The sequence below is a fragment of the Diadema antillarum genome, unplaced genomic scaffold (genome assembly GCF_040938485.1).
Source record: "Diadema antillarum isolate AM-2024a unplaced genomic scaffold, OU_Dant_1.0 seq00000057_RagTag, whole genome shotgun sequence".
Lineage (NCBI taxonomy): Eukaryota > Metazoa > Echinodermata > Echinoidea > Diadematoida > Diadematidae > Diadema > Diadema antillarum.
This window is the reverse complement of record NW_027271163.1, coordinates 46,452-313,666: the sequence shown is the minus strand read 5'-3', so window position 1 is coordinate 313,666 and position 267,215 is coordinate 46,452. Positions and strand designations below refer to the sequence as shown.

At 39.1% G+C, this 267,215-nt stretch overlaps 3 protein-coding genes across 4 annotated transcripts; 1 reads left to right on the top strand and 2 right to left on the bottom strand.

Moving 5' to 3' along the window:
- Positions 1 to 5,789: 5,789 nt before the first annotated feature.
- LOC139725732 (exostosin-2-like) lies at positions 5,790 to 33,528 on the top strand. Of its 2 annotated transcripts, none has more exons than XM_071636817.1 (11): positions 5,790 to 5,871; positions 17,997 to 18,599; positions 19,314 to 19,520; positions 22,606 to 22,798; positions 24,931 to 25,070; positions 25,702 to 25,927; positions 26,345 to 26,528; positions 27,788 to 27,954; positions 28,363 to 28,500; positions 29,014 to 29,142; positions 30,543 to 33,528. In XM_071636817.1, exons 2-11 carry the CDS (start codon positions 18,028 to 18,030, stop codon positions 30,762 to 30,764), a joined length of 2,178 nt encoding a protein of 725 aa, XP_071492918.1. In that variant the 5' UTR covers positions 5,790 to 5,871; positions 17,997 to 18,027; the 3' UTR covers positions 30,765 to 33,528. The 2 variants fall into 2 exon arrangements, with proteins under 2 accessions (XP_071492918.1, XP_071492917.1); XM_071636816.1 differs by lacking the exon at positions 5,790 to 5,871 and adding an exon at positions 5,946 to 6,216.
- A 1,957-nt stretch (positions 33,529 to 35,485) lies between these two features.
- LOC139725711 (uncharacterized) lies at positions 35,486 to 38,609 on the bottom strand. Its single transcript, XM_071636794.1, has 4 exons — positions 38,490 to 38,609; positions 37,036 to 37,508; positions 36,586 to 36,768; positions 35,486 to 35,878 (listed from the first exon to the last, which is right to left on the bottom strand). Exons 2-4 carry the CDS (start codon positions 37,505 to 37,507, stop codon positions 35,577 to 35,579), a joined length of 957 nt encoding a protein of 318 aa, XP_071492895.1. The 5' UTR covers position 37,508; positions 38,490 to 38,609; the 3' UTR covers positions 35,486 to 35,576.
- Positions 38,610 to 47,210: 8,601 nt separating this feature from the next.
- On the bottom strand, positions 47,211 to 245,979 carry LOC139725731 (uncharacterized). The gene is made up of 13 exons (XM_071636815.1): positions 245,355 to 245,979; positions 139,576 to 139,753; positions 138,043 to 138,155; positions 96,059 to 96,245; positions 92,823 to 93,001; positions 83,354 to 83,465; positions 80,818 to 80,957; positions 76,967 to 77,072; positions 66,436 to 66,564; positions 57,425 to 57,513; positions 51,029 to 51,131; positions 50,226 to 50,367; positions 47,211 to 49,821 (listed from the first exon to the last, which is right to left on the bottom strand). Exons 1-13 carry the CDS (start codon positions 245,758 to 245,760, stop codon positions 49,081 to 49,083), a joined length of 2,625 nt encoding a protein of 874 aa, XP_071492916.1. The 5' UTR covers positions 245,761 to 245,979; the 3' UTR covers positions 47,211 to 49,080.
- Positions 245,980 to 267,215: the final 21,236 nt, after the last annotated feature.

Below are 267,215 nucleotides of genomic sequence, written 5' to 3'. Positions count from 1 at the left end.
ATCAAAATGTTTAAATCATTTACATTTTTTTTTCTTATAGCCAAATCACCTTGCAGTTTCATCAGCTTTAATGCGTGCGACTTTATCAGGATTGTGTGTTAATGATCCTCCATTGATCAGTCTGATTTCCTTGCAAAATTGCTCTGAGAACTTGGTTGCGTAAATCTGTATGCATTGGGGATGAAGAAAAAGATGGAATGTTAGAGCTAGGTAAACTGACCAAATAGATGTACATATTGTGAAATAGTTGTATCTTATCTTTCTCCTAGGGAGGATTTTTTTTTTTTTTTTTTTTTTGCATTCTGACATCATTTAAGAGTCACTTCGAATTGTTTCATGTTGCTTTATATTATGATTATTCACTAGTACCCTATGTGTATCTACAACTCACTTTGAGAAATCAATTCGATACAGCTGTATATGCCAAAGCCAGGTACGCACGTGTATGCACTGGAGACCAGATACCTTTCACTATCTCTGCGTAAAATCTGCTTATCGTAGTTTGTCATTACTACATAATAAAGAGATTGAAAATCAGTACTAAATTATGCAAAGGTATCGGTACATTGATTTCTAAATTCTATTCAAGCAGCATACTACAATTATCTTGTCATTGACTGATAAAAATCATTGATGCAAATTACTGAGATCATGTATTACCCTATGCCTCGTACGAAAATGTCTGTGCCTTTATTATTTTCGACGATTGCCGTACTTCAGTACAGAGAAGTTTTCCTATTGTAAATTGCTTGTGAAATGTACCAATGTGGCTGCTGGCCGATGGTATGACAGCTTTGTGGTTAGCTCTTATCTGTCGTGCATGAAATTTTAACAGTCTGCTGTTTGACGTTTCGTCATGCCTTGAGAGAGAGGCCTGAACTTTTCTTTATCTTCTTTTCATCAGACAATATGACTGCATTGTCTACCATACTGATGAGACGTAGTCTTCTCTGTTTTAGCATACAGTGCTCATGCAAATTGCATACCGTCATTCTTTTTTTTTCCTCACTGCGGATACATGTTGGCAGTTGTTAAAAGGCTATCCAAATGTAAACATTGTCTTTCTCACTCTGTGTGTGTGTTTGTGTGTGTGTGTGTGCGAGTGTGTCTCTACAATGTATGTCTGCATCATGTTCAAAGCATGATTTCTTTGAATGTATTTTAGAAGTTGATTGCGCCATTACACTGTATCATGAGTGTAAAATTAAAATCAGTACATTTTTTTTTGTTGCCATGTATTTGATGTATTGTCGTACCAGGTAAGAATTTACAGTCTTTTGGTTCTTTGCTGCAAAATGTACACACTGCATATGAGAAGCTCACAATGTATTCACCATCTTTTCTTAATGTTCCATGTTACTGTGGTTTCTTGCTTTTCAGCACAAGAACCCAACCATGCTTATTTCCTGTATAATTGCATTTTTGCCTTTCAATTGCTGGGGTTATGTACAGGTACATGTATTTCATTTCTTCTTTTTATTCAAATCGTCTGTGGATATCTGTACAGCCATTGGAAGAATTGTGACATTCAGTTTTATGACTCTGGGAAATGTGTGATGCTAGAAAGCTTTCAAAGAAACGATTGTGATAATTTGTCTGCAATCTACCGTACATTTGTACACATTTTGTGTGCTTTTGACTGTATACACATTGCTGTCCTGACTTTTACAGGGCCTACCAGTACACTTGTACCTCTATAATGAGCTGCTTCTTGTTTTAACATTCTTTGTGCACATTTTATGCACGTAATCGATGGATGCTGAAGAAACTTTATCATTGTTGTTGGTTTTCCATGCAGTTTCATAAAATTTATTCAAACATGTAAAACTGATTTTATTTTTTTTTTTAACCAATTTAGAATTAATGAAAAAGTAAAACATTGCAAGACTGGTCTTGCAATTGTAAAATAAAAAAAATAATAAAGGTCAGTGTATGTAGCGAGTGAAGAAATAGATGATATTCCATAAAACTCTGTCAGTGGATGTTGTACGATGGTTTAAAGGCCTGATTATACTGTGTTAATCGGGTCAAAAGGCAGTGAAGGTAAACAACTGATTTGAATTTGATTTGAATTGAAAATTACAGTAATTTGGGTTACAAAATTTTGTTGAATGTATAGGGTGCGAAACACTGACTAACATTTTTGGAGATATTGGATTTTTATGAGGGTTTTCTCCCATCCCATATCATTTCATCATTTTTCAGGTCACTTGCAAAGTCGCATATTAGTTTTGAAGTAACTGCATTATTCCTTTATCTGGGTATTGTAAATTGTTGTCAGATGTTGATTAATGCAAGCTTGTATTCAGGCACCTCGATTACGGCAGATGGTATGTATTCAAAAATTCTAAGATTACCAGTTTGAGATCTTAAAGCTACAGACTCTGGTGATACATATGATGATTGCTTCAGCATTCCTAATGATGAGTGTCTTCTCTGTCGGTGGATATTAGGATAGATTTTTGCAGCTCTCAGAATTCCAAAAAGTGTCTTTTCATCAGTGGCATTCCCTTATTCTTTGATAAAGTTTTCCTTACTTTAAAACAATGAAAGAAATTATGTATATACCTGTACGCAGGATTATAGGGATCCGTGTAGTGCCTATAAACAAAGACTCTATTTTGACAAAGTAAAACAATTTAGCTCTACCAGTGGTTAGTTGTACAGCATGTTTTTAATTGAATGTCTTTCTTTTTGTTAACTTTTTAAGATATTTATGCTATGTATTTTTCTATAAGTCTTTGAAATACAATATCGTCATTGTGTCAGCTGGAGATTTTGAAACTTGGGTGTCTGATGTATAGGCAGTACATGTACTGACACTCCTGTTTGTATTGTAAGAAAACCAATGACATATCTTGATGAACCTACCTCCTTGTGGAGATTTGTAGCTGAATGGCCAAATTTATCTGTAAGTAAAAAGATTAATTGAAATATGTTAAACAAGGAGCTAAGTCAATTTGTAATTGTTGAAGAAGTAAACATGTGTTAACTGTATTATCGTACTGCAAATGAAGAGCTGAGAATGGAACATTGTTCTTGAAATGAGAAAGAAAAAGCTGCATTGATAATGTTATACCAGGGAACTGAATCAGGAAATGAAGACATCACTAGATATAGTCTACTCATCTGTATGTGACACTAACTTATTGTTTAGCATTAAAGTGCACTCTTTCAGCACCATTGTCATACCCTAGTTTGTCAGTACTAGACGTAACATTTGCAAAGTACTTACGTAGTTTTCATACCTGATCTGATTACTCTAATATTCTATAAATTCATGATTTTAGCCTTGTGAGAAATTTTTTCTTTTTATGAAGAGGAATATTTTTACAAGAATCCTTGCACATCAATAAGTTATTGCATGATGAAGCGATCATGAAGGTCATATGTCATGCACTCTATAGAGTAGTGCAGAAGGATTTGCTTTGCCCATCATGTGCCATGCAAACATATATTTCTCACCCAGTTTTGGTGTTTGCAAGAGAAGAATTCTATCACTTCTTAGGTGAAAATCCACATTTCTTGCAAACATGCACCCAATGATATTTAGGTGCTGAAAACGTTTGGGATCTATCATAATTCTTGAAGATATTTCCTGTTTGACACTGAATAGTTAATCTTGTCTTGCTACATTGAGAGTTTTTTTTTTTTTCTGGAAAGGGCTCTGATTTATCTTTGCAGTTTGCTTGGTTTGTGTAAAATGTGGATGTTGTATTCCTACCCCCTCTTCTTCATGTGTCATGGAATGCACCATTTTATCTCACTGTCATGCATTTTTCAAAACTTGACCTCCTTTACAGGAGAACAAACGGCATGACCAAAGCGAGATTATTAGGTTGTAGAGATATCAAGGATATGTCATGTTCAGATCCTCTTTAAAAAAATTAAACAAAAAATTATTTCTTGAAATGTGTTTATCAAATACACCCTTCAAAGTTGTGATGTTCTAACCAGGATGTTGATTTTGTTTCAATGCAATGATCATGTTTATGTAATGAACAAATTTTTACCAATTTGATACTCAAGAGTATGGTACAGAGCATATGGAATGATTAATATATGTATATAATTGACAATATTTAGCCATGCTGTTGAGCTATTACAATAAAGAAAGATGTGTTTACACTTACTCTCAGTGATGCCCATGTGTCTTTCATGTTCCTGATGATGGGAAATTATATACATGTACTGTACCTATATGTCAAGCAATGGTATTGTTATTTGACAATACTATTGTTTGACATCCAGGTATCCAGGTATACAAATGTATGTTGAAGTTCGCCATTCTAAGAGGTAAGCCACTGTGCTGAAAAATTCTGTGTAGCCTATCCAAGTTTCAACTTTGATATCCCCAGATTTACATTAAGCGATTGGACGAGGGACTACACTTTGGAAATTTCAAATTTACCACAGAAAATATAAAAATGTGAGACAAAAACAGTAGACACAGGAGTACTATGAATTTTCATCATATATTGTATGTCTACACATAAATTGCAAAACAATTCCCCCCTTCCCCCCCCCCCCCCCCCCCCAAAAAAAAAAGGACTGAATACAACGGTAATAAAATTCATGCTGATTGTTGAATAAATACAGACACATTTTAAGCAGGTGAGCCAGATGATATTCCTGCACACTTAATATTTAAAGGGGAAGTTCCTCTAAACATAATTTGAGGTCATAGTGAGTGCCCATGCAACAAATAGGCCTTCTAAAATACCCTAGTGATTAAGTGATGGTGAGGAAAATCAGGCACAGGCAGTTTATTCCAAAATGATTTGATTTATCCTTGGTTGTGAAATTTATACTGTGTATAATCTATATATATATCCCCACCAGGATGAAGTGTTAATGCCATTTTAGGTTTTTATCACACACACACACACACACACACACACACACACACATATATATATATATTTATATATATACATATATATATATATATATATATATATATATATATATATATATATCCAAAGAAACAAACTGGTAATGCATTTTTGGCCAATAAGTTTATTTGAGTTGAGTAAACTTATTCTTAATTGGCCAAAAATGTATGACCAGTTTGTTTCTTCATTTCTTCATGGAGCCAATACATTAAATCTCAAATTGTTTGGACATATATATTATGTATGTGTGTGTATCATATATCATATATCACATTTGGAAATCCTAGTTGATTTTTATTTATTTATTTATTTATTCATTCATATCTTACAACCAGTGGCACAATAATCTGTAATTGCAAACATATTTGAGGGATTACAGCTAGAGCAGGTAGGCCACATGATACTCGATGGCATTATATGCCTACTGTATTCAAGAGATTTATGGCAAGATACGATAAAAGCATAGGCCTATAATTGCAGTAATTGTATCTGAGAGAGCACTCGTAAATCGTAGCTAGTTAGAAAATAAATAAATAAAAGTTGTCTATTGGCTGATCGATTTGCTATTCCTTACTTTTCGTGTGCACCTCAATCCCCTTCTTCAATCTTTTTTCTTTAATTCTGTTTATATTTCTGTTTTCTCTTTCTAATCATCCTTTTCTCTGTACTACTCTTCAGTATACCCCCCCCCCCCCCTTTAAACCATTTTTCGTTTGTTTGTTTAGTATCTGTACGATGGAAATCTGCATACAGTGTGTCCACCGCATTTCCTGTGTATTGTACGTGGACTCCACTTTCATGGGTGCCTACTGGTTCCAGTGTACGAAGTATACGGTATGTATGTGTGCATGTGATGTGATACGTAGCTGTACGTAAATACTCGTATAGTGCATGCAGTGCGAGCTAGGGATCGGAAGAAGGAACTCGACAGGAAATGACGAGTTGACAGGCTGAAAGTCCACTGTTGCTGTGGAAGGTATGTACTGTTATTTCGACGATTTTGACAGGAAAATAATTTGGATTGTTCAAGGTTCAGATTTCCGGCGTGCAAGGTCTGATTAAGAGGAATTCCAATGTTCAAGGCGATTTTCAGACAGGGCCTGTCGTTGGGGCACTGTGTGTAAATTAACGTGTCGTTAGTTACTTCCATCATTTGCGTGGCTGTGCATGCCAAGCAGTTACTGAAGCTGTACAGCCTAGGCCCACACCATGGTATTCATGTTTGTAAAGTGGTCATCATGGATAACCCCACCATCTGTGACTGCATAGCCATAGGTTGTCAAGAGATCTGCAGTGGAGAGGCTGGAGACAGCGACAGAATGTTAGTGTGTCGTGTGGTACCGTATCACAGCTGATCAACACTTTTCTCTTTCTGTAATTTCTGTAATGTAATGTCAAGAAGTGTTCCACGATCCAACAGTAGGGTTGCCGGACACTTTTCAAAACACAATCTTTTTACAGAAATGATACCTTACCTGTGTACACAACAGCGTTCCAACTGCCGAAATTCGTCTTTTTCACGGTAAAATTTCCCCAAAAGCGTAAATTTCCGAGTTAAACTGACACCAGTTTCGCTCCAAATGATTGGAATATTAATTAGATTTCGCGCGTGCATACGTGCTCGAGATCGGTGTTCAGATTTGGCCAATTCACGTGACTTTTGGGCGGAGCTATGTCAGGTAATGATCTTGATCGAAGTCGTTTGTTTACTTTTCTGCAATACTAATTAAGATTAGTTGACATAGTTCGGTACCTACAGTTCACTCCTCATTGTAACCAAGTATTCCAGATCGGCAATTTTCTTCTTTTATACCGACCTTTCTCGTAAACTTATAGCCCATACCGGTGGATGTGAAAATTAATCTTCATTTCGTAGTAGTAACCCAACTGCGAGTCAAACGTGAAGCATGTTCCGGCTGCAGATGTGTGTTGTACACTGTTGAGCGATAGGACTTGGTGATTCGTAAGTGGTGGCTTTGCCCCTAAATTTCAACTTAAAAATGAAAAGCAATTTCAATTTGAATAAGTGCAGATGTTGTTTAGTCGTTGCCGTATTATGACTTGCAAAATTTGGTTCATAAAAAGATCTCTTTCTGTCTAGATCAAGATTTTTCTTGATTTGGTTAATCGTGAACCCTTCCAGAGTGTGACAACTGATGCTCGGAATGAAGGATTGGGGACTTGTGCGCAAGTGTAAGCGCATTGGTTTATGTGCATCAGCAGTATTAACTACGGACGGGTTTACGATGACCGAATCAAGAAAAAATCATCAATATGGTCAGAAAGAACCATATGAAGAACCAAATGTAACACGTCATGAGTTGTTTACAGTTGAACTATATCTGTACGAGCTCAAACTGAAAATTAAATCAAATTTTCAAGTTGAATTTCACGGGCAAAGCTACCACGTACGAAGCACCATATTACTCCGCTGTCAGGCTGGCCGAAGTCAGTTGTGTGCGGGTGAATCGGGTCCGTTGCTCACTGTACCTCCGTTCATCGCATCGGCGTGCTTGTGTTGCGTGCGTGCGTCATTCTTCCGGACTGACTGGCCAGCTAGCTGTGTGTGTAACGAAAGTTTCATTTTTAGTCAACAAGCAAGACGTTCCGTCGTCCAATTTTTCCTCTCTCCTCACCTTCTACTTCCTCCTGACCTATTCCTCTGCTTCCCTTAGTACAAACATGGTTTTGACAGTATCGAGTCTATATTTAGAGTTGTGGTTGCCCCAAGCTAGTACGAGTTGCTCAGTGCTGTTACACAAGCCCCGTACCCCTTTATATTATTCACAAGAAACGACAGATGAAACTGGTGATATGATGGCAACATTAACATTGATTACAGCTAGATGAACTTCGATTTTTTTTAAATCTTGTCACGTGACAAATTAGCACTATACTCCATTTATCTTTCTTCACAAGATAGAAATATGAAACGATAATGGCGATAATCATTATGAACAGCCTCAATATTTACCCTCGTTGTAGGGAGGTATAATGAAGAACGATTATATTGAAATCTGCACTTATATAGTCATGTAAAAAGGCCTTCTATTACTAGTTAAGTATCAGTCTGAAAAAATCTTGTCCTCATAATTTCTGAGTAGGACTTGTGTGACAATTCAACGTTTCATAGTAACCTCCATGGATAACAACCAAAATACACAGCTATGTTTTGATTAAATTGCCCGTGTGTCAGCATTTGGTTATCATTAAAATCAGCATCGCCGATGACTAGGCCTATATACTTGTACATCTAGTTTCACTCTTCACAAAGAACATCTATTAGGAAGACAAGAATATGTTTGTATATGCATGTAATACCGTTTGAATGCACCCTAATTGAAATGTGTTATAACTCTGCCTATAGATGCAAACTAATACACGTCCTTCCGGCTCGCTTGTGACCTGTCATCTCGCCTTGAAGGGTGTGACTTTCAGCCAGGGCCTGACGGCAGCAGGAGTGATGAGGCTACGGAGGGCAGTCCATCCTCCCGCCAGGCGATGAATTCTGGTGCGTCTGTGCTTCCAATGGCAGATCGTCGTGGAAACGCTAATGTGCTGAGATATCTACAGTTTATCCAAAAAAAAATTTAAAAAAATAAAAAAATATATATATATAGGAAACTGATTTCGCAAAGGATCGGGGAATACTAGTTATACTAATGCGAGTGTACAGCTTTTTCCTCCATTTTTGGAACGAAACTACATTTGTTTTTCACACAATATGCTTATCAAAGCAAAAGAATGTCAATATGGCAAAAAAAAAAATCCTTTTATCGCGTATAATGAGTTAATCTCAAATACTATTGTTGTGTATTGGAATCAGGTTCCTACGCTGCAGAATGACTTCTGATACACACATTCGCTATTTAAGTATTTAATCAAATCTCTTCTAGTTCTAATAATATATATCATGTATAACTTCGAGCGTCAAATCCCATATACACTTGAAAAGTACGACTCACTCGATACAGCTCCTATTCAAACACACAAATGATCAACATACAATGAAGATGACAATGGGGCGGGGTCTTGAAGTTGAACAGGGATTAGTTTTGGCATGGAGAAGGTATACATCCATTAAGGGGGATTAGACTCAACATCAATTCCAAACAATGAATGGGGGAAGGACAAAACGTTTGGTGTTCATTCATTGTATTGATCTAATGGTCGTAAATCGTGGCTTTGCTACTTGCAGATGAAACAAAAACCCCGCGGTATTAGTGTTTCAAAATACTTCTTAGATGTGAACTATGCATGGATAGAATAACTATTGTAAAATTTAAACTCCGGTATAATCGATGTTATGTAAGTTTGGTCAAACATACAAAATGTGAACAACAGAAAAAAGTTTCCAGACTATAAAACCGCCAACAGTTAGTTTAATGAGGAAAAATACTGATATCTCTTTATATTTTAGGTTTTTGCAAAAAAATGTTAGGATGATTAGTGTACAACAGACAACACATATGAATCATTATGGGATATCTTAAACGTTTTTAAAATCAAAGTTGGAAGGGTGGAGCTGATCATTCTGACACCGTTAATACAACAGGTGCCGTGCGCGGAGCAGCGTTTCCGATACATTTAGCATGGGATAGCTCAGGCAGGGGACAAAAGCATCCCGGTTTTGGCTAGTTTGCAGGCACAAACCCTTGTTAGTCGTAAAGGAGTCTGCGCCAAGACTACTATATGCACCACTTCGGCACTGTCCCTGTGTTTGGGAGAGACTGCAGTGCAATGGTGCATGTATTAGTCTTGGCACATGCAGACTCCTAATACGACCAACAAGGGTTTGTGCTTGCAAACTAGGTTTTGGCTGCATTGAATATGCACTGAAGTCAAGTTCCGTCTTTAACAATGGTTGTTTTGGTTGAAGATTTCTTTGCTTATTTTGTATAATTATCATGACCAGCACATTGAAGCCTAATAACAGGAGCAAGCCATGGTTCCAATAACCTCGAGTGAGCATTGCATGGGACATTGGTGATACAATGTACCAACAAACAATAATACGTGAACTCACGCAGATTTCCCCTCAGAAAGGATACTAGTAACCTCTACTTCATTGTGTACTATGATTCATATGCATCACTTCTATTTGTCAGTGTTTAATATTCCAGCCCTTAATCCATGATTATAAATGGCTATTACATACCAAACATCTTACGTTTGGAATTAGATGGATTGCCCGTACGCGTATTAAACAGTGTTGATCTCTGTTGACCGGAAGATCGTTTTTGTACCTGGTCGTCGGGATAATGTTCCGTCCGTCCGCGGAGAATGCTGCGTCTCGCTTCATTCATACAATCCCCTCTACTCTAGTAAAGGAGGCGGAGGAGAGCCGTGAATGGAAAAAAAAAATACTAAAAACTCCGCAAAGACGGATTTTTTTTTTTGTCTTGAATCTATGTACGCGGAAAAATCCGTCTGTCTGGGGGGATTTTGTAAATTGTTTTCCTTGTCTGTTTTTACTTTTACGGTTCTCCTTCAGATAGGAAGGAAGGGATTTCGTAATGCCTCCCCGCCCGGGCCGGAACATAATTCCCGGCAACAACGAACAAGATAGGAACCGATCTTCGGTCAAGCTATTCTATGATCAGAAAACTGCCTGATATAACTTAACTATACTGACATAATACACATCACATGTATGAACATCAAAGGAATAGAAAACTGAAATGTCTTCTTACCAATTGCATATGCCGCCCACAACATAAAATCTGAATCCCTTCTGATGAAAGCTGCTTGGATCGCTTCAGGTCAGTTCTCTAATATTCGTGGCAAGCGCATGGGAGATACAAAATGGCGTATGTTTGGGAGAGTCCTTGCCTTTATCACTAGCGGGAGAGAGGCCTGACGGGTAATATAAACCAGGGAGGTTTATAAACAATGCCGCTGGAGAGGAAGAGGGAGAGAGAAGGGGGGGGGGGGGGGAGGGGGAAGAGAGAGAGAGAGAGAGGAAGAGAAGATAACAGACTGATGTGTGAAGAGAGATTGATGACGAGCGAGTGTGTGCAGGAGTGTGCTCCCCCCCCCCTCTCTCTCTCCCCCTCTCCCTCTCTCTCCTTGTGTGTGTGTGTGTGTGTGTGTGTGTGTGTGTGTGTGTGTGTGTGAGAGGGTGTGTGTGTGTGTGTGTGTGTGTTTGTGTGTCATGCATGTTAGTGTATGACCGCATCATTGTTCCCGCCTTTTTTCTTATCTCCCAACAGAAGCTAATACATCGCACGGCCTACGAAGCTCCTTCAAGCTGACTTGCAGAGGAATACACGCCACTGGTACCGAAGAGCCAAGAGCAACAAGCGAAAGTCACAGACTCTGATTGGCAGAAGGAAGATGTTTAATGTGAAGAAAAGAGCCTGCAACAGTCACCTCTCTGCCCACATGAACCTGCAAGCATACGACAATAAATACAGGAACTAACTCCTCGCCTGATCCTACGGGATGAAAAGAGGGCTTGGGCAGGGCCTTGGGGGCAGTTCCCAAGTGCGCTCAACCAAGATTGATGTTGTTTGTTGGTGTATAACCCCCCCCCCCCCCCTGAAAAAAAAACAGAAACAAAAACAAAACAAAACAACAACAACAACAAACACAAAACAAAACAAAACAACAAACAAACAAACAAACAAACAACAACAATAAAAACCGGAATTAGTAACAATTTATGCTTCATGAAAATCAAAATTGATGCACGGTTCTATACCTGCGTATCAGCCAATTTTTGGCCACAGCAACAATTCAGCGTCATACCTCCGCATTTTTGAACTACTTTATCGCAAACATATTCGCCCGAAATAACATTAAATTATTCTGAAAAAAAACCCCGAACAATAATATGCTTCGAAACGGGAATTCAGCGAAAAAAACAAACAAACTACAAGACTTATTAGTGGCCGTTTTACCATTCTCATTTTCTCGCAAAGACCGAATTCGAAGTGTTTGAATATGAGTCAACGATGATTATTTCGGCTGCTTCGCTTTAAATACGCGATTGAGATTCGCTAAGCGCGTAAAGAGGAGTATTGGTCATACGACAAAACATCCAACAAAAGAACCTGATGAATCAACCGTTTAACTTATCTAGAGTTCGCGAAACGAATTCATCACTCCGAAGTGGTTCAACACAAGCCGGAAAAAAAGTCGAAGAACAGCAGGTGAACATAAGGACAATAAATAAAATTCTGGAATGAAACAAACAGATAAAAAGCACACGATATCAAGTTTGAAAACGAAGATATATACGAATCTAGCAATAAAGACCAATTCTAAAATACTATTTTGCAAGTTCAAAACAATATAATCATCAGGGATGTGTATACGCTAACAAGGATTGACCACTACAATGAGACTACGCTGCTTCTATGCTTGCTAACTCACTGTTTCTCATTTCAATATAAAATGTATCCATCTACTACCAAATTATACCGACATGACAAAAGCACACACATACAGAATAATCAACCTTGACCGACATACTGTAAAGTTACCGCAAAAGTTATTTGTGTTTATATACGCCGGAAATGTCACTTTCACACAAGACAAATTGCATAGTTCATCTTCAAGATGTTATAAAGGGTAATTGAAATACACCGTAGTTGTAATATATCAAGACGTTAGAATAATGTATTGAATGTTAATTCTGATGACGAAGAAATCCCAGCAAGAAGCAGGAAATTTCGAACTTCATGTGAAACTCTTCAAACATAATAAAAGCATCGTGTAACTGAAAGCGGATACAACATCATTTTTACTTATTTCACACCCAACAAGTTAATGCAAAATAGAAGAAACACGTATAGCTTACCAATGTTGGAGGCTTTGAAAAGTTTGATACTGCATAACGACTTTTGATATGTACGAGGTTAGAGATTTGGTGATCCTATCACGCTGGCGTTCGAGAAGTACTAGTATACTGACTATAGCATATGGCATTCCGGCTAGCTTTTCAAGCCCAGGTTATCGCAAAAGACAACATAGTTCCCACGCCAAGGCTACCAGCAGTCGGGTTCAAACAACAGGGGATTACACAATTTGAAAGAGGCCTTTGTTGTGTGCTTGGGAGGTCAAGTTTATGACCAATTAAGATTGAGCTTAAGCGTCTTAACTTCTTATCGCAATAGAGGCTGGAAAGCCATAGAAAATACGAACACTATGGGCTCAAGGGGCAGCGCAGCTGTAAGCTGCGTATCAATATTGAGTTGAAGTGCTTCAGGTGTATATAAAAGATACATGTAGGCCTACACCCGCCAATGTACAAAATTGTCAACATAGATGCATGAGTTATATCACAATACACAATGCACAATCAAATATTTCCGAACATCATACACGAGACACAACACTGAAATAACGCGAGAAATGACATAAAGTATGTCTTCACCTTTTATACCGTTGTAGTATGAGTAATCTTTTATTTTCGTTCCAAAAATAATAGTGACAGAAACATAACAGAATCATATGACACAATTATGAATCATTTTGTATGAGAATTAAGATAACAAGTATGATAGCCCTATAACCTGAAATAAAACGAAACGATTATATAGATAACCATGAACACTAAAAGATATGTTATTTGAAGGAAAACATGGATTGTTATCTCTGCAGTACAATTTCTCCTTTTGCTTTCTTCTTCAATTCAATCTTCCTCTTAATACTAGAGCTCACTCTTTCACTGCTGCACAACACACAATCTACCCCCCACCCCCACCCCATCTCTCTCCCCCCCCCCCCTCTCTCTCTCTCTCACCTCTCTCTCGGTTTTGTTTATATTACCCAGGAGGCCTTTCTCCTCCTCGTGATCAAAACAAGGCCATTCTTTGTTTAATGTCCCTCGCCACGCCACGCCACGTAGTAATCACATTGTGAAACAGAAGGCACGCTCTATTCACAGAGTACTGTGACACGCTAAATCTCTTCCTCTCTTCCGCAGAAAAAGGTCCATGTCGCGCCATGACAGTTGGTAAGAAGACCATTCAATTTTTTAGTCTGTTTATGTTGTATCTATATTCATATTATGGCAGGTCTTCTAGCAGTAAGTTATGCTGATTAACACTTCTAACAGAAAGGTTTGCAGCTACGGATTAATTCTGCTCTGCCAGTAGAAGAGAGGCAGAGGTGTATCGTTAGTGCGGGATCGAGAGAGAACGAATGTGTTGCACGGCGTGGTTTCTTGATGTCAACGGGAAACTCAGCACAGCTATATTCCATTGGAAGTATCATTTATTCGTATCATATAATGTTCTTTGTACTTATAATATTATGAAGTTTCAATTAACTGTGAAATCCTGATGAAGTTCAAACTCGAATATGAATGAAGTTGGTACCGTATTATACTGGTAATCGTGGTCATGGTGGTATGCATGTTCGGCAATATGTCACAGGAATATATGCCTACGATTGGAACATCGTAATGAGAGTATAGCTTTACAACCTCAATTCTTTCTAGTTTATTATGGGCTTAGTGATGTTGAGTCTATGTTTATTGCATAAGTAAGCAAAGGTAGGCACATATCAGTTTAATTCAATAACATACATGTCATACTATATAGGCCACGTCCAAGCAGTCACGCACACAGCGCGATCGCTTTACAGCACTGAACATGCCCCCTGTTCATAGAGTATACACGTACGCGTACGTACTTAGTATACTCTGTAAAACATGATATATTCGCGGCATGAATTTTTCGCGAATTGGATCGACAGCCTTTTTCGTGGCATGATATTTTCGCGAAGTGCCACTGGCGTTCAATGCATATAGTGTAAACAAGGACTTTCGCGTGCATTTTAATTTCGCGAATCTTGGCGCTCGCAAAATTCGCGAAATTAAAGTGCACGCGAAAATTCCTCGTTTTACAGCATAAACCAAACCCCGACGTGGTGCGTGGGGATAACACACGATCAAATACGAGTACCTGCATACAACAGGTACTGCGTTCTTTATAAGCAAGGCAGATGAAAATAGTTTGTTAGATATTTGACAATTAGATCAATTTTGGTTAGAATTCTTAAAGGAGAGATCATTTAAATTGGAATACAGAGTTTACGGTGGGAGCCTTGCATGCTGTCCCGTAGCGTTATAGTAAACGTGTGTAACGTATAGCGTGCGTACGCGTACGCGTGCGCATATGGGGAAAATATATGGCATTATATAATGGATTCAAGAATGTAGCCAATTGGAAGCGCTGAAATGAGTCACGTGTGCGCTCATGATTTTTCTTATACATGCATGCGCAGATGTTACAAGTGCGTCGCGCGCTATTTAGTACGCGCTGTCAATCCTGTAAACAACTTCTAGTTAAACAACTTTTCGTTATTTGGTTATTTGGTTCATTGCATAAGATTACACATTTTTCCCCAGTAAATTTATGTACCTTCATTGTACTTTTTCATATCGTTTTTCTTTTCTCTTTTTTTTTTCGATATGTAATCTCAAATGTATAATTCACATGGTTATCTCCAATACCCTGATTGGGTGACATGAGATAAATTAAATTGTCATTGTCATTGTCAATTGTCAACTGTCAAATTGTCATTGACCTTTCTCTTAATTCATTTCTAGTTCTGGATGCCGTGCCATGCCAGCCGGCCTTTCCTTGTGCATAACATGTGTGGCGATGGCCTACGTATATGTGCAGATTTTCCGAGTGCGACGTGCGTAAATGTTTGGGACGAACATCTTCGGACATCTTGACTTTTGAGCAAGTGCTACATGTAGCTGACTGGTATTGACCCACAAAGGTACATGAAAAATTCTGTTAGTTTCCGACCCATTTCATAAATCAAATAATTAGTGGAGATGCAGCTCACTCTCGGGCATTTACAATGTAGTGCAACATGCACTCGGCTTCGCCTCGATCGTGCATGTTTCACAATTGTAAATACCCTTGAGTGCGCTACAACTTCATTGACGTACTCTCACCTGTGTATTATTTGTATAATTATCGTAATTGCCTTGGCCAAAGACTAAACACCGGAGTTCAGTCGGCGTTAGCTCCGCCTATTAACAGAACCTGCATGACATCATCTCATGAATAAAGGGTTTTTTCCTTTGCGCAAAAATGCGCTAGGGCCCTTGGGGCCCAAACCGAATGGAAAAAATCATAAAAAATATTTTGCAAATGTGGATACATGTTCCCAACGCGTCCTATCAACAGTAAAAGTGCTACATTTTTTTTTATGTATAGCTCCTTATCAAAGCAAACAATCTAATAAGTTTCTGAAAAGATAAATAAAGGGGACAAATGTCTGTCATTTCGACTACAAATTGGATTTTTTTGATGTACCGTCGACAGGGCCCCAGCCAAAGAAGTGAAAAGGTGTGGGGCGCCCGCTACTAGGATTACACGGGGCCCCTGGGGAGGGCGGGGCCAGGCATTGCGCAATCACTTTACTCAGCATGGTCATCGATTGAAGGTCAACCGTCAGCATGTACTCGGATATATTTTGGAATATTCTGCGTCTTCCACATCATGTTTAGGCAAGTCTTTCCGTAATAATGATTTACAATGTACAAAGTTTGTCATAACTGCATATCGGGGTAGGGAAGTGAGATGAACGTGTAGAATTTGTGGTAAGTTTATGAGGATTCATTTCATTTTTAATGGCGGCGGATGCAATTTGACCCCTCATTCATTTTGACGTACGCGGGGTTACGAGATGGTGCGGATTGATTAACACGTAATTAAGCGGGTGTCCAATTTCTGAAGGCTATGTCCTTGACGTTCGGCGTCCCTACCAACAGCTGAACCGAGAGTAATACTAAGTGTGTTGTCGTTAAATAAAGTCTGTGATGCTACGATTCTATTCATTTATAACAGAGTGTTAGGTGGATTAGTAAACATGGAACTAGATTCTGGGTCTATGGCACTATGCAGATCAACCTTGTGTAAATTTATTTGGTAAATTTTAGGTACAGTTGTAAGTTTATGTTAAGTGAAGTATATGAAGACTCACCATGCTCACAGCATCTCAAAAGCATAGACCAAAGTCTACATCACATGTAACCGTTTTTACAATACTTAACTTACATATATACAGTAATGTGATCGTTGGTTGGCGGTTGAATTTTGGATGGCATTATGGTCAAATCATTAGTGGCTTTCCTGTTTTAATATTAGTGTTGTGTGATGTACATGCTCGTTGATGCGGCTTCAGTGATATCCAGCCTCTTCTCTGTGCAAGTACTGTATGGAGACGGTATAGTCACATACTTGTGACTTGCCCGAGCATGAATTTTACCTTCCGGAAATGAAAGTAAAAGATATTTAAGAAAATGAAATAGAAAATCACTTGTATAGTTGTAAGTAAAGCGCTTGGTAAAACACAGTCATTTGAATAAACAGCACATGTTGATCTACTTTACATAATGCTGTGGAGTCTTAAATAAACTTTGGTTCAATCAATAGTGGCCGTTGCATTGCGTGTCTTCACATAAGTGTTTAAAAAGATGCTGAAATGAAATTAAAGGGATCGTATGGTTTTGGTTGAGACTTAACTTCAGGTTTTTATCATTTTTTGGTGAGATAATGAGAAACCTCTTCTGCAATATGAAAGAGCATGTAATTCCAAGAGGGATTCAATGTTTATTTGATGAAAATTGGTTTTGAAACTTTTTGCTTGCCTGAAACGGCCGAGATATCCAAAATAGAGCGATCCTAATAAAGTGTGGGACCCACATTTTATTACAATCGTTTTGTTTTACTTTGTTTTTAGATGTTTCAGCTATTCCAAACCCGATTTTTATCAAATAAACTTTGAATTCCTCTTAAAATGGTATGCTCTGTACTATTTCATATGTTTTCTTAGTATCTCGCAAAAAAGTTAATGCCCAATTTTCGTCTCCACCAATACTGTACCATCCCTTTAAAGTGCATTGCATCACTAAACAGTAAATTATCTTTGGGCTTCTGTATGGTTGACTTCATGGAAAAAAGAAGAAAAAGTGGCTTCAAAACTTTTTACTTGCCTGACTCTGATTTTCACTTGCCCCATACAATCGGGCAAGCACTTGTATGATGTAGCACCTTGCCTCTGTGAGTACCAGGCAAAACAGCTGAATGGAAAAGAAAGATATACATTAGTCTTGCTTGTTGTTTACAGATGTCGCCCCGTTGACAGTCATCAACATGGAATGGGAGTGTTAGAATACACAGATTCATCTTTGTGTACTCTGACCAAGACCAAGGATCCAGCCAACATGAAAAAGGCCCGTGGGCCCAAGCTGAGGCCCAAGTACCACTCCTTCTACATCACGCTCTTCTCCGTCATACTGGTGGGGATCGTCATCACCGGGATGTTCCAGTTCTGGCCACATTCCATGGAAAATGAGAAGCAGCCGAGGTACCGCATCCAGAGCTACAACAACCTCCCCGAAGTGAAGATAGCGGAGACGTCTCCGGAAGGAACGAAAACAGCAACGGCATGCCACTATCATGACTGCTTTGATGTTTACCGCTGTGGCTCGGACAACAACAGAATCAGCGTTTACATCTATCCTATGAAGAAGTATGTTGATGAACCTGGCATGGCCATCACACAGGAGATATCGCGCGAGTTCTTCGACGTCCTCAACGCCATCGCGGAGAGCCCGTTTTACACCTCCAACCCCGACCAGGCCTGCCTGCTGGTGCCTTCTGTGGACCTGCTGAACCAGAACACAATGAGAGTGAAAGCTGTGGGGCAAGCACTGGCCCAACTTCCAAGGTTTGTGTCAGTTATTGCTGCACTACTGATTTCCATAGAGCATTACAAAATATATATCTCCTACTAGATTGAAATTGCCCTTTGGCAAGGGCCACATACTTGAAATCGGCAAGTGTCTATGATACATTTTACTTGCTGGGCACTTGATTTGTGGTGTCCTGGGCAAGTGTAGCAAGTAACTCTTTTGTACCTTGAACCAAGACAAGTTGCGTACAGTACTGCAGTGTGTCAATTTTTTTCGAAAGTACCTGGCATCTACAACAGCAAATTTGGGGTAACTTGTCTCGTTTTGACTGTCAAACTGATAAGTACTGGATTTAGGTGCTATTTTAGGAGCTGCTGACACTTGAGCAACCTTAGCAGTCCTTGCAGGCTTTCTGTGGCGTCAAGAAAGTTAGGAAAAGTGTTAGAATTTGGTCTTTGTGAGTACTGCATATAGCCTGGATTCATTTAGTTTGTTATTTCTGTCGTTAACCCAAAATGCTATACCTCCCATATCTCCTGAGGTTATGCAAAGGTTATCCCTTACTTTGAGCTTTCTTAGCCTTTATTCAACATAGACCTTAATCCAAATGTACATGAAGGGATTCGTCTTAATTATGTGGGCACCACTGTAGAGGTAGATAGTTCTGTGACAGTTTACTGCACATGTGTGTGTGTGGTAAACAAGAATTCTTTCTGAGTGATCATCTCAAATCATTTTGTCCCTTGCAGGTGGAATACTGGAACCAATCACCTGTTGTTCAACATGCTTCCAGGAACAACCCCAGATTTCCACACAGCCCTAGAGGTCCCGAGGGGCAATGCCATCCTGGCAGGTGGAGGCTTCTCCTCCTGGACCTACCGGCCAGGCTATGATATCAGTATACCAGTGTACAACAGTGCAGTGTCCTCCATAAAGCTGACTGAAAAGCCCTTAGAGTGAGTGCATTTGAAACCCCTCCTTCACCCTTTGCCAGAAACAACAGCAAAAACAGTATTGATATTGACATGAATTTACCTGTATTTTTTGTCAAGTTTTGAAGCTGCACAGTGTGTTCTTGAAATTGTGTTCTGTGTGCCACCTAAGTATCAAAGTGTTTTTAGATGTGTGTGTGAGTTTATGCGTATTTGTACATGTGTACATGCAGCTTAACCCTAACTAGGCCGGGCTATTTAGGTAGTTGATAGAGCCGGGGGGGGGGGCCTGGGCCCCCCCTCCAGATCTCGGCCGTCGACCGCGCGATCGCGACGAAAATTGGCACACACATTGCCTATGATGTAATCTAATATACCATGAAGTTAATTTTTCAAAAAATCATCATTTATGCTAAATTATGCTAATTTATGCATGATGATGCATAAAATCAGACTATTTGGTATAAATCACAAAATAAAGCTCAAAACAGGCACATTTTTTATGTAAATATTCTTTTTAGTGTCCTTAGCAATTGTAATAAAAAAAGATTGTGATATCAGAAAAAATTCTTAAGTATTTTATTGTTTTTTTGAATTATCTATTTCTTTGTTTTTCGACTTCATGTTTTTCATTGTTTTTTTTCGATGAAATTTGTCCGCGACATCGCTCCGAACAAGAAAATATGTTATTCATTGATTTTAATCAATAAAACACCAAAATAATCATGCTTTTATGAAATTTGCCTGTAAGCACAGTTTGCATTGAAATTGTACACGAATTAACGTTTTTGAGCAATTTTTGGTCTGACATGCATGTACATATTTATGCGTAACTTCGGAACCGTGCGCCCGGGCGTCGCAAATTTGATGTCAAAAGATGCGGGAGACTCGAAAGAAAAAAGTCATGAAACGTCGCGGCGATAGCTTTTTGCGATTGCGATACATCGCGCGGAACGTCGGGGGGGGGGGGGCCTCGGACCCCGGCCTAGTTAGGGTTAAAGCAATTTTATGAACATTGGAACTGTTCAAATTGGTAGTGTTAGAATCTATGCAGTTCATTGCCGTTGATGTGCTGTTTGGAAAAATAACTCAAAAAATTGTGAACAGATTTGAATGAAACTTGCAGGAAAGGTTGATAATGACATCCGGAACAGATGACTAATTTTGGTAGTTGTGCAGGAATCTTTTGGTATTTTTGAAGGATTTGTCATCGTTTGGCATATAATGTCAATGAACTTGGGAGTGCTAGCTTTGCATACTGGAGGTTTACATATGCCTACTGAAGCGCATGCTCTGTTCAGGCAAGGCGCTGCGCAGCTGGAAGCTGATAATTTAAACAAAAGGCTTCTATAATGGAAAATTGATTACGTGTAAAGGTGGAAATGAGTTGCTGGCTTGACGGAAGTCTGCGCTATCCAAATGCTTTTCTAGTTTGTTGAATTGTCTTAGATCTCTAACAGATATGTTCATTGCCAGAATAGAAATAATATTTCCTGTATTCAAATTCCTTTGTGAATCTGATTTAAACTTTCAAACCATTACATGCTCATGTTTCTCAGTAGAGAGTAACTATCTTTTGCGTAAAAATAACGAGACCAAATTGAATAAAGTCGATCGATTGTGCCTAAGTCTTTTTAGCTCACCTGAGCCCTTCGTCCGGCGTCCGTCGTGCGTCGTGCGTCGTCCGTCGTGCGTAAACTTTTTACATTTTCATCTTCTTCTGGAAAACCCCAAGACTGATTTTCATCAAACTTGGCAGGTAGCATCCCTAGGGGGTTAGGAAGTCAATTTGTTAAAATGGGCACCATGCCCCACCCAGGGGGCCCCCAGGGGGGCCCAAACCCCCCAAAATTAAGGAATCTGTCAAAATCTTCTTCTCTAGAACCAGAAGTGATAGAGCTAAGTTAGTACTATGGGTTAGTACATTGATGACTGTAGTTTCAAGTTTGTTCATGGCAGAATCAGGGGTGCCTCCCTTGGGACCCAGGGGAGGGGGTGAGGTGGGGTCCTAATAGGGCCTAAATTGTACATTTTCATCTTCTTCTTGAGAATCCCATGACCCATTTTCACCAAACTTGGCAGGTAGCATCCCTAGGGGGTTAGGAACTCAATTTGTTAAAATGGGCACCATTCCCCACCCAGGGGGCCCCCAGGGGGCCCAAACGCCCCAAAATTAAGGAATCTGTCAAAATTTTCTTCTCTAGAACCAGAAGTGATAGAGCTAAGTTAATACTATGAGTTTGTACATTGATGACTGCAGTTTCAAGTTTGTTCATGGCAGAATCAGGGGTGCCTCCCTTGGGACCCAGGGGAGGGGGTGAGGTGGGGTCCTAATAGGGCCTAAATTGTACATTTTTATCTTCTTCTTGAGAACCCCATGACCCATTTTCACCAAACTTGGCAGGTAGCATCCCTAGGGGGTTAGGATCTCAATTTGTTCAAATGGGCACCATGCCCCACCCAGGGGGCCCCAAGGGGGGCCCAAACCTTCAAAATGAAGGAATCTTTAAAAATCTTCTCTAGAATCAGAAGTTATAGAGCTAAGATAATACTATGAGTGAGTACATTAATGACTGTAGTTTCAAATTTGTTCATAGGAGATCCAGGGGTGCCCCTCTTGGGGGCAGGGGGGGGGGGGGGTGGTTGGGAAGGTCCAAATGGGGGCCTGAATTGTACATTTTCATCTTTTCCTGAAAACCTCATGATGTATTTTCGTCAGACTTGGCAGGTAGCATCCCTAGGGGCTCAGGATCTCATTTTATGAAAATGGGCACAATGCCCCACCCAGAGGGCCCCAGGGGGCCTCAATCTCCCCAAATTAAGGAATCTTAAAAAACTTGGGCCCTTATTGTACATTTTCATCTTCTACTTGAGAATGCCTAGTCAAATTTTGGTAGAGCTGTGAATGATTCAGATTAGTGACTGCGTGAAAGGTGAACTTGCGATACTCAGGTGAGCGCTAGACCCGCGGGTCTCTTGTTTTTTTTTGTGGAGGGGGAGGGGAAGGAGAGGGGATCACTCCCCAACACACACACACACACACACACACACACACCCATCCACACAAGCACACAAAGTTAATGTTACTTGACATTCTTTATACTTGCAGCACAATATGTCCTTACCTGGCTGTCTCGGCTCAAGTCGGCCTTCATGTGGACTATCGGACGGAACTCTTGACTGTAGCAAACACCAACCAAGACATCCTGGTCCTGCACGGATGCAAGAGTGACGACAGCGCCCCAGATCCACGGAAAATGTGCCTCAACAGCAGGGTATTCAGCTATCCTCACATTCTACAGGTGAGTTGAGAGACCACATGCCATAAACTGGGGAACAGCATTTTAGACTGCCTGTGACTGAGAAACAAGGCAGTGTTGTGAGAATATCCAGAGTATGTCCAAGAAATGGGAGGTTTATGTATTAGCTTGTTAGGTGCTTCCTGGATTTTTAAGGTATGCAGATTTCCTAGAATGATAATCCATCATTTCTTCAACTGAATCTCTTGTCAATGTCATGGTGAATGGATTAGCTTTGATTGGATGTCTCAATTCTACCCTGCACAGATGTGTTAAATGATTGCTTGTGTCTGATGAGTTCTAGTTCAAATGGAAGTAACACACCCTGATGTGTGGATGAGAACAATAGCTGTACACTTTTAGCATTGTCAGCTCTTTGTAAGGAAAACCAGGGACAATCAGAGTGTTATAACCTGCATTCTTTAACCCTAAAAAGGCCGGGGGGGGGGTTGAATCAACCCCCCCTCGACATTTTTTACGACTCTTCCGCCGTGTGCATTTTGACCGCGCCGTTCGCTGACTTTTTACTTTCAAGTCTCACACATCTTTTGACACCATTTTCGCGAAAATTGTGCATACCGTCACGACACTGCACGACCTTTTATACATGCCTGTCAGACCGAAAATGGCTCAAAAACGTGATTTTATGTATGAAGTCTATGCAAATGGAGTTTTCTCACCTTATTCATAAAGATATGATTATTTTCACTTTCATAGGCTGAAATCAATTAATTTTAGCATAATTATGCATGAAATAGGTTCTGTCATAAATTTTGAGCAAAAAATGATAAAACAAAAGGTTGAAAAATAAAGAAATACATAAGAAATTAATTTTGATACCAGATTTTTTTTTTTAGTACATTGTTAGGAATGCTACAAAAAATGTTATCACCAAAAATTAAGATTCTAGGAGCTTTACTTTCTGATTAAGAGCAAATGTATGATTTTATGCATATATTAACATAATTAATATAATGAAAATTTCAATTTCTTATTGCATAGTTCGGTAGATTACGCCACAGGTAATGCATGTGCCAATTTTCATGGCGATGGTGCGATTGACGGCCGAGATCTCGGGGGGGGGGGGGGGGGGGGAGAGTTGAATCAACCCTCCCTCGGCCACAGAACACCCCAAAAAGCCCGGCCTGGTTAAAGGGATAGTACAGTATTGGTGGAGATGAGAATTGGGCTTTAAACTTTTTGCGAGATACCAAGAAAACACTTATGATATAGTACAGAGAATACCATTTTAAGAGGAATTCAAAGTTTATTTGATGAAAATCGGGTTTGGAATGACTGAAACATCCAAAAACAAAGTAAAACAAAGCGATCCTAACAAAGTGTGGGTCCCACACTTCATTAGAATCGCTTTTTTTTGGATATCTCAGCCATTTCAAAACCAATTTTCATCAAATAAACGTTGAATTCCTCATAGAATTACATGCTCTGTCATATTTCTCATTATCTCACCAAACTATGTTAGAAACCTGAAATTAGGTCTCAACCACAACTGTACGATCCCTTTAAGGTTAAGTAAATTTGAGCACTAGTGAAGGGAGCTAGAAGGTAAGGCAGGCCACTATTGCCCATTCACTGCTTTGTTTTTGAAAGAGCTTGCTATGAGTATTTCAGTGTATAGTGTTAATCTATGACAATAGACATTTCAATGCAACCAGACTGTGAAACTGCCAGTAGGCACATGTGATTGTATGGGATGTAGAGGAAGTGTGGTCCTGAAGCCTACAAAGTTTTCTTCACCTTCAAGCCCATTTTTCTTGACAGTATAAATACAGTTCAACAATAACCAAAGTGTAGAGTGGAGTGGTCCTTTGGATTGCTCTTATTGAGGGCATTTGAATTTCTGGAGTGTAGTTTGCATCTCTTAGTACTCTGCCATTATCACCGTGACTGTACATTGTGATCTCTCTCGACTACTATGTTACCCTTTTCTGAGCCAGGGACTCTGTGTAGTGCGTATAACACTAGGGGATTTTCTGTGCCAATCTGCACCAAAAACACACAAAGGGTTAATTAAATTTGGGCTAAGTTACTTTGCCTGGCTGAATTCAATAATAGTCTTACGGGTGTGATTGGTCAGGGTACCATAATTTCATGATTTTAATTGCCTCTTGCAGGAAGCGACCTTCTGCATCATTCTACGTCGAGCTCGCCTGGGCCAGGCAGCCTTGAGTGACGCCCTCCAGGCCGGCTGTATCCCAGTCATCATCAGCGACTCCTACATCTTGCCCTTCTCAGAGGTCATCGACTGGCAAAGGTTGGTTTATACAACTCATTATTACTTGTTTTCCCCATTCCAAATGGAAATAGAAGTACACGCAATTACAGGCATCTCTCAAATACTACATACTGCATATATTTCGCGGGTTTTTTTATTTTTGTGAATTTCGCGAGTGGGATGGCATTCACAAAATTTGAGAGCATGCAAAAATATTAACTCATGCTGACATGAAGACCATGTGCATTTGTACATTTAGTGGTGCGCAGTAAACAGTACATGAACATGGTGTGTTATAATACTGTACTCCATGATCGTGAAATTAACTTGACAGCCAGATAGTATAGCTTGCACATGACAGGAATGAATATTTGCAAGTTACACAGTTAGAATGACATTGTAAATATTATTGTGTTGAAAAGAGTGTTTACTACCCTCCCATATTGAGTTACAGCACCTGTGCCAAATATTGGTGTGTAATAATCACGTTTTTACCCTACTACTGTAGTTTGTACATAACATGGCCTCTCTTGACAATTGTGAGGTGTTTGCAAAACAAAATGCAGAATCAAGCATATGAATCTTCCATAATGATGTTTGATAAGCATCCCAAATAGTGGTGTATATAACACTTTATTATCACCAAACTATCATTGTTTTCATGTGACAGGGCCTCCCTTGTCATCCGTGAGAGCAGCATTGCAGACATTCCCAGCATCCTGCGGGCCATTGAGCCGGAACAGATCCACCTGATGAGGCGGCAGGTGAGGTTCCTGTGGCGGAACTACTTCAGCAGCATGGCCAACATCACGCTGACCACCCTACAGATCATCAACAATCGCGTCTTCCCGCACAAGGCCAAAGACTATCAGTGGTGGAATGAGCCATCGCCAAGGGTAAGCATGTCCTCTTTATGCCTCTTTCTTCTTCTCGTTGTTGTCGTTGTCGTCGTTGTCATCATCGTCGCTGTTGTTGTTGTTGTTGTTAGTGTTGGTGTTGTTGTTGTTATTATTATTATTATTATTATTAGTATTATTATTATTATTATTATTATTATTATTATTATTATTATTATTATTATCATTATTATCATTATTATTTTTATTTTCTCGTCTTTTTTTATATGTTACTTCCTTCTCCTTTTCTTCTTCCTCTTTTCCTCCTTCTCCTCCTCCTCCTCCTTCTTTTTCTTTTTCTTCTTTTTCTATTTGTTTAAAAAAAAAAAGAATTATCATCACAGGACTTTTAACATCCTGCAGTGAAATGTGCTGAATGTAGTATGTAATCTCATCTGCTCCCACTTGAATTCCCAGCAATTTGTGGAGAACCCTCTATTCCTGCCGCTCATCCCGCCCAAGTCTCATGGCTTCACCGCCGTTGTCCTCACCTACGACCGAGAGCAGAGTCTGTTTGAGGTCATCAAGCAGATTTCTCAGACACCGAGTCTCTCCAAGGTCCTTGTGGTGTGGAACCATCAAGAGAAGACCCCGCCCCCAGGTAATTTTTAGTGTAGGAAGAAGTCAGAAGACATTCTATGGCCCAGCTTGATTTATATCATTCTTTCTGTGCACTAGACATATACTGTCATTACAGAGTTGAATCTTTTCCTTGCTCAAATATCATATTATACAAATAGTGCATGGTCACGAATGCGATGGTACAAGATTTTGCACGAGGTGAAAGATAGAGGCGCTCTATTCAACGAGGCGAAGCCCAGTTGAATAATGCGCCTCATCTTTTACCGAATGCGAAATCTTGTTCCATTGCACGAGTAAAGACCATACAGTATTTGTTTTATACAACACTTCAAACGTCAACAGATGTGGTCCACACAGATTCTTGAATTTAGCACAGAAATGGCAACCATTTTCGGTAAAAGACGAATGAGAAGCCGCACAGTCGGTGTATGTACGAACGCGAAGCGAAGTTATTTACAAAAATGAGTGACAAAAGTACGTGCTTGTAATTGTTGAGTGCAAGCAGCAAATGTTTGTTTATTGTGACATCAGAGCTGTGCGATGGAACAAAAACTTTGAGTCAATCGTGAGTTTAACTCGGGAGTCAATGGAAATGGGTGACGTCAGCCATGCGCTATCCATTTTTGTTCAAACAAAATTGCACGGCTGACAGCTACAGCATGCAATGGAACTGTTAACTAAATGTCACGTGATGGGCAATCGACCAATCGGATGGCTACATTCTAATTAGGTTTTGTGTAATATGAAATAGCATATGACATGATTCATGCACTGCCATTCATGTTTACAAAGTTTTCACTACATGCTCCTCTTTCTACACTGTCATCTTGAATTATTGATGCTTCCCAATATTTCAACCTTCTGACAAAAATTTAACATTTCAAAGGATACATATGACAGGTACTTGCCTTAATTACAGATGATATTATTGATGTGAATAGACTGCCACCTCATGATGATGTTTTGATCTATGTGTCTGTGTGATTGTAGGAGCAGGTTTGATTGCTTGAAAGTCCAGCAAGTATATACAGCTCATTATCTGATGGTATAAATATGATCTTATGCTAAGTTGATGATGATGATGACCCACAGCATTTGTATAGCGCCATAAGTTCAGTGCATGTATCAATCTAATGATGGTTAGCACGAGTAACTCACAGAGCTCTACTTGGCATAGACCAAATTTTTATGTGACAAAACAGGCGATTTGCTTGAGGTTGCAGCAGAAGAGACACATGACCAAAATTGATTTGGACTCTTGACCGTTTATCCCTGCAGCTGACCACTGGCCAAAGATCAACAAGCCTCTCAAGGTGGTCCAAACGAAGGAGAACAAGCTGAGTAACCGCTTCTACCCCTACGATGAGATTGAAACGGAATGCATCCTCGCCATCGACGATGACATCATCATGCTGACTCCAGATGAGCTGGAGTTTGGATATGGGGTAACGTTTCTTTTCTTGATCTGACTCCAAAATATAAAGTGCTTCAAATTACCTTATTATGCATGATGCACTTGAGGAATATACCTAGTTTTTGCATAGACTAGACTGTGAGTACTTCAGTGAGAATGATATCTTTTATCTCGTGATTCAGTGTAGTGTGCTTTACAGTCGGGTTCTATTGTGTTCAAGTGTCTTCATTTCACATCAACATCCAGAAACTGCCATCCAGTATTAAAATTGACGTTCCCTGTAAAAATAATGATTTTTCTGCAGAGAACAGCTTCCAGCTCAGGCTCTAAAACTATTCATTAGTCTATGCATTCCTTTTTGGTCATTCATTGATATTTGATGGATGGAGTTTCGTGAATATTGATGATGGAAATGTCCCATGATCCTCTGCCCGTCCAGGTGTGGCGAGAGTTTCCCGACCGTCTGGTCGGCTTCCCCAGTCGCCTGCACCTGTGGGAGAATGGCAAGTGGAAGTACGAGAGCGAGTGGATGAACGACATTTCCATGGTGCTGACCGGAGCAGCATTCTATCACAAGGTAAATTGTCTTGAGTTTTTCAGTTCAAGGATGAGGGCATTGTTTCCATTGATGTCAATAAATTCCCTTCATGTATGTGTCTCAAAGTGTAAAATGCATGATTATTTTGCTGTGACGTACAAAGTTGTTTGTCCCAAGTAAGCATGGATTTCAAGAAACAAAAGGATATAAATCAAATGTCAAATCGGAGTTTTTAGACTCTTGATTTTTGAGGCTGTATTTGTTCCACCCCCTTTCTTTCTTTCTTTCTTTTTTTGATAGTCCTTTGAGTTAAGTGTGAACAAAGTTCAATATGTGGAACAGTAACGATGATGTGACTCCAAACAATTGAAAACGTCAAAGGTCATGTGCACAGTATGTAGCTTTAAAAATATCTTGTTATAAATTTCTAGCCTCTTACATGAGGATAATGAAAGTCTGCAGTACTATAAAGCCCTCTCCATGTCACCTTGTATGTGATATAATTTGATTTGATCCTGATTTGATTGCCTACCCTATCCATTTTTCTTACAGTACTACAGTCACGCATACACTCACAAAATGTCACCGCACATCAAGACTTGGGTTGATGCCCATATGAACTGTGAGGACATTGCCATGAACTTCCTGATCGCAAACATCACAGGGAAAGCCCCCATCAAAGTAAGTATGAGAAGTTTATCTAGAATAGCATTTCATAACACCAAGCTCTGAGCAATTACTTCACAGATTCTTTTATACTGTGTATGAGCATTACAGATATCATGAAACTTGTGAGCTGTGGTTTGTGTTATGAATTTATAGATAGTTGCATCAACTGTACTTGTACTTATTTACAGTGGTATATCCTGTCTGCAGATGTCCAGAATTTTTGCATCCTTAAAGGGTATTGTTTCCCAACATTGTGCATGAAATCTTTTTGTAATACATCTAGAGCTTGTTTGTTTGTTTGTTTGTTTTAGAAAGTCAAAACTGACCCGATGTCACTTGAGAATGTGCTCCTCTTATGTACTGAGAATTAACAGAATTTAATTGGGGTCTGAATGAATACACTGGAAATCTTCAAGTATTGTTTCCCCTTCCATCATAGAGAAGTTTCCAGTTTTATAATTCAGAGGAAAGGTCTGAATCATCAACTTTACATCGTACCAGCTTATGAAAAGAATGTAATTTTGGGGGTTGCAAATGGATACACAAACATTAATTGATTGTGTTTACAGTTGAACCTCTCTTTATGCGGCCTCCCTTTATCCAGATCTCTCTATTATACGAACGCAATCTCGCCGTGATTTTTTTAAAAAATAATTACGGGAGGAAAGGGAGATTCCCAACTCCTGAGATCTCCTACACAAACACAATGAATTACATATACTTGATACATTTCTTAATAATTATTTAGGTAAATCATCCCAAGAATTTATAAAAGAAAATGATTTCATTCTTGCAAACACGAACCTCTATTTTGCGGTCTGTTACTGAGTGTAACAATGAAAAGGTTGCAGTATACACATTACTACATGTGGTACTACAGTGGGCTACATCAGTACATGTGTATGTATATGTACATGTATAAAGCATTGAGTCTCCCGTATCCGGCCAAATCCCTTATCCGGATGAGCCCCGGTCCCGACTTGTCCGGATAGGAGAGGTTCAACTGTATATGCTTTACTTTGGATTTTCCTCAGTCTCCAAAAAATGCAAAAGAGATGAACGCAGAAATGTGTTTGTTTCATGAGAGTAGTTGGCATCCTATTGTGTGTATGGAAGGGTGTATCTCTGAAGGGTATAAGCTCCTTGTTATGGACAGCTTAGTTAATGAGATTACTCGGACTTAAATTTCTTTTTAAAATGCATGAAATAGTAAAAGAATATGTAAGAAACATTGAGGAATATCACAGAATATGGCAGGAAATTCTTTCAAAAAGTTAGTCATGGCATTGCCCTCTAAGATCTTGCATATGCTCTTCTGATTGTATTCTGACAAAAAGTATTTTGTTCTGTGAATAAGAGAGCAATGGCTTCTTCTTCATCATTTTGCTTTCCTTTTTGTGTTTGATGAACAGGTGACCCCTAGGAAGAAGTTCAAGTGTCCAGAGTGCACCAGTGTGGAGATGATCTCAGCCGACCTGAATCACATGGTGGAGAGGTCGGAGTGCATCACAGAATTTGAGAAGGAATACGGCATCATGCCCCTCAAGTCTGTCCAGTTTAGAGCTGACCCCGTTCTCTACAAGGACAACATACCCGAGGAGTTGAAGAGATATCACACCATAGGAAGCATGTGAGTAATGGAGGACATTAGAAAGAAGACTTTAATGCTCGAATAACAGCTCATTGTGTGACGAGTTATATCTGACATACCGAAGAGGTCTTGGACCTGGTGAGAGAAGAACTGAATAGAGCTGCCATCTTTGGGACCAGATTCAGGGTATCACCAGCATTCTCACTAAGTCAAGTCCCGAGGAGTGGTTTGAGCAAGGTTGTTGCATCATCACAAGGTCCCAAGCAACCAATATCTTGCCTTTCTATTGGAAACATTCCAGTTTTAAAAGGAAAAAAAAATGACTTATGGACCCTACTGGTGAGGGTAGATTTATGAAGGGGTCAATGTGTGCAGAGAAGGCAACTTGCTTGAATATGCCAAGGTGCCCTGTTCAGGACTGGGAGATAAGAAGGTAACTTGTGTGGGATTAGAAGGCGAGAGGGCAATGTGTTCAAAGTTGCCAAGACGTGTAGCTGAGGGTTTACCTGAGTTGCCTTCCTTGTCCTGAACAGTGCACCTTGGCGAGTTTCCACAAGTGGTGTCCGTACCACATGCTTTATCTTCCATAGACAAAGCATCTTGAGTGAAATGATGGTTGACCTGGTTATGTCTGTCTATTTGTATGATGCATAACTACATACGCAGATGATTATCAGAATTGTGAAGCAGCATCTCATAACTTCTGCGATATTGCGTGAAGGCTGTAACTACGCTATCTGCAAGTCTGTAGAAGGCAAGAAATCTGCTTGTAAGAATGTTTTGCAATGCTGAAGTCGATATCATATCAAGTAATTCTGTATGGGAGGTCATAGCTTTCTCTAAAGTGCTTCTTCCAACATCACTTTGCATGAAGTTTCTCCGAGTTGTAATTCATCACTCGCTCATAGAAGTTATTAATGCCAGTCATTTCTTGCAAATGTCATGAACAGAAGTATGAAAAATAGACCGTACGTTTGTGGGTGGAATAGCTTTTGTTTTTCTTGTATGTCATTGCAGGCAATCCAGAATCTTAGATAGTTTGAGCCAATATCTTCTTTTTTCATTGTATATACATATATGCGAATGTCACATTTGATGTAAATTTGTACAGATATTCAATCTCTTGAGGAGTAGGAAGATTTTAAATCACTGTGGAGAATGGATATTTAACTCATTTGTGGCAATTACCGCCGTTGACAACTTACTGCTTAATGGTGCTTCCTTGCAAATTTGTATTTATCAGTATTTTTTTAATTGTGGAAAATGTGATCCTTAACATATTTATATTAGATTTAATCATTGTATATGCTGACTGATGTATGAAGAAATTTGTTCACCTTGGTTGAGTGATGCAAAATTAGACTTTGTTTCAATGTAAGTGTATGTACTGTAAGCTGAGAATATTCAGGACTTGAATATGCGATTTCAAGCAGGCATCAAATTTCTCATCAGATCTCGTTTCAGGACAATCATTGATCTTCTGATTTAGTAGTTTCATAACGACAAGGAATTAAGCTGCTACCGCACTGTCGTTTAATCCATTGTCTGCCGGCATGTGGCGAAGCCTGTACAAAGTCTATGGGGATTTCAAAGTCTGGTTGGGAAGGGATTAATGGTCACTGCCAAGGTTAAAAATAATGCATTAAGGTTGAGGTACTGGGATACTAAGCCTTAAATATGTATTTGATTATGTTTCCACGTTATCAAATTGATTGCAACAGATTGGATTGCATCTGCTGCAAAGGTTATATCCAACACATTGGACATATCTATCTGATATATGTATATGCTGTGAGGAGAAGAGCTACAATTGTATATTTGTTGAGTGTACTGTCAAATTAGAACTTTTTGTGTACATTTTGATATTGCATATTTTGCGAGAGCCAGGATTTGCAAAATTAAAATGCATGCAAAAGTTCTTGTCTACACTAAATTTCATGCTACGAAGAAGACCGTTCGGCACTAATATACAAACATTTCATGCTCCGTGTATTTCTTGCTTTTCAGTAGTTTGGAAGGGAATTGAAATGTTAGTCCATTCTTATTAGAGCAAACTTGTACGACAAACTTTTAGTACATGTACAAGAATGGAACTTCACTGGTCCAAAGTAATTTATGTCAACACAAGTTCAGGTGCATCCAGAATACAGTGCACTCCCGTTATAACGAACACAGTTGTAACGAAATTCCTGTTACAACGAAGTAATAAGTTCAGGCCGCAACATTATCCGGTCTTTATTTTTTATTGTTCATTTGTTTGGTTGCAACAAAATTTCGATATAACAAAAGAAAACTGCCAGTCTCGAGGACTTCGTTATAACGGGAGTCCACTGTAATTGATTTGTTCATAACTTCTCCATGATCAGATAACTCTACAAGCAATTGGGAGTTTTATAGCAAATTTTGTGCATTGCAAGTACATGTACTGTATAAGCCGTTATTTTTGCGAATGGGGAAGTCACAGACATTTTCGTGAGATGCTGTTCTCGCGAATTAACACCAAGGCTTATTGTAAATACGCTATTACCCTCGCGCATGGCGATTTTTTCATGTGTTAAGTTCTCGGTCGTACTGTGATACACAAAATTTGTGAAAATGAAACCCGTGTGAAAGTAACAGCTTATACATTATACCATTTTTTAATTTGTGTAATAATTTCAACTCAAATCTACAAATTTTAACAGAAATAATGATGGGATATTTGAGGAATATTTATTGGAAATATTAACAGTGAAAATGTTATATGAATTGTCTTTGTGCTCTTAGTGTTAACTTTTATAAAGGCTGTACCGTTTTCTGTGGCTAGAATAAAGGCATATTATTTATTACGTTGTGCTCCTCCTGTGGTGATTTTGCACTTTGTTTGAGAGCATCAATGATTGTACACAATGTGTGCCTTTTTTTTCAGTGAAATGGTAATGTTCTCTTGATGTATATGTATGTATATATATGTATGTGTATGTATATATATATATATATATATATATATATATATATATATATATATATATATATATATATATATATATATACAGTGTACACACACAAACACACATACAATACATTTGTAGAACATGCTTATAGGGGATGGTTAGTAACTGATCAGTAGGAATCAGTAGGTGTTTTCACATCAGCCCGATGTTTCGAAGTAGCGTGCTATTTTCTGACTTGGGAAGTAAAAAAATCTCTCGAGCTTGGATTTTTATTGGGCTGATGTGAAAACGCCTAGTGAGAGCACTGGGGATGATTGTTCGCATCCTTGTGGTATTCATTAAGATACGTTGTGTGAAAATTATTTGCTTCAGAATGGTCTCATATTTAAGTAACGTGCACTTTAATGTCTCCAGGCTAGCATGCCTGTACAGTGACGGGGCGATCGTTAATGGCCTCTGGAAACATTGAACTGCACATTGCTTGAATATGAGACCATTCTGAAGCAAATAATTTTCACACAACAATAGATACAATGTATATAATGTACTCTTAAATGAATGCCACAAGGATTGGAACAATCATCCCCCAGCATTCCCACTGATTCCCACTGATCAGTTACTAGCCATCCCCTTTATACAGTGTATGTTCATTGATGTTTGTATTTTTGTGCGCGTGTGTGTTTCCATGTGCATGCAAGACTGATTGTCTTTTAATTTGCTATAATTTATAATTTGGTTGATACATTTTGCACTGATGTGTAAGTAGTTGGTACACACACCACACACACACATGTACATGTATATATGTACAATAACGATTATCAAACCATGTGCACATCATATATCAATGAAATCTAGTAGTCGCAATAAAAGCCATAAAACTAGCCATTTCACATTTTGGAAGCAGAGTTCGCATTCAAAGTAATCACAAATTTACAATTCTACTCATTATGGTGAACCAACGAGAATAAGACCACAGACCCTCAATAATCAAGATCTAGTCATACTTGCATATCAAGGCAGTGGCAATAACTTGCTTCATAGACAAATCTCGAGGAGATTGAAATCAATTTTCAGCCCCACAACAATTCTGAGGAAAAGACCATGTGCATGTGAAACTAATTGGCAATATCTCTCTTTTACAGATGTATTTGAGGGGATCATGACCTAAAAACATATAATTTGTTGAAGTGTGGTAGATTTTCAGCAGAAATCATTTGGGTTATATAATCTAAACCCCACACACCAAATATGGAAACGGGTGTCTCCTGTATGACAGAAAGGAAAATCTCGGTGATTTTCTCAACCCACATGTCCTGATACATGTCACATGGAATAACTTAAGGATTTTTCTTACAACAGGTCTTGATTATACACAGTTGGCTTTTCACACCTCTCTGTAAAAGTTTATGCATAATACATACTCGAAAGTCTTGCAGAACAAATGCAAGCTCCGTCATGCTCATCAAAACCTGAAAATAGTCTGGGGCGTTGAGATGACAATTAGTTGCATACACACAGCATTTTATTCATGGCAATGACAATTATTTTCACCTGCAGGATAAGTAGAATATGCTACAAACACTCTTGAATTAAAAAGACAGACATCCAAAAAGCCTTCAAAATCAAAATCGCCAATCCAAACTAGTTTGAGCTGGACACACCTCATGTGAGCTTCACGAAATCATGGAGGTCAAGACATGGAGAGTGACTGAGTTTGTACCTATGGAAATCAGGACTTCTTCACAAGGCCTTTTTGTCTGAATGTCCAATTTCAAGCACCTGAATTTTATTAAGGGAAGTACAGGGTAATGCTGGGTACACCATTTGATACAGCAAGCTGTTTGCCATATGCAGTAAGATAGAATCAATGTTTGTATCCTGAGTCTCTGTCGCCATGGAGATTGGCATCCTCAGTGAGGTCATCCCAGGTCACAGCTCAGCATACCAAACATCTTCTGGAGGGGAAATCCCGGATCTCCTCGGCTGAACATCCTCACCCGCTCGCCGATCTGCTCCATCCGCAGGTCGGTGGTCAGGATCCGGGTGAAGGACGGATTTGAGAGGGGCGAGTCCACGTACACCGGCTCCTGGGGGATGTTGTTCAACAGGGCCAAGAGCAGGACCTGGGCCACAGCGGTGTTACGGCAGTAGAGGGGAGCTATGCGGTGGTGGCCAATTTTGTGTAACTGCCGAAGGACTCCGTATCCCAGAACTGTGTCACCTTCAAAATGATGAAGAAGAGCAGAAATGAGATAAAGAATTCACCTACATTCCTGGTCAAGAGAAGGCATATCCTCATCTACATTAATGATTGACAGGGTGACAAAAGCACTAGGTTGCAAAGACCCTTATATGCATACTGCAGGACTGCACACTAACCCATTTTTTCTACTGGTCCAACCTGTCTGTCAGATCAGTACGAACCTAGTTTCTCATTTCTTTTATTGGTTAATTCCTAAAAAGTTACTGGTCCGACAGTGATTTCTACTGGTCAGGGACAGTCGGACCAGTGCCAGTGAGCAATATTGCATGCTGGGAGCAGAAGATTTTGTTCATATGATAGCCTGTAGGCTGACAAAGATGTACAGAACATTTTCTTTCACACAGATACCCATTATCACTTAGACAATTTATTCCCCATTTTTTTTTTCTACGCAGTTCAAAGAGAAGAATATTACAATGTCTCCATCTCAATGATTGAAACACTTGTCAGAGAAGATTACAAGTCCTTTCTACACATCTAAAAATTTGTCACATTTACTCTAAACAATTACCACTCAAGATCCCATGAAAGGAACATTCTATAATATTCCTTTTGACATTTTCAGATGGTGTGTCATCAATTCAAGCCACAGTAAGTTGATGTCTCTACGATACAACCATGCTGCATTACAAATGAGTTCTTTACTTTGCATGGCAGCCTCTAACCTTCACTGAGAGCATAGGAGTGCCCTGTCGGAGGTTTGACGTTGGCCCACTTGTACAGGAACTTCATCCTCTCCAGGCCAAACAGGTCTTCATCAAAGTAGGCCACCTTGCTGAACGGCATCTCAGTTATGCGCCTGACTATGTTAGTGGATTGCATCTCTGGAAGCAGAGCAACGCCCACACCTTAGAGAGAAAAAAAAAATCAAATTCAAGCTGTTCAAGGATATTAGAAACATCAAACATCATTTTTAAAAACAACACATACAAAAGCAAGAAATTATCATTCTGGGTATGCAACATTTATACAGAAATGTTTGCCCTAAATAGTGATGAACCATGTTAATAAATTATGTGCACTTAAGCCATGGCAAAACCTTTCCTTAAATATTTCCTTGACATAAAGTACAGCACTCTCTTTAGTACAAAGTGGTACATGTAAAATGAGGGCACCTTTGAAGCACCCGTTTCTCCACACTTCTTGGAATCCAAGCTGCTCGCACTTTTCCACATCGGCAGCATCGACCTCTATCCCTACATTCCTGTCACCTAGGTGAGACATTGCAGCTGTCCATAGGGCCTCTTCCACACCCAAGTCCTTGGCTGAATCTACAGCATGATAAAATCCTATATAGCCCAGCTTGTCTGTCCATCGCACAGCCCCTATGGTTCCAACAATGTCTCCGTTATCATCCAACGCCACGAAGAAGCCTTCTGGGTCAATTTGGTGCAGCTGCTTCAAGTCCTCACTGGTGAGCCTGGCGCCCTCACGTGTTTGACTGATGGCAAGGCTTGCACATTCCTTATGATGCAGTGTGCGAACTTTGAACCCACTGCCACTGTCTGTTGACAGACATCGCCCACCTATAACTCTGGCGGTGCCCTGTGCTGCTTGCCTACCCAGCAACCTCAGCACCAGTTCCATCCTGTGTATGACAGAAGAAACATCATCAGACAGAGGTCATAGATTGATTACATAAAAATACATACAAAGGACTATGAACATTTACGAAATACATTTCTCTGAGTCATGGCTGTCTTGTTTGGGCTGAAGGAGCCCCCCAGGGTTAAAGCTAACTAAGACTATCAAGCATTATTGACATGATAAATATTGTATTTAAGCTGTTATTTTCGTAGACAGATATTTTTACGAATGAGATTGGGGACATTTTTGCAAGATGTTGATTTCATGAACTGACATCGAGGCTTTCCTGAGTGCACTATTAATCATTATCCTAGTGCATGGCATGGCGACATTTTCACGTGTTAAATTCACGGTCCACCAGTGATTCGTGAAATTTGCGAAAGCTAAACCCTCTTGAAAATAACAGCTTATCATACAGTATCCACATGCAGCTCTGGAGGCAGCATTTAGCACATCTCCGGGTCTGACAAAATGCACTGTTCCCCCATTCTGAATTCTTCACGTAAAATGCTGTATGAGCCTTGAGCTTGGGGTTCTTCATGCTGCTTTTTTTCTATTATTATCCTGGTTTATTAAGTCACCATTCCACTGCCATTCATTTCATCAGTGTATTTCTATTAAACTACACACATTTCTTTGAGACATGGCAATTGAAGATTTCAATGGTAGATCTCACCACAGTTAACACAACAGTTCCTGTAATGTAACAATATGGAGCGAGAGCGCGAGCACCCGCCCGGCCGGCCTGGTCTCTGGGCCTGGCTGGGGTTAATATGGTTATATATGGTAAAATTTACTACTGGTAGATCCTATATTTAATTGCCTTGCTTTATTACACGCAAAAAAGGAGAAGATTTTGTTAAAACATCATTCACAAGAAATATCAACATTAACGGAGCTCTCTCTAGAGGGAGCACATGACAATGTTCTATGCTAAGTTTCACATGCGTGCAAAACAATTTGGAAACATCAATTTACTCACGTCGGACTAACGGAGGGTATAGCCTCGCACTTCCCCCAACTTCACAAAGTAGAAAGAAATGGTTAAAGTCAGGTCACACAGTATTTGTTCCTACACTATTGCCTAACAGTTGATAGAGACTGATAATGAAACGATGATCTTTCATGCTGAAAAAGAAGGAGAGGATAAACAAGACAAGCTCGCTCCCGCTCCGGGCAGCCGGGCACATAAGAGCACACGTGTGATTCCACCGCGGCTTACCGGTTGATGCAGCGTACCGGTCGTCCGTCGAAAGGGAGCAGGCAGCAGGCAGGCCAACCAGGGAGGAGGACTGGTGGGAGAGAATAATTTTTCGCCAGCTAGCGGCTCTCCCCTCCCCCCCCTCGTCCGATTGCAGCCCCCACCCCCTCCCATTTTCGCTAAAAAAAAAAAAAAAAGAAAGAAAAAAAAAAGAAAAAAAAAGGGGGGGATGAAAACAACAACAACATTGATTTTATGTTTTTCTGTCATGTATGCTGAATGTCACATGAGTTAGTTGGTATCTATTCCTTTTTTATTTGACTCACATTATTTTGTATTTTTGTATTTCTGAGTATGTTTATGGTAAGCCTGTGCTTTAAATTTTATAATGGTCAATAAATAGCATACTGCGTGCAAAGATTTAGTATTGGTGCATTTTTCCATGTACAGTATTTTTTTTTGTGTGTGTGTTTATTTGTGTCTTTCCTTGTATGTGAAATCTTAGTGATCTCTCTCTCTCTCTTGTTAAAATCATGATTGATATTTACTTCTTGCTTGGAATGTTTTATTTGACATAATTTTTGTTCTTTGTGATTTCTTTTAGCACTAATAACTTCAACCTTCTATTTATAGTGACATTTACTTTTTGAAATGTTCATTTGTATATGATAACTTGTCTGTGTAGGTTTTATTTCATATTGTTTTTTATTTGTATTTTGATGATGATCCAACTTGTTTTAGTTGCATGGCCTAACTGAACAGCCCTGGCCGATAGTACTGTGAATGAACAAAAGGAATGAATAAATGAACCTAGATGTGGAATATACAACCAAGACTTCAAATGGCCATCAGTGTACCCAACTTATCCCCACCTTGTATATATCTCTGTACAAAAGTATGTCTTATTGTTAATTATTACTCGAGTAACATCAACATTTTCAATATATCTGTATACTGAATGGTGCCTACTGGTATCTCAATATCTATCCAAGCCTTTACAATTTCAAAATAAGAGGAGGTGCTCTTACATATGTTGTGACAGATTAATGAAAATCACATATGAAAATCAATCTATCTCAACTGTTTTAAAACTTTGGTTGAAATACAATTTCCACCCCTCTTTTCTCCGTACACTAAATTTGTCTTTTAAACACACAATATGTTTGTGCCTTAACAAAAAGCCAAACATTTGTCATAATTAAGCCCCAAATCTCATAGTCTTGATCTAGATGATGTTCATCTAAACGGATCTTTGCCATTCCATAAAACTTCAAAGGAGTTTTTTTTTTCCACTTCTAAAAATACCCAATGAGGGACAAGAAGCTACTTCAAGTGATTTGATGTAAATTAATTTTGACAAGATGACAGTTTTCGTTAGCTGGAATGTTCCTGTAAGTGTTAAATCTCTCTCTTTCCACCAATTGTCTTTTTATCTTGTTCAGGATCTCTGTAAAATTCAAATTCTCCAAAGAAAATAAATCCCTTGAAGATTGATTTCTTGAACAAAATTCCCAAACAGGTCTGATAGTGAATTCCTGGTCTACCCTTCTCCTAACTTAATCATAAAGATGTTTCCCTTTATGCATTTTGTAACCACTAACTTTCCCAAAGTTGTATCAAAATACTGTAAGGTGTTTATTGAATGCTCACATCCTTCACAAACAGAGGAATATCATCTAAAATACTGGGTTTGTTTTATCTCATTTTGCCCAAACACAAGATCCTTAATATCCTCGTTTTTCTTGGTTATCAGTTCGTTATTCCGAAGGATTTTTAGTCCGAAGATTCGTTATTACAAAGCTTCGTTATTCCGAAGGTTCGTTTATCCGAAAATGTGATAAGGTTTGTTATTCCCAAGGTTCATTAGTCCGAAAATGAAATAGGGTTCGCTATTCCGAAGGTTCATTAATCCGAAAATGAAACGAAGCTCGTTATTCTGAAGGTTCATCACGGACCCTATTCATTTCAGATCAACGAACCTTCGGAATAACGAACCCTATTTCATTTTCGGATTAACGAACCTTCGGAATAACGAACCGTATTTCATTTTCGGATAAACGAGCCTTCGGAATAGCGAACCCTATTTCATTTTCGGATTAACGAACTTTCGGATTAACGAACCTTCGGAATAACGCCACAAATGTTCGGATTAACGAACCCTTTTTCATTTTCGGATTAACGAACCTCTAGGTAGTCTAGGTGTAGGGAATTTATGTGTTTCGGATTAATGAACCCTCGGAATAATGAACCTTCGGAATAACAAACCTTCAGAATAACAAACAGCACCCGTTCTCCTTTCTCCTTTGCACAACTAAAATTTCAATATCCAACAACCAAAAAGAGTTGTGGATATTTGGATCAACCTGCATCACTCCCCATTTGATTTCAAAGTACTCTGTAGAATTTACCACATTCAAGACACAGCTGGTAATATCCATGCACAAAACTTCTTCCTAAAATGGAAATGAATCACCATTTTAATTTTTTGGTCACATATAATATAGCTTATCATTTATAAGTATGTTAATGTGACCCACTAAAACTACTTACTGGGATGGCTCATTCAATTTAGAAATATGATAATTTACTAGTAGTTTACCTAAATATTCTAATTACATTTTCTCTTGTTGCTAGTCAGAAAATGAAGTTACCTTACAAAATGTTCATCCTTCTTAATTCTCCTTTAATTAGAAGTATCTCTAATCACTAATCATATCTAGTAAAAGAACATCAACTTTATAAACTTTAATTTTGGGGGAACAACAAAACTAAGACACCTCTACTATGTTTCGATCAGTGGCTACAAAATGATGAGCCACCCGTTCTTAACTCCATCAACACATGCACACACACACACACACACACACACACACTTTTTTTTTTGTTCAGTAATCTTTACTTGATATCGATAATAGAAAGTAACAGTCATCTAGAATGTGTATCAAACTTAAATTGTTGACATTATTAAGGCAAAGCTTATATAACCAAACTATCAGTGAATAAAATAAATGTTAAAATATATTTTTTTTTAAAACAAGGCAAAAAGAACTAATTCCTCTCCTTACCTCAAACTGCAGGTATCATAATGACTAACATAATTCATTCTTAATCTACATATTGTATTTCAACCCCTCCCCCTTCCCATCCAACTTGTCTCATATTACAGCACACACACACACACACACACACACACACACACACACACACACACACACACACACACACACACACACCTCAGCTCCAATTTGGAGCTCACCATACTGTGACAAGTGTGACAGCATTAAGAAATGATGTTCACGATACTGACACGCAATGTAGAATTAAATGCCTGCGGGTTTATTTTTAGAAATTCAGTTGTAGTGTTTTCAAAAACAAATGTACTATTCAAATGCATAAAGTCACTCTACATGTCATTTTCTTCTTCTTCAAAACAAATGATCTTTATAAAAACCTTTGTTTATTGTCCACAGTGAGCTGGCTAAAGAGATCTAGACATCATACAACTTCATTTTGCATATACATTAATACCTGGCAGCTATATATTCACACCAGAGTAAATCCGTTATACAGATTCTACGTGTCACATGACATACACAGTCATGATTTCAAGAAAAATATAAATATGAACTTTTTCCTCTGCCAACAAAAAACAAAACACAAAATATCAAATAATAATCAAAAACATAACCAAGAATATTCCTTCTTTTTTTTTCCAATGCAACTGATTTCAACATCCAATGAAAAATATGGATGGAAAAAACATCTCGACTTTGAATTACCAGAAATTCAAAGCATAGTTTTTAAATGATTTGTACAAGTACGAAACTATCACGCAAAATAATTGAACAAACCAAAATATATGAGAACTGCCTGACAAAATGTGAGTAGATTCTGAGATACGGTTTATATTTCGAGTTTGTCATAATACTGACAACATCGATGTCTGATAAAAGTCAAGCCCTTTCTTCATCATCAAAATACTGAATTTAGCGTGATGAGTCTCAAATGTTGCTCCACATTTACTGGAGAGACTCTGCACCATTTGGTTTATTTGTAATTGTACTATTTTTCTAACATGTGCAAAGACAAAAACAACAACAAATATCTGTGAAAACTACTTACAACTGAAATCTGATAATCAGTATGATAAAACAGATTTATGTTATATATCTACAAATAAATAAGAGTATGGCATTAGCAGGTTCACAATCCTTACGACCACTTGTATGCTTCTCTGCATGCACATATTTTATGTCTTTTTGAGAGTAAAGCAGTCCGCTTGGCTTGCATCTGCCTTCCAAAACTTTGTTGCTGATGTTTCAGACATACAGGTAAAGGCAAAGAACATTAGAGTGGAAGGCAATGATTCTGATGCATGTTAAAGATTACTAATGTTTTGCAAGGGGCACTTCCTTTATGGCTATTGCTGGCTAAATTTCCATAGCAATATCTTAAAAGTGTGTCACAGAGGAGAGAAATAGAAAGGGAAAAGAAGGAGAGAGAGAGAGAGATTTTCAGCATTCTGTTTCTTTCTCTTGCTACCTGCGAATGAAAACTTGTGCTACTGTTGGTATAATTACAGAACTTGTACAAACCAATAATTCTGGCCACATATAAATGTAATGTATACATGGCATTATCATTGACTGCAGTTGATAGACATCTATACAAACACACAAGGTAAGTCTGTGGGCATTTTTTTAGAAAATACTTTTTTTTTTCCCAAAGGTAGATTCTTGTGTGCAGTGCATTGTGGGAAGTATCAAACAATGAAGGGTTTCATGCTTATGGAAAACTTGTTAGTAAATATGTTTCTAAAACATGTATCATGTTAATTGAGAATTTTTTATGTTGTTGTTGTTGTTGTTGCATAGGTCTGTATGTAAACTTGAACTTGGATTCTCCAAAACACATTTTTTTCAAATCATATATGGCCAATAGTGGCTCAATATGTTTTCCCCTTGAGTTTTGCTCAGTCCTGGGTACTCATTTTGAACACTGCGGAGTCTGACCTCTTTAAAACAGTTAATACCAACTCGACCTTGTTATATTCATGTGCAAAATGTGTACATGCATAGATTACTCAATTACACAAACATGCATGTTGAGAGTTGTGTGTTTAACTGCCAGGTATGGCTTCTCTGATACAGCTGCTGTATGAAATGCAATTTGCAGTTAATAGTCACCAAAAGAGAGTCATCACTGTATATATCAAACACCCACAGACTCTTTACATGTTAGAATAGTGTTTCAGAAACATGGTTAGGAATAAGTTCTTTGTCAGTGCCAAATCCTCAGAACTGCATTAGTTTTGTCTTTGCTTCAGTCATTCCAGCATTCATTCGTCAACTATGCTATGCTACATAAAAGAGCAATATTCAATTCATTGTTAAACACTGTCATTCCATTTGATAATCAGTGTTGTAATGCAACAAGTCTGGAGAAATATTGGGCATTGTCATGGCAACTGGAAGACAAATTAAGCAGATGGAACTCTTAAAAAGAGCCGTGTTATAGGAATATTTGATATACTTTTCATACTGCATTAGAGGGCAGTTTGACTTTTTTCTAGACCGTTCATCATGTAATGACCGTTTCACTGGGCAGTACTTTCAACAGGGCTGATCAACGAAAATGGTCACTTCACTATACTGAAGCTTTTTCCTCCCTCCTGTTTCTTCATGCAAGGTGATAGTCTACATCAAAGGTACATCCCACATCGTACATTTAAGATGTGTGTGAAAAAACAACAACAGCAACAATAAAACATTAAGTGGCTATAACTAAAGCAAGCACACTCAAGTTATAAGCAAATTTAATAGCAACTGTTTGAAGGTATGGCTAACAACATTTATATCAGGCCCAGAATAGTATGCTAACAATGCATTTCTATCCAGGCATATCATATTCTTCCATATCATTTTCTTCCTCTTTTACCTATTAGGCTGAAGACAAGACTATAGGTAGACTTTCTTCCTTCAAATCACAAGTCCAAGCTATACGCATATTTCAATAATGTCATGCAGTGTGAGTAGTTTGTGCATTAATAAATATAGCTTTATTATTCCTTTTCTTCTTGTAAAGTTGTGACATACAAAATATACCACTTCACACAATTTACTTACACTAAAGTCTACTTGTTTTCACAGACACTGCTTTTAGGATTCAATGCTAGATACAACATATGTTTTGTTCAATATTCTGAACTTCTCAGAAAAAAAAAAGAAAATTATATTAGATTCTATTTTTTTATAAAAATGAATGTTTTTTTTTTTGTAATTACAGACAAGCACATTTTCATGTATGTGACATGTTTAAGTACATTTCTCTAAAACAAATATACAAACAGCTTAAATATATAAATTAATTCTACACAACACAGACTTGCAAAACACATGAATCATGGTGAGGTGCACTATACTTCTTTTCAGACAATCACGGGGAATATGAAAACTTGTAAGAAACTTTGGTCCTTACAACAACAGCATGAGATGGAGTTGACAATATAAATAAAAAGGAAGAGACACACAAAAAAAAGAGCACCACAAACAATAACTTCCAGCTTCTGCCCAGACAGATGAATATGCTCCTTCATAAGAAATATACACTAACTGCAGAAACTGAATAAACATCTCCATTTAATTGATGCACAAAATGGTAAGGTGTGGTGGCATTCCCAATAATGTTTTTGATTTTGTTGTTGTCGTTGTTGTTTTATGCAGAAAGAGTTTGATCTAACAGGTTGGAGACACAAACGACTCTTGATTATCATGAATACAACATAACCTATAATAATATCATCCTTTACTTTTCTCCGGAAACAAAAACAAACAAAAAAATATTGTAATGGGAAACAGAGAATGCCACCTGCTCACTCTGTGACTTTTGAGATGATGAACAGAAAAATACTACAAAATTTCCCTTTCTCATCGCTGCTGCTCATGCCTAGAAAATGCGCAAATATGATTTTTTAGGAAAAATTTCATTTTCCATAATTGAACATAGCACACGTACCATTGTTCCAAACATGCAAAAGTTTGGAGAATTGCATTATATACTGTAATGCCATGCACTAAAAAAACAAACAATATCTATACATCATTAATCCGTTGTACAATGTATGTGGGTATGTGTGTATCTTTATTAAGTTCTCTGTAGCAACAGTATATCTTTATTTCAACCAGCCTGGGAAACAATGTAACAATCCTCTTGTCATTCTACTCCTGAAGGGCAGTTATGCATCTTGTTCAAAAGAGTCCAGTTTTCATAACACCAAAAACATTCCTATATCTTAAATCTTTTTTATCTAAATAAATAACTTATATCATATTCCTTCGCATGTCTGACAAATTCCACGAACTTCATCTTGATTTCTTGGAAGGCTATGTTGATTACGTTTGAAACCTCCAAATCATCTCCATCCCTCATAGAATGAATGCAAAACATGGAACACTGCTAACCATCATGCTCTACTGGAAGTCATAAAACAAATAATGAATACTTCTTCATGTTTTTCAGCTGACTTTGAGGAAAGGGAAAAGAGAAATATCATGTCTTCTTTACCCTTCACTTAAAACGCAAATGCATTATTTTAACCTCTCTAGATAAAAAAACAACAACAAAAAAAACACCCCTAGTTTAAGAATTAGAGACAATCTAATAACTGTAAATTTGTTATTGAATCAAACTGATACTTTAAATGAGTGACCCTTACGTACTTATAATAGACAGCACATCACGTTCATATACTTTTTTTTTTTTTGGGGGGGGGAATCTAATCAAATAGAGAAAGGACAATATTCACAAAAGACAAGGAAAGGTCACTGGTCACTTTACAATAGTACTTTTTTTCTGACGGTAGAGTCACAATTGCAGTATTTTTTTCCTGCAAAATGGTCTTGATTAATGAAAATTATGCTTCCCAGTGATGTATCTCTGTGATATGATGGAATTCCATATTCCTCAACATCATTCCCTACTCTTAAAATCATAGTGTATCCTCGAGCTTTTCTGCATGCTAGATGAGCTGCTACCATGAACATATGTGTATGTAGGAACATGAAATATATATGCATATATGTACTGGTATGTATACATGCATTTACGAATGCGCTACCATGTATGCCAGCATGTATATAAATACATGTGTTTGTATGTATGTATGTGTGCATGTATATATGTTTATATGTCCTGAAAATAATCTAGAGTTGTATAGTATTTCTCATGGCAACAGATGAAAGGAACAACAATCCCCCCCCCCCCCCCCCCGATGCAACTAAAAGATATACTCTACTTTTCCTGTCGAGCATGCAGGTACGTAGCAACCTTGCTGTTATTATTGGTGCCGCTGCTTTTGTGTAGATCACACATTTTACAAGGTACCTTAATCTCTTTACTAGGGGTTTCTTCTCACCTACTCAAATGAGTTCTGTTTTCACAGTTGTAATGCAAGCTTGGACATCAGTCAATGTTATGTGGAGATCTCCACCCCCCCCCCCCCCTCCGAAAAAAAAAAATAGTCCTGACAAGTATTACTCTCTTGTTATGCCACACAAAAATAGGTAGAGATTGCAATATCTGCTTTACATTACAGCATTTCTTGCATACCAAAACCATTTGCCAGTTCTCGACATGCTCTCTCAAATGGCAAAGTGAAAGTATTCGAAGTCCGTGGAGGTGTCGCTGACATTTTACATTGGCAGATGACAGAAAGATAGGAGCATGATTCATCGACTGCTTAAAATTCCACCCATGAATTGTCGGACAATGAAAGCAGAAAAATCCCATTTTGCAGCAGAGCAATCTACTCGTGTAATCTACATACGACCCTGCTTCAAAATAGATGGCTGCACTGACCAGAATACAGAATGCAAATTAAGATATCAGAGTACATGGTATAATGAATGATGCTAGTTAGATGGTGTGCATATGTGTGTGTGTGTGTGTGTATGTGTGTGTGTCATTGTGTGTTGTATATGTTTGTGTGTCTGTATGTTTAAGGTCAGAAAGATGATGTGATATACTGAAATGAATAAATTATCAGCGATACATATAATAAATAACAGGCGTGCAATCATACATCATATATTCTTTATATTTCGTCATATTATGACCATAACTTCTGATCAATTCTAGTTGCATTTGAGTTTGCGATGCAGTCCCCTATCCACTGTAGATGTTGGCACTGATTTTGCTGTTCGTATGTGCATGTGTGTGTTTGGATAGAACAGGGATTAAAGTATATGTTTGCTTTCAATTATTTTGATGGTTTGATTGCACTGATTGCTATATGTGCACAATGACATTTTGCTGAGATATTCGCTTTTTGAACGAAATGATGAGATGTGTTTATAACAGGACATTTTTGAAAATAAATAAAGCGTTCTTTCAACATGTGCCTAAAAGTGATAATGATGCGACTATTTGAAGCCAGCCCATTTCACTGGAAACAGGACATACTTTTTCCAAGCCTTGGCTGCCTCTACCATCAATCACATGAGATTGATAAATGGAGGTATAGAATTTTGACATCTATGCCCAAATATGTGCAATGTCCAATCAATTAGCTTTTCATCCGATCATTTTCCTCTGAATAGTCTACTCCCCAGACACATATACCTTTCCCAAACATGCCAAGGACATCTATTGACATAGGGTTTCATTTGCTTGAACAATCTACACGTGGCAAAGAAATGGAGGAATTCCATGACGGGGCAAGCACTGCTATATTCTATATAGGAGATGCTGAAGTGATAAGGTCACACAACTTGTACAGAGTAAGAGGCCATTTCTGCATACATTCTTGCATCCCTCAACATGAACTCTTATTAGCGATATCTCAATTCTTCTTTTTTAAAGAAAAAAAATAATGAACAAGCTACCGGTAAGCGTATCATCTTCTCAAAAACGACTTGAAACATGTACATTTTCTGTATGTACATTAAAACGTCTGTCTTGATTGGCTGAGCATCGTACATTGTGTCTCAAATTTGGCACATGCCAGCAAAGTGTGCGCATGAATCAAGATAGTGCTACACATCTGATTGTCTTCATTGTCATAGAAACGACACTCAAGTCACGGATAGAAAAACTCTAGCATCTACACCCACAACTATGAGATACCTACCACGCAACTTTGTCTCCTATAGTCAATGCATATATTTTTCAGTGGAGAAAACTCACTACATATATTTTGTGAAGAAGTTCGACAGACTCATTAAAGATGAATCTCTCTGTAAACATGAGAGAAATTGACCACAAGTTGTCATGGTCATATACAATGCATAATAGAAGTGCAAAGATGAGAGACAATAAATAATTTGACGGTTATACAGTAAATAATATACAACATGTCATATGCTTCATGGACGCATTAAACAGCATGCGGTGGGCTACTTCTGTCAATGTCGTCCTCGTAACGGCTCCCGTAGTACACATCATTATTGAGGAAATCGTTAGGCACGTGCGACATGGCCGTGATGTTGATATCGGTGTGGAGTGGGTTTTCATGTAAGTGTCCCCGAACGACGGCAGGCGAGTGCACGGGAGATGCCGCATTCTGTGCATAGTTTGGTGTGAAGTGAACATTGGCGTTCACAACGTCGGCGCTCAAGTCTCTGTCGGCACCAGTGTCATAATCCTCGCCCGGCTGCGCAAGACGTGTCTCGATAGCGCATATCTGAGGGTTAGGCACGTCCACCACATCACCCGCCTCGCTGGAGCACTCGCTGTCTGCGTCTCTGCACTGATCCTCTCTCGGCAGCATGACGATGCTGGCGTCCTCACACGCCGCCGTGTCGCCGTGGTACTCTTCTATCCTGTCTGCCGGCTCAACGGCAGGCACCGCCTCGTAGCCCATTCTGCGTCTCTTCCCCGGCGCCGATCCCGGGGTTGACGCGTTCGACCGGTGGCTCGATGTGGAGTGATTGGAGTGAATGCTGGCTTGAGATATTTTGCGGGCGTGGCCGTTATGCATTGTCCTGACAGGAGTGACCTGCACGGGTGAGTTGCCATAGCGAACATCCAGGGAGTGGCTCCTCTGAGTGTGCCCTCCATGGAAGCTGCTGTCACTTTCCATTCTCAGAACCGTTGGAGGAGCAGAGGGTCTTCGTGGCTGCATGGGAACAGAAAACATGGACAAGTATGTGTGAAAATGTGTAGACTGGTGTGTTTATAGCTGATTCTAACAAACATTCACTTCAACAATTAACCTCTTCCCTCTGTCAAGCTCTGCTCAAGTCATCGTAGAGACGATTCCCATTATAACAAAGTCCTTGAAACTGACAGTTTTCTTTCGTTACGTTGAAATTTTGTTGCAGCCGAACAATAAGCAATGAAAAGATATAACTTTGGCCCAGATTTTTGAAAACTTCATTGTAACAAGATTTTGTTTCTTTTTTTTTCTACCATGTTCATTACAACAGGAGTGCATTGTATATTCTCGCAGGAATTTTCTGCAAGTGTACCTTATTTTAAGTCCTACATAGCTGAAAGAATTAGAAAATCTGGCCTCCCTACCTCCATCTCGATGTCCCCTGCGGCAGTGGGCGAAACCCCCGCCTGATTATTTGAGTTCTGGTGGTGCAGATGGCCATTGTAGTTTGGCGGCCGCAGAGGGGCACGCTTCACTCTCTTCCTCCGCTGCGCCTCCTGGTAATTCCTAGAAAACAGAAGGTGGAGCAGAAAAATGCAACATATGTAAACGCGCCTAAATGTGCCATCAGATAATAGTTGTAATTAGGCTCAGAGCTGGGTCCTAGGTGTACATCCCAGGAGGTGATATGGTATCCACAATGTTCCCCTTTAATCAGGTGAGAAAAAAAAGAAGGTACTTGGTGACACTGGGTAGTAATACTGAAAGAGCAATATCAATAATGATGAAAAGGATACCAGAGGTAGAAAAATAGAATGATAATAATCATCTGCTCTGAAATTTGAAAAAAAAACAATGGTTTCCTCCTTTCTTCATTTTTATCATGCTCAGGTAGTTTCCATGCAATGAAGAGTGTACTCAAAATAACTTCTACAAACCACACTAGGTATTAAAGTGTTCGCAATTGGGCAGCCATCTCTATAAATCATGTGCATCTCCATCGTTGACAATTCAAAATGATTGTGAGCCTGTTTTTGGAATAATCACCTGGTGGTGTTTCTGACACCTCCCCCTCCTATTGGTTTGAGGTTTATTTATTTCCATTTTCAGTTATTTTATTCATTATTCATTGTCTATGTATACCTTTTAATTTTGTCCCTACGTAACTAAGGAACAGAAACCTGGACATGGGGTATTAGCTGTCGAGTTTATGGACAAATGAACTTACTTGTTCTTAATGTAGACGAAGACGACCAGGAGAAGGACGACGAGGAGACTGAAGAAGATAACGGTCAGGGTGACGATCACCTTCATTGAATTCTCCTTGATGCCTTCTGAGAAAGGAATAGTTGAGTACAACTGTCAAACTTGCATTGGGGGTTTCTTTTACATAAAAAAGAACGTTGTGAGACAAAGGCCATGCTCAGCTGCTGTTGGTCATTTTACATGTATACTTTTCAGCTACATATATGCGTAGGAACAAATTTTCTTCCTATCTGCCCATCACTTGTGCTGACCGGTGCAGATGACGCAAGTTGTCAGCTGAGCTTATCAAATTAAGTTGAGTGTTTGCATAAAATAAAGTCTGTCAATTAAAGCTGCTAATTATTCTCACAATGCATCATGAAAGCAATAACATGTATGATGTCGATATCATCAGAAAAATGAAGATGGATTACCGGTATCCATGTATTTCCAGGTTGAAAGCAAGAAAGGCATTAACTGTCTACAACATTTTAATGCCCTTCTTCCATTCCACCGGAAGAAAAGTATCACAGTATGACAAGTATACGACACGAGAGGCGAGGTGATAACAAGCTGGCTGTGACATCAGGTGCGTCGCCATGACAACATAGATGGACTGGTGGGAGACCCATTTCTCGGCGTATATTGCATTTGCGCCGGCCTTACTAGAATTTCCTGATCCTTATCAGAATTTTGGCATGAAACACCACTGAGGTGTGAAAATTTCATCTCCTCAAATAAAATCAGGGCCCTTGCGCAAGATTTTTCATTTTGTTGTTGTTGTTGCTGTTCTATCTCAATATACGCCTGAGTGCATCGATGATTTTTTAACATTTTTTTTTTATTTGAGCGTGTGGTTGTCGCAGGTGGCAGATGGTCACAGACAACTTGTGTAAAGAGACCATTTCAAGCAATTGTCTTCCAGAAGGCCACTGAAAGGACAAATTTTGATTTAAAACTGATTTGCAAATAGAATACGTATTGAACTTAGAGGTGAGACTGCTTTATTCACATCACTTTTCATTTCATCTCAGATATGATGATGCCATAAGCCTCCAATAACTGATCAATTCTATGTAAATAACCAATGCTATATTTCTGATCACCACAAAGGCTCATCATGTGTAATATATATCTAATACATTTTGATATATTCTCCGCAGATGTTTCATTTTTATATCAAACTTGAGGAAAACTGCTGAATAGCCATGAAAGAGTGGTGCCATGGAGACTGAATGCTAGTATTAGTGATCTTTAGACAACTTCCATCCTCAATATTTGCCTTCTGAAAGACATCGCTGGAAATGGTTACAACAGAGAATTGTCATCAAATATAATTTTCCTCACACACTGGATAATATCACAACATTAAAACAATAAGAACTTTAAAGTCTCAAAAACAGCAGCCGGTCAGTGATATCATGGCAAGTGATCGATAGAGGTGTGTCTCTAGAAAGATTTGTGCCACAGCAAAATTTAAGCTGGGATTTCTTTCCGTTTTCCCATGACGCAATACAGGGACATCATTTCTAGCCATTACCAGTCTATTTCTCTTGCAAACAGCATTCCCCCTTTTTTGTTTTTCTTCTTCTTCTTTTTTGGAAAATAAACTGTGTCTGTTCTTCTGTTTTGCCTTGTTTGCGACACCAAAGGTGCATTGTTTCAGATTCCAGAAAACTTACACTTCAATCTTTGCCATGATTTCACCACCTCTGGGCTTGACATCAAGTGCATAATTATTAATAAGGACATTTTTTTTTTTTAAATCCATCATTCATTTATGTAAAATTTTCTGAACAACCTGCAAAACAAAGGACAGACAAATAAAAACATGAGTTTAAGAACCGATCCACTGTGTTCTTGCGTGGGAAAAAAAAAATCATGACAAGATGGAGGAAAAGTGAAATGGAAGAAGATGGTTAAACTGTGATTCAGAGGAAACGTCTGATGCGTTCTTTATGGTGGAGGGGTCCAGTTGCAGCCAAGTCCACTCCACTGCAGTTTTGAAGTCTTTCCTTGGCAAGGGGACTGAACTGGGGAATGGTGCCTCAGGAGGAAATTGAAGTTTCCGCGATTGCAGCAATTTGCACCTCATGGCAAATTGACCTACGACCAAACGTCAACACATTTGTCATGCCATTTGCTCCGCACAACAATCAGAAAGTGAACGAAATACTGAGATGGTATGTGATTTCCTTTGGATGGCATTTTACAGGTACTCTCCTTTTAGTATCTATCAATATCTTCCACCCATTTTCTTTTCATGGTTGGATATCACATGATCAGACACTTGCTATTACTGATTGTGAGAAATGAAAAAGCTAAACATGGATTTTATCCTCAGATATTGTATGAACAAGTTTAAGAGCAACAAAACTAATTTATCTTTATAAAAATGTCAGGAACCCCAAAAGATGCCTTGAATAATTCTTGAATATATAGTGTAGTTGGAATTAAAATAGTCACTGTCGCTAGTTTCCAATTTAAATGATCTGGGAGCAGAATTGGAACCTTTTTCTGGTTTGGGCATCACTGTTTTTGTTATCTACTCCAATACTTTTGTTTTTCTACACGTTAAAATTGTGCCACAACATGACATTTAGTTTCTGCTTGACATTTCATTTGATGGATATCTGTACAATAGAGTAAGCTGTCATTTGAGCTAGATCTATTGCCCTAATTTTCATTTTTATTTTCTGGGAAATAATTTGATCAATGTCACAATCATCTTCTGCAATCAGAGCCTAGTACTGTGAACAGAAACATAATGCTACCGAAATAAGACATGTGGAATACTGAAAACAAAACCACCATCTGCACAACTGCCACTATTCCAGTTGGATTGGTCATCAGGAAAACATTATATAGACGCATGATATCATTTTATTTACACGATATGCAAATCATGCGATTAATAGCTTTGGCATGCACATTGATACAGGGTAAATTATCCAAACATTAGGAATTTGATTTAACTTATAACTTACCTGAAACAGAGTAAACCACTTTAAATGTATTGTATTGTGTATGTAAATTATATGATTGATGTCAACTTCAAACACTAGAAAGTCTTCAATTACCAGCCACCCTAGTTTCCAACTAGCCTGCATTTTTTTCCTTTTGTGATAATCTTGCTTCATTTAAAGGGATGGTATAGTTTTGGTTGAGATGGGGGATTCAGGTTTTAGCTATTTGCGAGATAATTAGAAACCACTTTTATAAAATACTAAAGAGCATACCGTACAATTCGAAGAGGAATTAAAAGTTTATTTGAAGGATATCTGTTTTGAAATGGCTGAGATATCCAAAGTGGTCCTAATGAAAGATGGGTCCCACCTTTTATTAGGATCATGTTTTGTTTATGGATATCTCGGCCATTACAAAACCGATTTTCATAAAATAAACTTTTAATTCCTCTTAGAATTGTAAGCTCTTTTATATTTCATAAGTGGTTTCAAATTATCTTGCAAAAAGTTAAAGTCTGTATCCCCATCTCAACCGAAACTAAAACCCCAACCCTTTAAATGATCGATCACCCTAATTATGCAGTATATTTTCCACACATGTACTGTATTTTGTTGTAAATTAGTGTTTCACTTTTGATAAAAAGCATGCAATTGAAAATCTTTGATATTGAGCACTTTTGATGTTGAAAATGTTAAGATCAGGTGTTTTCTTTTTTGTTCTGAAAATGTTTCAGTCCCACACAAAGATATCCGTGATGTTTGTGGCTTGACCTTTCTACTCTGTTCTGCATATCTATTTTGCGTCCACATTAAGGAGCCTAAAAAGTGCCATTGACTGATTCTAATGCTTGACCAAGACATATAGCAGGGGCATGCACACTTTCAGCAACAAGCCTGGACCCCTTCATTAGTAATTTTTCAATCCTAATCATGCTGAAACCAGATTCTCCTAGGAATAATTAAAATTGTCACTGACATAATATGTTACTCAGGCTATGCCATCTCCATCAAACTTGTTTGCATCAACAAATGAACCAAGACACCTACTGGTAGTTCCCCTATAAATATCAGAATTTGCCATTTGGCTCACCACGTCTAATGATCCGAGAATTTTATTAGTGTGATGAAGTGAGCAATTATTGACTGATCAAAGACAACACCAACATAACAAGATTGTATTATTATCATTATTATTATTATAAGTAGTAGTAGTAGTAGTAGTAGTAGTAGTAGTAGTATTAGAATTATCATTATTATCATTATTATCATTATTATTATAATTATTATTATTATTATTATTATTATTATTATTATTATTATTATTATTATTATTATTATTATTATTATTATTATTATTATTATTATTATTATTATTATTATTATTATTATTATTATTATTATTATCATCATCATCATCATCATTATTATCATCATTATAATTATTTCCTACATGCCTGCCAAAAAGTACAAACATTTCGGAATTGCTAGGCATAAAGTTCTGATGAGAATGTATCTATTCATTTGATTAGTTTGTCGATTTCCACAAAACCTCAGTGATAAAATTCTCATCAATCAAATCATGAAATTGTATTATATCAATTAAAAACAATAAAAAAATAACATGTATACACACAGTGTTGGCAAAACAAAGAATATGACAAGTTTTTACAGACTAAAGTAAGATCGATAGCCATATTGCCACTTTGACAGATGATTAAGCGAAGTTTGTAAAAATCCTAAAACTTATCATCAGGAACGGCACTTGTAAGAATTTGCACATACAATACATTTTGAACGATTTCTTCCTTGTGTGTGTGCATGTGTGTGTGTGTGTGTGTGTGTGTGTGTGCGTGTGTTTTGTTATTCCAACGAGAAACTTATGGAGACGGCTGAAGTGCTCTAGACCATGCATGCATGCTACGAGGCCATGGCAGGACGTCTAACAGTGATGCTGAAAATGCTTGGGAAGGGAGCAAGGTGGATGACAGACTAAGAGCTGTGGTAGGTGGGGAGGTTTTATAGCTTTCGTTATTATTTTCACTCAGCCTTTTGCTGGTGCACACACAGACGGGTGTAGGCTGAATTCAACCCTGAGATGTACACCCAGTCATTTTACTTTTAATTGGAGTTGATCAGATCATGATCCAAGGGGATGCCTGACTGACTTAAAACCACACTAAACATGAGCTTCTGATTTGGGGAATATAGACTGGTGGTAGACCTATAGCCACATCATGGCAGACAGAATCACTTTTCAATTGAAACTATAGTTGTCGATGGGTATCACCTCCAATGGAAGGAGGTTGACTGTAATGTGTCTACGTAAACTTAAGGTATAAGACATTTAGCATCTGAACAGATACAACATCTTACAAAGCCAACACAAGACAATTAATGCAAGTATCATTCAAGCATGCAATACGGCTCGGTGATGCAGCATGCAATTAAGGGTTTTTTTACACTGGAAATTTCTGGACAAACGTTGTGAGTGATAACCCCGGCCCTTTGAATGAAAACTGTAAAGTAAAAGACATCAGAAAATGAAATAAATCAGATACTCCTGCAATATCCAGACGTGTGTATACCAAGTAACCAATGAGCCACATTTCGACCAAGGCAGAACATAGCTTTCTATGGGTGGGACTATGGGACACTGCCACCGAACCCTCCACAAAACATGAATGGAGCTGTGATAACGCTATGTTAAGTTGGGTTGCTCTTTTTTTTTTTCAAGTTGTTCCTTAGTTCAGGTTTAAATGCTTTAGTGGAAATATATAGTTTCATAACTCTTTAATCATCACTCCATTCTCGTTCTGTGAAAGGTTTACAGATTGTACACATGTTCTAATGGAAGAATGCTAGCTGCTCATGGTATGCAACTTGGGTCACGAAGGTCACGGTACATGTGTAAAGGGTATACAGAGACAGAGAGAATTAGGAGAAATAGAGAGCCGCAGGTCACATGGTGCTAGAGGTCATCAGGCCAAAGGTTACGAGGGGTCACAGGCTGGGTGTTGCCTACTTACTGTATGAACGATGTGGCCTTATAAACTGGCACCTGGAGCCGCCATAAGTTTGCAAACAACTGTACGAGAGAAAGATGACAAGTCCGGAAGGGGAGAGAGAACGGATATAATCACATTACTTGTTAGTGCATGTTAAAATAAAACAACTGATAAGTTCACAAACACGAGCAGAGGAGGGGAGGTGAATGGGTCATCGCAATTGGTCACCGAAAACCCGCCAGGATATATGAAATCCTGCTTAATACGAACTTCTCCAGCAGTTGGAGAACAATCCAAACATTTTCAAGACGGGGGAGGGGACACTTTACGATGACCAAACCCTACCCTCCTCTCTCTCCATTCCAAAATGTTAAAAAAAAAAGTTTCCAATGGTTGCTAAGTACTTACTTGGATCACCTACTGATGGTGGATTGCTAGTATCATATTGCCTAAATTTTAAGTCACAGCGAGGCGAGCCCCGGTATAGGTCAGGACAGCTGAAGGGTGTGGGAATAAAAAATAATAATAAAAAAAGGGACGGTGTACGCCACATGCAGGACATGACGTTCACGGGACAAGGGTGAGGGCAGGAAGGGGGGGGGGGTGATTGGAAAGGTTGGGAGGAGGAGGAGGGGGGAAATGGACGAAATGATGATGTACACACACGAGGGCGACATAGGACGGGCACAGAGAAGATGGAACACAGAGAGACGATGGACGAGTGACATGAGGACGGGTAGTGGAACGCACAGACGAGAGGTGAAGCAGGGTCCGGACACACGAGGGGGTAAACAAACACGGGAGAAAGAGAGAGAAAAGAAAGCAATAAAACATTGCACTGATGAGTTATACATATACAATGAAAAATAACTGAAACTGATCAGACCACAGAATCAATGTGACTACGACTTTCTCACGGTGATTTTTTAATGAAATATCTACATTATTCCTTATCATATTTTTGGTGTTTCAATCTCTATGACAGCAAAACAAGGCACTTTTACTTCAAAAGCATTCCTTTTTATTTCTGTATATTTTTTGTCACAAAGACAAAGATCCTCATAATATTGTCCTAGATTTGTCTATTATGTCGTCAAGAAAACATGAAAGAAGTTGGTACACAAATATCAGAGGAATTTTTTGTGGTCAAATATTTTATCACTAAAAGTTAACATGAGATATCTGTTATTCTTGCATTGTACTACATAAATGACACTCAACATCTTGTTTCTTGGCATAAGTCACTACCATTCAATCAATTATAGTTGTATTAAGGTTGATAATCACAAAATATTAGTTTTTCATATGGTTAGGCATATTCAGAGGCATTAACAAATGCTTTTGCTAACAGTTTTTCTCGTCAACTATTATGAATACATTGCAATTTGGTCGAATAAATGGGAAATATATATGATATGCAAAACTAATCTATGCAAAATTTGCTAGTGGTATGGCACTGCATGTGCATATTTTTTTTTTTTTAATGAACTGCTTCAGGAATGCACACTAGAGAGCTGCAAATGAATGCGGATATATCTATTTTCACAGATTCTGTGGCGATAGAGTACTGAAATGAAATAGGATGGTGAAATAGCATAATATATATAAACTGAAATTTAGCAAGGAAGACATCAAGAGCATTGATTAATATAGAATCGGCAGCAGTTAAACAGATGAAAAGATCAGAAAATCAATAAAAAAGGATATCATTCCTTTCTCATGGCAAAAAAAACCAAACAAACATGGAATAAAAAGTAGGAAACAGCCTTCATGCGTGTCTGTAAGCCAGGGAATCAAACATGAAAAAAAGAAGAATGAATTGTTAAGAGATGTGAATTCATTATCATCATTCTCATTCCAAACAATACAAAGCATTCTTTCGAGACAGGCAATGAAATGATATTGCAATGCAAGAAAGTAGTAAGAGAGGGAGAGAAAGAGAGCAAGAAAGACACATGTACAACATATAGAGGTATACACAGACGAACTGTCATCAAGCAAGTTTATGACCATTCCCACTAACAGTGACAACCCATAACATTAGGAAAATTGCAAGATTTTGACGAAAGTTACTCGGCAGATATAGCCTACTAGAAGCCACCCGAAATATTGCCAGAAAAAAAACTGCCAACCACAGTATGATTTTTCTCGCCCCATACAGAGTTTGCTAAAACAAAATTCAATTAGAAAGATCATTGCAAAATAAATACATAACTGAATGAATAAACAAATAAATCTTGCCTTAAATTGGTTGACTTCCACTAGAATAAATGGTGGAATACCTCTTGGGGCTACGCAAGAAATAAGCAGCTAGCAAGCCAGGCCAATTTCGCATCATTAAAATGAGGTAGAGCGCTGAGCCAATGAGGCGTGGGCACTTTGTTGGCAAAGAATCAGAATATTTCTCCATTACCGTAACTCTGCCATTCTTTCTCGCCACTAGAATGAAAGGGTAAAGTGTCACAATTTTCTTAGCTGCTATATTAGCCAATGAGAATGGCCTACATTGAGGAAACAAACAAACAAACAAACACAAATACAAACATACACACACAAAAAAAAACAACAACACTTCAAAGCAAGCAGACAGCTCGCAATACAGAGGGATTGAGGAAAGATTTGCTGGTGCAATGCACACATGCATTTTTTTTTCGACATTAGAAGTGTTGAAGTGTAAAAATGGGCATTCAGCATGCACTAATCTAACATTCAAATCATGAATAAAGGGCACAACATGCAGGTTAAAGGCTGTGGGTGTTATGAGAGCAATGGCTTTTGTTTTTGCTTTTTTTTTTGATATATCAGAGGAGCACACACAGAGATAAGTTATGAGAGAATTTAAAAGAGAGAAAGAAAGAGTACATTTTGAGGAAAAGTATGTAACATAATCTGGAAAAAAAACAAAAGAACTTCATGGGTAGACATACTAACACCGTATGAGATGTGACAGATGTCATACAGATCATTGGAATAGACTTTGGTGATGCATACAAAGGGAGGAGAGTGTACTGAGGTCATAAAGATATCAATTATCAAACACACTGGGTGCAAACACTGCCCTCCTCTGCTATCTACATTCAAAGAATGATATTTGTGATATTCCCATACAAAGCATTACTTGAGTTGAAGGTTTGTTCATGCTTTTTGTTCCCCCTCAAAGCAAGAATCTCTTCTTTCTTTTCTTAAATCAGTGCCAGTAGAATCCTTTCGTATAAACCTTCCCAAAACTGAACTCTTTTGTTCTTGATGATAAATCCTGGAAAAAAAAAATACAGCACTGTTATTACTATGCTGCTCGAGTAACTAATGATATTAGTAATATTACAAACATTTCATATCACAAAAACATAACATAGTTTAGACCAGGATGAAAATTCATGAATCAATGACAATCTACTACAATGTAGGACATGATACACACGTAAATGTTCCATATCGTCTACCAAGGTATGTTGCTTCACTACAGCTATGGTCCTTATATTCAATGATGCATGTTGTGGACAAAGTCTGCACATGATGACTTCAAAAGTATACACCATGAAGTGACATCATACTCACACAGAAGTGGTTTCTAATCATCTCGCAATAATTTAAAATTTGAATCCTCCAACTCAACTAAAATCATATCATTCCTTTAATTTGTCATCAAAAACAATCCAACAGTAGCATATAATGCAGAGCATTTATAGGAAATAAACACTCATGTACCCTTTAATTTTCGTCAAACTCCAAGTACCAGGCTAAAGTATAGCACTTGCACCAACAAGAACTTGCAATTTCATTATAAGCAAAACTGTTTGATACACATACATTTCTGTACCATAAGATTTATCTACTCTGAAAGTGCAGATATTATATGACAGAAAGTCTAAATGGGCATAATATTTATCATGATGTATATCATATGAAAAATCAGTTAATCTGAAGGAAAAAAAAGTATGGACTGAAATGGACGGGGTTAGTAACTAGGACATTGTTGTCTACAACTCATTTCTAACCATGAATTATACAGATTTTGTGATAATGAATTGAGGAAAGTTTGTCGAGATATATGAAATTTATTTGATTAAATAGCTCTGCTGTCCAAAGGCTAAAATGACTATTTGTGACAAGCGAACAAGATTATTATGAATAAAAAATCATGTGACTGAGAAATATGACCTGCAATACACCTATTACATTAAAATTCTTGCAGTCCGACTGATAAATTTGCAATGAGAATAATATAAGTCCCAATAGATGATAATGAAGATTTCATACACACAAAATTATAATAATGCTAAAGCACATGTTATGTATATAAATGCATTTTATCTTACACTGGTACTTGAAACATTTATAGTACTGTAAGTATTGCTCTTCATTGTTAGAATTCCATGGTGAAAGTAAAAAAGTTGCAATAAATAAGTACAATATGATATAATCTCTTTAAATAAACAAATACAATACATCATAAGTTATGAGTATCCTGTATGTATTCAAGATAAATGAATGACAATACAACACTTGACAGTTATCACCTCTCCATCATAAATCTGCCCCATTCCCCTCAAAATGAGACAGCAGTGGTATAAATTGGTTTGCACAAAATATTGCTGTCTAGGACCCATCACATAACAGACATTTACTGTTATTTGCTAGTGACCATAATTGCAGCTTTATGATGATGTCAAATGAATGAATATGAACAAACAATAAACAATAATGACATGAGATGAACAACAAATGATTGATTTAAGGGTTTTTTCCCCATCATTTCTACGTAAGAATTAATGTCAAAATGTCTCCTGTTTAATATGCAACATACTATATAGCTCTGTTCTCTGCCTCAAGACTTTCACAGTATTAAAACTGGAAAATACTACAAAGTGCAGACATTGCAGACCAAAGCAACTAAGACTAAAGATTATTGTTACATGAAACTATTGTAACTTGTTTATGATGGGGGGGGGGGGGGGGGAGGGTGGCTGGATCATCATTGTAATATGACTAATATACCAAACTTTATCAACTTGCATTATGTGATGTGAATGCAATCACAAAATTATTGGTATTGAATCAGCATAATGACATATCTGCATTATAACCTGATTCTCTTTTAAAAGAAGAACTCCCAATTCCTGCTACATGTAAGTGTGGTAAGATTGTGAATGATACATTTGCAAACATACATAAGAATTAACCACACATATCTCCCTTTTTGGGCTAGCATGTGGTTATAGTGTTCGTCTACTTAAGCATCAGGCAAAAAAAAAAGAGATAATTTTTTCAATTTTTCTCGACTTGTTATCACATTCCAAGACCAGATATTTGTATTTCTCATTCTAAAGGCTCATGTCATTTAACTAGCAGTTGGATTTGAGCGAAACAACAAAAATCGGCTGGCCATGCACATGGCCGATGAGTATTCCTCCAATCAGATGGAAAAAGGATGGATTACAGTTAGTAGCCCCAAATCACACTCTTGATTAAAGTAAGCCCCCACCAGCACAGAGAACAGACCCATTTACCGCCCTACATTCCTACCACAGGGTGCCCTGCATGCGCGCGAGCAACTTGATCACTTGCAACACTTCAATACTACTCTCCAATCATTGTTCTAAGTGCAGCTAAGCGCAGAAAGTGCTAGGGCAATGTTTATCTATGGAAGCCCTATCTTCGATACACCCAGCTTAGTTATCATACCTATGGGCAAGAACAAACATTTTATATATGCAAGAACAAGCGAGAGCAAAACGAGAGAGAAATGAGCAAAGATTTTGCTGAGAAATTTTCTTTAGTGAGTCATTTGGCAAATGCATTTCATGGTATCAAGTATATCTCACTTAAAAAAAGGAGACCGGTACACAAATGCACAAGAAGGGCCAGAAATTCCCATTTATAAGCCATTTTAAATTCTCCTTCATTTGTGGATGACTAACAGCACTGACACTGCACACAGGAGCTTTCTGAACAACTTGCAAATTTGTTTGATTATACTGAGAAATTCACACATTCTTTGATTGTTAAGCTTTTTAGTAGAAGAGGGAAAAAAGAAAGCAAAACAACATAGTACCTAGAAACAGAAAGGTGGCTAAAAGATGAAGATATCTTATTCCTTTGTATCTCCATTTACTTTTGTTTTCATCCAGTTTGAGTAACAGGAGATAAGTATTTCATATCTACAGCGGATAGCACAGCAAAAACCATTACAATTTAAATATTCACTGTGCTTGCAAGATGTGTTTCCTCTGAACAATCTAAGAGAGTATTCCCCTTCAAAACTAGTCAGTCACAAAATGAATCCCAGAAATGCTTCATTAGTGCAAGAAGAGGGAAGCTGTTGCAAGAAAATGAGAAAGCCTCTTACTACAGCCATTGGGTATTTTTTGATGGTTGTCTTTTCATGATTATTTGAAGAGTTTGAATACAATTATTTTTTTTTAGAATTATAGTCATCATCAAATGGAGAAAAATTAAATCTTTTCAAGGATGCTGCTCTCATCACATACCTTTATGTAATAAGAAATATTTTTGAAGATACCATTAAAATTATCGCATATATTTTCATTATTTTCTTCATTTTTCAGCAGCTTCAATCTCAACCATCTCAAGTTGATGAATACGGATACATTTGGTGTTTGCATTTAAACTCTTCATTTGCATCTACAGGCTTTGTGACTCTATGCATTTTGAGCCTGTCACCCACGTACCGGCAGACAGTTGCTGGCATGTACTTGAAATAAGCTTCTAGAAATGGCACTACCTCACACCACCTAATGTAGCACTCTTGCTACATCTATCATATACATCTATCATAACAAACACTTCCTGCTTATAAATGTCCTCCTTCTATCACTTGAATACTGTATACTTCATATATTTTTTTGAAGTTTTTATTTTGCAAATTTCGTGAGTCAGGTGCTATTTGCGAATTTATCATTACATGAAAATATCAACTCTAATCCCAACATGAATGTGACATGCAACCGTACAAGTCTCCATTCACCACAGCACTCCATACTCATGAAATCAACACTACTGAACTTGTTGAAAACTCCTGATTTGCAAAAGACAGACTTGCTAAATATATGGCATATACAGCATTAGGAGTTGCCTATAAACCCATCATAGTTGCTGTCATTTCCAACATGAGGATGGTGTTAAAGATGGACATGTCTACCCAGATTTGAGATACAGGCAAAATATTGATGATGACGTAAATGAGCACGTCTTTTGAAGGCTGATGATATGTGCAGGATACGTATTGTCACTGGGGTGACAAGACCCTGTATCTCAAATTTTTGCAAAAATCACTCTTTTTTTAATTAATCATCAGATAATCAGTTAAGTGATGACCTGTCCAAATCCTAGCTGTCTTACCCAAAAAAAATGAAGCCACCACGGCATGTCAAAGGAAAGGTGTTCCCATTTGTCTGACTGCCATGTTTTTTTGCTCTCCTGAACATCCGACACTTTTGAGATACAAGGTCCTGTTGCCCCAATAGCAACATACGTTTATGAATTTCAGTTATCATAATTCATGTCACAATTACCCAACATATTTCTATCATGTAAGCTGCGTTCCTCTGAATAACAACCCATACCAAGCTCACACATACCAGGTATACATATTTATCAATGTGTTTCCAAGTTAATGCTTAGATGCCTGATTTATAAATATTACCAAGAGTATCGAGCATGTCCATAATTATTACAAATACAAAATCTTACATGATGAGAGCGTTTTTTTTTTTCCTTTCCAAACACACATTTCTTGAGAACTGCAGGATAATCCACCAAACCGTACCTGATATTATAAATAAATGGTATGAACTGCCCCATCAGAAGATGACATCAAATGCAATGGGCATGATAACCCGAACACATGGGATTATGGGCGGGGTATGGGGTGTAAGGAAAGGGATTTTGATATGAGACAGGTATACTGTATTTAGCAGCATACAGTTGAGTGAGGGCATACATATTCTCCCACATGTACAAGTGTGATTAATATGGTATGACGATATAAAGTTTGTGTGACTTTCCAATTAATACACCGATGAATGAGATTCTTTCATAAGTGCAGACCACAAATCTAGCCATAATTTGCCGTGTAAAGTGTGGCAAAGTGAATAAGTTGACAGTTTTAAATTGATAGAATACTCATATGATAATACAGCATCTCAATTGCTCTTATTCATTTGCAACCACATATCCTTTGCTCAATTTTAACCTAGAGAATTCCTTTTAACGAAAAGCACCAGCTTAATTAATCACCTGCAGTGATAGTTTAGGAATTTGTATGATCATGTTGGAAAATTTGTACTTCACTGCACACTATGTGGCAGCACACACTAACATCTCATTTGTCCATCAAAACTACTAAAATCTTTTCCCGATTACACTTTACTCATGTTCACATTGCAGAAATTAAATTTCCACATAACTGTGACACACACACAAAAAAGACAACCAACAAATATGTGTTTCAATTCATGAATATATATGCCACTGACAATGTACCGGGTATTATATTATGAATTCACTCTATCAAAAATAGATATAACGAAGAAAATACAGCTACCACTATCAAGATATTACTGCTTCTAATTAAACCCATAAAAACCAACATAAGTCCTCCTCAAACTCAAAACAAAATAACATGTCACAGTAAAATTTGGTAAATTCATAACAGATAAGAAAGAGTTGATTTTTTTAATCATGAAACATATAATGTTTATGCAAAATATTTGCTGTACTTACAAATTTTGCTTGCACTCATGAAACTGGCGATGGACAACTACAAATTTGTGACATTCACATTGCGCATGTGTAAGATGTAAAACATGATACACAATATGCATTTGTTCTTTGTACGCTTGCATGAAAAGAACCAGAACACAGAAACGGTGAGGTAGGGGTGGTAGCAGGACTAGGTAACATTTGGGGAACAGATTATGGCAAGTATAGTAGGTGGTAAGATGGAGCGAAGTGGAGCACATTAAATGGGGAGTGACATACGGCAGAGCTGGGTGGAGCGACACAGATTTGGGTACATACATCACCACTTTTCTTACAGTCCTCTATTACATGAGATGATCCCGCTGTAGCTATAAAGACTGTTCCACCATCTAAAACATTACTTATATACTGTTCCACTTACTAACATTATGAGAGATTACCAACAAAGCGAGAGACAATACTCCGACACACTCGATGTAGACTTCAAGATTGTTACACAGCTTACTTGCACACAAACTGATGTTAGCTACCCTTCACCCTGCAGAAGTCTAGTCTACTCAAAATCATTTAGTGGATAAGTGATGATAACATATAGTTATATGAGCTTATAAACAATTCTTATACTGTCTTCATTTGCTTGTAAAAAAATTTCATTTTGCTCTCAGAAATGGCCCACTCAAAACTCCTCTACTCACATGCATCTGCGCTTGTCTCTTTTTTCCGAATATCGACAAGTTCCGTTATTGAGACAATAACCCTCGTAGCATTTGTTCGTTTTGAGAATGCTGGTATCGCACCGTTCCCCGCGCTTATTCTCCGGGCACCTGTATTCGTAAAGGGGGGTGGTTTGTTGGGGAGTGTCAGGTGGTTAAGTCGTAGTGTCTGCTGTTCATCGTTATTAATTCAGGTGAGGAGGTTTCGAAAAGTTCAAGGAAGAGGGCTGGGAACGAGACAGCAACTCAGCACGTACAAGCAGAAAGTGAGCAAAGCACGGCAGACGATAAAAAAAAACTCAACAGCACTGGAGGCTGGAACAAAAAGGGGGGTAGAGATTGATAAAAAAAGAAAAAAAAAGAGGGGAAACAAAAGCATAACGATGCACACACATCACATCCACAAAGGCGATAAAGTGTACTATTCAAAGGGCTAATTTCACTTTCACTGTCACACATGGGGTTTGATGATGCAGTACAGACATGGTGGGGTGGGGGCAGTCTCTCCAGCCTGTGGATAGAACTTGGATGCAGAACTACTTGTACACACAGTGAGACAGTCAAATGGTGGTGGGGGGGGGGGGGGGAGGGAGGAGTTGCAGACTCAGGAGAGGGGGGATGCCATTCCAGAATTCATATCATGAAGGCTGAGATGGACTGTGCTTAGTATGAAAATCACAAAGAAAGCAAAATGAAGCAAAAAACAAAAACAAAGAAATCTGAAAAGAAACTCAAGACTTTCGAAGGCTGCTTACTGACTGATTACTTCATTATTGTACTACTTCACATCTAAGTTTTTTACAGTCTCTTACCAGGCATTTCATTAGCACTGATTTGAATTGTTTATGTCACAATGTGCACAGGTGGTTTACTGTAACACTATTTTATTACTGCGATAAATCATTATTGTACTAAGATTATGAAATCATGAAAAATCTTATACACTTTTCTACATGACATATAGTTGTCACACAGTCACTACTAATTACATGTGATTACCAGCCACATATAGTCACTTAATATCATAAAGACCATTACAGTACTTACAAATGCAAAATTTAGAAGTGACACCACTTATAATTTTATCTGTAGCAAACTTGCACAGTAAACCATAAATTTAATTATGACAAAGACCAAAATATTTGGCATTTCGACTAGGGTCATTTCACTAAAATGATAATGTCAGAGCTACCCAAATGGGACTATACTTCAACACTTTCACTTGCATGCTTGTTAGCAAACTTTGCAAAGAATTCCCACGAAGATTTTCCCTACCCCTTCAGTTTAAAGAGTGGCATCGACTTGCATGGCCTAGTACGTGATCTGATAAATCTATCCTCTTCGCATGTGCGGGGAGGAAAAAAAAAAACTTGATCACGCCAACAAATTTGCTTGTCTCGCGCCTCATATGGCTTGCTTCCACCACACCGCGCCAAAGTCGGGTCGGAGAACAGTGGGAAGGGGTGGGGGAAAGGCACTTTAGCGAGACAAGGTCTACAAGTGCAGACAGCACGGCAAACCGGTGATGAACAGCCATTAAAACCCCATCGGCAATCCCCCCCCCCCAGCATCTTACACTGGGCAAACATTACCGAACGTGTTTGAGGAGGAAATTCAAACACTCCTTCCTTCTCGTCATCTCTCACTCTCCCTTAGAACAAAAGGTAAGATTAGACGGTAGGCTGGAAAAGTGAAAGTGTGTGAGGAGACGACGGACTGAGCAGCAGACAGGAGACCGCCAAGGATAGAGAGATGGAACAAGAAAGACGGCTCATTGACATGACGGAGGGAGAGAGACTGAGCGAAAGAAAGAGCAGCAAATAGAAAGAGGGAGAAAGACAAGGAAAAAAAATAAGCAGAGACCCAAAAGAGCCAAAAGAGGAGTGAGCATGATCTGGACTTTAATGGGATGGTAAAGTTTTCGTTGAGAATTTTCTCCATTTGCATTTTAGCACTCCATCATGAGTAGTAGTCTCTGTATTTCCTTCATCTCCCTATTTTCATCCATGTTTTTCTTCATCTCTTTCTGATCTAATCATCTTTCAAAGTATGATTCACTGTCTTGTCCTCATCTCGTCTGCTCCTTGTGTTACCTGTTTAACATTTCATTTTGCTCAGTTAAAGGGTTGGTATAGTTTTGGTTGAGATGGGGGAATTCAGGTTTCTAACTTTTTTTTGTGAGATAATTAGAAACCACTTACAAAATATGAAAGAGCATACAATTTTAGCAAGTTCTCAAAGTTTATTTGATGAAAATTGGTTTTGAATTTGGCTGAGATATCCCAAAACAAAGAGGTCCTTATAAAGATGTCACCCATCTTTCATCAAACCACTTTGTTTCATTTTGGATAAGTTCAGGAGAGGAACATTTTGAGGTATTGTGAAAGAAAGAATGAGAACAAGAAAAGTAGGGAAAGATGAGAATCACGAGACTGGGAGAGTGAGAAGTAATTACACATCTATTGAAAACAGATATATTAAAAAATGATTTTAATTGGAACTTTCAAAATAATAAAAAAAAACCTCTCTACTAAAAGGAAACTCCACATTTAGTTCAAGTTGGCTATGATTACACGATGAAAATCAAGTTAATCGAAGAGTGAAAAAGTCATCAAAATTGGACGAAAAGGTCAGAACTTTTATGTCTCGCTAACTTTCTTTTAACTGGTCTGCAGATAAATTCATACCTCCAAAAAAGCTTGAAGCATGAAACATAGATTCTTCCTTCAGCTGCATTTTAAAAGAGGAAATTTGCTATGAATTCATGCGCAGGTCTTTTGGAGACTTATAAGATGACCTCATTGCTTAATCTAATTTCAAAATGTGATTGCAATCAACATTATTATTTCTGAGAAAAAAATGAAATATGTCAAGGAATTGTGTAAAGGGGATGTAATTGTGACACCACAAAAAAAAAAAACTTAATTTCATTCAAATTTGGATGAAATTTGCATAATACTATTTGACTGGTTTATTTTATCCATTTTTTGAAAGTCAAGTTGGACATGGTAGGCTATGTTGTTTCTCAAGCAAAGGTGGTATTTCATTCTGTGTGGTAGCACACCTTTTAGCGCATACAGCAGATTATATCACAAAAAAATAGATTACTGTATGTTTCATTTAAAGCCCAAGTAGTTTGGCAACCCATTATAGAGAAAATGGAAAACAAAATAATGAAGTAAAGGAAGAGAAACAAAGAATTTGCAAAACATTATTTCCTGCTTTTGTGGGGCCAACCAGTACACTTATAGGCATAATACTAGACATAATAGGCGTGGTGCTTGAAATGTTACTTTCTCGTATACTTGCATCACTTACACTCCTCTCTACCATGAACAGTCACAGTGTGTTCTTATAACAAGTGAATGTTAGAGTGTGTACAAGTAACAAACATTTGTTGCCAAGGACTGCTTTAAAATGTACTCTTTAGTTATTTTACGTCTGTATCTTTATCAGATAACTTTAAAAAATGTGGACCAAAAAGCTATACCATTTCTACCAAGGTTTTGACAAGCACATAATTTTGTTCTTGTGCATGTGTGTAAAGCGTACTAAAATACAAGCACTCCAGAAAATAAACAATAAATACAGAAATTGGTGTATAAGAACCTTAGTGAGTTGTCATCTTCAGTACACATGATCTATAATGCAGGAAACAAAAGCTCTAGGCTAAAGGACAATAACTACACTCATACTTATACATACACTTTTAATGTTTAAAGGAAAGTATTATCAATTAATCAAGAAGAGAGTAATATATCAAGTATCAACTTTTCATAAGAAAAACCACTGCTCATTTACAGGTTAATTTAGAGGTAATTCAGCTATACTGATGTTTCTACAATTAGATTTTAGTGAGTGAGTATAGGTAAGAATTGTGGCATTAGAATACGGTGGACAGACTTATGAAGATGTACAGGAGTGTGAACATAGCAACCATATCTAAGTGAACATAGTGCAGATATGGGAGATGATATGAGAGAGGTACAGAGTCGTCTTTAAACACAGATCCACAGTGACATTGTAGACACAGGAGGGGGAAAATGGGATCTTCCCACACGTTATGTACAGAGCTGGAATAAAGAGAACCCCTCCCCCTTTAAAACACATTGAATTTATCATGACAGTAAGGGTTTAAAGGATGAATTTGGAATGTTTCTCATTATGGCAGCTATGCATTAGAATAAAACCCCCATTTTTTGTACTCTATAATGGTAAAAATGATGAAGACTGACAATTCTATTTGAACAAAATTATAGGCATACTAAACTGCCTAAACTGCCTAACAAATTTGATCCCTGATGCTATCACTGGTTGAACCAGAATCCATAGTAAAAAGCAAGTACAATTGAGTGAAGCCATTTTGTATCAACAGTGGATATGGCACTCAATATCAATGAGAATATCATATGACATACACAGCTTTGTTTATAATTTGATATCATATTTGTGGTAGACATTGCAGAAACTTGGATTTTATGTCTTTTTTGGGGGGGGGGGGTGGGAGGAAGGTTGTTACAACAAACTCAATATCACTAAAAGCTGGCAGCATAAATCTTAAAATCAGACTCTTAACACTTTGGAATGTACTTTACATATTGATTGGCAATGATGGAAGAAACACCATTTATTTTGCAATCCCCTTGATGTCTTTTATGAAACTTTTTCCTCAAATATCTAAAATATATGGTGTAAGATCTGTGCCAGTTTACAGGATTCTTTTTACCAGCTTGTAAAAACCGATGACTGATTGACTAAAACAGGAAAAACAAGTATGAGGCTGGAATCACAGCTACCAAGTTTAAATTAATCTAAATCTTACCCATGAAAGTTAAGGCATGTTTGATAGTATACCTTAGTCCCTGTTTTCATTTACAAAAAAAAAAAATATACAGGCCTATGTGAAAGTGAAAAAAATAAATTGGAAGTATAGACAGTTCTTGCAAAAATCATACATGAATGAGAAAAGGTGATACAAAAACGATGTGAGAGTGCAGATTTTGATGAGTTCGGTGATGTGTCAATTCTTTCTCTCTTCTCGTTCCAAAATGCATCATGATTAAAGAGTGCGCAGTAATCCATAAATGCTCGAGGAAAACATATGATAGCAGAAAACATAAACAAAAGGCATTAAAGGATACATACAAATTAAAAACTCATAGATTCTGCTCTCTTGCAGACACAAAACGAAATGCATAACTCGTATGCTCCTCTTTTCGTATGACCTTAATATGCGAAGGCGACATATCAGGAAGAAAAAAAAAAGAACAAAAACACACCACAGCATCTCTGTGTGGTAACACCCAAGCTAGGGATAGACATACTCCTGGTGTCAAATTTTATCAAAAGAGAGGAAATATTGGTGTTCATGAAAACTGGAATTGTTATCATTCGCCAGGCATGCATGCACTTATGTTAAAGTCACACACAGAGCAAACTTAATTGGCATAATTTGGCGCTCCCATATTTTTTTTTTCTTTTCAAATTCCAGTCACTTTAGGAGGAGCCAGTATAGCAAACATCATGCAATGCAATGCACGTATATCATGCTCAGATACAAGTACATGCGATGGTCAATTTGTTGATTGATGGTGTGTGCACACAGCCATGCTAATGTGACGTTGGCATAGCAGAATACAGGCATGCACAATTACAGTCTGGAAAGTGCAGTGAAACATGACATATATCCTGGGTTATACATCTTTTGAATTTGAAAAAAAAAAAAAATCTGTGAGTTGAAATTACCACATTTAAATAAGAAGCTGCCTCAGTAAGTGGTATATACCTCATAGTCCCTTTCATCTTTTTTGGGTTTTTTTTCTCCACCTTGGTCCTTGCACATGGTGAGTGTGAATCATTGTGCGATTCTCAAATTGAAGCCTCCTCTCCCCAAATTTTGGATGAATTGACAATAAAAAAAAATGTAAATTTGGTTTTCATGAATATTTCATATTTACCCCTCTGTCTGGAAGTAATACTCAGATTATGTAGCTCCATAAAAAAAAGAAACAAAAAAAAAAAGCAACCTGAAACGAATGAAAAATGTGGAACTGATTTCATTGTTCCAAATACAATATCAAAGAAAGCTCCACTGAGCTGCGAGGCATAATTTGGACCTGGAAAGGGATATTAATCTCACCATATGCCAGTTTAATCAAGAGAAGAACAAATTATGTGCACACACTAATTTTCACATCAATATTCGTAGCATCTATTCTTAGCTCATTCCATGTTACAATCGGATCATCAAATTTAATTCCAGGTAGAGGAGATGGAGGCTGAGTTTTGCAGGTGGAATGGTTTCGAAAAAAATATTGCCCCCTCACATCTTGTTATTTTCGCTTTCTGTAATCTGCATTACATAGATCCATGGCATATGAATATTTCAGGGCAGCTACGTATTGAGCTGAATGTTAATTCATGGCATTTGATGTGATATGCCAAAAAATTATAATAATGCGATAGCTGAAATAAAGATAATATTGGCAAAAGGCATGGTTGAACTGAATTCATTTGAATCCAGCATTTATCCAATATCTATACGGCTGATTATCATTTATGGCATGAATATAATCTATTATTCCATTGACGGAGTATATAAGCAGACAAAAACTAAATGTCTGTGAATTAAACAAGCATGTTTATTAAACACAGCAAATTTCTGTTATTTCATCTGGTTAAAATATCAACTTGAGTAATGGGGAGTGAGTGTAACAGGACAAAAAAAAAATCTAGGTGCATCGGGAGAATGGGGGTGCGGTGGAAATGGCAGTGCAGAAAAAGAGCAGTGCTAATTTCACTGTGCAACACAGGTGCAAGGGATTGCAGTGTGGTTGTGTGTGTGTGTGTGTGTGTGTGTGTGTGTGTGTGTGTGTGTGTGTGTGTGTGAGTGTGTGTGTGTGTATGTGTGTGAGAGAGTGTGTGTGTGTATGTGCACATGTGTCTGGGTAAAAGCATCATGTTTCTAAACAACTGCAATGCCATATGCAAACATGTCTATGCATAATATATATTTTTGTACACACAAATTTTTTGTATCTATGTAATATAATAAATCTCTCTCCCTTTTATCTCTCTATTTATCTATCTATCTATCTAGATATCTATTAATTCACCCATCAAGCTATATAACAGCAAATGCACTCATAATAGAAAAACACAATTTTCATTTGCTTATATTAATTTCAATTTAAACACATGATCTCTGATCTGAACCACTTCATGTTTAAGCTGTAGCATGGCAAAGTATCTATTTGCTGCAAATGAATATTTTTTTGTTCAATACATCGCGATCAAAATGCTCTTTAATATATCATATGAATAAAGATCAAAACTATCTATACAAAGATCAATATATAGCCCAGTATATTGATCAACATAGTGATTGGTGTGGTGATCAATATATCAATGAGCCCCACTGTATAATTTCCCATTAGTTGCCTATAAAATGTAGAACAAACCCTGGGGCTCAATAATTTTTCTTCAATTTGGAAAAATGCAATGCATCAGTAGAATTGATTGATTTAAAAAAAACCCACCTCAAATCCAGATTTACAGCCAGTATATGGTTTAATCCCTGATTAGAGTAATCCCTATAGATGCTAAATCACCCAAAGAACACCCAATCCCACATACAGTTCCACCGCCCCTCTTCCTCCATCCCCCCCACCCATTCCTGCAGGGAACAAACACAACGTGACTCTCAAACACTTTCTCCTCCACCGAGGCTCCTCCACTGAGGCTTCTCCCCTCCCATCCCCGTCGCCGCTCCCTCACATCCCCTCATCAACTCATCTCTACCTGTCCTTGGAGACGATTTGTTTGCCCGTGGTGCCGACATATCTCTCTCATCCATTTGCGCATCGGTCCCGAGCTTTACACTCATATGTTTTCATTACTCTTTCTCCCTTCTTTTTTTTCTTTTTTTCCCCCTTCAATCCCTTTCTCCCCACCTCACCTATACATCTATCCTCCTTTCTCTATTCATTAATTTCCCAGAACCATCCAAACACTTCATCATCATCGTTCATTCCCACAATCAATTGGTGGTGCCACGCACATGCTCTGACTCACTATCATACACAGGTTCTCACAGTTATTTTCCTCCCTTTTTTTTTTCCGTCTTCTCCCTTATCCCCAACAATACCTGAAACTTCAATTCTCCTCCTGATTTCTATACTTTCCAAGCAAAATCAATGCCTTCACTTTTTTCCTCTCTCATCTCTTTGCCGCACATTATCTTGAATTCCCATCTCTCCTGGAAGACTTATATTCTTGTCTGTGACCTTACGAACTACATCAGTGATCTGATTTTCAATAGGGTTATTCATTAACTCTACAAGAGCAGATGAGCAACACTGAATACCGCTTCTATCCACATGTCCATCTATCTCTTCACTTCCTCCCCCCCCCCCCCCCCCCCATCCTCCCCAATCCTCCTCCCAAGACTATTTTCTTCTCCATCTCTCTCTTTTACATCTTGGTCACATATTTTGATGTCAGGAGAGAGACAACTGTTTGACAAAATAAATCTTGGTCAAAAACTTTAACAGCTTCAAACTACCCTCAGAAGACCTCCCCCCCCCCCTTCCTCTCTATCCCTCTGGCTAGTTAGCAAATTTTCCAATCATAATTATCCACTGTAAATTCTTTTATGGTCTTTTGCTCTCTTGCTCTATATCTAACTTTCTTTCAATTCCTCCATTCCACGCAGAGTACGCAAATGATACCGAGACATGCAAAACGTCTCGACCAAAAGGTGATCTGCACATACACAAGACTATGCTGATTCTGTTTCCTTTTAGGTGCCCTCCATGGTAGGAGGATGCTATTCACAGTACATCTTATGATGCATTGTTCAGTTTGTATAGGGAAAATCAGCCACAATGTTTTCATATCCACAGCATCACCAAAAATCTTCCTACACCCTTAGCTGCACGTGTCATGTCCATATCTTCAAATCAGTTACCATCCTACGCATCTTCCTATAAAAGCACAATGTGCCTCTACTTTTACAATAGTTTTTTTCCTAAATAAATTTGTGTTTACAATTATGTTAAGCAGAATTGAAACACTTACAGCATGACCTGCTGATTATACTATTTTGTTTCAATTTTGATTCAATTTGAATGGTGTATTTCCACAAATCAAATCAAACCAAGAAATAATGCTCTTGTGCAGGAATAACAAATTATGCATGGAAACACTGCATTTGTGTGTTTGCCATGAAACTTATCAAAGAATATTTCATCATCAATATTTTGGAAGTCTTATGGCCAGACAGGAGCATTAAACTGCATTGCAATTGATGCATCGTAGTTTCAGAGTGTGTGATGCCTATTCTAATTTGGGGAACAGCAAAATGGGAGTATTCAGTTTGCTTTATTTATCTTGCAGGGCTTCAGAGCTTTAAAACCATTTGTGATGGATGGAATATGACAAGAAGAGGGTAAACAAACACTGAGAACCAGGTGTCAAAACTCAAGACTCCCTGAAAAGCAGCCGGGGGCTGCCCGTGACTCATTCCATATCATAACAATCTGCTTTATTTTCGAGATTTAAGAGAGATTTCTTCCTTCCTTGAGGCTTTGATACGTTTGAATAATATTTCCGACTCTACTTTCCAACACCTCCCCCTCCCCAAAAGTGAATTTATGGAAAATTATTGCCACGTCCGTTATATGCTTTTCCTTTTTCTTGAGGTCAAAACATTCTCAAACTCTCCTATTCCAGTAAATATGTGCTGCATTGTAGGAAAAAACAATGACAGACCAGTTAATGATGCAGTTGGTTTTGTATATGATTTGAGGAAATGACCACCAGTTTGTAAAGGTCAAGACAGTATAAAGAGATGGATATTGATTCATTCATAAAGACCACTGGAAATGCCGAATTTAAGCAGCCATTATGTTTCTCGCTTGGTCGCATATGAAATGGGGCCATGTCAAATTTCTTGAGACAGAGATTTACAGCAGGGGATTGTGAAATTGATGTATATATTCTTCACGTACCTGATTTTAGCTTCTTTATGGCATGTGTTAAAGGGAACTCTTACTTGACATTGAATATTGGTTATTAATTTTGCATGGTTTGAGAAGTGAGTGTCACTGTACACGCACTGCCTTTGTCTGCTCCTGTTCCACCGACTCCCCCACCCACTAACATCAGTGAGCACGGAAAACCAGATACAAGTGTATGTTACTAGGACAAAAGGTGCATGCAAGAATAGGAATCTACCATTTCCATATCTGGGGTAGACAGCTACATCCTAATGTGAGGGGGTGCATTTCTGATGAAATTTGCAACTCAAAAGTGTGAATCTGTGTGAGAGGTTAATCAAAACTTCTGATATCACAAAAATGTATGGATGAATGATTTGGGGGCAGTGGGGGTGCACTAGAAATTGTTGAACAAAATATTGGATAAACAGAAGAAGAAGGAAAAAAAAAAAGAGAAAGCCAATGGCATCTTTGGTGTCTGTAGAGTGGAATTTTGATGACAGTCAGAGACTTACTTGCAAGTCGGCTTGTCGATCCCCACGAGCTGATGGCACGTTCCACCATTTAGACAGTAATTCGCATAGTATCCACTGCAAGGCTGTGTGTGGTTGTCACTGAGAACTGTTAAGATGATAAAGGAAAAGAAAATGGCAGAACCATTGCCATTCAAAGAATTGATATATGCATTAATCATTCTAGATCATTTAAAGTTATGGGTCTTTTATAATGCACTGATTTATCCCTTAAACGCACGGGGGGGGGGGGGATTTCTAACTGTTCTAACTGCTATATGAAGGAGGTTATCAGAATATCATATTAGGCATACTCATTGAGCACAATGAATTATTTCTGATCTTTTATAATGCACTGATTTATCCCTTAAACGCACTGGGGGGGGGGGGGGGGATTTCTAACTGTTCTAATTGCTATATGAAGGAGGTTATCAGAATATCATATTAGGCATACTCATTGAGCACATTGATTTCTGATCAAGGCTTTTTCATTTGCTTAGTTTTTTGTCGTTGGTTTTTCAAGCACTCTTTGATGGATCACACATGTGTAGAAGATGGATGGTAACAAGTTCTAAAAATCAAAAAGTGTAGTTTTTGCACAAAGCTAACAAAATCACCCCTTTTACTTAATTCGATGAGCCCGGTCTTATGCATAGATGACAGAAAGGCTATTTTTCAGAAAATACCCAAAATCTGGAAATGGAACTAGCACCTGAAAAAATATTTTCAGCCCCCTCTTTAAATACATGTGGAATCAGCTGGAATGTAGCTCTTTTTAGGTTTTCTGATCATCATGACCACATCTAATGAATATGCAAAGTCAATACATTTCTTTTCTCTCCTGATAAACTGCAGGATTCCTCAACTTTAAGTTGACATCCATTTCCTTTTTCCCTTGTAATCAAATTTCATCAAGCTAGCATAGGGTATAAATAGTACGTGGTATTTTTTCGTATTCTAACAGTAATGGGCACGCACACAAATTTTAAGCACTAATGAGAGAGATATGGGCTGCACTCAAATACATGGAGACAAACAGTTACACAAGAGCAACAGACACACACATACAAGTACATCTATTAAAAGACACAAGAAACAATACAAAACTGATATACAAAGATGCACAAACTCAAACAAAATATCTACCAGACATTCTGTGGAGAGAAACTTTTAAATTACTATCCATTATCTGGACTTGATTAAGGATAATGAAGAACAATATCATCATGCTACGGCAAAATGTGTTACCTGCAAAGTGCAAAGGATGGTTCAAACTTGCTCGAATGCGCAGAAATGTTCATATCGATCAGCTTTCCAATCATCTATGACTCAATTTCAAAACTGCTCGGAGAGCAGGTGAACTTAGGGGCAGGGAAAACATGCAGGAAGAGATATCTTTGCAGGTGGAGATGAACCGGGAGAGATGAGAGGTGACAAGAAAATAATATGTCTAGGGCAGGATGCGCGTATCCGTCCGGATGTCGCCGTCGGCAACCAGACAGAAGTGATGCATCTACCGGAAGGCAAGGCTTCCTAAAATCCACCAATCTGTACCACCGTCTTTGAGTGCCATGATTGATGCCCGCCACAAGAATACCTCATGCCCCCCCCCCATGTATATACATGTGTCTATCTACATACACAGATTGTGTGGTGTGTGTGTGTGTGTGTGTGTGTGTGTGTGTGTGTGTGTGTGTGTGTGTGTGTGTGTGTGTGTGTGTGTGTGTGTGTGTGTGTGTGTGTGTGTGTGTGTGTGTGTGTGGGCACATTTAAGTGTGTACACACAGGAAGATGGAAAGCAGATGAAGCAGAAATGACAGAAGGTCCACAAAAATGTTTCACAGAGAACAAAACTTTGGATTTGCAGTGACCTTCTACAGCAAGTTAGATTGTCTTCTTTTTCTTCTTTAGTAGAAAATGGGAAACTAGAAACTACCCATAATGCTCTGTTTCATCATTGATTGAATCCACATATTCATTACCACACATTTAGAAGGCAAAGGCAGCATTCTCATATGAAATAGTTTGGATTATTAAGTGTTGCTTCTCTTGGGACACAGCCTTGGCATAGGATATCATTTTGGCTACTGCCACATGTTTATTCAGTTCAGGAAAAAAATTGCACTATTATCAAGTTTAAATATCAGGATTTTGTATTCTCTGTTTTTGGGAATTAAATGTTTCAGACAAAGTTTAGATGATCAAGTTCTGGCCTTGCTCGTAGAAGAGCCCTGCTTTAGGGAATACTCACTTCAAGCAATATACACATTGACTATCTCACTTTCTTTAAGAAAACAAGCCACTTCTCTCGGGTCTAGTTTTGTAATTTTCATTCTAAGAATAAAGTATCACTCCCACGGGCAAACTAATAGCTCATGTCAAGCATATGTCAACGTCATGATAGCGAACAACTTCCTCTTCCATCCATTTTTAAAAATAAATGTATGGGAATTTAGCTATTCCTCTTACTAAAGTGGTTACACATGAGCATTTTGTGGGCATTTCTTGCCCACGGCTCTCCATTAATCTTGTCGAGATAAGTCCAGCACTTGAGGCTTGCGAGAGCTCCTCCACTTAATAGAAAACCGGCGCTCTTTCGGATTTCTCGTGCCTCGCTTTCTGAGATGGATTTGATAAGCTGACGGCAACCACCGCGATTCTTCTGCTATCAACGGAATAAACAAGGAGCCAAATGCCTTCGAATCATGTCTGGACCATAAACAAGAGCCCCCATGCACTATCCTACCCGACACTGATATCAAAATCTCTGATGAGCATTCTTTGGTTTTTACACACAGCTCCCCTTCCCTATCGGCAAAATCTAGAGTGACCTGCATCTACATTCCATCATGTCCCAAATGGAAATTTGTCTGTGCGTAATATTCACTGCTCACATAGAAAGCCCCTCTCACCGGAAAACTAAAAGCTGTCAAAATGAAGATTGTGGGCTTTTGGGGTGGGGTGGTTGTGGAAGGTGGGGCAGGCTACCTGCGGAATATTGTATATTGGAGGGCTCTAGTAAGTGAACTGCTGATACGTAATCATTATTTGTCTCATAAATGAGTTTATGATTTGTCAAACTATCATGCACCAGCCAACATTGGGCAAGACAAAAAATATTCAATTCACCAATTTATACATCTAGACATATCTCATGTTTGTGCTCTCATGGTATTGGACCAGTTTCTATTTCATGTATAATGAATTAATTTCTTTTCATTAACTTTTTCATGACTTTTTGAGTGTGTGTCCAGATAAGGGAATAATCAAGTATAATATATAGATATATACATGTAAATATATGAAACATTTATAGCATTTATTCCTCCTGTTTCACAGGATTCATGATTATACAATACACAGGTACAGCATGGCACAGATACCACACAAACGAGCCTACCTATGCCCCTTCCTACAGCGATTTATACCGCACATCAGCAGGTTACCACAGACATGGGCATATTCATGTCAATTTCTGATCCATATCATGTGGGTGCCTCGAGTGCCGATCAGCTCGATAGGCGTAGTAGCCACTCCAAGCTCATGCATCAATTACTTCAAATCTCCCAGTGCATCACTGTATGCTGTTCAGCATGCATCTATGACAAATGCCACAGACAAACTTCATATGACATGATCTGGCTACATTCGTAAAACTAACAAAGTCTGCGATGGATACTAATGACAGACAAAAATACTCATCTAGAAAATAAAATCAGGAGGAAACACATGTACACTGCTAGCACACTCTCTACAGGATATAGATGATCCATTATTCAACAAACTTTGTTGAGGCTAAGAATAAGAAGCATGTATAAAAAGGTTACGTGACTAGGGCACTGACATGACCTCACCTGAGCAATCTCGGCCGGAGTACCGTGGCTGGCAAACGCAGACGCAGTCGTCCGGTGAGAGGTTTCCGTTCGGTCCACAGTGAAGGCCGGGGCATCGCAAGGTGTCTTGACACCGCTCCCCACCAAAACCCACAGGACATCTGGCAACCACAGAAAAAAAAACAAACAAACCATGAAGTAAACGATTAAATTTCCTTTTAATTTTGCTCATCAGAAATACTGGGTAGGGCTAACATGGATGTTCACATCCACAAGGTCAAACGTCAAGTGAAAATATTTTTTTTATATATATATCTGGGAAATGGTTCAAGGAACTTTCATGGAACTAAGTGAATATGCATGTATTGATGGGCAGAAATTGTTTTGGAAATATCAGGGCTAAAGGTCAAACATAAAGTGAAAATGTTATAATTTCAATTTTTTTTCCTCATACCCGGAAATGGTTTAAGGTATGATGTAATTTCATGGAACTTAGTGAATTTATGTACTGATTGGCAGTGATTCTTTGGAAACTTTAGGGTCAACAATCCACATCAATTCAAATTTTTATTATTTTTTGTGTATGCAGTGCCTGAGAGTTTCTTTCTTGTTTGAATTGTTCTTGTTCGAATTGTTCTTGTTTTGTGTGAGCCTGCATGTTATTTTGATTTTGTTAGTTTACATTTGTATATTTATGTAATACTGTGTATGTATATTTTTCACTTTTGTAAAATCATTTGTAATTCAGCCTCAGGCTGCGATCAATGATTTGTTGAACAAAGACACCATTAATAATAATAATAATAATAATAAATAAACTTTAATGATACGCACACATTAAGACTATGATATCGGTATTGATCTTACATGCATTGCCTTGTACCATGCTAATGCTCTTTGCCAATTCTTCTTTCTCACACATGTCAGTCTAACTTATGCATGGAGAAAGCATCATCCCAATCCAAGACATACAGTACCAGCACTAAAGGGGTTAAGTATGCACATGACAGGAAAATACAGCCCCTTTATGTTTTTTCAAGTTTCCACTTTGCTCCACAAATTCTTTCTTCTTTGAGATTGTCAAATCTACGTCTCATCTCTGCATGCAATAGATAGTATACTATCATCCTCACTTGTTGTTGTTGTTGCTGTTGTTTTTTTGGATGGGCTGTGAAATAATCAAACCTCCAGCAACAGATGATGTGGGAAGCAGAGGATGGAAGTCATGGTTTCTTTCCCGCTAAAAATCTCATCTTCCTTTTCTCAAGGGACTACTGAGATGGGGGGGGGGGGGACAATCACACAAATACTGCAAAACTCTAAAAGACGTAATGTGATCAGGAAAGCTTGATGCCAGTTCCACAAAAAAAAAGAGAGAAAAACTGAAGGAAAGGGAAAGGATGGCAAGGTTTTCCTGGTTACGGTTTCTCCTCATCCTCTCCTGTGCAGCATAATGGAAGAGAGAAAGTGCAGGGCTGGTTAGAGTAGCTTCAACACCATGGTAACCGGAAAGAAAGCAACGCTGATTGGGGGAAATGAATTGATTTCCATCAAGAGGTGGAGCCCCGTTAAGGCTGCCACTTGTCATTGAGCCCATTACGCTCAAGTCACACCAAGAGGGGGGTTTGGTATTACCCCCACTCCCTATCCTCTTCTTCAACCACTTCCCTCTTTCTCTCTCACTCTCCATCCCTCTCTGTCCCCCTTTGTTTTCCCTGGTTCTTCACTTTCGAGTGACGCGTTATTTTGTTCCAGACTGACGTGCGTCGATCAGCTTTCAGTTAACGAGACGCCACTCGACAGCCCCACCAGAGCCTTCATCGAATCACTGGTGGTCGGAAGACACCGGCGTCTGCCCAGCTCAGGCTCCCATTTGGAGCTAATCACGCCGGGACTGGACAAACCGGGGGCAGAAATTGGATATTGGAGTAGGGAGGGATGGAGGTGGCACGAACTTGAAGTGGAGCGGAGTGGAAAACGGGAGGTGAGGTGGGGCAAATTTCTTGCAAGATGAGGGAAAGGGTGGGAATCTTCCTTTGCTGATCCTGAAAGTGTGCAGACATGCTCTTTTTCCTTATGTCTACAGTCAATATTGAAGTTACAAAACGTTCTCTCTCTCCTCGCACCAAATCCATCACAATGGATGCACAGTACAGAGTACGTAGTGGAAATGTCTGCATCAAGTGATCGTAAGAATACATAGCCTAGAAATGAGACAGAGACAGAGAATGCTTGCCATATCGGACCAAGAGAGGTAACATGAAATGGATGAAGAGGAGCGAGAAACGGGACCAAAAGGTACCAAAAAGTATCACATATGGGCAAAAGTAGCAGGAGAAGACAAACAGAGAGGGGGAGGGGGAAGAGCAGAAGGGGAAGGAGGATGGGTGAAGGGTGATGAGTTGAAAGGCAAATAAAGATGAAGAAGAAAGAAGATAGTAGAAGAAAAAGAGGATGAATAAGAAGACAAAGGAGAAGAGGATGAGGCAAAAAAGATGATCATAGATTACATGCACTAATATTAATGAGATGCACAATTTCAGGGTGCTGTACTTACGTGCAGTTCAGAGTTTGGGTGCCACCGGATTGTTCATCGTTGCTGGGTATCAGCGTGCACGTCCCACCATTTTCACAGAATGTCCCTTGCTCACACGCTAGAGCATCGCCGTCTGAAAAGAAATGTGGGCAGAGGAAGAAGTAGAGAATGAGGCAGTGCAAATCATCTCCCCAGCCCCACTTCCTGCACCTTCGTCAGGGGTGTTCACAGCAAAATAACCAGGGGGGGGGGGGGGGAGGCCAGTCAGAAGTGTCCTTGAATTATACGTCCGCAGGATATAACGACATACTGCGTGATGAGAGTGAGAGTGTGATGTGCCATGTGTCATCAAGTCTTCGTGGACAAATGGAAGAGCACAACTTGAGTGGAATCAAAATAAAAGACATCAGCAGACATCTTGTCACACCTCTTCTAGATCCATCTCAAGAGAGCTGTCCCCATCCAGCACCATCTCTCTTCCAGATAAAGCCGTTCACAGAAACAGAATTGCATCCTACTATGAAACGAGGTGTCGTCAAAGCAATTTTAGATTATTGGCCCAAATGTACAATGGGGAAAAAGGGAGAGAGAAAAAGCAAATTCAATGACTACAAATACACTTGACATTACTTGTAAGAGGGAGGGACATATCTAAAATAGCTAGGAAATGTTTGCTGCCACTCAAGGGCTTTTGTCTTGCAGTAGGAAAACAAAGCTCAAATTCATGAAAGCAAAACCCAACTCCTGCTAAATTGCTAGTGAATGCTTTCAAACATTTGGTCACAATTGGTCATGACCACTCATACCACACTCTCAGAATAATGCACAAATCGTAACAATTCCACTAGTGATTCTATCTTGTACGAGAACTAAATAATTGCGACAGCAAAAAGGCTGGAGATACAGTAGTAGTTATCAGTCAAGGCAATTTCCTATTTTGCAAATTTAGTAATAAGTAATAAAATAATGATTATGTAATGTAAAACAGATATATATATAACCTAGTCAAGATACGTCTAACCAGGGAGGTGGGAAGAGCTCCCACATCTCTGGTCTAACTTTAGTCACCTTCAAGGAATATAGGTCAGACAATTCAAAAAGATGTTGTCTTTCTGGTCAGCAGTAAACACTTGAATTCATCACACCTCCGATGCATCTCCATAAGAGGTGTTGACCTCTGGCTCACCAGTCGCTGAAGGCAAGACCTGAAATTGTCGGCTAATTTCCGCAGCTTGCAGCTATACCGGTATGTATGATCACGCTCATGAAAGCTTCCTGGCTTGTAATCTACCTCGTCATATTGCACTGAGCGACGCAGGATGTAAACACTAGGGGGACGGGGGTTGGGGGGGGGGGGATTTGATGTTTCCCACCTGGACAAGTAATTCATCTTTGGACTAAATTACTCATGTTGAGCTTGATTACAGAGCCTGACTGTATTTTGGCACTTGACTTAGATTTATTATCTTCTATATCCATTTGACTGGCACTCTCTAGTAAAGCACATTTTGATGTGATACAGCAACATGAGAAAGTCCAATGCTGCTGATGTTGGAATTACTAAAATGCTCATATCTTTGTTGTCCATTCAATTCACATTTTCACTTTGATACATTCAGTATCTACCAAAGACAGCTTTCAGCTTTTATCTGTCAAAATGCAAACTGACTACAAAACTTACATAATGGTTTTCACATTGACATACTAGTTTCAAAATTACATTAATTCATATAGTGACAAGAGTAAAAAATGATTATGTTGCCTCAGTGAAACCAAAAGGAAGTTAGATGCAGATGATGTCAGTGGAGTTAACTCCTTTTAATCCTCAACTTGCAGTATGATTCCCAAATATCATTTGGCCCAGTCTACATATAAATGAAATGGTATTAATGGGTGGCCTACACGTACAGCATTCTTCTTGTAAGATGGTGGGGTGGGGTGGGGTGGAGGGAAAGGGGAGTTGTGCCCTTTTGTCACTGAAATCTACTCTTTGCTAATGCCAATGTCTGTGAATAGGAGGTAACTCAACAGATCTGTGCTACCAAATTGCCATTGACATGGAACTCTCATACCACTACTGCTCCCTTCCTGCCAAGCAGAGAGACATTAATGCTGCACTCGATGGTTTAACTTGGCCAACCTGTGCCAGTAAAATTACACAGAGAAATTATCTCTGAATCAGAAATCTCCCATTCTCACATTGATGGCGGATGGAGAACAAAAATGTTGAGTCAAAGGAAGATAGCACTTGAAAAAAAAAGTGCTCTGTCGCACATATCAGATTTTGTGAGGTTGTCATAGCAACAATCACAGGGCCTGGTAAATTGGATCAACTGAGATAAACATCCCACCCTATTGTAACCAATTCATGAAGCAACAAAAGAGAGAGAGAGAGAAATAAAAAGAAAAGAAATGCTTTTCTTTTCAGAGTGTTCTTTCTACAGTCCACATTTTGACTATCGGAGCATTTGACGTATTAGATGTAATTACTCAAGTCGCAAGAATCATTATTCCACTCCTATGTAAGAAAGATGAATGGGGAACAAGCAAAGGGATGCAAATTTAGCAAACACAACAGATCAATTATTCAAAGTTCAATTATTATCTTTTTAATCGTAAATTATCTCCCATGCAGCATCTCGCACTCTCTCCTCGTGTTTTTGACAATGAGATTAAGACTGATGGTGTAGTTGTTGGGACAAAAAGAACCCAATCACATTTACAGTTTGCCAACAAGTAAAACTGGTTTGCTAGCGAATAAAACAAAAATTATCTATATAAGAAATGACTACAGTTTCTTTCAAGCTTAGCCCGAGGTAGGTTTGCTCTTATAACCACAGAAACCATGATCATGACTTAATGATGACTATGATGGATGATGGATGACTACAAGAATGCCCCACCAGTGCATGACATTTAAATTACCAACGCCTTCCGGTGAAATGTCATCTTTGCCAATATGAGCATCTTCTAATTTATATCATAACTTGACTAAAAAGTTACACTGATATTTTTTTCCTTTTTCTTTTAACACCTGTACATTCATATCACATGTCTAGGATGAGACAACATTATGACCGGCGAGTTTACATTGTCTCGTTGGACATCATCTTTATACTCGGAATTGGTAGAGATGAAACTAACTGGATGTGTAGAGATAGTAGCTATTTGTTTCGACACTTCTTGAGCAGGCGGTTGTGATTGCACAAGCTACATGTAGAATCTTGATTCCAAGAACTGAACCTGATGTATACAGTTACAACTGCACACCGTATCTTCCTTTTCTCTTCTTTTCAGTTCCTCTTTCCTCTCATCCTCCACTTCACCACACCCGTTGGACCTATAGCACACCATTACCTCATAATTGGAGGTATGATGCACGTCTGCCAGCCGCTGAAACATTATCTGCAGGGAAGCAGCGGTTTCCATGGCAATTGAGACATTTTTTCATCATGTAATGGATAGGGATGTCGCAAACAAAAGCAAATGCTCTCTCTCTATCCCCCGCTTGAACGCGAACAAGCTAAATGCCATTTTCAGATTCTTTTCTGCTCTTTTTTTCTTCTGCCCCTTCAAGGAGAGAATAACCGCGTAAAGCAACCATCCATAAGTGCACACGCAGGAGTCTTGACCTTGAAACACTGAAATCATGTGCTGCTCTTTTGGCCACACAGAATCGCTCCATTTGTTCAATTGCTACTTCCCATGGTTGCTTTGCAGTCTTTTCAAAATATCCTTTTCGTTCACCATTGGTATAAAAAAATCCTAAACACAATTATTTCAGTGCCTCTTTCATAAATATGCTATCAACTGATTGTGTATCTGAAAATTGTATCTGATTTTGACATTAACTTGCTTGTGTAAAGTCATCATGATATTAAATAATATTACCATCACTGTCGAATTGTCAAACTTGCAGTCTATAAAACATGTACATAAAAATATCTATGAAATTAGCATGTAGACTAAAAAAATTGCCAGACGATATGAAGCTAACAAACTCTCACATTCACATTTCCTAACATTTCACCCTTAAACATTTGAACTACAGGCGGGCTTCCAAAAAGGTCACATACCTGTACCCTCACAAAATTTGGCACTGAATGGTTATGCAAACCAAATTATGTTTATTGTTTAGACGATTATGACAGAAGAGTTTGATAACACTTCACATTTTGTTGCTAGAAATGTTGGACCCAAATCCATCACCTTGGCAGTGCAGACTCCACTCCCTCTAATGATGCGGCACAACTGAAGTAAAATGTCTAGGTCACCAGACAAGAGAAATGACAATGCCTGGAAACGAGTTAACACACAACCCTCATTAAACCTGACAAGATCATGCACAAAGTGGGGTGCCCACTGTGTGTACTCCTACATACTGACATGGGTGCATAGCTGGCATGCCATACATACCTCTCTATTTGAAACTTGGGGTAAAGTTCCCCAATGAATTTTGCAGATCTGATGAAATGCCAACAAAAAGCTACCAACTGTAACACATGCATGGCTGGCATTCAGCTGACTCACTGATCAATATAAAAGGTCAACCAAATCATTCATGTGAAAAGAAACACTCTTTTTAGCAAAGGTTTTTTTTCTTCTGACAACCAGAAAGCTTGGTCGACAATTACCTGACATATTAAAAACAAATATATACTATCAATAAGTCAGTAACCTGGCCTAGTCCTGTTTTTACTCCAAGAATCTGTCTTGCAATGATTGTTCGTTGCTATGCCAGGAAAACCTACAATTAACTTTTAGCAAGCTGGCATTCTGTTATGGAAGATCTTCTTCTTTTTTTTCAAAGGAAGGAGGTATGCCAGAAAATGTAAAATTTTGATGTACATGTGTCATTTTCAGCATCCAATCATACAGTCATGTGATCCAATCAACTAATTCCTTCATCTCATATCTAAGGGGAAAGAAATTGAAGAATTAACAGATCAACATGAGGATTTCTTTCAATTACAAATCAAAATAGAAATGAAGAACAATTGCATAATCACAAGCTAGCATTTGACTGCATTAGAAGCAAATTTGGATCATTTGAAAAAGTAATCCAGATGTAATTATGGCCCTAAATGCATTACATTGTCAGGAAAAAAAAATACTTAAAAGGCAGGAATGCAACACCAGTCTATTAATCTTAAATGAACATAGGGTGCAACAAATATGTACTGCCAATAGTTACATTATATGATATGTAGTCAAGGGGAATGCAGATGCTTTTAAATGGGTATCATGATTTATAGCCTCCTTTACACTAATCCTTCCCTTCCCCCTCCCTGGAGAGCTAACCAATACTTTTATTTGAGTACTGTAAAACATGATATATTCCCGGCACGAAATTTTCGCGAATTGGAGCCGCCGGCCTTTTTTTGTGGCATGAAATGTTCCCGAATTGCCACTGGCGTTCAATGCATATAGTGTAGACAAGAAATTTCGCTTGCATTTTAATTTCGCGAATCTTGGCGCTCGCGAAATTCGCGAAATTAAAATGCATGCGAACATTCCTCATTTGACAGTATGTTTACATACAATGTACTCTACCACCAACAGTTCAGTGAACCCAAGCACTAAAAAATCTGAGCCCACTTCTGTCATAATGTCATTCCAATGCCATAGCTAAATGCACTGCATGAAGCTAGCCTGAGGTAAGGCTTGCCTGACAAAGCCACATACAATGCATGCAAGGCGAGTTCTGATGACAGGGATGGAATCAAGATGTATTTGAGAGATTTAAACAGATTTGGTTTGAACCTGCCCACTGGCATCTAGTGATGATCATGCAAGCATACCACACAACCGGTTGAGCATCTGTAGTCCCGTTCACACACACCTGAAATCACAGGTTTTCAAAACTTAGATCTTTTTGAGCGGAAATAAAAAGAAAATAATTTAACCCTTGCAAAACACATCACAATGAAAAAATAAAATCAATCCATCCTGATCTTTTTAAATCCTCCACCACAATTTGCTTCACATGATGTGTATCAACACAAAGCCAGAAACAAACAAACAAACGACAACTTGAATTTTTCAATTCCATGATGCAATTCACCACACTGGGTTTATGTTCCAGTCACTGAACAGGCGTGCACACTTCGCTTGCAGCAGACTGACCTTTCTTTCATTTCTTTTCGTTTTTTGGTCATGTTCAAACAGTGGCAAATAAGATCCATTTTTTGAAACACGATCTAAAAATCAATACATCTTGAGGATGAAAGAGGAATATTTGCCATTTATCTGTAGGTTAAAATCTAATTCTCCCCCCTCCCCCCACTCCAATCCTGGGGTACACAGGCACAGTGAGCACCAATGAGGTGACCAATGCCGGTCAAAAGCCTTTTATTCCACACCTAGAGGCAGACGGGGGGGGGGGGGGGGGGGGGGCACCGGGCACGCAATTTTTCTAAGAATAAAAGAAATAATTTAATTTTCAATTGTAGTGGCACCAGAAAATTGCACTGAAGCCTTTTTGTTGTTGTTGTTGTTGTTGTTTTTCTTTTGCTTGTCAGCCAATAAAACCCAGAAGTAGCACGAGAAACGTAATCATTGCACGGGAGCCCTTTTTTTCCCCGCTTGTCAGCTGAATAAACCTGGAAGTAACACCAGAAATATTTTTTGCGCCCTCCCCCTCCCTTTACGGAATTCCTGGATTCGCCCTTGACACCCCATCCTCCTTCTCCTATTTTCTCCCACCCCATCCCTCCATGTTTGCTAAACTTTCATGATCTCAAAGCCATATATATCTTATATGCCCATATATACCAGTTTACTGCCCTATTCAAATCTTTATGCATAATTCCTTCACAAAGGCTACCTGAGCCAACCTCCACATTTACCCAGAGGCTCGTCTGAACAAGGAACAATCAACATGGACAGAACGAACTCCGACTACAAAAGTGGATGTGAAAGAAGCGGGGTGTATAAATATCTCACGGTCACTGGGGGTCAGAAACATAACATCTTGGGCTATAAAGACATGACAAACATCGGCAAACAGCTCCAGCGGAGTGGATCACCTTCTTTTTTACAGTGGAGAAAAACATGCAAATATATTTTTAGTCACATTTATGTGCATTGCATACTTCAGAATTCCTCGAGAATGCGTCACAACTCTCTACAGCACAGGTATGCCACGCAGAGAAAAAAAATATATCATCATCTGCTTTCCCGTTGCCCACGGCGACATACCACCGAGAATCCGGCTGTGATGGTAATGGACATGGTTAAGGCTAAATTGACCACAAGAATGTGGGTATCAATGCCTGAAGAAATGTTGCATTGGCCTAATGCACAAATTGCTTGCTGCAATTTTATCATTAAAAAGAGAGATCAACAGATAGCCCACGGTTCGACTAAGAGTACACATTTTAAGAGGCAAACTGGACAATTTGGGGATCATATGAGATAACTGAAACAATTTATTTAGTATTCACTCAATAGCATTGAATCCTTCTGATATTTAATAGGCAAAGCTGAAACCATTTACACACAGGGATGGTAAATTTCAGGAATAAGGGTGGGAAAATGGCAAGACATTCTTTAACATCTGACAGAAGATTAGGCATTTTCCCCTGCAAACATTAGTCTTGTCAATTCAAATGCTCAGCTCCCTCATTGACATCAGATCATGCAACTGGTAGGGGATACAACATTAATCCTGGGGGGATTTATCAACAGCACATGCAATCATGACAAACGACATCATTGAGTTCGAATTGTAATAATATTAAGCTCTAAGAATTGTTAAAACAAACAAGGAAACAGTTATTGACTATCGAAGCAATAAACTTTTGAAGCACTATCGTCAGTTATACCAGCAGTGACTACGGAGAGTGCCACGCACTAGCAGTGCACTGTGATTGGCTGAAATTAGCAGGTCATGTGACTTCATCAATACAGGAAAAAAAAAACAGGGAGTACTACCACTTGCTATCTCTAACATCACACAACTGTCATTGAGGTGTTGAGAGAATTTCTGATGGAAAGCTACTAAAGAGTTTTTTTTTTTTTTCAATCCTTTAGGACAGATGTTTTCATTATTTAGTGAGTGCACTCGGTATAGGTACTTAACAAAAGTTAAGCTTTAAAAACTTTTGACAAAATAGACCAATTTATACAGGTATACTAGGATTAAGGACATATTCATTTATAGGATTTACAATGAAAAACATAGAAGCGGTATCAGGGAAAATAAATCGAAGCAATAGCTTGCTGGACTATAGCCGAGTTTGTTTGTTTATCTGATCCAGCCGCCACTCGACAATGACTTCAAATTTCACAAATGAGGTAATTTAATGAGCTTTTCCGGAAACTATTTGTGCACGCAAGCTGATTGTTGTAAATAGTTTAGTGCTAGCTACATCTCATTATTCACAGTAATTATCTGGTCATCATTAGTACCGGTGCACCGCACCGCTTGTTAGATTTGCTGGAGTTAAATGGGAGATTAGGGAATAGCATTAGAGTGGGTGTAAGGGGTCTTTTGTGAGTGCGGCAATTATTCTACTGTACAGAAACTCTTTAATTCACTGCTCTAAAAACAACTTAGTCATTAGGGTACAAATGATCTTGTTTGGCTATTTCATTTTTTTCATTTCGGCATCACAAGACATTGTCCTCCTCTATTAGGACTATTCACAATAAATGAAATTTATTGCATTGCAGAAATCTCATCATAAATCTGCCTTGACCAAACACAAGAATAATTTGATTTTGGTAAGAATTTATAAAATCTAATATTCCTTCTTGTAATAGAAGAAAGCATCTTTTCTTAGTTTCTTTTTTTTGGCCAAAATTTATCAAAGTTGTAGGTGCAAAAAATCTTTCTTTTCATTATGGTTGCTTTACTATTTCCGACTATCACATGACACTGGTAATTTCATACACAGCTACAAAGAAGTAGCCATGTCTTAACCAATCACAACATTGCAGAGAGGGCTCATTCACACGGCAAGGCTTTGAGGGCAACCCAGAACAAATCATGATGAACCTTTGGCAGAGCTATAGGACAAAGAGCACAAAAAGGTTGGGAATTTACATCCAACAAATTTTGAAGGGTACTGAGATATTTATTTCTTGTGCTAGTGCAACTCATTTCAGTTTTGGGGGCAGCATTACATTACTACAGTGATGAGAGTACCAAATAGCTGACTCATAAGCTGCTTTTTAAGCTCTTTTTGTGCCGAAATGAAACAGTTTGTCACTGATTGTACGGTCAACTGTTTCTCTGCCCTCATCATCAAGGTCACAAAACTGACCAGTGCTGACATAGTACAAGGTAGCAGGTAAGCGGGTAAGGTTAAAAAAATCTCATGATCAATAGCTCTGGGTGCCTCATAGCCATGTATTTACTAGACTACTGGTGAGAATGGTTGCGGTGTGAATGAGCCCCTTGGACTAGTGCTGAGTTTTACGGCACCTTCGGAGTAGTCACTGCTGGTCTGCGAAGAGTCCACCGAGAAGCTGGATTCTGACTCACTGGAACAATCCTCGCCGCTGTAGCCCTCGTCGCAAACGCATGCACACGGTGCGTCGATGTCCCGCGTGCCGTGGGCGCCACAGTCCAGCTGGCAGTCCTCGGGAGGCGGGGTCCAGTCGGTGGGAAGTACCTCACTGCACATGGGTCCCCCAAATCCTGGGTGGCAAACACATGTGCACCTGTAGATGTAGAATGAGAAAGAGAGATAGTCAATCCCAGATTCACTTTCACTCTGAAACTTTGATTAGTTAGAAATCAATTTACCCGTTGAGGACGAATCCCGAGTATACTCGGGCAGGTGTCTATGGGAAATGCGTGTTGTAGCAAAATCAGCCTGTCCTCAATGGATTAACAGCGGATTGATCAATTAATCAGTTGACCTCTTATGAATTAATTCCTGCTTAAATAAATCGATGAAAATTAAATCATACCACTGACTTGGGAAAAATATTAAAACTTTCCAGCTCGGTGCATCCAAACATCAACCTCAGGGCTGCTTCCTAGACAAAAGACACAGAGTGGTACAGGGTTGCCTTTGTATGGTGTATACATCTCAATATACATGAACACATACATATGCATTTCAATCCCTTCTTATCAACATCTCTTTTGGTGGAACTGATGTAATGTACCAATGTTCATCTTTGCAAAAGATTGGACAATCCTTAAAATTATTACCACGCTCTCTCTGTAACACAAAAGTAGATGAATGAATAGGCAAATGAATAAATTAATACTGCCTTTTATGAGATGAGATGATAGAAACACAACTCATTTCATCATAACCCACTTTTCTTTCACTTTTCAATTTCTTATCACCATTTACATCTTTTTCTGACGCTCCATCCAACTCTCCATTAACCACCCACCCTCTCCTACCCTCTTTTTCCACTCATATCCATCATTATACCATCTTTTTCTGCCACTGTTATCCTACCGCAGTGTTTGTGCTCGCTCCGAACATCTCCCCCAAGTAATTGCTAATTCTGATCAGATAATCTGGGCAGCGACATTAAAACCATCCTTTTCATTAGCCGATAATGAACCGGCAAATATGCGCCCAATTTCCCCTTCGGCTCCGCCAACGACAGCGCCGCGGCAGTTGCGCAAACACGCGGTGCTAACTTCATATCTGGTCCTGACGGTGATTTCGATATTTGCACAAACAAGGCAAATTTGACTGCCGCAAACGGAGAGGAAAAATTGATTACATTTGCGTTTGTTACATCAGTTAAGCAATCAAACTCCAAATTGATTCTGCAATTGTGATGCAGACGGATCTAGCAGGAATAATTTGCGTAAATCTGCTCAGCTTCATAAAAGGAGGGTAATCCTAAATGTTTTGTTTATTCCTTATGCAACAAAGTTATCAATTAACATTAAGCCTGTCATTATTTACCCAAGACAGCACAGGCCTATATTCCTATGACTCTGACAATTATATATACAAAAAAAAAAAATACTGAATTATTCTTCTCATCAGTAGAAAGGGAAAAAAAAATCATCTTTCATCATATTTTAAGGAAGAGTTTCATTTCACTGTGCATTTATCAAATTAGTGCATTTTCATTAACCTGTATGTTTGTTTGCTTTACTTTGTGTTATTTTGTTTGTTTGTTTGTTTGTTTGTTGGGTGGTTTTTGTTTTTGTTTTTTTTTGGGGGGGAGGGTTAAAGTTGTCTAGTTTGGGATCCTCCTGGGTAAAGAAACAATGACTACTTATTCTTTACAGAGTGCCGTCGTGAACATAGAGCATTACAGGCATAATAGTTATAGACATGAAGGTAGTGTATGCACAAGCAATTTTGCTTGATACAATGAGCATATCTTGAGTGTATGTGTGTGTATATATATACATATATATGTATATATATATACATATATATATATATATAATATATATATATATATATATATATATATATATATATATATATATATATATATATATATATATATATATATATATATTTGTGCATATGTACAGTACACCTGTTGTTGACTTTGATCGAGGACCTCTCTACTGAGAGGCAATTTAAAAAAAAAAAAAGGAATCCGGTCTATTGAATGCAATTAAAGATGACATGGTGAAGTAGAAAGGCCCTTGGAGTAAGTCCAGAAAGCCCTATTAAAGAAAAAAACTGATTGACAGAGGTAACTCTAAAAAAAAGTGTCCCCATTCCAAGCGTGGTTGAGTGCATGTTCCAAGGTCCACTTCCCAACACTTCACATCCCATATAGCAGCTGTCACACTCTCTTCAGCAACTGCCTCGGAAATCCTGAATTCCGCACAGGCAAAGTATGCCACAAATGCACTTTTGTTCAATGATATTTGTATTTAAAGACAAAGTACACCTGATGACGTCTGAATGCATCTATTAAGATCCCAAATGTATGGGCCTTCTAAATAAAGACCAAGTTTGTCATCGATATAATGTAGGCCCCATACAACATGGAGCAGATGTACAAAGTATCTGCGTATCTGTGGACTGATCTCAATTCAACAGAGGAGAGAGAAATGATTTTGATTATAAAACCTGCCTATGATATATGTCCAAAGGTCTGGCAGTTCAAGCAGCCTTTGGATGACCATGGTAAGCCGAGAGAACATTGTAAACAATTGCTACATTGATCCCTGTGAATGGTGTACATCTCTGAGGACCATGGTTACTCATTAAATCAAACTCCATGATGGTGAGGTATCATATCTGTTTGGTCAAGATGTCCAGCGTAGTTTCAGAAGTATCTTAAAGAGTAAACAGAACTGGCTGTGGTCAAATGGCAACTGAAAATGTTACTTGTTATGTGAAAGCAATGCACAGAGCTACCAAAGAAAGAAAGGAAAAAAAACAAATGTAATGGAGCTTAACTGTTTTTTTTTTCTGGAGGTGCACACAGTCAGTTATCAATTATTGTATCACTGCATCACATGTATTGTTTTTTCTTCTTCTTCTCCTTGTTACAGTTATTTTGGTTTTGCATTGTCCTAATGTTATTGTATTTTCAATTTTTCTTGAATAAATAACACCAGTGGGCTTAGAAACACCCGTATAAAGAGTCATATAAATGTAATTATTATTTTTATTATTACTATTATTATCATTATTATTATTATTATTATTGTTATTATTATTATTATTATTATTATTATTATCATTATCATCATCATTATTATCATTATCATTATCATTATCATCATCATCATCATCATCATCATCATCATTATTATTAACTTACTCATTTTCATCTAGCTCGCCGTTGGACCCGCAATCTAGCGCGCACAGTGACGGCGATGACATGGATGTAGGCGACGTTGTCGTGAAGTCAGCCACGTCGCACAGTTCACCGCTGTAGCCTTCGTCGCACACACACTTGCACTTTCTCGCGTGCTGCACACCATGCTGGCAGCTTATGGCACATATGCCTGTATGATGGAAAGACAGCAGAAAACACATATCAATGAGGTATCAAGATTCGGAGTGTGACAGCCTTCAGAACAGAGAAAGAACCTCTACTCAATGAAGAGAGGGATACATATTTGACACCAATACTGAAGTATGGTGTTGGGTTGGGTAATACATGGATGATATGATGCAGGCAAAGTAACACATACTTTTGCACTAAATCCACACCCGGAAGACACATACACACACACACACGTTTTCTTCACTCAAAAAATCCTCATTTGATTTCATTCAATACTAATTATCGTATAAATAACAAGCATTCGCTCGTATGTATACAACAGGCAAATGAAAATTTGAATACCATCATAAATCATTCGAAATCAAAATTTGGAATAAAATCAGCAATTAAAATCAACAAGTCTGTTCTTTTCCCTCATACTCCTCCCCAACACACACATGCGCATGCACACAAGCACAGCCACACACACACACACACACACACACACACACACACACACACACACATAAACAAACAAGGCAAAGTCCATACAGTTCAGTTATTTTTCTGGAGGGCGGCTGCAGGTTGCAAAGGTGTTGAAGTATCAGATGGTTACATGTAATATCATACATTTTATGCAAATACAATGTATAAGAAAAAAATGTTGTGTTACATCATCTCCTGTAGATGTGAATGGAGCCTGAGGGCACAGAGGCACATATCCAAATCAGAGATATTAAACTCAAAGAGAAAACCTGGGGTCATGCTCAAGTCATATGTTTAAGCATGCACAGTCTAGCAATTCAAAGCGTTTTATTCCGCAGCCGAGTGATTTTTTTGTGTGTGAACGGTGGTAAATGAATTTGATATTTGCTATGGATGCAAAAACTGATAACTCGCTGTGTGAACTCAGCTACATTCAGAGTTGTGTACTTGATTGACAGACCATAGGGTTTTTGACGCAGCTGTTGAATGAAATGTTCGAAGCAGTACGTGGTCAGCAAGAAGACTTGTTACAGAGTCTGAACACACTGTAACTATGCATCTGGAATTCCGCATTTTAGAAATGTAATTACAAAACAAGTTCCTTGCAAAAGTCTGAAACCCTTCTACATGTTAGAACTCCTCCCTATACATTATGTAGTGTACACTCTGGTGTTGCAGGGGTGAAATTACAAACATGTTATTGCACTCTTGGTGATGCCACATTGGGGTTGAGCAAATGTCAGGGTGGCGTGACGTTTTAGGGCAGCACCCTTTCACGAGAAAGAGGAGAGCACTTCAGCCGAAATGTTTTCGCCCCAAACATGGATGGCAATTTGGCTGGTTTATCTATGCTCCTCCAAATCTCCACTTAGCAACGAGTGAAAGTTTAGAGGATGCTGATTTTGTGCCAATTTGCCTTTTGATTGGGGTGGGGGGGGGGGGGCGGTAAGAATGAGAGAGAGAGAGGGAGAGAGTGGTATATAGTACACTGGATTTTGGAAAGTTGTGGTTGCTGTAGGAATTAAGAACAAGCCACAAGTGATAGGAGACTGAACTTGAGGCTGCTGTGACACTTTAAAAGCACATCTGTTGATGGATGACCATAATCGGCGGCACGGTTAGAATAGTGGCAAAGCGCTCGATGTACGAGAAATTTTCACATGGAACCCGCGGGAGGTTTTCTCTTCCCCCCCAAAGGGCGGCGCCATTATGCAAAGAGGTTGATGTATGCTAAAAAGTTGCATTTATGATGGCCCCTAACCCAATGACCTACTTTCCAGCACAATTGCTTGACGAGGATGTTGAAACTCTCGGAATTGAACAAACGCTATGTCACACTTTGTCATTCGCTAACTGTCCAACTTCATGGTATCAATAGTTTATCTTCTCAGTCATTTTAGCGATACCGCAGCCCATCTATCTTGCATTCTCCGTTCATTCATAGCATCACCCCAGCTCACTCTCTCTCTCTCCATCCCAATCTCTTCGTCTCCCTACTTCATCATGCAGTGTCTGCTACGACGCAACATCTTTTCACATCCCCATTCAAGCCCTTGCTCAAAACTTATCAAATATTCTTGCTTTACCGGTATTACAAAACTGTAAAATTTTTGAAAGTCTTCAGGTACAACATTGTATGCTTAGTGTCTCTCTCACAGCTACGGGAATGGTCATAATCCATCATACCAGTCCTGCTGATGATGCATGAGGGCGGGCTCATTTTTAAGGTTACCCAAAGGATCATATTCCTTGCATCCTAATCATGAAACTTTATATCTACACTGCACCACAATGCTTCGCTGGAAGAGATAAATCATGTCTTGAGTGTTACTGTTGGGTCAAAGGAGCGATGGCACATTTCATAATCCCTCCACCATTTCTCTCTGTATTATCTCTAGCAAAGCTTCACACTATCTTTTTTCTTGTGGCATGAAAAAGAATGGTAGTGACCTGAAACAAAAAAAAACAAAAACATATCAATCCATTTTGTATTTAGCTTGTGTTTAGGCTTGCATTTGAACTACATTATATACCAGTATATCACCAGTTTTTTATCCTTGTATTTTATTTTGAATCAGGGTTAAAATGCCAGCCTCATATACTTCAACAAATCATTATCACATTATCAATATATCTTGCTACCACCGCACTTTCATGATCACCTTGAAGATTAATGTATCAATGATTGATATGAATTTGATACAAATACTGATTTTTCAAATAGCTATCATTTGGACTGGGAATAAAACTACCACGAAGCTATGTGAAAAACATATTTTATGCACATAAGATGGGAGAACATCGTTCCAGGGAAATTAACCCCAAACATAATTATGTCGACTCAGTGAACACAGAAATATTAGTTAAACATACACAGAAAGTTTGAGGAAAATGGGACAATCCATTCAAAACTTAGGATTTTTTTTTTCAGAATAGATGCATTTTTACCTCTCAGGAGTATAAGCTGCTTTAATCTTTGTAAGCTCAGATCATCCTTTCTTACTCATTTCATTTCATACACTGAAATACCCAGTCACTATTGCATGCACATCGATTGCCCTGTGGCACCAAATATTCGATACCACATATAAAAAACACTGTTTCCCCGACAGACGCAACTCTTGTCTGAAGCGTGTCGAAATGTGTGTGCTTTACAATATTCAAAGGGGAAGAAAGAAGTCGAGGGCTTGGCAGAGAATAGAGAGCAAGGAGAGAGAACGGCTGAGCAAAATACAAAGAGGAGGAGAAATAAGCCACTTTAGGGAAAAACAAATGCTAAAAAAGAAACAAGGACACTTGAAAGACAAGCGTTTATTGGCGAGACAGTCTCGGCTCTTACATGTCTTCTTGTAGCTGTTTTTTGTCTCCTTGAAAAATGTTCACTTGGTGTTCTCTCTTACTGTCAAGGCAACCGGACACCAATGACGGCGGCGAGAAGAAGAAATAGTTGATGAAATCTAAAACGGCAAAGATTTCTCCCCATCTACGTTTCTCTCGTTGTCCATCAGAATGTTATTTTCTTGGTAAAGAAAGCTGGAAGACTTACAAAGTACAAGGAGGAGACCGTAGAGAACAAATATGACATTTATTTCCACAAATTACCACCCCCCCCCCACCTCCCATCCAGCAGACGATAACATCACACCGATATTTGTTCAGCTGCAAGCAGAAGCACTACAGCCAATTTCAACTGGCACAGCAGCCTTCTATGATCTCGATATCTGCTCATTTCAAAGCTGTCACATACGTTGCAGATTATATTATGCCCATGACACGCCGTCCGCACGGTCTCGCACTTTTCCCCCATCAACTTCTGTCGGATGTTTCAAAAAGTCGCAAGAGTGCAGCAAACTGAGATTGCGCATCTTGGCATAAAGTAGGGATACCTGCATACGTGGAATGGGGAAAAACAAATTGGACAATATAAGATGTACCCTACAGCCTAAGATGAGTATACAGACGTATAACGGAATGAATGATTTCAGCAATACCATCAAAAATGGTTCGAGTCTTTTTTGTCAGACAAAGCAAACACAAATCGAAGTGATTGGTAGCAATTATATTTCAAGTCATAAACAAAGCTAATACGCTGTTAATCAATCACTACCTACGGAAAGAAAACAGTTTATCACATGCCTCATCGAACATTAATGTGTCACTGGGGTAATATTACCCCATGATCACAGGAAATGGACACATGAAATGGATTTCCTTCCACTTGATGATGAAAGGACATCATTTGTACATACACTGTGTCCCTCATGACACTATCTGAGTCGTCTTTCAGAAAAAACGATCAATGGCGTGTTCCTATAACACACTATCGTGCCGGAAATGACAGAACTCCCAGGAAAAAATTGCATTTCTACATCAATTTAACCGCCCTAAATCGTCCTTGCTCGTGGCCAAATCTCTATTCCCACTTGTCACCCTGAGCGATAGACTGGTAAACACGGGAGGGCACGTTGGGCAAACACGAGGTACCGTCTGGCTCCGGGGCAACTCGTCGAAGAAATTAGGGGGCTGAGAACACTGGAGACGAGCATCGGGGGACAGAGCGAGGAGAAATGAAATTGGTATTAATACAACAGAGAAGGACGACATTGAAGGAAGCAATTCTGAGCATACAGAGATTAGCGGCGGAGTTCTAATCACAGCAAGGAATCAGAATTGCTCTACAATGCCCCCTCAACTTTTTGGCGTAGACCAAAAATTCCAGTCTTCATCGTACTCAAACTGAATATTCCGTGCAGCACGCAAGGATGGATGCATTTTCTTCAAACCGACAGGAGACATGGGTGAGAATACCAACACTCCTAATCATACCAGCTGATACATTCATGACCAAAATGATTTGAGAAAATTGATGTACTTAGCAATTATGCCATTCCACTCTATCATCTCACAGCAAGATACTGTCATTCCATGACTCACTTCTAGCAGAGATTCCCTAAAAATAATTGCACACTCCAAGTGTTCAAGAAATTTAAAAAAGAATAGACACATACATACCTTTCCATATATGCACAGACGATAAAAAGATGTTATATAATATAACTTATATACATAACAATATATATATAATTTATATTATGTTGCTATTTATTTCATAGATGTCATAACAGTACTTCTTCCTGACTATGTATTGCTTTCCATCGACTGGGTGCCCCCGTGAGGATGTGTTTATTCATCCCCACGGTATTTTAACGCCAGTCCTAGGGAGAACCATTGTCAATACGGTCTGCACACTCTACGAGTTTGTGCAGGCTCCTCGGAGTCTACCGACATCCTCGCAGTAAGCTGTCGATTCCAAAAGTATCCCAAACCCGTCCAATTCTTGCCCCGCTGCAAAAAGTTCTGCCATCTTTATAGAGGGGACTGCTGTGCTATGGAAGACTTCTGTTCATCTGTTATTACTTTGCGAACACATGCCAATGAAATATCTATATAGCATGGTAATGATTTCTGTGAAGAGAAGACCAAGGAAAAGTCTGTGGCGATTACAGCATTTATCACGTATATCAATTCTGTGCGTGACCTTTGTCTGTTTTTGCATCATACTGATAATGATATGTATATGTCCAATACTTATTGAGTAATTTGAATGTTCGTCTCTAAGTTTGAGCAAAACAGCATCGATATTTGCATTTCAAATTCTTTCTAAAATATTCTTAAGTGGCCTTTAAATAGACAACGGTTAAAAAAAAAAATTAATCTTTCAAGTCAGAGTGCATTTGTTGAAGTTCTCAGTACATTTAAGGCCACCTTCAACAATGAGACTGAGATTCTTGTCTTTACATCCTTTACTCCTTGCCACTGACCACAGGGGGTTTCACTTTCCATGCTTAATTACACCCTATCAAATAAGGAGGTTTTATCACCATATTTCTATGGAAGCTTTATAAATGACATGTGACACATTATACAGCATGTTAAAACTTGCTACGGTGCCACATAAAAGATGAGAGCTGACTTGGTTTTAATTCATCGTGTTGACTTCGTCAGGACAAGAAGTTTCTTTTGGCCCTTTTGAACGTATTAAACAAACAAGTAACCTTCTCGCTTTCTCGCTTCATCCCAAACAAGGCAGCGATTCATCTTTATACTTTCGAACAAGGCACCTTGACACCAACCGCATTTAGTATTTTTCTACTGGGCACCTACTAGTACCTTGCATTACTGCAAATTTTGTCACCTATTTCATCTTGTAGTTAAAGGCACGCAGACCCGGTGGTTTAGTCGCATGCACACGTGGGAGCACGGCGCAAGTTTCCTACAGAGACCTATGCTATCGACTCCTCTTCAGCACTTACGCTACGACCCATTTCCACGAGTCCGAAAAAGTCTGATCCACTGTAGTCAGTGGTCCGATGACAGTTCCACTCATGATTCAGCTGAGGGGGATGACAGCTTTAGTAAACTTCTTTTGTGATGTCATAATAACAAGCACATATGCACGCACCCTGGCATTACTACAGACTGCGTGATGCGCAGACAAGACAACGAAGGCAACATTACCCAGCAACATCTACGCACTTTACTCTTGATGACACGAGCTCAACTTTGGCAATCTTCGTATCAATGCTAACGGTGATCGGCACTATCATCCAACAGCACCCCTGCAGCTACCGGGTCTATGCGACTTTAGCTACTTCCCAAACTGATTCTAGTGAGCAAAATTAAATGTGGTAGAATGCAGGTAAAGCACGGAAACTTGCAAAATGCTGTGAACCAGGAAGTTACCTACTGTAGTGTAAGGTTACAGACCGGGGGGGGGGGGGGGGGGGGGGGGGGGGGGGGTGGCACCCGATCAATTGAATAATGCATGGAATCTTTTGGTAAGAATTCAAGACTTCTGGCGCACAGCAAATTCCGGTACACGGCTGCTCTGTTTCTTGGGAAAATAGTCCCTCGCATTACCTTGCATCGACCGCGTAAAGAGGTGGAGTACCGATCATCTCGTATCACCCACTAGCCGATACATTTCTACTAAGGAAAAATTCCAGGTGTTACCTCACACCACCTCACATTACAAATGTACCTCATATCTTTATCGTTCAGTAGAAATACACTCTATATGTTCTCTCCATCTTACACAATGTGCTTTGGCAAGCTTTAACTAATGGCCTTCTTGCTGCATCTTTAAGCTTCCCTACACTGCGCCGTTTTTTTCGCAGTCATCTACCGGAGGGTAGCTCTTCCTACACACGGATGCTTTAAGTGGTGTCTCGTTTGTGTGGAAAGCAGTACGTGTTCCTCATGAGAGCTTGTGTCAATTCCTGCAGGGAGGAAGGAGAATGGGTGTTTGAAACTGCCTTTTCATACCATGACATTGCTTGCTTTTGCCCGATCGTATCCCCAAGATTAACCTCCCTCTTAGTAGCCAGCACACACTCCCTTCCTCAGCAATTCGCCTCTCCCTTTCCAGATCTTAAGTTCTCTCTTTCTTCTTGGTGAGACTGTCTTTCACACTCTTCATTCACCTCTTCCATTTAAAGGACAAGTTCACCTTCATAAACATAAGGATTGAGAGAATGTAGCAATATTAGTAGAACACATCATTGAAAATTTGAGGAAAATCAGACAATCCGTTCAAAAGTTATGAATTTTTGAAGTTTTTGTGCAGTACCCGCTGGATGAGAAGACTACTGCAGTGTATGAATAACTTAGATGTCACATGCGTACAACAATATAAGGAAAATATAAAGAGAATTTCACAAAATTCCATCTTTTGAAAAAAGTACACATTCCCCTGACTCGTTACCGATAAATGTTATGGGTAATATTATTCCCCCTGCCTTTAGAAAGAGGCAAGTCAAGTGCTCTTTTATTATGCGAAAAAAGTGAAATATGTTGAATTTTCTTTTATATTTTCTTTATACTGTTGTACGCATATGACTCATAAGCTGTAGTAGTCTCCTCATCCAGCGGTTCCAACACAAAAATTTAAAAAATTCATAACTTTTGCATCGATTGTCCAATTTTCCTCAAACTTTCACTAATGTGTTCTACTAATATTGTTGCATTTTCTCAATCCTTATGTTTATGAAGCTGAACTTGTCCTTTAAGTCTTTCCTTCCCTCCCCTTACCCCTCATTCCAACTCTCCCCCTTTACCCGAGGCATACACAAACCGTCAATGCCGTCCTAACAAGCTGTGTATGTTTCCTTCTATTTTTAGCCCCACATGCGCCTTCCACTGCCATTTCATCACACGTACATGTTCACGTATGTATGGCACAGCCATGGAAGTGCTACAAACTTTTTGCTAGCCCCATTGGGATTTTGTTTCATCGTCTACTGTCTGCCACTTTCCCCCTGCCTCAACTTAATCTGCCGAAAAGTGACAGTCGTGATTTCTGCCTCCCTTCGTCTATTTTCCCCCTGCTCATTATAAAATGATCTGTATCCATGCTCTCCCATCTTTGCCCTAACCCCCCCCCCCCCCCCCCCCCCCCAACAAAGTATCCTGTATCTGCAGAAAGGGTTCAGTCTTTCTGAATTCTTTCCCCCGGCATAATGTCTGGAGGGAGGGCTACCAGAACGTGACTTGGCATGTACGGTATCAAGGATCTGCTTTAATGAGTGGGGGTGTTATACTATGTCAGATACATGTATCTTGTGTTAAATGTCAAATGGACGAGTACCTTGAATTGTCCTTTCCAGAAAAATGCAAATTTGTGAGAGTGGCATGAATGTATCTAACCCTATGATCCTGAACACAAGAAACAAGCAGACATACAAACAAACAATGAGAAGGATAATTAGCCTCCATAGCCTCACATCACATGACACATGCACGTGATATTACATGCGCACCAATGGTAAACCGAGAGAGTTGGAATCCGTATGTCTTCTTCTTATGCTCCAACAAGAACGACACTATCGATAAACACAGATCATCTCAATAAATAACCTTAGGCCTTTATTATATGTTCTGTTCATAATTCAATTCTTTTGCTCTAGCAACGGTACACACAGGTAAATTTTATGGTATGCGATTTTCAGACTACATACTGTTTTCTACCTAGGTCTATCTCCTCTTAAAACTATGCAATTGAGAAATAAATATCATCTCACAAAAATTCATAACAATCTAATTCTAGTGATGGCAGCTCAATTCATCAAATTGCTTGTTCAGGAATTCAGGGACTTCAGTAGAAATCCTACTTGGAAACACTTTTTTCTATAAGCAACAATTACTAAATTAAGTCGTGACGTGAATAATGTTCATTACTAGCGCCATTGAGGTTCGGCCAACTGATTTTGGTTCATTTTCCGTGGATTAAGAGCAGGAAATTAATGGAATTGGGATAAAATTAGGCGAGACTAGGCGCCAGTATCCAGGCATCCAACTCAACTGTTGATGCCCTGGTGATGCCCTCGGCTTCCCCAGGGTAACATCAGTAGGGCTCCCTGTTGGCAGGTCTTGGTGTAATGTTACGAAAACACAACATAAATCTGTTACAAAAATGTAACATACTATCTGTACCCATACATCAAGTAGAAATAGAATGAAATAAAATGATACACAACAAAAAAGAACAAAACAAAAGTTGATGGCAGCATATAACCCCGTCTGGAAACTGCTGAGGTGCTTAATTGAACAGACAGGGATTTCCTTTGCCATGAGTTGATAATCAATTTGGAAATCAAATTTGAACATTGACTATCATTGTCAAAACGGAAAATGAACACAACAAAGAAAAACCACAGTCACACACACACACACACACACAAAAACCCCAGAAATATGGCATAAGGATGTGGTTAGTACTTTGGACAAAAAGAGTTAAATACATCCCTTATTTCTTTTGTGATTTAAGCCTAACCTCAAGTCCTGACTGTCATCATTATCCCCTTTACGAAAAACAAATCAGTGCCTTCATGTGGATTTCTGTATACTAAAGATACATCCAGGAAAGATAGTGCTGGATAGACATTTCACCTGCTATTGTGTTCTTCAAACTTCCACAGGTGTTTCACTGTGATTTATACTGCATCGGACCAAAACAAAGAAAGAGAAAACTCCAACCTTCCTGATCAGATGTATAGCAAGCAACTATCTGTTTGAAGTAGCTTCTTCATTTAACCTCCTCACTGTCATCACTTGAAAGTCATAATGCATCGTGTATACACATGTTCCTAATATGGCACCAAGACAGTTAATGTTTCATGTGTTTTGAAATTCCATCAGGGAGATGCACACATGACACAAATTACATGTAATTCATTGTTTGTTTGTTTGTTTGTTTACAGGCATAGTTAGAGGCATGGAAATGCAATGAAAAATAGGTTCAGTAGGTCAAAAAAGAAACATAAGGAGTTGACAGGAATGAGGATCACATATGAAATATAAATGTTATGGAATGATCAATGGTTTGAAGGGTATAGCTAATACCCTACTCAGAGACTCTGCCAGATGGTAAATACATCTCAAGATTTTGCTTTACACCACATGTTATCTACCCTCGCTTACTTGGTTGCCAACTGATGTGAAAACAAAACAAAACAAAGTAAAAAAAAATCTTCTCACAGTAACATTTATACTTGAAAGAGAGTACAGTTCCAAAAGCATTGATACAATTAACCTATCTTCAGGAGGATTAAACAGGATCTGCCCTCAACTCAATACCCAAAGTGATCTAATTCATTCTCCACTTCACTGTGGACCCTGGGAAAAGCGCTAATACCCCCACAGCGTGAAAACACAAAACAGCTTGCTTTTCAAAGCCAATTTGTAGCAATCTCGGCCCATCTATCGAGGAAGAGAATGGCTGGGAGGACTTTGGCAGCACAATTCAGTTGATCCATGCTTCAATTAAAGCTTTCATCACATAATATCCCTGCAGTGCACAGTATTTCTTGCCACACAAACTTAAATTTGCCACTCGTATTGTGAACAATCATTCTCCATAAATCAGATCAGACCAATGAACAAAAATCTAGTCAAAGGAAAGCTTGTGCACCAAACCCAACAAATGTGAAGCGCTTTTTTTTTTCTCATATCACATGATATTCAGTGCGGACAATTTTACATGTGTGAGACATCTGAAACAAGACTTCTGATGGGAAATGGTTCATCCGCTGTCCCTTTCCTTTACAACTGATACCATCTTACATACACTGTAAGAGTCTCTCGAAACATTGCACTGCATTGCTACCATATGCCACTGCTTCATCACACACACACACACACACACACACACACAGCACACACACACACAAAGACACACATACACACATACAAATAAAAAGAGAGATAACATACATACATACATACAGAATCTTTGGATGAGGTCAGAAAACTTGACCACACCCTTTACTATCACCTTCTTGCTGTTATTTTTGCCCTTCAAAAAGAAAACTCTCAACCTCCCCCTCCTCTCCCCTACCTTCATCATTCCCAACTGATGGAAGCAATTCCTTGTTTTGCTGCTTTTGTCCAGATTTTGGAGGTAGTTCTTTAAATCATGTGAAAGGGTGTAAGATTGTCTGTGAGCGTGAGAGATGAAGAGAGAACGAGAGAAAGAGAGAACTTGAAATCAACCACGTTTGGGCGGAGACAATTGCCCCGCATAGCAGACATGCCTCATTTGGCAAATTACCCCTTGATAATCACAGTGCATCCTCTAGCTCGCTTCTTGATCACTTACAGATGAGGAGAGAGAAGGGGAGGAGGAGGGAGAGATGCTGCTAGCATTGTGACTAACCCCCATCTCTTTTTTAAAAAGTGTCAAATTCTTGGTGGTGGCGGCGGCGGCAATGTACCCAGATTGGTGAGGGATCACTGGTTAGGTACGTGCAAGCATCTCACCATTCTCCACCAATCAATCCAGTCGGTCCACCCCTGTCTGGGGGGAGCTGTAAAAACCCCGGGCTTTGGAACAAGTGGCCAAGTATCAATATTTCGTAGCCTCCAGGCTGCCGGCTGCAATTAGACAAATGCTGCAGCTACTTTTATTGTTGTGTGACTTTCGTAATCCACATGGCCCTGCTCCTAGAGTCCAGTTCTCATGTGCAAACTTATTGAAATACCCAAATTCTAATGGAAGGGGAGGGGGCAAATTTGCCTAATTTTTATTCAACTTACTGACAGGGCATCATTTTTCAGAAATAAGTGCATTATACCAACATCAATAAAAATTTGCTGGGCAGGGGAAAAGGCAGTTTAAGCACAAAGTTTAAACATTTTAGAGAAAGTTCGTCATCAGGAAAAGCAAAATAAAACCTTTCCAATGATGACTCACATGTTATATTCTTGAAGTTATGATCAATTCAACAACATCCCATACTTCCGTTTTCTTTTCTCTCTCTCTTTTTTTTTATAGCAAGTTTAATCGCCAACATCTTAGACAGACAAGAACGGAGTTAACTCCTTTTGCGGTCAAACTCTTTATCTGCTGATCACAACTGCTCGAGTGTTTATTCTCACCATTTAATCTCTCGTTTGCCCCTAACCACCCTTCCCATAATCACTTTAATTACAATCAAAGTCTCTCTGCCGGTCTGTCTGTCATCCCTCTGCCCACACGAAATCACATCATATATGGTATACATACACTGCATATTTACTTATATGGATATTTTATTTTCCAGCATTACTTTACTTTCACTCGGTGTCAGTCATCCATCCCTACTTTCTCTCTGTGGTTAGTATGTAAGGCTTCCAATTATCTTTCTGTCTTCTACTGTTTTTACTTTTAATGACTCTCATTTCCTATTTCAACTTTAAAGAGCATAAATACAATCCATGATTCCTTTCACTTTCCACTCTAGACTTCCACGCTTCATACTTTGAATCATTACTGCAATTAGATATCAAGAGTACTGTTTTGGCTACGAAAGTATTAAGTTGGATTTTAGTCAATCCCTTCTTTTGTGACTAATAAAAAAAAATTAAAACAGTGTCAAACTGACAAGTGTCATACCATAATGCAAAGTGATTTTCTCATATCTAAGACTGTTTTCATGTCCAAAATTCTCCATACACCTGAAAAAGTCAATCCTATGCTATGCCTCCATCTCATATATTAATACCACAATATACTTCTTTCTTTTACACTCCAACTCAATGTAATACCGTTAGTAGCTCAAAGAGAGAATAATATGGGGGAAAAAAATCGACGCAACCAATCCCATTTTCTCCGAACGACCCAAATATTGTCAGAATCTCATCTGCACTCAAATGGTTCGGATTGCCAAATTAGTTGACGTTTTCACAAGGGCAGATTTGATTAGGAAGGGCAGTAATTCAGGGCACCCTCCTCCAAGGATGAGAAAGGGCCGGATGCGGACGGAGACAGCAGCTCCTTCAGCCTCAGACGGAGAAGAGAGCAATGATAGATGTCAAATCGAGTTAGCTTAATTTGGTATGTTGGAGAGTGCGCACCACTTCTATACAATTATGCTACGGCATAATTGGACGGTGCGCGCCTATTGTCCATTAACATTCGCCGGTGAATTATGTGATGCGGAACGACAGTCACCGATACGACCGGAACACGTGTGCGAGAAAGAATGAAGCCGAGTATGATACAGCGAAAGGGACACTGCTACTTGACAGCTCGCAAAAACTCTCAACTCACAAATGAAACTTATTGGAATGAATAATTAAGTACCAGCAAAATTTTATAGGTCTCTGTGATATATATTTACACATGGTCTTCAAAACATGTTTTGCAATGCAGAAGGACACATCAAAAATGATATGAAATCAAAACACACCAAAGTCATAATACTCAATAGGCTCACAACACATGCATAAAGATGAGTACGAACATAATTCATATTTTGCTACGCAATAACATTCGGGGTCAGTGTGTCGTGTCTGCCAGTCAGCATGTCTGTTCGTAACCTGGAATCTCCAGACAGCAAAGATGTCCTCAGTCTTTCTTGGTTGTGAAGGGGGATCTCATAATGGAATCAATTTTCCTCGTTAAATTGATCTTTACTGTATCACAATGGCCTACATATTGAAAGGAGTGTTGCATTTTGGCACACACCTTGTGTTATGGAATACAACAAATGGTAAAAATTTCACACACCATTCATACACATTCTGCACCACAAATAATCGCAACTTTCTGAAAAAGGCATGAATATTTTGGAAACACTTTTTAGTGACATGCTGCTTGTAATCTGAATCTCTTGCATTTTACAAAAATCATATGTGATTTTTATTGTAAAGTGAGATAAATATAGACTTTCTCTCTGTCTTGATCAAAATGCATCAGGAATAAGAAACAATAAAACAGAGACACACAGAGAGAGAGAGAGAGAGATACAAGAGAAATAGAGATACAAAGGCAGAGAAAAAGACAGACAGACAGAGAACAAACCAAAATGCACTTTGTTCCTTCAAGCCTCAATCTGCTTCATTCTTGGCCTGTCACGCCCAGCCTTGATGGTATGGCTCATGTGCTAACTCATCGTCACTTATTTGCCATCTCCAGTGTCCCCCCTCCTCCCCCTCCCGCCTCCCCTTCCTCCCTTTTAACCCTACCTTAATCATCCGCAGGTTAACTGCATCAAGCATCGACGTGCCTCAGGCACACGGTTGGTGAGCAAATGCCATTTTTTGCTCATAAACCCAAGCTGTAATCTTCTGCTGATGTTGAAGTAGCAACATGTTCTACTTCCCCATCTCTACCCCACCTCTCTCCCCCTCTCCCTTTTCCATCTGATGTAACCATTCATAACAAAACAACAAAGAGTAACTTTTCATGTTCTTTTAACTGAAGATAAATCGCGAAAGTCTTGTGGATGAATACTAAATCATGGGTCAATTTACTGTCCTCCTGTCCATGCAATGGGAATCATGAATGTATTTGATTCAATAAAATACTTTTTAATCTCACTTTGACAATAAATTCTTTCCTTTTGTAGGCTGAACAATGTAACATTGTGAAACATTGTGAAACATGCAAACAATTTTGGCACAATCATGTGAAAAAGCTCTCTTTACGGTGGCGTGATTTCTAAAGTATGAGGAGATGTGATGTAAATGCTCCTATGAAGCTGAGAAAAAAAATGTACATATCACACTAATACAATAATGTTTTGTGATGAAATAGAGATGGACGCAGCTTGTCAACGCTCCGAGGAAAAATGATTGGCATCGAGTTTCCGGTATACCTTGTCAAAGATATACAGCTCTGGAACCTCACCGGTTTTGATTTACGCTCCAATGACTGCTCTGAGACAATCTAATTTCTGTTTCTCTTGCTGCAGAAAGACATCAGATATTTCAAAAACAACAAAATGAAATCCATCCCGCAATCCACCTGCTTTCCATTTTCTTCAGTTCTCTCGCGTGGCGGAGCCAAGAAACGGAAAAACGCTGATGCGATTTGGGGGACAGGGAGATAGACGACGTGAATGCATCAAATTACACGAGGCAGATTAATCCAATCATGTCACATCCCGCGCCTGGTGTCGCGGCTTAATCAGCCACATGAGACCGGAGGGAAAAACTTTTCCGCAAGAAGAGTGTGAAACTACATCTTCCTATTTCGAAAACCCCAGCAGGATGATAAAGACGGTGCGTAACACCCCTTGTCACCTTTGAAGACGGATCCGATTATCACAGCCTTCAGGTTTCCCCCAACTCTGGCTGATGGTTTCCTGCTCAACAGTCTAACTCTTCCTGATGAAGTCATATTTCATTATTTGCTTGAAGTCATATTTCATTATTTGCTTGGAGCACATAATTCAACTTTTATCATTCAAATAGAAGGAAGGCCCTCACAGAGGCATATTCAAAATGACATTACATATGTTTCATTCTCACATGACTTGGTATTTCCCTGCCCCCGGACATTGTGCACTGTCGCCAGAATCTGGCTGAATACTTTCGCTTGGAATATCTGTTTCCTAATCTACATAACCTCATTCAGAATCTCATACACAACGTCACATTTTAAAAACATAAACTTACAGGTTAATCACACATGTAATTTTCAAATAGTATCTAAACCTTTAAAGAACAATACTTTTTTTTTAAAAAGAGCAATTATCAGATTTTACAGTTATTGACATGAATCAATTACCTAAACCTCCAGCAATGGCATCTTTCTGTTACCCAATGAATAAAAAACCGCAAGATTTTGAACATACAAATCTGATGATTGTTCATTTCTTTGCGACATCACGCCTCCCCTTTGGATGAGTCAAACTCTGTCGATTAGAATTCTGGCAGGTATGTTTCTCTCGCATTTTCCCAGACCGGAGTGATGATTAATTCTTTCTGTTTGTTCATTTACACAAGCTCTGGGGGACAAAATCTGCCGCTGCTTCCTATAAGCCAAAGACTGGCGGAAAAATGCCCAAACAATCAGGCTAACATGCACAGAATGCCTCACCCCCCTGAGGTATTTTGATAGAACCCTAGCGAGGGATAAAGGAAGAAGGGGGGGGGATGAAAACATGGGGGGGGGGGGAAGAGAGCACTCTGCCCTGACTGGACTCCAGCATGAAGCACTTTCTCTGGAAGTAAGGAGGGGAGTGCGCACTCAATATCGATAGACTCAAAAGAAACGGAATGATAAAGACGCAAGCCCACAACATAAGTGCCGACAAGCTGATCAAGAAACGTGAGCATGCATCGGTAATTGACTTGGAGAAAGGGTGGGGGGGGGGGTAAGGTGGAGACAGGGTGGTTACATCACTTCTTGAGAATCTCTAATTCCTGTTCTGTGCATTAAAGGCACATATACACACACACACACATGATACAACACACACAAACAGATACACACACACTCAGACAGACATCATCTTTATACTCCCCCTGTTCCACTGATGTAGATTATTCTACACATTAGAGGAATCATTTTATGATGCTTTTTCCCCTCAAATTAGCCAGATGAGTAACATATCATACAAACTTCTAATGTTCCTTTCAAAGATATCAATCCTGTGAATCCATTCTTAACTGCATATTTAAAGGTATGATGCTGAGATTCCTTCTGGCTATGTTAAATAGAATGGAAGAAATCTTTAGAGAAGGATTCCAGTTGTCACGGTAACTCTTTATGGTGAAATCTTTGCATGGAATACATTAGCATTGCAAAACAAGTGTCATCATCTCAAACAGGACAGAGTAGCTGAATTGCCCCTCAGTGAATTGACAATTGGTGTTGACATTTTACTAACATTAGATATTGTTTGTTGCCACTTGTTGGAGCTAAGACAAATCAGGAACAAAGAGTCATGGTATCCAGTCAAGTAATATGGGACAATTCTGAGAGAGGAATTGGAGGAAATCAGTCACTGAGTTTTCCTAATGAGAATGTTTTTCACATTTGTCATCGTCAGAAATATTTTGTCCTTAACTCTAAAGGCACACAAATAGTGCATTGCAGGGTTTCATCTCACGCGGCTGGTACCCACGGAAAAGACGAGCTGAACTTCCATCGGATCTTCTTTAAACTCCTCAAAATCTCCTTGGGATAAAAGCAAAGAGTGCAACGTTTTATTTGTGATTACGTCACTAATGGCATTGAATTGCCTCCGTGATTGTTGTATATCACCATTATCACGCTGGAATTTTGTTCTAGAATAAGGAAGGGTTATAAATACCTCCGCACTTCGTGCAAAGCACAGCATCGACCAACACAAGAGAACCTGGTTGCTATTTATGAAGAACAGCCGAGTGGTACAACGTTCTGAGGAAATTTGTGTGTACACCAATCTGTTGAGAACCAGTAGGGCATTAAACTCTGCACAGGTGACTTGATGATTACCGCCCGTCTGCCTCTAAAAGTCAGAATCAAATGGTGCTCCTGATGTAACGCACTCAGAGGTCAGGTGTAAGACATGAGGCATAAATTTGTGAATCTGATCTCCTCCTTTAATGTGTGTGTATGTGTGTGTATGTGTGTGCATGTGTGTGTGTGCTAGTATTCTTATTAATTGTGTCTACATTGTGTGGAAATACCAGTTCAGTTTACTGTCTTTATATTATTTGAATGGAAATGAATAAACACCAGTGGGAAATAAAGTCTATTTTGAAGCTGTCACATTTTTCTCACATTTATCGATAGAATTCAATGCATGACTTCATCAAAAAAAAAAAAAAAAACACACACACACACACAACAAAAAGGAAAAGGTAAGAAAAGGGTAGAATCACCATTGCAATGTGATATGAACTTGTCTGACCAGTATGTTCATTGATGGTGTGTCTCATCCAGTTTGGGTCAGAGAGATTGAAAGACTATCTATACACCTTGACTGCTTTCGGAAAAGTTTCTGATCAGTCTTCAGTCACTAAATCCCTTGACATCAAGGGGCATCCTCCAAATGGGAAGAAAATAATAATTGGGGCTACTTTCAGAAGAGTCAGACAACACCTCTCTAACTATGTATCTTTCCTTTGAACATCTAGAATTTACATTTCTATCAAACTGCTTACAAAATACTTCCACGGATAGCAAAGCGATGAATTTATTTGCCATACCATAGGTTAAGTGTGATTCATATTTTACCTATTTTCTCCTACACGTACATGGAGACTGCAGAAATAATTTCTGGATTTTTAAAAAAAAATTTTCTACCATGAATCCTGCCATGCCAGACATTTGTTACTTCAAGTCAAGGGCAGAAAGCCATATGAATCCAATTACTGGAAGGGACATTGGGACTAATCATACAGATTTCTCCTCCACTGTGGAAAACAACAGTTGCGAGTTGGGCAGCTCTCCCCGATCGATCGATACAGCCAATGGCTTGGGAGATGGGGTCGGTCGTGTGACGACGACGACGGGGCGTTATCTGCGCACTTGGCGGGGAGAAACTCGGGCAGGTGGTCTGCAGGGCCAGAAGATGAGAAGGCACAAGGGGAGGAAGAGGAGAAAAGGGGAGGATGACTGGCAGAAATAGAATGTGTGCAGGGCCGGAGGTGGTGCTGTACATTGATGGATGAGGATTAAAGGGAATTATCATGCACATGACAGTGGACTCACACTCACTTGAGGGGGGGGGGGGTATTTCTGAAGGGAGACGACACTCCACAGTAGTCAGATATTCGCTATGACCCAATGTTTGAAGTTTTACAAACATGTTTATCTTCTCTGGATGCAGCCTCGTCATTATTCCACTTGTTACCAACAATACAAAATGTTTACTCTCTTTTTGTTTCTTGTATATCACAAGTAAACAATGACCCCCTTTTAATAATAACAAGACTGACATTGAAATTGAATTGCATTGCAACTTGTTACAACTGGAAAAACAATGTATACAGCCAAAGGCGATACGAAGGCATGAAACCTGAATTTTAGGACAGTGTTTTAGTGCATGGCAAAAATAAATTATCCACAATGTCTTTTCTACATCTGTTCTGTTTCTATCTCCTTTGCTCTCCCTCTCTCTCTCTCTCTCTCTCTCTCTGCCCCCCCCCCCCCCCATCCATCGCAATTTCTTTCCAACACATCTAATTAACAGCATCAGTGAGTATGAGTAAACACATATTAATCAAGTCCCCGTAGTAGACTGGTACTCCATGTTTCCCCTCTGCCACTCACAGCCTGCCTTGATTAAATGAAGGGGAAAATTGGCTTTATCCCATCATTTCATTTCCCAACGCACAGTTGCGCAAGCCGGCGACAAACATAGCGCGGTCACTACTCGTGTGACATTTGAAATATACCTTTGCACATTCAATGAGAGAGAGTGGGGAAGCCAATAGGTAAAATTTGTATCCTTGAGACGGATTTCTTTTTTCTTCATCTTCTTTGACCAGCTTGCTTCTTATGGGAGACCTCAGTTTGTGCAAATGTCACATGAAAATATAACTCGCATAGAATCAGAAAATAGATTTTCGAACTCGCACGGAATCAGAAAATAGATTTTCCTTTAACATTATAATGGCAGACTACATTTCAGTAATGATGATGCGAAAGTGAGCAAATATCTTCATTTATATACATAATCTGTGTATTTGTGTCCATGCGCGTTTGCCTGACTGCTACGTTGCATGACTTTATGATGAAGGACAGAGCGTAGAAGCAGTTTTTGACGAATCAACAATTGGGCAGGCATTTTATAGCCCGTTGGATTTTAAACAAAATCTTATGGCAGAAAACTAAACTGAGGCTTGGAGGTTGGTGAGCAGACACTGAATGGACACTCTTTTATCATATCAGAGGAAGATGTTGAAGAAGAACACGAAAGAGAAAAAGAAGATGAAGGAAACAAAGAATGACTACTTCATGGATACTCCTCTTTGAAGAAGATGAAGACGAAGAAGATGAAGATGAAGGAGATGAAGAAAATGATGGAGGAAAAGGAGAAGTAGGAGGAAGAAGAAGAAAGAGAGAAAGAAGATGAAGGTAAGAAAAGAATGACTACCCATCCACATCATGGATACTCCACTCTAAAGAAGGTGAAAAAGAAGATGAGAAAATGAAGCAGGAGAAGGAGAAAAGGAAGAGAAGGAAGAAGAAGATGAAGAGAAGGAAGAGATGGAAGAGGAAGAGAAAAAAGATGAAGAAGAGAAAAGAATGACCACCCTTCTACATCAATGAATCTCCACTCTAAAGATAAAAAAGAAACTGAAGAAGGAGAAGAAGGAGAAAGGGAAGAAGAAAGGAAAAGAATAAGAAGGAGAAGAAGGAAAAGGAGAAAGAAAGGCCTGGCTTTCTCTCATCTCCATATATATCCCTCTATAATGAAATCTATCAAGAAAAAGAACAACAACAGCTATCGCGAAGGAGAAGAAAGAGGAAAGAAGGTGTGACTAGCCATCAACTGGTCCATTTCTTCTTACTCCGATTGATTACAGTCTCGAGATCACATATCATGCTCTTCAAGATAGTCGACACCCTGCACGCTGAATTTTGTCATATATCATGCAGCATTCATATGACTGATACACACACACACACACACACACACACACACACACACACACACACACACACACACACACTCTATCTCTCTCTCTCTCTCTTTCTATCCAATACACAAACATATCCATACTCTCACACATATTACAGAAGTGCCCACACCATCCATACGCCTGCAGCAGACAGCATTACGTTGGTAAGATTACACACAAACTGGAAAAATATCTATACAACACCTCATTGATAACTTGGAAATCCTCGTGGGTATTATTATAACCCTGATATCAACTCAAATTCTGTGGGTGAAATCTTTTCTTCGGAAGCACACAAATCGATTCTCTGGCAGGTTTTTTTTTCCCCCCATCAAATAAATGCAGCCTGGACAAAAGGAAAAGTGTCACAATTTGCTCAAAATATTTACTTTTCATTAAAATCATCACTTCGTAAGCTAGGACTCAGCCGTAGGCACCATGCAAAGCCTCTGATGTCCGGTCCTTCTGGTTAGCGGCTGATGATTTATACCTACAATTTCTTGGCTCTGTTGCAAAGAGGATATTACTTTAGCCATCACTTCAATTTCAACTGCCATAGCAACAATCACTTGACCTAATGATTTGTAATTGTTACCTTGATACATAATTTCCATGATAAGTCATATTCACTATCAGATTTGACTTCATGGGAATTAAGGTCTCGATATTTATCTCTTTTAGCCTGCTTTCCGTGAAGAAATCTGATACATAGTTTGCATCATTTTGAAATTACTCTAGTGCCATGGTTAACATGCATGTACACGTACCTGACTTGCATCATCAATTGACATGAATGTTCTTGATTTCAATTCCAATCTCCATATTCCTAGAATTAAATCTTCAAATGTGAGAATATGGTTTAGTCTTTAAACAATCAATCCATGGAGCGAAATGTGCTGCATGTAGCTCCATGTTTAATCTTCCCAGAAACAAACCCGCTTCATATAAATTATCCCTTCCCACTCAAACATGCGATGAGAGAGTCAGGAAGATGTCTTTGTAACCAAATTGATTTGGACTTAGCCATTAGACTTAAGTGTGAACACGAACTCAGCTGTTCAATCACAATTACTTTCTCTACAGATGAGTGAATTACATGTTGATCATATCTTCCAAATGATTGGGCAGATGAATATGCAGTAAATCATTATATCACTCAATCAACCATGTGGAAAAACAGACCATATTGTCAAACAGAACCAGACAGCACCCACTAGCACAATAATCTGTATAAGGTGTTATTCGGGGCCTTGTTTGTAGAAGTTATCTCCATTTCTGAGAATATTATCACAGCCACTTTTAATATCACAAGAGGAAGCAAATGCAGGGTTATGGAGTTACACTAAGAACCCATTCCCTGGGTAGCTAGCACAATAACTAAATGTCTTATGGTATCAAGAGTATCAGATCTAGTAGAGCCAACTAGAACCAGATTACCATCTGCAACGAACACTCTTGCACTGTGCACTTTGTACAGATCACGCATCAGATTATGAAACAACACCAACAAAAAAGTTGTTATTCTAAATACCTGTGGTGTGGGTGTGTCTATACGTAGTATTAATGAAATCATTCTTTTTATGCTACGTCACACATAAAATACAACAACAGACACACATGCTACCTTTAAAAAAAAAATACAAACACCAATCAAATTCTTGAAAAACCTTGGCACATCAGTGAGTGAGCCTTTTAAATAACTGCATAGCCATGTTGGTTCGAACAAATGTAGTTAATTCAAACAGAACTGTGAAAGTCTTAATAAAATCTGACAGAATGAAAAAAAAAGAAAACAAGTTTTACATGTTTTTATCTACCAGAAATTTCCATCATACAATAGTGCATACATTGTATAATGTATAATTATGTGCAAAATAGTGGAGTGACATGCTACCATGACTTTACTCTGGTCTCAAGGGTTTGTGCAGAGTTAACACAGAAAAAAGTAATCATTGTTTAATATCCACAACTCTGGGATGATATGGTACAAGAAACATTCTTTCTCCCTTTTACCTATTTTTCAAAAATGGGGAATTTTTGATAGGGATGAATGTGCAGACTCTGTCACAAGAAAAGAATAAAAGAAAAGAAAGAAGGAGATCTTTTTTTAAAAATGGCTGCTGGAGCCCCAAATGAAGTTTGTGATGCCACTGAGACTCCTGCATGAAGGCACAAAAGGAGGAAAAACTCTCCCCAAAACTGTGCAATTATGAAAATGACCGGGTGTTAGGGTAAAGAAAAACAAGGATTCAAAGAACAAATGTTTGGAAAGAGTCCTCATCTTTTGCCGGCCGATCTAGCACAGCAATCTGAAGTCAAGACATAATACTGGGCACCATCTGAGCTTTTCGTAGATTGCAATGTATGATGATTGCCAGGTGGAATAGCAGGGCAGCATCATAAACTCGAGCGCTGGATGCTTCTATAACTGACAATCAATGATCCCCGAGTGAAAATTGACATGGAAATTGCACATATTGCGGGCTACCTCGGCCAGAAACAAACATCCTGGTAGCTAAATATAGATATGACAATTCGGAACAGGGTCGCGGTTTGTTCGTCGGAAACTGAGAGGATTGAAGATCCGTTAAGTTCCTCGCAAAGCAGAAATGTTAAGAAATTCGCTCTGATTTTCTTTTAGTTTTTCTTTTAAGAAAAGCAAAACTTTGGCCTTGAACCACAATTGCCCCTGGATACTTAATGGTATGGTGTACTGTAGTTGATTCCTGTGCTTTCTCACCTTCTTTTTCTTTAATGAAACAAAATGTACGAATATGACCGGATATACATTGCATTATTTCATTTCTTCACTGACAACAAGGTTTACACAGAAAAAGTTAACCTCAAAATCTGTTTCCCTGAAATTTAGACAGAAACTTAAAGATAAATAAATAGATAATGGAGTAGTCTGATGGAGGAATACAAAACAGAGATATCAAAGGATGGGAAGACATGTTGCAAGAGACAGATGCATTAAAGACGTGCAGACAGACATTTTCTCTAATACGACAAAAAAATAGATAGAGAGGTTTATAGATTGATGGACAAATTTATAAATATATCGACTGTGGGGCAGAAGAAACACATACAAGGGTTATTGGGCACAGCAGAGAATAAACTACGGCAGAAACTGGCAGAAAATGAGACACATTTGAGGCAGAGCGGTTGGTGGCACCGAAGGAAAATGGCAAATGAGGCGCACGCGAGACGAATAGACAAATAAACATTATTCTGACATTCCAGAAGTTTGCTATCGTAATATCTCTCCTTAAGTGCAGTGACTGTTGGCTCCCCTGAGTGTACCTTATGAGACCTGCGGTAAAAGGAAAAGCTCACCACGTAGATGCCGCAAGGAGGTCGAAGACATATGATAAAGATGGGAGATATGAAAGCAGATCGGGCCCTTAATGACAGGAAAAACAAAGAGAGGAAAGCCGGCATGCTAACTGGTCTCACGTTTCAAATCAACCTCATGAGATGACTTGAGTTTCGAGCTCCCTGAAACTCTACCACAAACCATCAGTCACATGTCTACTATGGCTCCTTCCATTATCTCCTCTCTCCTTCTCTTTCTCTTGCTGGTATATTTTTCTCTTCTTTTTCTCATATTTTCACTGCCTCTACGTCTTCTTTTTTATCTTCAAAAAAATTCCTCTCTCGTTACTCTTTTGTTCTCTTTCTCCATTTCTTTTCTTTTCTCTTCCTCTTTTTCTTTTCTTGTTTAACTTTGCTCCCTCTCTCCCTCTCTCTAACTTCTCTGTCCCTCTCTCCTTCTCTTTTCCTCTCTCTCTTTCTCTTTCTCTCTCTCTCTCTCTCTACCAAAAGTTTAAAGGGAAATGACACATTCCTGCTCCATCCTGCACTCAGTCATCAGCTTCCACGCGAAGAAAGTCTGACTCCGGTATAATCAAGAAATGCTACGGCGGCTAAATTAGCTCCCGTCGGTTCAGGCATCAACCTTGCTTGCACAAATAACGAAAAAAAAAAAATGACTAACAAACAACAACAAAAAAGAGCCAAAATCAGAACATAAGCATGGAGAAAGCTTAGAGACGAACCCCAGCTACAAGCTGCTGTCTTAGATTGATGCACATGGATGATCAGCGGAGCCGAAAGTGAGCCTTAATGCCTCTGATTGCAGGCCGTTAGTGCGGAGCGGGATATCTTACATATTTTGGTGTTCTCCTTTATTTCTCTTCAAATTTGTCCGTAATAACTGACTCACAGGCATCGGCAGAAAGCGGAAAACATTTCTATGAAACAGAAACCTATTTAGAAATATAATGGGGAGGGAAAAAGACATATTTTTCTCCTCTATACTGCAAATTTTATAAATTTCTTTTCTTCTCTCTAAATTTGGTTTGTATGGAGTCAGTATAGAGGCTGCCTGCATGAATTCAAACAGCACAAACCTTTCGAATTCTGTTACTGTTGCACATTCACAAGCACAGGCATGATTTCTTTGAAGGTGCTATAATCTCTAGACCTTCATCACCTTAAAGAAAATCAAATAGGTATCAATTATAACTTTCCTTTATGCAATGCATGATGACATTGAGTCATATCACAGGACAGGGTTTATAAAAAAAATCAAGTTTCAAATGATGATGAAACAGGAAAGGGGTGTTACAGCTTCATGATTTCATAGATTCTCTCACTTTCGGTCCTTTAGCATGTGATATATGAACATTATGCTACCATCAGAACAACTCACTCTGCAGGCCATGGTTTTAACACTCAATACAGTATTTTTTTTTCTTCTAGAAATCCCCCCCCCACAAAAAAACAACAAAAACACATGAAGTTTATCCACCTATATATCAATGAAAAAGTAGAATTATCTTTAATGTCAAATTTTGATGGAAAGTGATGATTTTTTTCATGCAAAAACTTAAGGATTCAGTAATCTCTTTAATTTTTTGTTCCTTTGTTTTATCAGAGTGCTTCATGCATGTTCTAATCAACCATGTGACATGTATCATGTTTTCAAATGTAGTGTCACATGGTGATAGTGAACAGACTGTTGTGCAATGCTTAAAACAGACCTTACTCGTCATATGATTTGCAACTTTCTGTTTGAGGTGACTCATAAATATTACCCCACTCCCCCCCCCCCCCTCCCGATATTCAATATGTACATGGTAGCTGATACGCTGAACAAAGATTTGAAAGGAAATGAACAGAAATTAACCCATTAAATTTGGATCTTGATTTAAACCGAGTTAAAATGTGAAAAGAAATTATGATCAAACTTTTTTGAATTCAACACAATCCACTCTCAGCAAACATTAAATAGCAAATCTACATATTTTAGAAGATACAATAAACCCCACAGGACTTCCAATATCAGGCCACTGAGTGTACTCTTGATTTCATAAACTACTTGTTGGAGGTCTGGGATCCCTGATCATATCCAGTCAGCATCGCACAAATCTTTTTTTTTTTTTTTTTTTTTTTTGGGGGGGGGGGAAGGAAATGTCTACTTGAATGAAATACTACCCTCTTTTGCAAATCAAATCACAATATTCATAACCCACAGTCATTCCCTTACAACTTGAACTAAGTAAATACACGCACACTTAAAGCTCTTTTTTTCTTCCCAATTTTCTTTCTGTTTTTAGCTTTTTTGCATCTGGTGGCAAACTGCTCTGTCCCAGTGATAGTCCCTTGTTACCATGTTCCTTTACAGGACGAGCAGTCATTATCCTTTGCAAAACATCTACAACACCAAGAAATACAGGTCGAAACAACCATTGCCCCTTTTGTGCAATATAACTCTCTCTCTGTTACATATATTATATTCTTTCTAATTTACTTTCATCCAATGTACTCTATTCTTCTTTTCCTCTTAAATTCTATTCATCTGTTAATCATTCCTGCTATGATTTGTGCCACCTGTACACACAGAATGATTACAGTCACACACAGATGTTACGACTGGATGGAAGCACAAGAATTTCAGGGTATATGCCATATATTTCGAGAGTCTAAATTTTCGCGAATCGGGACTTCCCGACAATTACGCGAGTGGTTAAATTTGCGATCGTGGAGTCCTGTACTGACCGGAGAAATGTATACGCATATGTCACATTCATGTTGGCACTAGAGTCAATGGGCGCGTTCGAGCGCTCTCCTAAAGTGAACTGTACCGTACCGTACCGCGCTAGAGGAGCGTTCGAACGCTCCCAAAGTGTACCGTACCGTACTGTACCGAGCCAAAAGTGGATCACTTCCCGATGTGCTCCAAAAGCATACCAAAGCGTACCATAAGTTCGTTGTAAAGCATGCGCGTATCATGTGCATACGTCACAATGCAAAAACATCATTCTCTTTGTTCGGGGCAGCTGTAAGTAGGTCAAGCGCAAGGTGAATGACCTTCTCGCTACAAACAAGCGTGACCTTTTCTAAAAATAACTCGAGAGGTACGCTTTCTCCACAGAGCTTTCGAACGCTCCCAAACTGGCACAGTACGGTACGGTACGCTTTAGTTCAGTTCGCTTTGGTTCGCTTTAGAGCGCTCGAACGCACCCAATATTTTCGCATGTTTTTAATTTCGCGAATAGCAGCTGACTCGCGAAATTCGCGAAAATAAAAACCTCGCGAAATATTTGGCGTATACAGTATCTGCTTCATGTTCATCTCGCTAGTCACCCAAACTGATTAAAAAAGAATGAAGAGGATTGGGTGTAAAGTTCATCTTCACTGTCATGATTGCAATTCAGCTAGTAGTCTTGTGTTTGGATATCTTAGGGATCTGATACCTTAAACAACTTGCTTTTAACTGATAATACAACAACCACTCCACGCACTGGACAAGTATATTTGAGTAAGCCAGGTAACGGAACCAACTATGGCAACTGTGTAAGCAAATTGTGTATACTAGCCTGTATCACACTCAGTTCAGTTTACCAGCACCTATGCTTCCAATCAACGTCGGTGGGCCTGCTCATACACACCAATGAAATAATGTTTTATAAAGATCAATTTTTTACAATGTGAGGTGATATACAGAAGATGCATTGGTGATTAAAAAAGACAAGACAAAAAAAAAGATCTATATCAAAAAGAGAAATGGCTATTAAGATTGTTACTTTAAGCTAATACAGGTAAAAGCATATTCCCAAACCAAAATATATCAGAGTAAACATCTGTTCTTTTTTTATTTTGGGTGGTTTTAAGGCAAGTCTTACATTTATACAGCTGAAATATGAGATCTTTCATTTTCATTTCATTTCATTTCATTTCATTTCTTTATTGTCCAAATTATGTATAAAAACATGGCATGGAAATTTGATCTTTGTCATTTCTGTGTGTGAAAATAATAAAGAAATTGTGAGAGCATGGCATCATCGATTTGCTGATTTGAATATTCATAACGACTGTTCAAGAAGTATTTTCCAAAAATTTTAAAATTTCAGAATTGTCATAACTTCCCTATTTCTTATCTGGTTTTGATCATTTCTGCACTGTTTTGCAGGGAATCATTTCTCTTTCTCATGAACTTGATAAAATTTTGGAGTGGCTTTCTTCTTTAAAGTTTAGAATAATGTCATGCTCCCAATCAAGCTATGCTTTACTGCTAAAAAATGCTCAATACACATTTACCACACACTGTCTCCCTTAAGCTGGATCCAGAGTTTTATATACATAATGTTTGAATTGCTCTTTATACCATTATGTGCAAGGGCACACACATACTTCAGAACCTCTTGATACATCAGGCGCTTTTGGAGGCTGGCATGGTACGGCGGAGAGCACAAATGAGGAAAATTATGGAATGGGTGCTTGGGCAAAAAGGAATGAATCGATTTCGGGGGAAATGCATACCGAAGTGGCTTCTGTGGGGCTAAAAGGCGGAGAGTTTGATCACGGGAACACCATTATGTGGCTGGCTTTGACCTTGCGTGGCTAGTGCCCCATTTTCTTCTCGCACCAGAAATACTCCTCGTTCAATTTTCACCCCCATAGGAAAGTGGACTTTTATTTCTTTTGTGTGTGTGTGTGTGCATGTGCATGTTTTGTGAGCACCTTTTTTTGTGTGTGTATTTATCTCCTTTTCTTCACTCTTGCTTGATTCAATCTATACTGTTTGAAGCATTTTAATGGAAGTCTTATCCCTTCCCCTCCCCCACCCCCATCCCCCCCCCCCCCCGACAAGAACAAGCTACATGTAAATGTGTCTGTGTGATTATTTTGATGATGTACTATGTAGAGAAGTGTTATTAACTTGCGTGACTTCAAGGAAACTGAATATCACAGTAGTGCATTTAAATGCAGTTGAAACTGCCATAGCTGATGGCGCACGGAGAAGGTAAATATTGGATTGTGTTTGGTGATGAGTGGTTATTGTTTGTTTGTATTTGTGTATGTGTTTGTAGGCAAACTACTACCACACGGCCCTTTCTATGTTGCATAACCACAGATATCTTTAAGGAACTGCTGTCGTGCACACAGATTGTGTAGCGGGGAAAAAATAGATGGCACCAGTGTTATAGTGGTCGATTCACGGCAAAGTGTGAATATTTTACCAGTGTTCCAATTGTGTTTATATCCTGCTACATAAGATATAAATGCCATCTACAGGCAGTATCCTCTATTTCACTCACCATTGTCCGTGTACTCCTCCCCAACAAAGATGTACCTAAGATACCAGTTGGTTGTCAAGGTGATCACCAGGAAGATGAGAGCCCCGATGATGCAGATGATAATGAAGGAGTAGACGAAGAAGGGCAGACACCGCTGCCAAAAGGTCCTGGGGGGCTTGTCGCTCTCCTCCAGGCGAATCTCGTCCACCTCGGCTGAGACTGCACTGGCCATTTCCACAGATTTTCTCCCTTGTAGGCGATCCCACAGATTATATATCAATTTCATAGAGACTAATGTTCCGCGGGGGAACCAAGATGATGTTTCGGTAGACTTCCGTTTCACAGCTCCTCTGCAAAATGAGGAGTATAAAAGCTCTATCTTTCTCTCAAAAAAATAAAAAGATAAAAGATCCAATGGAAATATCACACCCTTGTAGAAATGTAGTAGTTCACAGCGCCACAGGTACTATTGCCTCTGACTGTCAGTCATTATTCATTAGCAGAAATAAATGATTGCAGTGAACAATCAGTTTTCGTCAAAAGCTAGGATGAACCAGAGGACAATATGGATCCTGCTTCGTCTAGATCCTGCTATAATTGAACTTCCTAATGATCATAAAACCAGGTGGTGGTAGATTCCAGGGCTGGGTTGCAAAGCATTGCTGTATGCTTACCTGTCATGCACAAGTCAATCTATCACTCCACTGTGAGTACCAGTAAAAGCTGTAATATTCTCATTGGGCCTGAACTCATCTGGTATGGGGGCGGGGTAGGTGTGTCTCCAGGGAAACCAACTCCAAGGACATGTGCTCACCTGTAGATATGCACCCTGGCTCCAGAGTATCCTCGAAAAATCCAAATTACCTCTCCCACAGGTATGCAGCACCTCAAGCTCAATGTCAACAGAGTGGTCCCACCTATTAACCTCTTTTTATGATTCCGCTCCCCTCTCGCCCTCTCCTCCTGTCCCGCGCAGGACAATCAATTCCAAGTGAACCTCTGAATCACTCTCCTCCCCTAAGAGATGTTCTGTCTAACTTTTCCTCCTCCTTCAGTCCCGCCTTGTCATACATATGTGCCCATCCGTGGGATTGGTCCTGTGCACTCAACAGCTCCCATAAATGATTGGCAAAGTCTCGAGGAGTAATTGTCCCACACACTTCAAGATTCCTCCCTTCCTTGCATTCTCTTTGTGTGAACTGGCAGAGAATGTTTTGTTTTCTTCAAAAAAAGCTATGAGTGTCCTGGATGGCAGATTGGTCTGTGCCTCAATCACGCTGAATCGCTATTGTCAAGTGGATCCATCAGGAGGAAGAAATCCGCTGATTATCTCGCATCGAATGGTTGCTCGGCTAATGAGGACCGCTCTGCTCCCCGTCTCCGGGTGAAACCATAGATGGCTGGTACCGGAAACCGAATGCGAGCGATCATTGGGCGCTCCAGCCAGCACATGGGGGAAAGTACAGCCAATCTCTGTGATCACATGACATGATATGAAAGTTACATCAGCAGGCTCTGTGTTCCACACATTCCAAACAGTTTGAACAAAGAGTGACCTCTTGCAGATCCAGTCTTGGTAATTTCCCAACTTGTATGGAAGAAAAACAAAACAATCAAATCGGAGAACACATCACATGCAACCACTTAGGGTAGAGTACAGAAACCTAGTTTGTATTTTTCAAAGGTAAAACTAGACTTCATAATGTAATATGCTTTTTCTGGCATATGGGGAATATACCACTGAACATTATGCAATCCAGCAAAGCTATTATGTAACAAGACAAACAGTCGAAGATCAAGATGCTTTAATCAAGGTGTGTTGACTGGAGGAAGGTGGAACAAGAACAGAGCGGAGAAGACAGCAGGACTGCCAAATTTGCGAAAGCGGGATGATGTGACAGCAGAGAAGGAATGTCTGAGTGTTTCACCAAATCTTCAACATCCACTCATACGAGACTCCCACACGCCAGTCAGGTTTCTATGGTAGCTTTAAATGACCTTAGTATCCAAGGCTATGATCCTCATCCTCTCCTTGGTTATCTTTATTGTGGGCACAGCGAAAAAAGCAATCACGTGCAGCCTTAACAAAAAAAAAATGACACAAAGCTTCTCTTTCAGCTGGGAAAAAATGTCACATTCTCTTGAGCTTGCGATGGAAATCGTGACTCTGAGATCACCGAGGAGCAAGCTTTGAGGCGTAGTTCAACGATCTACCGTCGTGGTAATTAAATACACCAGAGCAGCAGGGGCTGGTAACTTTGGAGAGGAGTAACCCTCACTCGAGAAAAGAACAATAATGAAGGGGAATAAAGCAGACTCAAGAATGTGTCACAGGCATTTACACTAGAGCTAGCACATCAAACATGAAACTAGAGGGATTACTGAGCGGTCCAAAGGTCAATGGAGTAATTGTGCCGTTGCAAGACCAGACCAGGGAGGGATCCTCCACTGCTAAATGGTTGCCCACGGTGAAGCCGGGAGGAAAAGAAGTAAAGTTGGTGTAGAGGGGAGACCGGACGAGCCGAGAACACTGCAGGCACAAATCACCGCCAGTTCACTCTTGAATTTCGCAGGAATGCTGGCCTGATTCAGATTCCCACATATTACTCTGCCTCTTGCTCCCTGCTGATGAGAGGGGCTTTGTTTGGCAAAGGTGAACTAATCGCTGCTGCATTCAAGCTAGATTGCCATCAATATCAGACAATCAGCCATCAATGCTCTGCGAGTGTGCATATGTGTGTATCCACAAATTCAATATACAAATAGATTTAGAGTATTCACAAATTTTAAATGGTGTTTTCCTGATCAGACAATGCCACTTCCGATAGTGAAGGATTGTGGAGTGAATATTTCATCTAGTCTTACTCAGTGGTTGATGAAATGAATTCTGCTCTGAAACAGAACTAAACTGCATTTCCTTCTGTCAAAAATCACCCCTTTCTCATCGTATCCATGATCCCTCTGGTAATCACGTTTCCCAATATCCTTCCAGAAAAAAAAAAAAGTGTCAGGAAGAGACACAGTAATGCGATGAAAGGTTGAAGCACTTCAAAAGCTCGCTCTGCGGAACTGCCGTTTCCTGATTTATTTGATTCATAAACTTGAGTTCAAAAACTGTTTTGTAAATGCTGTGAAATGTTTTTCTTTCTTTGCTGGCTTGTTTGCTTATAATCAGATGGTCACACACACTCCTATCTTCCAGTATTACAAAGATGGCTGACAAAAAGAAAAAGTGCTCTGACAAGATCAATGCTCCCTATTACACAGAGCTCTCATTTCTTTTAAAAAGCTCCCACCTTTAGAAAGTTGAGAAGAAGCTGATCACTGAATCACAAGAAAAAAGTCTCACTAGATTTTGTGGAGATGCATATCCCTTGGTGCTGAACAAGAAAGAGAAATCATTGTTGCTCAATGCTGTCACATGATGAAGTAATCACAAAGCGCTGTCAGAGCTGATGAGGTTGAAGGGGTGAAATGAAACAGTTCAGCTCTAACTGCTACCTTCAAGCTGCGTGCAGTCCTCCAAGCAAAGTGGCCCGTTATATCACGAGGTTATGAACTGCGAGGCTCAGATTTCGAAAAAAACACAGGTTGGGACAAGCCAAGGTCCATGTTGCAATACTACTGCAAGACTCCAGTTTGTGAGTTCAAAAAACAAGATGCAGCGATCCAGAAGAAGGAGAAAAAAAAATCCAACAAGATGCCCTCCTACTGACTCACGCGAGGGTTAATGTTTGAAATCACATACGGTGAAATGTCATTAGACAGAAAAAGGACCTGACATCATCATGTAAGAGCTAGGTACAGTGAGATATGATATGAATTCTGGTATGTAACGGAGCGGGAGTTCTACCCCCCTGTGACTCGGTTAGTTACACAACACCACTGGTAGAGGGATGGCGGTAGTTCGGAATGCCTACCGGTAGTCTCTTGCAAAGTGATGCGGTCACTGTGGCGACGGTGATGCCGCTGCTAATTCTGCTCGCACTGTGGGCAGGCGGTGTGTGTGTGTGTGTGTGTGTGTGTGTGTGTGTGTGAGGGAAGAAGGGGGAGGCAAAGGGGGAGGAGGAGGAGGAGCAACAGAATGGAATCTTCATTGACCAATCACGGGGCAAGGCTAGTGATGTTCTTTCACAAATTTATCGCAGTGGGGCTCTTCTCATGCGTGATGGATGTCTCCTCTTGTCACACCAAATGCCCATGAAATCACTGACCACCATCTCTCCAGGAGTATTTACACCTACCCTGATTTATCTACCTTTCCGTTTTCTACTTCCCCCTCTATCTCTCCCCCTTCCTCCCCCTTTCTCTCCATCACCCTCTCTCTCTCTCAGACACACACATACACACAAACGCACAAAATACTCTCAATCATTATGTCTGTCTCTCTCTATCTCCAACTCTGTCCCTGACTTATTGTGTTAATCTGTCTCTCTATCCCTATATGTTTCTCTCACACTATTTTTTTTTCTCTCTTTCTCTCTCCATCAGATGCTCAATCTTGTTCTTACATTGAAATTGTCTTACATATGTTTGTGGCTTCTCCTTCTTTTCTTTTTTCAATCACAGCATTTTGCTCTCAGCAACCACGATCAGCCAGTGAGTAGTAAAGAGATTATTCATCATTCATCTCGGCAAAGCCTGATCTATCACTCCTGTTACTGATCTCCAGGTTGTGCTGCTTATCAATATTTATATTCTCCGCCACCGCTTTCTCCAACTCACTCATAAGTCTCAGTTTCAGCGAGAAAAAAAAATATATCGTAAAATAAAAATGGTAGATTGCTACGTCAAATGATGCCTGGTTTTGAAAGAATGTGTTCTGAATAAACTCCCATCCATAATTTTAAGTGATAAATTCCTGCTCTATGTCTTAGAATATAAAAAAAGGAATATTGGTAGCCCAATGTACTTTCACTTATTTTTCATAGTTTGCCTTTGAAGCAAAAAATCACGCTTTAAAACCAATAATCACACTTTCTCAATATCTGATTCTATCCATGCATCTGTCATAATATTGTCAACTTTTACCCCCATTGTCTGTAGTCTGTGATGAAAGTGGTACAAAAATACGTCATATGCTTCAGACTGGTCTCTACGTATCATTTTCAGGAATTAGCCTATTACACCAATCACCTTCAAATGCAGCAGATACTTATCAGAGGCAAGATGAACTATTGTTATGATTTCCATTGAGCATTTTTAACCCAAAATCTACAGTCAATTGAAGCGCATACATTGCTTTGAATATAGACGGCATGCCCTATATTTCAGTGAACACATTCAGACTATGCCGAGAATTTTCTCCATCCAATTTGTCATCACTCTACAGCTCACTCAGCAACTTTTCACCGTCGAAAAAAATGGGAGAGAAAATAAGAGCCGTCACAACACGAGACAGTGTTGTGAAAGTATTCCTCAGATCTTTGCAAATATTTTTGTCGTACCCTTCGCTCACTCACCACTTCCCGTCCTGTGCCTCCCCCCTCCCACTCCCCTACTCGACTGGCTTTTTTACAGTGAGTGCACAAAAGACGTCTCGTGATGATGCGCTGGTATTCTTTCTTATGAGAGTTTAGCAATGATTTTTGTGCACGAAAAAGTGTCTGCGTTAGCACAGGGAAAGTTCCATGACGTCTACAGCGAGAGTTTGAGTCACATACATATTTTATCACTTCACCATTCACAATTCGTCAACCTACACATACTCCAGGAAAGCTCTGCCACTTGTAGCTGGTTTCAAAATCATTTTCACAGTTACACATAGCCATGGAAGAAAGCGCTGTAGTGTCGGGTCAATGCACTTTTTTTAGATTCCAGGAAAACATACCATGACAATGCAGGTTCTTGTTTCTATGATTATAATTAGCTTTATGCTCATACTTCCTTGAAACTTGCTTTGTCAACGTCAAGTTGTGTATTTCATTCATTCATTCTTTAGTCAAAGCAAACTGTGGTAGTTGGTTAGACAGAATAACAATTACACACAATTCAAAGTCATATTTACACAGACAAAATATCAGGATAATGATCACAATCCAAATACCACAATATTTTGCACCTATTCAGATGGGGAAAATATCTAGTTAATTGCCGATCATGATAATTTATCAAATCAAACTGCGCATGCCCGAAATCTACAGAAATGGAGACCTTTGCTCATACATTTATGTGCTTTTCAATCATATGTATTTTGAATGATGAGATAAAAAATCTTGAGATTATTTGTTCCAGCATTCAAAGTTGTCATGTGCAATTTATTGTACTATTTCTCATATTACTGCTATGATTCTGAAATAATTGTAAGATTTCTCGGGATTTGGATCGTATGCTGATCGTTCTGATGGTGGGATTTTTAAGTCTGCACAGGTGAAAATCCCAAGATTTGGACTGCGATGCAAGAGTCTAGATTTGTATCCCGCTAATTCGCGTTAGTGTGAATTCCACTTATGAGATGGAACCGAGATACGTATGAACCACCCGCTTCACCCAACTTTATATTTTTCCCTCTTGGTTTATTTCTTGGAGGTTGCTCTGTCCTTGACTCCCAAAGGGTATCTTGTAACCCCAGAGGTCTAGTTATTTGCCTTTTTCTGTTTTCATAAATGGAAAGGTTAGAAGTGTCAGCCTTTCTGTCAACTGAGAAAGAAAAAGACAATTGACGTCTCTTCTCCAAAATCGAAGGGAAAAAAATGATATACCACAAAGGAAAAAGATAGAATGATGAACATTCTCTTTTTCCTTTGCTTTTTTTTTAGACTGGGTAGTTTCAAGTAAAAGTCCTTTCAGTTCCAGGAGAATTTACTGAGAGGAATGAGGGAGATTTTATACTACTGAAAGGAATGTGGGCACTCGGCTTCTCTGGCAAATCCTGGATAGTGGTAAAAATTTAGGCCACCAGGTTGTGTAAAGAAATCTGGTTCCTACGGAATCGGTGGAATAGCTGAATTGGTCACACCCATTAAAAAAAACAAAAAAAAAACACCTTCTCTTTAACATACATAAACACACATTAACACACATAATGATGTACCATACACAAAAATATGATTTTGTGCAGACAAAAAAAATATGTGTGACAAATCCTGTTTTGTCTGTCTCTCCCTCTCCCACCTCTCTCCCTCTCACATACACACAGACACAAACACACACAGATACACAACACACACACACACAATGTCAAATTTGATGGTTCCATGGACAGGAAGTTTCACTTTCAAACCATGCTTCCGCCTGAACACTGTTCTCTGTGACTGCATCACAAGATAGTAAAAGTTTGTGCGAGATCAAAATGTAGTACTTGACTTGCGAACATATTTCTGGAGCCTTGCGGTAATACAGACAGTCAGTTCTGCCAAATACAAAGGTTGCATACATAGTTTCCTTCCATTCCAACCCCCCCCCCCCCGAAAAAAGGGCTTTCCTAAGGTCACATGACTTGATCAAGTTTTGTCACCATACAGGGTTTGGGATTAACGGAAGCATTTCCTGCACCACCACTACTAATGAGAATTGCAAAGAGCAGCAATACGTCATTGCAATCTATCTGATGATTAACTCTTTTGTTACCTGTCACAAGAATATAAGCAGTGGAAATGAGGAAGTGATATCTCTGGATTTCGTATCATAATTTCACTCTCTGTGCCGTGATGTCATCAGAAATGCTACACGAACTTGAAACGAAACATTACATTGTCTTTGTCTAGACATGCAATCGTAGCAGTCTAGTTACTCCAATGAAGGAACAAAACAAAAAGCTTAATACATTGTATGTCATACATCCTGAGTAATTTGATAACAAGCTGGCCTGAAAAGGTTAATTCTAAGCTGATCAGTGACATAAAACCTGAAGGATGCCACGTGGCTCTACACGCCACAAAAACATCAAGGGACAAATCAGTGATGGTGGCTTTTATGTCTGGTACATTACATGTAATTGTCCACAAGAATGTACCAGTAATGATATTGGTCTACAAAGGTGAATCCATGAATTGGAGGTCAGTTACGATGTGATGCAGTTTTGTCACTCCATTCAACTTTGCAAATCTTTCATTTCATTTTCTTCAGAGAGATGTCTTTGAACAGTTTTGAAATCAGAGCTTAATGTTCACCTTTATATCTACATTTTTCAAGGTTGCTCTTCTTGATATAAAGTCCACTTGGGAAATTCTACAACAGGCTTCCATTGTGGAGTGCCAAGAAAACATGGAATGATGCATAATCTCAGTGAGTGTGACATTATGCCAAGTGCACAAATACACATTGAACAAAAAAAATGTTTGTGATCAATTATATCTGATGGTCTCACAAATTTGCAAATAGCCCTGCCAAAGATTAAATAATTTAGATAGACAGGTAAGATGATCATCCAAAGTCCAGCAAATAAGTGTCTGTCATCAAAATAGTTTGCTTTACATAATATAATGTAAAATGCCCCTTGCTGTTTGAGTAGTGACTAACTCTTGTATAATGACAGACTTCTGGTGCGATAAACTCTGGCCTAATACATCAGCAAACCCCCTAGTTGCATGTTGATGATACCTGGCTGATCAGACAATGTTGAAAACTTAAAAAGGACATTTACTTATAGAAGAATATTGTTCTGGGGGAAGTTTACAAGCAAAATTAGAGCGCAAGATTAGTGAATGGTCTAGCAAAGACTAGATAAGTCTCATGGCCTTTGGGGCCATATATCAATGTACTAAATGTACTGGAAAGTTACATTTTGGAAGCAAGGGACAACCTGTTCACCCTCAATCAGGAATAGGTCACTCTAATATATAAGTATACTTAGTGTGGGGTTTTAACTGGACAGTCTGGCAAAAATGTAAAAATGAATTGAATCTTTCTTTAATCAGAAACTTTGTAACAGTTTGAATGTCAGGTGCATCCTCCAACATAACCAAGCTACATAGTTTGGTCAAATTAACATGATGCAACTGCTAAAAAAATTCTTCATTATAGTGTGCACAAAAAAAGAATAAAAAACAATGAATTTTCATTTTTGCTGTATACTGTCTACAGGATTATGCAATTCCTATAGACTCTTGTACAGGATCTACCACGGTCCACTAGGCAATGAACAGATCATCTGCCTTCTTAACATAACATGGAAAATCCACTCAATACTTAAAATTATTCTTGAAGAAAATATTACAGGTTTATTAAAAAAGACAGTTGTGACATTTTATTCTAGGAAGCAAATGAGTTATATCATGCATCAAATGCTTTACAGTCACATGACTTTGCTATTTTCTGGTGCCGACCGAGTTTCATGTTTGTCGAGCTTCATGATTGTTGACTAAAGCAACATTCCACATAGCATCACGCTGTAGATATCTTGTGTGTTTGGGTTTGTTTGTTTTTTTGTCAAAATGTCACTGATAAAAGCTGCATTTCACATTTGTTCTAAACAGACAGAAGGGCTTGTACCAAACATCAGCATTATATGGCTTTACTGGCCTTCTGCTTTTAGCATATGGTCACAAACAAGGTAATGTTCATCCTGCATGGCTATCACAAACCACATAATTTTTTGCTTTGGTGCTATTTCATGATTATGTCATAATTTTCATGACTCACTGACAGTATTTAATAATGTAAACAGGAACTTCTTCCTCATTTGAGCTATATTTTGGTCATATACCACTATTTATGAATTTAGTGTCAGAACCATCAAAAACCTCTGAATTTCCAAATTTTGAACGGATCCTTAATTGACAACACATTTCTGGAGATTAAAGTGAATGCTTCTGTCTCAAATTGGCAAAGTTTTGTCATTTATTTTCTTATTTTGTGCCAACTTGATAAATATTTACCAACTCTACATAATCTTTCTTCAATCAAATATATTCAACAAACTTAAAGTGCCAATGTAGTAATTCTAGATGATCATTTTTGCATGAAATCTCCCCTCAAGAGTTGATGGGTTAATCTATTAAAAAAAAAAACAGTCTGTCTGTGCACAGATGCATTTTGTAAGTACATTAAAAAAAGTGTAATGCAAAAGTCTACTACATCAGTTAAATTACAGCTATTGATATAATGTACAGCATTGATGGTGAAAAGCCCATCTCTAGTCATTCATTATACTTCCAACTGTAACTGCCTGAACAGACTTGTAAGTTATAGTGTCACAGACAGCATGTGCGACTGCACGTGATTTGTCTGCAGTAACTCTGGTATGTTTGATGCTAGCTGGAGGGGTTAAGGGGATCCACAGAGTTGTTTTCCATCTTCATCAGTTTGATCATTGACAATGTCATAGTTTTGTCAAGACGGAAATATGGAAGAGATGTTTACTCTTTCATGTACCAATTAGTCACAGTATTTTGTCAAGGGGAGGGGGAAGGTATTCAATTTCAGCTCTAACAAACAGCCTCAGCGCTGGCGCATAATAATTCCTGATCCATAAATATGCCTCTCAGTGATGGAAGCTGATCGATGTAATGAATGCCAATGCAAATACAAATCTGATTTTGTTTTTATCAATAATGATAACCAGATGCGATTCTTGCAGTCGTGAAAACTACTGCTGTTTCCTTGGGGGCAAATTTGTGACGAGACTTATAAAGTGGAGTTCATTGGGGCTAGTATTTCATTCCCTTATACTGTATGACATTTGCATCAGAGGATAAGTACAAAAAGAGTTTATAATAGAATAATGATTGTTCTGGTAGGTAAGTGTTTGTACCGGAAATAACACTGTTAATAAAATGCCTGAACATTACTACTTTGGTTCTTTTGTGTGATCACTGTCAGTGTGATTTTGGTTGTAACAAAATTGGGGGCTTGTCCGGAATGATTATGATGACAGTGTTGTATCAACCAAGGGTAGCCTCTTCAGTGTTAGCAATGCTCTTCACATGTGCCCTGTCTCCATCATCCCCCTGACATTTACTCAAACCCATTTATGCACCAAGCTGATGAGGGACAGCACTGATAAAGCATCTGAATCAAAGATGTGTCCATCGAGTAAGATTTGAACTCGGGACTTCCTGTTTAAAGGCCATGGGTCTTGTTCACTAGACCACAGTACCCACAGTGCAGGTCTTACACGCTGGTAAATAATTCTCCATAGGGACATATGCTGAAATCACATGTCAAAATATTCTATAAAATATATGAAAGATGCAATGTCTTTCCTGTTTTTTTATCCAACATTAAATGACACTAAATGAAAGCAGTCACATGATTCTGTCACATGGTTCAGTCACATGATTCCAGTCACACAGCTCACAATCACACGACCCACTTACGAGGTGTTGGCCAGTCATAACATGATAGATGACATCCCAACCTTGAAATGGTCCTGACATTCATTATTCATGTCAAATTGAGCCAACATTCTAGTGCCCAATGTCAAATTGGATCTACTCACTCATAGAAAGCAGATAATTTCATGCCATATTGCATCAGGTTCAGACAAGTCAATTGTGTCGCAGATTAACATGGAGCATGGGGTGATGTAGAAATGACATGGACCAGCCAATGAAACACTTAAATTATTTTTAACACACCCACAGCCCAATCATGCAGACACACACACACACACACACACAAACACACATGTAGGGGTAGGCAAGGCTGATTCAGTGATTTTCCAGAGGCAGACTCGGACATTTTGAAGGGCGAACAACTCATATGCCTCTTGATCCTGTTTGATGCATGGAGTTCCGTGTGAAAGAGGTTTTTCTTTCAGGTGATTTTCTCTCAAAAGCAAAAGTGAAGTGTCACCCCATGTTTCAGTTGACTTCAATGAAAAGAGCTATATAAACTGACCAAAGCACACATACACACAAAATATCCTCAAAGTCCCACACAAGCCAACATATGAATGCTGGAATTTGCTACAACTGTCGCCAGTGGTTTGTGTATAAGATAGGAACTGCTATAAAAGCCATGTTTTGGGCAAGTAATCCCGCCAAAATAATCTCCTCCCCTTAAAAGTGATTATTGTTTAATTATCATAACTCACTGACAAACTTCATGCCAAAGACAAACAGCAGTCTCTTTTATGTTACTGTTTAAGCTGTTGCTTTTTTGTTTTCCTGAAGATATAAGGGCATCACCATCTAGACTGATTCATATCTATTTGTGATAACAAATCAACACCACTATCTTATTGTAAACATGGGTCCCTCAGAATTTTTTCAGCTTTCCTAATCTTTTTTTTTTACATCTCAATGAAACTTCCACCCTTTTGTTGTTTGATTTATCGCCATTCATTGAAGTCAACCTGAATAGGGGGTGACACATCCCTTTAATGCTATTTTTCTACTCTTGATGGATATTACTCAAGAGGGGGAAAAATGTATTTCCCTGGATGCTTCAAAGGAATAAATGAAAAAACCCATAACTTACTCAGCGTGCTGTTTCCAATAACCGGTGGATCCACCGTGTTTGTGACCACACAGGAGTAGGTTCCCTCGTGGAGCTCTTTATCTAATTTTCTGATCTGAAGTTTGACGCTTCTCCTGTGAACATGAACGGAAAAATGAGAGAGAATTTCAGGTAGCGTACTAAGACGGTAACAAAAGACCAAACAACTGAGTGAATGAAGTTGCCGACAAAAAAAAAAAAGAGCACAATAGTGTTCACACAACAAAGAGAAAAGACAATGGATAAACAGGACACTTGGACAGAATCAATATGATAGAATATGCCGAAACCAAAACGCAAAAACAAGACAATCACACAGATAGCATTGCTTTCATTCAGTGCTCTTTATCTAACTTTCTGATCTGAAGTTTGATGCTTCTCCTGAGAAAAATGGGAGAAAATTTCAGGCAGCATGATAGACGGCGATATAAGACCAAACAACTCAGTGAAGGAAGTTGACAAAAAACAAAAACAAAAGCAGAACAGTGTCGAGATTACAAAGAGAACACACAATGGAGAGACAGGACACATGGACAGAATCAATATGATAGAATACACCAAAACCACGAATCAGATCAAACAAGACAATCACACAGATAGCATTGCAATATCTTGACATCTATAATTTGAAACTTGCACACATAAACAATACAAAATGAATAGATCTTGACATACAAATGTAAAAAAAAAGTTACTTATGACATGTAAAAACCATGGAGACATTAAAGGGATGGTACAATATTGGTGAAGATAGAATTGGGCTTTTAACTTTTTGCGAGATACCAAGAAAACACTTATGATATAGTACAGAACATACCATTTTAAGAGGAATTTAAAGTTTATTTGATGAAAATCGGGTTTGGAATGACTGAAACATCCAAAAACATAGTAAAACAAAGCGATCGTAATAAAGTGTGGGTCCCACACTTTATTACAATCGCTCTTTTTTGGATATCTCAGCTATTTCAAAACCAATTTTCATCAAATGAATGTTGAATTCCTCATAGAATTACATGCTCTTTCATATTTCATAAGAGGTTTTTCATTATCTCACCCCAAAATGTTAGAAACCTGCAATTAGTTCTCAACCAAAACTGTACGATCCCTTTAAGATCACCATATAAAATGATATTGAATCAAAATCAAATTGTATTTAATGTTGTATTTTACAATGACATCCTCTTTACAAATGCCTAATGATTTTTGGGAAAAAAGTATGAAATTGACATAAACTGTATTTTGTGTAAATACATGAAATCTAGGGGGGGGGGGGAAACAAGATTTTTGATATATCTTAAAGTGTATGATCATCCCCATTGATTCTTAAGAAATGAATGTGCAAGCACAATTACGGCGGGGGAGGGGGGAGGTTAATTCAATAATAGTACGGTTGCAGAAATTTGTTCTCTTATCTGAAGTAAAACCAATATTTAGACAGTGTCATTATGAAATCTTATTCCATAATAAATGTGGTATAAATAGAAAGGTACAGGAACAACATCAGGTGCCACTTACTTGCTGGATTTTATCTTGAGTCTTGGAATTTGGTTATCTTGTAACCGTATCCCATTCCTCATCCAGTACATGAGGGGTCTGGGCGTTCCCTTCCCCGCACAGGGGAGGAGGAGCATTTTTTCCCCCTCATTCTTATTATATTTTGGCTTTATCCTCTTGGCTAACAGCGGTGGACCTCCTGCAGTGAAAAGATCAAAACACAAGAGAAATAGATGAATATGCAATCAATTCTATGAAGAGAAATCATAACTCAATGTCTAATGATTATAAAACACACAAACAAAAGTCCGAATATACAAGGGAAAAAAAACAACAACAACATCATCATTTAGGTACTGTGAACCTTTAATTCAAATTTGGTTGAAATATAGTTATGGAAGTTATGAATCAGTTGAGCCATATTTCATATCCATCTGATTATTCCAATGGATGGGACAATCCATGATGTAAGTTGGGGGGATTTATTGACATTGTCTTTTTTTTCCCCTTTTCTTGTTATATTTCAGCATCTGCAATATTCTGAGGTAATCAACTATCAAATATTGAGCATTGATTCATCTTCCATGGGATGACTTTGACTGGCAGTAAAATAGCAACAGGTTTGGTAGCCAATGAGATGACAACGCTGATACAAGTTCTCCTTGATTCCTCCTCCCAAGCAACCAACACAGCACAGCAGCCAATACACCTGTCAGGAGGACATCCAAGCCATGTGGAAGGGGAAAATAGTTAGAGCGCCATCTATAGGTAAGTTACCATACAGGGGAACCCGGAAGACTAGTGAAGTGGTAAAACGACCCGGTGTGTGTACAACAATTGTTCCACATATATACCTTGATGCCAGAATGTCCAAAAGACCACGAAGCAACGTCTCGTATGTTAATTACAGCATTAAACATGGTTTGTGGTCATCAGAAATGTGCCTTAGTCAAAAAGAAAATTACTACAGATTCATAAATTTGTTCAATTCATGAAATGAATTTGACAGATATTGCAACATGACTTTGTTGGTTGTGACATTCTCTTTGCATGAATATATAGCTTGACAAATTGCTCTACATAGCAACATTTATTACATCATAATCTTACATCAAAGCACAGCACAATGTCCAACTATGCGGTTCTTTCTTATCTTACTATCAAAACCCATGCCATCAGATGATTTTGCTCATATTTCTTTATTTGTATTTGATCCACAGATACAGAAATCACATTCACAACAAAAAACTTACACGAAAAAGCAGTAACAACAGCCAGTCTTCCACTCATTACTGCTGCTTAAAGTAAATTTGAACACATGCACACAGACAAACACTTTCTCTTATCTAACTTTCCATCTCTCTCCCCTCTCTTTCTCTATCCCTCCCTCTTTCTGATTCGCCCTAATTCATATATGTCACTTCTCAAGGAAGGCAGACCACAGTGTCAGTCATTGCCAAATTTGTCATCAAAATGTCATATCTGGTGGGCCAGTTCTCTGAAATTCCCAGAACTCCCTTTTTAATGACCCACTATAGTCTCCTTTTGCCACACCTTGGCTCCATCAGATAAGAAATGTCAGGTCTAGACAGACAGACAGACAGACAGACAGACGGTCAGCCATGGGGATTGAGACTGACCCCGCCTGTGGTCAATGTGTTTCCTAGGGAAGGAGGGATGTCCGCACCTTCCATGTTCTGAGAAACTCTGATATCCCTTTCGCGCTCGTCACGGGGGGGGGGGGGGGGGGGGGGGGGGATCATCTGGATGATTCAAGGGGAAATCAAATGTGGAACGCCTGCCAAAATTTTCTTTGATACTAGGAAATGAGCTCCTAGTGGAATTATTCTGTCCGCTCTTCTGCAGTGGGCAAATCATGCACCAAAGGGCCCACAGAACATTGTTGGTATGCTGACCTCGTATTTTCACACAAGAGTTTACCTGCAATGCCTTTCATGCAACAGCATCACCTGGGAGTTTGCAGGGACACCCGTGAGTTTAACAGGGACAATTCAAGGGTAAAATTTCTGAAAAGTCACTTGGCATTTCACCCAGGAGTTTATCCTCTATGCATTTTCTTTTTTTTTTTTTTTAAATCAGAGTGATCGAATATACACCTTTCCTATCACAGAAGGAGAAAAGAACATGTGGTGTTACACCATTAGCCAACATGTCCACCAGCACAACAGACCTTGTGATGTGGATTTGAATTCTGCCCTCTTGTGGTCAGGTATTGCCAATCCAAGACAGCATAGCTGAGAGAACGCACGTGGGCACGAGAGAGAGCCGAGGAGGGACATACAACGTATCATAGGTAATGATGCTTATCACTCGTTCTCTCAACATTCTCTCCTCACGAAATCAATTCCCCCCTCATCGTTTTTTCCTGTTGAGACAGCCATTCCTGTCACATTCTTTCTTTTTTATTGATGACTCACAAGATATTTCAAAAAAAGAACTGATTAATGTGTTCTCAAAAGAATGTTTGGACACGTAGGCATCCAGTGAGTGACAGGTAATAGGGTCGAGAACACTTGTCTTGATCTGGAGCGATACTTCTGAAGCATGAAGTATGCAACTTGCTTTGGTATACATGACTCCTAGATGATATTCACTCCATCTGCAGCCTCTAGTTGGGTGTGCCATTTGGCTGGCTATTCTGTGATGTCATCTTGACCAAACAGTTTGTAATTTAAGGATGATGGCCTCTTTCCATACAGTGAGGAAGCTGTTTTCAGTTAAAGGAGAGATACGTAAAAGACTGGATCCATGAAACTTAAGAAAAAAAGTCAAAAGCATACTGAGTAAATTTCAGTTAGATATCCAATATGGCAGGCAAGGAATACTTTAATATGGATCATGTCTACTCCTGCAACACAACACCACATATACATAATTCTTTATGTATCACAGTCTTCATCTGTTTTGAAGAAAAAAATGATAGGAAAATAAAAGAGAAGGATTCAAGATTGCCCCTCAAGGATTGGACACAATTAAACCTGGAAGGTGTGAGAGAGTGTAACAATCAGGAGGGCCATTAGGCCCATTCACATTCATGAATTGTCAGTTCTTGAATCATGATGCAAAATTTGATTTTTTTTTTTTTTTTTTTTTTAAAGGAATGACACTTGAGTCCTTCACTGTGTAGTTCTCCTCCATTTGGGTACATGCAAGTATGAGGTCAATCCTTTCGCAATCATCCTACTCTATTGTTTGAAGATTCCACAGGACTTATCACAAGAAGTAGAGCCTTAGTACTACTTACCTAAACTTAGAATCTGAAAGTTTTGCAAGCAAGCACATTTCTGGGTGTGTTGTTTTGTTTTGTTTGTTATTTTCGCCAGTGTGAAACATGGTATTAAAGAAAAAAAAATCTGAATGCATCTTTAGTATATAGTGACACAAACAGGGAGCAGGAATGGGATGTACTCAAAACGCTTTTTGCATTTTTCTAAGAAAATGTGTCAGTGTGTGCCGTACCAAGCCATACCAAGTGAAAGATGGATTGGAAGAGTTACCAACATTTGAATGGTCAGAACTTCCCGTAATCATCCACTGTAAGACATGATATATTCGCGGCATGAAATTTTCGCGAATTGGAGCCGACAGCCTTTTTCGTGGCACGAAATTTTCACGAATTGCTCCTGGCATTCAATGCATGTAGTGTAGACAAAAGCTTTCGCGTGCATTTTAATTTCGCGAATTTTGGCACTCGCGAAATTCGCGAAATTAAAATGCACGCGAAAATTCCTCGTTTTACAGTATCCATTCTGTCTTATTTGAGCCCCCCCCCCCCCCTTTCTGATGTTTTTGTTTGTCTTTGCCATTATACCTGACAGCAACTCCCTCCTTGTGGAGGAATAGACCCTTGAAGAACTTCGGGGTCTGCGGGGTGAGTGACTTCTTGAACTTGACAGAGACCAAAGGAGGTGGGGCAGGGGGAAAACTGAAGGCCAGAGACAGGTGATGGCTTGCTGAGTGACCTAATTCACTTTATCCCCATAAGCCACTAAGTGGTAAACCCCTTCCCCTACCTCCAATACCAAAACAGAAAGAAAGAGTGAGGATAGAGAAGTGGGGGAGAGCCAAACTACATCTTTACCTATGGATTACCATGGTCAGACACTGATATGTCAATTTTGAATGACAGCTAATGGCATAGGGAAGGGACTTGGGGTTACATGACAGATTCTCAATGGGGCTCAACTTATCATTTCGTAGCCAAACCATGAAACAACATTACAACAATAATGACAACATGGATAGATAATTCTTTTCTTCATTTCTGGTCGTTTTGAGGGATTTTTCTTTTAAAACTGGTATTTCTTTAATACTCAACACATTTTTTTTTACTTGTTTCAGATTAACATAAGCAATGTATGAGGAAAGAGATGGCTATTACTTCATTTTCCTCGTATGACTGCCACATATATGATACAGGAATTTCAAATTTCTTATTTTCTATGAGAATTACCAAAATAATTCAAATATTTCTCTCATATGATCCCAGAATATTTTTGTGTTCTTTGAAGTATGTACAGGTACAGAGAGAGATTCCCTTTCAGTAATGAAAATTCCCCATGAATAATTCTCATATCATCAGTGAAAAAGAAATATGACATTTTACAATGCAAAAGCCCTTCCTTTCAATAATTCAATAATTTGAACAAATGCACATAGCACAAACATCTCTACGCAGTGATATGGAAGAGGTCTCGTGAATTTCATTCAGAGTTTGTAACCAAGCACCACTCGTCAAGTCTTGGCATTTCATACATCTAAAATTGGCCTCTTCTTGCATCACAGATTTTATTTGCCAACAAGAGAATTTACTGTCATCATGCTCACCGTTATTCACTCTGGCCCCATCATTGCGGAGAAATGCAGCCCGTGCATTCGCTTTATGCAAATCGGAAGAGGGGGGTTTTAATATTCAAAGACCTCATCGTGGCCATGTTAGGCCACTTGTGAATGCGGCTCATCAATATTCATGGCGGGCACACACGACACAAGTGGTTACCAAATATTCCTGTCCATGTAAGGACATCCAGGGCCTGAGCCTGATAGTGAGGAGAGAGGTCTATTTCCAGAGACCGGTCTTCCTCTCGACAGCCCGACTCTTGAACTCAAGGCTTGTGAGAGATGGGGGGGGGGGGGGGTGGCGACAAGTAAAGTTGGAGCTGTTGAGCAGGAAGAGGCGTGGATTGCAACACACACCACTTGATCATCCGCAATCTGCGATGATGAATGCATTCACATAAATCTCCTCACCCCCTCGAGAAAAGGGAATGCGCGTAAGATTACTGGCCGCCCCCTCTCCCCGGCCATCACTGGTAGGTAGAGTGGAGTAAATCTGAGAGATGTGAATGGCTCAGTCTTATAAACACAACTTCTCTGCAGCATGGGGAATACTTTACGGTTCACCAGTGACTGGCCCATATTTGTGGCCATCCACTTTGACGTAAGTCTCCTTGTTTTCACTACAAAGATAGCGCGTCATCAATCCTGGGTTGTTGCTGTTATTTTCTTCTTCCTCCTCCCATCATCTGCTGTCCACATCCTAAAGAGGAGCTACTCATGTTTGGAAGATATTTCCTGTTACTCTTGAGATGCTATTCGCTGCCAGGCAAACTCAATATTCATGAATGAATGACGGGTGAATAAATGGTGTGGGGGGGAGTTGAAAATCTTTGTGCAAAAAAAAAAGAAAAAATGTATCATCACGACCAGTCAATAATTGTCCAAAACAGTCAAGGAGAAATAATTGATTTTAAATACATGATATTCATTAGTCTCCAATTTTCATCACCAAGTTGAGTGAAGTCTTCTTCCCATTACCAAGAGTGTGTTGGCACTTATTTCAGGCTTATTACTTATTTTTACTGAGGCCTTTTAACTATTCATCACATATTTTTCGACTAATTTCATTCATAAGCCCTCCTAATAATTCTTAGTGGCACAGATCTTCACATAAAGATAAAAGGTCTCTATTGCATCAGTAACAAAGAAATGTATTTTGAAATAATTGCAGAAATTACTGACAGTGCATCTTGTGGGTGGACATACAGTGTACAACAGATTTTGTCATTGAAAAATATAACAAATAGTTATTAAAAAGGGTGGTGATGTAAAAGGATGGCTTTGTTTCTTTGGCTGTCTTATGTTGTTGTTGAACAAACAGGGGTGGGATCGCTGGAAGGGCATTGAGTAATAGGAAATGAGACAAAAGAAATATTGAAGATATCGCCCCATAGAGTATCGACAGGAAAAGTATTGGAACTTCAGGGAAAGCCACAAGTCTTGTGACTATTACTGGTACTTTTGGACTCATGTATCTCTTGTACTTTTCTTCCAGGCTTATTAACCCGTTGAGGACGAGTCCCGAGTATACTCGGGCAAGCTTCTATGGGAAATGCGTGTTGTAGCAAAATTAAACAGTCCTCAATGGGTTAATAATTGCCACACACCCCCTCCCCGCCCACTCCGTAACAATATATGTGACCCTGCACCTCAAAACAAACAAAAAGTCGCCGGACATGAATTTTTAGCTAAGACCATATTCTGAAAGAGCAGACTTTAAGCTTTAAAATGATGTATAACTCAAATCGAATGGACTCTTCTAACCTATCTAAATATTGGAAAGAAAGCGCAAACTCAGGAAAAGTGTGAACTGAGAAAAGAGGCTCTGAAGTAGTGTCTATTCAAGCGCTTTATCTTACCAAACCGTGCTGGCTGTGTGATGAATGGGACAAAAAACAGGAAGTAAACCACCAGAGTAACAACAATGAAGGGATTATCAGATTAAACTGAAATTAAGCAAGCCTCATTGACACATTCTGTCCATAATTGATGCCAACTTTCAAAGCAGTAGCACTATCCTTTCAAAAGTTATTAGAGTTGAAAGTGAAGAGTGTGGACAAGGTTTTTCAGAAATGAAAAAGGGATTCTAAAGGCACACCTAATCACACTATTCTACCAAAAATGTTCGAAATAAACTGCTAAAAAAACACAATTTCCTGCCCGTTTTATGATACCAAATTTTAGCATAATGTAAAAGAAGACCCCCTCTTTCAGAAAATATGAAAAAGTCAAGTTCGGCAAGGTTGGCCCATATCACTTGTTTTCAGTCCTTACACAAAATCAGTGTGTGCAACTTTATGTTCGTTTTGAGGTGCACGGTCACATATGTCGTGTCAGACCTCGCTGAGGTGAAATTGGGCATGGAATGATCTTCGGCCGTTGATCGCAAGACAAGTAGCTGTGCCATATATAACACATTCCAGAAGGTGGGGGGGGGGGAGGCAATTTATGTCCATGCACTTGAACTTGGCTGGTCGTCTCTCTCAGTTCTAGGAGACCCAGCTCTATAAATATGCTATAAATCACCTTCATAGGTCATAATTCCGAGGAGAACGCATCTCAAATAGCTACGCCAGCGTGTGGTTCGGAATTCACCAACGCACAACGTAGTCCAGACTACGTCAGAATGAGGTTTGTAACATGCGGGGGCTACTGGTCCTAGGTCAGTGCAGAGAAGAGTGATGGGGGGGGGGGGTAAAAATGACACTGTAAAATGATGGGGGAGGAGAAAGAAATGTAAAAATAGATAGATAGAAAGATGTCTGACACGCTAATAAAATTTGAACAACATTTTTTAGATACCCAGCGCTTTAAATAATTCCTGTGTGGTAGATTATTTGGGGGATATATAAAGAGAGAGAGAGAGAGAGATGAAAATAGAGGGAGGGGGAGAAGGAGAGAGAAAAACACATTAAAGAAGAAAAAGAAGGAGAAAGAGATGAAGAAGGAACACTGCGTGTCATGACACTGAATGCTGTTTTATTGGTATAAATTGCCCTTGTAAAACGGCAATAATTCACATGTACTTAGGCCAGTAATTAGACTAAATGACAAGACACACTAAGGCATGTGAAACAAGGCCAGAGAAAGATAACGTCAAAAGGCGTGGAATCAAGGTGCCTATAAAGTGACTAATCTCGAACTTCAAGGCCTAAGTCACAGGTGGATTCTCAGTGAAGGAGTGGAGAAAAGGAAATAAGTGTGTATGTGTGAGGGGAGGAATTCTTGGCCTGACTATGCTCATGTTTGCAGAAGATCTAGTAAAAACTTATCTGACATTTTCTGAAGTTTTCAGTAGACCATCCACATACATTAAAAAAGCCTGAGTCAAATCGTGATTTAATTCATGCTCTTTTGCACTCTGATTCACACGTACACAGGAAAGAAAAAAACTGCAGTCTAAATCGCACTGGTTCACAGAGGAAAATCTTGACTCAAATCAGACAGGTTCAAGCAAGGACAGACTGTGCATCAGTGAGGTCCCCGCACGCTTTGCATTATGAGATATAAAAAACCTATGCGATTTCTCACAGCTTTCATACACACTTCACTTCACATATAAAATCAATTTCAAAAAAAAAAAAAATGTGACTATTTCAGAAACATCACACTTTTAGTGGTGTATGGATCACAGCTTGAATCTCGCTTATAGTCGTGATTTTTATGTCTACACACATAAAAAATTATTGTTGTTTTTTTGCATCACGATTCAAATCGCGACTATTGGTGGCTATGTGAATGGGTCTAGCATCTACCTGAGAGCTTCCTGGTTGCTATGCAGTCACTGAGCTAAAAATGATTATTGAATAAATCCAGACAGGTTCAACCCAACCGACAACAGAGGTAGGGAACCGAACTTTGTGAGGTCACCTTGGACCATCACGCGGCGAATGGCTTCACAAAACCACGGCAAAGATGCAAAATTCCGACCGAGTCACACTCTCTCTCGCTCCTTTCACTTACGATACTGTTGGGCGGCTTGGGACCCCCAAACACACCGCAAAGGAAATTGGGGCAGGAAACTGGCAGTGGATGGAAGGATGCCGTCCCCAGACGATGGGGGTGGACAAGGCACCCATGGGTGGTACCCTACTCCCCATCCAAAGACGATCCTCACTGTAGGAGTCTACACCTCTGCTTGCCCAGGCCATTTAAACTTGACGTTGTCGGTTCCATTTCAGAAAGGTATGCACATTCTCAGATTCACACACTCAATGGCAATTTGCAAATCAATGCACTCACTGTAAACATGCCGCCATCTTTTTTACTTAGATTAGCAAGTATATGTAGTATGCTTAGGAGAAACTCACAAAGTTTTGGGCAATTATACAGCAATACAAATGTAACGGGAGGGGTAACTAAATGAGCTTCAAGATTCAGTCATGAAATCCTGTATACCACCAGGTAAACAACAGGGTAATTATAGAAAGAATAGTTACGTTCCGACGACAAGCCTTAACCTCGAGGTTAAGCTTGTAGTTAGGGACCGTGTAGACGCACTCTAGTTAGCTAACCTCAAGGTTAGCTTGATGTTAAGAGCCACGAGATATCTTATGGTTAGCGCTCTAACCACGAGCCGCGGGAGGGTCCCACTTGTAGTTCAGCACCGTGTGGACACACAAGAGCATAACCTCGAGGTTAGGGCATGTCGTCTGAACGTAACTAATAATATTTTGAAGTCTACACAACATGGTGCTTTACTTTTACTGACATTCCATACTTTCTAAATACTTTGTGATTTACTTAAAACTTTCCTCTGACGTCACCTTTGATTTTGTCAGTTTCTCTCAAAACTTTCACTCTTATAGTGATCATTTCACTCTGTTTATCAAGGACATACACAGTATTTCTTTCTCCAATTACCTCATTTCCTCTTTCCCCTGAAATTTTCACTGAAAAAAAAAAGTCATGCATGCACTTTTTCTCTCTCAAGAGAATTTTCTTCTTGCTGCAAATTCTTCTTAATCGTTTGTAACAGACAATACACAATTCAACTCCGGTAAATTTTGGCTTCTTTTTTATCTTTTATCTTCATTTGACAGAGAGGGAGAGCATGTGTAAGCACAGAAGCTAGTACTGGGGGAAAAAAAAAAAACTTGCTTGTAGGCGTAAGTGCTAATCAATCCCAAATGAAGATAAACTTTATTTCTTATTTCCTCTCACCCACACAGTGATTTAGCAGAGAACCCTTGCAAAGCAACCCAACCCAACCCTCATAGTCCCACACTGTCAATTAATTGCTGGCGGATGTCTCAACCAGCTTGTTAATTAGGCACAGGATTCACACGTGACACGGAGAGTAGTAGCACCTGATAGTATTCCCCTGCCAAGAATTTCCTCGGCTAACTGTGCTGCGGCAAGGTATCTATTCACAGTCATTTTCCCAGAAAATACTGCTGCTGTATATGTCTTCCAGTTGCCATGGCAACTTCTGGTGCAATATGAATATGTCCTCACATAGGAATACCATTAACAAACACCATACTTTATGAAGTAAAGTGACCAAAGCTAAGTACGCTGATTCTCAATGAGGTTCATAGCTTATTTGGCACAGTGGTTGAGGTAATAACAATGATAGTAAATGTGATAAAAATGAAAGTAAAAGTGACCCAAAAAAAAGTTTGTAAGAGTGACAGAAATTATAATAAGTTTAAAAAAAAAACTGGATAAACTATAACTTAACAGAAATGATAGTAAAAGTAACAAAAATGATAGTATATGATAGTGATGGAAACAACCATACATGACACTGATAATAATCATGAATATAAAAATGAATAATCACCTTTACCTTGTGATAAATTGAGGTATACACTGTAACTCTTGTAATACACAGAAAAGGTCCATGCACTATATGCTTTACACGCAATGCCTGAAGCCAAGACCAAAGCCAAACTCCACAATGATTTTTCTCAAGTGTTAATGGGGCAAGATTTTAAAAAGGATGGATTCTGTAATACAGAATACATATAAGTTTCTGTAACTATACCTGCATCTATTTTTCCTCTTTGTATTTCCAAAGTTGTTAGCGATACAGTTATCATGAAATAAAACATGCCAACACACTGAAAATCACAAAACAATGCTGTGTCTTAACGCTAACAACACACAAAAGGCACTTTGTCATGGAACCCCAACCACATCATACCTGTGAATGATTTTTAAATAGTGGTACTGAAGGAGCGGGAGCTGGTAATCTTCGAATTTGATAATTTTTTTACCACTTCCTTCTCTCCTACAAATTACAAATAAGATAATGATCATTGGGCAAACATTTCTTTGTATCTCTTGATAATCTTGATGATGATGATGATGATGATGATGATGATGATGATGATGATGATAATGATGATAATGATAATGATAATGATAATAATGATAATGATGATGGTGATGGTGATGACTGGTATCACCATTGCGAACGTATCCCAGAGGGCCTCGACAGTATCATCCTAGAAAGCTCTAAGTATTCCTCCTCTTCATCAATCAAACAACGAGCTCCCCACCGGACGCAACTCATCCACCCCCAGGCCTACATCTTCAAAACTAGATGGCTAAGTGTGAAGAATGCAGACACTAGAAAGCCTATTAATGTCCATCCATTTACGTAAATGGAATGCACCCATCTCGTACCCATCCAATTTTATTACTTCCCCCCTCCCTCTCTCCTCTTTCCCCTCAACTTTTAACATCCTCTGCCTCCCCTTTTTTTTTATAGCTTGTGGGACATGAAAAACATGTTTGCACGTCTCAAGCTCCGCAAACATCAGAATTGATTGGAGGGAGGGGGTGGGTAGAAGGGAGATGGAGGGGGAGGGAGAGGGCGGAAAGTGAGGAGATGGTGGTGGTGGTGGTGGAGGAGGAGGAGGAGGAGGAGGAGGAGGAGGAGGAGGTTGCACTTTCCAGATGTTACAGGAGTGTCGTCTTCATCTTGTTGAGTTCCAGAAATGGAGACCAGGAGACTATGGGGAGAAGGAGAATGGGAGGGGGAGGGGGAGGGGAGGATGCTGGAGGGGGAGGATGAAAGAGGAGGCAGAGGCAGAAGAGGAAAAGTGAGATGGCCGGGCAATCACGCTTGGGAGTTGCCCGCCGGATGTGGCACCTAATGCTAGTGATAGCACTTCCCGTCGGACGATGATGGACTGTGCAACCAGAGAGGACGAGGGGAGGGGCCCCGACTCCACCCCCTTGGCAAGACACACTGAGAGATGTGCACCCAGTGGACTTGACCGAGGAAGGAAGGACCACTGATATGTGTAATCACACTAGCAGGAAAAAGAAAATGGATACAGCTCTTGAGGTTAACACTGAGAAGCAAAGTCAGTGAGGGAGGGGGATGGTCATGATCTCTGTTGCAAGAACTGAAAAGGGGGTATCCAATTGTCATAGGCACCAAAGGAGGGGGGTGGGTCACACTCTCCGCTGCAAGAAGCAATAAACAAAAAAGGAGGTTTCAATTTTGGATCTGGGAGGAAATGTTTTGGGGGAGTTTGGCCCCTAGCTCCAGCAGACAAAGAAAGAGTAAGGAATAGAAAATGTGCAGTAAGGAGATGAGTGAAATTACACTGAGGAAAAAGAGAATTAATGTCGTTTGGATGGGCAAGTCTAATTAATGACCCACGAGATGCATTAACAATGTTTTTGTTCTTATGTAAAGGTCACATAAAAAGACTCAAAGTGCACGGATTATATTTTCACAATAGTACCCCAAAGACTGTTATCAAGTGTTATTCTGAACAATTATGGACAGATTTTGTCTTACAGAGTCAAAAGGATTATTAAAGGAGAGAGTGTCGAAAGTTACCACACCATTACAATCTTTCGACATCAAAATGATATTGGTCTTTCCAGAGAATGAGTGCGTAAAGAGCTGGCTCGCACCTCACCCATTCAGCCCTGAATGAAGCGAGTAGGAAGGGTAAAATAAAGTGCACTGCTCTCTGATCTGAGCTGATAATTACTCCCACAACTCGCTGTCGTGAACAGCCTGTTTTGGGAGAGCCGCTGCCAAGCGATGACTGAGCAATAGAAGTCTTGGAGAACCCCATTCCCCCATCCCATCCCCTTCAGCAATGAGTCCATCTATGGGTACAGCTACAGAAGTTACTGGACTCTTTCCTCCAGTTTTCTTCCATTAAAAAAACAAACAAACAAACAAACTCGATTAATTAAAACAAGACACATAAACAAAGAAATTACGTATCCAATGACTCAGTTGCACCAAATCTTGTCATTACCTTTAGGACCATGATTCATAACTCAAAGTTAGCCAAAAATGATACCAATCCCAAACTTGAAGCATAACTTCCTTGGGGCCTCAACAACCACCAAAGTTTAATAGCTTACTTCACAATTAATTATGCCAGCTCAGTAAAAACATTTCATCTGAACACATAAGCTGTCTATCCTGGTAGTGAATCCTGGGTTTCTAGGGTTAAACAAGCATGTGACACTCTTCCTTTCATCATCACTCCCCACGAGTGGCATTGAGCACAGAAAAGGGAGGGTGCTATACTTGAAATTGTAGCCACAATACAGTACCGGCATGCAGGGTGGAAGGAAACAGATGGGGAAGAGACTTCAAGGGGAAATGGCAACTGTCGCGAACCATGTTCAGAAATCATATTCAGTAGACAGGCGCAATTTACCCTAACCAATCTATTTCCAGAATTCCCAGAATTCAAGCGGAATATAAAAGAGGGGCATACGTTGCAGCATTACTTCAGTAGAAAAGATTGTTTCAATATTCTGCAATTCATGATTACAGCTACTTGTGCTATGCACCATTGCAACACTATTCATCAGTTTTGCCCCCATAATTTTCTCCTTCATCCAATTTCTTCACTGTTAATGCTTTTGTCAGCCATATCTCTTTGCTCATGTATTCCTGTTTTCTGCCTCATGAAACACTCCTTCATTCTCAATCTTTATTGCTCCCTCTCAAAACTCAGAGGGTTGCATGCATGTGTGAACTGGTGTGGCAGTCTGCTGCCACCGTTGGGCTGTGACATACATACAACTGCATGACCAGCTAGCTGCACATATTATTTGTGGCCGTGCAGAGATCTCGAACATTAAGGTAAAGTCACATGACAAAAAATAACATAACAATATGAATTGACACAGCACAGTTCACGCAAGACTTAGAAAAAGTATACTCTGATTTGTGATTTTTCTGGCGATGTTTCAATAGCTTATGGCAGTTGCCAAGCAACTTTCACCAAAATGTCACAATTTTCCAGTCAGTGAATAGATGGTCCTAATACAAGAGGTGAATATGGGGTCATTATGGCATTCATTGTAATATTTCAATACCTAACACAGACAGCAATCAAACAAACGTGTTATGGGTTTCCCAATACTAGTAAATGAGAATGATCGCTTAACTGAGATATCTATGTGTATTCATGAACTTTACACCCATAAATCACCATCCATGGCGAATTAAAGGCCAAAACAGTCATTAAACTGTACAAGATGGATACGTCTGTCAATAAAAAAAAAGAAGTGCAGATATATATTGTCACTTTTTCCAAGTACTAATCTAGAAGGTACACAGACAGTACTTTTTCCAATGAAAGCATGGAGAAAGCTGTCATGCATTAGCCCCTACATTGCTATAGTCAGACCACTCCTCTCTTTGACATGTAAGAGCTGTATAAACATTTTTGCAAGTAAAACCTGAAATTGCACATTTTCTCCACATTCCTTGAGTTTCATGATGCGATCTGTAGGAAGGGGGGTACCTTCCTCTTCCTAGAAAGTATACACAAGGAATCTTTATGACATGATAGCAAACGGCAGCTGAACAGAGTTCGAACAAAAAAAAAAAATTGTTGTGACCAGCCATCAGAAGGTATAGCAGATGTAAAACAGCAACAAGTATTAGCATATCAAACATGACTATAAGCATGAACACCTGAAAGACCAGTGAAAAACTGACAATTATTTGATTATTATGAAGGTATTTGTGTGACCTCCACCCCCCCCCCCCCCCCCCCATCACCTGCACAATCACAATCTGAGCTTGGTACAGAACCAAATACCCCACATACAGGCTATATCTACAATTTATAACAAAAGACAACCGTAATGAAGCCACAAATATACACAACAATGAGTGTGAGGGTTTGTGTGTGTGAGACATGTGCTTGTGTACATATCTTTTATGAGTAAATCAAACAATCTGCTCCAAGAACAAGCAAAGCAACATTTTGCTCATCAAAAGCCCCCTGTCACTTCAAGTTCCATGGAAACTGATTCACAGGACCCACGCTGTGGACGCCAGCTGAGATTAGCGTGACTAAATGGAGCCAGAGACTTCCTGAGGGGTGTAAAGGTGGGTGAGGATGGGATGGGAGGCAAGAGGGGGAGGGGGGAGGACATTAGCTAAATCTTTGTCCTCCTCATCAGTATCAAGTACAAAGTATAATGGGTGCTCTTAATCCTTTGTATGCCTTGATTGCAGACTAGGACAGAAAACCCTAAAGAGTCGTACACACTGTCCTAAGTCCATGGAAGAGAAAGAGTTCATCATATCACTCCCTGATCAAAATCGAAAAACATTTTTTGTTGTTTGTTTGTTTGTTTGGGTTTTTTTTTTTTTGGTTTTTGTTGTTTTTTTATGGTCAGCAAGATATATAAGCATTTGAGACTGGGACATACCTGCATTTGAACAACAACAAAAAGAAAAAGAAAAAAAAAAAGGAATTTCAAGATTTTGTGTACACTATAGTGCAAGTTGTAATGGGATGACATTATCAACTCACTCATTTGCACATTCATATTGACTGTTCGAGATTTTTGGGGGGTGAAAATTAGTGAAGCATCATAATTTAATAATATCCTTTAACTTGATCAAATTTTCATTGCTGTGCTAATGAAACTTTACTCTTTCTCATCAGAATAACTTTAATCAGGTCTGAAATTCCCCTTTTAAAAGACTGTTACGACACCAAAGCTTTGCAAATGAAGAAATGATGTATCATTTCTATTTCTAGTCAGTCTCCTATGACTGGATTTAGCAAGTCACTGCTGTATCGCATATATTTCACAGCAAAACAATCACAAAAAAGAAAAAGAAAAAGAAAAGCAATGTGTGAACTCAACAAACATTAAACAAATGGACTATGACTGGAATGGTAAGGCGGGGGAACAGTCATACCGCCTCTAAATCTCATAAGTGGACACTCGCCCATGATAAACAAACATGTCTAATGAAGCAAAATGAAACACATGTGAGTGCAACCAGCATCACCTATAATGAATTGTGATTGCAATGGCAAGCTGGGAGCAGTCGCACTCTTACAAATCTTTGTGAAATATGTTACCCCCATCCTGTGATGAAGAGTATTAAAACACAAACTCATTCCTGTCAGCTGCGGCACTGCTCAATCTTCATGCATCGTCAAGTCATTATCTGAGTCCTTGCAACCCCCTTTGCTTAACACCTGGATCTCCAGAGTTCATCCCAGACAACCATTGGGGGAAAATCAGGGAAGTGATAACCCCTCCTAATCAGATCATCACTGTCAAAGAACACAGACTTAGTTTCCATAGCAACTTGAAGCACATTGGTAAACAAATGCACAACAATTTGGAAAGGTGTCTTTACTGATCACAACACTTTTATGATAGATAAATCGAGAAGCAAACCAGGTATGCAACAAGTAGATACTGCAACTGGCTCAATTGTACAAGTACAGGGAGGACATTTTATCAATCGGACAAAAAAATCCTTCATGACTATTTTTGCTCCCCTATTTCATTGTATACCAAACCATGGTCTACTTCGTTTGCATCAAGGCTGCAGCACGTTGCCTAATGTCCACCAACAATCTTGACACTTGCAATGATGGCACGTCACTAACATCATTTCACAAAAGGCTTGCTGTCTAATCTTCATTAATGACATAAGTATTCTTTTTTTTTCTAAGGGAGAACTTACATAACTTGTGCCTTCACTGTTATCATACTTATATACTGTATGAAACACAAAACTAACATGGTGCAAATGAAAAAAAAAAAATTGAGCACAATACATTTGTATTTGGATGCACAATTGCCAGATAGGGAGGTAGAGCTACAACATGTAGATGAGGGAACAGTTTCCCCTTGAGTCAAACAAACATCCCATTGATAAAATCTCTTCACTTGCTCTCTTTCCTTTTCTCTCATCTTCATCTCTTTTACTACGTTACTCTCTTTTGACTGCTGGTAAATGTTATTTTCAAAGTTTGAAGGGCATTTTTCGTCCCCCAGGCAAGTTTTCGGTGAAATTTAAAAGCCTCAAAGTGTGCAGAAGAAGAGTAGAGACCCAGCCAGTGTCCGGGAACCATTTTGGGTTTAAATAGCGTAACCCCACAATTCCCCCCTCGCTCCACTTTTTGGGGGGATGCCAGACAAATCCAAATGATGGGTCCTGTTATTCTCCCGTCATTCCCAGTGCACCCCATCCCGATGTCCTTCAACCTGTTTTTCCGACATCTCTTCTCTCGCCTGGTTGTCGAACAATCTCTCCCGAAAATTGTAACATCCTTCTCAGCTTCCTAATTCAATAGATTTACAACCCCCACCGCTGGTCGTCTTTTGGATCTTGTCACTATTGCAGATCCAAAGGTATGACATTCCGCTTATAGCATCACGGGGACTTCCGAACGCCACAAGTTTCCTCGTGAGTAGCAAAAGGATGACAGTCCTCCGCCAGTTGTCACGTGTCTGGTACGCACAGCACAGACAGCAAACACCATTACTAGACCATCAACTGGGGGGAGAACAAATTTATTATTTCCATGATGCCTGTGGGCAACTTTTACTCATTCCTCTGCGGCGCGGCATTCAGGCGTTCCATGTATGTCATTTTAATTGTCTCTATAATATGGACAAACAAATATAGCGGACGGGCAAGGGGGTAGGGGTTTGAGGGGAAACTTTCTGATGATACGATGATACTCCTCTATGCTCTGTGTATCTGCCTATTCACAAATCAACCTGAATGTTCAAATGTGAACCAGTCAACGGAGTAAATCCATCTGTATCTGTACCAAAGTTAATCCATTCATATTACAAAATTACGAATTTTCTTATCATGACTCAACTGCATATGGGACATGACACACCCAAGACACTAACATAGCAAAGTAGAGACAATAAACTTTTTTCTAATGAGTTAAAATCAAAACTCTTATAAAAATATTCCTTTGTATGTTGTCAATTTCTTTGGGTTTTTTTATTTTTTAGATTTTGGATTGACCCATACTGAACACATTAAAGATTTAGGGTTGGGTTTTTTTTTTCTTAACAAGTGAATTTTTTTTTTTAAACAGTTGAAATAATATCACAGAAACATGCACACATATTTGCTAAAATCAATCATTAGATAACTTGTGGAGGCATTCTTTACCCCCAAGGGAACAGATTTGATATTCTTTAAATCAAAGGCATTCCTTTCAGTAACAATGGATTCACAAAGCATTTGATATGCACTTAATTGAAAGTAAATTGTCCTCAAGAGAAGGGAGTAGTTACTTAGATGTCCCATCTTTTTCTTCAATGCTTGCAGTGTGTTTAGGTCACGAAAATTATTAACTCTGTGTCACATCAATGGTCACGAATTCAAAATGGAGACGTCTTCACCTCAACCACTCAAACTATAAAATCGGTTTTAATTTTGATTCAAGATGAATCTCCTTCCTCATACTTCTTTCTATGTCAGAATGAAAACAAAAAATGCATGGCTGATTTTGAATGCATGAGTATTCAAATTAATGACTTTTGCATCAATGCATGAGTATTCAAATTAATGACTTTTGCATCAAGTTGCTTTTTCAATCAGTTGCCACAAATGCATGGGTAACAGTCGTGCGTGATCATACCCAATTTGCTGAGCATCCATAAAGAAATGTTCACTGAGGTATGGAATCCAATACTGATGATCACGAAACCCAGGATAGCTACGTGTAGCTCCTGCCTGGAAGCACTAAAAGACAAGAATGACAGAAACAAGGGATCCTGTTTTGCATTCCAGGTCTGCCTCGTTCTTAACACGATGGAGCAAATTAATAATTATGATTGTTTGCCATTTCCAGGCGTCAAAACTCCAAACATACAAAAACACGCTATGACTGCACATCATATTTCTTGTCTGTAAACTTCACCACGAGGGAAATGTAGGGATGAATATTAACAATTTTTTGTCAAGTCATCAGAATACACTGAAGATGCCATCTTTATTTTTTGACTGGGGGGAGGGGAGGGGGAGGGGAAGGGCCACTGGTTGGATCGGGAGGGACAGGGGGGCAAAACCAGGAGGGGGTGGGGTGGGGGGGGGGGGCAAAGGGAGAAGGGGGCTAGAACATCTTGCCTCTAGCCAAACTTGTATAATCTTGTCATCCTCCCCCTTCTAATGTCCGTCCTGTTATTACTCAACAAAATTTGCACACAACTGGGGGACGGAGAGCAGCAGTGTTTGACTGATCTCGGGAATGTGTAGCAAAAGTTGGATAAAAGAGGCCTCCACACTTACGAAACATACTGTAAAAGTTGTCATTTCCACAAGGATTTAAATTTCACTAAATTTCTCTAATCACGTTAGGCCACGAATTTAACAAAATGCAAAAAAAAAAAAAAAATCTCAAACGGGCAGGCATTAGCACATTTACGATAGCCTTGCTGTCAAATCATGAAAAACAACATCACACTAAAATGCCTGTGACCTCCTCATTAGGGAAAATATCTGTACACAAAAATTAGAGCTTTTATAGTATAAGAATATCATAATGAACCTTAGTTCTCTCAAGCCAGAACAATATCTTTGCACTGGAGTTGTGAATGTGATATCTGATGAGGTGATTATTATGAAATTATACTGTCTGCATTTTTTTTTAAAAACCCAGAAAGATACAAAATTTCAGATTGAAAATCAATGCGTAATCTTAGTAATAGAAATCATTTATGAAGTAATTTCCCAGAAGCTTTCTTTGATATCATATGTGACCTTGCATCACAAAACCAACAAAAAGTCGCCACACATGGATTTTTAGTTAAGGGCAAATCCTGAAAGAGCAGACTCTAAGCTTTAAAGTGATGTATAACTCACTGTAAATGGACTCTCCTAACCTATCGAAATACTGGAAAGAAAGCACACACTCTGGAAAAGTGTGAACTGAGAAAAGAGGCGCTGAAGTACAGGGTCTATTCAAAAGCTTAATCTTTACCAAACCGTGCTAGCTGTGCGATGAATGGGACAAAAGACAGAATGTAAACGACCAGAGCAACATCAATGAAGGGATGATCAGATTAAACTGAAATTGAGCATGCTTCATTAAAACATTCTGGCCATGATTAATGCTAACTTTCAAAGCAGTAGCATTATCCTTTCAAAAGTTATAAGAGTTGAAACTAGAGAGTGTGCAATTTAAGAATTTTCAAGAAATGAAAAGGGGCCTGTAAGACATACTTGATCTCACTACTTTTCAAAAAAATAGGTTGTAGAAAAACTGCTGAAAACACACTTTCCCATTCATGTTATGATCCCAAACTTAAGAATACTGTAGAAGAAGGATAGCTCTTTCACAAAATATAAAAAACTCAAGACTGAGTTGGTTGACCCGTATCACCTTTTTTTAGTCCTCACTTAAAATCAAGGGGTGCTATTTATTGTTCATTTTGTGATGCACGGTCACATACGATAAATAATAAGTAGAATTTTGATTGACATTCAAGACCATCGCAGGGCCGCCAACATTCATATACATTAACATCAGGGTGGTTCCAACAAGCAATCAGTGAGACATGCTGGTATATGTCTTGCATCTCAATGAGCAACGACGCTTCCTAAATCTGGGAGACTACAGCATTTTCTCATTTAGGACATAATGGGTTATTAATTGTTCAGGAAGTCTCCTGTCTAATCAGGGATACTCAGAAGCTCTGTCATCAATACTAAAAAAAAGGACTTTGATCTAATTCAGCTCCTCTATTCTGTAAACTTAATACTTTGAATATCTATATTTAAATACTTCTAATATTGCTGTTCTTGGATTTTATCACTTTAAAGATATGTTACCTAATCATATTTCAACCATGTTTTGCTCTAATAATGAGATTAATGAAAACAACACACGAAACTTCACTAGATTCCACATGTGGGTAGTAGAATTAATTCTGGTTCAAAATTCCATGCATCACCAATTTCCATTTTTCTGGTAAACTACCGTAAAGTTCCGTGTATAAGACGCACTATTTTTTCGTCGGAAAACGTTGGAAATCGGGGGTGCGTCGTATACACGGGTACAGTCGAATCACGGAAAAAAAATCTGTCATGTACACCCAATTTTATAAGGCCAACTTGGGGCCATGTATGCCCATTGACGTTTGGAAGGTAAGCAATCACTAAAACTTACAGATAAAAGAGCGATCTTTCAATCTGGACACACACAAAAGCTGCAAATACGAGATAAACTTACATCGGCCTTGTGCAGTAAACGATGTATCAATCTGGCCATAGACAACAGCTGTAACAGCACTGCTGTATGCTACCGATGTCAGTCTACCAAGCTACCAACAGCCAACCTAGTAGCTGGAATACGGAATACGCGATGTACAGGTATCATTACTAAATTACCGATACCGTAAAACTTATCAATGTACTAGTATCAATATGGCCATAGACTAATACGGAGTAGGATCGACACTATGTCACCGTAAATATGAACGATGTGTGAAGCATGCATGCATATCCATGTCGTTCGTTTGCTCTTCATTTCACGAGTGCGAGGCCAGGTAGAATAGCATAGCTACACTGTAGCTAGCTAGCTCGCTAGCAAGCCTTTGGCAAAGGCAGCAGCTGCAGAGAGGCTTTTGCAATGGACTCGCATGCACACAGCGATCGGATCGAAGCGCGCTTGCCCGTTGCGCGCTGTGTGTGCAAGTCCATTGCTCTCTGTGTGCGTGTGCTGAAATTACAGCGAGCTGCCTTTTGCAAAAGGCTAGCACTGTGCATACAAGCATGGTACAAGAGACACACATGTTATAACTGGTAACAGTGCATGAGTGTATTTACCGTACGCACCGTACGTCTTGCCGTATGATCCCTCTGCTACACTTGTTGATGTTTTTCTTATTTTTCGTAATGAACCTTCCAGTCTGACATGCGTCAATATGCGAGACACCCTCTGCTATGTATGACAGCAAAGATCATACTGTACACTCATGAGTACGATATGCATGACACATGTACCACGATTGAAAGGCGAAACGATAGCAAGTGAGTACCGAGACAAGTCTTGCATTTTGCGTCTTCCATATTTTGTTGATGTCTTGTGAATACCGTTAAAAGAAAATATAAAAGGAAACGAAAAATAGAGCAAATACATGCTGCATTCTAGGGAAATTTTGAGCTGAAATAATACGTATGACACACGCAATATTTGCGTGGATATTTTCGTGTTTTTTTTTTTTTTTTTTTTTTAGGTCCGAAATTAGGGGTGCGTCTTATACACGGGTGCGTCTTATACACGGAACTTTACGGTATATTCGTAGTGGATATCTGTCCATGCAACAGCCTGTCTTTATTTAAGAGATTTTTAAAAACACACCTTCTAAAGTCACACAGAGTCAATTATTTCATGATTTGTTCTAGGGGTTTTGTTGTTGTTCTTTTTGTTTTGCTTTGTTTTGCTTTGCTTTGTTTTTGCTTCTTTTTTTTCCATGTTCATATTTTGTACTTAAGTCAATTATTTTGTGCACACACGTCTTCAAAGGAACTTACTATACAAGGCTTTTGGGGCTTCATTCCAGTTTCTCTTTTTGCATTTTCAAAATCATAAGTAAATAATTGATTATGTTTGTATCTGAAACTGTAAAATTCAATACTGCTGTATTGTTTTATCAGAAAATGAAACAAATAAACAAATTGAATGGAAATCAACTACACGAACCTTTCCATTCACAAGCATTTTGGACAGTAAACAGTGTGAATTAATTTGCTTAAAGTCAGTTTCAGTTGGTATGAGAATTGTGCTGGTAATTCTTTCCTTTAACACACAAACAAAAATAATATATAAAAAAAACCAAGACATGAATAAAACGAAAACACATGTTATGACTGTCATTGAATTCTGCTTCCAGGGAGACATCAAACATTTCTCCTGTGGTAGAAATGACAACTTCCTCCTACGCCCTAGTCTCTTCCATGGTCAACGGCAGTCCCAGACAGCCAAACCAGAAGGCTAGAACGGGAGAAACACATTTTAGAAACCGTGCCAAGTTTAACTGATTTCATGCCTGCTCCATATCAAAATTCTTTTGTTTTTAATCAAATCTGCACCACAACCTATCCTTCAAGTTACCTCGTGATCCCTGAGCACTTTCCCATCCCTCCCCAACAAAATCTCCTCCTTCTCCCCCCCCCCCCCCAACACATAAACAATAAAACAATAATGATTATAGACTTGATGCTCACAGCCCCCTGCCGGTTTGTTGTACTGCCCCTATTGCGTTTGATCTCATCCATTCTCCCTGTCTTTTGACTTATCTGCCCAGGTACTCAATTGAGATATAGAGGGCTGAAGATAATTTGGTGAATTCACAATCCCGCACGATCCCACATACAGTCAGTGATCCCACGAAAGACAGGCTAAATCACATGGCACCATTGCGAGATAGAGGAGTCATCTCCCTAAACCCACTTGTACGACCTGACGTACATAGGCTGATTGCATTTCTCACATACCGTCAAGTCACAAACGAATCAACGGCCATGCCTGCTCAACTTTCAGGAAGTCAGCAGCAATCAAAATTTATTTGCCTGATCACTTGACATTGCAATCGATCCTTGAGAATTCCTGCAATGCCAATATTTCTCTCGGCAAAAAAAAAAGAAGAAGAAGAAGAAAGAAATAGTAACAATAATAACTGCATAACATGATGATTACCTACAAATATCTCATGCACAGAAACATGATCTGAGCCACTCCATCTTGTTGTCAAAGAATACTTTGCAAATCTGTCCTTGAAAAGAAGTTTTAAAAGAGCATATAATTCTACTGGCACAACTGTATAAATGTGCTGTACCTAAGAATAGTATGTAACAGAAATCCTTAGCACACCAAAGTGCAAGAAACAATATTTCTCTTGTTTGATGCTGCATCTTTATACGGTAATTCTTATTATTCATCGTAAATATTTGATAGGGAAGCATGAAAGTTTCTCTTTCTTTTGACTCCTATTATCTAGGTTGCATGATTATCAAGAGAAGCTGTAAAATCATATTTAAAAAAGTTATTGCTTCTGTCTCGAATAGGCAAAGTTGTATTCTTTTTTTTATTTTGTGAAGATCCAATAAAGTTGATTAGTCCAATCAAATTCATTTCCTGTATACAATATGCACTATAATTCAAAATGGCCAATTTGATGAGGACAAATAATGATTTCTCCAGCAAAATTACCCCAGGACGTGATGACTTATAGAATGCTGGGAAATCTAAAGACTGCCTATGTTGTTGGGGCAAAACTCTTGTACTTATCACACAAGACATGGATAGTACAGAATGAGCAGGCACAAAATTATTTACCGATACACCTCCCTATCTCGTGTCACCCATGCCCTTTCAGTTGCAATTCATTCAAATGAATAAAAAACTTTTTGATGATCATTCTTTATAATAAGCAAATTGAGCAAAGTTTATCATGTAAACTGCTTTTTACAACACAATGATACTACTTTTATATCTCAAAATGCTTTATGATTTCACACATTTATCAGAAATATGTGATTTTATATGATATGGACACTTCCTTCTGTCAATATTTGTTCCCAGTTTGTGAATTGACTGTCAATTATCAGCTGCGGCACGCATTCAGGAAGTTTATCTAGGGTAATTTCCACACACAGGGCAGTGGCATCCAAGAGACTGATACAAAGCGAGATACAGACACACACACACACACACAAACACACACACACACACGCACACCCCTCATACTCTCACACCTATGTATATTCTTCTTTTTGTGCCCTTATCACATGGCAAATATAACTTTTACGGCGTGGAGGAATTTTGATTTGGCACCATACTGTCGCCCAGCGACGTAGCCCCACCTTGATAAGGCATGGGATGAGGGTATAGAGTACATCTTGCCTCATACTTGTACCCTTGTATTTAAACGAAATGTTTGCATTTCTTTTCGACTCCAAAGTCGTCCAACTTTGGGCTATCATCACATCACTTGACCTAAATTATTCAGCCGTGGCCGTGGCAACCAGGAATGTGAATGGCACGAAGGTCGCTTACTTCCTGTTTGATTGTTTCAGCTATCACATTGTCTCATGCTCCAAGGTGCATATTTGCTATCTAACAAAAATTGCATTGAGATGGAAGGGGAAAAAAAAATCCAGGCATACACCAAGGCGGCAGCAGTCTTGTGGAACGAGAGTTTAGGATGCATGGCTATCTCCTCTGCGTTCTTCACATTGTGTAAAGCTCTAAATTTTGATCAATGAAGACATTTCTTTTGTAGTTTCGCTTTTCTGCTTCATTGTGATCCCCGACAGTCACGGCTTCTGAACTTCACATGAACCGTATATCTCTGGAGTGTCCATAAATTATGCCTCATTCACCACAAAGCATTTCTTTCCATGTGGAAGAGCACGTCGTTTCAACTAACTACCACATTGTGGCAATGTGAGAAGATTTTTACGTATATGTGTACCTACTGTATTTGCCTTCACACAAATTTGTCCCATTACCGCTAAAGCCTGTGGAAGTTGCCGAAAATTTTATTTTCTATACATATTTTATCAAATTCCCAAAAATCTATATTTTTATGTGATGTGCTGTCTGTCTATTTTCTATTTGCTAAAACCTAGCACACAGGTTAAAACGCAATCATCCACCAGGGGAAAAAAATACTTTGAGAAAATCACCTCTGAAATTTAAACATAGTCAGATGTTTAGTGGAAATTGGACATTCAAACACAAAAGTTCAGGGGAGTACACCACAGTAACAAGCTTCATGAGAACCAAAAATTTCTAATATCAAACCCTCCTTCGACTTTAGTTTAAAATTAATTGAGACAGGAGGTAGTTATAATATCAAACTGTCAAAATGAGAAGAAAACACATACTGACATACCACAGGCTATCATCAATTGCATCTAATGTATAAGATGTGAGTATATAATCATGAAGTGGGCAGGGCATGTTTGATTGACATGTCAAGGAATTGATGGTACAGTGTTTTGCGGAAAGTTGGTTGCAGTTAGCAGGTGGCACGGAGAGTCATTTCAGTGTGCGATCCCACTGTGACACAACAATATATTAACAAGCACATTTCAGCAGGGTTATCCCAAACAAGTTCTTTGGTAAGTCTAAAACAGCCCCCACACACACACACACACACACACACACACACACACACACACACACACACACACACACACACACACACACACACACAAAAACACACACACACACATCACACACACACACACACACACACACACACATACACACACACCTGTCAATCCATAATTCCAAGGGTAGCAAGACAGTCAGGTGCCATTACAATTAATAATCCTTGTTCATTAAGTGACTAACATTGTCTTTCCGGAGGTCATCGATGTCTGATGTCCGTAGGACCAGACACGCACAATACCACGCACCGCAGCTATGAGCACACGCTTGCAGATGTCACCTGTTTCACTTGTGTCTTACACTGTAGTCAGAACATTCCCTGAAGTACACCATCTTTTTCATCGCTAGAGTGCACATTGCATTCTCTGCATTCTTCTTGTATCGTCTTTATCTCTGGGTTCTAGAGATGGGTATAGTACAGTGCCCTTTGTAGAGAGTAAGCAACTTACAAATGTACTATTTTCTTTCTCTTATTCGATATACACTGTATGCCATAGAAAGGACATACAAAACAATGATCACCACCATTATAATCACTACAATTAATCTTGAATGGAATTGAATTAGAGCTTCTACAATACCCTACAGGTGTTTTTAGGCAATTCCAATTTTCATAATATGCATCATTTCATTTGCATATTTATATACATCATACTATCATTGCCTCCGCCAAGGGGGAGGTTATGTTTTCGTTACCGTTGGTTTGTTTGTTAGTTAGTTCGTTAGTTAGTTCGTTAGTTTGTCCGTGTGCAAAAAAACTCAAAAAGTAGTTAACGGACTGGGATGAAACTTGCAGGAAAGGTTGAGAATGACACAAGTAACAAACGATTAACTTTTGGTAGTGATACGAGAATTTTTGGGGAATTTATGAAGGATTTTTTACATTTTGGAAGGTAGGGTCAATGAACTTGGGAGTTCAGGCTGCGCGTATTTGAGGTTTGCATGCGCGCACTAAAGCGTGTGCTCTAGTTTCTGCTAGGGCGAGGCGCGCTGTGCAGCTGAGGGTTTATGACGTAACAAAGGCTTCCATATTGGGAAGTCGGGCGGCTTTCAGCACACAATGCAGTACGTATGGGTAGAAATCACTGATCTCTGTGGAAGAACAAGATTAGTGTGGGAGAAAACGGGCTGCATGCTTGGCGGAGGTCTGCGCTCTCAGAGTGCTTTTCTAGTTTTTTATGCATGTTTTGAAATGTTTAGTCCTGATAAAGGTGCACCTAAATGTCAGCATACAATTTTCTTGGTTGGTTTTTTTTTTATACTGTTTTATTTCATTCAGTCATATTTAATCAGTTGGCTTTATCAATAATTCATTAAAATATTGTAAGCATATCATCAGAATTAAGCAAGAAAGTGCTCAACACTAACTACAACCACATCTTCAAAATTGTTTGTCTGTGTGTGTGTGTGTGTATGTGTATGTGTGTGTGTGTGTTTATCTTCTGCAGGTCTACTTTATCAAATTGTTCACATTAGGATAACAAGAAGTGGATCAGCATTCTAATGGTTTCATTCATTCACAACTAGTCCCTGATACAGACCAGCTAATGGCCGACAATCGGTCATTGATAATACCCTAGCTCTCTATTGCCTTCTGTTAGGTGACATAGCATGACAAAATGTCCCCTTTGTCATTACCCTCCTAACAAATCTTTATCTGAAGCAGTGCTTATGATGGTTTGATGAACTTTGATAAGAAATTCTGCCAAATCTTCATTTGCATGAGGAGGCCTGGTGTATGTAACTTCATTTGGTCTTGAATGGGTTAATATCAGCCATTCTAAAAGCTGCACAAGGCAGATCCCTCGACATCTCAGCCTCGTGGTACTTACGAATGCTCTTGAGGTCGTACATGGAGAAAGGCAGCCTAATAAGATCAAGTCACCAAGGGGGATGCTGTAATACCTTCCCTTTCGCCCAATAAACTCCTCAAAGTCCACTGAATGAATACGCATCTGATTCAGGCTCTTCACTCGGCCAATTTACCGAGGTAAATTGGATATTTCTGACGAAGATACCCTAGGGCAGTGGTCTGAATAGGAGACGAGGCAAATTTGATGGAAATAGCATAATTTTTGCAAGACTGCGAAGGAGAAGGTATAGTGGATTTATCTCCCTTTGATTAAACGGCCTCCCGTCAGAGAGAATTTCCAGGACTAGGATTAACTTGTGGGTCTGGCTTCATACCAAACTTTGTGCGCAAGGCCCCGTTTGGTAAATTACCATCCACAGGTGCATTCCAATTCTGAAATCAGCTCTTTTGCTGAAACACTATATCTTGAATCAAAACACAAACATTTCTCCCCATGGATGGCCATTGTACAGATGACATTGTGTGGATATGAAAACAAAAATCACAACACCAACATTTGCAATGTTACACATTTTTCATTCACCCTGTTACCCTTCAAAATCAAGATTTTATTGTACTTTTACAAAATCTCATGGGTCTGTTTGCACTGTAAAGTGCTTGCGCATGTGGGAGGGCTAGCAACTGGGAGTGCATAGTACATTGTGGACTGGTTTAGCAGTAAGAAATGCAATTTTTGAATATCATGTGGACGGAGGTCACATGACAAAAATTATAAGGTTTATACTGCAATTTTCCATGGTCAGTGTGAGTGACCGTCTTGCACGATTTGAGGAAAAAGGCAACTGAGTGACCCTGTATCCGCATCAGTCATCGGAAACCTGTTTTTGATTGGAATGTATCAGGACATGAGGGCACAAACAAGCTTGGTTTTCAGTTTAATACCAGTGAGAAGTCAGGGTTGAGATTGATGTATATAGGGACAAAATTACACTTCCTTCCTGCGGTATTCACAGGGAGTACCTTGCTCGATTACTTCAACATCGATACCCCGCCTGGAGAGGAGAGGTGGGGTATCCTTGCAGTCACCCGACCTCAGGTCCATCGCCGATGTTTCATCGCGATACCACGCCAGATTGTGGGTCTGAAGGACTAGCAAATGCTCTGCCAAGAATCGATACGTGTATCGGCACTTAGACATGAGCAGATACTTGTCTCGCCTGAGAGGCGTAATATTGGCCGAGCACACACACGATAATGTCAGCATTCACCCTTTGCATTAGTATACAATCATCGCAGATTGCCACTCAATGCTACTTCAAGATACGCCAGTTATTGCTATTTTTTTTCAGACAATGATCCATGAAGTTCCAGATTCCAAAATGCAAAGGAGAGAAGCACCACATACCTCAAGAATTTTTTCACACAATGTCATAAAATGGAATAAAATTTCTCAATATTTCATTTTTCTACCATGGAGAAAGAGCAATTACCGTAAAGTTCCGTGTATAAGACGCACTATTTTTTTGTCGGAAAACGTTGAAAATCGGGGGTGCGTCGTATACACGGGTACAGTCAAATCACGGAAAAAAAATCCGTCATGTACACCCAATTTCATAAGGCCAACTTGGGGCCATGTATGCCCATCGACGTTTGGAAGGTAAGCAATCACCAAACTTACGAATAATTGAGCGATCTTTCAATCTGGACACACACAAAAGCTGCAAATACGAGATAAACTTACATCGGCCTTGTGCAGTAACGATGTATCAATCTGGCCATAGACAACAGCTGTAACAGCACTGCTGTATGCTACCAATGTCAGTCTACCAAGCTACCAACAGCCAACCTAGTAGCTGGAATACGCGATGTACAGGTATCATTACTAAATTACCGATACCGTAAAACTTATCAATGTACTAGTATCAATATGGCCATAGGATCGGCACTATGTCACCGTAAATATGAACGATGTGTGAAGCATGCATGCATATCCATGTCGTTCGTTTGCTCTTCATTTCACGAGGCCAGCTAGGATAGCATAGCTACACTGAAGTAGCTAGCTAGCAAGCCTTTGGCAAAGGCAGCAGCTGCAGAGAGCTAGAGGCTTTTGCAATGGACTAGCGTGCACACAGCGATCGGATAGAAGCGCGCTTGCCCGTTGCGCGCTGTGTGTGCAAGTCCATTGCTCTCTGTGTGCGTGTGCTGAAATTATAGCGAGCTGCCTTTTGCAAAAGGCTAGCACTGTGCATACAAGCATGGTACAAGCAGGGAGGGCCACCTCCCTGGTACAAGAGACACGCGTTACTGGTAGTGCATGAGTGTACCGTACTACCGTACGCACCGTGCGTCTTGCCGTATGATCCCTCTGCTACACTTGTTGATGTTTTTCTTATTTTTCGTAATGAACCTTCCAGTCTGACATGCGTCAATATGCGAGACACCCTCTGCTATCATGACAGCAAAGATCGTACTGTACACTCATGAGTACGATATGCATGACACATGTACCACGCTTGAAAGGCGAAACAATAGCAAGTGAGTACCGAGACAAGTCTCGCATTTTGCGACTTCCATATTTTGCCGATGTCCGATGAATACCGTTAAAAGAAAATATAAAAGGAAACGAAAAATAGAGCAAATACATGCTGCATTCTAGGGAAATTTTGAGCTGAAATAATATGTATGACACACGCAATATTTGCGTGGACATTTTCGTTTTTTTTTTTTTTTTTTTTTAATTGTAGGTCCGAAAGTAGGGGTGCGTCTTATACACGGGTGCGTCTTATACACGGAACTTTACGGTAACTTGCCTCTCTTAGAAAGCAAGGGGGAATGATATTACCCCAAATATATATCCACCGCAAGTCCAAGGAACATGTACATCTCATAAAAACTGAAATTTGTGAAATTCTCTTTATACATGTATCTTCTTTAAATTGTTCTGGTGTGATGTCTCAAGCTATCATAGCCTTCTCATCCAGCTGTAGCAACACTAAAACTTTTAAAATTCATAACTTTTGAATGAATCATACAAATTTCCTCACTTTCACTGATGTGTTCTACTAATATTGCTGCATTCACTCAATTCACATGTATATTTTGGCAAATTTCCCCTTTAAAGTATTGATTCTGATTTGATATTTCAGATCCTGATTTACTCTTTAAGAAGTTCATTTCCTCAAGCATGAGGATACACATATTGCAAATTTCTATTCTACAATAGAGCAGTATAATCTTTATGTACTTATGTATACAAATTTTCATTACAAGTACCGTGGATATTGCACAGTGTAGAAATGAAGTAAAAACTTAATATAAATCATAATGTTATTTGTTTATTCCTCGTATCACTATGAAATTGTGCTAATAACTTGATGCAAGAAACATCTGAAACATGAACAGAATCTTAAAAAAATGAACTGGTGGTCTCCTCTAGAAAGGAAATCTAACCTCCTTGATGGAATGAAAAGAATGTGAAGCATCTACAGGGATGATGTTGATTGCCCTTTGGCTCATCAAATGGTCACACTCATTCAACACACACAATAATTCATTCCGAAACATTTGTCCTTAGAACAGGACGCAATGCTTTGAACGATAATAACAGTAAGGAATGTGTTGGGCAGGTTTCATCTCACGGTTTATAGGGATGGACATCACAATCTCGGCTGATACCACGAAAACCAGTTACTATATGCTCGCGCTAAACCATGCTCTCGCCAACTATTTTCCGATACTTCGATGGCCCACTCTCCAAAAAACGTAATTTTCCCAATATTCACTCAGTATTAAGAAGTTTCTCCTTTTCCAAGAGTGAATTACCTAAATTCTTTGACAACTGAGAACCCAGAAGGGGAAGAAACTCCCTCAACTGAAACGAAAGTTTATCTCAAAGTGAGTCATCCTGAATGAAAAAGGTGAAGGTATAAAACAGTTTGGCAACCAAGTTACAACCACTGCTTTAAAGGGATCGTACAGTTTTGGTTGAGACCTAATTTCAGGTTTCTAACATTTTTTGGTGACATAATGAGAAACTTCTTATGAAATATGAAAGAACATGTAATTCTATGAGGAATTCAATGTTTATTTGACGAAAATTGGTTTTAAAATGGCTGAGATATCCAAAAAAGAGCAATTCTAATAAAGTGTGGGACCCACACTTTATTACAATTGTTTTGTTTTACTTTGTTTTTGGATGTTTCAGTCATTCCAAACCTGATTTTCATCAAATAAACTTTGAATTTCTCTTAAAATGGTATGTTCTGTACTATATCATAAGTGTTTTCTCGGTATCTCGTAAAAAGTTAAAAGCCCAATTCTCATCTCCACCAATACTGTACCATCCCTTTAAGCTGTAAATGATATCTTGTTCACTGTTGTGGTCGATGACAAAAGTAAAACAAAACAAAACAAAACAAAACAAAACAGAGCCACTTCTCTTATTTCTTAGAGTTTTCAACTGAATGCTGCAAAATATTCATCGTGTCAACTCTCTGGCAGCTACTAACGACCTGTTTGTATACAATGAAATGACAATGTAGGGGACAGTGAACTTTGAGATAGTTGAACTACACTTTTTTCCCCCTTTTTTTAAGAGGGAGAAAGCGAGAGAGAGATATAACACAGCAATATTGGAGACAGTAGATTGAGCTTCTAGACAACCGTTCTGCCAGTATTCAAAAGAAGCATACCTGCAGTAGCTCCAGCAGACAAGGGGCAGTTTCTCCAAGAGAATCACATTCGCACAATGAAAATATACAGAGATTTTGAATGAGGGGAAAAGACAACAGATCAAGGTAGGAAAGGAATAAAAGGGGGGAAATGAAAAGAGAAAGCGGAATTCAGTATGCCACCCGACAAAGGAAGGGAATAACAATAAAAAACTGACAATCAGCTTCCTCCTGTATGGAATACAGGAAATGGGACATCCTCACGGAAGTGTCAATGTGTTCACATGGCGACTGAGAAGAAACGGAGATGCCCTGGTGTGTACAGTTGCCTGTCTAGATTTCTTTTGAAATGTAAAACCTATCTGCCTTCTCATCATCGCTATCTCTTACTGTCATCTGATTTTTATGCAATCTGAGTTTGTTTTTTACTTCAACACTGACTACAGGTGATCCGCAGTGATCGGTTTTGAATTGTGTGCCTGACAAAGGGTGCATTTATGCTTAATTTGCAAAGGCAGAATCAGCGCTTTGAAACACTGATTAAAAACGCCGTTCAGGGGGGGGGGGTAATGTTTATGTTCTCTTTTTTTAGAGCTCGATAACGAGTTTATACCACAAGCATGCACTGATTACTGTCTAAATACTTTAAATAATTTTAGTAGTGGACTGTTCAGCATACGTGTTACTCCACGTGTTTGGGAAAGGCATTGAGAAGATGTTATCATTTAGTCGTCTTTATTTTTATGTGTTTCGCATTCATGCTTCCCCTGTAAATGTCATTAGAGCAAAATGCTGATTACAAACCAGGGACCTAGGTCCACGCACAAACGTACAAATTTGTGTGTTTGGAATCATCGCTTTGAGACGCTTTTATCAGGAGGTGAGTCAGAACGCAACCGTGTTTTGCTCTAATCACATTTCAAAATGCTGATTCTGGCCCCGAAAAGTTGAACACAGATGCAACTTCTTCAGCAGACAGAAGGCTCATATACATTGGCAATAATCAAAAGTTCCCCAAACCTAGGTTTTCCTGTACTTTCTTCACTGGTAGAAACACCAAGACCAACCATGGAGGAGGATGCCTACCCCCTTCCCCCCACCCCCATCCCCCCCCCCCCACATTAAAACAACTTTCCTTCTTTCAATCCTGCGAGAGCGTCTCGGTTTAATGCCGCCTCGGTTTGCCACATCGGGTGAACAAACTTGCACAATCATGCTTGGCAAGAAATTAGCGCTGTTACGCTTCCCGCCGCGAAGGGAGGGTTCCAGCGCGGGATTTACTCACCTTCACATTGCGCGTCTCCCGAGAGTTCTTGACATTTTCCCCGGCCCATGAACGGCTTGCTTTCAGAACACTCTCACTTCTCAACAACGTGTCTGCCGATGAGGCTCAAATTAGAAAGTTGTTGATCATAATGGGACTGGTGGGAGGGGGTTGGGAGGGGGAAGAAGGGGGGGGGGGAAGAAGGGGGGGGAACATTCCCCATCTATACCTTCTTCTTGGGGAAAATCATACAGACTGATGTTTGTCAGAAGCACTCAGAGTGCTGATGTGGCATTTGCTCAATACCTCTTGACAAGCCAGAATAGACAACCTCCAAAATGCCAGATGTATCACGGAATTAATTTTTATTATTTCATTTCTGCAATGACCTGCTGCCTCTGTCATATGAGGCATCATATTTTGTCCATTCTAACTCTGCCTCTTATGTTTAAATGGCAAAATTCAATGTCTGTAGTGGGCACTGACTCAATACACGCTAGTATACACACACATAGAATGGATCGAATGATTCTTGCTCAATCTAATTCAAAGTATAATCATATATCTATGTTGATACACATGGAAAAGAAATAATTTGGAAAACCAGGAAAATAATCATACAAAGGTTTAAAATCTTTTTCTGGAGGAATTTTTTGAGAAAATTAATACATTGCATACTGGAATTTGATATGCCATGTATTAATCAAAATGGAGATGTACCATACCTGGGAGACAACATGTTAAACTTGAGTTAGGCAATACTCTTTTTTTTTTTCTTCACTAATTGAAACACACACATAGTCAGCATTCCTGCTCGATGGCAACAGGTAAACACATACCAAAGGCTATGAAGCTACTCTCCTCGCCTCGACAGACGATCAAATGACATTTCAATTGATGTCCGTGCGGAAAACGCCATGAAAAATTGTGTCTCCGTATTGAGACATCAAACAAAACTCTTAGCATTCCTACAGGTCATAAATCACTGAACTAGAGTGGGCACTAAATTGAGGTGAGGGAAATTTAGTGCAAGGGGAGGAGGGACCCGCTCTCTTTTTATTGATATTCAAGTTCACCCTTCCCATTACTCTGTGTCAGTTCAAAAATTTGCTGAGTTTTAATCTGGTGCAAACAAGATCTTGCTCTTATTTTCCTTACTCTACTCTGAATATGGGGTCTTCTGCATGGAGAGAAATGTTGACTCCTTTTGAACCCAGTTTTGTCATAGCTTGGGAGAGATAAACCTTGTATTCTCAGTCTCCTTGTTTTAAAGGTCTAAATCTAACAGTGTCTGGGCTAAAGGGATAAGTTCTTCAAGGGCATGTGCAAAGTCAAAGGTTTCAAACTTATAAGAAGATGCATTCATACACAATATCACGGAAACTTGAGGACTTCCTCTTTTTCTTGGAATTCCAGACTGGTTACAAATTAGTCTGAGTGAAAGACGTAAAATTTTTCAAGGGCAACAGCGAAATCAATCAAAATTGGATTAAAAGTAAAGAAGCTACAAAATTCTAAAGATTCTTTGATCTTTGCATTGACAGCTTTTAAACAGTTGGTCAAATGAGTATGCAGATGCTGTCATCACTTACCAATTCCCTATTGATCATTTACACACAAAAAAAATTATGAAAATGCAAGTCTTCCACTAAAAATGTGTAAAAGATATTACTCCCAGCCAAATAACTTCAAAACAATTTAGAATTTGAGAGTGGGGCACAATTGCTTTTGGAAAAAAAAAAGTGAAAGAAAAAAAAACCCAAGAGATTTGAAGAATTTTTATACAAACTATATGGCAAGTTGTGAGATGATGACATAATCAACTCACTTTTTGCATGATATTCATATTATCTGTTCAAGAACTGTTTTGTGAATATTAGGTAATACTCAACCAAAACAAAAAGAATAATGTCAATGTGAAATATTCTTGTGAATTTTCTATCACACATAACCACTGTGAAATTCATTAGACATGAATATCTGGGATATATCAAAGTTTGTACAAAAATACTCTTATATTTTGCAAAATCAAAAAACAAGTGATGAAGTTCACTAAAATTGGGTAAGTGAGATAAGTCATTCTCATAAATGTCTCCAAACTAACAAAAAGATCACTGATATTTCATCAGCGCCCACATCTGGCATCTAAAATTTGTATGATTTTTTCACTTAGATATTCTTTTGGTGTCTTTTGTGTAAAAACTGCATTTTTTTCAGGGGTAAAATACTCCCTATAGTGAAAAGTGAGACTGATCAATTCTACACTAGCTCATAGCCGACATGAAGAGCTGAGAATGATGACAGCTTGTGGCCGTCTATTATTGGCATTCCAAACCACGTTTGAGTACCGGAGGGAAAGTGGGTAAGATTTACGGGAGTGAAATGATGAGGATAGCTCAGCAGGGACTTGTGCAAGAGAGCAGAATCAGCATATCAAAGCCTAATGATTTCTTTCCTTGTCAAGTAAAATATAGGGGGGGGGGTTAGATCCATTCATATACAAGAGCTATCGATGATGGCACTGTGTTGTAAAAATCAATTTTATTTGCCACTGTTCACAAATGGCAATAATGATAATAATAATAATAATGATAATAATCATCATCATCATCATCATCATTTGGCTGCAAGGGAAGCTACGAATTGAACATCCTTAGCAATGACCAGATCGTGACTCTATAGGTACCCTAGTGTGTGGACCCTGTGTGGTCAGTCATGTTATGGGTGTAAAAAATACCCTCAATTTTCAGGGCATTTTTGCATGCCAGTTACAAAGACTGCACAAGGCATATAATCATGAGGGTTTCAAAAAAAAAAAAAAAAACAGGAAAAGAAAAATAAAACCCACAAATATTGATTTTTGCAGAGTGATGTGTATCATCAGTGTTAACATTTGTGTGTGTGTGTGTGTGTGTGTGTGTGTGCTCATACACATAAATCAATGGTTTCGCATGCTACTAAAAAAATCCATTTTCAAAAACAGTCAACTTCGATACTATAGTTGTTGCTAGAATGAGAATGAGACCACAAATATGCTGAATGCATTTGGTTCGAATTCCTGCCTAATACAGAACTTTATAACAACAGAATAGCAGTCACAGTCAGTCATGGACTGATTACGAGAAAAATAAAAGTTTGCAGTTGCTCTATTTCACAATCCAATGATCAGCAAAATCATGAATTATTTGGGTAACATCAACTGCATTAAATGCCCAAGAGACCTTTGGTCACATTGCATGCATAGTATGCATCATTATGTGTGGATATCACATTTATACGTACGTCAGCAAAGGTCTTACAAGAGCTGTGTAATTTGTACAGCACTGTCCGGCGAGTTATTCGTGTTTGTGCTTCGCAGTGAATTACATAGAATGAGCTGTCAGCTGGCACCACAAGTTATATTGCCAGACAAATACATGATGAATAATATCTACCGGTTCACTGGGCTAGTGACAGATGAAGGGTCTGGAATGTCCGCTTGATTTACTTGGAAGCATACCAATGTACGTATAGTACGTATGTATACACACGCGACCCAATTCCCATGCATATTTAATATGGAGACCTCTTTACATTTCATATGTGAAGGGGCATCACCCTGGTGTTCTACCCATGTGAATCTCTGGTCCATACACTTTTTAGCATTTCCATCTACAGTGCACACCCGTTAAAACAAACACTTTTATAACAAAATTCCGGTTACAACGAAGTAAAAATTCAGGCCGCAGCATTATCTACTCTATGTATTTTCATTGTTTATTTGTTCGGTTGTGATGAAATTTCGATTTAACAAAAGAAAACTGCTGGTCCTAAGGACTTCGTTACAACGGGAGTCCACTGTATATCAAAGAGGAGATGACTTGTTCAGCATCTATAGCACTGGTGGACATCCTAGAGCAGAGGACCAGATGAAAATACATTTGCCTTCAACTGGGATGTGTCATCGGGGGATGTATCAACCGGGGATAGGTTATGTCTAATAAGGTCAGCAATCCTTAGACCACCTCCTTCGCTCAGACCTTAAAAAAATACCAACATACACTCTTGCGATCATCGCCTTCTTTCAGCAAGTGTGAACTGGGTCCCGAGCCCACGAGGAATGTCCGTAGAAGTCAGGTGGTGTGATAGCTGAACAGATGTTGGGAATGACTCGCAGCGAAAAAAGTCATCCTTTCAGCTACACGTGATGAGAGCTGGGGCAATGACATGGTGGGAGTGAGCCAAAAGAGAGCGAACATTTCAAAAATTGTGGTAAGGGTAGTCAGCTGGGAGACAGAGACAGGGCAGTCGACAGATGCAGCAAAGGAGAGATCTCTTCTTGAAAACATGGGATTTAATTTTTCGGCATATCCACGTACTGATTGAGGGTGGTGATCTTTATTTGCAAATCATTAAAGGGGAGACTTGCAGATAATTTGTCTCATTGTGACTGAACCTCATGACTCACAAGGAAAATATGTCATTACTTCTCATTCATGATTATGATACAAACATTCTGCTCAGGTACCCTTTTGATATCTTCATTGAAGATTTGCTGGAAGGTGCCTTAAGCATTCATTGGTAAGAAATTACAGCAAAACTCTCAGAGTAGACAATCTTTTGTCACTGCTAAACTGCATCCCCTAGTGGCCTGAGCTAACATTCACTGCCAGCTAATCTGATACCAAGGGTACTCTGTGGATGAAATTTGGTAGAAATTGGAAGACGTCAGAGGAGGCTGATTCTTGTTAAGCAACACTTCTTAGCAACATGCTTGAGAGCTTTCTTCAAATATTCTTCGTATGATACAAGGACACACTTGTCTTGAGGGGAGGCGGAGGAGGGATGGAGGACCTGGGCAGACCACTTGAAGAGCAGTGTGGAGATTGGTGGACGCGGGATCGTCAGATGAGGAGTGCCTCTCACCTCATCCCCACGGCAACAACACCACCAAGAGAGGTGGGCGGGAGATGGTTGAGGAGGAAAAATCTACTGGTACTGGTTGCATGTTGCATGTGAAGATGCATTCTGTCTATTAAATGCATTGCAACATATAATACTGCCTAAGAGGCAGTACCTCAAATTGTTCAACATGTGTTATGGGGTTCTTCCATTAGAAGCAACTTGCATTGAACCACTCTCTTGGCAAGGGGGGGGGGGGGGGGGGGAGGGTCCCGGACATAAGACATTCTTTTCTGCATTTGCAAGCAGCCAACATAAATGGCATTCTAGGAATCTAGGAAATTCGCATTTGAATGTGAACAGTTGAGAGCAATAAGCTCATAAGGCACTCCCACGTCATTCCTGTTTTTCATGTCTGGCACATCAATCTCAGAAACAGAATTGACATGACGTTTACGGAGCGGCACCACTCCAAAATAATTATTTTGCATCTAGTTCATTCATTTGTTCAATTTCTGGAAGCCACATCAATTTTCCTGTTGTTTTAAAAGATACATCCAGAGTTGAGATTTATTAAAGAAAAGAGAAGACATTAAAATTGGCAGATCTCTGAAATACTGAGCAAAGTTGGATGTCTTGAAAAAAGCTGATACAATTTGAATATCACAGGAGCATTTGCACAGTTTTCATTTGGCATTTTTGAAATATTGTCATCTTGGTTATTTGACTACAATAATTGCATATTTTCCTTCATATTTTTGAGCATGAAATGTCAAAAATTTTACATTTTCTGAGGAGATGTATTTTATTTGTGGCTTTACTCACGGTACAAAATAGGTAATCCATATTTTCATAATATAGTACCTCAAATACATAATATGAGTCTTATTCATATACCCTGAAGGGAGAAATTATGTGTACAGAGCATATGAAGATTTGTAAACAATGTCAGAGGTACAATACATGAAGGATTTCCGCAGATCTCTATAGGACATTGTGGTATGTGCCTCACAAACATTTCAACTGTCATCTCTTTTAGGAGACATATAAAAAATTTCTTACTCCCAAGTTTCAACAATCTGCCACTTCACAGACTCTATTTTGAAAAAAAAAAATGTTGTCATTTCCCATCGTGGAATAGATTCCTTTTATACCTCTTATGGGAAGCACTAGTGTGATGTGTTGCTAGTTTCTTGAGTATCATTTGACATGTGAAATTTGCTACAACTGAAAACCATGTGAAATATATGGCACATATATACAGTATATCTCTGTCTGCTTACAAGACCTCAATATGAACCCATTCATTTTAGCTGCATAACTTCATTGAGACATCAGTAACACCTTCATATTTGGCATACTTGTTCCTTAATGATCCCCCCCCCCCCATATGGGTCAGCCGTCACAAGCGATACAAATCAACAGCCAATGTTTTAATTTCGGTCACTTAGCGGACAGTCAAACCGCAGAGGAAAGAGACTTGTTCCAGGCAACACCAATTAGGGGGCATTTTCAACACCCCCACGACAATGAACATGTAAAGCTTTCACACCTTCAGCAAACTTCTTCAATGACGCCGCAAGAGTTGCAAAAGAAGAAAAAGAAAAAGAGGTGCACCGAAAGAGCTACACACGTCACTCAGTTCTACCCCCACCCTCCAATAAAGAGGGGCACCTCGCACGTAGCACCTGGGACGAAGGTGCTGGGACGAAATTAGTAGCCTGCCGAGGGGGAATTCGCGAGCTGAAAATTGTCACTGCTTGAGTAATGTTATTTTAGTAATTGCCCACTTCTTGGGGCTGCATTTAGCCCAGCTAACTGCAATATTTGACCCAGGATGACCTACTCAAGAGACCAAAAGTGGCGGAGCCTTAATGCCCCTCCCCCCCCCCCCCCCCCCCCCACCCCAATGCTTGAATGTTGCAGATTACTTCACAAAAGTATACAATGAAAACCAACCATAAGAGGGAGCTGAGAAAATGAGAACCTGAAAATAAAGAATTGAGCTTGTGAGTCATAATCCACTGCTACGGGCTCCACTGCTATGGGCATATCTCTCTAAACCCATTACATTGTAAAACCAAAAGCCTATCCCTTTTGAATTATTGGCATCGAAGGAGATGACTTTTACATTAGAGTTCACCATCTTTTCTTTCTTAGTTAATCTCAACTGAATATCAAGATAAAATTGAAAATTTGTTTGTACCTTCCTAATTTCTTTGGCTTAATTTTCTTCATAAAAGAAATAACAGAGCACACTGAACTACATTGGCTCCATGTTTCCATCTCAAACTCCAAAATATACAAGAATTCAATGAAATCTGGGTTCTGGACAGAGTCATTTTCTCACAAAGATTACAATAATTGTATCAGCCCTGAAGAACAACCAGATTTCAACCTCATGATGAGAGAAAAGTACAATGTATAGTAGTCACACAAATTACCATCAACATCATGAAAAGCCCTCGTTGCTCACAACCGCATTACTGAGCCCACTGAAAGGAAAACTGCAATCACTCTGATAAAATTTTACATAAATGGGATACTTCCGAAGAAGTAATTTACAATGTTTACCCCCCATTAATGCCCGAGAATTTTGCTGCAAATTGCCGAGCTTTTGGACAAGCTTTTGGTCAACTCTCTTTCAAATTTGACCTTGCAACAAGTTTTACAAACCACTTGGGCATTACAATGTCAGTCCCAATGGAAGGTCATACCTTTATACAATGTGGATCAGGAGGACTGCCTTATCGCTATTTAGAGCCAGTTACTTTAACGATGTCTTTCTGACTTGCAAAGAAAGCATGCAGGAGGATGTGCCAGTTGTGAAAGTATGATGGGATGGAGGATGAGCGTAATGAGAAAACAGTAAAAAAAGATGACTACAAAAGTCAAATAAAAAAATGAAAAAGAAGGAGGAATCAAGATATCACCAAAAAAAAAAACAGCAACATGGAAATAAGGAAACACAGAGTAAAAAAAGGAATGAGTAAAGATAAAGAAAAAAGAGACGTGAAAAAAAGAAAACGCTGGAGGACAATGACATAGAGGGCGGTGTAGCGCTTATCTCCTGTCAGCGAGAGATGAATGGAACTCCACCAACACTGTGGAGGTCTTGTCTCTCAGAGGAACAGGGAGGCAGCAATTGACATAACCTTTGACCCCGGACTTGACCCGTGACTCTCCACTCCGACCCACGACATCACTACCAAGATGCCCCCTTGGGGGGGGGGGGGGGGCCCTGAGAAGTGGAGGTACACTACTTATCTTCAGAGAACGCTTATCACGCCAAATTTAAGCGCCTCTGCAGAGAGATCGGTGAGGAGTGATCTAGCTCAGTCCAGGAGAACAAATTGAGTACGTTGTACTCTATTCTCACATCAAAAGTCAATGGTTTCAAAGCATGGTGCTGACAAGATACTGCTTTCACTCTCAGTTGCTATAGACAGGAACAGATGGATTTTGTCAATGATTAGGGAATCTTGTATATCTGCCTTCATATATAGAAGAGGTAATTAAGAAACAAAGAAAAGCCACTTCAGTTTATCGCCCATCATTGTCCATGTAACCTTTTTGATGTCCTTGTCAATTTTTTTATCAGAATCGACATTTGAGCAATGCCAGTCTCTGCCACAGCACCTAAACCTGAGAGCCTCAGAATAAGATCAAGAATAAGATGGCATTCGATTGTATTAATTCATTTTCTAGGACATTCAGAGATCCCCATGGATTTCATAATGGCCTCACCAGGTTTCTGTACATGTAGGTATGGCCCTAGTCGTAGAACTGAGGTGTAGGACTATCGATCATGGATGTATCAATATATGCTTTGTAACAACTCTGATATGAACCTGATTGACCTATTATAATGTGATTTCACTTGCTCATCCATTATAACCTTCACATGTGATCATTACGAGAGTAGTTCTTTTTTGCATCAATCTATTAGGATTGACTACATGATGTGGTAAAAAAGCAATAAAACATGTGCACCATGAATAGTTGAACTTATTATCAGACAAGCAAAACTCATCCTGTACAGACATTCCACCATATGCCACATCACAAGGTATCTATGTATGTATGTGTGTGTGTGTGTGTGTGTGTGTGTGTGTTTGCATATGCATTAAAAAAACTGAATATAACTACATGCATACACATGTATAGACATGTATGTGTATATTTCAATGTATGTGTTTCAACCTGAGTGTTTTAACATGAATTTACAGATGTGTGTTCACTCTTTCCCTTGTTCTCCCTCTTTGATATGTACACCTCTACTTTTCCTCCTCCAATCCCCGCTGTAGAGGTCATTTGTCAACCTACGTACCTATACATCTTCTTTCATCACCGCCATTTCCAACATGGAAGAGTAGCCGGCCGACTAGCCAGAGGAGGCCATCAAAAAATTACCGTGTCCAGGAGACAAATTGCGACAAGCACGGCCCGCGACATCCTCCGACCTGGCAAGGAGAACCGCAAGTGATGTAGCTCCCTCCGGAGGAAGGGAGGGAGAGAGGGAGGGAAGATCGGAGAATCTTTGACAGACGGGGAACCGTGACATATTGGACTGCTGGGGCTTTGTGGCTAGCTGTGGTCACTCCAACGACAACGCTGGCTAAGATGCATCTCTCTCCCTGGCGAGAAATTAATCCCGAACACCACTTTGTACATCTCCCCATCGGGGCTGGAGAAACGGCTGACGTGACATTTCAAAGCAACAGCAAATTGCCAACACTGCTGTCACGTATCAAGCCTACAGCAACCACAAATTGATATACTTATTCTTTTAAAAAGCATACATCTTACAAGACGATGCATTTACACTTATAAAGAGTGTGTGAATGTATGCATGTGTGTGTGTGGGGGGGGGGGGGGGGGGAGGAAGGCCGACGAATCAGTTATCCACAATCTTTACCACTACTGTGGCCGCTGTCAACCACCTTTTAACCACTGATGACTGCAGACATAGAAATCTAAATGGCCACCCATGGCAAATTCATCATGCAGACATAATCACTTTTAATATCACAACATGAAATAAAACTTTCTAATCTATCAACAATGTAACCATAAATTCTCCTCTTTCCTGTACATAGTGACCATGCCAAAGTTATGATCCATCCTTTGGTACATGGTTTAACCCGTTGAGGACAGTTTGATTTTGCCACAACACACATTTCCCATAGACGCTTGCCCGAGAATGCTTGGAACTCGTCCTCAGCGGGTTAATGTTACATTGCAGGCATCATGCTTGGGAAGTTCCACCTGTATGAAAGGCATATAAGGGGTGGGGGGATAATAGTAGTTTAGGAAGAATCAGCTGTACCTTGAAGATCACAATCATTTTAAGACAATGGGTCATTTACTTGGGACTGAAAGATTTCTGGGTGGCTTCGTTCTCATCTGCACATCTTACTGACATATCAGCATCTACACGCTGTATGTCTCTGAACTTGGCGCATGAGGGAATCCTGAAGACCAAGCATTGTCATACCAAAGAGGGGAAACTGTCATGCAAATTATAACAACAATCACACACACACACACACACATACATCACAGGTCCAGTACGTGAGGCAATGAAGGGTTTCAGACTACAAAAATGTCACATTTTACAAAGTCTCTGATCCCGTTTCTACTCATGTGTAGAGTTACAACCCATTCAGATACTGTAGACATTCTAGCTGACAGCTGTCTCACAAACTTCACGGCCTATCAATCAAGCTTGCTACTTGATTGCGTGTATACGCACGAGTATGCACGTAAAGATCGTATGCACAATGGTAGAAGTGAATGCAAAGACATGCTAAGCCCCACCCCCTTGCTCACATTTTAGAGGCTAGACCACTCTTGAGTGCAAATGGTGCACTACAGAATCAGGCAAATTCCATTGGAAAGAACATCTCTGGAACATATTTGGCCAACTGCTATTTGAGGAACTCGCTTACAAGAATCAATGGCAGTCAGCCTCATAAAACCAGATTATCATGTGAACATGCTCACAAAAATGTTTGCCCACAAGAAACCCCTTAATGACAGGATTTGTTATCTGAAATTCTGTCTGAACAATGTGTCATAATGTACAATGATTGACGTAAAAGATGTAAACATCTTTTCTTTCTTTCTTTTTTTTTTTTGGGGGGGGGGGAGGGGACAATGTTATCGCATGCGTGGGTGATTAGTTTTGTAAAGCAAATGCTTGTCTTGATGGCAACACCTGTGACAAATTGGGCAAGTGCCAGAACTTAAGGAGAAGGAGATGTGACTTAAGTAAACATGAGCATGTAAGCCAACAAAAGAGGCATTTCAGCATGAATGTTTTCACAATCTTTTCAGCGTAAAGATCTTATTTGTATATCACTGCTTAAAAAAAGGATATCACTGCTTAAAAAAAAGGATATCACTTCCTAGGCCCCTCCCATTCAAATCAGCAACTGTTCCTGCACTACCTGGTAGAAACTCTGAAAGCATACATTGTGTTTTATAAATACAGTCCATGATAAAATGACACAGAGATGGGTGATTTATGTACAAATGGTAATAGTCAACAGAAGTTTTTGCTGATCTTTTTGTCATTTACTCTCAATTCACAGCCTTGATTCACACAGGCCTGGTCTTGGGAGTTAACTTTAAAAGAGTATAAACAGCAGGTTGCTAGTCCAGAACAACTAGAAGGGTGTAAAGACATAAAATCATCCACAGAGTTAATGCCATCTTTGCCTATCAAGGGAAGATGTGAGAATACTGGTGACAAGATAATCTATACACTAACCATCTCTATACTACAAAAGTGGGTATCTGGCATAAAAATGAAAGGGGGTAGAAAAGGGATAAAGGGAAGGGGGCTGGGCTTTGAAATTTGGAGACTAGTCCAGAACAGGCACATGTATAGAGGGACATGAAGACATTTCATACATTGATGGAGTTGATACACTCTTTGTCTATCAAGGGAAGATACACTGTATGAGAGTACTGTTGTAGGATACCAGTATACCAGTATTTCCATACAAGAAGTGGTGTGTGGTATGAAAATGGGAAGGGGGGGGGGGGGGGGGGGGCTCAGAAAGGGGTAAGAAAAGGAAAGGGGGCAGGATTTTCACATTTTGAAACTAGGCCAGAACATCAACTGGGAGGGCATAAAGACATAAACACATCCATGCGGTTTAATGCCCTTTTGGGCTATCAAGGGAAGATATGAGAATACTGTTGGCAGGGTATTCTGTACACCAGCATATCCATGCTTTAGACGTGGGTGTGTGGCATGAAAATGGGGGGGGGGGGGGGAGGTAGGAAAATGATAAAAAAGAAAAGGAGGCTAGGTTTTTAAAGTCTGAAACAAGTCCAGAACAACTACTGTAAAAGTGGATATTTTCGCGGTGTTGAAATTTTCGCGCATTTCGTGCAACCAGAAACTAGCGCGAAAATAAAACGCACGTGAATATTTTTGCTTGCCATGTGTTCCAGTAGCTGATAGCTTGATTCCACGGAATTGAAAGCGCGCGAAACTCTTCTCACTCCGCCTAGCGCCAAAAATAAGTCGGGCAAAAATATCCACTTTCACAGTACTAGCTAAGAGAGCATAAAGACATAAAATCATCCATGGAGTTAATGCCCTCTTTGCCTTTCATGGGAGGATATAAGATTACTGTGACAGGATGTTTTGTATACCAACCCCCCAATTTCAGAAGTGGGTATGTGGTATGAAATGGGGGGGGGGGGGAGGGGTTTGAAAGGGGAAGGGGCAGGGCTCTCAAATTTTGAGACTCCTCAATCATACACTGACAGATGGACTGGAAACTGATCACTGCCAGAACATTGACCTTTGGCTGAGCCAGGGGAGAATGGAAGGTAAAAGACTGAAGGAGGAAGAATGGAGGATGGGGGGGGGGGGGGGGATGGAGGGATGGGGGGGGGATGGAGGGATGGAAGGAAGGATAGAGGGAGAGAATCCAAATGAAAGATGCTGCATGTCACACCCACATCACCTCTTGGCGAGTCTCTTCTGTTCTCGCTGTCATCTTCACCTTAATGCCCTCATTACTCCTTACTTTTGCATTGCATTGGATGGCAATTTAATTTTCAGTCATTTTTAAGATGTGGTCCTTGGAGGATTGAAGAAAGCTTACTCAAAGGAGACAGTAAGCTTTCAATGTGGGCATCAACAAAAATGCAACGGATCTGCAAAATTTGAATGAGCTCATTAATACAACAGTTCCACCTAAAATTTGAATAGTACTAAGTTATGCCGCATGAGCGATCACGACTTCTTTCAATGCATTCATAGTGTACTGGTTCATGTCACATCACTGGGTTTTTTTTTCCCCCTTGTAATGACACATTACAGGTATACCATCTTTATTCACCTCATTTTAAGAGACTTTGGTTTAATAGGTATATACTCTTTCTTCAAAGGACAAGTTCACCTTACTATACATGTGGATTGAGTGAATGTGGCAATATTAGTAAAACACATCATTGAAAGTTTGAGGAAAATTTAACAATCTGTTAAAAAGTTATGAATCTTTAAAATTTCTGCGCAGTCACTGCTGGATGAGAAGACTACTACAGTTTGTGATGTCATATGTGCAGAACAGTAACAAAAAAGTACAAACCTCCTCAAATTGCTATGGATGTATGTGAAGGGTAATATTATTCCCCCTGCCTTCTGGAAGAGGCAAGTCAAGTTCTCTTTCTTGCGAGAAAAGTGAAAATATGTTGAATTTTCTTTTTATCATTCTAAGCATGTGACATTACAAGCTATAGCGTCTTCTCATCCAGTGATGGTGGCAACAAAACTTCTAAAATGTATAACTTCTGAACAGATAATCCAATTTTTCTCAAACTTTTACTGATGTGCTCCTAATATTGCTGCATTCTCCCAATGCACATGTATATAATAACCCACTGAGAACAGGCTGATTTTGCTACAGCACGCATTTCCCATATACATGGACACTTGCCCAAGTATACTCATGACTCGTCCTCAATAGGGCTTTTTACACTTGTAAATTTTTGCTTAGCCCCGGACCAACGGTGGGGCTAAGGGGGGGCCTTAGCCCCACCGTTGGTACGGGACTATCCTTAGCCCACTTTCTGTTTACACTCGTTTTTGCCAAAGTGGGCTAGCCCCACCGATAGTACGGTACTATCTGGCCCTGCAAAATAGCAGGGGTTAGCACCGCAATTGCGGTGCTAGCACCGCAATTGCGGTGCCAAGCAAGTGAGTGTAAACAGAACGAAAAAATAATCCTGGGCTAAGCGACGGAGACGAAGTCCGACCCTCACTGACCAATCAGAAACGAGGTAATCAAGTGCTGCCGGTGCGTGCGTGTACGTGTACAGTACACAGCGTAATTATGAATATTCATGTGGTTTGGAAAGTCCGGGGCTAAGAAATACGAGTGTAAAAAGGTCAGTTTTCTCCTTAGCCCCGGACAAGAGATAGTACGGGACTAATTGGCGAGTGTAAAAAGCTGAAAAAATTGGTACGGGACTAACGATAGTCCTGGGTCAGAGAAAGTCCGGGGTTAAGAAACACAAGTGTAAAAAGCCCTAAAGAGTTAAGGTAAACTTGTCCTTTAAAGTTTTCCTCAAGGTCTCCCTTGGGACCTCCCTCATTGCGACTCTAAGCAAGTACAGCCACTCTCCCTTTTCAAGCCTTTGACCTCGAGTTATCAGTTCAAGGTAAGCGAAAATCCAACACCATCATTCCAGATACTCAAGTGATCTTTCAATACTGTAGGTCTAACACGAAGCCCCACTTGCCCACACCCCCCCCCCCCCCTCCCTTTCTAGCGAAGATATGAATGAAGCAGCGACATGAAAAGGGCTTCTGAGTATGTTGTCGGACTGATCTCACTTCTTTTGTTAATCTAAAACACATCAGCACCACAAGCAGTACGGTATTTGGGGGGGGGTTCTGGGGAGCCTGTAACCGATAACAGACTGTTGACAGTATCACACGTATCTGGCTTGTTTCATCTATAGTGATACACTACCGGATAAGGGGTGGGGGGGATGGGAGAAACCAGGATGGGGAGGAGATGGTGGGGGGGGGGGGGGGGGTGGGCAAGCAAGTTCAGGACAGCCGGTAATGGAAAAGGGTAAGACACTGACACTCGACCATCATAACTATTTGGCGGCGACGCCGATTTCTCTGATGGCCACTTGTAATGGTTTTCCCATTTGCCTCATCCCCCGCTCTGCTGCCATCAAACCCGCTGCCAAACCCCGGACTCGCAGACGGACGGGGAGCGCTTATGGTTAGGTAATTAGGGGCACAAGTACAAGGGTGTTGATTATTTTGGTGACATTTTGTGTAATCACTGCCGGTGGGTGGGGTTGCAGAATAAAGTATTGCTCAATCACTGATGTCTTAATCATTTATCACATATAAAATTAAATAATACATATTATGCTGACCAACAAACTACATTGTATGCTATACTATTGAACATTTGAGTGTGAACATTTTTTCTCTGTTTTTCATACAAAAAAAAAAATACATTACTCATCATCTCTATGTAACATATTTCTTATATCCTCCAAAAATTATACCATCTCATATTATGAGTCTAGCTTGTCTCAAGAGAAGACGCTGTCTGACATCGCGGTGGCTCATATCATAACAACAACAAAAACATGGTGAACTTTGCTGACTGTTCAGTATGATGCTGATATAGATGAGCAATATATAAATTCATACAAATCGACTGAAATTTGCTGTCACTACAGTGTATCAAGATACCTTTTGATAAATAACTAAATATTAGCATACTTATAGGCCCTAAAGTATTCCAGATTTTTTTTTTCTAACGACACCCTACAAGAAGGATACAGGAGTACATTTTATCAAACAGATTCCTACTTATTCAGGCATTTAGCAATCATTTTCCAATCACAACTTTTTTTCAAAGCTTCATTTCTACACGATGCCAGAGACACTGGTAGAATACATGCAGAAACACAGTCTTGATTTTTTATTTTTGCATGTTTGCTTTAGAAACAAAAAGATTCTTTTTTAACCGTGCTTACTTATTTCACCCAGAATTGACCACATCCAGCTCAGACCACACCCAGCCCGGGCTATGCCTAAGACCACACCCAAAGACACAACCCTATGCCAGCAAGGAATAGTCGTCCCAGTCATTTGTGATAGATAGAATGCAATGATGAACATAATGTGACTCCAATCCTTATATATTTCATCTCAAAACAAAGTCACTGTCACCAGAAGGCACCCGAACACATAAATCGAAACTGTCCAGCTACTTAAATCATAATAAATATAATAATTATTAACATCATCACTGTTATCATATTATCACTATATCATCATATTCAGTAGAATCATTGTTATTACAGATGACAAACATGGTGAATATATCATTCACATAACATGCATGCATTGAGAGATAGCAATAACAGCACACATACAGCAGTGTGGGGTAACTCCGATCCGTCACAATCCCGGAATGGAATATCGCGGGGATCAAATCAACGAGTGCGTAGTTTTATTATGCTAAACAAATCAGTCGATAATCACCAAGGAGTGAGAAATGAGCCACAGGCAGGGGCTCTCACAGCCTTACCCTCTTTGGAGCATCTGACGACGCCACCAATACTCTACAAATGTACATGGTGACTCAAAAAAAAAATGAAAAGATGTAACAGTTTTTTACAGGAGTCTACTCCATGAAGCATTAATATCACGTTGGCATAAAGTGAGTGGATCAATTAGTGTCATATTTCACCCCATGAGTCCTAATTTCACTGCTTCTAAACGTGAAAATCTGCATCTCTCTAAGCAATTTGATGTCTCTCAAACTTAGAACTCTACCTTTTTCAAAGCAAACTGAGCTTTAATAAATAAACTGACTTGGTGAAAAAAAGTCCTTGAAGCTCTATAAAGTCTTACTTTAGATGAGTTAAGTTTTCTCTATGTAGATTATTGTTATTATTATTATTATTATCATTATTATTATTATTATTATTATTGTTATTATCATTATTAGTATCATCATCATTATTATCATCATCATCATCATCATCATCATCAACAACAACATCATTATCATCATCATCATCATTATTATTTATTTGGCAATTCAACATAAAATACAAGCGGACATAGAGTATGTAAACAGAAAATCATATTACATGATATAAAGATTGTGGTGATTCTAAGTGCATACTGTTGGTTGCCAGAGGAGGAAAAGGCATACTTAATTATCAAATAATTATTAAAATCAAAACTTTGATGTTTATTTCATATCTCTATCTAATTTAGAGAAATAAAATTAAAGAATGTGCTTCATCATCAGCATTAAGCTTTCAAAATCATCCAAACTTTACCTAATTGTTAGTTAGCCAGCCCACACAGGCATAACATAATGGTGATATGATAGGGATTAAAGATTACGTAATCTCTCTACGTTGGAAGTTTCCAGACATCTGTGCTAAATGGCAAAGAAAGCACTCCAACAGACGTGCCGATTAACGATTAAAGCACTTTACATGTTCAAGGCAATGATGACAACACATCCACAACACAGAAAATGTTAGTGTTTCTTTATTTTTCACACCTTGTAGTCGCTGCAGGATTTGGGTGAACCGACAAGCACTCTACGGACACAGATATTGGAAAGTGTTTTGTAGATCAGCCATTTGGCGGACCACTTCGCCAGATTTTAGAGTCATCATTCCCGATGGTGTTGCTCCGAGAATCCGCGTAAAACCTCCCTTTGCCCTGACACAGGCGAGGATCTATATTTATCCCCGCTACAATTTGCTAATTTTGCCAGTGCAGTGAGGGCTGACAGCTGAGCGCGACAACAAACATGACTGATATGTCAGATATGTTGTCGATTTCTCAAGACCGTGAAGAAGGAGTACGCCATCAGTTTCCAAACTGGGTTACTACGCACTCTCATGGGGTTACACTACTCATACAGTGCTTATATACACTGTACATATATGCACACTCGTACACTGCATATACACCATGTACATTTTAATTTCTTGATTTTTTTTTTTTTTTTTTTTTTTGGGGGGGGCATTCAGCATGACTATTCCTTTTACTTTCATGTATGATGACTATCAGTAGATTCATGCAATCTGCATTAATATATCTCTATCAAAAGAAGTCATTACACAATTGATCATCAAGTTGGCTCCTAGGAGGCAAAAATGGTTGGTTACGTAGTGATCGAGGAAAAATGCAAATTGTGTCATGTATGAAATCTCAATGATTTTACATTCCCAGCAAAAAACTTTTTCTTTTTTTTTTAATTCAGAGCATTATAAGGGCCAAATATTCTTGCACACTCTACGACTTCTAGCAACACACCAAATTACACAGACACACACATACACACAGTGACACGGTACACATGAAAGAGACAGCTACGGTACTTTTCGTGCCAAAGCGAAGCTAAGAGACAGTAGTTCTATAGCCCATTCACACTGGAAAAAAAAAACAATGAAAAAATTAAATGTAAAGTTTGTCACTTTGATACAACACTTTAGTGTGAAAATAAAAAGTAGAATATTTTGGAAGCAAAATTAGAATGAAATGTAATAAATACAAGAGGTCCGTGTGAAATGATCATACGGCCATTCACACTGCCATCAATGCCTAGATAGTCACGATTATTTGAATTGCGATGGAAAATCTGTGTGTGTGTGTGTGTGTGTGTGTGTGTGTGTGGACATGATAGTCATTACCAATAGTAAGATTCAAATTGCAATCTGTGATGTTTCTGGAATAATAAATTTTTTTTTTTGGGGAGGGGGGGGGGGGAGTAGCAATTACTGTATACGCTATAATTTTCGCGTACATAAATTTTCGCGAATTGCCGCTGTCACACATTTTCGCAAGTTGGTTAAATTCGCGATTGGGGGACCAGAGAAAATATGAAGTGGCAAAGAAAGTGTGAATTTTCAACTTACTAGCAAATAAGAATGATACTAGTTATACACTGCATGAAAAAAACTTACCAAACTCTGCGAACTATATTAGTTAGAATTCAACAATTTTTGAAGTGGTTAAGTCCATCGCGCTAGATTTCTGACGAGTGGTCCCCTTTCGATAATGGATTGGCTCTCTACAGTATTCGTAAGTAAACGTGGACGTGTTATATGTACGTAAACAAGTTTAGCCAGTATATGTTGGTCTGTTCGGTAAGCCATGACATGGTGTACTAGTACTGAAATGTTCGTATCATCAAGGCAAGGGATTCATTTTGGAAGGTAATATTTTCGCGTGTTGTTAATTTCGCGAATAGCTCCCGACTCGCGAAATTCGCGAAAATAAAACCCCCGCGAAATATATAGCGTATACAGTATAGTGGTGCAAAGTGTGTGTTGGATACTTCAGGACAGTCGGGTATAGTGGAGTCAAAGTGGGGTCAAAGTTGGGTCAAAGTAGGGTCAAAGTCAGGTCACACTGCCGAGACTCACACATGTACAGTTTGATCTTGTTCAAACCGGTATGATTTGGGTAAGCATTTTTCTTTGGGAACCAGTGCGATTTGGATCATGATTTTTTTTTTTTTTTTTTTTGCTGTGTATGTGGGAACATGAGTGCAAAAAAGTGTGATCTGCATCACGATTGCAATTGCACCATTTCAGTGTGTATGTGAACGGGCCTAACTGCTTTTTGCATTCCCTTGGCTCTATCATAAAACTGCAGCGATATGGCAGTTTCAAGGTCGCATGATGTCCGTTTTAGCATTGTGAACCAGAAAAACATGCATTAGAAAAACATGCATTTCCTTGAAAATGGTGTCACCAAACACAGTTTCGTCAGGTTATGTATAATTTGCTGATGTTCATGCAGACAGTCAGCAAGAATTACCACTCCAATTGGTCCATGCTGCCATATATGATTTGACCATGTTTTGCTACCGCACATACTGCACAGTTTTTACCTCTACTGCTTCTACTGGAGTCTTCTAAAAGCCTACAAGGGCCAGCAGACTTGTCAATAACTGGTCGTCACATTCTATTTTACCCGTATATACAATCCAATTCCTCACTTTATTTTCACTTTTCCTTTTATTGTAAACAGCATACTCCTTAGGGGTAATAGGCCCTTTGATATATGTAAACACATTAATTCCTTCCAGCTTGCAAATATGGGGGAAAACACACCCCCACAGATTCTGCATATTCTGATTAGCGCATCAGCACTTTAACTTCAGAGCCATTATAAGGGGCATCAAATGACAACATGGGTGTTATCATGTGATGAATTACAAACATGACAACAATAACAAGAGGTTTAATGTCTCTAGTGGACATCATGACATTGACGGACAGACATTAACATACTAGCCGGTTACGGTATTCAACTTTATAAACAATTATAGTGACCAGTGACTTCCATCATCTGACATCTTTTCAATGGTGACCTGTTTGTATGTGATGGCACTGGCATTCAAGTATGAATATTGTGGGTCTGAGGGAATCAAACAGTTAGGAAATTTATGGTTTACGCCACATATTTATCAAGTCTTTTTTCCCCGAATCGCGATTTTCGACAATACTGCAAGTGGTTAAATTTGTGATTGTGTAGTACAGCAATGGACAGAGTAATCAGGATGTACGCGCATCAATTTACAAGGTTGGCCAAGACTTAATATGGGCTGACTAAACTTTATTATCGTGCACCTTGTTCATGTACTGTGTACTACACAAGGTACCAGTATATGTATACGTAGAAAATGCGCCTCGCATTCGTGTCTGGATTAGAGTTGATATTTACGCATGCTTTCAAATTTGCAAGTACAACTGTAGAAACCAACTCACGAAAATAAAAACCCTGTGAAATACATGGTGTACAAAGTAATCATATCAGCATGTGCTCTGCATGATCCCAAGACACAGATAAAAATAATGACAATATCATCTTCTCACTCTCCTCAACTATCACTCCACTAAAAATTAAATGTTTACAAATTTTGCCCCCAAAAACTAAAAGAAATTCATGTTTCTTGAAGAATTGATAAAGAACTTAGACGATGTATTCTAGAGTCTGTATCCACGACAATCGAGGGCCTCTCTCTGGCCTTACCAAGATGCAGGCGAGTGTCCTCTTACTTCATTAATTAATCGAGCGAGGGCAGCATTATGTGCTGGGCTTTAAAAAAATGGACCAGTTGTGCGGGGACAGGAGCACCTTACATATATGGAGTGCACGGCCTTGGGTTGATGAAGACGTCATGTGTCAAAGGTGACAAGAGTCAGAGGCCCTCACTGTAACAGACAAGCTTTCTGTCATATTCCACTTTAAAGGTCAAGAGAATTATTTGGACCTTCTGCATCCTTCATCTACATCTGTTTTGGCAATGACACCCTTTTCTTTTGTACGCTCTACACCCCCCCCCCCCCCCCCCCAAGTAGACCCTATGATGTGATAGTACAGAAAGTGAATCATTTCAAATGTATATCAACATTATTATTTTGTGTATCTTTTCATTTGTTTATTTGTTAATTAATCTATTACATTTAAAGAAGCATACTGCTTGAACTGCAGTTCTGTGTTTCTTTAACCCGTTGAGGACGGATTGATTTTGCTACAACATGCATTTCCCATAGACACCTGCCCGAGTATACTCAGGACTCCTCCTCAACGAGTTAAGAGGTTAAATAAATACAAAGAGCTTTATTTTAACAATTGAATGATTTCTTTCCGTTGTTATTAAAGGAGTGCTTGACTTGATACACATTTACCTAATAATTCAAAATACATTTAAAGCATATTTTCATTATATTCATTATCATCATTACTTAGTGAGTTAAATCATTTCAGGGTATCATAAAAAGGTTTCTGCTCTTTTGTACACTAACTACCCCCCCCCCCCAAAAAAAAAAAACAAAAACCATGAGAAATCAGAATAATGCACCGTTGCACTTTTCCCCATACCCTTTTCAAGATTCAATCATGTTTATTTCTTTGAAGAGAACATATCCACCACTAATATTACAAAGAGTGTGAAAGTCAGCTGGGAAAGTTACTCAGCCATCAAACTCTGCATACGTCATGTTTATTGACCTTTTGTTGGCGCTATCCACGTGGAGGAATGAACGACTTTACACTGTGCCCAGCATCCGAAGAAAAAGGAAATATGAAGACGTTCTAATACGCTGTGATCATGCATGAATAATAAAAAAAAAAAGCATGCTCCGCTGTAAGTACTGTCGTCATATGTCATCTAATTGGCTTAAATCCTTCCAACGAGCGTGTCTGCCTTAATGTTCTCCAGCCATTGAGATGGAATGATTCGGAATGACCCCACCGAAAAAAGAAAGAAGAAGAAAGAAATAAAAAAGAAAACTTGCCCAGAGCCATTCTCAATTTTCGCCGAGCGGGAAATAAATGTCAGCGAACAGAAATAGCCGACGTGTCGACACCTGATGTAATTTGGCTCTCCCTCGTTCTACCAGTGTCATACTTCCACGCCACATTTCCTACACTGTCTCACCCCTCAAACAAGCCGAGGAATCCCCTCAAGCCAAAAAAACGGAGGAAGGGGGGGGGACACGCTGAAAATAAAACAACGTGATCATGGGCTTTATGGCCGCAATTTGAAGAGGAAATGCGTAAACAAATAAACCGAGGCTTCATCCCAATAACTGGTCAATTGCTTGCACATGATATGGTGGGGTTAAACTGTCTGTGTGCCTTTTACCACATGCCTATTTCCAAACAGATAGCCTATGCTTATGAGGGTAAAAGGTACCATCTCTTTTTGTGAGTACAGTCAAAACCTAGCTGCCAGTTGATTCTAAGCTTATGATTCTACTTATTTTATACATGATATCAAGCTTAATCTTGATCTTTTTCCTGGCAGTATTTGAATGTGAGCATAGAATAAGTCTCTGATACCTGTCCACTAAAATGGCGACAAACTTTTACCGTTTCAATTTCTGAGGTAACTTTGCAAACAATACAGTAAAACCAGAAATTTGAGTGGGCAATTTAATTTTGCGAATTTCACAAGAGCCAAGATTCACAAAATCAAAATGCACGTGAAGGTTCTTGTCTATACTATATGCACTGAATGCCAGTGGCAATTCCTGAAAATTTCATGCCGAGAAAAAGGCCATTGGCTCCAATTGGCGAAAATTTCACTTCTGATTCTACAGTGGCATTTATGAGTCATTGTTGTGGGAAAAAGTTTTTGAATCTCAAACCATACAATAATCACATAAATTTTCACAAAGTTCTACAACACAGTTTCGTTCACATGTATTATGCTTCATATCTATTTGAGAAGAAGTTGTTATGCATGGTCTTGACATTGTTTTTGTTTTATTCAAGAAATTCTGTCTTCCGTAAAACATTGTGCAAGAGCAAGGGCAAGAACATGGAGATATTAAATGATTCTTCCAAAAAATAGTCAGACCTACACTAGTCCGTTATACCTTGTGGTGCTTCCAAATTACCAGACGACCTTAATACCGAGATTTCATTCCTTGGAGAGCAAATTATCCACTTGTAACAGCAGCAGGAGCAATTGAGAATCAACAAACATTTTCTCAAGTGGATTTGACTAATTGGAGGTAGGTACATATATTGGCACTGCTCAAGCAATTACTCTCCCTTGTTTTAATTGAGACAGTCAGTCCTCACTGTGTGGGATATTGAGCATGCGGATACACGTCCCACTCATGTACGGCTAGGCTTTTGTTACACACGGGGCTGAACGCAAGCAATCGTTGTGTCTGCCCAAGGGCCCTAATCAATCCATTCGCAGATGATAAAAAAACGCAGCTAACCTACTCCCGTTTGCCTGGCCTGCTGGGTAGAAAAGAGATATCCTAGCAAATGTCATCATTTGGACACGTACCCAGCAGCTACAATCTGTAGTGGATTGAAAATTGCATCTACAGGTGCATTCACACTGAGGGTAAAATACAACAGTATTTTGCACTGTAATATATAATGTGAATGTAAACGCATCACAAAATACATCACGAAATACTTTGTCTTTAGGGTGGGAATTCAAACTTCCAATGAAATACACATTCAAGATTTGAGTAAGAATCATGTCACGAAATATCACCGATCACACAGCAGTGTTTTTCTCGTGTGAACTGACAATGACCCCATAAGAAATTGCGTGCATGCACAGTGCTTACCAGAAGAAGTATCATGGTATATTGTGAACGAGAATGGTACCAAATGAATTACCACAGTATCTATTACCATGGTATTTTTCCAATGAGAAAATGGTGCCAATAAATTATCTTGGTATTTGATACCACGATAATTCAAGTGTGAATGCACCCTACGTGTTTCACATTTTTCTTTCTCTGTCTCTAGACACATATATCTCTCTTTCTCCAAACTTGCCACCTGGGACATTAGCACTAATTCATTTGTACTGCCAATAGCAGTAGAAGCAACAGACAACCGATGAAGGCTGGGCTGCACTTGTCCACTTCGGATTTTCTGGCAACTCTTACGATGATGGCGCACCACGTGTCACACTGCATTATCTGTAAGCTATTGCGCAAACAAATCGATTCCAATCAAATCAAACCCATCCCTTTAAAACTGAAACATGAGCAAATTCTATCTTCAGCGTATGTCCCCTGTCTCACTTGGGGGGCAACACATTTCGCTTATGAGGGCAGACAAGATTCGCAGCCCATATTAACTATGACCTCTCACTTCACTTCCATTTTAGGGGGAAAAAAGTATTGCCCACTCACGTAAGAACTTTTCTAACTCAATAATTCAATTACTCTACCCACTGGACATATTAGGCACCCTTGAAATACTGAAATAAAACTTCTGACATGGACAATTAATTCCAAGGTGATCAACCATCAAATGCTTGCTACTCTGATTGATGATATCGATGTTCCGAAATTACAAGCTGGCTTAAATCGTCACTCCGCAGGTCACACCCACAGTATCCTCCCTTCTCACCCTCTCACCCTATTCAATTCTCGGTCGTCACTTGGCGGCTCGTATTTTCTTTCCCAGGCCTAATCGTGACTTCCATCATGGAGACATGGACTGTTATCCGAGGGAAGTACATTCACATCGATGATGATGTCATCCGGAACATCACTTTATGCTGGGACAAGGTCTTCTGCCCGCTTGGCACTGATTGGAAACAACTGTCTCATCATAGGTACCAAAGCTTACATTTAAATCATGAAATAATCTTGTATGCGTGTGCGGTAGTGCGTGCGTGTGTAGAAATACAAGTCATAATACAATGTCATATCTTTATCATTATCAAACAGAAGGTTAATTACAACGTTCAGACAAGTAACACTTTTGAAAAATGGAGAAAGGAATTTCAAATTGCTGGAAATACATTTGTATACTCATCTTGTGGTCCTCTCTTAGAGTATTCACATTTCTATAACTTCTTATAAATGGGAATAGTGTACTATGCACAATTGAGGTAAAATGACCATACGTGTCCTCAGACTCTCATAATATACCCATCTATTGACATCTCATCAGAATTGCAGAAGGCAGTAACTCTTATCTCACAAGACCGGAAAAGGGTACAAAGTCTGTAGACCTTATGCACACTGGAGGTAACTTCTGCCCAAATCTCACCGAGAGTTAAATACTAATAGTGTTGTTGGTGTATCCACGTAAACAGCAAAAAGCAATGACACGTGGAAGATCACAAAGAGTTTCTGCGTGTGTTGGGAACTTGCATAATTGTCAAGTGAAGCCTTTAATGTTTAGAGTAATTTCAGGATGGGTTAATTGTCATCAAAATGAAATCACTATCAGATAACCATCAGGGCAACTCAATTATTGGTATACATACATGCATTTGTAATTTATAAATGTATACTTTTATAAACACTACAATGAAAAATAGATAGATGTGTGAATGTGTTTGTAAATATTAATACACACAATATATTATATTCTTGTGATATAATCCTTTCATGACTTCATGAAATTAACCATATTCAATGCTGGATTTTGGAAATAGTCCAAATTATAGTAGATAAAATGTTGGGATACATTATTTCCAGCACTTTTGTCAACATTATACTACTCATTGTAGAGAAAGTATGAGCTCTGAGCATGTGTGCGTCCTGTGAAAACCTGTGTCCCTGATACCGGCGACCGCTCTGCTCGGGTGACGAATACCGGTATCTGTCGTGAACCCTCTCCTCCGAGGACGGCAGACATGTCGACATCGCAGCTTATGACAGTGATCCGCCGTGACAGCGGAGAGAGATCAACACCCCCTGATGAGAACAAATCGAGCGTGACACACAACCGCGACAAAGAATCGAGGGTACTGCCGGTCGAGACGAGATGAGACTATTACAGGCAAGGCATTCGCTAAGGATGAAAGGACGTTGCCCTTTACATGATTGGCATTATCTATTGCACTGGTCGTGCAAGTTGCAATATCTCAGACTGCAATTACAAAGATTACAGACACTCCTTTCCAAACACAGGTTAATCTGAGGAATAAATGGTTTTGATTGTGTTTAGACTAGACAAAAACAATTTTCTGCTCACTGAGCTATCTGAAATATGATTGTGAAAATGACATTTCATGTTTTGATAGAATTCAAAAGAAAAAGAGGAACATGATAAATCTCATAAATATGGTATGGAGTTTCGAGTCACAAAATTTTACGATTTCTTTCTTATTATGTAATTCAATTTTTCTTGCAATTCATATATCCAAATCCTGACATAAAACTTCTGATAACCTCTTCTTCTCTGCTAGAATGGACCTCGTATAATCCACAATCGAAAGTTCAAAGAGCCTTCTTTTTGTCTTTTATTTCCCTATCAAATTTTCTTCAGCACAGAAGCCAGCACCTGCCTCCATACAGCTCACGTACAAGATGCAGTACTTGAGAGACTACGACTCGAAATCCGATCCATGCGAAACTCAGCCCGCTTAGAGTACAAATGTTTCTGCATCCTGTTTACTTCTACTGGGCTCCCTATCCATCCCTTGTCCATCCTCATATCGAGTCGGAGGAAACCATAATGGAAATTTATCAATACGGCAGCCGGACGAATTTCTCGCTCCCTTCCTCCCCTTGTTGGTCCTGCCATTCAGCCGAATATCAAATTCTATTTGGGCCCAGAGGGCTTTTTATCCCAAATTGCAAATTTGCATGGTGATTGCAGTGCATTTGTGATCCCCATCGCAGATATGCAAGGCGACAACCACGGAGAAGAGAAAAAAAAAGAGAAAGAGAGAGCTTAAAGTCCCAGCGTATGTTTGCAGTCATGACAAAAAAAAAAATATGTGTTCAATTTTGCCTTGAATTATTAAAAGTGTACAAACAATCAATTTCAAACGAAGCTGTAAGAATATGCAATTGAAAACAAAAAATTCACACTCAACAAGTTACTATACACAGAATACTCAGTATAGGACACATGAACATTATAATAGCTTTCCAAAAAAAAATCCTCAAAAGAGCCTAGGAGGGGAAACCATCATATCCCAGTGTACGAAAGTTTGGTCCAGCAACTTCTCTCTAGTCTAAGCATGATCTTTACATGAATTATGTGTTGTTTGCTCAAACATGAAAGTGTTGTGACTCTCTGTCTGATCTGCATGTGGGTAAGATGTAATATAATTTTTTGTAATATTATGTTAACCCATTGAGGACGAGTCCCGAGTATACTCGGGCAAGTGTCTATACGGGAAATGCGTGTTGTAGCAAAATCAGCCCGTCCTCAACGGGTTAATGAACCCCAATTACAAGCAGTGCTTCCCAGAGTCCATGACCACCATTCACTTATTGTCATGTAAACACAGTAAATGAATGACCACATGAAAGTCATTCAACACAGTTCATAATTGATGGTTTGTGTTAATCAATCAATGATTGGTTCAAATCAGATAAAATAAATTGAATTGAATTGAATTGAATTGAACTGAATTGAAATAAATTGAATTGAAGTGAAGTGAAGTGAAATGAAATGAAGTGAAATTAAAATGAATACTTTGCAATTACATAAGACAATGTCTTCGAACAATATATGCTTCATGGAGACATAACATGCGGTTACTCTACTACATTCCAAATAAGTGTGCAATTGAAATGTGATGGAATGACTACTTTGCCATACTTTTTTCTCATGTCTATTGATTAGCAACAAACTTGGGCAAAGCCTAATGCCACAAAGCAGTTTCAAATAGCAAACCTGAGGAACAACACTAACTCACTTTTTGATGTTGAAAATATCTCTAGTTCTCTTTATCTCTGGCTTCGTTTGGTAAAAGCAGCAATGTCCAACTATATTCAATAGAAAGAAAGTGTCAGATCTTGACATAACCTGTGTCACATTTACAGGAACTTGCATGAGGCCTGGTAAAAATGAGAAATTAGCAGCACATCATGTTAGCACATGCACCATGCTAATCTGCAGAAGATTTTTTTTTTCCATATTTTGCACACAAAATCAGTTTGGCAAACTTGACAATCCAAGTGCTACTTCTTGGGGGATTTTGCATGCATAGCTCTTCATCATCAACACATGCAGAGTCTATTGTTTTATGATAGTGAATTGTGCAACACCATACATTTTTTTTTAATTATCCACATTTTGAAACCTAAAAATTAACTTTAACACTATGAGTAGACAAACATTAAAAAAAAAGAACAAGATACATGTATCTTTGATAACTTTGAATGAAGTGTCATTCACATAGTTGAGTGCACCAAATCCAGCAAGCACCAGATAGACAGTGCACCTACACCGCCTTTGACCGCAAGAACACTTGAGAACGACCAGAATCTTCATGCTACACCCAAAAGATTCTTCCCAATTTTTCATCTCATATGACAATTTTGATGAGAATTTATCGCAAACTGAATGAATGAGTGGGAGGGAGTAACTATGACGATGAAGATAAATTTGACAGCTGATCTCAGGAGCATACGGCTTCTTGGGTCGATACCCTCCCCCCCCCCCCAGGACTTCTGTGGTGGCGATGCCTCCAACTATATTGTCTTGTACAAGTTTTCATGAGAGCAGTGAGGTACGCTGTATAGAATGTGATGGTAGGTTCTGCCCCCCCCCCCCCTCCAAAAAAAACCACCTTATATTGGCAATTGGACTGGTAGCACACCAAAGATGCACTTTCCTTTGTCTTCACAAATGTAAAATAATGTTTACACTCCACAATAAGATTCTGTTAATTGCCTAAATCTTCATTCCTAAGATTATCGGTTCAAATCCTAAGATTATCGGTTCAATTATGTGAACCGCTGCACAAATGTAACACTCGCAGTCACTGAATGGCGATGAGAATCTCCAACAGCAGACGTAAATGACTTCAGGTTGAGAAAGGGAGACATAACTTCCTTCTTCTTGCATGGCACCAAGAATGTGAGCACTTTAGAAACTATGACACAGGCTATGAAAAGCTTACAATGTATGGACTACTAGTATCAGCTATGTGTGGGTCATAGAATGTCCCTCTCTTCCTTCATCTTTCTGTTCTTACACCATGTTTAAACAAATCTTGAGGCTCCTTTCTTCCTTGTTTTCACTTTTTTTTCGGTTGTTTCTATTTTATCGCAAACTTCCATGGATACTCCTCACACCTCTAGTCATGCATGAATTCACTTGCTGTGTACATGTTATTTGTTCTCACCGCAAACCTATTTGTTCTCACCGCAAACCTGTTTGTCCTACACAAACATAAATGTGGGAGGGCATTGCTCTCTGAGGCTTGCACATGAAAGAATGTCCGTTTCTAATGACACAAATTGAATGGGGGGGGGGGGGCAGGTGAGGAGGAACTTGAAGCAGTAGGGCCAGAGGCCAAAGTGGTCAAATGTGGATGGACAGCAATGGTACATTGGAGATTATAGGCACCCTGATTGCACAGGCAGCTGTATGCTGTGACATCTCCCTAACATGACCATTAATTACAATTTCTACCTTGGAAGGAAATCGTCTTGACATAATTGCTTGAACCTTGAGCGCACAGTGTCCTGCCTATTTGGCCTGTTGTACATATACTCAACTGGCAGCTGGAAATCAGGTCAGGCTTTCTTGAAAGTAGATTTAAGACTGCATTATACGTTGCTAGTGGATATTCTGGAAACCATCTACATGCCTACATGGGTATCCAGACAAACCAGATTCATTAACCTGCCCGAGTATACTCGAGACTAGTCCTAAACGGGTTAATACAGTCACCTTGTGATGCTGAATGCATATATGGACTATTGATTATACAATAAATGGTGCAGACATGAAGCAAAGATATAACTACCAGAAGAAAAAAAAAACACACACACACAAAATGACACTATTTTGTGTAGATAATCAAGGATTGCTTCACGCAACATCTTTTATAACAATATTTCACTCTTGCTATTACTCCACCACACAAGCATTCCCTTGCTCCCCATTAATTCACACTGAAATCTTGGCAAAACAGATTTCCTTCTTTAATCATCTCCGTAATCTAAAAAATTACACAGACACAGTTGACGTATTTATACCTTGAACCACTTCTACAAACATGCACAGACTGTTGTTACAGAGTCTGTAATATTAACGACAGCACTGCAAGATGCCATTTAAACAGGCTCCGCTTGTTGGGATTTCAAATTTGTGTGCAATTAAGGATCGGTCATGAACTGCAGAGTGCTGCTCATGGCCTAAGTGCCTGTACTCTGAGGAGGCCGTCATATGTACGAGGGTTGATCATCCCTGTCACTTGCAGGATGTCAGTCTCGCTTGCTTCACGTCTCAAATCAACCCATAGTTCTGCAGGATTTTTCGGTTTCCTGTGACTTCTAAACCATGTAAAACTTTTCACACAATTCAAATTCATGAAATTACATCGATATAGGGCAATTTGTTAAACAATTGCAATTATCTCACAACTTCAAATCTGATTGCTATTCAAACATCAAGACACGTCTGTGGACATTCACTAGTATTTTATGAGTAATTCTGACTCAGGTATTGTCATATTCCGGACATTTACAGCTCAGAAATATTTCTCAAGTATTTTTGCACAGTTATAAATGCGGAAATTGGAATTATGTGTTGGTGTGAAACCAACTGTGCCCTTCAAAAATTCCCACGTTGTTTGACGAAGCGTGACAACAGCGGCACCCCTTTGAAGAACTCCCCATGCACACATAACAACCCAACCTGAACCCTCTTGGGTCGCTCGGGAAAAGAATGGGGAATACGTGGCGGAGTGAGCCCCCATTGTTGGACAAACGGAGAAGAAAAGGCTCAAAGGGAGCTACATAAAAATGTATATCACAAAAGCATTCAGCTCATATTGTTCTCTCTCCAACATTGCGAAAGTTTGGTCCATGATTTCACAACGAAACCACGTCATTTCACAGTTTGCTTGCTTTTTCCTTTTCACTCTTCTCTTAAAAATGCAAAGTTGGGGGGGGGGGGAATCGGGCAAGCATAACATCAGGGGAATCCCCTCATATTGAATATGAAATGTACTCAGTTCTCACACACCTGAACAGTCAAGTGGGCAAGGTGACTATAATTATTATACGACTTGGGCTCCTCTGACGCTACTTTAAAGGAATGTTGATATTTGACGCCTTTCCCTTCGCTGAAGTATGATTTTTTTTTTAAATCATCCCTTCATCTCACTTGACTCTACAACTTGAAGGAAAACTCCAATCTGAGTTTTTAGTTAACTTAATTAAGACTGAATTGACAAAAAAAAGTAAACTTTATGACCATGATGAAAAATGGTTTCGAAATGGCTGAGACATCCACAAACAAAGAGGTCCTAATAGAAGGTGGGACCAAACTCTTATTAGGACCACTTTGTTTTACTTTGTTTTTGAATATCTCAGCCATTTCAAAACCGAGTTTCAACAAACGTTGAATGCTTCAGTCGATGCTTTTACTTTCTTTGAAATTAAAAAGAGCAGTATGTGTGACTCACCTGATTTTTGAAAAAAACCAAGCAGTAGACAAGTAAGTGAGCAGAATCACAGGTTCCAATCATGAGCAGGAAGATCAAGAAAGGAGAGAAAAAAGAAAATGAATATTCAGCATTTGAAATAAGAATTTCTAATAACTTTCATACATTGATTTCAATTTACCCTTGGCTTGAAGGGGACAGTCGTGTGGATTCAAAATAGACAAGTTCTATTTACAGGTCATACTCAGAGGCGTTACATTTGGCTTCAAATCCATGTGTGGTATCCGTATATTGGTTATTGGGCAGGTCACACTTTCACATGTGAACTCTACTGGGCAATTAGTGGTTAAACAAAAATGCACTGTACATGCTTTAAAAAAATAAACAAGTGATAAACATTGTGTGAAAATAGATTTTTGACAACAAGTTGTGGTTAGAATTGATCATAGCATGCTTCTAGTAAGCAAAAATCGGAGCCTAACCAGATCTACTAAACTATTTTCTTTTTTTCATTAGACAGGTTTGCTACTATGAACAATTTAAAAATAACATTTGGCTGGAAAGGTCACATTTATTCATGGATGTATTGATAAGGCAAAATTATTTCAAAAGCTTTTGTATGCATGAATGTTTCTTTCTTCATTTTATCCATTTGAATCTCATAACATAGCTCAGACAGCAAAGCTTTAGAATGGTGTAATTTAACAACCACCTCGCTAAACAGTGTCTTTAATGTCATTTACAGTGTTGATCTATTAAATTTGCACAGTTAGTACGATATTTATTCCATACACCAACCCTGGCCATCATTGTGCAGGGTCAAGTAGTACGGTCTGGCACCATTATCAGTTTATCAAATTGAGAGGTTGACTGGAATGTTTGTTCAGAGAAATATACAAGCGTTGTATCATATCCCCTGGTTCATTATGAAGACCAACTGTGACTCAGCAGTGAAAACTTTAAAAAGTGTAATCACTGAAAAAGAAAGATTTATATGAAAAATTATTATAACAGTTGTATGATAATATTGATGACAAAATAATCATAATGGATACCTCATTACTATACTAGTAGTTATAATTACATCACAAATAATGAAACTATGAAATAATGTTGATGATAACAAAGAAAGAAGCAATTTGTGTGCTAACACATACAATCACTTTAACTTCAGTGATATTTTGTCAAGGGTTGACAGAGCTGTACTTTAGCCTAAAACTGCAAAGGATGGTGGCACATTTACCCAATAAAACTCATACATCCTCAGAAGTCACATGCTAGTGAAAAAAAAAATGACAAGAAAGGGGGGGGGGGGGAGGGTTGTTAAGAAAAGCACAATGGGTTACATCTTTATATATAGATCTCGAACGACCCGATCCGTCTCTGTGAGTTCTCTCATAAACTGCTTGTGCGTATCGCTACTTGGGATTTTGCAAGGGTATTTTTTTTCTCTCCTTGTGCCTGTTTCTGTTGTATTCATAGCCCGTCTCTAAGCTAAACTTGCTTCCTCCAATTTCCCAGCTCTTGCTCGCATCAATTTCCTCCAATCCTGCTCTCCGTCAATCCACCTACCCATGAAACTAGCGTCCTCCCTTAACCCCTCCCCCACCGCATCTGGCCGACTCCCCGAGCAAAAGAGCAACAACGGTCAACACAGTGCATATAAATGTAGGCCTACACCCTCACACATGAGAATTGGCTACAGAGCCATTCATATCCATTTTGTTAATCACAGTGTAATCCTGGCCAAGTTTGCGGGGTCAACCTCCATGTTGGGCACTTATGGGTATTTCTGTAAAGGCAGCCATTGCCGTGGACACTCATTCTTAGATTTCAGCTCAATACATGGGTTCACTGTATTTTTACTCCATCAGCCTCCTGCAACTTTATTAAAGAACAAAAATTACGACTAATCACAATGGAAAGGTGACTTGAAGAGTGGCTAAAACTTGGCATTATCACCAAATAAAAACAAAAGAGATCTACACTTTGTATCTGTGGATCCTTCCATTGTGTATTTACTTGATTAGAAGTAGAACATTTCAGACAAGAGCAAAACATGCTGTATGTCTCAAGATATTTTCTTTGCAGATAAATGAATTTACAGAGAAAGAGATAGAGATGTAGATCAAATAGACCTGTATAAAGCTGGACACAAGTCACATGAATGATAATTTAGTTTAGTTTAGCTATCTTCAAGTCACCTTTTTTTCCAAATGAAATTTCATCGTATTTTAGAAGACAAAATGCTTTTGAAAACATGGGTGCAAATTTTTCGACAGTTTCGTTTGGGGAAAAGAAAATAATCCTTCTCTGTCCGGTCCTTTTTTTTTTTCTCTCTCTCTCATATTTAACACAGGATATCCTCCGGAGACGAGCAGTCATCCAAGAAATCAGGGCATCTCTAATTGGTAGACAGATCCCCGTTTCAGTCCCAAGGAATTTCTGCAAGCGTGGCAACACGCTCGACGATCGTTTGACCATCCGTCGGGTCAGGGGTCAGTGTCAAAATATCTGCAGAGTGGACAGGAAGATTTCAATATCTCTATCAGATGGCGAAGACAGCTCTCTCTTTCTCTCTGATACCGGCAGGAATTTTTCCTGAACGACTTGACTGCTCCCTCGATCTGCGGAACTGCGTGCTGCCCGGCCAAGCATAGAGACAAGCCCGTGTTTGTTGACTTTGGAGTTGTAATCAATTTAGGGTCCATTTCCAGTAGCACTTGCACAACGTTAATATTTGTGAATGTTACACCTTTTCAATTCAAACAAATTTCAAAAACTTTGTGAAAAATCACAACATTGTCACACTTTACACAAAATTCACCATTCTTTTTGCATTGCAATTATAAAGATGTAATTGACTCAAAAGTAAGCACGCTATAAGGCAGGTCAACAAAATGAAAACTGACAATTCACTAGTAGAATCATGATGTGGCTCTTAAAAGGGATGGTATAGTTTTGGTTGATATGGGGGATTCAGATTTCAACTTTTTGCAAGATGATTAGAAACCACTTTTGAAATATTAAAAAAAGCATACAATACAAAGAGGAATTCAAAGTCTATTTGATGCAAATTGGTTTTGAAATGGCTAAAATATCAAAAAAGTAAAACAAAAAGTAAAACAAAGTGATTATGATAAAAGGTGGGTCACTTTATAGGCAAGGTTGGCTGTACTCAAAATGTGGAATAAAAGTTAAGTATCAAAAGACAAAGATTTTCTCCACTGTGATATCTCACTGCAAATCATGATCGGACTCCTCAAGCTATCTTTCTTTCTTTTTTCATTTTTTTAATCACATTCTCGAGTGCAACTTTCTGGAGATGTTTCTTGTGCTTCTTGGTGCAGCTGCTTAGCAACTTCCACTGTAGTTAAAGGTACAAGGTCACTGATATCATCAGTTTTAAATGTCAATGACACTAACCAACTTCGTAGGTGAAAACATATGGAGATGACATATCATGTTTCATGGATAATGGCCACATAGTGCAATCACAGTGGCTACATTTGCTTTGCATGGTACATATTATTGCATAGTAGAGGCTGAAATCAACCATGGATCAGGATAAATCTCAAATACATGTTCTCATCAAGTATAGAGTTTGATATCCACAGGAAAAACAAAAAGACAAGAGTCACAGCACTTTAATTGGGAGCTTGAGGTACTCTTTTGGGCACAGTGAACAGGACTTGACTTCTTACGAATTTGTAAGACGTTTCCCTTTTCTTGAGACCATAAACCATGAGACATTAGGTATTCAGCCCATCTCACAGCACCACCAAGGCTTACAAGGAACTACCTCAAACATTGTGAGGAAGTAAATGGCTAAGAGGATGGACGGGTGGGGGAAGGGGGTGGGTTAGGGAGGGGCTGTGCACTCTGGGATGGTTACTGAAAGCGGTTTGATCAGTTTCCTGTGTCATCAACTTCCGGAGCATCAATGCCACAAGAGGTGCGTCAGTGAGAGTTTGAGGTGGCATTAGAAAGTGGTCTGCTCATCAACTATAAAGCTGGTCGAGTACTTCAGCGCCATCAGCCAGCAGGACTGCCTGGAAATATTAGCTCATGGCTCTGGAACGAAGTTTGCCGAGGGAACATTTGCAAACGAAATCAGCACCTGAGAATTCCGGATTGTGCTTGGCCTCGTTTCTTCCTTTTTATCACCCCGGCGAAGCGAGCCGACGCCCGCCGATTCGCCTTTCTGTCGCGGAATTAACAGGGGGGCACTACAAAGGGCTGGATGCAGATGAAATTGACATGATCCGAGCTCCCGTGACAACAGTGGATCTGGGCCGGACCCTATTTCCGGCAACAATCGTTCAGAGCGTGCTCCCCAATCGAGATTCCATGGGTGTTAATCAGAAGACACTCGGTATGTACAGATATATCAATTACAAGCTACCGCCAAGACAGAACCCACTCTAACATCAAAGGAGTGATAATGATGGGAGAGGATGCAAGCTCTCTGTCATACTGTGTGCCACTCGTAGACCAATAATAATTTTTTTTTAAAGCAAAGGTCACAGTACTCTCAGAACATACGCATTCAGAGAATACACAAACACACACACACATACAGGATGATATGCAAAAAGCAGAATGCAAAATGAAAAATAATACATTCATCTGTGGGGTTAAAGACAATATTTTCTATACACTTTAATATCACAAAGTATATGCTCAATCCCTGAAGGGATACTGTCCTTTTGTCTAAATCTTCGAATACTTATTCAGGCAGTCTGTAGATAATAACAAAGCTATATTCTGATTTCAAACCCTTGATAAAAGTATGGGATTTAAGTGACTCAAAACTTAATAACTTCTTTCATGATTACAATTTATGAAAGAAATTATGGGAGCATACTTTAGACAAAATAAAGTAAAATTACTTGAAATTACTTAAAGTAAAATTCTTGAAACTACTTAAAGTAAAATTCTTAAATCAACTAAATAGAGCAATTTCCTTGCAGCAAATGCAGGTTACTGGGCAGCCGCTTCTTTGTCACGCATTCATTTCCCCATCAGTACATGGTATCTTAAATTTTAATTCACTCAAATGTTTAAGAGGCTCTAACACTTTTCCATGACAAAAAAATAAACACGAATCACACACATCAGAAAAAAAAATATTACCAGATTACTTTTCTTCTTTTTTTAATTTTCAATTATCAAAATGTATTGATTTTACATTACTTTAAAATCAAGAAGAGAATGCTGGGAAATGTTTACCTCAATTTCTTTAGATAAATAGTTGTTTTTTGTCTGGGATCCCTATCATGTCCTTTGCTCAAATAAGATCCTTGCTTTGTAAACTTGGTCCTGTCTCTTCCACATCTGTTCCACTCTGAAAAGGAGTCGTCTCCCGCCACTCTCTGGCCCACTTGCAAATCTTGCCATGTTCCCTCTAAGATAAGAATCCTATATCACCTTCTTTCTCTCACTTTATATTGTCTTGTCTTATTCCAAAATTATCGTCTCGCTTCGCAATCATTCCAAGAGAATTTTCTCTTGTATTCCTTGTCTATTTTCATCTCATCCTGCTCCCCTTCCATCTCCATCATCTCGCTTCCCTATCTCCCTGAAAGGGACCTATCTTGGGCCCACTCCTCCGGGGCTGCATTCATATATCTGTACAACTGATCCCTGCCCTGTCTCTTCGTTATCTCTTTCTCAGCATCCTTCCATCCATCTTTATATTCGTTCTATGTATCTCTCTTCCATCCAACTCTTCATTCCCAGCCATCCATTACCATCTGTCTGTCTGACCCTCTCTTCCCCTCTCCATCAAATACTATATCTCATATTTCTCCCCCTTCTTACTTTTTAGATATCTTTCTCTCTCTCTCTCTTCTCTCTCTCTCTCTTTAGTAACACTAATTTCTTTTTCTCTCTATATATATCTCTCACTCTACATATCTCTATCTCTTTTTCTCTCCATCCATCTATCTACCTATCTAGTTCTGTCCAACCAAAGACATATCAAAGAACAGTCTAACCTCCTCCTCAACTCCTCCGGATACCTGGGGGCCAACAATCTTGTCAGAGACAAATGGCTGTCAGCCTGCGTGTCCTTGCACCCCATACCCCTGACAGAACAAGCTGAGGAGCTGGTAAAACTATCTGACCACCGCATCCGCCCTCCTCTATCCCAGGCGAGGGAAGGCGAGCGCCATGTGTCCATATTTTCATCCCGGCTCAAGGACATGCACGATCACATACATGTAGTCCGGATATGTTTCTTTAAATATAAACTATAAAGATTCCAAAATATATTTTAAGGGCCAAGCATCCTCCCGACTTGACCACCCCCCCCCCCCCCCCCCGAACTTTACTCACGTGCAGCTGCACCTTTTGTATCAAGGAATAGAAATGGAAGAGAGATTTCTTCCAGGGTTTTACACTACCAAGCTCTGCTTTTTGTGTCAACCACTGCAACCCCACCAAGCACTCCATAATAGAATATATATATTATATTGCTCATTAATTATAGCTTGTGTTATATTTTACTAATTTGTATCACAAAATCAAAAAGTACCTTTGACTGTATTATGTTTCATAAATTTATTTTCTTCATAAATTTTTTTCACACAAAAAAAAATTGCAAAAACCAATAAATGGATTGAAATAAATTGAAGTTTTGCATTGTATGTTCTGCTTAGATTTACTTCCTTTTTTTTTGAGGGGGGGGGGGGATAAAATATTCTTACCAATGCACAAATGTCATATACTTTTAAACGCTTTATCTAAGGACCATATATATGTGACCGTGCACCACAAAACAAACAAAAAGTCGCACCCCTTGATTTTATGTGAGGACTCAAAAAAGGTGAAATGGGTCAACCAAGTCAATATTCAGTTTTCCATATTTTCTGAAAGAGCAATTTTTCTTCTACATTATTCTGAAGTTTGGGATCATAACACCAAAGGGAAAGTGTGTTTTCAGCAGTTTTTCTACAACCTTTTTTGGGGGGAGAGAAGAATGATCAATTATGTCTTAGAGGACCCTTTTCATTTCTTGAAATCCTAAGCACACTCTTTACTTTCAAGTCTGATAACTTTTGAAAGGATAGTGCTACTGCTTTGAAAGTTGGCATTAATCACGGACAGAATGTGTTAATAGAACATGCTTAATATCAGCTTAATCTGGTAATCCCTTCATTGTTGTTGTTCCATTGGTTTACATCCTGTGTTTTGTCCCTTTCAATGCACAGCTTGTAGAAGATTAAGCACTTGATATAACTTCATCGTAGGTGAAACTGCAGTTTATGCTGAGGAAGATGGACAAGTATGATGCCTGGATTTCAGATGACTTCTGCCATTTAATCACTTGCTTAAAAGCTGTAGAAATACAGATGCCTTGTCAGAGGAAGTACATCAACGTTACAGGATGATGCAAATACAACATATTGACAATGACAAGAAACTTCCTCATTTTTCACTCAGAAATAAAACATGACAGACACCACAAGTCATGCTAAGATTACCACATCCATCTTTTTATAGGACATGGCAAAGGAAGATACCACATCCACGAATGACAACGTTGTCAAAACAAAACAAAAGCACCAAACCATGAGGATGTCCTCTAACCATCTCGGAAAGAACAAAAACAAAACAAAAAAAAAACATCCCTAGATCGAACTGATTCGTCAATCAGCAGAAAGATCTCTTAATCATGATGTCCCGAAGTGACTACTAGATAACGCACACTGTTTAGTACACTCCTCCTGGTCATGGGAGAATGAAAATGTGGGATTTCAACACTGCTGGGCTCTTTCACATCTCTACCGTGCACCGATGCATTCCTCCTTGTTCTGTGGTTCAACATCCCAGCACAGTGCCCAGAGCGTGGCGGAGATCCTGCTCTACATCAATAGGGGAACTCACCAAAACACACACATACACACATACATACACACACACACACACACACACACACACACACACAAATGAAACATCTGCAAGCACCTCATTCGGCAGTTTATTTGTGCATGTCGACCGTGGAATGTTTCTGCAAAGAAATTAGCTTTGATATGCATTCAAGTTGATCCAACCATTAACTTTCCTCTCCATCTCCTCCCACTGACCCCCCCCCCAAAAAAAAAAAAAAAAAAAAAAAAATGTACGAAATTAGTGAAATACACCTATAAAGCATGAAGCAATTCAAGGCCACAGGTCCCAGACAGAAGAACAAAAATTGGGAATTTAGAGGGAGAATGCGCCCAAAGAGATGTGTATTGCAAGAATGCCATGATAAAAAAGAACAACAGAGCATTTAAAGCTTGTCTGGAATCACACAACACATCGAGAAAGGCCCTTTGGAAGCTTGTGACAACAACAACAACAACAATGACAACGACAACTGACAGGTTCAAAAGATAAAGCTTACACTGACGAATGATGATAAACATATTACTGTGGTTCATTTCATCTAAAAAAAATAGAATGTTATAACAAACTCATCATAATGTCCAATACAGATATTTCCTTGCCAATGATTTTGGTGTTACAAGACAAATCGCCATCTTCCCAAAATGCTCGTTTTTTTTGTTTTTTTCTGTGCGCTGCCAAGGAAAATAATCTTAATGAGAACACATCAAAATGGTGATGACCCGTGTTTTCTATCTGAAGTAAATAATGAAAAAACATTTAGAATGAAAATAGATTGGCTAAAGCCTATTTTCACCTGTGACAACATAATCAAATGTGTACAAATTATGATATTTTTATTTCAGCTGACATTATAACATACAACTTGCATTAGGAGTCACTTGGACCTACTGATTGCCTTGGTATGATATCCATGGCACATTGTCATATCATCAGGGATTTGTCTTTACAGGTCAATGTCTCAATCTGATGAAAGTATGAGACACAACACAGCACAAGACAGTGAGTGCGTGAGTACACAGCAAGCGAAGCGCCGTGGCAGCATCCCGATCTGTCGCTTTCACGAGTCACAATCGCGTTCCCTCCCTCGGCCCTTCCCCCCACAGACCAGCAGCGAAAGGTTACCGTGGAGTCATATTTGACCTATACAGGGTACGCCAATAGACGAAGACGTCCATCACACCAACAGCTCAATGAGGCGAAGGCTTCAGTGATCGCGGCTGACTGACAGTGTTTAATTGATGCCTCGCGACGATATGGGGCCCAACTCTAGTCTAGGCTGGGGGAGGATGCTCTGATCCTTTTACAGATGATGTGCTGATCCAAGCTACCCTGGTATCTGGTATCAAGAACCATTTGCCAATGACACAGGGGCTAGACTACACGGCATAGTATATGATTCAGTGTATTGCTGCATAGCATAAACCTACAATTTGTATTGCATTACTATATGCTAGTACACTGCAGCTCCTAACCACATGCTGTTTTGAAAGCTGACACAAATACACTCAATCTTTGCTTTCAAAACATTACAATAGATACAAAGCCTACCATGGCACCCTAGGTTGTTGAATTACATATTTTCAAGGAAACACCGTATCATGATATACCCATTTCCATTAATTTTTCCCCCAACATTTTTTCCAGGCAGTCTACACACAACCCTCTCCCCCGCGACCCCCCCCCCCCACCCCTCCATCCTAAAAGCCAAAAATAAGTGGACCATTAATATCCACTCTTGTTTTTCTTCAGAGTCCACTTTCAACATCCAAATACAGGGTTGCGCCTCGGCCCGGAGCACCTCGGGTAGTCGGCATCCCATCCCAGTGGACCTGCATGCAGACGCACCACAAACGACGTGCCGCAGGCGCTAGCTAATTAAGACCGCTGTCTATGTCACTAAATTAATGAAGATATTCCGGAGGGCCGGTGCAGCAGAATTTTTTTTTCCACCTCCTCCTCCCCGAGCGAACGTCGAGAGTCGGGGAGTCTTTCTCACTTAGGAGCAAATTGGCGACGTTCATTGACTTAAGCTTGGTGTTCCATTAGCAGGCATTCCTCAGGATTGACACACTCCAAGATATGTGGATTGGGGGGGGGGGGGTAGAAACTCCCAACGTCCTGTTCATTTGTCATAATTACCTCATCAGTACCGCAAGATGAACTTCATAAATGGAGTCATCTCTCTCAACCCGGGCTCCGTGTCTTTCTCACTACCAGCCCACCAATCAGTCCAAGAGGATGAGTACATCCTTCACAATATGTGGTGATATTCTGTTTTCTCTTTCATTTCCTGTACCACCAACCAGTCCAAGAAGATGAGTACATCCTTCGCAATATGTGGTGATATATCGTTTTCTTTATCATTTCCTGTACCACCAACAAACTTAAAGGGATGGTAAAGTTTTGGTTGAGGTAGGGATTTAAGTTTCAACTTTTTGAAAAATAATTAGAAACTATTTATAAAGATATGAAAGAGCATACAATTCTAAAATGAATTCAAAGTTTATTTGATGAAAATCAGTCCTGGAACTGCTGAGATATTCCAAAACAAAGTAAAGCAAAGTGGTCCTGATAAAAGGTGGGTCTCACCCTTTACTAGGATCTCTCTGTTTTTGGATATCTCAGCCATTTCAAAACCAATTTCCATTAAATAAACTTTGAACTGTTATTAGAATTGCATGCTCTTTCATATTTCATAAAAGATCTCTCATTATCTTACACAAATAGTCACCTCAAACAAAACTATACCATCCCTTTAATATATCATTGCACAAAACTAAATCTGAAAAGGGGTTTATTTTCATGGCAAGGATTTTACCATCAATTCGATATATGTGTGTAAAAGGAAGATATGCACTTGGTTTTAGACGCAATTACTTTCATGTTTGTCTGCTTATCTCTGTGCCAAACATTAAAGGAGGTCAAACATTGAAAAAGACAGTGATGAGAATGAGAAAGAATTGTGATTTCTCTGCCTTGAGAGCACGTAGAGATTGAAAATGTTCTCAGAAGCATCTTTGATAGGTTTTTGAAGAAAACATGTATTTCTCTCCAAACAATGAGCAAAGAATGATACTTCATCAAAGGATATATCATTTTAAAAAAATAACAAAAACAAAATGGAGGGTTGTATACTGGCAACATCAACCTTCACAGCACAACTGAATTAAAAACTTGAGGTAAGTGACATCTCCACAGTCATATCTTTCTTCATACTGGTCAGACTTTCACACAAACTTTCTCTGATCTGATGCCCTTTGTATCATTCATTTCATCCACAAAAAAGTTCCTCGTTAGGGCAAATCCCTAATCAATGACCTCCCTATGGTCTCAAACTTAAACCTCCTTTTATATTCATAAGAGTGCACCCATATATTACTCCACAACAGGCCCCTCCCGATTCCTCCCATCCGTTTCTACCCCCCCCCCCTTTGACATTTCATTGGCTTTTTGTTATTTCTCTGTTTTCATAGCTCAAGGAAACCCAGCAAAACTTATTGCTATGGCAACAGCAGATGGCTTCTTAGTTTTGTGCTGGTTTCGAGTTGTTTGAGCTGTCTTTGCTCTGCATACATGACTATGGAAGCAGGAGCCCGTCAAGAACACGGATATACGTCGCGTAGTAATTCGAATTGCTACGTGACGTAAATAATTACGTCGTGTCGTTATTCGAATTACTACGCGACGTAATTATTTACGTCGCATAATAATTCGAATTGCTACGCGACGTAATTCCGAATTACTGCTCAACGACTTAATGTCACGACATTAAATGAATTAGTGTCGTGTTGCAATTCCTAATGCTACACAACGTAAATAATTACATCGCGTAGTAATTCCAATTATGACACGACGCAAATAGTTACGTTGCGTTGTAAATAATTACAACGCAACGTTATTCCGAATTACCGCTCAACGACTAACACAGCGAATTAACGTAGCGACGTTAAATCAACCAATGAAATCCTTAACGTAGCAACGTTAAATCAACCAATGAAATCGTTCATTTGCTCAGTGATGCATCACGGTGCACGTGCCAAAGGGCTAGACACTCATTTTCCTACAGCATGTTTGTCAGTATTTGGTTTAATATTAATAGCGGATATGCCTTGAATACATATTTTCTGATACAATGTAGGTCCTATAATTTAGGTTTTAAACATTTCATAGGATTGTACTGTCAACGAAATGCATATGGCTCGCTGTATAGCAGGGAGGTGGAAAGGAACTTCCACCTCCCTGCTGTATAGCCAGCTTCGGTTTTCACCAGCACGCAGTGAGCGGATTGCATGCGCTTCACTCCTGGGTTTTTCACCCGCTATTACGAACGATCCCATTGGTTGAATTACCGTCGCTACATTAATTCGCTGCATTAGTTGTTGAGCAGTAATTCGGAATTACGTCGTGTTGTAATTATTTACAACGCAACATAACTATTTGCGTCGTGTCATAATTGGAATTACTACGCGATGTAATTATTTACGTTGTGTAGCATTAGGAATTGCAACACGACAGTAATTCATTTAATGTCGTGACGTTAAGTCGTTGAGCAGTAATTCGGAATTACGTCGCGTAGCAATTCGAATTACTACGCGACGTAAATAATTACGTCGCGGAGTAATTCGAATTACGACATGCGTAATTATTTACGTCACGTAGTAATTCGAATTGCTACGCGATGTATATCCATGTTTTTGAAGGGCTCCTGCTTCCATACATGACTGCACTCAACAGATCAGCATACCACATCAAATGATCACATCCTCCAATCTGTTGGTTGCATTCAGTTTACAGCAGGAACATTTTATACCTTAGGGGTGTATCAGCTCTTCCCCAGAGGGGTGCATCTCTAGCTCTTCCTTGAGTTCTTCCATTGTCAAGTGAGAGCTATAATCCTACTCGGGACTGCCGATACTTCCCCTGAGTGCAGGTGGGGCCCTCAGGTGCGGACAGAAACATGTGACCACTGCCATGTTGGGAATGTGGAAATATCATTTCCTGGAGGCAACAGATGTCAGGGAAACAAACATGAACAACAACAAAATGATGGGATGCACTGATACCAATAGATGTATATCATCCAAGGATGATGGTGATGATGACAACCGCTGATGACACTGATGATCAATTTGGTATCCACGCACTTCGGGCAGGATTCTGGAGGGGGAACTTGGGAACCGATTTTTGTACTTGAACTCATGACATTCCTCGCATAACTCTGCACCAGCTGTCTATCTGTCTGTCTGTCTGTCTGCCTGGCTGGCTGGCATGGCTGGCTGAAATGTCCCCGTCCAGCAAACTGTGCTGACGAGGCATCATGCCACTGCCAGTACCACCATTCCAGTCCAGTATGGTCGGGATGGAAGATGAGCAAAGCATCCCAGTTCTAAGAGAAAGAACGGGTCGCATGTGACCCTGACAAAAAGGCAGGGAAGGTGTCCTTCAAACGCAAAAATAAAATAAGATGGGGTAGCAGGGGTTTCTGCAACACATGATGAAGATTCCTTGGTCCAGTTTCCTGCTTCTTAGATTGCTCTAGGTTCTGTCATAAATATCATGGAGAATTCATGAAAGTTTCTGCTCATATGCTTCAAAAGAAATATGAACCATCATTTATTCATTATGCACCACTGCAGTCATATCAATATGGAATAGGCCTCTGGAGGGGAATAAATGCTTTGCAAGTGAGTGAAAGGTCATTGATTTGGAGTCATTTAAATTCATTTTCCAATCAATTGCTTTAAATAATGGGTTTCAAAATATTTCAGCATAAACTGAAAGCCACCACTGAAAATGTAGATTAAATGCCAGGGTTTGCTTTGGGAGCCAATTTCTCTCTGAGCAATGACAAAAAAAAGGGGGGGGGGAGAGAAATGTATTGAATGGAAGTGTTGAGTATCGAATGTATTGAATGCTAGTGTCTTTGTAGCTAGTAATGGCTTTTCTTTCAGGATGACTGAATGTATTGTACACAGTCCATTGAAAATGAGCAAAGTACAAAGTTGTTATAATTTCCTTGTACTGAATGTGAGCTTTTAAGGGAAGATCTCACTCATATATATTACTTTGGGAACAGGGGCAAACAACAGAGGATCTTCAGGTAAAATTGGGCAGAATGGCAAAGGAGATAGCAAAAAGGGGATTCTGCCTTTAAAGACATACCTTTAACTGAAGTGCCCGAAACTGCCCATCCGCTTTTTGATAGCTTTATGCTTTACCATTTTTACTGTTTTCATACAGAATATATAATTACATAATTTGAAAGAGGTCCAAGGTCAACAAAAGTATGTCAGAATTACTTCTGTGACACTAGTCTAGTCTCTTGGTAAAGTCTTAATAGGCTTTCAAATAAACATAACTTATATTAGACAAAAATATACATGTAGTGAGCTATTTCATAATTTATAAAGTTGTTGAAATGGGAGTAATATTGCTGTAACTTTTAGAGAACAATAGGCTATTATGTACAGAATCTTCAGTTGCTAAAGGGTTAAAGAGGGACAGATAAAAGAGAGAGAGAGAGAGAGAGCAAAGAGAGAGTTTAACTAGCAAAGGAGCAAGGTTTCTGCCAACTACCATGATGACTTTGAAGAGGTCGAAAAAGGTCTTGGCCAAACTCATGACTGTCAAGAGAAATTTCTCTCTACCTCAGAAAAAAAAAGGATAGACCTGGTTCTAGGAGAAGAAAACAAAACAATGTTCAATCAGAATCACCTGATATCACCAGGGTTTCCCTCTGAATGGTACATACATCAGTATCAAGTATTGAAGACTAAGTGAAGAGAATGTTGTACGAGAAAAAAAAAATGTAAATCACAAAGGTATGAATAAAGCGACAAAAGCATTCCGCTGCTGGTCATGATTTTTAAAAAAAAATGTATGAACCTAGTCAGCAAAAAGATAATGATGAGGGGGCTGAAAATTCACATCAAGTGAAATGATGTGCATCTGTGTGGCACACAGAGACATGAAAATAGTTGGGAATGCAACATACGCTGATATATGCACGGGCAGATATGTTCCCTGAAAGACTAGCTGAACAGCAATCCTGCCTTTTCTTTTTTTTTTCAAATGCAGCACCATCTCTTTCTCATTAAACCAGGAAAATCTGGAAATTGGCTGTGTTTAGAAAATAATGATATTGATATTGGACGGTCAGAACTGAAGATTTAGTAATGTCAGATGCCATTGTACTAATATCCACATTGGCATTTATGCACATAGCTACCTGAAATGGCAAGTGCTCATCAACATTACGAGCGTTCCTGTCCATGTGGCAAATTGTGGTTTTTTCTTTCCATAAAGGTACCAACAGTATACTTATCTAATATCTTTCTCTCTAAACAAATCAGTATTTATTCGATTGTACGAGAACACCGATACCGCAAACAGACAAACGGGAGGCTTGTGTATATCTATAACCAACAATAAAATCTTGGCTCTGCCGAGTTATATCAGTTTACATTACATCCATGTTTTATGATGCAAGGAGCATGGCACTTTTTAACACACACATGCTTACAGATTATGTACAGATTCTATTCTGAAAACATTCGCCAATATATCACTTGTAGATATAACATAAGAAAACAGCATTACAGAATTTGCCATATATCATATTTGATATGACATGCACTTGCTAGTCAATTCAGCGATGAAAAATCAAATTTAAAAAAAAATGTTCTACAAATTTCCCTCCCACACTTCTTCAAAACATTATTACAAACTATCTTTAAAATTGCATAGAAACAACAAACAAAGAGAGTTTCTCAATTCGATCATTAAGTAAAATCATAAATCATCCTCTCTCCATTACAATCATATTTTTATGACACTTTCACCACCTGTCGTGATTCCTAATTCGACAAGGAGGGATGATGAGATGGAAATCTAAAGTGAAAGATAAGAGGAGAGACAATATCAATAAAAACTGACCTACAATCTACCTCTCCCTCTCTCATTCTTGGTCTGTCCCCTTGTTCAGACGCAAGCCAGTTTATACCTAAACTTGATAAAGAAACGACGTATAAAGAATCATCCTATTCTGTAAAACGAGGAATTTTCGCGTGCATTTTAATTTCGTGAATTTCGCGAGCACCAAGATTCGCGAAATTAAAATGCACGCGAAACTTCTTGTCTACACTATATGCATTGAATGCCAGTGGCAGCTCGCGAAAATTTCATGCCGCAAAAAAGGCCGTCGGCTCAAATTCGCGAAAAATTCATGCCGCGAATGTATCATGTTTTACAGTAGCCGACAGACCATTCAGACACTAATTTCGACCATTCTGGAAAAACATCGTATAGATGTGCAGTTTCTCACTGCGCATGTTGGTAGGTCATGAGTGACAGGTACAAGGTCACCTTTCGTGCTCACTCCCATTAAGCCCCGCCCAATTATACCGTTCTATGGTCGCCATACGTTCTGACGCACAATGGACACGTTGGAACGCTGATTCGTTATCGAGTTCTAGTTCGAAACGATGCTCTGACCGTCATTTTGCTATACGTCGTTTCGTTATACGTCGTTTCGTTAGTCAGCGTTCAGATGTACAAATTCATCGTATAGCTATACCGTTTTGTATAGCTATACCGTTCTAGTATAAATTTTTTGGCGTCTGAACACCCTGTGTTTGTCTCCCTCTCTTCGATTTGTTCTTCTTTCTGTATCTTTCTCTCAACTATACTACTTTCACTTTCCCCCTTTGTCCTTTACCTTGCCCAATGATCTAGTTTGAAACATAGATAATCTGCTTAGTCACTACAAGATAATGGGATAAAAATTGCCTTAGTCAAGAAAACAGCTGGGTGGCAAATTGGATATTATTCCAGCAAAACTCTTTCTGTGTTCCCTTGGTAATGATCACACAATGAAAGGCACACCGTGTCATGTGGAGTCTCAAAGTGAAAGCAAGGAGGGAGATCAAAGACCTCTCTTTTTGACAAAATTTGATGGAATTTGTCTCGCCTCCAATGTTCACTTTTGATTTCAACCAGAAATATGCTACCTGCATGGTTGTTTGATGACCTAAAGAAAAGTATTGCATCATGGGAAGCTTCACATGTTTAAAGGTCTAGATACAGTTTGGAGTAATCACAAGAAACAAACTAAAACAGTTGCAGGGCTTAATATTTCCCTGGAGATAATTTTTTTTTCCTTGCAGATAATTGGGATGAAGAAGGGACACATTCACATGCATGAACACACTACCCATAGTTTCTGATAAGTTCTTCCTGAATGAAAATTGTTATATCAATAATAAAAAATATTACATTCATAAATTGCATCAGAATACACTGTGATGAGTATGCTCTTTGGTATATTCAATTTTGATTATGCCTGTCACCAAGGTGGGAGTTTGAATGATTGAAAGATAATAAAACGCTTCTGCCAGCTTTTTTCAAGAACATATCTTTTTTTTTTTTTTTTTCTTTTTTGACAGAACTGTAGTGGGGATTTAGAACACACTGAATGTGCAGCAAAACAAAAACAAGAGAATTTTCTTTGGCTCTTGGATGAATGCAGTATCCTTATAGTGGGTACAGGTCATTTTATCTTGACGTTTCATGTGTATGTCTACATGTATGCAAATAAGATTCACTCGAGAAGTGATAGTCACTATCCAACAAAGTTGAAATCTTGTTGATCAGAACAAACTTAAAAAAAAAAGAAACATCACTGTCCTTTTAAACAAGGTTGGGAGTACTGTGAAACATGAGCTTCTTCTTCCGTGATTCCTACATAAAGGCCATTTCCACAAATGGCTTCCAAGGACATACACCCTGGTCCAAGGTGGTGTCGAGAGAAAACGAACTCGAAAGTAAAACACTGCTGTTGTTTGTAACCACTCCACATTGCCTACAATCCCACATCCAGAAATGACACAAAGAAATAAAGCCAAAAGACTAGTCAGTCAATTTTGTTATTCTGATAGAAAATTTGGCCAGCAATGATTGTATTATCTTTATTAAAGGGATGCATAGTTTTGGTGGAGATGGGGCTTCACAATTGTGTGTGTGTGTGTGCGTGTGTGTGTGAGAGAGATAATGAGAACCTCTTATGAAATATGAAAGAACACAATTTTAAGAGGTATTCAAAGTTTATTTGACGGAAATTAGTTTTGAAATGGCTGAGATATCCAAAAACAAAAGGTGGGACCCATCTTTTATTAGGATCACTTTGTTTTACTTTGATTTTTTTTTCTATATCTAAGCCATTTCAAATCTGATTTTCATCAAATAAACTCTGAATTCCTCTTAACATTGCATGCTTTTTGATATTTCATTAGTGGTGCCTATATATCATCTTGAAAAAGTTAAAATCAGAATCCCTATCTCAACCGAAACTATACCATACATTTAAGATATCAAAAAGGTTAATGATATGGATTAAAATCTACTTTTAAAACCATTTGAAGTACTTACTGTAGTTTCTTTGAGATACAATGCTCTACATTCTGTCAGTACATTTTCAATTTCACTGCAGAATCCCATGCGTAAAATTTGTTTCACATTTCCTCATCACAAATGAATTTCTAATGTCACACTGGGTGTCCTTTGAAGTACACTTCCCCCGGAAAGTCTCTATAATTTCCACGAAAATTCTGTCAGCGAACTCATGCCATAATCAAATAGTTCCTTTATGACCATCCCCCCCCCCCCTTGACCTGTCTAACCAGCAAAATATGACTCTTTCCCCCTGAAAATTTCTCATCATTACTTGCACATGGATGACTCATGCACAGGGGCATGAAAAGGAAGATAAATTGCACATCAAAATTGAATCAAAGTTTGGTTCTACTTGCTGAATGTTTCCATTTGTGTATAAACCCAAGGCACATGTCTCGCCTTAGTAGTAGCAGCTGCATAGACCTCTCTTCCTTCTCCAATTCAATGGCATTGCATCCCACATTATGACAACATTGATTTAGATGTGCCATTTTGTTGTTTCCCATGATGGCACAATAAGCAAACAAAATTGAGAAATTAATATATGCACAGATGTAAGAGTACTGTAAAACCAGAAATGTTTGCAGGCATCTTAGTTTCAAGAGAGTCAAGATTCACAATATTAAAATGCATGCGAAAGTTCTTCTGCAATGAATGTGTTGAATGACAGTGGCAATTCACTAAAATTTCTGCAAGAAAAAAACCATCACCTCTAATTTGCAAAAATTTAATGCCACAAAAATATCTTGCCTTACAGTAGCTGCTGTATCAGCAGCTTTGTTAACCTTATTGCTAACACTATCAGTCGATTGACACCAACACTGAGTTTTCACATCCTGGTAATGATGATGACGATGATGACGATGATGATGATGATGACAATAGTGATGCTCCTTGACAAACACTTTCATTAATTATTATTTTGGAACCAAAATGGTGTAGGCCTATTCTTTTGCTTCTTTGATTGACAATGATATGCTCACTGTAAGTTTGCATCGCGAAAAATATGATCTCTACATTTGTTGGTCATTTGTGGCATAACCTGTGTTTATTGTCACCGGATTACCTTGTTATCTAGCTTAATGAATACCTGATCATTACCACATGATATTTCAGCTCATCTTTGAATGTTGGCAAAGGATGAGAGACGGCTTGTTGCACTATTCTTTTCATTCTATCTCAGGGAGATTGGTACACGTACATACGCACTCTGGGAATGTAGGCTTTCAGCCTCTCTTTCTCTTTCTCCCTCTCTCTCTCTCTCTCTCTTTCTCTCTATCACACACACACACACACACACACACTCACACACACACACATTCACACAAACACATTCACACAAAGGTTGACGCAGACAAAAATCTGGGGCTAAAATTGATGGCCGGTATCATTTCTTTCGATAGGCATGGCTTCAAAGCCATTCTCCGTGTATGTTGTTGTTGTTTTGTTTCTTGTTTTTCCTTCTCCCCCTGTGTAGAAGTACTTTTGAGATATCATATCAGAAGTCGGAGGCAAGGCAGCTGTTGAGACAGCCACAACATCCAAGGATATCACTTTCGTCAAACATGGAATTGGAAAGTGTTTCCACAATTGGTTCATCTCGAATTGTCGCCGAATTGTGACGGCGCAGATGGGCCGCTGCACTGCTGCCAGTAATAAACAGCACTTGCTTCCCTCACGAAGTCCACTCCTGCCTAATTTGCTCCATTTTGGCTAAAAGGAAAAGAAACCTATGGAAAAAAATAATACACACTAGTGTAAAATCACACACAACACAAGATGCAGTACAGCATCTTGCCTGATCCAGCTGAATTAAATGCAAAATACAAATGCACAAGTGCAATACTCCTGCTCGTTCTCGTAGACTGTGAACTTGATTCAAGACAGAAAGAAGGGCTTGCAGTGACCTGAGATTTGTATGTCAAATTTGCACAAGGGAGAATATTGTGGTCCCTGGTGTGTCAATAGCATTGAAGAAATGCCGGAGACTGCCGGAGTGAGCAAAAATAGAGGGGAAAAAAAATTGTGAATCGTGGTGTCTCATGTGACTTTCGGCCTTTCCGTGTCACTGCAAGCATATTGGGTGTCATCGGCCACACATGGAATGGGTAGCGAACAGATGTACCCACAGAAGCAGATGGAGAGTTTGGCCCCCCAAGCAAGCTGTAGAAGTGATCATGGGCAAGGGAAAGCATTTCTGCATCTCTTAAAAAGAAAAAAAGAATGTATACAGGAAAGATGAGGAAGCAACCAGGGAAAAACATCACACACACACATAAAAAAAGCCTGAAATGTGATGCCCAGCAGAGGCCCCTGTAATATTTACTTATTCCCCCTGGGTGGGGGTAGGGGGAGGGGGAGGGGTTCTTGAATGTCTTGAAACTAATCACATCCCCTATGTTGTTTCTTCCCCTCTTCCTCATCCGCCGTAAGTGTGGAAAATGAGCCTTCCATAAATTGTCACGAATCCTCCGAGAGCTCCACATGTGAAGCCATGTATATGTCGCCGTTTCGAGAAATGGCCATCCAGGTTCGTTGCCTGCCTCTGCCAAGCTTTCGGCACGGAGTCGCGGACTAATGAACTTGTCTCTAGAAATGATTTAGCCATTTGACGGCATGTGGGGCATCTCCAAGTAAATCTACCCACATTCTGAGGAGTCTCATGAGATTAAACCATGATCAAATTCAGGCTCAACTGTGTCATTCGTTTTGAATTTTTCCTGAAACTAGCCTCATCCATCGCACAGAATTAATATCATGAAAGATAAAGCATGGCATTTGCCAACCTATTTATTACCAGACATTTCTCTGTCTAACTAAATTGCATGATCTTCAAAATGAAGTAAAAAGTGGCAATTGAACTACATACATTTAACAAAAGAGAAAACAAACATGTTTTTGACATTCTCAAACCTTCTGATCCTGAATGTCAAGTGTTATGAAATCCTTAAAATTGTAACATCTGTATGACCTATTTAATAAAATGCATGATTCATTGAAAAAAACAATAACAAATAACTGATAATAAGCAAAGTACAACCACCATCTGTTGCTATGCCTCACAATTTCTAGGTTGAGTTCTTCTCTACAAAATTATATGCCCCTGATCTGGACTGAGGGCCTCCCATCAGAGCTAGATCTCGAAATGGCTTTAAAGCCAATATCTGGGACCCCATGAGATGTGTATCACCAAAGCAACAAACTACAGAGCTCACTTGCAGTACCTTTGGTGGGCAAACACACACTTTAGATCACAACACAGGTCTATCTGACTGAATGGGACATCCACCAAACATATTTATCTTTAGCTTTAAAAATTTCAAGACAATTTTGGACAATTTTTTAAAAGGCCCTATTTCCTTCCCCCACATTCATTAAAAAAAACATAAGCATGAGAAAAATAATGATATAGCTGACAAAATGCAATATGATTCAGCATTAGCCAAAAACAATAATAAAAACAATGACTGTAACAACAAAGACAGTAAAAACATCAAAATTAATATCAAAAGATTTCCTGAGTCAGCATCATCTAACAAAGCAGGAATAAATCCACAAAGAGGTTATACTATATGATTTGTAAAAAGGGGAAAAAAAATGTCTGCAGCTAATAGATCATTTGCTGCCGTGATCTGTCACGTTCCGATAGCGAGGCAGAAATAGTGACGAGAGTTCTCCCGACAAAGGCTGGAGACACTCGCATCAAGTGGGTCCAGGGGTTCACAACACCTGCATCTGTCCCTAGATACCAGAGGGGATGCCCTTTTTATCAGGCAGACAGATGAGATGTCGGCCGCAACATCATCACCATCACCACCACCAAGTTTCTTCTGGAGGGTTTCTCCAGGTATCTGTCGGCCTTTAGTTTGACTGCATCTCTAGGGCCAGCTATCTTCCCCCCCCCCCCCCTCCTCTCTCTCTCTCTCTCTCTGTCTAGCCATCTATCTCTCGATGTAGTCTCAATATTAGTCTCAGAGTAGACTACACAGATTTCTTTCCAATAATCATGTTTCTGAAATTATTTCAAATCATATTTGGAGTCCGTGGAGCTTTCCTTCCCATAACACACACAAAGACATACATTCCATACAGTGGCTAAGTCACAAAATAGATAGTCCGTAAATCAAAAAGGAAGCTCCCAATACATATATGTGTGAGGTAGTGATGTAGGCCTACATTTGTTCATTCACATAGAAAAACAAAAAGTTAGTTGAAAAAATGAAGGCCAGGCTAAGCTTGGCCTCTTCAAATGTACAATGTACTATAGGTGCCTACTGCTCTTGCAGACTACAAATGGGGTGCCCAGAATTGCACAAAGCTCAATTGAAACTCACCTCCTAGACATGATTTTGAGAAATGTTTGGGAGAGCTTGCATGGAATATTTCTATGAATTACTCGATTTGCACATTTTCTCAAACATGTTGACATGTTTTTGTTTGTTTGTTTGTTTGGTTGGAGGGTTTTCTGGGGTGCCCAGAATTGCACAAAGCTCAATTGAAACTCACCTCCTAGACATGATTTGAGAAATGTTTGGGAGAGCTTGCTTGGAATATTTCTATGAATTACTTGATTTGCACATTTTCTCAAACATGCTGACATGTTTTTGTTTGTTTGTTTGGTTGGAGGATTTTTTGCCAATAAGAAATCACTCCCATCCTCATCTTTATCACTGGAGATTTTAAAGGACAAGTTCACCTTCATAAACATAAGGATTGAGAAAATGCAACAATATTAGTAGAACACATCAGTGAAAGTTTGAGGAAAATTGGACAATCGATGCAAAAGTTATGAATTTTTAAAATTTTTGTGTTGGAACCGCTGGATGAGGAGACTACGACAGCTTGTGAGTCATATGCGTACAACAGTATAAAGAAAATGTAAAAGGAAATTCAACATATTTTCACTTTTTTCGCATAATAAAAGAGCACTTGACTTGCCTCTTTCTAAAGGCAGGGGGAATAATATTACCCATAACATGTGTCGGTAAGGAGTCAGGGGAATGTGTACTTTTTTCAAAAGATGGAATTTTGTGAAATTCTCTTTATATTTTCCTTATATTGTTGTACGCATGTGACATCTAAGTTATTCATACATAGCAGTAGTCTTCTCATCCAGCGGGTACTGCACAAAAACTTCAAAAATTCATAACTTTTGAACGGATTGTCTGATTTTCCTCAAACTTTCAATGATGTGTTCTACTAATATTGCTACATTCTCTCAATCCTTATGTTTATGAAGGTGAACTTGTCCTTTAACGAGCAACTACCACAAATCATGACTCATGGGGGCAGCAGTAGCAAGAAAGAACAGGGAGAATGGAATCAGCAGAGGGTGCGTGATGGAGGGAGAGAGAGACCCTCTACCAGTTCTTCTACCACGGCCAGGGGAGATGAGAGGGTAGCTGCACCCCCTCCGAGCGCTTGTGATTAGATAAGCACCACTATTCACACCCTTAAATTGCCTCCCATCAAAGGAACAAACTGTGCCCACTCAAAAGAGAGTTTCGGCCATCTCCACCGAAAGAAAATAAGACAGAGAGCACAACGAGCAGAAGTACGAAAACAAAACAAGAAAGGGGGGAAGGAAAACACCAACCTTGGACTGAATGAATGAAAGCCAACAGACCAGCAGCAAACAAAACCAACTCTGTTTTATGATCGTGCCGTCTGAAACCTATACGTGAGAGAGGACAGTGTTGTGGCACGACAACTGCCCAGACCCTGCCTGCTTGCTTCAGGTCTAATTTGTCCTACTTCACGGAAATCGCCCCGCTGCTGCCACTTTACTCTCTGTCAAAGGACCTCTCAGTATCATACTGCCGCTCCCTTGGCACAATATCTTTTACACCAGAGATATCTGATATTATCATCTTTTCCCTCTCCAATTTCCCCGTCTCTCTCGGGTCTTTCCATTTGAGAAATGAAAACAATCTACTCTTAACAACAACAAAAAAATGATAAAAAAGTGTGGGCTGCGATAAAATTACTGATCACTTGACTATCAGGAAAGATGCTGTCTCCCTTGCGGTCTCCTAAACAAATTGACTTTCACTCTTATGTATCCCCGACTGTGTCAGGCCATGATGGCAGGTGGAGAAAATCTAATAACATTTGAAGAAATTTCGGATTTATTTGGACAATTCTTTCAGATAAATGGGAAAATATTTGGCTCCTGCCATTTCCCTTTTTCTTTTGTGCCAAATGCAGCCACACTCTGCATGAGATGGCACCCTGATTTGATTCATGTGGTACTTGCTCATTGCATTCACATTCCACAAGTCATGCATTGGAAAAATATGCCATAAATGCCAGAGACCTAGGTCTGCTTATGAGACAAAGGAAATATTCCTATCTTGTGAAAATAGGATCCATGTATGCTGCTTCATCAAGATACTGTAAATCGAGGAATATTCTCGTGCATTTTAATTTCGCAAATTTCGCACCAAGAGTCGTGACTGCACGCGAAAGTTCTTGTCTACACTATATGCATTGAATGTTAGAGGCAACTCGCGAAAATTTCATGCAGCGTAAAAGGCTGTCGGCTCCAATTCACGAAAATGTCATGCCATGAAAATAGTGTGTTTTACAGTAACTTCAGCACCACTGAAGGTACTGTGCAATCAGAGTTTCAATCATTTAGTGATAGTACAGGCAAATGGATACAAATGTCCATTGTGGAATCTCAGCAAAATATGCAAAGAAAAGAAACCATAGATTGGCAAGTGATTTGATTATAACTCATCAAATGACAGAATCATCAATAAAGTGCTTATACAATGTCTTTAGCTCTAGCCTCTAGTGGTGATGGTATCCGGAGCCTGTACCTAATATGCTTCCAGTTAGTTATTATTGTGTATCACACTTTCACTTCCTACATGAAAAAAAGGCTATTTGTCTTGATGATAAAGTCATCTCAACGTTTTTTAAGGACTGCAAAATACTCCTCATGATATAGAATCATGATCACACAAGCAGAATTCTAGTCATCCTAAAACTAAGCAAGGAGGCATGTGGGTCTGAAGTATGTGTGGTCTGTGTAGGGCAGTTTTACTTTTAGGTCAGCTTCTCAAAGAGGAACAGATTTCACATGCGCACGCTGTATGCCATCTATCTGTGAACAGTTCATATATTAGTGATATGAACAGGGAGAGAAAGGAACAGGACGAGCAAAGGAAAGACATCATAGATGAAAAGAAAAAATGTAGGGTTTAAGGCAACCTCAAATTTGTTGTGGAATTTCAGGAGAAACGGGTCAACAGCTTTATTTATCCAGCACCCTACAACCAAACTCAAATTCTTCCTTCTTTTTATGCTACATGTTTTTAAGGATCATGACCCGACATCCCCTCCTCCCCCCCCCCCCAAAAAAAAGGAGAATAAATTGCTTAGAAATATTTTCCTGAATGGGAATCTCTCCAAATAGAATCACCTCGCCTGATAGGCAGAGGCTAAGATGCTTTGTCGCTTCAACCTGACTTAGCACTGATCCCTGGTGGACTTTTTCCAATCCGTGTCGGTTTGGGAGACATTCCAGCAAAAACTCCATCCCTCCCGACCTGGGGAAAAAAGCATTTCGGGGGATGGAATCTTCAGGAAACGTTTGAAAGCCGTTATAAAGCCTTTTTGGTCGGTGAAGTACACTTGCCATTTTTTCGTGTAGGAAGGGTGAACCACAAAAATATCTAAATGGTAGCATATTAGGTGCACTCACATTTATGGTGAAATCACGCAGTATTTTGCAGGGTACTTCGAAATGTGAATGCAAAGACACCTCAAAATTCTGTGGTACTTAGACTGGTAATTCAAAGTTCGCATGAAAGTGAGATTGAAACGTGCATGCGAGATTCGAGTGCAAACCATGTCAAGAAATGCTACCCATTGCATAGTGCTATATTTCCCACCTGAAATGACACAATTCTTATCTTCCCCCTCCCCCAACACTATTTGAGAACGCATGAGGTAAAGGTGTATTGCAGTGTATTGCACGAACGTATATTTACGTACTGTAGTATACTTTACTTGTACAAAGACGTCCTGAACTGTGTAGTGCAGTAGAATATATTACATGTATTTGCAAGATGGATCAACCAGAATCAAAACTTAATCACTTGAGCAACGATGAAACGAAGCTCCTAATTACATCGTGGCTTAGGAGTTATGCGTATGCATAGTGCTTACCTCGAAGAGGTGTAATTTTGGGCCAGAAATACCACAATATTTTGTAAATGATGATGGTGCCAAGTGAATTACTGCAGCAGGGCCTATCCACTACCATGATACTGTATTTCACCAATGACAATGGTATGGTACAATACAGCGGTATTTAGTACCACAGTAATTTAAAATGTGAATATACATACTGGCATTTTCTTCTCTATCTGTATTCATTTTATTTTTCGATTGGATTTCCTTGGAATCAGGTTATCTTTAAATATTAGTGTTCACTTAATGTGGCTAAAATATTGGTTTTCATAGACAATCACTCTTTTTTTTCTTCTTTTTACCAGAAAGGGCTTCCACAGAATAACCAATGATCAGTATAATCATTGATACATTGAACATCCACCTTCTCCATCACAAGAATCCTCTGGATTCAGCTATAATAAATGAAATATAAGTGAGAGAGGAACAACGAATTTGAGTCATAACCTACTTTTTCCATCAACATAACCATAACATGAAACGGTGGGAAACTGTGAACAGCCTCAGGATTGGGAAATGATTTTGATGTTGCACCCCTCCTGTATCCCCTGATATTCGTCCCCCATTTGATATGACTCTATAGAGGTGGGTCGTCGTACGGCCTTGTATTCTGCTGACACTGTGCAGTATTTTACCCCGTCCAGGTTTGGGCAGAGCCCAGGATGTGAAAGTCTCTTGGCCGATCCATCACACAAACATGGCTAGCCGCTGTAATCTTGTCAGTGACATTAAGCGGGACGGGGTATAGTTTACACGGCTTAGCCTGAACCCGCCTCAAAGGAACACTCTGCTCTGATGGATTCCCGGTCCAATATCAGGACTTGGCAATTGGGGGGGGGGGGGGGCGAGGAGGGAGGGGGCTAGCTTGATGACGACCATTTAAAGGTTGAGCGCAGGTGCGTTGCAGCGGGCACTGTTCACTCTATGTATTCACCCTCCCTGTATCACATTCATCATTGGGTGGGGACATGTGCACATTCAAAATCAGAAGCCACTTCCGGTCGTACATATTTGATGGGATCACAGAGTTCATTTAGGTTGCAGTACTTCTGATTCTTTTGTGAAGATCAAAATATTGCTTCAGTTAATCTGGTATACAAAGAGTTGCACAAGGAAAGCAAAAGTCAAAATTACTGTAAAACACAATATTTTCACGAATTGGAGCCGACGGCCTTTTTCGCGGCATGAAATTATTGCGAGTTGCCTCTAACATTCAATGTGCATAGTGTAGACAAGAACTTTCATGTGCATTTTAATTTCGCGAATCTTGGCTCCCGCAAAATTTGCGAAATTAAAATGCACACAAACATTCTTCATTTTACAGTACAAGGGCCCTACATTTTTAAAGCCTTTCACAATCATAACGGTAAAGTGTTATCAAAACATTAAATTGTCATCCACTCTTTGCTTTGCAGATATTGATACTTAATGAAACAGTTCTATTTTGCAGTAAAATGACTATACCTTTCAGTCAGTAGTGATCTGATTCCATAGATTTCTAGACTTGGTTGATGGAAAAATAGAAAGCTGTAATTGCAAGACAAGTTGAAATTTCAATGACATAACAACAACAACAATGACAAAATACTACATTGTATGTATCAAGTTTTTCTACAAAAACACAAGTTTTCGGGCAAGTGAGAGATTACTACCAATGCTCATCTTTACCTTTAAAGTTGAGCTGAATGGTTGGAACATACCTCAATGCATGCTAATTCTAGGCTGGTACTGTATGACAAACAGTGCCGCTTTTATACATGAAATCCTGGAATGTGACTAAAAGTTCGGCGATAGTCGTAGAGTGCTTTTGTATTAAGCGAAGGATATTTTTTATGCTCTATTTGCTTATCCACTCTGCTTACTTCTGTGTGGTCATGCATGCAGTTGATGGGGATACAATGTGCAATGCATCATAGTTTTGTTTGTTTGGGAGTTAGATGCTTTCGGATGTATGACCTGCATAGAAATAGTTGACAAAATGCACTTGGTTTGCCGGAAATTAAAAGAAATTGCAGTACAACACAAAAGTGAAATAATTTCCACAAGTTTTCATATGTCATTTCCCACATATTTTCTTGTGCAGAAAAGTTCTGCATTTGTGCATGGCTGCTCCCACAGAGATTTTTTTCCCCCTCTCTTTTTTTTTTATCCATAGATCTCTGTACAGGTCACGACAGAGCTACTTGAACAAGGTGTTGAAAAGTGTGTCGGAGGGCCGAGAAATTGGTACTCGCTTCTCGGGGGTTTTCAATACACTTTACAAATCCTCGCTGACAGGGAAGAACGATGCCGAGAAAATGAGACGTGTCAACCGCACAGTGTCAGCTATGTCTCCGTTGCGGACAAATTTGACAGGACGTCGTCTATCACCATCAAGTTATCTCTGACCGCGGAGGCGAATCCATCAAAATCGACGGATGGACAGCCGGGAGTCTATTTGCCGCGGCCGCATTTGGGCCCGCACTGAAGAGACTGGGAAAATTTGGGGAGTAGTATTGGATTTGGCCGAATTCCAGATCGCATCACGGCACGATTGAAACGCATCAATATTTGCTTTTGCAGAATTAGTTTATTCTCTATGGCAAAATACTCTTTACTGCCTGCAGTGTCTTACAGGTTAGCTTCTACTGTGAAAAAGTCACGCCTAATTCAAACAAAATGTTTCAAATGCCAGGAACCTCCTGTTCATATTTACATATCAGAATTGAATAGGAGTAGCATCATTCACTTTGAACTATTTCTGAAAAGGAATTTCACAAAAGTGTTTTTTTTCCAATTTGTAACCATCAACTTGACAGATTGAACTAGGCAATGCATTTTCACAGCAGAATACCACCAAATTTTTCTGGAAACAAAATTGAATGACTGTACAAGTGGTATGAGTGTTAGTGGTGCCTGTACTCTGGTTTTCTCTTTCACATGCACTTGATGTAGCAGTTTTGTATACAATGTATATTCTTATTCTTCTTTAAAGGACAAGTTCACCTTCACAGACATGTGGGTTGAGTGAATGCAGCAATATCATTAGTAAAACACATCAGTGAGAGTTTGAGGAATATCAGACAATCCGTTCTAGAGTTATGCACTTTTGACTGCTCACTGAAGGCTGGATGAGAAGACTACTATAGCTTGTGATGTCACATGAGTACAAATATTTAAAGAAAATATAAAGAAAATTCAACATATTTTCACTTTCCTCGACTGTACAAGTGGTATATTACCCTTAACATACGTCCGTGACAGTGGTGTACACTTTTTTCTGTAAAATTCTCTTTTTAATTTCTTTATGTCATTGTTTGACATCATACACTGTAGTAGTCATCCAGCAGCAGATACTTTAAAAATTCATAACTTTTGAACGGATTGTAGATTTTCCTCAGATTTTCTATTAATATTGTATACTCAGTCCACATGTACATGAAGGTGAACTTCTTTAACTGGCATACAAGAGCACTCACATTATACACATTGTATACACACAGGGTCTCTCTTTCCGTGTCTGTCCTTTCTCCCTATCTTTCTTTCTCCCTCAATTTCTGTAAATCAGTTTCTCCAGATGCATCAGAATCACTACCACTTCCACATTCATACCCTCTTCATGTCACACATTTCCACTGCACATCATACCTGATACATACAGTGCTTGCGTTGCCTCTTTCCCCTTCCTACTAATCGGGCACGCGAATAAGCTCCAGATTTCTGAATATGCGATTAATTTTCTGATTCAATTAGACCTAATGCTGTTCCCCGGATCAGCCAATCTGCGAGATAAAAAGGTCAAAGACGCAGTCGAAATCAAACTAATGTCTCGATCGTAATGTGGAGAACAGAACCACCATCATAGCAGGCTGCAGCCGAACCTAATGCAATTTTGGTTAACTTCGGCGCGCCCCGAGTAAGCAGATGGATCGTACCTGTGCAAGTGTCATTTTGAACATGCATGTTGTGTTCCAGCACTCAACATTGAGCAGTGTGTGCATCTGCTCACAGTTGTATTTCACAATAAACAGACTTAATCAAGTATTAAAGTACACATCAATCGATGCAGCTTATCTCTGAACTGTAGCAGTACATTTGTCATACAATGACCATGATCAGTCCCTGGGGTGACACGACCTTTATATCTCAACTGGCATTAGATTAAAAAGCATTCCATTTCAGTTTTTAATTTAAAATGCAGACATATGAGTTTTAAAACAGCAAAAGACAACAAAGGGCTGAACACAATATCAGAAACCTATTGTATTCATGAGAAATATGATTTTACTTCGCATTCAGATGGCAAGAATATCTCTGATTGGCAAGATGTGTGTTTACAATCATGTTTACAAACAAGTTCTTTGTTAGTGTACATTTTTAAAAAGCCTTCACAGGATGTTCACACCAACAACTTCCCCTTCAAAGAGTATGACACTGGATCGGTGTTACCCGAAGTCAAACATAATTTTTCTTTTTTTTTCTACTCTATACACAGTGCCGTGTATTGCTATCAACATAATGCCTTCACTGAGCTGTGAAGTAGTTGAATCGAAGAATGCAAGGTCCTAATTCTCTTTGAGATGAAAAACTATTGATTTCTGGGTTTGGTTGTTGTTGTTTTTTCTCCCCATGCAAGCAAATTTAATTTGAATGACACAGTGTATCAGGACAAGAAGTCACACTTGCGGATCTCACTTGAGCAGGTCAACTAACAAAAATGAATTTCTCTGCGACACATAGCAGGATTCTGACTCTAGTTCATACACTCACACACACACACACACACACACACACAAACACACATCTTCACTTCACACAAGTATGCAAAGAACATAATATGAAGTGCAACCGCAGCACTTTATTACTCAGTGTACAGTTCATGTGCACGGTTAACATGCTTTATTTTTGAGCTACATGGTGTTTTTTTTTTTCACTTTCTCTATGAGATCTAAAAAAATATGAAGAGACAGTACTGGGTGTCTTATTTAGCCTCCTTAGTCCTGTCAAAAGAATAACAATGTGTTGAATGAAGATTCCTCGAGTCGTTGCACTAATCTGTGGTTACAAAGTGTGCAGTGTGTTACAGATCATGCACCTGCTGTTGTGTGACTAATTGTTCCATAGGGGAACACTATAAGAGATGAATCAGACTGCAACAGAAGCACTCTGGGCTATTTAGCCATATCAAACACCTATTTTTTTTTTTCTGTTGTTAGCTGCTGTAGGAGTTTATACAATATGAGACAAAACAAATGCACATGAAATTAGTTTCTACATAGCACAGACATCAAACAATGTTTTGGGCAACGCTTTGTACAATGTGATTACTGCACATGTGTGATGTGAAAATTTATATCCTGGATAACAACCCGGAGTACATTTTCCGTAAGTGCATACTGTGTGTGAGTACACTATGTAAGACAAGAATGACACTAGGTTCAGTTATTACATCCTTTATACCATACTCTACATCAATGCATCTATATGCCATACATACTTCGCAGTGCTATTCAGTTCATGAATTCTAAAACATACAAAAATATCAACCCTGATCCCTATATGAATGTGACACACACACTGTATACGTGTACATTTCTCCATCCATTTCTTTACCCAACAATCACCAAAAAAACCACTTGCGAAATTGTCAGGAAGTCCCAATTCTAACAAAATTTTACTCACAAAATATTAGAAAGTAAGCCTTAAAGGACAAGTTCACCTTCATTAACATAAGGATTGAGAGAATGTAGCAATATTAGTAGAACACTCATTGAAAGTTTGAGGAAAATCGGACTATCCGTTCAAAAGTTATGAATTTTTCAAGCGTTTGTGCAGTCATCGCTGGATGAGAAGACTACTGCAGTGTATGATGTCACATGCGTACAACGATATAACGAAAATATAAAGAGAATTTCACAAAATTTCATCTTTTGAAAAAAGTACACATTCCCTTGATTCGTTACTGAAATATGTTATAGGAGCTAATCCTTGGTCTCTTGTATTATTCCCATTGCCTTTAGAAAGAGGCAAGTCAAGTGCCCTTTTATTATGCGAGCTAAAAAGTGAAAATATGTTGAATTTTCTTTACATTTTCTCCGTTATACTGTTGTACTCATCGGTAATTTAGTAATGATACCTGTACATCGCGTATTCCAGCTACTAGGTTGGCTGTTGGTAGCTTGGTATGACATCACGAGCCTTAGTAGTCTCCTCATCACAGCGGTTCCAACACAAAAATTTTTTAAAAATTCCTAACTTTTGCACCGACTGTCCAAATTTCCTCAAACTTTCACTGATGTGTTCTACTAATATTGTTGCATTCTCTCAATCCTTATGTTTATGAAGGTGAACTTGTCCTTTAAATACAAATACAGTACTTGGTCATTGACTTCAAGTTTCCTCTTGAATGCTTGTCTGCAACACGTTCTCAAAGTAACATAGGGCCTATATGATTCCAATATCAGTAGAACTGTTGTGTAGAAAGTGAAATGAAAGTGATGGTTTCAGTAAAATGGAACACATGGTGAGAAAGTTAATGGATAATAAAGTTTCGCATGTTTTTTTGCCAAATAGAAATACATTGTAGGCCTGCATGTACAAATGAAGTAATTACAGTACTGTATACACTGGCATATTTCGCATGGTTTTTATTTGCACATTCAACAAGACAAAAGAATATCGACTCTGATCTCAATGTGAATGCGATGTGCACACATACACTTCGCCATACAGTACTGTACTCCGTGATCACAAATTTAGCCACATGCGAAATTGTCGCTAAGTTCTGATTAAAAAAAAAAAAAATGGACTCGCTAAATATATGGTACCACGTATATAAGTATATCTCCCGACTCGCAATTCTCTCCTTGGTTTGCGTGCACAAAAGTAATTAGGGAATCTGATCAATAATTTAGCAAACTGAAACCTCCTCCCTCTTATAAATGCCACAATAATAGTTCAATGCAGTCATTAGTTCAATGCACCGACAATATAAAGCTCAATTGAAGAATCTGTTACACTTGCATTGCATACCGTTTGATGTCTGGCTACATGAGAAGCACTCCATTTTCTCATGCATAAAATTGGCCAATGAAAAAGAACACTAATTGGTAAGGTGATGGAGAGAAATATGGTTCTAACACACTATCTATTGTGTCCCTTATCAACTGACTACAGTTTTTTTTCTGATAGAAAACAGATCTTTTCCTATGTTTAACAGGCAGATAAAGTTGTGGAGTAAAGAAAGAAAGCTAAAGAGAGCTAGGGAAAGGAATCTTGTAAGCACACAGGACCATTCACCCTGGCTAGCAACAATTGTTGTGAGTGGTGTATTTGGGCTCGGCGTTTGAAATACCTCACCACAGATCCCATTCACGCTCAGTGACAGGGTGTAGGGTCTCATAACAAAGGACCGGCAGACGAAATCACTCTCGGCCCACAAAAGACGGCGGAATAGCTCACAAGACTGGGGATCAAACGGGCGTGGAATTGCACTTGAATTCTTTAAAGTTGCATCTTTAAAGTCCCCCGCCCCCCTCCCTTTCTCTCTCTCTTTCTTTCCCTCACTGAGTAAGGTGATTGTTCAGAGTTTTAGCATGGAGCTACTTCATGGTTTTAGACAGCAGTATGGCTTCCCACTAACAAAGTCAATTACTCATAGCTGCATGGTGGTTCTCTTTTTTCTTTTTTTTTATTCTCTTCTGTATTCTATTAAAATGATACAATACCTGGGGTTTCCTCTACAAATTTAATACTACAAAGCTATTTTGAAGTAATTTATGACGATCCATCACCAGTGTAATCCGTTGATAAAATTATCGCTGAAATTAGACACCATAGTATTTCTGGAAGTAATTCAAACTTCACACACACACACACGCAAAAAAAAAAGCAAGATTTGAACATAACTCGTGTCATGAAATAGCACTGATAATCGAAAAGAAGTGTATTTCTCACATGGCCTGACACACTTTATATCTCTTTCCACTGGAAAAATGCACATGCATCCTGTTTACTAGCGACTGTCGCGACTTCTGTACAGCGACAGGGCTGTGTATAGTTTACCTTTTTACCAGATTTACCATGTCAGCATTTCATGAATGAGCATGGTACCAAGTAAATTATCGTGGCATTCTGCCCATGAGAATAGAGCCAACAAATTATTGTGGTATTTAAATTACAATGGCAACTCTGATGTGAATGCCCCATTTTACAAAGGTTTCACAAGAAGTATCTTGAAACTTGGAACAAGTTTTTCCTTGTCATCCAAAAAGAACGAGAGCAAATTTATGAAGCACCTGTTACTGTCCCAAATGAATGGGTAGTGGTTGGTGGCCTATTACTGTCAGCCATGGACAAGGTACAAGGTTGTATCAAGAGGTCAAGCAAAGAAGGATGCAAGATGATTGAAGGTTTGTATTTGTTATGAATATCACATTGAACTTTTTGTTTGATCATTGTTAATGAAAACACACTAACAAGCAGGCTCAAAACCACAATACCACAAGAGCACGCGCGATTCATTCATGATTACACAAACTGACACGTTCGACTTCATGGGTTACAATGCTGCAGAACATACAGTGCAGCATAGAGAAGGTGAAGTCAAGCCTACGTCCTGCCTTTTTCCAACCTGAATTCTGGGTCATATGTCAAAGAGATTACTACTCCATTTTCATGGCAACACAGCTCAAATGAAGGGCAATTGTCCTAGATATGGAATGTTGCTTTGCATTTTTGTTTGCATACTGCAACAACAAAAAAAAGGGTATCAACTACAAAGTAGTCCCTTTCGCTAACTCTGGCTATGGTTTCTGATAAAGAAGTTTATTAACCTTCCTTGTGCCAGTTGGGGTGGGGGTTTGTGGGAACAAAGTCACTGAGGGAAAAGGAAACCATTGCTGTATCTTGGCAGAATGTATAAAAGGCTGCACGAAAAGAAGGGAAGAGAACATACCAGACAGCATTAAGACTCTATTCATTGACCTGTCCAATTGATTTAAAAGTTTAGTTTTCAGATCAAGAACCTCCTGTGTATGCACCGGAGGAGAGGGAGGGGGAGGGGGCAAGATTAGCCGCTATTGTTGAGCAGGCAAGAGCCGACATGTCCTGAATCAAGATCTTCTATTGGTCTAGCCAGTTCGGGAATGTAATGGGGACAGTTCAGTCAACTTGATAGTTGCTCTATTCATTTCATTGCAGCCCCTGTTATTCATTGCACAAAGGTGCAGAATTGGCATCAATATGCTAAACTTGCACTTTACCGTACTCAATGCAGTTCACACTGCAGTTAAAAGACCTACATTGTAGGCCTATGTCATAAATGATGGCAACTTACATAGGTCTATGTCAGTTAGTTTGGTCAGCATACATCGATCTAACCACTAATACAATCGATGGAAGTCAATAGTACGACTGTAGCAGAGCAATGTTTATTTGGCTGGCAGCAGTCTCTCAGCTTCCAGATTGGGGACACATTGCGCAATACTAGGACGCAATTCTGGCCTGGTATCATTACAGGCATAAAACATGTCTTTCAACAAAATGTACGACTGAAATAAATTCCATGATATTCAAAACACTGGACGCTTTATTTATTGGTGTTTGTGACTTTTTGTGTCCACACAGCTGGTATGTATATCTGCAGTTCTTCACAGTACAATTGTAGCACATTCAACTGGAAACTGGCTTGTACAATTGCAGATGGATGTCAAAATGATACTGATATGGCATTCTAGCATTAAACGTTTAAAGATGTTTCTTCATGTTCTAAAAAGACATTTGATAATCACTCATTATTTGGATGATGAATGATTGTATAACAGTACACACTACAGATGATACCACTCACGGCTAGCTGTGTCCGTGAATTTACATCGTGAAGAAAAGTATCCCGCAGAAATACGAGACAAACCAGAATCCGTGGAAAAGTTATTTATTTTGTAGATACACCCATTTAATAATTCTACATTTGCTGGAAAAGCGCATTCATTTTCTCTTCAAAATAGAATGTATCGCCGTGACAGACCAGGGGATGGGGACCCTGGACAGCTACAAAACACGCACACTTTGCCGATATACGGTGCGGCACGGCCACTGGCACATCGCACCAGGGAGGTGGGGACCTCCCTGCTGGCACCGTACCTTCCGACACTGCACACACATGCACATAGTCACAATGACATGAAAATGTATACAAACTCGATGCCGTACAATCTTCACAAGCATTTGTACAGTACAATCCGCTTAAAATATCAGAAACGGGGAAAACTACGAACAACGCGCGAAATATGTGTGGAATATCAGCGATTGTTCGCAAAAATGTTGCCGCTATCGCGTTCACGACGTACTGAGTTGCGCTGTACATCACAGCCAAACAGCCCAGTAGGCCGGCCCGCCGCGCCGCCCATTCAACTACAGTGCAGTTCGACTGCTTTGTGGGTCATTCCTTCTTGCCGATCGGCCGAGCTCGCAGTGTGAAATGCATACGTTATTACATACGCACTACACACAGAAGCACTGCAAAACTCAATTACTCCCATGCACTTGAGGATGAAGTGCAGTATGAACAAGTGCATTATGCTTTTATGTCTTTACCTTTCGGTAATATACTACATTGTATATTGGTAGTTGGACATCATAATGTGATAAGTGTAAAGTATATGGAGTGAAAATTTTCAGTAAATCATACATATGTTTCGTGACCTGCATTCTGATATTTAAAGAATGTTTAAAAGATCTTTAAAGTCAGGATTGAATGAATACATACTATAAATGTACTAAGTATTTCAAACAAACTACAAACACACATACATTGTATGTATGATTTTTTTGTAAACTAGCAGTAGTTTAAAGGGATGATACAGAATTGGTGGAGATGAGTATTGGGTTTTTAACTTTTTGCGAGATCCCAAGAAAACACTTATGGAATAGTACATAGCACACCATTTTAAGAGGAAATTTCAAAGTTTATTTGATGAAAATCGGGTTTGTAATGACTGAAACATCCAAAAACAAAGTAAAACAAAGCAATCGTAATAGAAGGTGGGTTCCACACTTTATTAGAATCGCTCTGTTTTGGATATCTCAGCCATTTCAAAACCAATTTTCATCAAATAAACATTAAATTCCTCATGGAATTACATGCTCTTACATATTTCATAAGAGGTTTCTCATTATCTCACCAAAAAATGTTAGAAACCTGAAATTAGGTCTCAACCAAAACTAAACGATCCCTTTAACCTAGCTTTGTTCTCTGTTTGGGTCTCCACGGTTTAAAAAATCATAAGCTAAGGAACGTATTGACCCCCCAATACTCTGCTTGCTTCACACTGCTACACTAGAAGGAGTATATTACTCATCCTTTCTTAACAGCTGTCGTTTTTTCAAACAACAATGTGAATCTTGGAACACACACTGCCATGCTCATGAATGCAACCATCCATCCATCTCCCATGCTCCCTCCCTCCACCCCCCCCCCCCCAAAAAAATGACACTCAAGACTACAGCTCAGGAAGCGTGAAAACAAGCAAGCTGATTATCCGCCTGTAAAGTCACAAACCATAAAATGAGCACCAGGCGTGGAAAGAGGGCCAAGGAACCACTAGCACTAATTATGGCTGAACAGTAAGCACGATAATGATGCCCACGTACATCCAGGCTGCGTCAGACATGCTTTAGGAGTTGGGCTGACATAGACAAAAGCTCAAACAGCTACATTGAAGGCATTCTCAATTCCTCCATCTATAGGACCACTTTGTGCTATACCACTCAATCTCTAAGTGAGTGCATACTGATTCATACGTGATATGGATAACATTATAGGAGTTGGAACATTTTTTTTTCTTTTTTAAAAAAACTGCTGCTCTTGGTATATATCTCATGATTTCATTAATCAATTATTGTTAAACTTGTAACATTTCACATACATGCTACCACATTGGCCTGTACCTAGATCTCCACATTGTAATATTCTGGGGAAATTGTCATACTTGTTTTTGCTCCTTTTGTTTTTGACAGTGACAGAGCTCACTTTCAAGATTCCTCATTACACTTGTGTCGTGACTTGTTTTACCTGAAATCACAATAGAGCTCTATGTAGGCAGACATTATCAGGCAGATGACAGATTTTAAAAAAAACCTACCTATGGATACCTATGGAAGATTCTGAACGCAGGCTGAGCCTCTGTATTCAGATCCAGGTTTAGTCCTTGAGATGAGCTGGGTCATGGCCAGGTGGCGTGGCGTCGAACTTAAATTTTATGGGTTCATTGTCCCAGAATTTATCCAAACCAACTTCAAAACTGAAGACACTGGGTGCATCTATTAAATTTCTTGGTAAACTATTCCATGGTTTCCTCATACGCATGTAAAATGAGTTTCTTCTTGCAGTGGTATGTGATTGAAAAATATATAACTTTTTACTATGTCCTATTGTGCATTTTTGTATTAAACCCAAAGAGCCACTATGATAGTTTATTAACACAATTTTGATTGTTTATCAGAGAAACATAGACATCTGCCTTGAATACTCCAGGTTTGTAATATCTATATTTCTTTCCTCTCTTTTTTCTGCTTGCTGAGGATTTTCATTGGGGAGGGGTTTCACTCATAAAGGCAAATGTTTCACTAGTTCAGGGAGAATGTGAGCCACTCATACACACAAACTACTGTTTATTGCACAACAAAATATTTGCAAAATTTGCTCCCCCCCCCACCTTTCAATCTGTCTCACTTCAAATACCATTTACTGAGGTCTCCCACATCGACTCAATAGGACCTACTAATTTCAGTTACCTTTTCTTGGAGAGGTCACAAGTACAAATTGGTTATTTTGTTATGATTATTGAGAATCTCTTCTAGTTCGACCCAAAACAGTATGCATACGAGTATTTGACTTTTGCAATGATTATGTCAAAAATGTGGAAGCCATGGAAAAAGGGTCTAATTATTTTCCAGTACACGAAGAGTTGAGGAAAATGACTATACAAACACCATGTCTGCAATTCATTGATGGTCAAAACACATATTTTCTTACAATACAGCATATTGTGTATTTGTGCCTCGAAAAAAAAAAGCAAGGATAAAAATCACTCAAACTGAACACAATTATTGTGCTAATCTCGGGACTGGCTTGGCGTGGGATGGCTGTAATAAAAAAAAAAAAAAAAAAAAAAAAAAAGGCCGACGTTTCGGCGCATCGATGATCTTGGCTCCCAAAAGTTAATCGGCCGCGCGTGTCGGCCAGGCCACGGTTGCCCCGGGGGCAGGAGAGATGATTCGCGGGGAACAAAAATACTCCGTTGTGTCACAAAAATGCCGACATTTTGTCAGCTGCATAGCCGCAGCATGAAGGAGAGTAAACGCATTTTATAAAAATCATTGTGTTGGGGTCAAACACCTAAATCGATAGAAAGATAACGCCACAATATTCAGATTTTGGTACTTTTTTCGTGAACTCACCAGATTTGTCGACTTTGCGGACAGCTCGCTTGCCCGTTCTCGTTGTTTCTTCGGGATTCCCCATAAGGGAATAAATTCCAGGATTGGAAGTTTGTCTAATAAATAACAAATAATTCGTACCCTCAGTAAACGAACTTATGGGACCCGTACATGGGTTCTCAGAATCAAATCCAGTAAGCTGGATTTCTGATACCCTTTGGGAAAACTCTCCCTTCAGTGTTTTTCTGGACACCGTCGCATTGGCTCCTATCAGGGTTCCTTCCACCACGATCGGGGATCTGTAGGCCTTCAGGTCCGTAGACTCCGACAGTGGGTCGCAGCTCCATGAACACGGCATGAATAATCCTGTAAAAGTCACCAGGCATGCGGTGAATACCTTCCAAGAGAAACAAGTCCTCGCCATCATTATTGAGTCTGTAATCCTGAGTATGTCCAACAGAGCTCTGTACACAAAGATATTCCAACAGATAAATATTAGGCCCTAGATATAGATACACTTCCAGAGTAGCTCGCTCCGCGGCGTGTTACCAGTTTCCAATGCCAGCCGGTCGATGGGAGCGCAGAAAGAATGCAAAACGTGTATGACACATGATCCTATATTTACCGTGACGGGCGGGAGGCAAGCACACACGTAGCTTCGCGAGCTCGCTGCTGGCAGATGAAGGGAGAACAGCTCGGTCGCCGATTGGCACGCTTCTTTCGCCACGGGTAGTTTCCCTATTTCACTGCTTTTACACACAAGCGAATACTAGTATGTGTACTCAGACCATACTGCATGCAAATCGCACACAAGTCTTGCGAAAGTTCCGCTAGCAGACACCCGGAAGTATCAATGACGTCATAGAATAGTGGACCATTCCGCAGCAAAAAAGTTGTCTGCTTTTCGTTAATTTAACAAATTTTCATTAAATTGCACAAGCTAGTAGATTATCTTTCCACTTTATTTAAATTATGGCTCGAAATTATCTATATAAGGAACATGAGAACAAAATTTTTACTCAGAGAATAACTGGATGCACGATTAACACCCCTTTTCATGAATGAACTCACCTGACTTTCACTTCCAATCAAATTCGCGTACTCAAACTTTCTTGCAATCGCAGTGACGCTGACTTCATAATCAAGGTCGAGGTGCAATGAAATGTCGGTCAAAGTCAGAAATTTCATTATATTTTTTAACTGTACAGGGCTTATAGTTTCTATATTGTCATTTGTGTCTATGTTTCGTTATATTGAAGAGAGCACCTAATGAATGGGTTATTCATGATACCATTATGTGAACTGAGTTATTCATGAGTAAGTTGCGAAGAGCTACAGGTTTAGGAATGTCTATAAATAAACATCGCGCGGTCGAAATTCTTTTACTTCCGAATAAACATTGTAACCGCGATTCAAGTGGTGAGACGAAACGGGAAGCTATGATAAAGAGGGGTGCAATACGTAGTGACGTAGCAGAATGGAAAAACCTTCCACACCTTGGGCAGTTTATATACGTTTCACCTTTTATTTCAACCAATTATTAATTCTTTCTTTCTTTCTTTTCGGGGGGGGGGTGGAAGTACAGATGCTGGTTGGCAAAGACGTAGATAGAAATACAGAACGAAAAGGCACTTTTACTTTACTTTCTTTGCCTCGTTTTATCAGATTTGTAACTACAGTTTTCTATGAGAGGACTGCAGACTACAAGCTCTGCTTTTTAGCAGTTCCCTCCATTTCCAACCATTTTTTTTTCTGTACTTGTCTTGAAATTACACAAATGTATTGTTGTTCATAGTTTGTCTTCCATTGCATTGTTGTATCATTAGTAGGCTATAATGTGTATTCAAATGTTGTAATCATAAAGGCAGAGAAGACCGATTGTGGAAGAAGTAGATGTCATAGTAGAAAAGAGAGGAATGAGTCTCTTCTTTTTTCCCCCTTTTTTTTTCTTTTTCTTCCTTCGTAATTTGATTTTAATTTCTCCGTTTATTTGATGGAAATGACAATAAATTTGAACGAAGAGAGAATACATAAAAAGAGAATGGATGAAAATATAATGTCGATAAGAAGATAACAGAAACAAAGACAGGCAAAAGCGTGAATAAGGAAAGATATACATGCATGCTTCTTACATATTACCTACCTACCTATCTAACAACATACAGTCACAGAAGAAAACACAAAGAACAAGGCCAGAAAGCAGGGAAGGGGGAAGATAGTTGAAATAAGTTCTTTAACCCTTTGCGGTCGCATTCATTTCCTGTCCATAGGAATGCGTGTGAAATTTGTACACATTTGACTCATTAGCAAAGAAAGGGTTAAATAATATTTGGTGATAATGATAATAGACATCCACGTAGAAAGACTGAGGGATAGAGCTTAATCATGAAATTGTGTGTTTAGACGTTATGGTATGACGTCATAATGGCTGAGGATGGACGCTCTGCCGCGATGCGGCTCATGAAACAAACCGCGATGTTTAATCAAAAGATGATTGATGCCTGGTTTGGTACCGCCGAAGTCATCGCAAAACTATTTGTTCTGTGTGATGTCTAAATTGATACGCACACGTGGTCAAGAAGCAAGCATATTTGAGCTGTATATTGACCCATGTGCATGGCACGCTTGAAGATATATGAACAAAGGGCAACGGAAGATGGGGAAAAAGGAGAGGCAGCGATAAGCTGTGGCGAAGATCACCTGCTAATAAGGTGATAGTTGTGGTGGCTGTGGTAAGGTGGTAGTAGCCTCGAAGGTGGTCGGAAGAAGTGGTGCCTCTAAGGTGTGAAAGTGATGATGGTGGTGATGTTGGCGGTTGGCCTGTACAAAGATGACCTTGTGAAAATATGATTTATACTCGTAGAGTACACATGTATGTATACCAATTCTGACAAAGCATCAAGAATTAGTACTACCGGCACTTTTGGTATAAAGACAGAAGTAAGTGGTGGTGGTGGAAATATTCAAATATGTATCAAAAATAAAATAATGATATATGTATGATAATGAGGTATTGTAGTTAAGGGAAGAGATGATGGTGGTGATGATTATGGAATGACGATAATGATGACAATTGGTGGTGGTATTTGTGGTTAGGATGGTGCTGTGGAGAAAATGGTGGTGCATGTGGTCGCTGAACTGCTGGTGCTACTGCACGATGATGATGACGATGATGACGATGATGATGATGATGATGACGATGATGACGATGATGACGATGGTGATGATGATGATGATGACGATGATGATGATGATGGTTGTGGTGGTGGTGGTGGTGGTGATGATGATGATAATGGTGATGATGTTGATGATGATGCTGCTGCTGCTGATGATGATGTTGACGACTGTGGTGGATGAGCGGTATAGTGACAAAAATGGTCATGGTGGTGAGCAGATTATTTCACTGGTGCTGGTGATGGTGATGGTTGTGGTGGTGGTGGTGGTGGTGGTGGTGGTCTTTGTGTTATCCTGGTGCTTCTTGAAGTGGTCTTGTCAAGATTTTGACACTGGTGCTGATGACGGTGATGATCATTTCAAACAGAAACGAACATTTTTAAGAATTAATACCAGCGTGAGTAATAATAGTAACTGCACTAAAGTAACAATTAAGGACAACAAGGCCTTACAATGTGTGACAACGATACATAACGATCATCACATCATGTTGTGAGACCACATTGGTGAAATTATGTTTATAAAGTTGTGGCAAGGAGCATCTCGTCCAAACAATTCATGTAAAACAATGATGACGATGCAGACAGTCTGACGTATGATAATAGTGACGATAACTACACAATGTTTGGTTTTTTTATATTCTTTTATTTGTATAGAGTGTTTGACTTTCGATGATGATATACAGTCCTCCCTGAAGTGGTACCAGATATTTAGGTAAGGGTGCATCAATATCATAATAAAGGACATGCCCTATGTATACCTGCATAATTCAGTTACTCTTTTTATTCAAAGCGCATAAGATTCCTGACGAGAGAAAGAGACGTGGTATATATTGATGATGTACGTTGTATATGCGGAACCACCAACCTCGTATAGCGACCAAGAAGTTGTTGTGTATAGGGAAGAGTGGAGAGCCCGCTCAATACTACGGTGGGTCTAATTTTAGCTGCCTGCGTATGGTATCAGTGGGTAATGTGTTTGCCATATCAATTAGGAAATCGCTCCTTAATTTTTGAGCGTCGTACATTCTTTCCCGGTCAAGCCCTTAATCAATACGTTACTCGCAGATCTCAGGGTAATGTGTATCGATTCCGTATACACTCGACATTCTGCCCCGGTGTTTCGGCCTTTCGAGAAGTGAAGGGACAGAGAAGGAGAAAATGAAGGTGTACGTGTGTGGGGGTGGGGGAGACGGGAATAGACAGACAGACAGACAGACAAACGGGAGGGGTCGAGTGGGCTAGAATGTAGAACAGATGAGGGGAGGGATGAGAGAATTGAATTGTGGTGGAGTGAGAGACAATCATAAGATTAAAGAGAAAATCCACCCCAACAATAAAATGTCTAAAAGAAAGAGAAAAAAATCCCTTCAGAAGGCTTGAAAAATAACAAAAATCGATCAAGAAATAAGGAAGATAGCCGACATTTTAAAGTGTCATAATTTGGAAAACATTTCTTGATCAGTCCTTATGAATATTTAAGTGAGTGAATTGATGATGTCATGCCCTCACATATTGTTGTTTATGTTTCAATTCATATCTGTTTATGAAATGAATTTAAAAAGAATGTCATGGCATGACATCATCAACTTGCTGATATGAATACTATTCATAGCGACTGGTCAAAACAATGTTTTCCGAAAAATAATTGAAATCTCAGAATGTCATAACTTCTTAACCGATTCTGATCATTTTTGCATTTTTTGTTCTCTTTCTTATGAAATTGATAAAATTCTGAAGTGGATTTCTTCTTTAAGAATTCCATTCAGCTCAAGGCGGTGATTCGGCACAATCGATAGCGCGCGTCTGCCTCCAGATCCATGGGACCCGGGTTCGATTCTTGAGTCTAACTGAGCAATGCTGTGTAGTCAAGCAGGAGTCAAGCCTTGGTGTAAACATGCCTGGCAATATAGTAAAGGGCTTTTTACACTTGTGTTTCTTAACCCCGGACTTTCTCTGACCCAGGACTATCGTTAGTCCCGTACCAATTTTTTCAGCTTTTTACACTCGCCAATTAGTCCCGTACTATCTCTTGTCCGGGGCTAAGGAGAAAACTGACCTTTTTACACTCGTATTTCTTAGCCCCGGACTTTCCAAACCACATGAATATTCATAATTACGCTGTGTACTGTACACGTACACGCACGCACCGGCAGCAATTGATTGCCTCGTTTCTGATTGGTCAGTGAGGGTCGGACTTCGTCTCCGTCGCTTAGCCCAGGATTATTTTTTCGTTCTGTTTACACTCACTTGCTTGGCACCGCAATTGCGGTGCTAGCACCGCAATTGCGGTGCTAACCCCTGCTATTTTGCAGGGCCAGATAGTACCGTACTATCGGTGGGGCTAGCCCACTTTGGCAAAAACGAGTGTAAACAGAAAGTGGGCTAAGGATAGTCCCGTACCAACGGTGGGGCTAAGGCCCCCCCTTAGCCCCACCGATAGTCCGGGGCTAAGCAAAAATTTACAAGTGTAAAAAGCCCTTAAGACGCAAAATATTGTCTGTTAGGATAAATCATAAAATGGAGGTCCCGAGTGTGAGAGAGCCACAACTCATGAAAGTAAAAGATCCCGCTTCATTCATCTCAAAGAGTAAGGTGCATAACCCGACGAAGTGGTCCCGCCTCATATTCAACTGGACCCCATGGAAGACCAGCTAGTGCAGCTGAATGAGCTATTCAACAATCTTCTCAGATAGAAAATGAAGCAAACCAACAAACTATCCGCTGCACAAGCAACATTCTTTTTTTTTCTCATTGGTTAAAGCTTCAGGTCACTTCGATTCATGGCTGTTTGTCAGTGATAATGATAACTATTTTAACCAGGGAGGTCCCCGATTTAACTCATTCACCTGTCGCCACAGATAATAAGATGACAAGGAAGCCTCTTCAATGCCTATACCCCCATACTCTCCCCGATGGGCACACTTTCTATTTACCCCTCTGTTGCCATCAGGTCAATAGGGACAGAGCAGGGAGGTGACCTCCCTACCAACCCTGGACAGAGTGAGTGAAACAATCCTACGCAGGTGGTCAAGGAAAATGAAATGTGAGATAGAAACACTTTTTGAGAAGAACCTCCAGAAAATACTCACACAGGAAATATATATATATATATATATATATATATATATATATATATATATATTTCCCGGATTTCTCGAGTTGATTGATATTCATCAAAGTAACTAATTACAATAGGAATCTTTACTTTGTTTTTGGTCGATTTCTGCGTTTTCATAAATGAATAATACACATTAATCATGTTCTGACATATAATGTGAACCACAAATAGGCAGAAAGAACGAAAAACACTTTTTAGTATATAGTTGCATATTGCCACATTAAATGGTTGATATGAATGTGAATATGTAGCTATGACATCACTTTCAAGGAGAGTTGACAATTCAAGAAACCATCATTTTTAAGCGGGTATTTGATGTTGTTACAGGCGTAAAAGCATGTCGAAAGACATATATTGTAATAAATTCGAGGGAAAAGGGCAATCAGAGAAGAAAATTGAGGGGGGGGGGGTGAGAAGACGCGAATGAAATACGTTTTTTGAACACTCAGGAAGCGAAACCAACGTAACGACAATCGGCGTTGACTCAAAGGGGGAGATTGACCGAAGTCTCGTAACCTCTTTGATTATGTAGGCTATGTTGTTCGTACTGCTTGCTGCTTTGTGATGATTTTCTTAACACTGTATGCACTGTTTCGATGTTTGTCGGTAGCGCATTACTACTGTCACATGATCCACGAACATAACGCTGTTAACCCATCTAAGAGAGTGGTGACTGTGAAGGACGGGTCTGATTTCACGGCGTGATTCAGTTCCATTCGATGTGTTGTTGTTGTTGTTGTTATCCTTCTTCTTTTTCTTGTTGTTCTTGTTGTTGGTGGTGTTTGTGTTGGTGTTGATGTTGATGTTGGTGTTGGTATTGGTATTGGTGTTGGTGTTGGTGTTGGTGGTGGTGGTGGTGTTGGTGTTGTTTGGTGTTGGTGGTGTTGGTGGTGGTAAATCTGACGGAAACGAGGTCTACCATCATCAAAGTCAATCGCACAGGCACTGACAGGTGAAAGAAGAAGACAACGTTGCAAACGACGGGGAAAAAAAGTGAGGAAGAAGAAAAAGTAGACGAAGAATCAACTATTTTTTTATTCAACGATAATAATAGCAATATAATTTATTAGAATTATGGTTGATTCCTATTGCTTTTGATAAGAGAGTATCGCGCTTACATAGTTAACGTCATATTCTACTTTGACAGAAAAATGATAGAGAGAAAAGAAAATATTTCTCCTCACGTTAGGAATGCTATTCTTATGTTCTCCACGACCACCATAAAGGCTTTCACCTTCATTACGGTGTGATGGGGCTTCATCATCAAGGAGCGCCGGGAAACCAAACAGGTCCCTCCCCCATTCTCTTCGCTGTATCCATCGGACTGATGAAATCGCCTTTCTCCCCAGTCATTCGATACCAGTTGACATTGCTGAGAACAAACATGGTCTCCTTGTACAATGCGGTTGCTATGTGTACATACTCCAATCAAAAGTCATGCCGACACGCAGGAAGATCGGCGGCGAGTCTCCGCTTACTTTCCGACTATGTAGTCTATCATTGCAGTCCCAAGTATAGTAGCCCAAGAAGGTTTAGTTCAGTTTGCTCACATGTCATATGGTTCTCTTCAGTCTCAAGGTATAGTTTTATCATTGAGCTGTAGTAGCTCCATGGTTTTATGATAGAGGAGGTTGTATTAACAGAAAATGGCTATGCCGTCTTCATGCATTGATGCTTGCCGAACTAGACAAGCCTCCTGTGTGACCTCGTGCAGGGTCATGGAGCTATAGTGTCAAGGTTGAACTTCTCGGAAAAAAAAAATAAGACAACCTCCATAAAAATATTATATTGCAGAATATATCGTCTATCATTGATTTCAAAATGGCACCATGTCTATGATAGTAGCAGGAGCTCAAAATACTTGTTTCTATAGTTGCTGCGATAAATGTGGAGATGAATAATTTCAAAAAGAGTCTCCTGCTGTAAGACTATACCAAGTCAAGGACAAAGGGAATGATGACGTAACGGCACAGCTGATTCTCAGGATGAGGGTATGACGAAATGCGACGAATGAAAGAGAAATACGCGTTTCTTCCATGACTTGCACAATTTACTTATCTCGTATTTTTGTTTTGCACGTGTTTGATTTAAAAGTCGAACCATGAGGCGGGGATCGATATAATTCATTCGTGATGCGGCTTGACATGCCAACATTAATCATCTCGATGGCTACTTTTGCCAACACCTGAATGTCAGGAATTCGCGAGGCAGACTACTAGCCGTGCACGTTGCAAAGGGTTCACTGGGACAGCGGAAGTCCATTCACTGTATCAATAAATTGGACAAAGACGTTTCCGCTGCTTCGCGACGAACACATACAAGATGTCAAAAGTGGTATACGCGCGTGGGCACAAATGTACACAATAATTTTCTCAGTAGAAAAAAAAATGTAAAGCATTCTTTCTTAAATATATCCAAAAGTATTGAATGTTTCATCTGATATGATATTTTTTCTCCTTTTTGTACTTTCAGCAGTTTACTAGGTGCAGTTGTGACCCAATCATTTCTCACAACTTATATTGCCATTCTAATTTCAGCTCTATGTATAATCTATGTTTCCTCTACGTAAGGGGAAAGTGAAGTTTTGCCCATCAGCCCCGGGGCCCCACTCCCCCCCCCCCCCCTCTCTCTCTCTCTCTCTCTCTCTCTCTCTCTCTCTCTCTCTCATTGTCAACCTCTTCGTTACCAGGGTGATGTTTGTGTTTCACGTGACCAGTCATCCCACCAATAACGATGCTCATTATGATCAGCGTCATTAAGTGACGGGGGGGGGGGGTTCGAAAACAAATACTAAGTATGCCTCCTGCATTGCTTGAAAACACTATTGGCTCATTTTCCAATTGAAACATGATGACACGCATGCTATCAAACGTAACGTTTGAAGATCGAGATATCAAGAAGTACGTTCAGTTCTAGTTCATTTAGCCTACCCATCACTAAAAAGAATATGAAACTCTTTCTCAGTTCAATGGATGATCTTGATACGAGTGCCAATATTTTCTTCTCCAGTGGGCACCGCCATTTTACACATGTGTGATCGAGAGAAACATTTTATTCAAGGATATTCGCACTGATGGGCGGGATTCGAACTTCTTCCGTTGAGAGTCTCAAGCTTTACCCAGGGAGGTGGACACCTCCCTGCTTTAATACCCACTATATGCCATGCATGGATAGGTGATGATTTCACAATGGAATTCATGCTCTTCTCTTTTTAAATACAAATTTGGTGGAAACTGGGAGAGAGCTATGTGGATTGAGTGAAAGCAGCAACATTAGTAGAACACATCAGTGAAAGTTTGAGGAAAATCGGACTATCAATGCGAAAGTTATGAATTTTTAAAGTTTTGGTATTGGAACCGCTGGATGAGGAGACTACTAGAGGTTATGACGTAGGAGTGGACAACAATATAAAGGGAATTCCACCAACAACAAAAAATCACTTTTCTAGCATAATGAAAGAGCAGTTGACTAATTGCTTTCAGAAAGCAGGGGGAATAATTGCTACCCTTAACATTTGTCAGTATCAAGTTGATGGAATGTGTAATTTTCATGAAAATGAATTTTTGTGGAATTCTCTTTACATTTTCCTTATATTGTTGTCCACGCGGAAAATCTCTTTGTTGTCCACACATACGTCACAACCTCTAGTAGTCTCCTCATCCAGCAGTTCCAACACCAGAATTTTTTTAAAATTCATAACTTTTGCATCGATTGTCCGATTTTCCTCAAACTTTCACTGATGTGTTCTACTAATGTTTCTGCTTTCACTCAATCCACATTGCTCTTGGGGTTTGGGTTCCCTTTAAGTTCAAACAAACAGAGCACAATCCTAGAAGAAGATTTATCACCATCACAGAGAAACACTAATATGCGAGAATGTTTTAGTTTCTCAGTGCCATGGCACGACATTCGCAGCGTGTGCAGCCTTGCACGCCTATATAGAACAAAAAGTTATTTGTTCAAGAATGTTATGAAATACATTTTTTCTTTGTTATAGAACTTTTCTTTTCGTGAATTCTTGATAATTTTTTAATACACTACAGCCCTTAATGCTTTGTCATAATGGTCACAATAGCTAAGTTAAAGTTGTCACAACTGCACACGCAATGGACCATGATTCATTTCTATTGATTTAATCAGGGGGAAAAGTGTGCAACTCAAAAACGGTCCTATAAAGCAATGACATCATACCATTATTGATTTGCATTTTGGTGACCAACATCACGGCGGCTGCCGGGGATTGGGGGGGGGGGGGGGTGGTTAGCCGTCACACATGGATCTTCGACAGATTTGCTTAACACTTTTGTTTTTCTGGACCGACTTCTTAAAAATGTAACATTTCTAAGTCAACTAAACAACTTCTATGCTTGTCATTTTTAAGCTCCATTGGTGGGAATGTTGTAAGCACAAGGTAAACTTGTCTTGGTATGCGTGCTAACTAATTAATGTACAATTCGTTACAATTTACTATTACAAACACATGCGTATGCACGCCCACACATATACAATATGTGCACACGCACATACACATACACACATTCATAATATTTTATATACATAATAATGATAAACATACTAGTTACTACTTTATCTTTCGGAAAGTAGTATATTTCTTATTCAGATTTCATGACGAAACTTTCACTTTTTGTCTAATTACACTTACGCCTGCTCGAATAAAGGCCTACATGAACGATTCACAATCTTGGAATCAATTATGAGAATGAAATCAAGCAAACTTATCATAGACCATTCTTCTGATGTAGCAACAGCTTATAGGCCTACCCTATATTCATGTTGTTGATGACCTTGTAAATGGTTCAATCGGTCTCTCGCATGGAATTAGAACTTTACATGTTTGTTCGTTGTAGGCTGCTGCCAATTTGGTGATGTAATATTTTAAGAATGTTCCCTGTCATCGGAAGTCTTCAACATCAGTGACACTGAAAATTTCTTCACCTAAAATGACTCAAAACGAGTCAGAATATGGAATTCATGGTTTAACACTTGGGAACCCGTGGTTTGTCTCGCCAAGATGCAGTTCAACCGAACTAATAAAGCGAAAATATGTCCATATCGATATTCTTGACTGATTAAACCTACAGACGCACGCACCATTAATAACCGCATTGGGCCACGCGCGTCATACATGGCTGGAGAACTACGTCATAATGCGCATGCGGTATTGTGATGCCCTAATATTTTTACATTAGTGTTCAAGCCCGACGCAGTGGTATTCCGTTTACTCGAATCGTAAGCACGCTGGGACCAGACGACCAGGTGTGTGAGAAAAGAAACCCGGTCGTACCGCTGGCACACGTATACACCCCAAATAAATGTTTTCTGAGACACACGGGACAGCATAACGAGATGGATGATAAATATTGTCGAAATTCCACACTTGACAGGAATATTGTCTTTGAACTAGCGAAAGTATTTCAAATTCCGCATTGTTTTGACAAGACTCAACAGGATATTATCTTAAAACCTCAGAAAATGTCATGTTAATTTGTCAGAACGAGGAAAGTGAATAAAAATTTTCTGATAAAGAAAATAATATAAGTTCTTCGGAGTTTATGTAGATTCGTTTGGCATAACATACGCGAATCCAGCAGACAAAGAAAAAGCTAGTGTTGATTTTAAGGTGGTTTTCGACAATTTTATTCTAAATAACCCCCATTCACACTGTTGTGCTTTTAAGAACCATTTAAAAACACGATTGGGATAGCTAAAGCATTTTAATTCTTCCAATATATTTTTTACATGTTAAATTATTTCTAAGAAATATTCTTTGTTGCAACACCATGTTAGAAGTACCTCAACAAAGAATTCGGAATGTCCTTTATTTAAACCACAGGCTTATGTTTGTGTGTTTGTTTGTTCATTTGCTTGTTTGTTTTGTGTATGTGCATGCGCTCGAAGTTTAGTTATGATTATCCGTTCCTAAAAATAGAATAAAGGATTTAATTCAATAAGAACATTTGTCGTTGAATGTTGCAAGGACTCGCATGTATACTGAGATCTTCTTACTCTTTTAGCGAAGTTCGTTCTGATCGCCATTAACGTTTGAGATGACAACAAGGGAAAAACAAAAGATGCTAGTTTGTATGTGCTCTGTTGAGCTTGAATTAGTAACCCGTTGTCACCGAAACATGACAATATTCCTAATGCTTCCAGTGAGTAGTTGGGTAACACCATTGTTATTTTGTAATTCAAAAGAGATGCGTCAGGCTAGAATTTCTTGGGGGTTTTCGGCGATATAGTGCCTGAAATTCTTTTTAATACAACAACGAATTTGTCTCTGCACGAGGCGTTCACCCCCCCCCCCCCCAAAAAAAAATGACAAAGACATATTCTATGTCGTTTACAAACAATTCTGTCGAAGAGAAAGGTCTGGTCCAACATTATTGTGCCTGACAAAACAAACAAACAAACAAACAAACAACAATTTAAAGTAATACTACGTGATTTCTCTTACAGTAAAAAGCCACCCAAATTTTAAATTGACATTTAACAAATATGGTGAAGTTAAGAAAAAAAAAGAATTGTGGAAGGTTCATTTTAATCGGTCATAAGATGAAATGAGAACTTATGTGCCATTTTAAAAAACTTACATGCATGTTTTCACGAAACAGCAATATCGATTTCATCCATGTGTATGTGATAATAATTCTTAGATAAAACAATGATGTCACCGCCTCACAACTGTATCATTTTAAAAGATCAGTTTGAAGCCGATAAGTTGCTACTTACAACCCACTCACGATGTCATCCCCTCTCGAGTTTCCTATACAGTATGTCCCCCAAAAAAATTACAATCGGATTTTCGCATTGATAACACCCAATTTGATTAAACTGTCCAAACGCTACTTCAGGGTCTTAAAATATAATATCTTAGCTCTATTTTGCAGAAAGCCCCATTCAATTTGGTAGAGCGGTCACGGAGAAATGTGGATTGTTGTAAAGCATGTCATGAGTCTGATTCTTCTAAGTTCAGCACTTGAATGATCTTAGAACTGCACATTAATGTGTAAACACAATAGACAGAACTTGGAGGGAAGAGATTCCTGACATGCTCTACAAAATTCCTCATTTCTCTTTGACCACTGAAGCAAATCAAATGGGGTTTTCATTAAGATGTTAGCAATGAGTTATAGTTTCATATCCTGATATCGTATACGGATTGATTTACTATTTTTTAAAGTTATCATTGCAGAGGGTCCCGTTGTATCTTTCTTTTTTTTTTTTTTGGGGGGGGGGGACATACGGTATAGCATGTGCATATAGTGACCTGCTCGTAATTCATTGTTAAAGATTTCTTTTCAAAATCAGAATGTCAAATTAAATTGACTCAACTATAAAAAGACTTAGCATCATTCAATGGAAATAACGAAAACGTTACTTCAATAATAAATCTTGAAAAAAAAAAGACTTAGTGTACACAAATCAATAGGAGAGTTGTGAGGCGATGACGTCAGCATTTGTCTAATTTGCATAAGGGTTGGGACCAATACCTCTGTTTTTGGAATTTTCCCGTGTCATATCTAACATCATGAAACGTCAATTGTTCCCTTTGATAGAATTTACCCTGTCTTTAGCGTTAATAAAAACATTGCAGTTACGTTTTAAAAGCGGACATCACATGAAGAGCTGCACTGCACTGGACAACTTTGCATCCATACGAATGTAATGCCTCCATGTCCAGGCCTAGTGTGGTGAAGCTAGATCAATTAGGTTTACCATACGTGAAAAACATCAATTCGCGCTTGTGTCCTGTCGTGAAATACAAATTAATTACGCGGCGATAACTATCGATAAGTTAATTTTCCAGTTCAGTTAATGCATTCACCTCCACGCACATCACATTATGAATTCGAGCAGTTAATTTGATTTAGCTCACCGTATGATATGCCGGGATGCCATGGCGGGGGAAGGGTTACAGTCAATTTCATTCAGGAATGGCAACCGTTGCTTGTGATCTTCTTAGCAACAAATACTAAGTCTATTTATAGGCCTTAGATTATGGATTAAATGCAGTTTTCGTTCAATGATTTTCGGATCGCCACACGCTTACACTGTACGGGAGCTAATGGTATCAATGTAACAACTTCAATGAACAAACGAAGTCGCGATCCAATAGACTGGTTAATTTACCAAAGTATACAATAATTCACTAATACACTAACGTTCGTTGTAAAACCGTTATTTTGTATATTGTTCAGGCACTAACTTCACTGTTATTGTAGGTCCTACTGCTTTCTGCTGAATATATGGTTTGTAATAGATATAAACGTCCTGCAGCACCACCGTATATAGCTTGCAGTTGGTGGTTATTGTTTTAGGATTTTTGTTTTTATTTCTTTTGTTTGGTTGGTTGTTTGTTTGGTTGGTTGGTTGGTTGGTTGGTTGGTTGGTCGGTTGGTTGCTGGGTAAATTATCAAGGGCTATCGCAAGTTATTACTAACATCAAAAGGATATTTCATCAACACACAAATCATATACAAAGAAATAATAATAATGATAATGATAATAATAGTAATAATAATGATAATGATAATAATAATAATAATGATAATAATAATGATAATTATAATAATGATAATAATAATAATAATAATAATAATGACAATAATGATAATAATAATAATAATAATAACAATGATGATAATAATGATAATTCCTGAGCAGAACAGGGTATTCAGGAGATTTATTCTTTAGTGTAATTTCAACATTTCTTTTTTCATTTCCATCAAATAAACAGGGAAAATTATATGCAATACATTAACAGAACATATTTGTAATAATTTCAAAAACGTTAAATTAACAAAATACATGTGATCATGAGTAACAATATAATTGCATTTTTAAGGTATATACATGCATAGTACAAGGATGGGACTGGAAATGGAGGGTCCCACTAAAAAGCCAATTCACCTCAATGTCAGCCCACATGCCGAGAAATGGCTTAACCTTGACGAACAGAAAGATACACACTGTATATTTAACGAAACTATTGTTTGATTACAAGAAAGCATAATTTCAAATTCCATTTCAGTGCCTAAAAAATTATTTTAAAAACAAATATCTGAAGAGCTTGCAGGTTTTTTTTTCGAAGACAGATGTTTTAAATCTGTTTATCAGTGTGCAAGTGCGTGGGTTTGTATTGGCTGTGCGTCTCTTGAATTATTTGAGATCAAGGACATTTGTTGAGGAATATTGCTTGGCTCATTTCTCCCATATTATGCGGATGTTGTACACGCGATTTATAGGCACAGACGCGTATGAATTTTTGCGGTTACCTCTTCGTCTGGAATGTAATCTGGGTGGGAAAATATGAACTCATATTAAGCCCTTTTTAATGTCGATATCATCAGCATCCCCTTCCCTTTATCATAAAAGAGTTTTATAATAATAACAAAATAAAGAAATGAAAATTGTTTATGCATACTCCTTGGAATTTCCAGGGGAAGTATTCCTGTTATTTTAACCAAATTCTTCCTCGTCTCGTATTCGTCGTCCGGTGGTGTCTGGATGTCTCAAATACCTTTCCCCTCCTGAGTGCTTGTGTTTATCGTCTTCCGTTACAGCGCCATCCCGGACCAATCCATATAAACAAAGATTCAAAATGAACTGATATGTTTCCTTTTATTTCGGGGGCTTCATTTCTTTTCCGGGCCATCAAAGTAAGAAGAAGAAAGAAAAAAAAAACCGTTAGTGTCGAGCTCAGGGGACATTTTCATGAAGCGTTTTGTCAGATATTTTTTTCTGACAAATTTACTCTCAACCAATTAGATACAAGAAATGATTTTAGTAGCTTATAACAGTTTATCAGACAAAATATCTGACAAAATGCTTAATGAAATGTCCCTTTGAACATAATGTCATTTTAATAATCAGAATAATTATTATTCTGTTATCATCATCGTTATGACAATCGTCATCATCTTATATAGCAGGCATTTACTTGTTACACACGAGTCAATTAGTCTATTCCACATTGTGTAGGGTTTAGGGAAAGATCAGGTAAATATATATATTATATGGAAGTGTCTGATGTGCACTGAAAAATAATAAGAGAAAACCAGTGATTAGTAGAAAGATTAAAGAATTGTTTAAAAAATACTAACAAGAAATTGACTTTCATAGAATAATTATTGTACATTTTGGTTAGAAGGCGTTGTGGACTGATATCAATTCATTGATCTGACAGAAAGCACCTACTCTGACGGGCACACTATCTCTAAACTGCACCAAGGAAAAAGCGACACTCGATGCGATCGAAAACTTGTCGTGTCACCTGTATCTTACTGGTATCACTTGTGTGCGCATATCTTTAATTAGAGTCATGGCTATTTATAGAAAAGCTACCGCGATCGTTTCGTAGCCGACGGCCGTGGTGGAAAGCGAAAACGAGGATCGAAACAAAGAAACCTAAAAAGTATTTTAGACTTCCAAGCATTCCACGAGACAATAGCTGAGGTGTCGCTTGACGAAAGTGCCGACGAGCTCTCTGGATATTTGACAGCGGGGATTTTGCGGTGTTTCTCTGCTGTCAAAAAGTTGGAATTAGTGGTCAACTCTGAAATTGACTGATCCTCAGGAATGTCGTATACAGACGCCTCGTGTCGCGCTTTTGTTCTCGACTGTGTGCGTGATCACCGCCAACAATAGACCAAAGTAGCGAATTAGTCGCGCCCGATTTCCTCACTATCACCGCTACAAGAGGCCACAGAATAGGCGCCATTTGGTGGACAAGAAAGACGCTTTGTTGTTACTATCAGGGTTGCTACCGACGGACGGTGACTCTTGCAGCTGTCACTTTCGTTTTGACCTCAAAGTTTTTGTTGTCTGTATATTGCATTGTGTGTCTGTTGATAACTCTCTATATAGGGCTTGGTCAATATCCACTTCACTTTGTTCATACATCGTTTGATATGATCTACTTACTACTTATCATCATATTAATTCAACCACTTCATTGACCTCTTGAGCATCATTACCGACGAAGACAGGTTTAGATTACCACACTTCGAGGTGTTCGATGATGTAATGATAAGTTACGTTACCATGGTAATTGAATTGGGAAGTCTTCTGGTATGGGCTTCGTTCCATCCTGTCTAGGTGCACTTTTCTCATTAGTGTTATCTTCTTCTTCTCCTTTTTTGTCTCGTTCTTTCATTCATTCATCCATTCATCCATCCGTTCATTCACTCATTCATTCATTATTTCATTATTCAACTGACATATTAAACAATGACTCACAGGATATGAGGTAAAGTAACTTTTCATTTTAAAATGCATGCAGAGCAGGTGTTTTTTGTTTGTTTGTTTGTTTGTTTGTTTGTTTGTTTGTTTGTTTGTTCTCAATGGTTGAGTGCAGTATAATGTGCAGAAATGAAATATCAAAGGAAGTTTCGAAAGACTGAACACCGGAAAGTCACCTTGTGTGGCGACATGTCGTGTCAATCCAATTTGATTTCATTGCCATTGGGAATCTGTTTGTTTTTATTTGTATATAGAATATATACTATAGGCCCTACATCCATAGACATTGCAAATATGGGCATCATTAATTGGAATAGTTTACGTCATATCTATAAAGATCATCATTATCGTGAACGCCACATTTCTAAAACGACATTATAGATAACTGCGATCATTTATAAACTTTTCTCAAGGAACGGGAGTGTATGAGAAATCGGACTCACACAACCGAAAAACCCAATTTGAATTGTCAGATGAAAGTGATATAAGATGATTATATCGAAATTATGATAAATATGTAAATGTATTAAAGAGTTTTGGTTGAGACCTAATTTCAGGTTTCTAACATTTTTGGGTGAGATAATCAGAAACCTCATATGAAATATGAAAGAGCATGTAATTCTATGAGGAATTCAACGTTTATTTGATGAAAATTGGTTTTGAAATGTCTGAGATATCAAAAAAGAGCGATTCTACTAAAGTGTGGGACCCACACTTTATCACGATCGCTTTGTTTTACTTTGTTTTTGGATGTTTCAGTCGTTCCAAACCCGATTTTCATCAAATAAACTTTGAATTCCTCTTAAAATGGTATGCTCTGTACTATATAATAAGTGTTTTCTTGGTATCTCGCAAAAATGTAAAAGCCCAATTCTCATCTCCACCAATAGGGCCTACTGTACTATCCCTTTAAATATTTCCGTAATTATGATATCACTATAACTATCAACATTATACTATTTTCATTGCCTGTGATCGATAGCAGGGTTGTCGTTATTGCTATCAACAAAGTTTCAATCATTGTTGTATTATCCATATAATATTGTATTGACTTATATTGACACCCATGCCTTGTTATTAGGTTTCATTTGATTTCAGGATATATGAACATTTTTATTTTGTTTTGTTTTGCGTCACTGCATGTGTGTCTTTGTATGTTGTTGTTTTTTGTCATCGTACATCCTGGTCGCAGCACGGCTCAATGAATATTGTATAAAAATTATTATACTTATTATCATTTACTAGCATATTTTCTTCTACGTTAAAACAAATACTGTCCACAATATGCTTTATTTCATTACCATCATAATGAATTATCCATTGCTTTAACTGTATTAAGATTAATTTTTGATAATGTTATTGGGAGGCTTATCTCGTGTTTGTTTGGTTTTCGTGTGTGTGTGTGTGTGTGTGTGTGTGTGTGTGTGTTGTGATCCACTTCTCACAAGCTGCGCTTTTTAGTATATCACTCTTTCCATCTTTTTTTATTCTTTGTTTGCCATTGCAAAGTGTAAGTTGTTTTTTCGTTGTATGATTATCGGTACGTGTATATTTTGGATTATCGTTATGACTTTATGACTTCTTTTAGATAACAACAATACAAATTAACAAATGCTTACATTGTACTTTTTGTTTTGTTTGATGGGAATAAAGTAAATATTTTGGGGGAAATGAAATTGAAAATTATATCTTCCACCAAAATCAGTGTACTCCAATTTCCAGCAGGCAACTAAGAAATAGAGAAATGATCTGAAATGAAATTGGAGGGGAGTTCATTGGTAAGGAAAGGATGGAGGCAAGTTCATCCAGGCAGGAAATCGGGGTCTCTTACGGAAGTAGCCGTGGATCGGAAGTCTTTGGGTATAGTTGGCCGATATTCAAGAAACAGTTTGTTAGGCCAATGTACGTTTATCATTGTTGGTGTTATTTTTCAGACCACGCCAGATGATTGACTTTATGGATGAGTGTCAGTGTGGTATTCTTTTTAGTTGTTTTTCTTTCTTCTTTTTTCTTCTTTTTTTTTTGGGGGGGGGAGGGTGGGGGACGGGGAATCTTTCACGATCCAGCCAATAAAACCACCGTGACATCCGATCGGAGACGTGATGTTATCTCGTGCCACTGCACGCGTCATTTCAAGGAGTGGTTGGAAACGCTGAACAGCAGCACCACAGAAACATATTTCCATATATGATATGATTTAAAGAGAGTTCAACATTTTTTTTTAAAATCAAAAGTACACTCGGACTTTTAAATGACATACGTAAAGGGTAATATCATTCCTTTACCTCCTGAAAGAGGCAAGTTAAGTGCTCTTTCAAAATGAAAATGTGTTGAATTCTCGTTCATATCTCCTCTATATTCCACTATTGTGATGTCACACATTAATTGTTGTAGCGTTTTATCCAGCGGTGACAACACATGCATTCAACAAAATTTTAAAAATGCACAACTTTTGAAATTATTGTCCGATATTCCTCAACCTTCACTGTTTATACTGCACATCTTTCCACACTAAAATAGCTTTTTTAAGCAGAATGATACAGCACATGGGGTACAAGGCATGTGCACTAAAATTATTATTTTTTAAAGTCTGTTTGTTTGTTTTTAGGACAAATCAAAAGCAGAGCTTTTATTACGAAGAATAAATGAGTATTTCATTCTTAAGACATAATTATTTACGTAAATGTATATTTCCATTATCTTTATGCTTTTTGACAGCATGCACGGAGCAAACGATGACCATGGTGAATGATGACATATTTAAACTCTTCTTGAATAACTGCTGGAAGACCGGACAGAGAGGTCAATGTGAAGACGAATACTCATGATTTTAAAGCCACTAGTTCCCCGAAGTTGGGTGTGAAGCTTTTCAGGGGAATATGACGAGTTTGTCTTGACATGCGTGCATGTTTCTAGGCCATTCCGCGCACGCAATTCACCAGTTCTCCGGGGGAGAAAAATAAGATGCCCGTATTTGTGTTTCTTCGAAGGCAAATCTTTCAAATATGCCAACCGAATTCCACTCCAGCTCAACCCATCTATCAACGTCGAACCAAACTTTTCTAACCGTTTTCTTACGGGTTCACCTCTTAAAAAAGGGAAAAAATATTTGCACGTCGCATCCGATATTGGCAAATGAGAAACGATTTCTCACTTTGACGTGCTTAGGTGGAAGTTGTTGTGGCGCGAGCGGAGCGACTCGAAGAAATAAGTGCCACAGCCTCAAAGTAGTTCGTGATGTGAAGTTGATCTAAATTGAAAAAAGAAAATAGCTCAGTCTTACATGCTCGTCAGACAACGTGAGAATTAATGTCCGATAGAATACTTTTTTTTTCACGGTTGCAAGTTCAGTACGATACAACGAAAAGCCATTGCACGGATATTACCTCCAAATTCACCATAACCATGTATTAACAAACCTCAACATGCTTCTCTACGTTTTCTTTCAAGTTTAAAAGTGTGATAATAAGAGATTTGGGGAAAAAATATGTATAGAATGATGATGAACACATAACAGGACTCTGAAATGTTCCCCAACCACACGGACAACAATATGATGGTTGTCACATAAATTGTTCTAGCAACATAACTTACCATAACTATATCTCCTATACTTTTTTTTAGATTATCAAAAGCCATTAAGGTTCTCAAATCGTCAGAATAGCTAACCAAACTCGCGTGGATACATGGTATATGAGAGCTTGATGGTTCAATTCGACATTTTCAACATCAAATGGAGATGATTTTTGGTTCGTGCGGCGCGGACTGTCTTGTCTCCCCACGCAATAGCCTTTTGTCAAGGCCCTCTCGCTGTATAAATGGGCGAGCGAAGCGAGCCCAGCCGAGCGCGCCAGCGCGAGCGAGAGGGCCTTGACAAAAGGCTACCCACGCAAGGGATCGCCATCATAACTTGTGATTGACAAACATTGTAATACATGTTACTCAAAACCTAAGACTGGGTCAGTGATTGTAGAAATAGTAGTAAAACACAACAGTGAACTCTGAGAAAAATTACACAATTGCACTGTTTGAAGCTATAAATCTTAAACAAAAACCACCATGGTTAAATACATAATATGCCACCATCGCTTGATGGGAAGGCGACTATACAACCGTTAGTGACGTCACAATATTGCAACAAGAGAAAAAATGTATCAAGATGTTAATTCTACATTTTCCCAGCATAATGAAAGAGCTCTTGACTTACCTCCTTCAGAAGGCAGGGAGAAGGATACATTCAGTATTCTTCAGTGGGTGTGTTTATACCTTCTCATTGAAAACGTATTAACGTTGTGACCATTTTCTCGCCTCCCTTTCTCTTCAGTC

Coding starts and splice junctions, on each gene's coding strand:
- LOC139725711 (XM_071636794.1), bottom strand. CDS start 37,507: ATGGAACTGGTGCTGAGGTTGCTGGGTAGGCAAGCAGCACAGGGCACC. Junction 36,769..37,035: donor GAGAAACGGGTGCTTCAAAG/GTGCCCTCATTT, acceptor TTTCTCTCTAAG/GTGTGGGCGTTGCTCTGCTT. Junction 35,879..36,585: donor CTCCTATGCTCTCAGTGAAG/GTTAGAGGCTGC, acceptor ATCATTTTGAAG/GTGACACAGTTCTGGGATAC.
- LOC139725732 (XM_071636816.1), top strand. CDS start 6,134: ATGGATAACCCCACCATCTGTGACTGCATAGCCATAGGTTGTCAAGAG. Junction 28,501..29,013: donor GAGCAGCATTCTATCACAAG/GTAAATTGTCTT, acceptor TTTTTCTTACAG/TACTACAGTCACGCATACAC. Junction 29,143..30,542: donor CAGGGAAAGCCCCCATCAAA/GTAAGTATGAGA, acceptor TTTGATGAACAG/GTGACCCCTAGGAAGAAGTT.
- LOC139725731 (XM_071636815.1), bottom strand. CDS start 245,760: ATGATGGCGAGGACTTGTTTCTCTTGGAAGGTATTCACCGCATGCCTG. Junction 77,073..80,817: donor CTCCGGCCGAGATTGCTCAG/GTGAGGTCATGT, acceptor TCATCTTAACAG/TTCTCAGTGACAACCACACA. Junction 51,132..57,424: donor ACCATCAGTAGGTGATCCAA/GTAAGTACTTAG, acceptor CTTTCTCAGAAG/GCATCAAGGAGAATTCAATG.